Source organism: Ceratotherium simum, chromosome 6 (assembly GCF_057802395.1).
Source record: "Ceratotherium simum simum isolate JZ-2026a chromosome 6, ASM5780239v1, whole genome shotgun sequence".
Classification (NCBI taxonomy): Eukaryota; Metazoa; Chordata; class Mammalia; order Perissodactyla; family Rhinocerotidae; genus Ceratotherium; species Ceratotherium simum.
Window position 1 is genome coordinate 55,190,161 of NC_141905.1, and position 288,358 is coordinate 55,478,518.

Here is a 288,358-nt window from a genome sequence, read left to right on the forward strand (position 1 = left end):
TCTTCCTCACACACACACACAAAATTAAACATAATACATGTAATGATGTGTGTGTATATCATAATATAATGATAATTTCAGAGGGCATATGAGCTATCTATTTCTGCTTAGCAAGTTACCTTAAAACTTAGAAACTTAAAACAATAATTAACATTTATTATTTCACACAGTTTCTGTGGGTCTGGAATTTAGGAGTGCTTAGCAGGATGGTTCTGCTTCTGGAAGTTGTGCTCTAGATGTCAGTCAAGGCTGCAGTTGTCTGAAGACTTGACTGAGGCTCGAGGATTCACATCTAAGATGGCTCACTCATATGGCTCTTAGCAAGAGGCCTCAGTTCCTTACTGGCTGTTGGCAGGAAGCTTCAGTTTCTCACTATGTGAACCTCTCCGTAGGGCTGCTTGAGTGTCTTCATGACATAACAGCTGGCTTCCCCCGGAGCAAGTTATCCAAGAGAGAGCAAGGGGAAAGCTCTAATGCCTTTTAAGAGCTAGTCTTGGAAGTCATCACTCCCACTATTCAGTTTGTTAGAAGTGAGTCACTTAATTCAGACCACACTCAAAGATAGGGGAAATAGAGTTCACTTTTTGAAGGGACGAGTATCAAAGAATTTGTGGACATATTTAAAAATCTTCAGTGTTGGGTTCAATGAACATTTGAACACCTTTATTTGGACCTGGGTAGACACTGGAATTCAAACACAAATTATTTTCCTATCACCCAGGACTAAAGAAACCAGAATTTTTATATAGGTAGACAAGAAGCAATTTTAGAATACAGGACATTACAGGACTGTGATAGGTTTAAAGCTAAATGGACATGAAGGCGAGATTTAAATCATGGACAGCATGAGGGACTGAGCAGAGGAGAAAGGTTATTTTTCAGCCTGTGTGACTGCCCGTTCATAAAACTTTGTAACTGAGAACTAAATACCAAAGTACGGAGACAGTGACTTATTCTATCTTGTAACGCCCGACACCTAGGTCATTATTTTTTCTTTTTTTTTTTTTTTGTGAGGAAGATCAGCACTGAGCTAACATCTGATGCCAATCCTCCTCTTTTTGCTGAGGAAGATTGGCCCTGAGCTAACATCCATGCCCATCTTCCTCTAATTTATATGGGACGCTGCCACAGCATGGTTTGACAAGCAGTGCATCGGTGCGTGCCCGGGATCTGAACCAGTGAACCCTGGGCCGCCGCAACGGAGCGTGCACACTTAACCTCTTGCGCCACTGGGCCAGCCCCTAGGTCATTATTTTTTATCTACAAATAATCAGTAAATATTTACTGGTTTGTTGAATTAAATTTAACTGATGAATTAAGACGAATTCTAAGTATAGACTCCTGTACCCTGTTGGATTTTTGTAGAATTCTATTACTGTGGTTCTTATGGGTGTTTTCTGTTACCTATTTCTTTGACATGGTCAGCTCTTTTCTGTAGAACTTAGACCAGTCACAGGGGCAGAAATTGGAGGCCCACGAACCAAACTCTGCCAGTGGAACTGTTTCATTTGATTGAAACAGTGTGTGTGTGTATCATATATATTTTTAATTGATTTTTGAATGCCTTTAGGTGGGCATACACTCAGTATGCACTCTCTAGTTCCCCACAGGCCCCACTACTTCCTGTTGTCTAGTATCCATCAGCCTTATCGGTCCAGAAAGGCACTTGAGTGTAAGACCTGTGTGTCTAGATTTTATTTATTATTTTTATTTTTTTATATTTTTATTTTTTCTGGTGAGGAAGATTAGCCCTGAGCTAACATATGCTGCCAATCCTCCTCTTTTTGCTGAGGAAGATTGGCCCTGGGCTAACATCTGTGCCTATCTTCCTCTACTTTATATGTGGGCTGCTGCCACAGCATGGCTTGATATGCAGTGCATAGGTCCGTGCCTGGGATCCGAACCCACGAACCCTGGGCTGCCGAAGTGGAGTGCAGAAACTTAACCACTAAGACACTGGGCTGGCCCCCGCATCTAGATTTTAAATCTCAGGATTACTCTACATAATATTAGTTCAACCTATTCTTGCTCTCCATCCCAAGGGTGAGCTGTTTGCTTTATACCTTTTGGCTTTAGGTCAAAAGCACTGTTTTGGGGGCCAGCCCCAGGGTCCTCGTGGTTAAGTTTGGTGGGCTCCACTTCAGTGGCCCAGGTTTGGTTCCCAGGTGGGGACCTATACCACTTGTCTGTCAGTGGCCATGCTGTGGTGGTGGCTCACATACAAAAAGAGGAAGATTGGCAGTGGATGTTAGTTCAGGGTGAATCTTCCTCAGTGGAAAAAAAAAAAAAAAAGCACAGTTTTGGTAGCCATCTTCCTCTTTAGTTTAGTCAATATCCACCTGCATTCTGCTAAACCCTTATTTTCTCTCTGTCTCTTCTTTCCTTTTCCTCTTAGTCAGCAATCTTTTTTTTTTTTTTTTTTATAAAATGGTCATGACATTTTATTTTATTTTTAATTTTTATTTATTTATTTTTCCCCCAAAGCCCCAGGAGATAGTTGTATGTCATAGTTGCACATTCTTCTAGTTGCTGTATGTGGGACGCGGCCTCAGCATGGCCAGGGAAGCAGTGCGTCTGTGCGCGCCCGGGATCTGAACCCGGGCCGCCTGCATCTGAGCGCACGCACTTAACCGCTAAGCCACAGGGCCAGCCCTTAGTCAGCAATCTTGGTGAATAGTCTCCCTTTCCTACTTCTCTCCATCCCTGCATCCTAAATGGTGTATGGAAAAAAACACGAACATTGAGGACAGAAAGGCTTAGTTTTTACTAATTTTTAAAATGGGGATAAAGGCCAGCCCCGTGGCTTAGCGGTTAAGTGTGCATGCTCTGCTGCTGGTGGCCCAGGTTCGGATCCTGGGCACGCACCAACGCACCACTTCTCTGGCCATGCTGGGGCCGCGTCCCACATACAGCAACTAGAAAGATGTGCGGCTATGACATGCGGCTATCTACTGGGGCTTTGGGGGGGAAATAAATAAATAAATAAAATTATAAAATGGGGATAATGCCTAGCTGTGAGAGAGATAATCTATATATAGCACCTGGCGTGCAAAGGTGTAAACTTAAGAAAGATTCCCCCCTCTTTCTGGCAAGTACTTTTGAGACCTTCTGTGAGGCTTTTTTTTTTTTTTTGGTGAGGAAGATCAGCCCTGAGCTAACATCTGACGCCAATCCTCCTCTTTTTGCTGAAGAAGATTGGCCCTGCACTAACATCGGTGCCCATCTTCCTCTACTTCATATTGGACACTGCCACAGCATGGCTTAACAAGCAGTGCGTCAGTGCGCGCCTGGGATCCGAACCTGTGAACCGCGGGCCGCCAAATCAGAGCACACGCACTTAACCACTGAGCCACTGGGCCAGCCCTCTGTGAGGCTATTTGCACAGCCCTTCTACTTTGGCTCTTTTTCTGTCTTTATTCTCCTCGGTTTACTCATTTATCCTTTTATTAATTCACTTATTCAATAAATATTAATTGGTCACTTACTCTATATCAGCCACTGTGTCAGTGGCTGAGAAAAAGAAAACGATACTATCCCTGCCCTTGTTGAACTTATGGTTTAGTAGCGGGAAGCAGATAGTAATCAAAGATCCATACAAATAGATGTAAAATTTTCAAATTTTAAACATTTTAGTTGTAATTAGTGCCAAAAAGGAGAGAGTATACGGCATTAAGACCTATCATAATAGGAGGATATGACCTCGTCAGAGAAGTCATAGAAGCCTTTTCCTGAAGGAATGATGACTGAGCTGAGATCCAAAGGAAATAGGAGTTAACTCTGTGTGCGTGTGTGTGTGTGTGCGTGTGTGTGCGCGCGTGTGTGTGCGTGTGCGCGCGTGTGTGTGGTGATTAGAACTTCTAGCAGATGGAACAGTATGCACAAAGCCCTGTGATCAAAGGGAGCTCAGCCTTATTACTGGTCAGAGTTTGCTGCTTGCTTTCTTTCTCCCTCTTTCTTCCTCCCTCCCTCCCTCCTTCCTTCCTGCCTTGCCTCCTTCCTCCCCTCTTTCCTTCCTCCTTTCATTTCTTTCTTTCTCCTTGAATGCAGAGAGTTCCTAATACTTTCCTCAGTTCTTCACACGTTAACCCCATTCATCCATGCAAGGACTCTCTGTTGCATTTTTTATTTATCACTATATTCAGTTTTATCCCCTTTCAGCAATTCCTTTCTACTCTCTTCCATAGGCAACCATTTTAATGCACTTAACGTAGATTTAAAAATTTGTTTGTATTCTTGTGAAAATATATCTTTCTATTTTGTGTATATGTATTTTTAATTTATGTAAATGATATTGAATTATTATTCTCATTTCTTTTTTCACTTGGCACTATGTTTCTAATATCCATCCAAGTAGCTCTGTGTATATCTAATCTGTTGTTTCTATTTGTTGCATAGTTCTCCATCATAGTTCATCTACCACTTATCATATATTTACTCCAATTCTGGATTCTCTCCAATTCCTTTCCACTTCAAACAACAACAACTCACACACACTTGAATGAGCATCCTCTAATATGTCCTCTTAGGGACCTGCGAGAAAATCCCTTTGAAGGGTATAACCAGGAGTGCAATTGCTGGGTCATAGGTTATGCGTGCACTTGATTTGACTAAGTCAGGCCAGCTGGGTCTCCAGAATAGCTGCAGTTATCAGAGGTTTTCTGTTATATGGTTATCTCATCCCCATTGCTCTCCAACAGAGCATCCTGGATTCTTCTTTTCAATCATTTTTTCTGTTACCCCCTTTATACTTCACAAATCCATTTTGAGCAAGCCACCAGGGTTCTGTTCTCCCCCAGCAGCCTATATCCAGAGCCAGCTTACCATATCCCCTCCAGGAATTTACAACACACAGTTATATACTAAAGATAATCACCGTCTCCTAAACGAGGTTTCTGTTGTCTTTTCCTAAACATTTAAAGTGCTGTAAGATTATCTCTTAGCCTATAAGTTGTACATTTCTCCATGGGCCCCTTTCAATTCATGAATATTTCTTAGGATTATCTAGTCACTAAGGTGGGCTGGAAGCAGGTTAGACCAAAGAAATTTTTTACTTAGTCTCAAAAGAAGAAATATAAATGGCTAAGTAATACGGGAGGTGGGTGGGGTAGGGGGGAGGTTCAGTGTCATTAGTAATCAAAGAAAAGAAATTTGAAATAGTTAAGAGAAGTCTTTTACTCATATAAAATTTGTAAGTTTTTAAAAGAGATATAATCTATCTTTGGTGAGAACTCAGGAAGATGGGGACTTTCACACAGTGTTGGTGGGGAATGTAACATGTACAACCTTTCTGGAGAGAAATTTGAAAACGTGTATGAAAGGACAAAATAGTAACTTTACAGTGCAGAAACCTGGTAGGCATCATCTTGACGTAGTTATTAAAGTTAGTATCACCAATATTGGGATAAACCAACTTTATGTGCCTCCTGATATGATGCATTGAGAAGGACACAACATCACTTCTGTGATATTCTGACCAAGAATGCATAACCTAAATTTAATTATGAGAAAACATTAGAATAATCTAAACTGAGGGCCACCTTACAAAGTAATTGGCCAATCTTCTTCAGAAGCATCAAGGTCATTCAGGATCAGCTACATAATTGACAGAGCCCAGTTCAAATTAAAGTATGAGGGGCCAGGGCCGGCCCTGTGGCTTGGTGGTTAAGTGCGCGCACTGCAATGCTGGTGGCCCGGGTTCGGATCTGGGGTGCGCATTGAGGCACCACTTCTCCGTCCATCCTGAGGCCGAGTCCCACATACAGCAACTAGAAGGATGTGCAGCTATGACATACAACTATCTACTGGGGCTTTGGGGGGAAAAAATAAAATAAATAAAATCTTTAAAAAAAATTAAAAAAAATAAAGTATGAGGGGCCAGCCCTGTGGGTAGCAGTTAAGTGCACACGCTCTGCTGCTGGCAGCCCAGGTTGGGATCCTGGGAGCGCACCGATACACCACTTGTCAGGCCATGTTGTGGCAGCGTCCTATATAAAGTGGAGGAAGATGGGCACAGATGTTAGCCCAGGGCCAGTCTTCCTCAGCAAAAAGAGGAGGATTGGCATGGATGTTAGCTCAGGGCTGATCTTCTTCACCAAAAGAAAAAAAAATGATTAAGAATTTTAAGACAGCACCAGCAGCACATTAAACCAAATGTGCAGGGCCCTGTGTGACCAGAAGCCCATGAAGCTGGCTCTGAGGTCAGGAAAGACAAAAACAGACTGAGAAACTGTACCCCATTGGGTGGGTAGGAATATGAAAACTAAAAGGAATGCTTGATCCTTTTAGTGGAACAAAATGAAAAATTTGAATAAGATCTGTAGATTAGATGATAGTATTATATCAATGTAAATTTCATTATTTTGATAATTATATTGTGGTTATGTTAGATGTGAACATTTGGGAATCTAAATAAAGAGCATATGGAAATACTTTGTACTGTTTCTGCAAATTTTTCTGTCTCCAATTATTTCAAAATTAAAAATAAAAAAATAAAAGATGTGGGAGATCAATGATCAATGTAGGACTCACTGAAATTCTATGGAAAATAAAGCTTAAAACTAGGTTTTGGAGGATGAATGAGAATTTAATGGGCAGAAGGAAGATTTAATTAGACATAGGAAGAAAACATGTAAAGCAATGCAAAATATTTGGCTTTCAAGTCTAATAAAAAACTAAAATGTATGTTTATATCATTTCCCCATCAATTCCATTTCTAATAAATTTTCCTGAGAAAATAACCAAAGATATGTACAAATATTTATATACAAGGAATTAAATTGCAACAGTGTTTATAACAGTAAACAGTTGGAAACCATCAAAATGTCCAATAATGAGATTGGTTAAATATACTTTATTTCATCCACCGAATGGGAAACAACACAGCAAATTAAATCATCTGTAAAAGAGTATCAATTAATATTCAATTAAAGTTAAAATTGAGGGGCTGGCCCAATGGCATAGCAGTTTAAGTTCGTATGTTCCGCTTCCGTGGCCCAGGGTTTGCTGGTTCAGATCCTGGGTGTGGACCTACTCACTGCTCATCAAGCCATGCTGAGGGGGTGTCCCACACAGAAGAGCTACAACTCTCCAGCTATGATACATAAATATGTACTGGGGCTTTGGGGAGAAAAAAAAGAAAAAGAGGAAGACTGGTAACAGATGTTAGCACAGGGCCGATCTTCTGCAAAAGAACCCCCCAAAAACAAAAAAATAAAAAATTAAATTAAATTAAAATTGATTATTTCTGGGTGATGGGATTGTAGTTTTGTTTTGTTTTGTTTTGTTTTGGTGAGGAAAATTGTCCCTGAGCTAACATCTGTGCCAATCTTCCTCTATTTTTGTATGTGTGATGCCACAAGAGCATGGCTTGATGAGCAGTGCATAGGTCCACGCCCAGATCCAGCCTGCGAACCTCAGGTTGCCGAGGTGGAACGTGCAAACTTAAGCACTACACCACCAGGCCAGCCCCTGTAGCTTTTCCAAAAAAATGTCTATATTCTATTCTCCTGCAAAATGGCTTCCTGTTATACTTTTGTAATCAAAATAAAGACATCATTGAAAAAAAAATTTAACCTACTTCAGGTCTGGCCCCAAATGTTTCTGAAAATACTTACACTTGACAAACTTTAGTCCTCCTTATACTGAATTTATGTAAAACCTCTCATTTGATGTGAGCAGTAGTAACTATTTGCAGAACTGTCATTGTTTTTGAAAGTCTGCCGGCAGTTTTTAAATGCAGGCTTATAGATGCTTTTTCCTCTAAATGTAGCTGAATGCCCTCTTGCAGCATAGAAAATCTTTGCAACTCTTCTTTCTTCAGAGTTCATAACTGAGATATGTATTCGAAAATACATTTCAGAACATTCTTTTTTTGTTTTTTTGAGGAAGACCAGCCCTGAGCTAACATCCTATGCCAATCCTCCTCTTTTTTGCTGAGGAAGATTGGCCCTGGGCTAACATCCATGCCCATCTTCTTCCACTTTATATGGGACACCGCCACAGCATGGCTTGACAAGCGGTGCGTGTGTGAGCACCCGGGATCCGAACCTGGGAACCCCAGGTGCCGGAGCGGAGCTCGTGCACTTAACTGCTGCACCACCAGGCCGGCCCCCTCAGAGCATCCTTTTAAAGAGTTACAATTTACTTAATTTTTAAAATATCATAAAAAGGACAAGTATAAAAATCCAAAAAACTCCATCATTCTTTTTTCATGTCTATCCTTTGTGACCTTTATCAAGCTAGAGATGCAGTTTTATACATCATTGTGATTATAATATGCAATTGTATACCTCTACCTTTTATTTATTTTGTAAAATTTCCCCATATTTCTGCATTTTTATAATTTTAATTATCTTCATAATATTTCACTGATATACCTAGTTTTTCCTACACTTCCCATATTATCAACAATTTAGGTAATTTCTAATTTTTAACAGTTAGACATTTTGCTATAAGCATCTTTGTATAGCTTTTATTCTTTCAAATGATTTTCCTTTGACAGATTCCCAGGAGTAGGATTATAGTGCCTCTTGATATGTGGCATCAGTTTGCTTGCCCAAGGGATCAGTGCGCATTTCTAAAGCATTTCATCTGTCTCTTGGTTTGTGGCTGTCCCTCTGTGGTTTACCAAACAGCAGCTGCTTTGTGATCTTACTATCATTCGTTTCCCACACATATCTCACCCTGCTGAGTTAATCTGCAATACATATCCTCTCAATACTTGTTATCTAACTATAATCCACAACCTTAGTCCTAGTCACCCTCTTTTACCAGCTGAGGCTTTGCCAGGCATGCATGGAATTTAAACCATTTGTGGAAGTTGAAGATGATTTCAGGAGCAATTCAAGTCACACAGTCCCACAGAAGATTGTTCATTCCTATTGCTTTATAAAATTTCTTTTGGATTTTGATGCCGAATTTATTCCATGTCTTGTCAGACAATTTTCAAATGGATATATTGACCACATTTTTGTTTAATTAGTTCATCATCAAAGATTCAGAGCTTTCAGATCAGTATATAGTGAGGACAATCTATGGTTATTTTAGGTTTCACTAGTGCATACTCATACAAAACAAACCATCTTGGGGCCGGCCCCGTGGCTTAGCAGTTAAGTGCACACGCTCCGCTACTGGCGGCCCGGGTTCGGATCCTGGGCGCACACCGACGCACTGCTTCTCCAGCCGTGCTGAGGCTGTGTCCCACATACAGCAACTAGAAGGATGTGCAACTATGACATACAACTATCTACTGGGGCTTTAGGGAAAAAAAAGGAGGAGGATTGCCAATAGATGTTAGCTCAGAGCTGGTCTTCCTCAGCAAAAAGAGGAGGATTAGCACAGATGTTAGCTCAGGGCTGATCTTCCTCACACACACACAAAAAAAACACCATCTTTAGGGTAAACATACATCCATGGATGGTGAAATTATATGCATTCAACAGTATGAACAGGAATCAGCATAAGGCAGTTTCTGAATCATGATTTTGAGGATTATAGATATGGTTAATCTGTTAAGTTGGGAATTTCCTGAGGACCAGAAAGGGTTTTTTTTTTTTTTGGCTGAGGAAGATTTGTCTGGAGTTAACATCTGTTGCAATCTTCCTCTTTTTGCTTGAGGAAGGTTCGCCCTGAGCTAACATCTGTCGCCAATCTTCCTCTATTGTGTATGTGGGACAACGCCACAGCATGCCTGCCAACGAATGATGTAGATCCTCACTCAGGAACCAAACCCAGGCCGCCAAAGTGGAGCATGCTAAACTTAACCACTAGGCCACAGGGCTGGCCCTTAGACAGGTATTTTGATAGTAGTTTTATTCATCCATTTATTCATGTATTCCTTTGATAAATGTTTATTGAACAACTACTATGTGCTTGGCACTGTGCTGTATGCTGTTGCTAAGAAGGTGAATAAAGAAGACGTACTCCCTTTCCTCTTAGAGCTTCCAGTGTGGTGTGTGTGTGTGTGTGTGTGTGTGTATGTGTACAAACACCTGCCCAAAAAGCTATAAAATTAGAGCTAAGAGACTGACTACAAAGAAAAAGAGTGCTATGAAAGCATATAACTGCAGTCTAAGCAGTTGGAGGGGAGGTCAAAGAAGGCTTCTCTGAGGAGGTGATATTAAAACTGAGTCCTGGGCCGGCCCCGTGGGTTGGCGGTTAAGTGCGCGTGCTCTGCTGCTGGTGGCCTGGGTTCGGATCCCGGGCGCACACGGAGGCACCACTTCTCTGGCCATGCTGAGGCCGAGTCCCACATACAGCAACTAGAAGGATGTGCAGCTATGACATACAACTATCTACTGGGGCTTTGGGGGGATATAAATAAATAAATAAAATCTTTAAAAAAAAAATAAATAAATAAATAAAACTGAGTCCTGGGGGCCAGCCTGGTGGCGCAAGCAGTTAAGTGTGCACGATCCCCTGTGGCGGCCCAGGGTTCGCCGGTTCGGATCCGGGCGCGCACCGACGCACCACGTGTTAAGCCATGCTGTGGCGGCATCCCATATAAAGTAGAGGAAGATGGGCACGGATGTTAGCCCAGGGCCAGTCTTCCTCAGCAAAAAGAGGAGGATTGGCGTTGGATGTTAGCTCAGGGCCGGTCCTCCTTACAAAAAACAAAACAAAACAAAACCGAGTCCTGAAGAAAGAGTAGGAGTTAGCCAGATTAACAAAGTAGAGAAGAGCCCTCTAGGCAAGAGAACCAACATGCATGAAGACCTTTAGGGAGAAGGAGCTTATCACATAATTTCAGAAACAGAGAAAAGGGTGATGTGTCTGAGACATGATAAATGAGGAGAAGAGAAATATGAAATGAGGCTGGAGAAGTAGATAAAAGTCAGTATAACAAACACCCAGATCAGCATGGAGAATATCGTAGATGTAGAAGCTTGCAGAAGGAGGTTTTTAGCAGCTAGGGTGAAAAGAAAACCAACATGACTGAAGTTCAGGGAGCCTGGGAGAGAAGTGAGAGAGGAGGCTAGACAGGTTGACAGACTGTGGAGAGCTTTGTAGGTAATGAAAAAGACTTTGTCTCTGGCCTTAAGAGAATAGGAAGCCACTCTATTTGGATTAAGGAAGAACTCTCCCAAAGAATACTCAGAAAAAACAGCCAAAAATGTAGGAAAGAAAAATGGAGACAACAGAGTAGTGAAAACTAAGGAAACTGTGTGTCTTTTAAAAGGTTGAAAGCTAGGGGAAAGAGTGTTTCAAAATGGAGAAAGTTGGGGCCGGCCCGTGGCTTAGCGGTTAAGTGCACGCCCTCCGATACTGGCGGCCTGGGTTTAGATCCCGTGCACCGATGCACCGCTTGTCCGGCCATGCTGAGGCCACGTGCCACATACAGCAACTAGAAGGATGTGCAACTATGACATACAACTATCTACTGGGGCTTTGGGGAAAAAAAGAAGGAGGATTGGCAATAGATGTTAGCTCAGAGCTGGTCTTCCTCAGCAAAAAGAGGAGGATTGGCATGGATGTTAGCTCAGGGCTGATCTTCCTCACAAAAAAGAAAAAAAAAATGGAGAGAGCGATCAACAGTATAAATTCTGTTGGAAGATCAAGCAAGATGGAGACTGAAAACTTTCTATTGGATTAGGGACAAGGAAGTCATTAATGAGAGTAATGAATTGTGGACAGAAGCTAGAATGGAGTAAATGGGAGGTGAGAAAAGGGAGACATTAAAAAGAATCTTTTTTTGGAAATAACCTTAAACTAACAAAGTGTTGCAAACATAAAAATAGTACAAGGGACACTCACATATCTTTCCCAGATTTGCCTACTGTCAATATTTTATCCCATTACTTTATCACTTGCTCTGTGTGTATGTGTGCATGCAGAATTTTTTTTCTGAATCATCTGAATATAAATTACACATATCATGGCCCTTTATCCTAAATACTCCAGTATGCATTTCCTAAGAATAGAAATATTTTCTTATAGAACTGATATAGCAATTATCAACTATAAATATAAATATTTACATTGACACCTTTTATTTAATTCACTGTGCATATGACAATTGTGTCAGTTGATATAATTAATGTCCTTCATAGAATGCTTTCCTTTTCTCTATCTAGCATGAAATCCAGTTTAGGTGGATCTCAATTGGGTGTAATTTTCAGATTGTTTTAATCTTCTTTAATCTTGAACATGTCCACAGCTTTTCTTTGCCTTTTATGATATTGGCATTTTTTGAAAAATAGAGTCCCCCCATTTCATCTTTTCAAATAGAATTTTCCACATTTCCAGTTTACCTGATGATTTTGTGTGATTAGATTGAGTTGTAATTCTTGGCCACATTGTATCCTTCTCAGGGTATCACATCTGGAGGTGCACAATGTGCAAACACCTTTTTCAAGAAGCTTGCTTGTTCAGGGAAGCACAGAGATAAAGTTGTAGCTATAAGGTAGTATTTCCCAACCTTGTCTGTAAATTAGTCACTTGAGTAGCTTTTTTTTTTTGTGAGGAAGATCAGCCCTGAGCTAACATCCCATGCCAATCCTCCTCTTTTTTGCTGAGGACGACCTGCCCTGAGCTAACATCTATTGCCAATCCTCCTCCTTTTTTTCCCTTTTTCTCCCCAAAGCCCCAGTAGATAGTTGTATGTCATAGTTGCACATCCTTCTAGTTGCTGTATGTGGGACGCCACCTCAGCATGGCCGGTCAAGCCACGTGTCGGTGCACTCCTGGGATCCGAACCTGGGCCGCCAGTAGCGGAGCGCGCGCACTTAGCCACTAAGCCACAGGGCCGGTCCCCTCCCATTTTTTTTATTAAGGTAAAATTCACATAAAATAAAGCCATTTAAAATGTACAATTCAGGAGCATTTAGTGCATTTGCAGTGTCATGCAACCACCACTTGTATCTGGCTCCAAAACATTTTCATCACCCAAAAGAAAACCCCACATCCACTAGGCAGTCCCCCCCTATTCCCCCCTCCCCCAGCCAATGGCAATCACCAATCTGTTTTCTTTCTCTAGGGATTTATCTTCTCTGGATAGTTCATATAAATGGAGTTATATAATATGTGACCTTTTGTGCTTGGCTTCTTTCACTTAATTTTTTTGAGATTCATCTACTTTGTAGCGTGTACCAGTACTTCATTCCTTTTTATGGCTAATAGTCCATTGTGTGTATATACCACATTTTGTTTATCCATTCCTCTGTTGATGGACATCTGGGTTGTTTCCATCTTTTGGTTTCTATCAATAGTGCTGCTATGAATATTCATGACAAGTTTTTGTTTGAACATTTGTTTTCAATTCTTTTGAGTATATACCTAGGAGTGGAATTGTTGGGTCATATGGTAATTCTATGTTTAATTTATTAAGGAACTGCCGAACATTTTCCACAGCAGCTGGGTCATTTTACACTTCTACCAGCAACGTATGAGGGTTCCACTTTCTTCATATCGTCTATAACTCTTGTTATTTTCCACTTTTTTTTTTTTGTGAGGAGATCAGCCCTGTGCTAACATCTGCCATTCCTCCTTTTTTTTTTTTTTTTTTTTTGCTGAGGAAGACTGGCCCTGGGCTAACATCCTTGCCCGTCTTCCTCCACTTTATATGGGACGCTGCCACAGCATGGCTTGCCAAGCAGTGCCTCGGTGCGCGCCGCCGGGGATCCGAACCGGAGAACCCCGGGGCAGAAGCAGTGGAGCTCGCACACTAACCGCTTGCGCCATCGGGCGGACTCTTCCACTTTTTTGATTATAGCCATCCTAGTGGGTTTGGCTGGTATCTCTCATTGTGGTTTTGATTTGCATTTCCCTAGTGACTAATGATGTTGAGCATCATTTCATATGCTTATTAATAGCTATTACATACCTTCTTTGGAGAAATGTCTGTTCAAGTCCTTTACCCATTTTTAAATTGGGTTGTCTTCTTGTTGTTGAGTTGTATGAGTTCTTTATATATTCTGAATACTAGCCCCTCATCAGATATTTGATTTGCAAATATTTTCTCTCTTCCTATATTAACTTTTCCACCTGTGTCCTGGAAGTCATTTCTTCTTCTGAAAGATCTTGACAATAAATGTATTGCTAACTATGTCCTTGCCACTTAGTCCTTCCTTAGGGACTTTAAAAATGCTCATTATAAAAGACACTTGAGGGGCTGGCCCTGTGGCGTAGTGGTTAAGTGCGCAGGCTCTACTGCTGGCAGCCTGGTTCAGATCCTGGGTGTGCTCCAACGCACCGCTTGTCAGGCTATGCTCTGGCGGCATCCCACATAGGGTGGAGGAAGATGGGCACAGATGTTAGCCCAGGGCCAGTCTTCCTCAGCAAAAAGAGGAGGATTGGCATCAGATGTTAGCTCAGGGCTGATCTTCCTCACAAAAAAAAAAAAAATGAAAAGACATTTGATGTTTCTTAAACTGGGTGCATGGATGTCCATTTTATTTACATATTTTATTATTACTTTTTTTTGTGTGTGAGGAAGACTGGCCCTGAGCTAACATCTGTGCCCATCTTCCTCCACTTCGTATGGGATGCCGCCACAGCATGGCCTGACAAGCCGTGGGTCAGTGCGTGCCTGGGATCTGAACCCAGTTAACTGCTACGCCACCAGCCAGCCCCTATTATTACTCTTATATACGGGTTATATTCACTCCTTTGTGTATATGTATATACATATTTACAAGAAAAAATGTTTTAAAGGCTTGACAATCCTGCTTCCTCTAATTACTACTCCATTCTCTTATTTCTGTCCTCTCATTGACATACTTCTAGAATGAATGGTCTCTATTTGCCACTTCATTTTTTCCACAACTAGTGCCTAATTCCCTGCAGTACAACTTTTTGTCCATCCCGAAATAATAACACCTTTGAGTCTCTGCCCCACCTCTATCTTTACTCTTTCTTCCTAGGTGATGTCACTCATGACTCACCTAGTTGCATTATGTAGATGACTCTTCAATCTGCCTCTCCAAACCTAAGCCGTAACCCAAGTTTTAGAACTCTAACTATATGCTGGATATTCCCAGGCTTTTACTTTACCAGATATATTTCTCCTATTTTTTTATTTGTTTTAATTTTTAAAATTTTTTGTTCATTGCAGTAACATTAGTTTATAACATTGTATAATATTTATTTTTATTTTTTTTAATTTAAAAAATTTTTTGTTCATTGCAGTAACATTAGTTTATAACACTGTATAAATTTCTGGTGTACATCATTATACTTCTATTTCTGCATAGATACATCATGTTCACCACCCAAATACTAATTACAACCCATCACCACACACACATGCCTAATTATCCCTTTCGCCCTCCTCCCTCCCCCCTTCCCCTCTGGTAACCACCAATCCAATCTCTGTCTGTATGTGTGTGTTTGTTGTTGTCAGTATCTACTACTTAATGAGTGAGATCATATGGTATTTGACCTTCTCCCTCTTATTTCCTCTATTAATCAATTTTTTTTCCAATCCAAATCCCTACTTCTTCAAACCACATCAGTTTCACTCTAAAGTGAAATAAGTTTTGTAATAATTGCTGGTTCCTCCCTCTTCAATTACTCCTTATATCTGATCAGTTATCATGTCTTGTGATTTCTAGTTTAAATACACTTCATTTCCACTCAATCGTTATTACCCCATTTTAATCCATTATCGTGAGGTGCTAGAATTATTTCAATGGCCTGTCTCTGCCTGACTCCACTTCCTCTCCCTCCTTGAGTGATAATGGAAATCTTTAAGAAGAGTGATATGATGAAATGTGTTAGATAAGAGAGAGAATTTTGGTAGTATTGTGGAAGATGGAGTGGAGAAGGCAGCGTGTTGGCATGAGGCGATGAAGCCCTAAATTGTGGCAATGGCGATGGAGAAGACGGATGTAAAAGCTTAAAGTCGACTGGTGACCAATTAGAGCTGGAAGGACTATTCACATCTAACATCCTGTATTCTATTCCCATAAACTAAGTACGTCAAGAGAATATTTGCTAAGTGAGCCATACCCGTGCTTCTGTTAAGAACTGTCATGCTTAACTGTCATGCTCAGAGTGAGCCAACCAGCTTCCACCATCCAGATGCGGATCCCAGATTGGCGGCCAGAGTGTTCTGGAGCGGGGCTCTCTAGCTACCGTCTCTATGGTTCGAGGAATCTCCAGGTCCGGGCTCGAACGGTCCGGCTTTTGCGCGTGCGCGAGCACAGGCGCGTGCCCGCCCTCCCGCAACTGCCAGAACCCTGGCGTGGGAGGGGTAGGTGTGGGAACGTTGCGGCGGCTGCCGCCGCGGCCCCAGCACGGAGGGCTGTTCCCGGGCCGAGCCTGCGCCGGGGAGTCTTCCGCCGCCACCTCGGGCGGCGCTCACCGGGGCCCCGATGGTGGGTCCAGAGGATGCCGGAGCCTGCTCGGGGAGAAACCCCAAGTTGCCCCCTGTGCTGGCGCCCGAGCCCGCGGGCCAGGACGGGAAGATGATCCGGGCCACGGGCGGCTTTGGCGGAGGCGCCGGCGCTGTGGAGCCGCCGGAGGAGGAGGAGGAGACGCCGCCTCAGCAGCTCCTTCGGCGTTACCTCGCGGCGGCCGGGGGGCAACTGGAGCCTGGGCTGTGCTACTGTCCGCTCCCCGTCGGCCAGCCCCGCGCCCCGGCGGACGCCTGCCCGCCGGACTCGGGCTCCAAGCACCGCGGCGCGGAGGCGGCGGATACCTGCACGCCGCGGCACGGAGGCATGACCAACGGGGACTCGGGCTTTCTGCCGGGCCAGGACTGTCACGACCTGGAGGAGGCTCGCGGGCTGGCCCGCGCCGGCGGCCGGGAGCCGCGCCCCCGCCGCCTCTGCCTGGAGGGGCCTGGCGACGAGGGCGCGGACGGCGCGGGCAGCCCGTCCAACTGGGCCGCGCAGCTCGAAGACCCGCTGCGGAGCTGCTGCCTGGCGGCGGCGGACCCCGAAGAGCCCGAGGGCGCGGCTAGCGGCTCGAGGGGCAGCCCGGCCAGCGGCGGCAGCAGCAGCGAGGACTTGGAGCCGCCGGGAGCCGGCACCAGGGGTCCCGAGGAGGGCGCGACCCCCGCCACCGCCGCCGAGAGGACTAGCGGGTGCGCGGGCGCCGAGCCGCGCCTCGGCTTCTCGGACGTTCTCTTGAACTCTCGGAACACGTTCGAGGTGAGCCGCCGCCAGAGCGGCCAGGACCACCTGCTGCCGGCCGGCCCGCCGGCGGCCTCGCCCGCCGTGGAGCAGGGCCCCGCGGGGACCTCGACCTGGGCTCGACGGAGCGGCGGCTTCGCCGACTTCTTCGTCAGGTACAGCGCAGGCTGCGCGGGGCTCGGGGCGGGTTCGGGGCCGGGTCCGGGAGCTGGCGGAGGGCGGCTTGGGGGCCGCCTCCGTGGGGGCGCTCGCTTGCGTCAGGATTTAGCTTTGATGTGTCAGGAGGAAGAGCAACTGGGTCTATGTTGGGTTGTCTATAGAAGTTGTGAGCTCTGGGCAGCGAATCTTTCTGTGCCCCTGTTGGCTGGAGGCTGTACCTGCCATTCCTACCTGGTTTCTGTGTATTCAGGTCTTGCCATCGTGCTAGTGCCGTATTTACAGTTTTGCCTCTTCCGGAGAAGCAGACAACTTTCTCCGTCCCCATTTTTTTTTTTGTTCAATTGTACTACATGGATTAGGGTTGGAGTGGGGCGGTGCGGCGGTATGTGTGTACGAGTGTGGTTGTGAAAGAGAAAGGGAAGTCATTTTACAGAGCTATTTGCGTGGAGTCCAAACCTATTCAGGTAGTTGGAAGAATTCTTGAAATTAGAAGTGGTTGTGTTTCATAGTGGTTAACCGTTTGTTTCAGTAACCTTTATTAAAATGCAGTTTGGCGTTTAGAATTTGGTTCTAGCCGTTAAAGCCAAATTACTCTGGCGCTTTATCTAGAAAATTTCTCTTCTCTGCTTCTGCCAGATAGGCCTCCACTGTTTTCAGCAACTTCTTTTTAATCTTGTATGGTATTGTATATGTGACTTGACCTGCTATTCTTGAAATTAAATTAGAGTGCTGGACATTGCAGATTTCAGTGTGGGACTTTGATAGGGATAAATAAGTAGTCAGAAAATATCCATCTCAATGCACATTAATGAAAAAGCAATTTCCCTTGAGTCAGATTTTGACACGCTTTTTTCTTTTAAAGTCTCTAGGCAAATAGGAAAGTATTCACAACTTGTAAAACCTTCTGTTTCAGAGTTCTCTCTTTTGTGTTTTTGTTGCCTTTTCAGGGATCTCGACAAAAAACCAGAAATAAAAGAAACAAATTTTGCAGCTCAAGTTTTAGAGGATTATACAATTAGTGTGCATATTTGTAGACACACAGGCACAATTTTCTGACTGTAATTAATATTTCTTATTCCTTTTCCCACTTTATTATCCCTTACTTTTCCTGCTTGTATAAACTTACAAATAGATTATGAAGTTGTTTAAATCAAGATTGGAAATCCTAATTTTTTGTTACTCATAGGACAAAATATATAGTAGTGAGATCTGTATTTGTGCCTATAATGGCAAAAATATACTTAAAGCTTGTAGTGGCGATATTTTAAAAGCTCTCAAGATGAGTTAAGTTTATATATTTGTGACCTTATGTGACCTTTAGTTGTTTATTGATCCTGTTGTGATGTCAGGTGTCAGGCACGTTTAGACCTGGGAAGGGGCTTTGGAGATCAGTGATTCAACCAGTATACCCAGAGTACATGCTCTGAGTTGAGAATAGAGATGATTTGGACAGTGGTCGCTGATTTAGAGGTGGAGTGCAGGCTAGTGGGGATTAGGTTTGAAGACATATACCTATATATATATATATATATATATATATATATATATATATATACATACACACACATCGCAATTTATGAACAGTAACAAAGCAAATCTATTGTAAGAGGCATTCATATTGTTAACAGTAGGAATTTTGATATAATTTAAAAGATTTTCTTTAACCCGCAGTCTATTAGGACTTTTTTTTTTTTTTTTGTGAGGAAGATCAGCCCTGAGATAACATCCGATGCCAATCCTCTTCTTTTTGCTTGAGGAAGATTGGCCCTGAGCTAACATCCGTGCCCATCTTTCTCTACTTTATATGGGACGCTGCCACAGCATGGCTTGACAAGCGGTGCGTCGGTGCACGCCTGGGACCGAACCTTCGAACCCTCGGGCCGCCACACGGGGAGCGTGCACTTAACCACTACAGCACTTGGCCGGCCCCTGGACTTTAGTTAATATAGCTAGTTGACATTCATATGGCCACACTAATCATGTGTATCAGAGCACTGGATTTGAAGTCAGAAAACTCAGGTGCTCTGAAGTTAATTTCTCTAAGTCTCATTTTTCTTAATTGAGATCTGAATGTCAAGATTCTAGGTGTTATTGCTTCCTTTATATAACATTCTTGGGAAAGGGCAGAGTCAGACAGAGGCACAATTTTTCCTTTAGGAAAGGGCAGAGTCAGACAGAGGCACAATTTTTCCTTTAGCATTTAGCCAAAACCTTTACTGAATTCTCAACACCTTAAAGGGAGAGATTATGACATCTGTCTCTGAATCTACAATACCTAGTGCTGATTTGAATAACTCCACTCAGATTGTGTTGAAGTGGCAACTTTCATGGACTCGCCTTCTTTATTGTTCTCTGGATAGTGTTATTTTGAATAAATATTCCATCCCCAGGCAGAATAATCAGAAATTTCTCTTGCCCCTGAGACCTGAGAGGTTTTTTCTTCCTGTGCACGGTTGTCATTCTCAACTCTGAAGCTCCAGGTGAAGGCTCCCTTTGGGGATACCTTGTTCTAGGATGTGTTCTTGTTCTTGGGTACAACCCCTACCCCACTTCAGTTTTCGATGATGAAGCTCACTGTCTCGAGAAGGTAGTTTAGTTAGCTAATGGCAGACCTGCAATTAGAAACCAGGATTCCTAGGCCGGCCCGGTGGCTTAGCGGATAAGTGCGCACGCTCCGCTACTGGTGGCCCGGGTTCGGATCCTGGGCGCACACCAACGCACCGCTTCTCTGGCCATGCTGAGGCCGCGTCCCACATACAGCAACTAGAAGGATGTGCAGCTATGACATACAACTATCTACTGGGGCTTTGGGGAAAAAAAAAAAAAGGAGGAGGATTGGCAATAGATGTTAGCTCGGAGCTAGTCTTCCTCAGCAAAAAGAGGAGGATTAGCATGGATGTTAGCTCAGGGCTGATCTTCCTCACAAGAAAATAAATAAATAAAGAAACCAGGATTCCTGATTTTCAGTCCAGGTTTACATCTGTTCATCTGCAGCTTTTTTCTCTCCCACCTGATTATCCTCCATCTTTCCCTTCTTTCCACTTCCTCTCTTTCTCTTACCTGGGCAAAAATCTGTAACAGAAATACTTTTATTATTATTATTTTTTTTGTGAGGAACATCAGCCCTGAGCTAACATCCATGCCAATCCTCCTCTTTTTGCTGAGGAAGACCAGCAAGACCAGCCCTGAGCTAACATCTGTTGCCAATCCTCCTCCTTTTTTTTTTCTCTTTTTCTCCCCAAAACCCCAGTAGATAGTTGTATGTCATAGTTGCACATCCTTCTAGTTGCTGTATGTGGGACGCCGCCTCAGCATGGCCAGACAACTGGTGCGTAGGTGCGCGCCCGGGATCCAAACCCGGGCCACCAGTAGCAGAGTGCTCGCACTTAACAGCTAAGCCACGGGGCCGGCCTCCACAGAAATACTTTTAAAGAATAGTTTCATGTTTGTTTTAACTTAAGTAAAGAGAGGGGAACATTTTATAGCAATGTATTTATTCCTACAATATTATGTTCAATTAAGACACTTCATTGACAGGTGCTTCATTGAGTAGGGGAGAAATCAGTAGGTCATAAAGGAATTTGGTCCAGGATGGGGCTGCTGTCATTGTCTCCTGCTTGCCTTCCCTTCCAGGGCGAGGTGAGTTCTGTTTCAGTCCCTGTTGGGGAGTGCCTCAGCTTCACATGGGCATTTCTCAGTGTTTATAGTGACTTGACTGTGGAAGACCTAGAGGTAACATTCTCTCAGATCCTTGGCCCTTTCCTCTCTATAAAATTTGAAATGCTAGGTGGGTACCAATATCCCCACTATCACCAACTCAGCAGTGAGGAGGAAGTGAAAACTAAAAAAAACTCTCTTGTGTTTCCAGGCTAGCCTTTGTTCCTCAAGGATCTGTTTTAAAAATAAAGTAGCTTTAAACCATTTTTATGGGTCCTTTAAACAAATTCATGTCTTGTTTTCAAACTAGAATGGTTTATTTTATTTTATTTATTTATCGTGAAATTTTTGTGGTACATTATTGTTTGTCACTCACCATATAAATGCATCCCTTCACCCCTTGTGCCCACCCCTCAGCCCCCTTGCCCCTGGTAACCACCGAATAGTTCTCTCTGTCCCGTGTGTTGGTTTATCTTCTGCATATGAGTGAAATCCTGCAGTGTTTGTCTTTCTCTTTCTGGCTTATTTCGCTTAACATAATACCCTCCAGTTCCGTGCATATTTTGTAAATGGGACTATTTTGTCTTTTTTATGGCTGAGTAGTATTCCATTGTGTGTGTGTGTGTATATATATATATATATATATATATATATATATATGTATACACACACCTCATCTTCTTTATCCAATCATCAGTCGAGGGACACTTGGGTTGCTTCCATGTCTTGGCTATAGTGAATAATGCTGCAGTGAACATAGGGGTGCATAAGCCTCTTTGGATTGTTGATTTCAAGTTTGTTGGGTAGATACCCAGTAGTGGTATAGCTGGATCATAAGGTATTTCTATTTTTAATTTTTTTTAATTTTATTTATTTTTTGTGAGGAGATCAGCCCTGTGCTAACATCTGCCAATCCTCCTCTTTTTTTGCTGAGGAAGACTGGCCCTGGGCTAACATCCATGCCCATCTTCCTCCACTTTTTTTTGTTTTTTTAAGATTTTATTTATTTATTTTTCCCCCAAAGCCCCAGTAGATAGTTGTCTGTCATAGCTGCACATCCTTCTAGTTGCTGTATGTGGGATGCGGCCTCAGCATGGCTGGAGAAGCAGTGCGTCGGTGCGCGCCCGGGATCCGAACCCGGGCCGCCAGCAGCGGAGCGCGCGCACTTAACCGCTAAGCCACGGGGCTGGCCCTCTTCCTCCACTTTATATGGGATGCCGCCAAAGCATGGCTTGCTAAGCATTGCGTTGGTGCGCGCCTGGGATCCGAACCCTCGAACCCTGGGCTGCCGCAGCGGAGCGCACGCGCTTAACCGCCTGCACCACCTGGCTGGCCCCTATTTTTAATTTTTTGAGGAATCTCCATACTGTTTTCCATAGAGGCTGCGCCAGTTTGCATTCGCACCAACAGTGAATTAGGGTTCCCATTTCTCCACAGCCTCTCCAGCATTTGTTGTTTTTTGTCTTGGTGTAGAATGGTTTATTTTTTAGGTAGATATACTTTGTAGATGTATTTTTTTAAAACCATTTAGTACTGTTGAGGCTTGTGTCTCCTGGTAGTGTTGATAATTTTTTTACAAAGTCTTTGTGATGAATCATAAGGATTTTTTGGCCTTAATGGGCATAGCTAAGGTAAGGTAGGGAAGAAAGCATTGAAGATTTTTTTTTTTGTCTGAAAAAAAATTGACTTTATAGATTCTGGAACATGTAGATCCATGTAGCTTTCCCTGTAATTATTGACTTCCAAAACTTCCTAAATGTTGTGGCAAAAAACTATTTTCACAGAGCCCTTTTTATTACAGTTAGGCTGAATAGGAAAGATTAAAGGCTCTTTTAGTGATTTCTTGTCACATCTAGGCAGTTGCCATTCTCCCCAACATGCAAGTTGTTGAGAATATATACTTTTTGTTAATTATGGTATTGAGAATTTAAAATTCCTACAGTTATAATTTTTCTAAATTTAAGGTTCTCAAAAACAACAAAATCGACCACATCCTTTTTCTCAACCAGAAGTTACACAGATTGACAAATCATAATTCACCTGACTGAGCCATCATAGACCTCTGTCAGAAAGGGCTCCGTTATTTGTTCCACAGTGTGTATTCTTCCCAGCCAACTAAAATAAAAACTACAGTACCCAAAACCAGTTTCTCAAAAAAAATTCCTTCAACATCTCAATAAAGAAAAGGCAAAATATCAAACTTCTAAGTTTTTTGTTTTTTTAATTAATTTGTTTTTTTGTGAGGAAGATTGGCCCTGAGCTAACATCTGTGCCCATCTTCCGCCGCTTTGTTGTATGGGATGCTGCCACAGCATGGCTTCACGAGCGGTGCGTCGGTGTGCGCCCGGGATCTGAAGCTGTGATCCCTGGGCCGCGGAAGTGGAGCAGTTAACCACTTGTGCCACTGGGCCGGCCCCTCTGATAAGTTTTAAAAGATTTTTGTAGTTTCCCAAAGCAAGCAGTTCTTTTTTTTTTGTAAATTTTATTTATTTATTTATTATTTTTATTTTTTTTGTGAGGAAGATCAGCCCTGAGCTAACATCCATGCCAGTCAGCCTCCTCTTGCTGAGGAAGACTGGCCCTGGGCTAACATCCATGCCCATCTTCCTCCACTTTATGTGGGATACCGCCACAGCATGGCCTGACAAACCGTGCATCGGTGCGCGCCGGGGATCTGATCCGAACCTGGGCTGCCAGCAGCGGAATGCGCACTTAACCACTATGCCACAGGGTAGGCCCCAGCAGTTCTTTAATACAGGTTTGGTATAATTATTTATAAGGAGAATGAAGGAATATCTTGATCTAAATATTAAATTTTTGTTACTACAAGAGATTATAAAAATAAATGCAGAAGTATTCCTTTCTGTGTCACTAATGAAACTCTTTTGGACATTACTTATATGTTAATATAACTAAAATGTTTAAAATGTTAGAAAAGTTGAAAGAATGTGTAATTAATTTCTCTAGAATAAAAATAAGAGTCTATTAGGATTTTAGTGTTGTGAAGCTACCCATTATAATATTAGATTGGGGAGCTAATGGCTCAAGAGCCTTTTGTATCTTTTCCCTGTGTCTGACCATTTCCTCCCATCAGATCCAGTATTTTCTTAAAACAAACAAACCAACTAATCACAAAACACTATAGGGCTCAACACTAAACCATTGGAAATTCAGCGTTCAAGGACTTCACTTTAGAAATTCATTTGTGATTTTAAGGTGGATGGTTACAGATGTGATAATCTGAATATATATTAGGTAGAAAGTATTGGGAAACTCCAATTTTTGTAGGGCTAAGATAATTTTAAGCACTCAAACATATTATTTTGAAGTGCTAAACTAAATTAACATTTTAACACTATACCCCAATAAGCAAAGAAGACTATAACTCTAAGATTAACTTGGAGTTACTTGTTTGGTAGAAATTTTCCGAACTATTCAAAATAGGCATAGAGATTTACTTTTTATTTTTTAAGATATTTTTTATTTTAGAATAGTTTTAGATTTACAGAAAAGTTGCAAAGATTGTACAGAGGGTCTGGTAAACCCTTCACCCAGTTCCCCTATTGTCAACATCACATTACTGTGGTATATTTGTCACAACTAAGAAACCAACATTTGTACATTACAATTAATTCAACTTCACACTTTAGCATAGAGCTATTGACTAAAAAGATTTTCTTTGGGGAGCAATTGTATTTTACTGTAAAATCAGAAATGTTTAAAGTAGAGAGGGCCGGGCCTGTGGCTTAGCGGTTAAGTGCACACGCTCCGCTACTGGCGGCCCAGGTTCGGATCCCGGGCGCGCACTGACGCACTGCTTCTCCGGCCATGCTGAGGCCGCATCCTGCATGCAGCAACCAGAAGGATGTGCAACTATGACATACAACTATCTGCTGGGGCTTTGGGGGGAAAAAAAGGAGGACGATTGGCAATAGATGTTAGCTCAGAGCCAGTCTTCCTCAGCAAAAAGGAGGAGGATTAGCCCGGATGTTAGCTCAGGGCTGATCTTCCTCACACACACACAAAAATAATAACAAATAAAAATTAAAAAATAAATAAATAAAGTAGAGAGAACTTCAGGGATCACTTTATTCATCCTTTAATACTCTATGGAAAATTGGCAGTGCCATTATCAGAGAAATCTTTTATTTGCTAGATATCACCTAGTAAGTGGTATTAATTTAATACTGGAAATGAGTTAGACATAGTGATAAGTTGCTCTTTAGGGGGCCTAGAGCAGTGATTTTCAAAGCTTTTCAAAGTTCAGGCTATTTGGGGCGGTATTTACAAGGTTTAACAACCAGTACCTATTTGCCTCTAGAAAAAAAATATGAAAGTATATCTTAATTCTACATAATTTCATATTTTTCCAAAATTACTTTCATATGTTTCCTTTGTAAGTTGTTTTTTTTGATTCTTGAAATATTCCTGTGACCTAGGCAGGGTAGGATTTATTTTTATTTTACAGTTATTTGCCCAAAGTCAGATAGTCTAGCTCTGATTCTTTTATTATTAACTGTGGATCTGATTCCTAACTGTGGATCTGATTCCTAGAGTTTGAAGTTAATGTGCAGATTTCTATGAATTATAAGAAGTTGACGAACAAAAACACAGCTTTTGGTGTAGTAAAAGTATTATTGGCTTGAGAGATAAGAAATTTGGCTTTTGTCCTGGGTAGCTGCTTCTGCCATTAAATAATTGTGTGACCTTAGGCACATCACTAAATTTCTAGACTTCAGTTTCCTCATCCGTGAAACTAGGAGATTCAGAGTCTCTTCCAGCTCTAATATACTGTGATCTTATATTACACGATTCTCTTGCACACACTGTACTAGACCTCAAATATTTGCTGGCTAAATATTACAAATGTGGACAGAGTTAAAGAGGATGCTTAAAAAAAACAGGATGTTTTTTCATCTGTAAAATGAGAAGGTTGCCAGAGATGGAAATATCCCCTTCAACTCTAAATTCTGCTTTGAACATTTTTTTTCAGTAAAGGTCTAACTTTCTGCCGTAGTAATCATGCTAAACATTAGTGATCTTTGTTTAGTTTCTCATATGTAGACAGTACAGACCAGCCACTCTAATTTTTTTCTTTAGCAAATTCTAGATCTTCTTTTTCGTTATAATTTCTTTGAAGTAGAAGAGAGAGAATAGGATAAGTTAATTCTAGTTAATCAATGAACTGAAATTTGAAACTTTAACTTTCAGATTGTGAGTTATTTCTCGAAGGTTGCCAGTGGCCCGCTTTGGCAAACTAATAGCCTAATGCAGTAGTTCCTAGCCTTCGTTATACTTCAAAATTATCTAAACGCACGTGTGAAAAAATTAGATTCTCCAGAATCCACAACCCCTACCTAAGTCAGATTTAGGCAACTTGCTTTTGGCAGGTGGCATCTTCAGACTATGGGATAGTACAGTGGTTAAAACACTGGTTCTGGAGTTAGACTGTCTGGGTTTGAATTAGCTTACTAACTGTGTAGTTCTGGACAAGTTGCTTGACCTCTGTTGACCTTAGGCAACTCATCTGTAAAAGGGAGATAATAGTCATAAGGGTATCATGGGATTATCATGAGGGTTAAATGAGATAATAGTCTAAGTGCCTTGTATTTATTATGTGACATATAGTGAGGATTTAAATGTTATTATTCAAACTACAGCAAGACCACCACAATCTCTTCCGCAACTCCATCACAAAAATCCACTGATTTAAAGAAAGGAAAAGACTGGAATGAATTTTTTGTGTCCTGCCTGAAGAAACATTACACAATTTGTAAAGTAGATTTTTAAACTTAATTTGTATTTTGGATTGAATGGGTGTTAAAATGGCGTAGTGATATGAAATTTCCAGAAGTCTTGAAGCTTTGACTAAAAAGCAAATCTGAGAAGGAACTGAAAGGAGGGAATGTTGGGAAAGATTAAAATATTTGTATCTTTTACTGTTTTAGGGAACTTTTATAGATAGGCAAAGCCAATTTTTTAGTTTAAGTTCATGAAATGTTTTACTTGGCTTATTCATACATTTCATACTTAGTATGTTGTGGTGAAAGCTTTGGGGAAGAGTGGAAACATTTGGAGATTTTGAGGTGATCCATCTGTTGCCCATCTCTAAATGTAGTCAGAAAGGGAAATCCAGTCCTTTTTGAGGCTGCTTATTTCTTCCTAGGAACTGTTAACTACACTAAGAGTTGTCCCCAGGTAGTTCTGGTTGATAATTGTTTAGACCCTACTACTACAGTAATTTTTTAAATTTTAGTGTTTAAAATTACTTGGGGGCCAGCCTGGTGGCATCGTGGTTAAGTGCATGCACTCTGCTGCAGCGGCCCAGGGTTCGCAGGTTCAGATCCTGGGTGTGCGCCAACGCATTGCTTGTCAAGCCATGCTGTGGCAGCATCCCATATAAAATAGAGGAAGATGGACACAGATGTTAGCCCAGGGCTGATCTTCCTCAGCAAAAAAAAAAAAAAAAAAGAAAGAAGAGGATTGGCAACAGATGTTAGCTCAGGGCTGGTCTTCCTCAACCCCCCCACCAAAAAAAACCCGAAAATAAAATTACTTGGAGGGAGGGAGATTGTTAAGAATGCAGATTCCTTGACCCCCCTCCCCCCCTTTTCATTCAGTAGATCTTGGGTGGGGCCCAGCAGGAATCCAGATATTTAACAAGGACTTCCAAGTGATTCTGATGCAAAAGGTGCCCAGGTTATAATTACTGAAATAATTGTTGATAGGTCTCCTTAGAATAATGAAAGAAGGTACAACATACATTTATAGCTCACATTGCCTCATTGATTTAAAATTGGGTCATATTTAGGTTCTGTGTAATTGATGAGTATAAATAGAGATACAAAAGAGAACAGATACAAATACAAATGTAAAAGTATTTTGCTAACCTTCACCAGGTTGAGAAAGTATCTCTGCCTGAATAAATCTTGGCTTCCTTTTTATTAGTGGGAAGGGTCTTTTACTTTCATTTTATGCTGTTGGGATAGTCATGCTTGCCTGTTCCGTGCAAAGCTTTGACTCTGAAAACCTTACTCAGGTCTCTTCACCGTGTTGTCATAACTTTACCTCTCGTTGTTTATTTTTTTAAAAATTTTTATTTATTTTTCCCCCCGAAGCCCCAGTAGATAGTTAGTTGTATGTCGTAGTTGCACATCCTTCTAGTTGCTGTATGCGGGACGCGGCCTCAGCATCGCCGGAGATGCGGTGCGTCGGTGCGCGCCCGGGATCCAAACCCGGGCCGCCAGCAGCGGAGTGCGCGCACTTAACCGCCAAGCCATGGGGCTGGCCCATACCTCTCGTTGTTTATAGCTTATCTAAAAGGGTGTTAATTTTCCTTCCTTCTGCTGTTAGTTGTAATTCTTTTCCATGCCTTTAAGAAAAAATCCTGCACATTGCACATGGCTTATTTCCCTCCAGAATTTGCTGCTTCAGCCTTTCTTGCACGTCTTATTTCTGTGGCCAAAAGAAGAAGGAGAGGGGAAACCCATGTGACTGTCTGGGTTTTCAGCAGGCTCTTTCCTGCAATTAAGAGAAGTTTACCTTAGGAAACCAAGCTACAAGTTATGCTCCTACTTAGAGTTAGTTTGAGAGTGAACTTGGTAATGTGCTTAATATACCTTTTCGATTTCTTTTTAATTTGAATTTTATTTTGGGATACATTTCTTGGTTAAAAAATGTTTTCATCTGACTGCCTGTAACCCCACACAGACTAAAACATTTTAAGTTTGGAACCAAACACGATAGTTTTGAAATCAAATTATGTGCCATTTTCTCATATTTTCCCAAATACTGTCAGTACAACTACTCATGATACATTGGGCATTGTTTAGAATTTCCAAATCTGGTTTTCATCTAGACTGTTTGTAGTCATCTTCTGGTCAAGTAGGGGAGATACTTTTCTGTTGTCCCAGGAAAAAAGTTATTCAAAGACTACAAGTTTAATTTTTTTTTTTGGTTAGAAAAACATAAAATGCTCATGTTATCTGCTTTTGAAAAGTAGGACAGGGAATATAAAATAAAACTAAAGATAAATACTTTGTTTCCATACTATTCCAGTTAAGGTGATAAGAGAGAAGATAAAATCTGAGGCTGTGGAGGTATGGTAAGAGACAGGAGAAACTGTTAGAGAATAACTTTGAAGAGATTTGTACAGAGAAAAACTGCTGGAGAGAATAAGTTTAGCTGAAAGATAGCTCTGTGCTTTGGCCTGTGGGCTTCACAATATTACCACAGATTATGTCCATATTTATCTTTTTGCTCTGCTTACCTCAGTGCCTTTGTGGATGTTTCTGGCAACTTCTTTCCTTAAAGATATCTGTTATGTCTCTCCCTCTTAATTTCCCTAATGTCCGCATCTCCTCCTGGCCTCTTAATAGGCCATATTGTGAAACTGAAATATTTTTTTTAATGGCAGATTGAGTATATGAGGTTTAATTTAGGCTTAAAGGTTTAGGGCTGGCCCTGTGGCTTAGCGGTTAAGTGTGCGCTCCGCTACTGACAGCCCGGGTTCGGATCCAGGGCGCGCACCGACGCACCGCTTCTCTGGCCATGCTGAGGCTGTGTCCCACATACAGCAACTAGAAGGATGTGCAACTATGACATACAACTGTCTACTGGGGTTTTGTTGGGGGGGGCGGGGAGGGAAGGAGGATTGGCAACAGATGTTAGCTCAGAGCCGGTCTTCCTCAGCAAAAAAGAGGAGGATAAGCATGGATGTTAGCTCAGGGCTGATCTTCCTCATAAAAAAAAAAAAAAAAGTACACGTAATATCAAAGGGTAAGATAAATGCAATATAGGTTTACACAATTTATTCTTGAGTTCCAGTGCTAAAAGGAAAATGTCTCCTACAAACATCGTGGTTAATCTAGCAAATAGAATTAAAATCTTTCTCATCCACGAGGAGAAAATTAATTGTTCATTACCAGGAAGATATATTGCATAAAAATTTAAGTTCTGAAGTAAGTTGTTGAAATTTTAAATCAGTAAAAGGTCTCAACCGAAGGAGTAGTTTCTGTGTTTTTGAAGAGTGATAAAATTTAAGTAGCTTTTTTTGCTTACATGACCCTTGATAGTCCTCACCCCACCCCTGTTGGATTGACTTTTTAACTTCTTTGGTACTACCTGGAATTAAAGATATTGATAATTCTTGGGTGTTGTTTGGAAAAGAAAGAATTTGTTGTGACTCATGATTGAGTGTTGAGCACCAAAATTTATCTAAAGACTAATAAAATAAAACTTTTGATAGATAATTATTATTATAAGGTAACCAGCACAGTAATTGAATGCATAACCAGAGGATGATGTCCATCTTTGTGAAATACTCCCAGAAGCACGTTAATAGTCAAGAATACTAGGACAGTAATTAGCTTTCAGAATTGGGCATACAAATAAAATAACTGAGAATTATACTGCGCGCAGGGAAAATTTTAGAAGATAACTATAAAATTTTTTTGAGTGAAGTAATAGCTAGCTACATATTTAATGAGATAAGATTGTTTCGCTCTTATATGAGACCACCAAAATATCTTTCGATTTAGTTGTTCATTTAATGGAAACATCATAACACCATATGGAAAAAAAAAGGCCATTACCTTGGTCAGGAGAGGGATTTGAACTGTGCTACCAGAAGATAGGTTCTATCATGCATACTATCAATTCAGTGTAAGTACTTCTAGGTCAGACAGGAGCAGAATGTCAATAAAACACAACAAAATAACAACAACCCTAGAGCTAAGTATCTGCCTCTTTATTCTTAGAGAGCTTAGGCACCTGATGGATGTTGTTTAGCCTCTGCTTGAATTCTTTCACTAACAAGGAGCTCAGTTTCCTCAAGGCAGCCTATTGAGGGTATTAATTGTTAGAAGGTTCTTTATATCCAAGCACAGTGTATCTCTTTGTAATGTTCCTGGTCCTAATTTGCCCTTTAGAGCCACAAAGAACAAGTCAATTCTTTTACGTAATCACTCTTTAGAAATTTAAAGATTGTTACTGAACCTTTTCTGTTTTTGGATTCTCCTAGCTAAGCATATACAGTTCTTGTGAGTTAGTTTTCAGTTTTCTTACCACTTATTCATTCAACAGATGCTATTGAGCCCTATTTTTTTTTTATAATTTTATTTTATTTATTTTTCCACCAAAACTCCAGTAGATAGCTGTATGTCATAGTTGCACATCCTTCTGGTTGCTGTATGTGGGACACGGCCTCAGCATGGCCGGAGAAGCAGTGCGTCGGTGGGCGCTCTGGATCCGAACCCGGGCCGCCAGTAGCGGAGCGCTTGCACTTAACCGCTAAGCCACGGGGCTGGCCCTATTGAGCCCTATTATGTATATGAAGCACTAAGGAAATTAGAGAAACAGAATATTTTATTAATAAACTTAAGATGGAGGAGTCATATAAATCAGTATTTACAAAATTACCCAATTCAGTTATAAAAGAAGATACAAGGATGCATCAGTAGCACTGCATAAGGAGTGATTAGCTTTGGGATGAGAAGTTAGGGAACTCTTCACAGTAGATGAGATGAGCGCTTGGTCTTTTACCAGTGAAGAGAGTTTGGATTGGAACGAGGCTGAAGATACTACAGGCACACAACAGCATATGCAGAATTTATACATGAAATAGCAAAGCACTTTTTGGGACTGTAGATCTCATTAGTATGACTGCCCTTAGGGCAGGTGAGATAGAGTGTGAAAAACCAAGGCACAAAGGTTGGGGCTAAGTTATGAAGGAGTTTGTGTGACAGAACTAAGCAATTTGAATTGATTCCATGAGGGATAGCAGCACCCAGGACCTTTGATGGGTTTTTAAAACAAAGCCAACGTGCGTTGAATTGCGTTTTTAGAACAATGACTCTTGTAGCAGTGTGGCAGATGCTTGAGACTTGAGAGCAGTGAGACTTGAGAAATTGAGGCTTGGATACACTTGTGGTAGTTTATGGATGCTTGTCAGTCTCTTTATTAAAATGTGATATCCAGATTGTTGATGTAAATAACGTTAAATTCAATCCCTGTCAGAAAGGATCGCTAACACATTGAGTGTCATATGCTTATACCAGTATTTTTGTTAAGCTTCAGTGAAGGTAGACTTTGAATCTGATTTTTGTTTTGGGGGAAGTGGGATGATATGAAAATGGAGAAAAATGTGAAAAATTATGTCTACCATGTTTTGTAAGGACTTTGATGAAAGGGAAAAGAGCCAGAATAGCTGTTAGGCTAGTTGTTTTGCTGCCGTGGATCAGAAAGGAAACAACTTGAGGGAAAACCTTGAGAGTGTTAAGTTGTTGTAAAATCAAGTCTTTACATCCAATGCACAAGTTCTATACTTTGCTTCATAAAAGTGGTTGATGGCAGTATACCCATCAGCCATTTTTGAGGATTGAATGAGGTAAAGACAAAGGATTGAGACTTTCATAATTACTTGTATGTATATGTATGTCTTCTAAGATGCAAACTCCCTGGAGATAGGGAACATGTCTTTTTTGCCTTTTTGTCTCTGCATAGAGACATAGAGCCTTATAGTGAATAGGAACACAAAAATTTATTGGATTAAAAACTCTTTTAAAGGTATCAGAACTTACATAGCCAAATGATTGGAACCTTTGAAGTGGTCACTCGGGGAAGCTCTCCACTTGTTACTGTAATGGTATCATTTCTCAAAGTATGTTTGGTACCTGTCTTTCGGACATGTTTCTATAGGAGAGCAATCAGTTGGGCCAAGGTAAGATAGGACTGAAGAACTGAACATTGGAGGGGAGTCATAGCTGAAATACATTAGGAAGTCAACTAAGCAAATTCAGTTGTATATTAACTGTAATAAGTACTCTGATATCCTCAGGATGATAAATTCATCCCCAGGCAAATTGTTAGACATAATATGTAAATAGCTGAGGTTTGTACAAATAGACTTAAATGATTTCACCTCTGGTAGTCTTTTGAAGGATTAAATAAAGTCAGAGACTTGAGGTCTGCCACCCTTAAATTTGATCATCTTCGGGTAGATCTAGCTATATCAGTTTAATTTTGGTGAAGCCTAAAAGTCTTTCATTATCAGTGGGTTTGCAAAACAGTCCGTATTTAAAGGACTAACTTACTTAGATTGTGATAAAATCCATAATACAGCATCTGTTACTGACAATGTTATAATGTAAAAGAAGTGTTGAACTTTGTATTATAAATATTGGCTTAACGCTATTGTAAGTTTTGAAGTATCCTTTATACTTTTTCCCTTGTGAAGTAAATATTTTCTTTAGCTTTTCTAATTAGCTAAACAAATTAAATTTCAGTAGAACTAGATGTGTCTAGCTTTTTCTTGTTCTCTTTTATTTTTATTTATTTATTTTTTTGTGAGGAGGATCACCCTTGAGCAAACATTCAATGCCAATCCTTCTCTTTTTGCTGAGGAAGATTGGTCCTGGGCTAATATCTGTGTCCATCTTCCTCTACTTTATATGGGATGCCGCCACAGCATGGCTTGACAAGCGGTGCGTCAGTGCGTGCCTGGGCTCCAAACCTGCGAACCCCGGGCTGCTGAAGCAGAGTGTGCGCACTTAACCGCTGCGCCACCGGGCCTGCCCCATGTCTTTTATACTTTGATCTTTTATTGATGGCAAACACATACATCTTTTATTTGTTTTATTTTGTTTTATTTGTTCTCATGAATCCATACTAAATGATACTTGTTTACTGTCACCAAAGATGTTAATAATTTTATTTACCTGCATTTTAGATTTGATAAAACTTAAAAACAGCTCCTGTAGAATAAACAACTTTCAATGTGAACAGTCATTTTTGTATTTTGTTTATAAAGCCTTAACCAATGGAATTTAGTTTTCTTTTTTCTTTCTTTTTTTTTTTTTGTGAGGGAGATCAGCCCTGAGCTAACATCCGTGCTAATCCTCCTCTTTTTTTTGCTTCGGAAGACTGGCCCTGCTAACATCTATTGCCAATCCTCCTCCTTTTTTTTTCCCCCAAAGCCCCAGTAGATAGTTGTATGTCATAGTTGCACAACCTTCTAGTTGCTGTATGTGGGACGCAGCCTCAGCATGGCCGGAGAAGCGGTGCATCGGTGCGCGCCTGGGATCCGAACCCGGGCCGCCAGCAGCGGAGCACGTGCACTTAACCGCTAAGCCACGGGGCCGGCCCTAGTTTTCTACTTAATATATTTAATCCCAAACAGAGCCAGAAAAAAAGTGAATTCCCTTGAAGTAGTTCTTATTTTACAAAAATGTGTGGTTTAGATACGGCTTTTAGCTTGGCATACTTATTCCTACTGAATGATATGAGTTTAGTCTGTTAATTAAACTGGCGACCATGTTTTAAAAACTCATAATTGGAAGCTCAGCTTTAGAAACCTGTTAAAAATTTTTTTATTATGGTACAATACATATAAAATTTGCCATTCATGTCCTTTAATACGTTCACAGTGTTGTATAGTCATCACCACTGTCTAATTCCAGAATGTTCATCACTCCAAAAGGAAACTCCATACCCTTTAGCAGTCACTCCTCCTCAGGCCCCTGGCAACCACTAATCTGTGTTTTGGGTTTGCCTATTCTGGATATTTCATATAAATGAAATCATACAATATGTAGCCTTTTGTTTTGTGTCTGGCTTCTTTCATTTAGCATAATGTTTTTTTTTTTTTTGAGGAAGATTAGCCCTGAGCTAACATCTGTGCCAATCTTCCTCCACTTTATGTGGGATGCCACCACAGCATGGCCTGACAAGCAGTGCGTTGGTGCGTGCCCGGGATCCAAACCCAGGCTGCCAGCAGCAGAGCGTGCACACTTAACCGCTACGGCATGGGGCCGGCTCCTAGCATAATGTTTTTAAGGTTCATCTATGTTGTAGCATGTATTTGTACTTCATTACTTTTGATGGCTGAATAATATTCCATTGTATTGATATACCACATTTTGTTTATTCACTTATTCATTAATGGACATTTGGGTTGTTTCCATCTTTTAGGTGTTATGAATAATACTACTATGACATTTGTGTACAAGTTTTTGTTTGAACACCTCTTTTCAGTTTTTTTGGGTATTATGCTTAGGAGTGAAATTGCTGGGTTATATGATAATTCTATGTTTAACTTATTGGGGAACCGCCAGCTGTTTTCCACAGCAACTACACCATTTTGCATTCCCACCAGCAATGTACGAAGGTTTCAGTTTCTCCACGTCCTCTGCGACACTTATCATTTTCCTTTTTTTTTTTTAGTTATAGCAATCCTAGTGGATGTGGAGTAGTACTTCACTGTGGTGTTGATTCAAATTTCCCTAATGACTAATGATGATGAACATCTTTTAAGGTGCTTGTTGGCCATATGTATATCTTCTTTGGAGAAATGTTTGTTCAATTCCTTTGCCTATTTTTAATTGGGCTGTATATTTTTGTTGTTGAGTTATATGAATTCTTTATATATTCTGGATACTAGACTGTTATCAGATACATGATTTGGAAATATTTTTTCCTGTTCTATGAATTATCTTTATACTTTCTTGATAGTATCATTTGATGCACAAGGTGTATTACAGTTCTAGGTATGTGTAACCAACTTAGTTTGTGCTTTAATAGAGGAAATAAGATGTGTATATAGGCAGGAAATTACAGAATGTGGCAGGAAGGTACAGGAAAGTACAGAATGTGTGAAAAAGAATATAGAGTTTGGCTGATATGTTAGGGTTCATGTAATTTTCAGGAACCGAATCCTACTTAAGCTACCTTAAATGAAGGAATGTTTATTGTAGGCATGTAATAGGCGTCTTGTAGACATTTTGAAGATAGAAAATAAAAATATGCTTGGGCTATAGAATACCTGGAACAGTGGTTTCTCTGCCTTTCAAGAGATGCTTGGTTTTTCTCATCTCTTTTCTGTCTCTTGGTTGTTCACTGCTTGGTTTCCACCTGCAAAAGCCCTGAAAAGCTGTCTCAACTCTACATAATTTATCAGTTCAAGCATCTACCACCCTCTGACTGACTCAGTCTTCAAGTCTCCTATTTAAAGATCCTGGGAATTGGATTGTCTCAGCTAATGAATGAATTTGTCCCTGTTTTATCAGCAGTCCAGTCTAATCAGTACTGACTGAGGGGCAAGACCATAAGATACCAATATGGCCACCTTGGGCTACTGCTTTAGTAGGTATTGGGGCAAGGGCACTGTCAAAGAACTGGGAGTGGGTTGCAGATACGCTAAAGACATATATTTCTCCTAGTTGTAGAAAGAGTAGTAGGAAATAATGTTGGAAGGATAATTTCGTCCAAACTGTGAAGAGCCTTTAATGATAGAATAAAGAGTTAAAACTTTTCCATAGATACTAGGGAACGTTGAGGGTTTAGAGGCAAGGAAATGAAATGCTCTGTTCTTTCCTGCTTGTATCTTGTAGTTTATTCTGGCCGGAATAAGTTATCTGTCATTCTCCTCCTCTCTCCAATTTCTGTTTGTCTGAATCCTCCCTTGTTCATTCAGCAAGCATGTTTGAGCACTGACTATATTCCCGGAAAAGAAGGAGCTAGAATAAGCCCTTTCTGGTGAAGTCAGTGATGCTCACATAGCAAACATAAATTGAAATGCTGTGATGTGAGGGAGCATGAGATGGAGAAAGCAAGATTTACTACTCTGGCATGTAATCTGGTTTGTAAGTCCATTTTCAGGCTCATTTCAGTGCCTTACAGGGGTTAGGGGAGGGGGTGACCAAAAAGAGGTAATATGATGGAGTTTTTTGGATGATGGAACTGTTCTATACCTCAATTGTGGTGGTAGTTACACAAATCTATACATGTGGTAAAACTTACAGAACTGTACACCAAAAGAAAAACAGCCAATTTTTATTCTGTGTTAGTTTAAAAAAATAAAATATTTATTGAGTGTTTTAAATACCTTCTATGCAGGGCATTGTGTGTATTACACAAATCCTGTTCTCAGTGCATTTATAGTTTAAAAGTAGCATTCAGATCAGTATATAAGGTAGACAGTAGAAAGTATCAGAAGAGAATGATTCATAGAAGAAAAGGGTCATAGAAATAATGGCTCACCAGATTGCGCTCCTCCATTAGACTAATGCTATAGATTGAATGTTTGTCCCCCCCCCACCAAATTCATATGTTGAAACCTAATCCCCAGTGTGACAGTATTTGGAGGTGGAGCCTTTGATCATGAGGGTGAAGCTGTCATGAATGGGATTAATGCCCTTATAAAACAGGCCCCAGAGAGCTCTCTTGACCCCTTCTGCCATGCGAGGACACAGAGAAAAAAAATGGTAGTCTGTGAACAGGAAGTGGGCTCTCACCAGGTACTGAATCTGCCAGCTCCTTGATTTTGGACTTCCCAGCCTCTGGAACGGTAGGAAATAAGTTTCTGTTGTTTATAAGCCACCAAGTCTCTGGTATTTTATTATAGCAGCCCGAACAGACTAAGACAACTGAGTTTGAAGACAGAAGTGATTTTTTTCTCTATAGTCCCCCAAATTAGCAGACTTTCATTCATACATGCAAACACAGCACTTGGGATACAATGGTGAACACAGAGCTCACAGTCTAATGCAGTGGTAACATCGTAGAGCTCATATTCTAATACAGTAGATAATGATTAAATAAATTTTCAAAATTGTTTTGGCTCTTCTACTTCCTTTGCCTTTCCATATCAATTTTAGAATCAGCTGCCTTTATCTACAGGTAATCCTTGTTAATTAACTTCGGGAGAATTTACATCTTTACTATCTTGAATTTTCTGTTCCTTGAACACAATATGTCTCCATTTATTTTGGTCTTTTTTGATTTTCTTCATCAGTGTATTGTAGCTTTCTTTCTTTTTTTGTGTGTGTGTGAGGAAGATCAGCCTGGAGCTAACATCTGATGCCAATCCTCCTTTTTTGCTGAGGAAGACTGGCCCTGGGCTAACATCTGTGCCCATCTTCCTCCACTTTATATGGGACACCGCCACAGCATGGCTTGACCAAAAGCAGTGCATTGGTGCGTGTCCGGGATCCGAACCTGTGAACCCTGGGCTGCCTAAGCAGAGCATGCGCACTTAACCGCTGCGCTACCGGGCTGGCCCCTGTGTATTGTAGCTTTCAGCATATACATCTTGCACATGTTTTTATCTAAATAATATTTTTTGAGCTATTGTAAATGATATATATATTTTTAAATAATTTTTTTTTTTTTTTTGCTGAGGAATATTAGCCCTGAGCTAATATCTTGTGCCAGTCTTCCTCTCTTTTGTATATGGGTTACCACCGAGTGGTGTAGGTCTGTGCCCGGGATCTGAACCCATGAACCCGGGCCACTGAAGCGGAATGTGCCGAACTTAACCACTGTGCCACAGGGCTGGCCCCGTAAATGATATATTTTTAACAATTTCAGTTTCCAATTATTCATTGCTAGTATAGAAAAATGATTGATTTTTGTTTGCCTTATATCCTATAACCTTGCTAAACTTATTAGTTCTAGGAGCTTTTTTGTGGATTCCATGGGATTGTTTAGGTAGACAATAATGTCTGCAAATAGGGAAAATTTTATTTTTTCCTTTCCAATAGGTAAGACAGACTTTTCTTGCCTTATTGCATAACTAGGACTTTCAGTATGATTTTGAATGGGAGTGATGACAGCGGACATCCTTACCTTGTTTCCAATCTTCAAAACATTTGATCTTTCACAATTAAGTATGAAGTTAGGTGTAGGGTTTTTTTTTGTAGATGCCCTTAACTGGGCTAAGGAACTTCCATGCTATTCCTAGTTTTCTGTGTATTTTTTATCAATAAGGATTTAGGATATTGTCAAATGCATCAATTGATATGATCATGTGGTTTTAGTTCTTTAGACTTAAATTAAATGTAGATTACATTGATTGACTTTCAAGTATTGAATGAGCCTTGCATTCCTGGGATAAATCCCACTTGGTCTTATTGTTTTTCTTTTTACATATTGTCACTTTTGATTTTTTTCCACTTAAAAAAAAACAACTTTATTGAGATTTAATTCACATACCATACAACTTACCCATTTAAAGTGTACAATTCAGTGGTTTTTAGGATATTCACAGAGTTGTGCTGCCATCACCACAGTCAGTTTTAGAACATTTGTATCACCACAAAAAGAAAGCCTGTACCTATTATGAAGATTAAATATATGTGAAGATATTTTACTTTTATTGTAAACAAGAACACTAACACAGTTTCTGTTTTATTTATGCAAGAGGCATAAATGGACTGATATTCACACATGTGGTTAGTTTTATTCATCATCATCAGTCGTTATCTTGCCTTTTTTTCCAACTTTCTCTTAGATTAAAATATAGCTTACCTCCTGGTGATTGGAATATTTTTGCTCATATTTTGCTGATGTTGTTCCTTGTTATTGCTCATGTTCTCGTCCTAAAAGTTCTTCCCAATATCATTCCCTTTTTCTTCTGCTGGTGGTTTCTGTCTTCCCTCTGAATATCTTATGTACTATATTGGGCTTAAAGCAGCAGAGATTCTCTTCATGAAGCATTCAATACATAGTGTAATTGGTATGCAGTACAAAAGCAAGAATATTTTTATAATTGCTTTTTTCTTTGCCCCTTAATTGTGTTCTATTTTGTTCTCTCCCTGCAACAAAATAAAGAGATCTTTATCAGTGAGGTATTGCCTGAAACTTATTTACTATAAGAAATAAGATATACTATAAGGTGACTTGCTGACATGAACACAGGAGGAAGAAGGAAATAATTTATATTTTTGAACTGTTTAAGTGAATATCAAGAGGCATTTTGACGATGTGTAGGATGAAAGAAAATAGGGATACTTGTGAAGCTCTTACATCTTGATTGTTTTGTGGAGGGTGTGAACAAAATAATTAGAAGGAAATTAATTAGAAGTAAATAATTAGAAGGAAAAGGAACTGTGCAAGAGACCTAGCTCAAACCATCGTTATTAGCGATGTGACCTTGGCAGATGACTCATAAACCTTTCTTGGGGGTGGTGAGGTGGCACATTAAATCCTTGGAGAATTTGATGAAAGCTGTAGACAGCTGCCCAAGAAAAACTTTTGTAAGCACATCGTTTACTTCAAATAGTGTGTATAGTTCGAGGAAGCTTATGTACCTCCTCTAGCCCATTCTTGTAGGTTCATTGATTCTTGATGAAGAACCTTTGACCTGGTTACTCTCTAAGACTCTCTAAGGTCCCTGGCAGCTGTAAAATACCTTTTTTTAAAAAAAACATTATAACCTTCACTTAGCCTTGAAATTTTCTTTTTTGACAAAGAGTAAATGATACGGATTCTGTCCTTTTTTGATAGTTCTGATGTCTGAAAATAGTTTGGTTAAGCTGTGTATATTAAATAAAAAATCTCTATTATTTTTTGATTTTTAGGATTTGTAATAACGACAAAGACAAGATCCAGAAACAGCCTGAATAAGAAAATCCTTGGAATTAAAAAAAAAGCCTAACTTAATCTGGCAAAAACGTACTTTTTTTTTTTGAGTGTAGTCAGCTGAAAGTCTTTTTCAAGTGAAAAATGATGGAGGTTTGGAAAGAATGTAAGTAATGTTCATGCCAGATCTTTAATCCAAAATACTCAATGGTAGACAAAGTACTTAATTTTAAAGAGACAGTACTTATACTTCTTTGAATTAATTATGTAGTCAACTGTGGCATTCCATGGTCACTAGGTAATGTTTTCTTTTTGGCCTTCTGTTATACTTTGGGGAAACTTAAGTACAAAGTCCAGGAAGTTGATGTGACTTCAGCAGTCCAACTTGTACTGAGACAGAGTTTGATGATTAGGTCATGATTTCTAAGTTTTTAAACTGATTTTACTCTTTTGATTGATGTTGGATTCTTTCCTGTTTGGAAAAGTTTTCTAATCCCCCACTTTGTTTTTTTTTTTTTTATTTTTTTTTATTTTTTTTGTGAGGTGGATTAGCTCTGAGCTAACATCTGTTGCCAATCCTCCTCTTTTTGCTGAGGAAGATTGGCCCTGGGCTAACATCCGTGCCCATCTTCCTCTACTTTATATGTAGGACGCCTGCCACAGTGTGGGTTAATAAGCAGTGTGTGGTTCCACGCCCGGGATCTGAACCTGTGAACCCCAGGCTGCTGAAGCAGAGTGTGCGAGCTTAACCGCTACGCCACTGGGCTGGCCCCTCCAACTGCTTTTTAATGTACAACTCCATTTAAGTGATGATTAGAATTTTATCTAATGAATCTAAAAAGTTAAAATAGTCATATAGACATATTAGACAAAAACAGTGAAATTTTTTTTTTTTTGCTAGAGCTGACTATTATTAGCAGTAAGAAAATTCAGGATTAGGCATTCACAGTTTTCTATAGTGTCAAATTCCACAGTCTGAGAAACTATGGAATTTTCATGGTTTTGTCTCAGATGTATAGGTGGGTTTGCCAAGTCTTAAAGACCCAAGCACTGGAGATATGCTACTTTTGAAATCATGAGCAGAGAGCTTACATGGTATAAATAAATTTTGCCCCTTTTTAGTTAGCTTTTTCCTTTAGTAAAGTATGGTAGGCAACTGGTTTGACTTTTATATCATATGTAACTCTGTGGTAAAAGAAATGAAGAAATCTTGGAAAAATGAAACAGACAGATATGTAAAGCAAATATTAACAAGTATTAACAAGCAGGAGTCACTCATCAACCTTTATTAGAAAAGCCACTAAGAGGCAAGGCTAGGCTTTTTTTTCTCTTTCTATTCTAATCCCCACATCAGTTTCTTCTTGATGTGCCTTTTTTCTTTTTCTTTTTTATATTTGCAGAAATATAGAAATACTGAACTACTTTTTCTCAACTGGTGCTGTTTCTTAACTGGTGCAGCAGATTTTCTCAATTTCGTTTTGCCGAAAAGAGTGGACACAAATTAGTGGAGAGAATGGAAGATAGTGTGTGTGTCTCTCTGTGTGTGTTGATAGTTGTGTATGTAAACACAGTGTCGATTGGAGTGAGAATGAATTTAATGGGGGAAAGATGGATTACCACTGTCATTTCCTGTTCTTTATGTATACTGACAAGATGTGTCACAGAATTAAAAAAAAAAAAAAACTCCCTGAACTAGAAAACACATAGGTTTTAATGCTTCCAGCATATCTGAAACAATAAGACACTTTTCAGCTTACAATAACTTGGCTATTGGGATTTGGGGAGAAGTGGTAAGTAACACCTCTTCATCAGCCCATCTGAGTTTGGAATCAGAAAAAAAGACATAGGACACAGACAAATGGGAACTCAAAACATCAGCTTTAATACTGATGAAATCTGGATCGAAAGACATGCTTTTGGCTGCAGTGGGCCTCCTAATAACGTCACCTGAATTAAATATATCCAGCGAGTCACTAGCACAGCAGGCCTTTCCTGTGGGGATGGGGAGCAGAGGGGTGTGAAGGAAACTTAGCCTCATATTCGCAAAGCAGAACAAACTGTATCCTTTCTGCTATTAGGCTGCAATGTCTGTCACCAAAATTCAGCCCCTCAGGTGGAGATGAATAAGGGAGCCCTTTCCCCAGCACTGCCATATAAATCTCATTCATATAGTCAAGCTCTACCTCCAGAATCCAGCGAGAAAGAATTGTCCTCTCTTTGGTGTGTGGGTGCTAGAACACATTTGGCTTGTTTTGCCAAGAAGCCTTTAGTGTTAATTTACATTTAAGAAATTTGAATATCTTGGGGGATAGGAAAAAGAGAAGAGTGTGTGTGAGTGTGTCTGTCTTTGGTTCGAAAAGGTGATGAGGAGGAAACTAGTCCCACACATTTACTTGCATTGAGACCTCAACTTCACCAGTCCCTTGACGGTGGATTTGTTACCTCGGTGGATTTGTTACCTCATGAAGGGCACGATCTGCTGCTGCGAGACAAAAGCCGGTAGTAGCAGCGAGACAAAAGCCAATCGTCAAGAGGCAAGATGGTGAAAAAGAAAGGGCAACTTATTACAGCTTGCTAGCGAGGGGAAAGATGGCCAATTCATGTCCAAAAGAACCATCTTACAGAACAACGACCACAGGCCAGTTACATAGAGGGCTGGTCTGAGTGGGGGAGGCATCTGGTCCCAGGATGGGGGCATCCATCTGATTACTGGGTGGAGGCATCTGGTCACAGGGTGGGGGCATCCATCTGGTCTTAGTTCCTGGCGGTCTTTTGTTTTACTTGATGTGCATCAGAGACTGGAGCAACGCCCTATACCCTGATCTTTCAGTTGTCATTGATGATGGCTATCAGCATAGACTCTGCCTGAGGGTCATCACATCACATTCCTAAGGAACTCAAAAGAACAAAGTTATCAACTTATAGCAGCTGGGAGGGGCCATAAAGTCCAGAGTTAGTTAGAAGTCATTCCAAGTCACAACATGGTTTCCCCTCTACAATATGGCTTCCCTTATGTCACCCTTGTATTGAGCCGGTATCAGGTTGGGGTCCAAGGGATGGGGTATGAGAAGAATGACAGACTAAGACACAATTTTGGCCTGTTTATGTTCCTTTTCCTTGTATTGTCGATGCAAAATAACCAATAAGCATTTTTTTTAAATGATTTTATTTATTTGTTTCCCCCCCCCAAAGCCCCAGTAGATTGTTGTATGTCATAGCTGCGCATCCTTCTAGTTGCTGTATGTGGGACGCGGCCTCAGCATGGCCAGAGAAGCGGTGCGTTGGTGCGCGCCCAGGATCCGAACCCAGGCCGCCAGCATTGGAGCGTGCACACTTAACGACTAAGCCACCGGGCCGGCCCCCAATAAGCATTCTTTTTCTTTTTATTTTTTTTGTGAGGAAGATCAGCCCTGACCTAACGTCCGTGCTAATCCTCCTCTTTTTGCTGAGGAAGACCGGCTCTGAGCTAACATCTATTGTCAATCGTCCTCCTTTTTCCCCCCCAAAGCCCCAGTAGATAGTTGTATGTCATAGTTGCACATCCTTCTAGTTGCTGTATGTGGGACGCAGCCTCAGCATGGCCGGAGAAGCAGTGCCTCGGTGCGGCCCGGGACCGCTAGGCCACGGGCCGGCCCCTAATAAGTATTCTATAGATAAGAGAAATAAGGTGAGTTTACTTGAGCCAGAGTGAGGATTATAACCCTGGAAGGCCTTAGAAAGCGTTCCAGAGAAGCATGGTTTTCAGTAGTCTTATCTTTTAGAACAAAGAACATATATTAAACACACACAGGATACATTTTCATTTAAATTTCAAAAAGGTATTCAATTGCAAATCAGCAGGTCAACATGACTGGCTAATGGGGCATTACCAATAGGGTGTTACCAATAGGGTGTAGGAGGGGAAGTATGTATTCTTATTTTAAGAGAGTGTATTCTTTGCTTTAATGGTTAAGCAGATGTACAATGTATGTTTGATAGGCCATAAGTCAGGCTTTTTAGTTCAAGCCAAATCAATTTTGAACCCGAATAGTTACTCCATATGCCTCAATATGTGAAATTCTCTTGTCAGTGTATTCCCCCTAAGATTTAATAAAGTAGTATTTTTTTCCTAGGCTAACCAGTAGAAGCCCATTTAATCTGTAATGTTGTTTTAATACAATTCCATATACTTTAATAATATTTTAAAATTACTTTTCGTTGCAGATGTATGCCATTTAGCTACATTATAGATAGTTTTTGTGGCAGGGGATAACCTGAAAATCCAATCCAGAATTTCTTAGTGGCATAAGAAATTAAATCTTCACTCAAAGATTCATGTGTATTTGGTATTTTGGCTGTGATTTATAAAGAGTACTGTCCTGCTGTACACGAAAGGTCTGATGTACAGGATTAATATGCATAGCCTCTAGTTTTTCATGTAAGAGTATGTTTGGTATTAATTACAATATCTAATTGTAGGTAAAGGTATAGAGACATAACCACCTCCAAAGGCTCCTTGTAGAACTCTGCACGTGGAGAATTTCCTGATCTGTGGTTATTACTGTCCTTTGATAGAACTGCATCTCACACTTGTGGTTTCCTCATTCTGCTGCTGTGTCTGTGTTCTCAGCCAGGTCATATTATTTGAAGCTGTGCTTCATTGAATTTGAACAAAAAATGCTTATTCCCTTCAATTTTATGGTTACTGCTTTAATTAATTATATATGTAACTGCATTTCTAGTATAGAGAATGAAATCCTATTTTTTTCCCGTTATAAGCACTACCTGTTCACACATTGTTGTGAGGATACAAGCAATTTATGGATTTTTAGATTTGAAACAAGATTATAGTTAAAGATCTGATTGTGGTCAGTGCTTAGAGTTGGTGGTAGCTGTAAAAACAAACAAAACTGGTTGTTCATTGTAGACTTCTTTATTTTTTCCTCAAGAGCTAATTGTAGTATGAAGGCTTCTGACCCAATAACTACCTCAATATGATTGAGCCAAATTTATATATAGATGTGTGAATTGACCCTAAGGGGAGTACTTAAAATCTGAAATATTTATCAACTTTGGCCCAAATAGGAATACCTAAACTTGTGGTGAAGGTGGATGCCCAGGACTATGTAGGAAAAGGCTAAATTATTGTTGTTCCTCAACCGTGGATTACATATATGAAGGCTTGTAACTGTTTTAGTTAGTGCTCTCCAGTTAGTAGGGACATCAATTAGGACATTAGATTTACATAACAGTAAAAACTAGTGTTTTTTTGGACACACAGGAAAATATGTAACAAATATATGAATTATGATGCAGAGTGTACATTGTTTTTTTTTTGTGAGAAAGATCAGCCCTGAGCTAACATCCATGCTAATCCTCCTCTTTTTGCTGAGGAAGACCGGCTCTGAGCTAACATCTATTGCCAATCCTCCTCCTTTTTTTTCCCCCAAAGCCCCAGTAGATAGTTGTATGTGATAGTTGCACATCCTTCTAGTTGCTGTATGTGGGACGTGGCCTCAGCATGGCCGGAGAAGTGGTGTGTCGGTGCGCGCCCGGGATCCGAACCCGGGCCACCAGTAGTGGAGAGCGCACACTTAACCGCTAAGCCATGGGGCCCACCCAACAGAGTGTACATTGTTGAACCATTTGCCCAATCTGGTGAACCACTTGCCCAATTTCAGGAATAGGACATTATAAATACTGTTGAAAATAAACCTCTGAATGTCTTACTATCCTGTTCACCCTTAAGAGGTAACAACTATCCTGAATTCTCTTGTTGTTTTATTTTATTATTTATTTATTTTTTTGTGAGGAAGATCAGCCCTGAGCTAACATCCATGCCAATCCGCCTCTTTCTGCTGAGGAAGACTGGCCCTGGGCTGACATTCGTGCCCATCTTCCTCCACTTTATATGGGATGCTGCCACAGCATGGCCTGACAAGCAGTGCATCGGTCCATGCCTGGGATCCGAACCCGGGCTACCAGCAGTGGAGCACGTGCACTTAACCGCTACACCATGGGGTGGGCCCCTCTTGGTGTTTTAAGCAATAGTTTTTGCCACGATATTATTTTTGTATCATTATTTTATTATTTATTTTTGAGTTTTATACTTCTGCATCTTGCCTTTTTTTTTTTTTTTTGAACTCAGTATTGTTTTTTTATTTTTTTGTGAGGAAGATTAGCCCTGAGCTAACATCTGCCAATCCTCCTCTTTTTGGTGAGGAAGACTGGCCCTGGGCTAACATCCGTGCCCATCTTCCTCCACTTTATATGGGACGCCGCCAAAGCATGGCTTGACAAGTGGTGCGTTGGTGCGAGCCTGGGATCCGAACCGTCAAACCCCGGGCCGCCGCAGCAGAGCACGCGCACTTAACCACTTGTGCCACCAGGCAGACCCCTTGGTGCAGTACTTTTTAGTAGCTTTTATCTGTTTTTCTATTTGACAGTTTGTCCTTTATGAAAATGATTCTTTATATTGCTTCATGTTTTCTGTATACTAATCTTTTGTCACTTGTATGTGTGGGAGTTTCTCCTCCAAATTTGTATCTTTTTACTTTCTCTGTAGTATCGATTGGTCAGAGGTCCTTAACTTTAATGTTGGTGATTTTATCAAGTTTTAAAAAATGATTATTACTTTTGGGTCTTTTTTGTAGATTCTTCTCTACAGTGAGATTATAAAAAAAATTCTCCTGTATTTTTTCTAAAACTTTTGAAAGTTTGCCTTTCATAATATGACTATTTAATCCATTGGGAACTGACTCTTATGTGTGGTGTATGGTACAGATCCTGTTTCGTTTCCCCTACATTGGTAGCCTAAGTTCCCAGCACCATTTATTAAATGATCTATCCTTTCTTCATTGATCTGCATTGCCACCTCTGTTTCGGTTTATGCTTGGTGTGTTTCTGAGTTTTGTATTCTTTTTCTCTTGATCGATTTCTTTATCCCTGAGCCAAGGCCATGCTTTCTTAAAAATGATGTTTTAGTAAATTTGATATCTGGTAGGGCAACTCAGCCTTACTTTTTTCTTCTTCAAAGTATCTTGGCTGTTTTTGGTCTTTTATTCTTTAATATAAATTTTAGAGTTTTTTCAAGTTCTTAAAAAATCTTGTTGGGCTCATGATGGGAATTTCATGGAATCTATAGATAAATTTGGGGAGAATTGATATTTTTTATGATAGCTTCTTTCTATAAACATAAGCAGTCTTTCTATTTAATTAGGTCATCTTTAATCTGTTTCAGGAAGCTTGTATTCTTTCTCTGTAAAGGTGTTGTAAAACTTTGGTTGGGTTTATTCCTAGGTACCTTATATTTTGTTACTATGTATCTCTTTCAACTTTTTCATTTCTAGCTATTGTCGATGGATAGGAAGTCAAAATTGGGTTTTTTTTTTGGTGAGGAGGATTGGCCCTGAGGTACATCTGTTAACCAGTCTTCCTCTTTTTGCTTGAGGAAGAGAGGAAGATTGTTGCTGAGCGTTTAACATCTGTGCCAGTCTTCCTCTATTTTCTGTATGTGGGATGCTGCCACAGCATGGCTTAATGAGCAGTGTATAGGTCCGCACCTAGGATCCGAATCCAAGAACCCCGGGCCTCTTGAAGCGGAATTCGAGAACTTAACCACTATGCCACTGGGCCAGACCCTGGGTTTTGTTTTTTTGATCTTTCAGCTAACCACTTGCTAAACTCTTTATTTTTAGTAATTTGATACTGGATTCTTGAGTTTTTTGAAACAGACTTTTATGTTATCTGTGAATAATGACTTTTGTTCTTCCTTTCAAAGTCTTCTACCTTTTATTTCTCTTTCTTGCCTTATTGCAGTAATAACTTCAGTACAATGTTGAGTAGAAGTGGAGATAGTGGCATCCTTGTCTTGTTCCTGATTTCCAAAGAATATGTTTCTGGCATTTTATTAAGAATGACATTAATTAAAATATGCTGACCATCTTTTCGTGTGACTTATTAGCTTTTAATATGTCTTCGTTGGTAAACTATGTATTCAAATCTTTCCCTGTTTCTAAACTGGGTTCTTTGTTTTGTTATGGTGCTGTAAGAGTTCTTTATATTGTCTGGATAGAAGTCTTTTCTCAGATATATGTGGTGCAAATATTTTCTCCCAATATTTGGCTTATCTTTTTATTTTCTTAATGTCTTTTTAAATTGTGGTAAAATATAAATAATATGCAACTTTTCATTTTAACCATATTTAAGCATACAACTGTGCAATTTGGTGGCATTAAGTACATTCACAATGTTGTACAGCTATCACTAGTATCCATTTCCAGAACTTTTCATCTCCAGAACTTTTCATCATCCCACACAGATACCCATTAAGTAATAACTCCTCATTCTCCCCTCTTCCCAGCCCCTGGTAACTTCTACTTTCTGTTTCTCTTAATTTGCCTAGCTTAGATGTATCACATAGTTAGAATTACACATTAGTTTCTTTTTGTCTGGCTTATTTCATTTAGCATAATGTTTTCAAAGTTCATCCATACATGTATGAGAACTTCTTTTTATTGATGAATAATTTCATTATATGTTATAACTTTACTGGGGCTGCCATAACAAAATACCACAGACTAGGTGACTTAACGGAAATTTTATTTTTCAAGGTTCTGGAGGCTGGAAGCCTAAGATCAAGGTGTCTGAATGGTTAGTTTCCTTTGAGGCCTCTCTACTTGGCTTGCAGATGGCTGCCTTTTCTCTGTGTCCTCCCATGACCTTTTCTTTGTGTGCCATGCCCCCTGGTGTCTCTTCCTCTTTTTTAAGTATACCAGTCAGATTGGATTAGGGCCTACCCATATGATCTCATTTAACTTTAATTACTTCTTTAAAGGCTCTGTCTCAAAATACAGTCACAGCTAGGGAACTGAGAGTTAGAGCTTCAGCATAGGAATTTTGGGAAGACAATTCGGTCTTATAGCATATGTATATACCACATTTTGTTTATTTGTTGATGGACACTTGGGTTGTTTCCACTTTTTGGCTATTGTGAATAATGCTGCTGTGAACATTGGTATACAAGTTTTTGTTTGAACACCTGTTTTCAGTTCTTTTGGATCTTATACCTAGGAGTAGAATTGCTGAGTCATATAGTAATTCTATGTTTAACATTTTTAGCAACTGCCAAAATATTTTCCACAGCGGCTGTACCATTTTACTCGTCTACTGGGGTTCTGGTTTTGCCATGTCCTTGCAACACTTATTATTTTGCCTTTTTGTTTTTTTTTAAATAGCCATCCTAGTGGGTGTGATTGGTATCTGATTGTGGTTTTGATGTGCATTTTCCTAATGACTCATGGTATTGGATATCTTTTCATGTGTTTAATGGTCATTTGTAGCTCTTCTTTGGAGAAATGTCTACTCAAGTCCTTTGCCTATTTTATAATTGGATTTTTTTGGGGGAGGGTGTTTTAGGAGCTCTTTAGATATTCTGACTACTGGACCCTTATCAGATATGTATTTACAAGTATTTTCTCCTGTTCTGTGAGTTGTCTTTTTACTCTTTTAGTGTTCTTTGATGCACAAAAGCTTTTAATTTTGATAAAGTCCAGTTTATCTAGTTTTTTCCTTTGTTGCCTTTGCTTTTGGTATCATAGTTAAGAAACCATTGCCAAATCCAACATCAGGGAGAGTGCCCCCATATATTCTTCACAAGTTTTATAATTTTGGCTCTTAAGTATAGGTCTTTGATATATTTTAGTTAATTTTTATACATACTATAAGATAAGGATCAGACTTCATTCTTTTGCATGTCAATATCCAGTTTTCTTAGCACCATTTCTCGGAAAGACTGTCCTTTCCCCATTGAATGGTCTTGGAACCCTTGTCAACAATCAATTGACCATCTTTGTGAGAGTTTATATCTGGGGTCTCTATTTTGTTCCATTGGTCTCTATGTCTGTCCTTATGACAGTACCATGGTGTTTTTTTGTGTGTGTGTGTGTGTGTGAGGAAGATCAGCCATGAGCTAACATCCATGCTAATCCTCCTCTTTTTGCTGAGGAAGACTGGCTCTGAGCTAACATCTATTGCCAATCCTCCTCCTTTTTTTTTTTCTCCCCAAATAGAACTGGCTTTGACATTTACCTATGTAGTTAATTTTACCAATATTCTTTCTTTATTCTCGTGGCTTTGAGTTACTGTCTAATATCTTTCCATTTCAGCCTGAAGAACTCCCTTCAGCATTTCTTATAGGGCAGGTCTGTTGGTAATCCCTCAACTCTTATCTGGAAATGCCTTCATTTTCCTTTCATTCTTGAAGGATATATTTGCTGCATATAGAAGTCTTGGTTGATAGTTTTTTATTTCAGACCTTTAAATATGTCATCTCACTGCCTTCTGGCCCCCATGGTCTCTGATGAGAAATCAGGTATTAATCTTGTTGAAGATCCCTTGCTTGTGATAGTCACTTCTCTCTTGCTGCTTTCAGAATTCTTTGTCTTTAGGTTTCGGTTGTTTGATTATAATGTGTCTCAGTGTGTATCACCTTGAGTTTATTCTGCTTCAAATTTGTTGAGCTTCTTGGATGTGTAGATTTATGTCTTTCATCATATTTGAGAAGTTTTTAGCCATTATTTCTTCAAATATTTTTTCTACTTCTTCCTTTTTTTTTTCTTTTTCTGAGACTTTTTTTTTTGGGTGTGAGGAAGATTGTCCATGAGCTAACATCTGTTGCCAATTTTCTTCTTTCTTGTTTGAGGAAGATTGTCCCTGAGCTAACATCTCTGCCAATCTTCCTCTATTTTATATGTGGGACGCTGCCACAGCATTGCTTGATGAGTGGTGTGTAGGTCCGCACCTGGGATCTGAACCCGCGAATCCCGGGCCGCTAAAGTTGAGTGCGTGGACTTAACCACTACACCACTGGGCTATCCCTCCTTCTGGGAGTCTTATGGTACGTATATTGGTGCACTTGATAATGTCCCACACATTCTTCATACTCTGCTCATTTTTATTCATTCTTTTTACTTTCTGCTCCTGAGACTGGATAATTTCAGTTGTCTTGTCTTCACATTTGCTGATCCATTCTTCTGCTTGCCATAATCTGATGTTGAATTTTTCATTTTAGTTATTCTACTTTTCAGCTCCAGAATTTCCTGTTTGGCTCTTTTTTATAATTCTGTCTCCTTATTGGTCTTCTCATTTTATGCATACATTTTCCCCCTGATCTCCTTTAGTTCTTTGTTCATGGTTTCCTGTAGTTCATTGAGTATATTTAAGACAGATGATTTAACATCTTTGACTACTAATCCCTTTTTCTGGGCTTCCTTAGGGATGGTTTTTGTCAAATTCTCTTTTTCCTGTGAAATGTTCATACTTTCCTCTTCCTTTGTATGTATTGTTATTTTTTGTTGATATTGGACATTCTGAATGTTATAATGTGGTAACTCTGTAAATCTGTTCTCCCACTCCTCAGTGCTCATTTTTGCTTGTTGAGGCCTGGAGTCATCCATTTATGATATTTCCAAACTATTTTTTTCCAAAGTGTGTAATCATTTTTCTGTGGTCACAAGTTTCTGTTCTATTATTTCTGCAGTCAGCTAGTGACCTGGCAAAGATTTCCTTAAATGTCTGGCTCAAAAAGAGGGACAAAACAGTTCTATCTCTTTTAATGTTATGATAGATACCACCAGTGGAAGCCACTGCTGCATAGAGGACTGAAACTGATGCAGGTGTCTTTGCTGATCCCTCAGGGCACTGTTAAATGCACTGCCAACAATGCAACTGCCAACCAAAATGCACAACCCCACATTTTAGAAGGATATCGTCCCATCTACCCCTCTTGGCACCAGTCAGCCACTCCAGGGACATAGGCTGCTATCCTTATTGCTGTGGGAGGGAGGGGCTGAGAAATAGGGGATGGTGATTGGTTTACACATGCCATTCACTTACTGAAAGATCAGCAGCCTCTCCCTTCATGCACTCCCCTAGTTGTTATAACTATCTGATAAGGCTCTAGAGTTCTAAAATGGTTGATTCCAATAGCTCTTTCCATCTCTATTTTCACTTTGGTGGAGGGACTACCTCTAGATCTTTCTACTCCTCCATTTTGCATCAATGTCCTTTGAAGTGCACGTGTTTTAAATTTGATTAAGCCCAGTTTATCAATTCTTTCTTTTATGGATCATGGTTTTGATGTCATATTTAAGAATTTTTTGCAAAAACCATCATGAAAAAGATTTTCTCCTGTGTTTAGCATGGCTAGATGGCAAACTTTTGGAGCGTAGGCAGGCCACATGGGTCTTGTAGGGGGATCTTGGCTTGGTGAGAACCGTTCAGGGAGTACAGATGAGCTGTTGGGAGCTTACAGAGGGTATTTGTGCATCAGTGCTGCAACAAAGCCTCTGGGGTGCCATTTTCATGTCAAGAAGGCTGCGGGAAAGCCATCTCCATGCTGAGTTTGCCGAGGCTGAATGTTTGCTGAGGGAGTACATGTTCTGGGCACATGACTGAACAGAGAGTTCTTGGTTGGTCCTTGTGCTCATACCACTGACCCACTCTGCAGCAGCTAGAAACCACAGGAGAGCCCCTTCTTCCTGCAGTGTCCCTTCAGCGCCCTCTATTGAGAAAGCTTAACAGTTTCATGTTTGTTTTAAAAGAGAAATGCTCATAGGAATTCTTTCTGTTATCACAGAGTATATATTGCAGGGTGAATATGGAGCTACGAGGCAATAAATTGATAAGTGGCACACAAGATATCAAATATTGTTTCAATTAGTAGGTTACTCTTCGAGGCTTGAAATTGTTTGTTATAAATATACCAGTGTTCAGTATAATCATTATTGAAAACCTCCAACCTGGAGCTCTTATAAGGTAGAGAATTGAGTCACTGTATGTGGTCTCTGAGATGAAACTTCTAGAGTATCCTAAGTAGAAATTACTTTGCATTGTCATCAACTCACTTCCACTGCATGCCCAAGGAAATGTGAGTGTTTCTTTATTATTAATTAGCTCATTTTCTTTTGTAGGAGTGCATTGATACCCTTCTAAACTTGAATAGCCTTAACTTTAAGCACTATAAGCTAACCTCCTCCTTATCACAATAATGTACTTTTGTGTGTGTGTGTGTGAGGAAGATCAGCCCTGAGCTAACGTCCATGCCAATCCTCCTCTTTTTGCTGAGGAAGACTGGCCCTGGGCTGACAACCGTGCCCATCTTCCTCTACTTTATATGGGATGCCACCACAGTATGGCCTGACAAGTGGTACATTGGTGCGTGCCTGGGATCTGAACCTGGGCTGCTAGCAGCAGAGCGCACACACTTAACTGCTACGCCATGGGGCTGGCCCTACAGTAATGTACTTTTAAGAACAGATAATATTTATATGATGTTGTGAGTGTAGACAAAGCCACTTATTTGGGACTTCAAGTAATTTGTAATTATAACTGCGCAAATTTAAAATCTTCCTAATAATCATTTATATTACAGCTTATATGAAGGGTTGATATTCAGTTGGATTCATCAGTACCTTTTTAACTGGTTCATGGGGCCCTGGTCATGCTGTATTGATGGATATATATTTTGAATATCATCCCTGCTTGTGTGTGCAATAGATACTTAATTTGGTTGGTAAGGGCATGGAGATAGTAGGTAAAGTCGTTGATTCTTGTGCAGGTTTCTTTAGATTTTCAGTGAGAGATACTTTGTTCTTTGGTTATATAGTGACTCTTTTGCAATAAGATTTCTTGTACGTACCTATTCTAGGAAAAACAATTTACATATACATAATTATAGCAATAGAGGATCAGTAGATGCCTCCCCCTTTTTTTGAGGAAGATTGGCCCTGTGCTAACATCCGTTACCAATCTCCCTTTTTTTTTTTTTCCCCAATCTTTTTTCTCCCCAAAGCCCCGGTACATAGTTGTGTATCATAGTTGTAGAGTTGTAGCTCTTCTATGTGGGACGCCGCCTCAGCATGGCTTGATGAGTGGTGAGTAGGTCCACGCCCAGGATCCAAACCTGTGTGAACCCCGGGCTGCTGAAGCAGAATGTGTGAACTTAACCGCTGTGCCACTGGGCCGGCCCCAGTAGATGCCATTTTATTACAAACAGTAACAAATTATTACTGAAAATAGAGTATTTTCCCTAAAGATTGTATTACTTAATCCTTTACCTATTTTATACAAGTTCTCTTTAACTTTTTTGTTCTCAGATTCTTGGCTTTTATTCTCAAGTATATGTATAGTCAATTCTAGTACACTTAGCTGATTCAAAGCAATTATTTACAGTTTATTTACAGCTGTTGTTTTCTTCCCAATTTGTTTATCTCTCTAATCTCTGTTGATGATTCTTCTAATATTTTTATATAAGCCAGATATTTCTAATTGAGTCTTGTTAGTCTAGTAGTCAGTAGTCTAAGTAGTAGAAGTAATTTTATTTAAAAGTATTTTGATTTGTCTTGGGAATAAACATACTTTAAAAATTATTATTAAGTAGTTCTCTGGTTACCAAAACCACAATTCATGTACCTTTTCTGTGTTTCAGAAACCTTTTTCCAAAAAGGACAAAGGAACTCAAATCAGTTGTCCATAGTGCTCCTGGTTGGAAATTATTTGGTAAAGTCCCTCCCAGAGAGAATCTTCAGAAAACTTCCAAAATCATTCAGCAGGTAAGTACTATTATAGCCATGTGATGTGTCTTAGCTTTTCGAATACTCTTTTCTTGATAATTAGCCATATTCCATTTTCATTCATATTTTTCTACATACAAAAATTAGAGATTATAGATACTTGTACTAACCTTACCTTTTTTTTTTCTTTAAACATGACATATTTTCAATTATCTTTTATGGTTGTGAAAATTCTCAAAAGTAAAAGAACATTGGTTTGGTTTTCTTTCCTAGTTATTCCTTGGATAGCCTTTTTTTTTTTTTTTTTGACTTAGCTAACCACTTGCTACATACGTTGACTTCTAGTGGAACATGGTGGCATTTGCCAATGGCACATATTTTATGGATATAGGTAGTTGGAACTGATGAAACAATAAAAAGGAAAAACTTAGTAGATTGTGAGGTTGGACTCTTTCCTTGGTCATTTTTCTAGTGTTCTGTCTAAACCAAGGACTTTGTGAGATGGATAGGTATATAATCTGTTTCTTAATAGGAGCCAGTTCTTCTAATATCTGTATTAATATGCATCTTCTTGAGTTCTTAAGACTTTGAGATCTTATTTGACTTCTGAACTTGTGCCTGTGTGTACTAGAAGATCAGTGAGACTGGAAAGCAGTGAGACTGGATCAGTTTGCAACATTTTTAAGTTCAGTGAAGCTGTTGCACCAAAGGAGATATATAATGAATTTTCTGTTTCTGTCCTTCCCAGTTGTAGTTTATCAGATTTAATACAACCAACATTTATAAAATTAATCACTTTAAGGCAATAGTCATCATTCAGATTGGAAAAAATATCTTCCTTTTTGGATTTAATAGTGTTTCTTTTGTTGCTCAAAAGAAAAACTGGCTTCCCAAGTAATATAAGAATAGAATTTTTAGATCTTTAAAAATATATGTTATAATTAATTTTATTTACAAGTAATTAAAGTATTGACTAGTTTATATAGCTGCTGGGACTTAAAACTGTAGTGCTGTAAATCCCAAGCTGTGTGCCCAAGCACCCCATGTGCTGCAGCTGACGAACTCAGGGATACCCTATATCTGTGGGATACGGTACAGACTGTTAGCTTGAGGTAGTACACAATTTCAACATTAAATGGCACTATATTCTTTTCTGTGGCATCATATCTTTGTGAATCTGTTTTTTCTGAGGATGCTGTGATAAAAATCAGATACTGTGCAACAATCAGTGTGGAACAGGAAATGTGTATAATGGGGTCCAATCTGTTTTCAAGGTTTGTGAAATTGTACAGTGCACAGTAGACATGCATGCCCAATAGTAATTAATTGTGGTTAAGAATAAAATAGAACTTTTTTTCTTTCATTTATGTATATTAATTTTTTAAACGGCTACTAAGTGTTAGGACAAATTAAATTGTTGGATGTAACTACTTATTAGACATATGATTAGATATTTCTGTGGCTTTGGGGGTACTATGAAATAATTGTTGAGACACTAAGGGCACTGATAACCAAGAAAGCTTGGGAATCTTTGCTAGCTCAACATCTGGAATTTTAACTTTTTTTGTAAAGTCTGAAAGTAACTTCTCTTGTCTAGAGTTTTCCAGAAGACCAAGTTCGCCCTCTAGAGGCAAAACAGTAGTCTTGCTATTGAAGGTTTGTATTCTTGACTTTATGGTAGTTTACCTTAAATATGCATGTGCACACACTTTTATATCTTCATGTAAACTAACATTCTGCGATATTTTCTTACCATAGGTCTCTAAGTAAATTACTGGTTGGATAATTATCTGTTTACTGATATGCTGTATGCCTTTAATCTGCTGTTTTAATTTTGGAAAGCCAAGGCCTCACATTCTCTCTCTTTTTTATGTATGTTGTGTGAAAATTTGATGAGTGGTCAGGAAAAGAACAACTGTTATTTTCATATGGGAAGAAGGAGCGGAGTTGAAATGCAATTACTGTCCTCTACGGCCCCTTCCCTGGCTTTTTTCAGATGATGATTTCTCCCAGCCACCTTTTTAGATTTTTGAGCTTTCCAGTCGTGTGTAGGTACTAAGTATGTATTTTGGTGCCTTTTTCATGGTTCTGTTTGTTTTCTGGGGGGTGTGATGGATAGTGAAGTCATTGTTCCTCTTTTCCTTCCTCCCTGCTTTTCCACCCTCAAAATATGTATCTCTTTCACCATGCGAAAGAACATATTTCTGCCTCTCCCTTTCTGCTTTCTCTTTCCCTACTTCTGTGTGTGTCCTCTATTCCCTGTTTGTCTAACTATGCTGTCCTCTTCTCTGCAATTGTCATTTTCAAGATGGGCATGATTTTCTTTTATTAGTAATGGTAAATTTATAACTTTGTGTTTCAGCTCCTGCTTGAAAACATTTTTTCACAGCCCTGATTCTTAAACTCTTTAAAACATTATGAAGATAAAACGTATTTGAGATCCTTTACCATGTACTCCTTTCAAATGTGTGTTATGTGTTTGGAATCAGAAATCAAAAATGAAGATATTACCGGTAAATCCATGAAGAATGTTAGGACATATCTGTCATATTTTAGAGTAGGATCTTAAGCTGTTAGTGCTGTAGAAAATGAAGGTAGCTAGTAATTCCAGTGTAAAACTGCCTGAAAAAGTGAGGCAGCACTAAAAATACCAAGGAAAAATAAATTCCTTTGAGCTTTCTAAAGATGCCTCACTTGCTCCTTGAGTGGCAAAACAGTAAGATTTATTACATTAGAGAAGTAGTATTATTTCATAGGATAATTATTTTTTAAAGCAGATATTCAGAAAGGAATCATCATATTCTTAAATATGAGAATAATTATGTTATTGGGCCAGAATTTTTTTTTTTTAGTGGAAAGACATCTATAAGAATATAAACTAGGGCCGGCCCTGTGGCTTGGTGGTTAAGTGCGCGCGCTGCAATGCTGGCGGCCCGGGTTCGGATCCCGGGTGCGCATCGAGGCGCCACTTCTCCGTCCATCCTGAGGCCGAGTCCCACATGCCGCAACTAGAAGGATGTGCAGCTATGACATACAACTATCTGCTGGGGCTTTGGGGGGAAAAAATAAAATAAATAAAATCTTTAAAAAAAATTAAAAAAAAAAAAAAAAAGAATATAAACTAACTATAGAATAAAGTAAGGTTTGACTTAAAAACTTTTCTTCTTAATTGTTAATTACACAAATACATGATTATATTCTCTATATAAAATATAAAACATAGGAAGATATGTCTCACTTCACTTTCCATTCACATTTTTAGGCCTTTTAAAATTCATTTTTTGTGTAGACGACACATATAATTATTTTTACATGTGTATATTTTTACATATGTGGTGTTATATATATTTTCCTATAACTTATTTCAAGAACAAATGTCACTCTCTATTTATTTATTTATTTATTTATTTATTTATTTTTCCCCCAAAGCCCCAGTAGATAGTTGTATGTCATAGCTGCACATCCTTCTAGTTGCTGTATGTGGGATGCGGCCTCAGCATGGCCGGAGAAGCAGTGCGTCCATGCGCGCCTGGGGTCCGAACCCGGGCCGCCAGTACTGGAGCGCGCACTTAACCGCTAAGCCATGGGCCGGCCCACTCTCTCTATATTTATATTTTCCCTATTTAACTTTACACGTATTGTAACTATAGCTTTTCAGAGATGTATGAAGTTCATAAGTGAAAGGTACTTGTAGGTTAAATATTTTTTTAAAATTTTATTCTTACAGTGAATTTTATTAAAGGTCTGATCAATTTTAGTGTTTTCTATGTTAACAATAAAGAAACATGAAAATCATTTTAGGGTAATAGCGAAGTCAAACTGACTCAAATTTGGCATTTAACTTGACAGTCAATTCCCAAATCACATGAATATTCATAATATTATTTTATGAGGATTATCACATGTGTTCTCTTGCAGGTGTGAAATTCCTGCTTGTGGCCTTTTGAACCAGTTGGTGAGCCATGTTAAAAATTGCATCTATTGATTATAAATAGTATTTCAGTTATATTGTAGTTCAATTGACCTAAGTTTTTGTTTTTTATAAATTAATTGGCTGAAGTTGGAATGTAGCTACATAGTTTGTCTTATGATCTCCAAACTGCAAATGAGGATGATTACAAATGAGCCATGTTATGTATAATTGTAACATGATTGCATACTAGGTTGAATATACCCTATTTGTGTCAAACTGACAGTCTTTCAGTACGTTTTTTGCTAGGCACTGTTTTTACACTGGCATCTTTAATGAGAAAATGAGATTGTAGTACTTAGACGATGTTTCAAGTTTTTCATCACTCATGTCTTTTTCTGAGTGAAGTGTTAGTTCAGTGGTTGAATCACTTTCACATAGCTTTTGATAGGCGAGGGAAAAAGATTTTAAAACACTAACTGATTTCTTAATCTGAGCACTTCAAATTGCCTAAAAGGAGAATAGGTCACTCCTCAGTTAAGCCTTTGCTTTTGAAATACATGTGCTTTGTGAGCAAGTGGTTAAATATATAACATTTTGAAAGTGTTGGAGCTTATTTTTCTGGTTACTAATTTTTTGGTGTGTGTAGCATTAGAACATTTCAAAACAGTTCGTTGGCTTTAATTATGCTTAAATATAGATAGCACTGGCGTAAAATTTGACTGAGTACTGTAAAAATGACTACTTCCTTCATTGTTGTTAAATTTTGGAGGGTCTGGACTATGTTCAGAAGTTGCTTTTGAAAAGTCCTTAAAATTGTTAGTGTGTTTTATTTTCACCTTTATTTACCTAATGTATTGTCACCTTGAAAACGTAGTGAATGACTACCTTTCCAGCTGCATGTGTGTTCTTTACTTATGTATCGTTGATGATAAATTACTATGTCCTTCCTATGTGTGCATAAAATTGGTTTCATAAAAGTTAATTTATGTGGTGTGCAGATTGAGAGAGGAATTCATAACAGCTCTAGCTTATGCTTCTGGGAGAGGGGAGAAGTATGAGAAAAGCTTAAATTAGTTAAAGAAAACTAAAAGAATAAAAACAATAAACTCTCACAAATTAAACAGAGTAGAAATTGGAGGGAAAATTTTTTCCTGTTATCAGAGACAGAGACTTGGAAAGAGGTTGCAGTTTGAAAATACTCTGAGTGCCTGTTACTTGATTCCGTAAATACAGTTTGAGTATCAAAGTTATATTAAAAGTTGTATTCGTTCTGTTTACGTCAGACTTATATATTATGTTAGGCTTCAAGTTAGACTAAACAAACAAAATTGTGCTAATAACTTTGCTAAAATGAAGTTTACTAAGGCACTCCTATGTGCCAGAGGGCAATGAAATGCTTCCCCCCAAAGTGCCAGTTAAGCTTGAATTATGGGATGGGTTTTCTCTGTCTTAATTCACAGATTCTACAATAAAACTATGAATTAGTAAAGGCATCATAATCGGCTTAACCCTCTCTGTCTACTTCAAGCATGATGGTTTCCCTGGCTCAAATTGTGTAAGTGCGCCTCTTTATATTGGGCAGACATGGTCTTGAGGTGGTAGAGATGTCCACATGGGGAGTTTCTTCCATTTCTGAGACATTATTCTCCTTGTCAGTAAACTGTTCACAGCATTTAGAAATATGAGAGTTTACTCACTAATGTGGGTTTATCATTAACCCCTTTAGGAGGAGTGTTTTCACTGTCCACTGAAACTCAAAGTTGACTCAGTGTATATATCAGGCTATTTTGGCCTCCACATTGTCTTTGGAAGAGAAGCTCCTATTCTATTCTTTCTTCTCCCCAGTTCCTGTTTTTTATTTCTTTAAGAAGCTATTCAAAGACTCTTGCCACCCTCCCTTTGAACCTATAGTCTGATCTTTTCTCACATTTCCCTCCCAGTACACCTTCTTTCTGGTAGATCCCTTTAGCTACAGAGCCCAAGGCATCAGAGTGTGGTAGAATACCATTCTACCACCAGCTTACTGTGTGACCTCACGTTTGCAAACTGTAAGCCCTTTCTCCAGCAGAAATTGAAGGAAAAAATTTTTGAATTGATCCTAGATTCTTTAAGATTTTCTGGCTTTCATTTGAATGAATGCATAATCTATTCAACATACATTTACTGAGTATAATACAGTAGGCATGGTTCAGGTTCTAGGAATATAAATAAATAAGAGTCCTAGCCTTTGAGTTATTCCAGTATAACTGTGGGGAGGAGGCAGAGGTTCAAATATAATTTTAATCTAGTGTGGTGAGTGCTAAAGTAGAGTTGTGAACAAAGTATGAGAGTACAGATGAAAGAGTGATTAATTCTGCTCATAGATGACATGCAAGTTGTGTTCTGAAGTATACAGTAAGAGTTCACCAACTAGACAAGATGGGAAAAGCCATTCCAGAAAGAGGAAATTGAATGAGCCAACAGGAATGCACAAGACTTGTTTAATTAGTAGGCCAATATATCGGGGATGTAGGGTAGATGGTGAATTGTCTTTAGCCACAAAGTTAGAGAGCTGAGTTTTATCCAAAATATTTTAAATAAAGTACTGAGACATCAAATTGATGTATTAGAAAAATAATTCTGGAGGCATTATAGAAGCTAAATTAGAAAAGAGCGGGTTGTCAAACAAGGGCATTAAGGTTTATCGTAGTAGTCTATGACTCTGGTTCTCAAACACAGTGGATTACCTAGGGAGTGTGTTAAGAATACAGATCTTTTGGCCCCATACATTGAGTTCTTAATGTTATTTTTGTGTTTTTCAATTCTTGCATTACTAGTTGGTTCTTTTTCAAATCTGCTATGTCACTTTTTACAGTTTACAGTTCCCTGCTGAAATTTCAAGCTTGGCCTTTATCTCCTTAAACATAGTAAGTATAGTTGTTTCATAGCCTGTGTCTGATAATTCCAATGTCTAGAAATTCTGTAGGTCTGTTTATATTGACTATTGTTTCTGCTACTTTTTGTTAGCAAATGCTGTTATATCTCTGTGTATTCCTGGTTACCTTTGCTTGGGTGCTGGATATAATATTTGAAACATCATATGTAGAAAACAATTTGAAGGCTAAGGTGATACCATGATTCAGAGATTTGAATTTATCTCTCTCAGGTGCCTGACGGCACAGCTATCTAGTTTGTTCATCCATCCAGATGAGACAAAGCTCAGATGCATTCTGTTTTGGCCATTTTTCTTAAGTTATAAAAGTTTTTTGATTGTTAAACCAACTTTGCATTCCTGGATAAAACTCCAATTAGTCACAGTTATTATCCTTTTTGTGTGTTGGTGGATTTGATTTGCATATATATATTTTTTAATTAATAAACTTTATTTTTTACAGCAGTTTTGGATTCACAGCAAAATTGAGCAGCAAGTACAGAGAATTTCTGTATACCCCCTGTCCCCCCACACACACAACCTCCCCCACTATTGACATCCTGCACTACAGTATGGTACATTTGTTACAGTCAATGAACCTACAATGACACATCATAATCACCCAAAGACCATAGTTTACATTAGGTTTTACTTTTTTTTTTTTTTATAATTTTATTTATTTATTTTTTTTACCCCCAAAGCCCCAGTAGATAGTTGTATGTCATAGCTGCACATCCTTTAGTTGCTGTATGTGGGATGCAGCCTCAGCATGGCTGGAGAAGTGGTGCATCAGTGTGCGTCCGGGATCCGAACCTGGGCCGCCAGCAGTGGAGCGTGAGCACTCAGCCGCTAAGCCACGGGGCCGGCCCTTTTTTTTTTTTTGGTTTTACTCTTGATATTGTACATTCTGTGGGTTTTGACAAATGTATAATGACGTGTGTCCACCATTACAGTATCATACAGAATAGTTTCACTGCCTTAAAAATCCTCTCTGATCTGCCTGTTCATCCTTGCCCACCCCCCAGCCCCTGAGAACCAATTATCTTTTTACTGTCTCCATAGTTCTCCCCTTTCCTGAATGTCATATAATCGGAATCATACAGTATGCAGCCTTTTCAGATTGACTTCTTTCACTTAGTAAAATGCATTTAAGTTTCCTTCATGTTTTTTCATGGCTCAATAGCTCATTTTTTTTTTTTTTGGTACTGAATAATATTCCATTGTCAAGATGTACCAAAGTTCATTTATCCATTCACATTCTAAAGTACATCTTGGTTGCTTCTAAGTTTTGGCAATAATCAATAAAGTTGTAATAAAGATCTGTGTGGAGGATGTCTGGTGAATATAAATTTTCATTTCATTTGAGTAAATACCAAGGAGCCCGATTGCTGGATTGTATGGTAAGAGTATGTTTAGTGTTATAGGAAACAGCCAAACTGTCTTCCAAAGTGGTTATACCATTTTGCATTCCCACCAGCAAGGAATGAGTGTTTCTGTTGCTCCACATCCTCACCAGTATTTGGTGTTGTCAGTGTTTTAGATTTTGACCATTCTAATAGATACAAAGTGGTATCTCATTGGTTTTTTTTTTTTTTTTTTTGTGAGGAAGATCAGCCCTGAGCTAACATCTGTTGCCAATCCTCCTCTTTTTTCCTGAGGAAGATTGGCCCTGGGCTAACATCTGAGCCCATCTTCCTCTACTTTATATGAGATGCTGCCACAGCATGGCTTGATGAGTGGTGTATAGGTCCGCACCCTCTGCGCCCAGAATCCAAACTTGTGAACCCCGGGCTGCCGAAGCAGAGCACTTGAACCTAACCACAACACAATTGGGCCGGTCCCCTCGTTGTTTTAATTTTCAATTTCCTATTAACATATGAAGTAGAACATATTTTCATGTGTTTACTTGCTGTCTGTATATCTTCTTCTTTTTTTTTTTTTTTGTGAGGAAGATCAGCCCAGAGCTAACATCCATGCCAATCCTCCTCTTTTTGCTGAGGAAGACCAGCTCTGAGCTAACATCTACTGCCAATCCTCCTCCTTTTTTTTCCCCAAAGCCCATTGGATAGTTGTATGTCATAGTTGCACATCCTTCTAGTTGCTGTATGTGGGATGCCACCTCAGCATGGCCGGAGAAGTGGTGCGTCGGTGCACACCCGGGATCCGAACCCGGGCCGCCAGTAGCGGAGCATGCACTTAACCACTAAGCCACGGGGCCAGCCCCTCTATATCTTCTTTACTGAGATGTTTCTTCAGATCTTTTGTCATTTTTTAATTGGGTTGTTCATTTTTTTTATAACAATAACAACAGAACTCACTAGAGTTTTTGGAGTTCTTTGTATATTTCATGCAACAATCCTTTATCAGATGTATCTTTTACAAATATTTCCTTCCAGTTTGTGGCTTGTCTTCTCATTCTCTTGACAGTATCTTTCACAGGGCAGAAGTTTTTAATTTTAATGAAGCCCTGCTTCTCAATTATTTCTTTCATGAATCATGCCTTTGGTATTATATCTGAATAAAGTCGTCATCATACCCAAGGTCATCTAGGCTTTCTCCTATTTTATTTTCTAGGAGTTTTATAGTTTTTTTGTTTTACATTTAGGTCTGTTGAGTTAATTTTTGTGAAGAGTGTAAGGTCTGTATCAGATTCACTTTTTTGCATGTGGATGTCTGGCATCATTTATTGAAAAGACTGTCTTTGCTCCATTGTATTGCCTTTGTGCCATTGTCAAAGATCAGTTGACTACATTTATGTGGTTCTATTTCTGGGCTGTCTATTCTGTTCCATTGATTTATCTATTTTTTTTTTTGTCAATATCACACTGTCTTGATTACTGTAGCTTTATAGTAAGTCTTGAAGTCAGATAGTGTCAGTCCTCCAACTTTATTCTTCTCCTTCAATATTGACTTTGCTATTCTGGGCCTTTTGCCTCTGCATATAAACTTTAGAATCACTTTGTCAATAGCCACAAAATAACTTGCTGGGATTTTGATTAGGATTCTGTTGAATCTGTAGAACAAGTTGGGAAGAACTGACATCTTGACAATACTGACTCTTCTTTTCCATGAACATGGACTATCTCTCCATTTATTTAGTTCTTCTTTTGATATCTTTCATCAGAATTTTGTAGTTTTCCTCAGGTAGATCTTGCATGTATTTTGTTAGATTGGTACCTAAGTATTTCATTTTTTTGGATGCTGATGTTAATGTATTTTAAATTTCAAATTCTGTTTGTTCACTGCTGGTATATAGGAAAGTGATTGACTTTCCTTGTATCCTGCAACCTTGCTATAATCACTTATTAGTTCCAAGAGTTTTTTTTGTCTGTTCTTTCATATTTTCTACATACACGATCATGGCATCTACAAAGAAAGACAGTTTTATTTCTTCCTTCCCAATCAGTATACCTTTTATTTCCTTTTCTTGTCTTTTTTTTTTTTTTGTGAGGAAGATCAGCCCTGAGCTAACATCCATGCCAGTCCTCCTCTTTGTGCTGAGGAAGACCAGCTCTGAGCTAACATCTCTTGTCAATCCTCCTCCTTTTTTTTTGTTCCCCAAAGCCCCAGCAGATAGCTGCATGTCATAGTTGCACACCTTTCTGGTTGCTATATGCGGGATGCTGCCTCAGCATGGCCAGAGAAGCGGTGTGTCGGTGCACGCCAGGGATCCGAACCTGGGCCGCCAGTAGCGGAGCGTGCGCACTTAACCGCTAAGCCATGGGGCCGGCCCTCTTTTGCTTGTCTTATTGCATTAGCTAAGACTTCCTGTATGATATTGACAGGCAGTAGTGGGAGGAGACATCTTTGCCTTGTTCCTGATCTTAGTGAGAAAGTTTCAAGGTTCTCACAATTAGATATGATGTTAGCTACAGGTTTTTTGTAGATGTTCTTTGTCAAGTTGAGAAGTACCCTTCTATTTCTAGTTTACTGAGAGTTTTTGTCATAAACGGGTGTTGAATTTTGTCAAATGCTTGTCCTGTATCTATTAATATGATCAAGTGATTTTTCTTCTTTAGCCTGTTGATATGATGGATTACATTAATTGATTTTCAAATGTTCAGCCAGCTTTGCATACCTGGGATAAATCCCCCTTGGTCGTGGTGTATAATCCTTTTTTTACATTGTTGAATTCCATTTGCTGATATTTCATTGAGAGTATTTGCATCTGTGTTCACGTGAGGTATTGGTCTATAGTTTGCTTTTGTTGTAATGTCTTTGTCTGTTTTGATATTAGGGTAATGTTAACCTCATAGACTAAGTTAGGAAGTAGTCTCTCTGCTTCTGTCTTCTGGAAGAGATTGTAGAGAATTGGTATCATTTCTTCCTTAAATGTTTGATGGAATTCACCAGTGAACCCATCTGAGCCAGATGCTTTCTGTTTTGGAAGATAACGAATTATTGATTCAATTTCTCCCTCTGTCCCTCCCTCCCTCTCTTCCTTCCCCTTCCTTTCCTTCCTTCATTTCATTTTTCTCCAGCTTCATTGGGTTCTGTTGTTGATTGAATTTTTTGAAATAGATAATAGGCCTGTTCAGATTGTCTGTTTCTTCTTGTATGAGTTTGAGCAGATTGTGTCTTTAAGGAATTGATCCATTTCATCTTGTTATCAAATTTATGAGCATCTAGTTGCTCATAGTATTCTTTTAATGTCCATCAGATCCATAATGATACCTCCTTTGTTTCTGATATTTGTGGTTTGTGTCTGCTCTTTCTCTTCTTTTTCTTAGTTAGCGTGGCTAGAAGCTGTCTTTACTGATTTTTCTGCCTCCTGGATATGTCCATTTCTGATAGAGGGCTTTGAAGCCTTCAGCTGTAATAGTGGATTCATCTATTTTTCCTTACAGTTCTATCACTTTTTGCCTGATATATTTTGATGCTGTGTTGTTTGGCACATACACATTAAGGATTTTTATGTCTGCTTGGAGTATTGACCCCTTTATCGTTATGTAATGCCCCTCTTTATATCCGTGACAACTTTCCTTTCTCTGAAGTGTGCTCTGTCTGAAATTAATATAGCTATTCCCACTTTCTTTAAGTCTTAACATGGTATATCTTTCTCTGTTCCTTTACTTTTAATCCATATGCATCGTTATATTTAAGTGGGTTTCTTGTAGACAGTGTATAGTTTGCTCTTATTTTTTGATCCACTCTTTTAATTGGTGTATTTAGACTATTCACATTTGAAGTGATTATTGATATTGTTTGGATTAATATCTATCATATTTGTTACTGTTTTCTATTTGTTCTTTTTCTTCCATTCTTTTGCTGCCTATTGTCGTTTTAATAGAGAATTTTATATGATTCCATTTTCTTCTCCTTTCTTCTGTCCCTTGTCTTCTTGCTGTCATTCATTTCACTTATATTTAAGCATACACACACACACAAACACACAAAAGTACATTTATAAGCATATGTAATTGAGTATATCATTATTTTGAACAAACTGTTGTTAGATCAGTTAAGAGTACTAATAATTTTTATTTTACCTTCATGTATTCCTTTCTGATGCTCTTCCTTTATGTAGATACAAGTTTCTGATCTACATCATTTTCCTTCTTTCTAAAGAGCTTCTTTTAACATTTCTTGCAAGGTAGGTCTGTTGGCAACAAATTCCTTCAATTTTTGTTTGGAAAAGTCTTTATTTCTCCTTTACTTTTGAAAGATCATTTGCAGGGTACAGAATTTTAGGTTGCATTTTTTCTCTCAACATTTTAAATATTTCTCTCTATTCTCTTCTTATGTGGTTTCTGAGGAGATGTTGAATGTGATTCTTATCTTTGCTTCACTATAGGGAAGGAGTTTTTTCCCCTCTGGCTTCTTTCAAGGTTTTTTCTTTATCTTTGATTTTCTGCAGTTTAAATATGATAAGCCTAGACATAATTTTTTTGGCATTTATTCTGCTTGGTGTTCTGAATTTCCCGGATCTTTGGTTTGGTGTTGACATTAATTTGGGGAAATTTCTGGTTATTATGACTTCAGATATTGCTTCTGCTCCTTTTTCTCTTTCTTCTCCTTTTGATATTCCTATTACACGTGTATTACAACTTTTGTAGTTGTCCCATGGTCCTTGGATATTCTGTTCTGGTGTTTTTTAATCTTTGTTTTTCAGTTTTGGAGGTTTCTATTAAGATATCCTCAAGCATAGAGATTCTTTCCTGAGCTGTGACCCATCTGCTAATGAGCCCATGAAAGGCATTCCTCATTTCTGTTGCGTTTTTTTTTATCTCTAGCATTGTTTTTTCATTCTTTCTTAGAATTTCCATCTCTCTGCTTACACTATCTATTTGTTCTTGTGTGTTGTCTAGTTTTTCCATTAAAGCCCTTAGCATATTAGTTAATAGTATTTAAAAATTCTTTGTCTACTAATTCCAACATTCCTGCCATATCTGATTCTGGTTCTTAGGCTTGTTCAGTCTCTTTAAACTGTGTTTTTTGTCTTTTACTATGTCTCGTAATTTTTTGTTGAACAGTGGACATGATGTACTGGGTAAAAGGAACTGTAGTAAATAGACCTTTAGTAATGTAGTGGTAAGTTGTTGGGGGAGGGAAAGTGTTCTATACTCCTATGATTAATTCTCAGTTTTGGTGATCCTGTGCCACTGGACTGTGAACTTCACCAGTGCTTCTCAGTCCCCCTCCCTGCGTAGGTGGGACAGGATGGCTAGAGTGGGCTGGAGTTGGCTATTTCCCTTACCCCGTGTAAGGCATTTCCCTTCCCCTAGGTAGGTTAGGCTCTGATAAAACCTCTTCCCTCTCTCTTCTGAAAGAATTTGTGTAGAATTAGTATTATTTCTCCTTAAATGTTTAGTAGAACTTGCCAGTGAAATTATCTAAGGCAAGGTTTCTCAACCTTAGTGCTATTGACATTTTAAGCCTTGTATTATTGTTGTGGGGCGCTCTCCTGTGTAATGTAGGATATTTAGCAGCATCCCAGACCTTTATCCACTAGATGCCAGTAGCACTCCCTCACAGTCATGGCAAACAAAAATGTCTCTAGATATTGCTAGATGTTCTCTGAGGGCCAAAGTTGACCTCATTTGAGAACTACTGACATAAATTAAGCATGGAGGTTTTTTGTTGTTGTTGAGTAGATTTTTAATTAGAAATGTAATATTTGAGTTCATGGAGGGCTGTGAAGTTTTCTGTTTCTTCTTGAGTCAGTTTTGGTAACATGTCTTTCAAGAGATTTTTACATTTCATCTATGTTATTGGACTTATTGGAATAAAATTGTTCATAATATTCTCTTATTATCATTCTAATGTCTATTGGATATGTGATATGCATATGGATAGAGATTATCTTTCTTACTTTCCTGATTTTAGTAATTTGTGTCTTCTCTTTTTTCTTGGTCAGTTTTACCAGAAGTTTATCAGTTTAAAATAAACACCTTTTGTTTCACTGATTTTTACCTCTTCTTTCTCTGTTTTCTATTTCATTTGTTTTATTTCACTCTTTATTATTTACTTCTTTCCTCTAGCTTGTATTTGTTTTGCTCTTTTTCTAGTTTTTTTAAGGTGGATCATTGATTTTAGACCTTTCATCATTTTAATATAAGTATATGAAGCTATAAATTTCCATCTAACCATGCTTTAGTTGCGTTCCATTTTCACTCAATTCTTTTGCTTATGATTACTTAGAAGTGTGTTGTTTTCATTTTCAAATACTTCGGGATTTTCCAGATATGTTTCTGTAAACGATTTGTAACTTAATTCCATTATGGTCATACCATAATGCAATTATGCGTTATACATTATACATGCAACATGCGTTATGCAATTTCAGCCTTTTTCAGTTTATTGAGACTTGTTTTTTGCCCAGATGTAGCTTGTCTTAGTGAATGTTCCTTGTGTACTTGCAGCTGTTGGTTGACTGTTGTATAAATGTCAGTTAGGTCATGTTAGGTGATAGTGTTGTTCAAGTCTTGTATGATTTTGCTGATTTTCTGTCTACTTATTCTATGAATTACTGAGAGAGGAGTAATAAAGTCTCCACCATAATCTACTTGGCTTATTTCTCCTTATGCTCCATGTGTTTTGGAAGTTTGTTTTTATGTCTTCTCGATGACTCGACCTCCTTACCATTAATGTAATGTCTTTTTTGCTCTGCTAATCGTTCTTATTTATGAAGTTTGTGTGACTTTAATTTAGCCAATGCAGCTTGCTGTTAGTTAGTATTTGCATGATAGTTGTTCTTCTATCCTTTTACTTTTCATTTGTCTTTATATATAAAGTGGGTTTCTTGTATATAGCATATATTTTACTCTTTTGTATGCAGCGTGATACCCTTTGCTTTTTAAATGGAGTGCCATTTAATGTCATTATTTTTTTTTTTTTTCCTGAGGAAGACCGGCTCTGAGCTAACATCTATTGCCAATCCTATTCCTGTTTTTACCCCAAAGCCCCAGTAGATAGTTGTATGTCATAGTTGCACATCCTTCTAGTTGCTGTATGTGGGATGCAGCCTCAGCATGGCTGGAGAAGCGGTGCGTTGGTGCGCGCCCAGGATCTGAACCCGGGCCGCCAGTAGCGGAGCATGCACACTTACCGCTGAGCCATGGGGCCGACCCTAATGTCATTATTGATATGACTTGGTTTAAATTTACTATCTTGGTATTTCTTTTAAATTGTCCCATCTGGTCTTTGTTTCTTTTTTTCTCTTTTCCTGCCTTTTTTTGGATTAAATGAGTATTTTTAGTGCTCAATTTTATCTCCACTATTAGCTTATTAGATATGTTATTGTTTTAGTTTTCCAGTGGTTGCTCTTAGCCAGCAGTTCTCAAATGTTTTAGTTTCACAACTCCCTTGAATTCTTAATTATTAAGGACCTCAAAGAGTTTTTGTTTATGGGGATTATCAATTATTGCTGTACCCAAAATTAGAACTGAAAATTTGAAATATTTATTAATTCATTTAAAAAGGACAACAATAAAGTCATTGCATGTTAACATAAATAACATGTTAATGCTATTAAAAAACTATCAAAAAAAACACTGGTGGGAAGAGTGACATTGTCTTACTTTTTCTGCAAATCTGTTTAATGTCTGGCTTAATAAAAGAAGGCTGGATTATCATATCTACTCCTGCATTCAATTTTTGCTATATGTTGTTTTAGTTTACGTATGTGAAGAAAATCTGGCCTCACACGGGTATGTAGCTAGTACAGGGAAGAGTGTTTTAATAAATAGCCTTTTCAGATAATTATGGATCTTCGTCTATGATACTACTCCAAAACTCAACAAGTGGTAGTTTCTTGAAGGTAGGTTATACTATGTAATCTGAAACCATATAATTGTATTATATTAATATCCATTGGTCTCTCTTGCACTTTGAATGTTTTGAAAGTTTTAACCCATACATGGTTTTATAATATGCATTGATCATTTGGAAAATATTGGTTTACTGTATCTTGTAGATCACTCAAATGTTGTAACAGTTCATTATACAGTATCAAAAAATTCCACGGTAATATCACCAGTGATCTCATCTGAAAAATTTAAATATTAGAGACTGTTAAACATGGCATTTACAAGTTTTGCAGAATTTTAATTTTCACCTGAAAGGTTGACTTTTATTATTGACAACAGTTACTTTTAATTGCATTCCTTGAAATCAGTGGCTCACTTCATCCTTTTGTCAACACAATCTGTAATCAGTCTATAAATCGAAATTGGGATGAGTTTATTATTTGAGCCAGATCTGAGGACTATAGCCTGGGGGCTTCCTTCCCCGAGGAAGGAAGCACACTGAAGAAGTGGGATGTATAGAGTGGTTATATACTGTCTTGGAACAAAGAGCCTACATCACATATGACAAGAATATCTCTTTTACTACTGTCCTGAGATGCTTACCTAGCACAGCAGGTCAGTGGTCATGAGGTGAGCACAGCAAGTTGGTGGTCAGCAGGTCAGTAATTAATCCTTAGTTTCTGGGAAGAAATGCTTATCCTTAAAGAAATGCTGATATGCGGGAGGCAACATCCCTATCTGTAAGGGCATCATTATTGGCTCTAGGTCATTGTAAATGTTTAAAGCAGATATATAATGCGTGCTCAACAGGCCATGTCAGGCCTTTCTGGAAAAACAAGGTCAGGTCAAATTAGTTTTAAATCAAATGGCTTGCTCTTATACTCCAGTATATCCTATTGCTTTTCATTTATTTATCTCCTGTTTGTTTAATAAACGTTTTATGTTGGAATAACTTTAGATTTACAGAAGGGTTGAAAAGAAAGTACAGAGAGTTCCCATATACTCCTCACTCAATTTTCTGTAATGTTAACATCTTGCGTTACTCTGGACATTTGTCAAAACTAAGAAACCAACATTGGTACATTACTATTAAGTAAACTCCATACTTCATTTGGATTTCACCAGTTTTTTTACAAATGTCCTTTTTCTGTTTCAGGATCTAATCCAGAATTACCACAGTGTATTTCGTTATCGTGTTTCTTTGTCTTTATGAGCTTTGACAGTTTCTCACTCTTGCCTTATTTTTATGACCTTGCCACTTTTGAGGAGTATTGGTCAGGTATTTTCCAGAATGTCCCTTAAAAGAAAAACTCTACTATTTCTTCTCTACCTTCAATATTTCTGACACCAACTGCTTAGGCATTTATCCCACGCTGACCAATTCTTTGACACCAGCTGAGTGTCCCACAATTCAATTCAATTCTGACACTACTTAACTGGAGTTGGCATCAGATTCCACAGGTTAAGGGCTCAGTCCCACAAGACTGCCCCCATTTTAGATGCCAGTCACAAGTCTGGGCTTCTAGTACTTCTGGCCAGCCAGCTATAAATTGGAGACTCCCATGACCTCCTCCTTGGGTTTGATAATTTGCTAGAACAGCTCACAGAACTCAGGAAAACAGTTTACTTACTAGATTACCAGTTTATTATGAAAGGATACAACTTATGAACAGCTAGATGGAAGAGATACATGGGGCAGGGTATATGAGAAAGGGTATGGAGCTTCTATGATCTCTCTGGGCACATCACCCTTCCAGCATCTTGATGTGTTCACCAACCCAGAAGCACTCTGAACCCCTTCAGTTAGGATTTTTTATGGAGGCTTCATTACATAGGCATAATTGGTTGAACGCTGGTCATTAGTAATTAACTCAACCTCCAACACCTCTCCCCTCTCCAGAGGTCAGGGGTTGAGGCTGAAAGTTCTAACCCTCTAATCACATGGTTAGTCCCCCTGGCAACCAGCCCCCATCCTGAGGATATCCAGGAGCCTTCAGCCACCAGTCATCTCATTAGCATACAAAAAGACACTTATCATTTTGGAGATTTCAAGGGTTTTAGGAGCTGTGTGTCAGGAAACAGGCAGAGACCAAATATATATTTCTCATTATGTCATATCCTCAACTTGGATTTGTCTGATGATTTTGTCATGACTTGACAAGGGTTGTGTTTTTTGGGGAGGAATACCATGGAAATGAAGTGCCACTTTGTCTAAATTTCAGAGAACGTCTGCTAGATACTCAAGCCTGATTAACTGTAGTTTGCTATCAGTTTTTCTTTTAAGTAAAAATAATGTTCATGATAAAATGGGTTTGTCCAATTTGCTACTCAAATAATTGCACATATGCTTTTCCTCTAAACAATCATTGTACTTTGGTGTACAGCAGAAGTTTCTTATGTATACTTCTCCTTTTATCCCATAGAATATTAAAGAAATGTTTACCCATAGGTCAAGATTTAATATAATTTAATATAATTAATAATTATATACTGTTTCATCATAGACATTCTTTTTTTTTTTTTTTAATGTGAGGAAGATCAGCCCTGAGCTAACATCTGCCAATCCTCCTCTTTTTGCTGAGGAAGACTGGCCCTGGGCTAACACCCGTGCCCATCTTCCTCCACTTTATATGGGATGCCACCACAGCATGGCTAGACGAGCAGTGCGTCGCTGTGCGCCCGGGATCCGAACCCTGGGCCGCCGCAGCAGAGTGTGCGCACCTAACTGCTATGCCACCAGGACGGCCCAATCATAGACATTCTTAAGTGAAACTGGCCAACCCCTCACCCCGCTTTTAACTATTACTGCATGTCATGAAGAATACAGTGATTAGTAGTACAGTTTGCTGTCATTGCCTTGATTTGTGCTAGGGCATCAACAGTTTCATTCAGTATTGCTTTAGCACACCATTGGTGCTAATGTCAATACATTGACAAACTATTAGAACTATTATGAATATAGTTTTGACTTTTGCAGACCCCATGAAAGCATCGCTGAGACACTGTTGAGAACTGCTGCAACAGGGCTTATGATGTTTGTCTTTAATTTGTCACAATCTACCCTCAGATAATGCTGTACACTTTGAGTTCAATGTAATAACCTTACAACAGTATACTGCCATGCTCTCCCTTCTGATTTTTGTGCTGTAAACCCCTCAATACATTGGTATTATTTTTGCTTTAAGTAGTGAAGATATCCTTTAAAAATTTTTAAAATGACTCTTATATTTATGTCTTTTTAAAAATGTGTTTTATATTTATTCATATCTACTATCTTTGGTGCTTTACATTTCTTTGTATAGATTCATGTTTTTTTATATTTTCTTTCTGCCTGAAAAATGTCCTTTAAAATATCTTATAGTGCAGGTCTGCTGACAACAGATACTCTCAGCTTTTGTTTGTCTGAAAAAAATTTTATTATGCTTTCATTTTTATTTATTTATTTATTTATTTATCTATTTATTTATTTATTTATTTATTTCCCCCAAAGCCCCAGTAGATAGTTGTATGTCATAGTTGCACAGCCTTCTAGTTGCTGTATGTGGGACGTGGCCTCAGCATGGCCGGAGAAGCGGTGCGTCGGTGCACGTCCGGGATCCGAACCTGGGCCGCCAGCAGCGGAGTGCGTGCACTTAACCGCTAAGCCACCAGGCCGGCCCGTATGCTTTCATTTTTGAAACATATTTTCTCTTGGTATAGGATCCTATGTCAACAGTGTTCCCGCCGCCCCATTGTTTTATTCTTTTTTTTCTTTCAGCATTTTAAAGATTATCCCATTGTCTTCTGACTTGCATAGTTTCAGATGAGTCTGAACATTCAGGTCTCTCCTGAATGTCCTGTGTATTCAGTGATGACTTTCCATTCTTGTTGGTGGGAACGCGAATACTTCTCAGCCCTGAGTGAGCTCTGGGAACTGTTCTGCGTACCGCTCCCCAGTAATTGTTCTTTCCCTGGAAGTTGTTTTTTGCCCATCCTTGTAGTGTTTTACTTTACACGTGTGCAGATCAGTATTCAGCTAAAGACTCAAGAGGACTCCTATGCGGATTTCTGGAGCTCTTTCTCAATGGAGTGCTTTCTCTTCTGCTGCTCTGGCCCCTTTGGCTATTCCAAACTAACAGCCAGGCTTTCTTCGAGTTCCCTCTTCTTGTACTGATGTCTAGAATTGCCTCCATGCAAAACAATGGGGTGATCATTAGGCTCACCTTGTTTGTTTCCCCCTTGTCTGGGAACACAGAGGTTGTTTTCAGCAAGAAAGTTGGTGTGAATTACCCAGTCCACCAAGTGGGAATCTAGGCTGTGTTTCTGAAGAATTTTTTGGCCAACATGTATATATAATTTTTAGGAATGTAGATGAAAGTCAAATACTTATTTAAATTTCTAATTACATATTCATATCACATTATATAAAATAATTTATTAAGAAATAGTGCCTTTTTATTTAAAATTGTTTGCATACGTCCTTGACATCAATATGTTCAGCATTACTGTGACCAGTTTTGGGTTCTTCAACCCCAGTGCACATCATCTTCACTTTTGTCGAAATTTTAGGAGATAAAGTGTTTTTTAATGTTATATATTATCTTGTTACAAGAAATTTTGTCTCAAGCCACAAATTTCCAAATGCATTACATTTTTTCTTTCGTTCTATAAGTATAAAATTATGATCTTTACAACCTAGTCTCTTACTATGTTCTTTTTTAAGGTAATGTTTAAAAGGCTCTTTATGATAGTTTGTAATTAGATGGTTAGACCTCCAGAATTCCTTCTTACTTTGTGCTCAATTTCTTCCTCTCCTACTCCAGTTGAACAAAAAAACAACATCAACAAAAAACAGTGATCAAAAAGTGGCCTTCCAAGCTAGCACTGATTGAGATAATTTCTGAATAATGCATCTTCTCCAGATAGTGCTTTGCTGTTCAAAATTAATAGAGAGAAAGCACCCATAATATGAGAGATGTTGTTAAGCAAATGTGCTCCCTCTTTTCTGAGAGATTATGTGTATACAGTATTTCTTTGCCTTGGAATTGTAAGTCATTTTTTTCTACTTTATGCTCATGGAGATGACAACAGTTACCTCCCATCTTTTGATCAGGCTTAAGATTAATTGTGTGTTTGATTCAAATTCTTTTACCGTGACTAGAATAAATTATCCTACAGATACTTGCTAGCCTGCCCCTAATATTGGCTTCATCTATTACTCTAGTTACCCCAATTAAAGTAAACATATTTCATAGGACAGAATATTTTGAGTGGAAAATGAAGAATAATTTAAATTAAAAAAATAAACAGGCTTCATTATAGCATCCCGTAGAAATATATTCTGTATGTTGAAAGAAAAACTAAATGCTCATCTTACATTTAGCAGGTAGCTCTCAACTACTCATAAAATAGGTGAGTTAAAACTGAGCTTTGTTGGCAGAAAATGAGGCAGATTGATATAGTATTTTCAAACAGTGAATGTACTGTAGCTAGCATTATTTACTGATTTCCTTGGACTATGATACTTTCAGTTGCTTTTTAATACTGTAAAATTTCTTTATAACCTATAAAATTGTCAGTATTTAGTTCATCATTAAACTCCCTTAGAAAAAAATACATGGGGGATTTTTATGACATGATACACATGGATTTAAAGTGAAAATGACTTCAAGAATTCCAGCTATGAGATATTGTTTGGTTATATTTTTAAATGAAGTCTTATATATTTCAACTACTCCTTAACTTGAGTCTGTTCTCTCTCTTTACTGCCCTGACTCAGCAGTTGAGTTGTGTGATTTGCGCAGCTACAGGGATAGGTCCTGTTTGACTTTAACTTATCTATAAAGCTTATTTCTCAAGTCATTGTGATTGCTTGTGGAATGGGATACTTCCAGGAAGGATGCTTTCTTTCTCTTTTGTGAGAGTTACTCGAAGAGCGGTTGGAGGATCTTTGAAAGTTAGGCTATTAAGGATGTGACAGCTGGCATTGCTGCAGTCATTTCTCTGAGCAGCAAGCCAGCCTCAAGATGAAGCCCACGTGGAGGGGGGCATAGCTGAGGGAATGGTAGAGAAGTGGAGTCTCTGACTGATGCTGTGACCTCCTTGGGCAAACAGGGTAAAAAGTTAGCTAAGTGTATGGAATATTTAGTCCTATGATCTGATAAATTAGCCTAAACCTATTTGAGTTGGGTTTTTTGTTATGTATAGTAGAAAACATCCTAGTTAACAAATAGGATATCACTTTGTGATCAGTTCTTGAAGTACTGATATTTATTATTTTACTATTTCTAATATGCAATTTTAATCACATTAGAATAGCATCTTTACTTTATTCGGCAAATATTTGAGTCATTTAGGATATATAAATCTGTACTATTTGCAGATAAGGATGGATTGATACCATGTTTTTAAGCTTTTTAAAAAGTTACCCTTGTAGCCGGTCCAGTGGTGCAAATGGTCAAGTGCGGGCGCTCCACTGCCGCGGCCCGGGGTTTGCCCGTTCAGATCCCGGGCGTGCACAGACGCACCGCTTGTCAAGCCACGCTGTGGCGGTGTCCCATATAAAGTAGAGGAAGATGGGCATGGATGTTAGCCCAAGGCCAGTATTCCTCAGCAAAAAGAGGAGGATTGGCAGATGTTAGCTCAGGGCTGATCTTCCTCACAAAAAAAAAAAGTTACCCTCTGGAGATTTAAAGCTTTTTTTTTTTTTTTTTTTTTTTGGTGAGGAAGATCAGCCCTGAGTTAACATCCGAGGCCAATCCTCTATTTTTTTTTTTTTGGCTGAGGAAGACTGGCCCTGGGCTAACATCCATGCCCATCTACCTCTACTTTATATGGGATGCCGCCACAGCATGGCTTGACAAGCGGTGCGTCTGTGCACTCCTGGGATCCAAACCGCTTCTGGGATCCAAACCAGCGAACCCCGGCTATGGAAGCAGAGCGTGCTTACTTAACTGCTGCACCACTGGGCCGGCCCCTTTAAAACATTTTTATGCTAAGGATCTGTGATGGGAAATGATAGAACACAACTTTTTCCACTGTGAAAAATATTTGAGTGACAATTCTGTATAAAGCTCATTTAGTAAGGTAGATACATAAATGATATTTATTAATGTTGCCTTTTATATTAAATGTGTACTTATTCACTTAATTTTTAATGAAAGACTACTTTCATCAAAGCCAGCCTTTATCTGTACTTTCAGTGGCTGTCCGTTTTGTTCATCATGAATTCCAAATATTTTCGCCAATGAAAGGTCTCATAATTTAGCCTACACCTTTGCAATCTTATTTCTCATCCTTTTTGATATTCAGTGAGAATAATATGTTTCTCTAATCCATGCCTTTGCTTGCTCCTCCTGGCTTGTTCTTTCTAATCCTTCCTGCCTGTGTAATTAATATGCATCATTTTTCCCCTAGTTCTGACCCCACCTCTTCAGTAAAATCTTTGTCAGTTATCCACCATGACTATAAGTGATCGCTCTTAAGAACAAACTGCTTTGTTTCTTCTTGTAAGAAAAGTCAAACAATGCGGAATACTTGAAAGTAAAGCAAATGTCCTTCATTCCTAGTCCAACCCTCCAGAGGAGAAACTTTTAATAGTTCAGATTTCTTGGTATTTTTCTATGTATATTTTAGCATGTATGACTTATTTGATTATCACTTCTAGCACAGTTCTAGAGGCTTGATCATATTTAAGTTGGATTTTTCTTTTGCAAGAAGATTTCAGGAGTGGTGGTATGTACTTTATATTGCATCATAACAGGAAACACACATTATCTGGTGGTCTTTTCTTGTGAGGTTTAGATGGATCAGTGATTGAGGTATTGCCAGGCTGATCTACCCATTTTAAAGTTCCCTGTCAGCCTCTCACTGAATGTTTTTGTCTCATTCTTTTAAATTGTCATAGATAGTTACTTGACTGTTGATATAGTAACATAATGGATCATTGAAAGACCAGACTCTGGAGCTATACTGCCTGCCATTTATGACCTTTGGCAAGTGACCGCACATCTTTGTGCCTCAGCTTCCTCTACTGTGAGCTAGGTGCCTCATAGGGATGATTCAAGAATTAAACGTGTTAAGTGTTTGAAACAGTGCATGGTACACTGTAAGTGTCAGTAAATGCTAGTTGTTTTTATTAATATATTGATTTAGTTTATTTTGCTGTCTATGCACTGGCATTTATTTGCATGGAAAATGCTTTATTGGATAATGTTCATCGTGTTCTGTCTGGCAGTGAAACCAGGTCACATTGTAGGAAAACAAAGTGCCATTTAAATGAAACAAATATATCTATCATCTACTATTTTTAATAAGAAAAACATTAGCAGAAAAGAGGATTTGTTAACTTGAGTTTCAAATGAAGAATAGGAACATTGATCCTAATTACATATATATACTAGATTTTAGGAAAGAAAATTGTGAAAGAAAATGAGATGATTGACCCCATGGCTTTTTACTCTGAAAGGATATATGGGATCGTAGTTAATAAAAATGAGCTTACACAGTCCTAAATAATTTGGGAAGTCTCTAAAAATTTAATGCAGTTATGCAAAGGAACTCTCAGATTAACAGAGCATAGATTTAGTAGATAATCTGGAAGGGGAGATGCAGAACTAAAGACAATTATAAAACAATACTTACAAACCTTTATAATTAGTGGCAGGAACCATAAAGTAAGCTGAAGTTTATAGAAAATGCTTAAGACAACACAAATTGTTTTTTTAAAGTAATATCTCAAATAAGAAGATTAAGCTTCAATAAGATCATCAAATTTTTAAGAGAAATGGAACCATCAGTTCATATTTTACAGCTGTTTGATTCAGTAGAGAGAAATAGAATAGTCTTTGAGTTGGAAAAGATAATAATAATATAAAAAGAATTATAGGCCATGGTAGGAAAGCAGCCAGTTAAGTGAAACACCTGACCACTTTAAGTGCATTTAATTTTCTGCATTTAGATTAATGTCTTCTCTAGCTGCCAGTGGGCTTGCAGATATAGTCATGAAATCATTGAATAAATCTTTGAGAATTTCATGAAAAATGTATTTGTTACCTGGAGATCAAACACTAGCTTGATTTTTTTTTTTTTTTTAGGAAGGAAAAAATGTGGGTTATGGAAATTACAAGCCAGTAGGCTTGTTATTGATCTTTGACAAATTTCTAGAAATAAATTTCAGCAGAAGTTTGTGAACATTTATGAAAAAATGTTCAAATGTAGAAATTGAAATGTGTCCACCAAGAACATACCCTGTCAAATTAACTTCATTTCTTTTAATAGGATTATCAGTTCAGATGAATTAGAAAAATACTGTGGTAACAGTTCCTTAATGTTAGTGAAGTACTTGACAATCTTTGGCCATATTTTTAGATAAGATATATTGGTGAACTGTTGTTAAAATTTAGAGTAAGTAGGTAGATTATGGTAGTTAGATTCAAAGTAGATTGCAATCCAAAGTCAGTATTTGATTAGAGGTTCAATGTTACCCTTGAGAGAGATCTTGAAAACATTACAATGGGGTTATCTCTATCTTGTGTCCACATTTCCATCACTGTTCTGGCTGATGGTGTAGCAAGTAGGCTTATCTGTAGATTATTCAAAGCTGGATTTGGATAGCTTTATACCATAGAGGGCAGTCAAGAACATCTCCTGAAAACCTTTCCTAATTAATCTAGTTCATTTCTATCTTCCTCTCTCTTAACATACTTTGATACTTTATATGTAATATAAATTCAGAATCTAGATTGCTTCAGGGAAAAAAAGTGACTTTTTTTTTCTGTCTGATATTTTTACCAAATTAATGTATGAATTGAATGTGTCCCTTATTATAGCATATCTTTAATGATACAGATTTAATGATACAAACTGAAATTGGAAAAAAGTCTCTGCATCAAGTATCTTTTTATATACCCTAGGAATATGAAGCAAGAACAGGGAGGACCTGTAAACCACCACCTCAGTCTTCAAGACGTAAGAATTTTGAATTTGAGCCTCTTTCTACCACTGCCCTGATTCTCGAGGATCGACCATCGTAAGTATTCTGGTGATCATCAGGCACGCTTTATATTTTAAACCTAAATTCAGTTTTGCTTACTGTTTCACACAAAAGATATTGAGAAATTAGATATGGAAATTGATTTATTTTTAAAAAATTTTTAAATCTCAGTCATATATCCTAAAACTAATACAGAAGAATATATTGTTGATGTCTAAGCCTTATGCATATTTTCTAGAAGTCTCTATGAGCCAAGGTATGAAACATAAAATCCTGGCTTTTTATATCTGTCCTGATTTCAACCCTCCTCTGCCTTATCTTAACATGATAGGGCAATTATTTTTCCTTTCTTAACATTTAATATGTACATAAGATGTATTTGTTCTTGCCTTTTATGCCATGTAACTACTGACTGTCAACCAGTTGGTTTTACTATTATTAAGAATATAGTATTCTTTTTTTTTTTTTTTGGTGAGGAAGAGCAGCCCTGAGCTAAGATCTGTCTCCAATCCTCCTCTTTTTGCTGAGGAAGACTGGCCCTGGGCTGACATCCGTGCCCATCTTCCTCCACTTTATATGGGATGCTGCCACAGCATGGCTTGACAAGCGGTGTGTCTGTCCATGCCCAGGATCCGAACCCTGGGCTGCTGCAGTGGAGTGCACGCACTTAACCACTACGCCACCGGGCTGGCCCCAAGAATGTAGTATTCTTAATACCCAGAAAAACACTTTAAATTCTTCCCTTCCCATTTCTGCCCTTCCCATCTCAGCCTTCTGCAAAGCTGCTGTGCTTCAAAATATTGGCTCTGATTTTGTTATCAAACAAAGCACGCCTTCCTTCAAACAAGACCACTTGGTTCTTAACTCCTTTTCTCCTTGGACTCTCTGGATCTATTCATTTTCTTCTTCTAGACTTCTCTTTCTTTCCAGTGTAAAAGTTTCTAACCTTTTTTGTCATTTTCCTGGTCTGCAGCTTTTTCCACCCATTAATTATCCTGATGAGCATAATAAAAGAATCTGGGGCCAAACAGGCAGAGCTTGAATATTTTTTAGACATTGTGAGAGAAGAAAGGCTGGACATAAGTACATTATTTTTTTATTCTCGTTACAGTCCTTCATACTAAAGAATTGTGATCTTGATACTCCTTTTTTAGCATTTGGTAAATATGTTCATATTCATTTTTCCATTGGTAGGAAAAAAAAAAAAGCTTTTCAGAAATTTAGTTATGAGAACATGTCAATGTTTTATTTGTCTTGCTGCCAGGGAGGAGAATGTACCAGGCCAATTCAAAGAGTGGTTAGATAACAGGAAAAGAATACTTGGTAAAAGATCTTTGGACTCTTGACTGACAGTTAGCTGAGTAGGTAGATAACTAAGTTCCCAGAAGAGCCTTCTTAAACTTGTTAAAATTCAGCCAAAATGGATTAAGGTTTTTATCAGGAGTGTTAATTTCTTCCCAGAAGGAGTTTATAAAAATACTATGCCAAAGGTTCTGTTCTAGACAATGGGACAAATTTTTCTTTACACCATACTCTATTTTGCAATCAAACCTGTCTCATTAAGTGCCACCTTAATTTCATGACTTTGCTCATGTTATTATCCTCACTTCCAATGCAGTTATCTTATTTCTACTTCTTGCCTACCTAATCCTTTAAGGATTAGGCCTTTTCTTTTCTGTTAAGTCTTTGTTGACTTCATCAACTTTCAGTGATATCTGCTTCTGTAAATTTTTCTGGTAATTTGTACAAGCAGTTTCATGAAATGGGAACTTGAAATAATACACTAGACACAATAACTTTATAAGATCTCAGTGTACCAAAAATGTATAAACAACTGAAAAAAGTACCTTTTTTCCACTCTACTATTGACTGTCTGAAATTAATATCTTAATTATAATAAATATTGTAGCTTTTCTTTTGTTTCTATATGTTTGTTCATCTGTAATGTAGAGATTCAACTTGATAGCTGTTGTTCTGCTCAGCTTTGAGATGCTGTGGTTAATTAAAAATTTTGTTTACCTTTTTAAATTGGAAGGTATCTTTTTTGGGGGAAGTGATTTATATGACTTACATTTATATAACTAAAACAAATCAACAAACAAAGGCTTTCCATGATGTTGGAACATGGGGGTACCTAATCACTCATCCCTCCTCCTTCTATTCAATAATTGGAAATAGATATAGAGAACAGATGAGAATGAAAACTTTAATTTTATTGAGGTAAAACCACATGAGAGTTACATGGGTGCAACCTGAGTATTAAATGACACTTCCTACTTTATGTCCCCCAGAATACTCTCCTAGCAGGTTTGAGCCAGCTAACATCCATCCGTTCACAGGCTGAGAAGCTGGAGGAGACTTGTGTAATCTATAGGTTTCTTCTGTTTCTGGATGCAGCCAGGTTCTGGTAACACCACTGCTTCAACTATGAGGTGACATCTGTGTGAGGGAGTGGAGAAAGAGTCAGAAGTTCTTCCTCAGCATGGAATTGATGTTGGAAATTTCCTCTTCCGTAGGTCAAAGAGCTAATATGAGGAGAGGAGGAGTTGACCGCCACAAAGGGAGTTTGTGAATTGGTGCTACTTTTCCTTTCTTAGCTTCTATAATTTGCAGAAGCATCCAGAATCATTGACTGCATAGGTTTTTATAGTTGAAACTTCTTTACAGATGAAGCAATTATAGCATTTAATCATCTGAAGTCTCAGAAGATTTCAAATATAGGAATTTCGATAATTTCATACTTTTGTTAATTTTCTCTCTGACCGTTCCTATCTTAATACACCTCACAGTAAAGACAGCCTTGGACAGGAAGATAAGAGCATCCATATGAGCTGATTGTATTGATATGACCCTCTTCTATTTTTTAAATCACTGATGCTTACAGTACTATGTTTTTATTTATTTATTTATTTTTATTTTTTATTTTTTTATAATTTTATTTATTTATTTATTTTTCCCCCAAAGCCTCAGTAGATAGTTGTATGTCATAGTTGCACATCCTTCTAGTTGCTGTACGTGGGACACGGCCTCAGCATGGCCGGAGAAGCGGTGCGTTGGTGCGCGCCCGGGATCCGAACCCCGGGTCGCCAGCATTGGAGTGTGAGCACTTAACCGCTAAGCCACGGGGCCAGCCCTATAGTACTATGTTTTTAAACCACCAATAGATAGAGCTGCCTCCTTTTCTCTTCTAGCTTCCTCACTGAATTATTATAAACATTAGTACTAAACGAAATGGTAGAAATCCTTAAAAATACAAGTGAAAAAGGTGACAAAGTTTATTTTGTGATACCTTTGAAAAAAGCAGCAAATGTTCATACCGTGTATTTTAGCATGATACACTATCTTAGATATTCATTAATGGTTTCTTGTCTTGACTACGTAACTCATTGACACTTGTATAAGAGATAGGAATAAACCATATCTTTTTCTTTTTCTTTTTTTTTTGTGAGGAAGATCAGCCCTGAGCCAACATCCATGCCAATCCTTCCTCTTTTTGCTGAGGAAGACTGGCCCTGGGCTAACATCAGTGCCCATCTTCCTCCCCTTTATATGGATCACCGCCACAGCATGGCCTGACAAGTGGTGCCTCGCTGGGCACCCAGGATCCGAACCCGGGCCACCAGCAGCAGAGCACACGCACTTAACTGCTACGCCACGGGGCCGGTCCATATCTGTTTCTTATGGTGAATAAGAGTGCTGAGTGAGGTGCTTAGTATTTCTTGATTGATTATATTCACTCAGCATTTGATTTTCAAGACTGAAGAATCTTTTTTTATTTACTTCTCCAAACAGATGACTACAAAATTAGTGATTTTTTTGAAAAACAAAAACACATAGAAACAAGCCTGTATCTGTATTTGTTTTTATGCTTTATTCACTCTATAGCCTATAGTTACTTAGTAGTTGTAGTACTGAAGCTCTGCTCCTCCATAAACTGTCAAAGATTGGTAAGATATTTACCATATGGACCATTCAGCTCGGGACCATAATTATTGAATACCTACTATGTACCAGAGTTTTTGCATTTATGATGATTTGAAGAAGGGGATACCAAGACTTAGAATAATTAATAAGCCACTTATTATGTACTATTTTGTTTTAGAGTATGTATGTAAATACTCATTTTCAAAAAAATGAAATCACAATAAAAATAGTAAGACAGAAATATATAAAGCAACCTGGATTTTGATCTTTTCTAAAGTGCAGACTTTTCAACGTTTTACTTTCTTAATGTATGAAATAAGGAGGTTAGGTTAGAAATCCTTTGTATCTGGCTATAAAAATGAAGAAGTTACTACATTTAAAAGTTAGGGTTTTTTTGTTTTTTTTTGGTGAGGAAGACTGGCCCTGAGCTAACATCTGTGGCAGTCTTCTTCTATTTTGTTTGTGGGCCCCTGCCACAGTATGCTAGACAAGTGGTGTAGGTCCTCGCCTGGGAACTAAGCCCGTGAACCCTGGGCTGCCGAAGCGGAGCGCACTGAACTTAATCACTGTGCCACCAGGCCAGCCCCAAAAGTTAGTTTTTTAAAAAATGACTCAAAAAAATTTTTTTTCCAGAAATCTTCCTGCTAAATCTGTGGAAGAAGCTTTACGTCACCGACAAGAATATGATGAAATGGTGGCTGAGGCTAAAAAACGAGGTATAAAATTTAACTCCAATTGGTATATTTAGTTTACTGATTTCAACAGGAAATTAACCAGTTGGTTAATTTCAACAGGAAGGTGGATGGTGAAATTGATCAAGTCTGTCTTTTAAGATGATGCTGATTTCTTACTTTTCTAACTAAATTTATTCTTAAAGAGAAATAAAATGTTGTACTAGGATCATAGTTTTTTTGTGAGAACTTTTACAAAACTGATATGAGGAGAAAGGCAGCAGACTATGAGGGACCTCATAATTGTAGTCATCAACCTTGGACTACTAGTATCTTAATTTATAAATGAAGATATTATTCATGAATTTATTCATAATATTCACTTCTTTTACAGGTTTTAGGCTTTTGATATTTTGTAATTTAATAATTTTAACATTTTAAGATAACTTCCTATATGGCTTTGAGAATATGTTTTGGAATTAAAAGTTGCTTTTGTGACTTATGAAGTCTCTAGAGTCCCAGTGGTATCACTGGGATGGGCCACATAAATGTATACTCAAGTATATAAATTCATACATTTGTTTATTCATTTTCTCCTCCAACTGAAAATGTAACACAAGGATAATTTAACAGTATTTATTTACAACCACTATTAGTTCAGGATACATTTTTAGAAAATACTATACAGCTGTGTATATTTTTAGACATATGCCTTATTAACAACTGTTATTTTTTCTTTTGACTTAAGTAAATGGCATATTATAATAGTATACAGTCCTACTTCATGGCACTATTTTGGAAATGAAGTTAATTCTTTAATATTATAGTCAACCTAGGGTGTATAAGGCCAGTTAAATCTTTCTAAAAGGCCTAATTATTTAAACATTGGTTGAGTTTATTTTACTATACAGAATTTGAAATATTTCTAACATACTCAACAAATTTTAATTGACTCTCAATATTGACTTTACTATTTGATTAATATTTAAAATATTGATAAATAAATGATCCTAACAACAGGCTATGATAGAAGTAACATTGAATTGGAAAATCAGAAGGTCACAGCTTTAATCCTGTTTGACACTACCTGGATGTGACACTCATCACATCGTCAGTGTTAGGTTTCTCATCTGTAAAGGGTGTATGAGGGGGCACGTCAACTAGATCTAGGCTTTCAAGCCCCTCTGTCAACACTTTTGTTTAAAGCAGTGGAACCCTCTCCAAAGAAATCTTGCATAGAATCTGAATACATAAAACAAAAAAAAAGTGGAGCTGCTTACTTGGCCTCCTGCTTGCTCCTCAAGATGGTTTCTGAGGCATATGTGAAACACAGAAAACAGTTCGACTAGCTGAGCTCTGAAATCCCCACCGGTTCTAAAATTATATATAACTGTGTATATATTACTCACTTCTCTATTTTTGAAGCACCTCTTGTTCTGAAATTGTGACTTCTGATTTTCAGAAGTGTGTTGTGTGTTATGTGTGTGTATTGGGGGATTTTTTAATTTCAGTCTAAGTAGTAAAGTGGAACATCATAGCAAAAAGGGTTCACTATAATAGTGCTGTTGGCAGAATCATTTTTTAATGTCATGTGGTTTTATATGAGGAAATTCATAAACCCCTTGTATGAAAAAAAGGTGTTGGTTAGTTGCTCACAGTTGTTTATTTTTTACATAGTTATTAATTCATGACAAATTTCAGTTCATTGATTAAGTATAAATAGAATATGTGATATAGTAACCTATTTAAATTATTTTTCTGACCTTTATTCCATTTACTTTTGTAGAATAGATGTTAATTTAAAATTAGGTTAATCAAGTTCATTTGCTTTCTCTTTTTTTCCCCTCCTTCCCTCTTTCCCCTTTTTCCCTTCCTCCTATCCCTCTGTCCTTGCCTTTCTTCCTTCCTTCCTGTTATCAGAATATTCTTTTTGAGAGAACCTTTTTTGTAGACTTAGGTAAAAGGAGAGCGGTGTTTTGGTTTAGTATTGAAATAATTTTTACTTGTTTAAAACAGAAATTAAAGAAGCACATAAAAGAAAAAAAATAATGAAAGAACGATTTAAACAGGAAGAAAATATTGCAAGTGCAATGGTAATTTGGATCAATGAAATACTGCCCAATTGGGAAGTAATGTAAGTAAGCAGACTTTTCCTGAATTCCAGTCTGTCTCCAAAGATCTCATGTTTCCAATTCTATGTTTTTATTATTTCCAATGTCTGTGTTATGCTTTGGCTAAATTATACTGTTAATCAGGGTCTGAAAAATTTTGTGCTTATCTCTGTACTTTGGCTTTTATAAATCCCTCAATCTCTAACACCTACTTCCCTTACTGACTACCCTCTATGCCTGTCAGAATCTTACCTATTCTTTGTATCTGAAATACTAGTTGATCCATGAAACTTAATTTTCTCAGTTACCATATTTTCTTAATTCTAACATACTGTCTATTGCAAGATGCACTATTGATGTAAAAGCAGGTTTTTGCAAAGAAAATATTAAATGTGTACATTCATTGTAAGATGCATTTATTAAATGTTAAATATTAAAGTGATTTTTAATATGCTTCTCTCATAATCAAGAGAATGTGGTATATATGATCTTTCCCTTCTGTAATGTCCCACTATCCTTTGAGACTAATATGCTTCTTCCCTTACTTTGCCTTTTTATTTCTTGATAATATTTTTGCACATGCCTGGAGGGTAGCAGATGTCTTCTGCAATGCCTAGTGTAGGATATGCATTGGGAATTTGTTGAATATTGGCACAGTTTGACAGATATTATATTAGGCTCTTTACACAAGTAATCATATTTGATTCTTACCTTTACTCCCACTTATCTTATAGGGAAGCTCAAGGTCAGAGAGGTTAAGTGATTTGCCCAAGGTTATACAATTAATGAATGGTGAAACCACATTCGAACTCAGATCTTTCTGACTCTAAAGCCCTCTTTCAGCCAACTATACTGCCTCTCAATGACTAGAGCCTTACCCATAGTAAATACTTTGTGATTTTGTTTTTGGTACTGAATTGACAACAAATTTTTATATTTCTTTCATCTTGTTTTTTCTCAGTTGTCCACAGATTTTTGATTCTTTCATTGTATTCTTAGTGTGGCAGCTATAGAAGGCAGTTCCCTTTAAATTACTATTATCTCTCTTTCGGGTACTATGTATTTTTTAGACTTTTGTTACCTAAAGCGTGAACCCAATAGGAAGAATGCATCATATACTTAACTCTCTGTGTTCTTAAAAATCATGCAGTCATCTGGCCGTAGACTAGGTAAACCATCATGCAACTAGTATTTTTGGTATAAAAAGTAACTTTCTCCTTTTTTCTCCCCCTTTAATTCTAGGCGTAGTACGAGAAGAGTTCGAGAATTGTGGTGGCAGGGATTGCCCCCTAGTGTTCGTGGGAAAGTTTGGAGTCTAGCTGTAGGAAATGAACTAAATATCACTCCTGGTTTGTATTCTATATTCAGTTACTCCCACACATACGAATAGCCATCTCCAGAGTTACAAAGCAGATGAGTAGACTGGCCATTTAGAAAGGCTTTACCATATATAATGTCATTTTAAGAGGATGCTTCATTCTCCACCTCCTTCTAAAACATGGTATGATTTAATAAGTAAGTTACTATATTTCATATTATGTAAATAAGATTTGTGAGTTTTCCTTTAATTTACAACCATCAATAATATTCTTGACATCCAAATATCTTAACTCTAGGTAACTGCAAAAACTTCTGTGATTCTAGGTAGCAGTGGATGAATAAGAATATACAAGGAAAAATAAAATAGTTAAATTGTGGAAAGGTTTCCTCTTTATTAAATTTTTTGAATAAATATAATAAACATAAATATTAGCAGAAGGCTAGAAATTTCTTTTCCTACATCTCTGCCCAAACCAGTACTCTTGGATTTTTTTTATTTAAAAATTTTAAAATTTGAAAAACAGAAAAAGAATTAAGAGCCTCAAGGAGTAGTTAAGTTTTTTAAAACTTTAAAGGATAGGAGTAAAATGTAGAGTAGTTTTGATGAATTAAAAAAAGTAGGATAGGGGCTGGCCTGGTGGCATAGCGGTTAAGTTTGAGCACTCCACTTTGGCGGCCCAGGGGTTCGCAGGTTCAGGTCCTGGGCGTGAACCTATGCACTGCTTATCAAGCTATGCTGTGGCAGCCGTCCCACATATAAAGTAGAGGAAGATGGGCATGGATATTAGCCCAGGGCCAGTCTTTCCCAGCAGAAGGAGGAGGACTGGCAACAGATGTTAGCTCAGAGCTCATCTTCCTCAGCAAAAAAAAAAAAAGGGGGGGGGCAGCCCTGTGGCGTAGCAATTAAGTGCGCGTGTTCTGCTGCTGGCGGCCTGGGTTGGGATCCCAGGTGTGCACCGATGCACCACTTGTCAGGCCATGCTGTGGTGGCACCTCATAAAATGGAGGAAGCTGGGCACGGATGTTAGCCCAGGGCCAGTCTTCCTCTGCAAAAAGAGGAGGATTGGCATGGATGTTAGCTCAGGGCTGATCTTTCTCACCAAAAAAAAAAAAAGGAAGATTGGCAAATGAATCTTAGCTCAGAGCCAGTCCTCCTCACAAAAAAAAACAAAAACAAAATATTGGTTAAGTTGGTATTAACATTTTGTGATGATGTAATCAAAACATTCTTTTTAGGCTAGAAATTTATAAATTTTGAAACATAACTGGGTCATTTTATTTTCAAAGTAGTTTAGGTTTTCTCTACTAGACAATTATGTATTCAGGAATGGAATGGGTACTCATTCTCTTTCATTAGTGGTAGGAAGAAAGCTAAATTTTGATTAAAGTAAATTTACTTTTCATAATCTTGTGTACTTTTATTGGTTCTAATAGTTTGACTCTATCTGTTGTATTTGTTTTAATCATGAAATTTGAAACCATTAGAGAATAGTAACTAAGAATAAGTGTTCTAAAGTCAGTCAAATGTGGTTTAAATCTTGTTTCCACTGTATAGTAGGTTTGTGACCTCGGGCAAATTACTTAACATCTAGAACTCTTAGTTTTCTCCATCTGTAAAATGAGGGTGAGATTATTAGCTATCTCAAAGGATTGTTCTAACAGTTATTTATAATAATGAATATAAAATTATAGTGAAAGTGAAATTTGCTGAGAGTGTATACAAATCATCGTTGTCAGGAAATCAGAAAATGAAACATACACTGATCTCAAAGCATTCTCTGTTCAAGTCCAAGGTACATCTTTGAGTCTGCTTCAAGCTCTACATTTGTAGATAGAAAATAAAATGTGTGACATGCGGAGTCAAGCATGGAATTGAACTGAGATGCAGGTTGTCTTGCTATAGATAAGCACTATAAATCTTCCCTGGAGAGATGTCCTTTGGTATTTTGAAATGCATTACCACATTTTTATTACTGTATCAGTTTTGTCGCTTCCAAAGGTGATGTATTTGTTCAGTGAACCTTTCTTCTTCCAAGCCAGTTTTAAAATTTGAGTAGACTAGTGAAACTGGACCTGGCTTGGAATCAGTTTGAAATCAAAAAGTGCAAACTTCAATTTGATACCTGATAACTGCAAAAAAAAATTGTATACATTTTAAAATTATATCCACCTCTTAAATTATTGATGGAATTGGGCACAAATAATAGAAATTTTTTTTGCTTTTTAAATTTCTTCTTTTCGGGCCGGCCCCGTGGCTTAGTGGTTAAGTGCTCGCGCTCTGCTGCTGGTGGCCCGGGTTAGGATCCCGGGCGCACACCGACGCACCGCTTCTCCGGCCATGCTGAGGCCGCGTCCCACATACAGCAACTACAAGGATTTGCATCTAAGACATACAGCTATCTACTGGGGTTTTGGGGGAAAAAAATAAATAAATAAAACATTAAAAAAAAATAAATTTCTTCCTTTCAACACAGTAGTAGTAATGAAAAGTGAACAGAAGGGAGAAGAGATCAGAATCCTAAAGGTCTGTTTGAAATATATCTAGTCAGGTATTTTATAATGATCTGATTCTTGGCAATATAAGAATACTTATTATGGTACAGTCATACACTGGGATACTGTGTAGTAGTTAAAAAAAAACTAAAGCAGATTTATTTTACTAATATGGAACAACTTCCAATATGATAAAGCAAGATGCAGATCAGTGCATGTAATATGTTTCCACTTTGTTTTATTTTTTTTAAAGGAAGTTTTATATATATATATATATATAGTGTATCTCTCTATGTATATACTTGTACATGCATATTTTCATCTTTAGAGCTCTGGTAAGCATGGTGGCATCTGAGGGAAGGAAATTTATTTTTCACTCTATACTGTTTTATACTTTTTGAATTTATTAAAAAAAATCGTGTTCACATATTACCTTTAAAAACAAGTTAATTCTTTAAAAGGATTAATTGAAGCAAAAACTGTTCTTGATATTTTGTGCAATATATAAATGTTAGTGTTTGGGCAAGAATATTTTTTGCTTTTCTTCTGTCATTGAAATTTACTATTTTTATGTAATTTAAAATATCTGTAATGGTTAGTTAGAAAGTAAAGACAAATTTGGGGAATTGAGAAAAAATTTTCAATTTCTTATATTCTTAAAGTTTCAATGAGATCCGACATATGGAAGCACAGAGTGGTATCTCAAAAGTGATTGGGTACTTAAAGTAAAAAGATAGGGGTAGAGGTTTCTGTACGTAGACCCTCTGTCCAAATCTGTTTGAAGTTTAGGTAGCTTTGGATAGATATCTTAGGTAGCTTTAGATAGCAATATCATAATGGAGAAACCAGTTTCAAGAGAAGAAAAGCAAGAACTAGCCTTAATTGAGAATCTAAAAGGTGTCAGGAGCTTTATGTAAATTATCTTGTTTAATCATCAGTAACCTCAAGAGTAGGTGTTACTTTTCTCCAGTTTACAGATGAAGAAAACAGAGTTCCAGAGTGATCACATAACTTTCTTGAAGTCTCACTGGTAGTAAGAGGCAAAGCTGGAATTTGAATCTAGGTCTGACTAACTCCAAGAAATTGTGTTTCTGCTATTCCACAATGATACTCCTTTAGCAGAAGCATCTGTTCCTGCCTCTTACGTATATTCTATATGGTAGCTATTTGGATGACCACTCTGCGGTATTTTTATTTGCTGTCTTTCTGGTTGTGTAATGAATAGTTTTGGTAGAATCAGGTACTTCAATTTGCCACATTTTTGATGCCTCCTACATAAGAGACCTGACCTATGATAAGATTTTACTCTGTATTTTTAAGAGTAAAAATAGGTGAATATATTTCTTTCCTATTACTTATGAATTTTTGTTCTTTTTTTCCACAGAACTTTATGAAATCTTCCTCTCAAGAGCAAAAGAACGGTGGAAAAGCTTCAGTGAAACAAGTTCAGAGAATGATACAGAAGGTATGATTATTTTTTTTTTAATCAAAATTTTGGGATGAAAATCCAGTCACTGAAGACAGAGTGCGATTTTTACCACATCAGGACCTGTAGAAATTGCTTTACATTCATTATCTCCCTTAGCGTTAATAACCCTTTAAGTAGGTGGTATTATTCTGAATGATACAAGAGGAAACTGAGGCTCAGAGTGGGTAACTTGTAAGGAGTAAAGCTGTGATATAAACCCAGGTTGTTGGACTCCAGAGCCCAGGATTTAATCACGTCTGTAAGACTAATGGCGTGAAGTATTTTTGGCCAACTCTTACTTAACTTAAAGATAGATGATCTTCACACCTCACTTGTGACCTGCTGTCTCCCCACTCACTGACTTTCATTCACTTCATAATATATTATTTATGATTCTTATCATGCCTTAACCTTTGTTCATGTAATTCATCCATAGACCCCATCTTTCCATCCACTCTTATCAATTTTTTTTCCTAATCATTTTGGAGAAAACAGGAACACTTTTTTTCCTGTCGTCATAGTTTATTAAATTCAGGTAAATTTATCCAACCATCTCTTGTCCTTGAATAATGAAAAGCTAATTGTCTGCCAGTCTCTTTTCTTTCTATATTTGTTCTACTTTACAGAAAAGCAAACCCTGTTCTCTTGCCTAAAAATGAACATGCTTTAGGATAGAGAAATGGTGCATATCTCATAGTGCTTTTCTATGAGTATGTAAACAACTCTGTTAAATTCCTCGAATACTCTTTTTGTCTGTTTTAGAAAAGTGAACAGTAGGGTGGGGAAGGTTGACTAAACAAGGTTAGAGAGAAGGCTTGATGTCCAGAAGGGCTCATGTAAGTATCATCCTGAGACCTGTTAGCTGTGTCAACTATTTGTGGGAAACTAAAAGTGCGAGGAAGATGAAGATGTAAGACGTTTTATACTGGCAAGGTCTTGCCTGTTTCATCGTTTTTTTAAAACTCATTTTTATGAAGTATTGAAAGTACAGTCATACCTGAGAAATATTGTGGGTTCAGTTCCAGACCACTGCAGTAAAGTGAATATCACAGTAAAGTGAGTTGCATGCATTTTTTGGTTTCTGAGTGCATATGAAAGTTATGTTCACACTATCTGTAGTCAATTAAGTGTGCAATAGCATTATGTCTAAAAATACAGTGTACATACCTTAATTAAAAAAATACTTAATCGATACAAAATGCTAACCATCATCTGTGCCTTCAGTGAGTCATAATCTTTTTGCTGGTGGAAGGTCTTGTAAAAAACATAAAATCTGGGGGCTGGCCCCTTGGCCAAGTGGTTCAAGTTTGGCGTGCTCCACTTTGATGGCCTAGGTTCTCGGGTTCGAATTCCGGGTGTGGAGCTCTTTCACTCATCAGCCATGCTGTGGAGGTATCCCACATGCAAAATAGAGGATGATTGGCACAGATGTTAGCTCAGGGCTAATCTTCCTCACCAAAAAAAAAAGAAAAAGAAAAAAATGCAAAATCTGTGAAGTGCAATAAAGTGAAACGCAATAAAACAAAGTATGCCTGTATAAAGATTAAAATTATAAGCATTGGCCAGCCCAGTGGCGCAAGCAGTTAAGTGTGCGTGCTCTGCTGCGGCATCCTGGCAGCCTGGGCTCTGCCGGGTCGGATCCCGGGCACGCACCAATGCACTGCTTGGCAAGCGATGCTGTGGCGGTATCCCATATAAAGTGGAGGAAGATGGGCACGGATGTTAGCCCAGGGCCAGTCTGCCTCAGCAAAAAAGAGGAGTACTGGCAGATGTTAGCACAGGGCTGATCTCCTCACAATAAAATAAATAAATAAAAAGGGCCAGCCCCGTGGCTTAGCGGTTGAGTGCGCGTGCTCTGCTGCTGGCGGCCTGGGTTCGGATCCGGGGCGTGCACTGGCGCGCCGCTTCTCCAGCCGTGCTGAGGCCGCGTCCCACATACAGCAACTACAAGGACGTGCACCTATGACATACAACTGTCTACTGGGTCTTTGGGGGAAAAATAAATGAATAAAAAATTAAAAAATTAAAAAAAAAATTATAAGCATTTACTTCTGAGACATTTTGTCACGAGTAAATGGTAAAAGTTCGCTTTAGTAGAAATTAATTGAATGTAAATGAAGAATTGTTCTAATCAGAACCAGTGTTCTGTTTATTTCCTGGGTGTTTATAATTTGCAGTTGTCATTTAACTTTTTTGGCCATTATCTTTTCAAATATTACTTTTTTCTCATCTCTCTTCTCCTTCTGGGACTTGAATTACATGTATGTTAGATCATTTAACAGTGTCCCACAAGTCTCATACTGTTTTCTTTTTCTTTCTGTACTTCAGTTTAGATTTTTATTGACCTATAATCAAGTTCACTAATCCTCTCTTCTCCTATATTCAGTCTGTTAAATCTGTCAAATGACTTTAATTTCAGATATTTTACTTTGTAATTCTAGAATGTCCATCTGGTTCTTTTTGTAGATTCTATTTCTCTGGAAATTCTTCATCTTCCCATCCCATACATTTCCACTCATCTTTTCCTCTGTTTTCTTTAACGTACTTATAACAGTTTATGTTCTTGTTTGTTAATTCCAATACTGGATCATCAGCTTCAATTGGCTGTTTTTTCCATTGATTATAAGTCATATTTTCCTGCTTCTTTGCGTATTTTAAAATTTTAAATTATATATCAGTCATTATATATAAAAACAATGTATAAACTTAAGCTGATGTTTCCTCTGCAGAGGAAAGCATGCTTATTTCTGTTTGAGTTATCACCTCAATTCAGTCAGTAGCTGAGCTAAGTTGGCGAAAGGTTTCAGCTTTAGATAGACTTAGTTCATATTGGGTTTCAAATTTCTTGATAGGAAGACTGTCCTGTTTTGATTACAGGCTCCTTTCTCCAATGAGACTCTCTCCCAAGGACCACATGATTTTGGGTGATTTCATTCTGTCTTTCCAGCCCAGCCTTCTGTGCTACACTGGTACTCAGCAAAAGTCCCGTAGGGGAAAACCAGAAATGCATTCAGGCTCCTCCAGATCCTATCACATCAGTCTTATTTGGCCATGAAAAACTCGCCTAGTTTCTCTTTCCCCAAGCAGAGTACCTTTGTCTATGGCAAGCTTAATCCTGAGCCCATGCCTCGACTTGGCAGATGCCTCAAGGAAGAAAAATGGCCACTGGTATTCACTCACCTAGGAAAGACTCTTCTCTTTCTGGGATTTAAATCCTCTAGACTTCTCTGTGTCCACAGCTTTTTTATACCTTTTTTTTTTTTAAAACGTGATATTTGAAATTTGTTTTTTCATAGTTATTATTGTGGGAGCAATAGTCTTCCCCTACTTTCTGTAAAAACTGGAAGCAGAAATCCTTCACCATATAACTTTCTGATAAATGTATAGATATTTTCTTCATATAAGAGGCTCTCTGGGCCGGCCCTGTGGCTTAGCGGTTAAGTGTGGGCCCTCCGCTACTAGCGGCCCGCGTTCAGATCCCGGGCGTGCACCGACGCACCGCTTCTCCGGCCATGCTGAGGCCGCGTCCCACATACAGCAACTAGAAGGATGTGCAGCTATGACATACAACTATCTACTGGGGCTTTGGGGAAAAAATAAATAAATAAAATTATATAAAAAAAAAATTCCTTGATTTTTCAGATTGTAACTTTTCTTAAGTAACATATATGCTGTGTGAGCATTCTGTGTTTACAAGATTGAACTTGGTATAGCCAAGTAATCATTTTAATTTTATCTACTTGGCAAATGCAGGTGTATCTGTTGCTGATCGGGAGGCCAGTCTGGAATTAATTAAGTTGGACATATCTCGTACATTTCCATCTCTCTACATCTTTCAGAAGGTGAGGGTTTCTAACCAGCTTGTAACTACCTTTTTTTTTTTTAATCCAAGGGAAACAGATTCTCTAAATGCATAGCTGTTATGTTTTAAAAGGCAAAACTATAAAAATTGGGGACCTTTATATAAAAAGTGTAAAACTAGTAGGAAAATTTTAAAGGAATTTCTATTATTTTATTCCACTGACTGAATGCATTACAGTTAGCATAGCACATAATACCTTTTATGTAGTAAGTACTTGATGAATTTTCATGAAGATGAATTTCTTTGTTTTACTTCATACTCTGTAGGGTATTTGAATTTTAACATTTTTGCCTAGTAAATTGTTAAAATATAAAGAACTTTGTCCCCAAATTTAAAATTTTTGAGAATTACTATTGAAATAGGAAGAAATGGTTTATTTTTTTTGTGCAAGGGCTGTTATGAAGTTGCTTATACTTTATGAGAAATGATTACATTTTATATGTACTTTATATTTGACTCAAGTTTTAATACATGGAATTCCTCTATCTTTAGATAGCTAAAATGAGAAAATTTTTATCAAGATTAAAATTATTAATAAACTTAATTTAGTGTAGCTTGATGGTTTTCTTTTGCTGAAATTATATTAAATGAAACAATGTTTTCATTATAATCTTATTGTACCATATCTAGAAGTCTTTAAAATTGTACACAAACTATATAACTTGTATCCATCAAGTGAACTTATTTGGCATTTTTTGTTGTTCATGATTTAATTTTGTGTGTGTGTGTGTGTGTGTGTGTGTGTGAGTGTGAGAGGAAGATCGGCCCTGAGCTAACATCTGCCAATCCTCCTTTTTTTTTTTTTTTTTTTTGCTGAAGAAGACTGGCCCTGGACTAATATCCGTGCCCATCTTCCTCCGCTTTATATGGGACGCCTGCCACAGCATGGCCTGACAAGTGGTGCGTCGGTGCATGCTGGGGATCCGAACCGGTGAACCCCCGGCCGCCGCAGCGGAGCGTGCCCACTTAACCGCTTGCACCACTGGCTGGCCCCTTAATATTTTTTTATTAATACTTTAGAAAACATCTTGCCAGAGTACATTTATAGTATTTTTGACAATGATTAAATATACTAAAACTAGTCATTTAGGAAATGCTAAAGTTTATTAACATGTTATTTGAGAATTAACTTAAAGACAATTATTTGTATAGTTTGACATTTCATTTTTCTTTCCTAAGGGTGGCCCATATCATGATGTCTTACATAGTATCTTAGGGGCATATACATGTTACAGACCTGATGTTGGTTATGTAAGTATTTGTTTCAATCTGTTTTTTTAATATAAACATTTAATCTATCTTATCAAAGTATATTAGCTCCCAAATGTCTGTATCTCTATGTCTTTTTTTCTTGAGCCTATCAACTTATGCAGAGAGGAATCTTTCCATTTTCTACCAAGGACTTATGAGACTGGCTGCTAACTTTCTAGGGGAGCAGCTTGGGGTTTCACAATTCAATTAGTAAACTTTTATTTTTGCCCCTGCTGATGATGTGGTGCCTTATTCCCTTCTCCCTAACCCTCCTTTTCCTGACTATACCTTCAGAGATAAACCTCTTATGTTCTGCCCGGTTGAGGGAAGGATAGACACCTGCCCATTCGGGATAGGGGAGGAGATTTGCTCCTTTTACAGATTTTCAACCAATCCTAGTTTAGCCCTGCTCCTTGGTTTCAGAGATACCTGATAACTTCAGTTCCTGAGCTTTTCAGATATTGTGCCTGAACTGGCTTGCTGCCTGTTGGCTTCCTCCTCAACATTCTCTATTTAAACTACAATTTCTAAAATGCTATTGACACCTTTTATCTAGTGTTTATATTATTTTCCATTCTCTTTGTCCTCCTAGGTTAATATTTATTTTTTTTACTGTCATTTTAGTTGGATTTGGGAGGGAACAAAGTAAAATGTGAGTGTTCAATTTGCCATGTTTAACCAGAAGTCATAAAATCTTCATCTTCTCACCTTTGTCTTAAACTAGAAGAATTTTAGAGACCTCACAACAGGGTGACTGTCTAGTGCAACTTACTCTATTTTGTTGCATGTTCATTTGTACATTTGTTCATTCATTCATTCACTCAACAAATATTTATTGTATGCTTATTGCTATATGCCAGGCATTTTTCTAGGCGCTTGAGATACCTCAGTGAACAAGAGAAAGATTTCTTCCCTTCTGACACTTATGGTTTAAAAGGAGGAGACAGACAATAACAAGCAAATAAGTAAATCATATATTATATTAAAACAGGATAAGTGCTATGGAAAAAGTATGGCACGGTAAAGAGGGGAAGTACCAGGTTTAGGAATGGGGAAGGTGGTAGTATTAAAGAAGATGGTCAGGTAGTCCTTATGGAGAAAGTGAAATTTGAACAGAGTCTAACCTCTCTTGCTCATGTATTCTGTAATAGAATCATAAAAACATTATAAAACACCTTCACACATTTTTAAGTTGACATTTAAATTTTTTCATCATAAGTTTAATTGTAAAGGATTTAATTTTTGCACTTATTAAATATTGACATTTTAAAATAAAACTCTCTTTTAAAAAGTATAGCTAATGGGATTTAAACACTATAATGATTTTTTTATTGATGTCATAATAGTTTATAACATTGTGAGATTCCAGTTGTACATTATTTTTTGTCAGTCACCATATAAATGTGCCCCTTCATCCGTTGTGCTCACCCCCCAACTCCCTTCCCCCTGGTAACCACCAGACTTTTCTCTCTGTCCGTGTGTAGTTTATATTCCACATGAGTGAAGTCATACAGTGTTTATCTTTCTCTGTCTGGCTTATTTCATTTAATGTAATACCCTCCAGGTCCATCCATGTTGAGGCAAATGGGACGATTTTGTCTTATTTTATGGCGGAGTAGTATTCCATTTTATATATATACCACATCTTCTTTATCCAATCATCTGTCGATAGGCACTTGGGTTGCTTCCACTTCTTGGCTATAGTGACTAATGCTACAGTGAACAGAGGGGTGCATAAGCCTCTTTGGATTGTTGATTTCAAGTTCTGTGGATAAATACCCAGAAGTGGGATAGCTGGATCATAAGGTATTTCTATTTTAAATTTCTTTTTTTTTTTTTTTTGGCGAGGAAGACCAGCCCTGAGCTAACATCTGCCAGTCCCCCTCTTTCTGCTGAGGAAGACTGGCCCTGGGCTAACATCCATGCCCATCTTCCTCCACTTTATATGGGACGCTGCCACAGCATGGCTTGACCAGCGGTGCGTTGGTGCACGCCCGGGATCCGAACTGGCAAACCCCAGGCCGATGCAGCAGAGTGCGCGCACTTAACCGCTTGAGTCACCGGGCCGGCCCCTCTATTTTTAATTTTTTGAGGAATCTCCATACCCGTTTTCCTCTATGGAAAACGGGTTTGCATTCCCACGAGCAGTGAATGAGGGTTCCCTTTTCTCCACGTCCTCTCCAACACTTGTTATTTTTTGTCTTGGTGATTATAGCCATTCTCACAGGTGTAAGGTGATATCTTAGTGTAGTTTTGATTTGCATTTCCCTGATGATTAATGATGTTGAACATCTTTTCATATGCCTATTGGCCATCTGTATATCTTCCTTAGAAAAATGTCTGTTCATATCCTCTGCCCATTTTTCGATTGGGTTATTTGTTTTTTTGTTGTTCAGTTGTGTGAGTTTTTTATATTTTATGAAGATTAATCCCTTATCTGATATATGATTTGCAAATATTTTTCTCCCAGCTTGTGGGTTGTCTTTTCATTTTGATCCTGGTTTTGTTTGCCTTGCAGAAGCTCTTTAGTCTGATGAAGTCCCACTTGTTTATTTTTTCTTTGGTTTCTCTTATCCCAGTAGACATGGGATTCAAAAAGATCCCTCTAAGACTGATGTCAAAGAGTGTTCTGCCTATATTTTCTTCTAAGAGTTGTATAGTTTCAGGTCTTATTGTCTTTGATCCTTCAAGTCTTTGATCCATTTTGAGTTAATTTTTGTGTATGGTGAAAGATAATGGTCTACTTTCATTCTTTTGCATGTGGCTGTCCAGTTTTCCCAGCACCATTTATTGAAGAGACTTTCCTTTCTCCAGTCTATGTTCTTAGCTCCTTTGTTGACGATTAGCTGTCCTTGTATGTGTGGTTTTATTTCTGGATTTTCAGTTCTGTTTCATTGATCTGTATGTCTGTTTTTGTACCAGTACCATGCTGTTTTGATTATTAAGCTTTGTAGTATATTTTGAAATCAGGGATTGTGATGCCTCCAGCATTGTACTTTTTCCTCAGGATTGCTTTAGCTGTTTGGGGTCTTTTGTTGCCCCATATCAATTTTAGGATTCTTTGTTTTATTTCCGTGAAGAATGTCATTGGGATTCTGATTGGGATTGCATTTAATCTGTAGATTGCTTTAGGTAGTTTGGACATTTTAACTATGTTTATTTTTCCAATCCTTGTGCATGGGATACCTTTCCATTTCTTTATGTTATCATTGATTTCTTTCAGTAATGTCTTAGAGTTTTCATTGTGTGGGTGTTTCACCTGCTTGGTTAAATTTATTCCTAGATATTTTATTCTTTTTGTTGCCATTGTAAATGAGATTGTATTCTTGAATTCTCTTTCTGTTAGTTTGTTGTTAGACTATAGAAATGCAACTGATTTTTCTAAGTTGATTTTGTACCCTGCCACTTGGCTGTAGTTGTTGATTATTTCTAATAGTTTTCTGATGGATTCTTTAGGGTTTTCTATATATAAAATCTTGTCATCTGCAAACAGTGAGAGTTTCACTTCTTCATTCCCTGTTTGGATTCCTTTTATTCCTTTTTCTTGCCTAATTGCTCTGGGCAGAACTTCCAGTACTATGTTGAATAAGAGTGGTGCGAGTGGGCACCCTTGTCTTGTTCCTATTCTCAGAGGGATGGGTTTCAGTTTTTCCCTGTTGAGTGTGATGTTGGCTGTGGGTTTGTCATATATGGCCTTTATCATGTTGAGGTACTTTCCTTTTATACTCATTTTGTTGAGAGTTTTTATCATAAATGGATGTTGGATCTTGTCAAATGGTTTCCCTGCAACTATTGAGATGACCATGTGGTTTTTATTTCTCATTTTGTTAATGTGGTGGATCACACTGATTGATTTGTGGATGTTGAACCATCCCTGTGTCCCTGGTATAAATCCCACTTGATCATGGTGTAGGATCCTTTTAATGTATTGCTGTATTCGGTTTGCCAATATTTTGTTGAGGATTTTTGCATCTATGTTCATCAGTGATATTCGCCTGTAATTTTCCCTCTTTGTATTGTCCTTGTCTGGCTTTGGTGCAGGGTGATGTTGGCCTCGTAGAATGTGTTAGGAGGTGTTCCATCTTCCTCTGTTTTTTGGAATAGTTTGAGAAGGATAGGTATTAAATCTTCTTTGAATGTTTGGTAGAATTCTCCGGAGAAGCCATCTGGTCCTGGACTTTTATTTTATGGGAGGTTTTTGATTACTGTTTCACCCTTTACTTGTGATTGGTTTATTCAGAATCTCTATTTCTTCTTGATTCAGTTTTGGGAGGTTATGTGAGTCTGAGAATTTATCGATTTCTTCTAGATTGTCCAATTTGTTGGCACGTAGTTTTTCATAGTGTTCTCTTATAATCCTTTGTATTTGCCTGGTACCATTGTGATTTCTCCTCTTTCATTTCTAATTTTATTCATTTGAGCCTTCTCTCTTTTTTTCTTGGTGAGTCTGGCTAAGGGTTTGTCAATGTTGTTTATCTTCTCAAAGAACCAGCTTTTTGTTTCATTGATACTTTCTACTGTTTTTTTGTTTTCAATTACATTTATTTCTGCTCTAATTTTTATTATTTCTCTCCTTCTGCTGACCTTGGGCTTTGTTTGTTGTTCTTTTTCTATTTCTGTTAGGTGTGGTTTAAGATTGCTTATTTGAGATTTTTCTTGTTTGTTAAGGTGGGCTTGTATTGCTATGAATTTCCCTCTCAGGACTGTTTTTGCTGCATTCCATATGAGTTGGTATGGTGTATTTTCATTTTCATTTGTTGCCAGATATCCTTTGATTTCTCCTTTAATTTCTTCTATGGATCCATTGGTTGTTCAGTAGCATGTTGTTTAGTCTCCACATATTTGTTACTTTCCAGCTTTTTTCTTGTAGTTGATTTCTAGTTTCATAGTATTATGGTCAGAAAAGTTGCTTGTTATGATTTCCATCTTCTTAAATTCATAGAGGCTTGCCTTGTTTCCCAACATATGGTCTATCCTTGAGAATGTTCTATGCACGCTTGAGAAGAATGTGTAATCTGCTCTTTTTGGATGGAGTGCTCTGTGTATATCTGTTAAGTCCATCTGGTCTAGTTTTTGTTTTAAGTCCACTATTTTCTTATTGACTTTCCGTCTGGATGATGTATCCATCGATGTAAGTGGGGTGTTAAGGTCCCCTCCTATTATTGTGATGTCATTGATATCCCCTTTCAGTTTTGTTAATAGTTGCTTTATGTACTGTGGTGCTCCTGTGTTGCGTGCATATATATTAATAAATGTTATGTCTTCTTGGTGAAGTGTCCCTTTTATCATTATATATTGCCCCTCTTTGTCTCTCATTATCTTTTTTATCTTGAATTCTACTTTGTCTTATATAAGTATGGCAACACCTGCTTTCTTTTGTTTGCCATTAGCTTGGAGTATCATCTTCCATCCCTTCACTCTGAGCCTGTGTTTGTCTTTAGAGCTGAGATGTGTTTCCTGGAGGCAGCAAATTGTTGGGTCTTGTTTTTAATCCATCCAGCCACTCAGTGTCTTTTGATTGGAGAATTCAATCCATTTCCGTTTAGAGTGATTATTGATATATGAGGGCTTAATGCTGCCATTTTATCTCTTGATTTTCAGTTGTTATGTATTTCCCTTGTTTCTCGTCCTGTGTATTTTGGACTGCTAATTCAGTTCGGTGGCTCTATATGATGGTTTTCTCAGTTTTCTCGTTTTATTTATTTATTCATTTCTTTTAATTAATTAATTAATTAATTAATTAATTTTATGAGGAAGATCAGCCCTGAGGTAACATCCAGTGCCAATCCTCCTCTTTTTTGCTGAGAAAGATTGGCCCTGGGCTAACATCTGTGCCCTTCTTTCTCTACTTTATATGGGATGCTGCCACAGCATGGCTTGACAAACTGTGCATCGGTGCGTTGGTGCATGCCTGGGATCTGAACCTGGGAACCCTGGGCTGCCACCAGCAGAGTACGTGCACTTAACCACTACGCCACCAGCCCAGATCCTCAATTTTCTCTTTATTTATCATTTGTATCTTTGCTCTGATTTTTTGTTTAGTGGTTACCATGCAGTTTGTATAAAAGATCTCGTAGATGCAATAGTTCATTCCTTGATAGCCTCTTGTTCCCTAAGTCTAAGCTGGTTTCATCCCTTTCCTCTTCCTCTTCTCAGTTGTTGTTGTCACAATTTATTCCGTTTTGTGTTGTGAATCTGTGGTTAAAATGAAGTGATAGTATTTATTTTTGATGTTTCCCTTTCCTTTATCTTTAGAATTATAAGTGTTTGCTAATCTCTTCTGATAGTGAGTTGCAATTTTCTGATGTTGTCTGCCTATTTATGTGCTTACTCAAGGCTTTATAAACCCTTTATTTTTGTTTCAGGTTTGAGGGCCTTTTAATTGTTTCTTGTGTAGGGAGGTCTTGTGGTGATGAACTCCCTCAGCTTTTGTTTATCTGGGAAAGTTGTTATTTCTCCATCATATTTGAAGGATATTTTCAGTGGATATAGTATTATTGGCTGAAAGTTTTTATCTTTCAAAATTTTGAATATATCATCCCACTCTCTCCTAGCCTTTAAGGTTTCTGCTGAAAAATCCGCAGAAAATCTGATAGGGCTTCCTTTGTAGGTTATTCTCTTCTACCTTGCTGCCCTTAATATTTTTTCTTTATCGTTGACTTTTGCCAGCTTTACTAATATATGCCTTGGAAAAGGTCTTTTTACATTGATGTAATTAGGAGTCCTGTTGGCTTCTTTTACATGTAATTCCAGCTCCTTCTCCAGGTTTGAGAAGTTCTCAGTTATTAGTTCTTTGAACAAGCTCTCTGCTCCTTTTTCCCTCTCTTCTCCGTCTGGAATACCTATAATCCTTATGTTGCATTTCCTAATTGAGTCGGATATTTCTCGGAGAATTTTTTCATTTCTTGGAGAATTTCTTCATTTCTTTTTAGTCTAAGTTTTCTCCTTCTCCATCTGAAGCATTTCTGTGTTCCTATCCTCCAGATTGGTAATTCTGTCCTCCATGTTGTCAACTCTGTTGTTTAAGACTGGAGATTTTTCTTTATCTCATCCATTGTGTTTTTCATCTCTAACAATTCTGTTTGATTTTTCTTTATAGTTTCGATCTCTTTTGTGAAGAATTCCCTCTCTTCAGTAATTGGTTCCTGATTTCATTGAGCTGTCTTTTAGAATTCTGTTGTAGCTCGTTGTGTTTTCTTATGACAGCTGTCTTGAATTCTTTGTCATTTAGATCGTAGATTTCCATGCCTTTAGGATTTATTTCTGAGTGTTTGTCTTTTTGCTTCTGATCTGGAGTATTAATATATTTCTTTATACCATTTGATGGATTGGATTTGTGCCGGCGCATAGTGATAATTTCTGGACACAGGTTCCACCTGCTGCCACTTCGGGGGGGTTGCAGGAGCTGTATAATCTGAACCCACTGCCGTGATCCCTGTCAGCTGTGCCTGTCCGAGCCTGGCTCACTCCTTGGGATCGCAGCGGCCCTGTTGGGTCTCCCACCGAATGGGAAAGTAGTCACATGGGGGGCTCAGGGCTACTGCCGCCTGCTTCCACAGACCCACAGAACTGTGCTCCCTGCTTCGGGACTGCAGCTCTACTGTAAGCATTCACAGTAGCAGGAGCTTGTTCGCCTGGACTTGGAGCTCAGCTGCCCTCTGTTCCTAGGTCATGCCAGCTGTAGTGGTTGGTGGGCGGGACCTCCTCTCTGGGACCGAGCCAAAGCCACTTCCTGGGACTGGGTGGGATTGTGGGTTCTCCCACTAGACTAAAGAGCAATCACATGGGGGCTCAGGGCTACTGCTGCCTGCTCCCACAGTCCCGCCAACACGCTTCCCCTCTTCAGGGCCACAGCAGTACTGTGGGTGTTCGTGGCAGCTGGGATCTTGTTCTCCTGAGTGGCTGCTCAGCCATCCTCTGCTCCTAGCTAGCACCAGCCTTTGTGCTCGGTGGGCGGGGCTTCCCCACTGGGTCCAAGCTTGTGTACTGTGTGGCCCTGAGGGCTCTCCCACTAGATGGGGAAGCGATCACACGGGGGTCTCCGGGCTGCCGTCACCTGTTTCCACAGTCACACTGAGGCACGCTGCCACCCCTGGGGCCACAGCAGTGCCATGATTGCTCTAGCTGGGAAAGTAGTTGCATGCAGGCGCTGGGCTGCCTGGGGTCCACAGGGTGCTCACCTACCTATCTCCACCACCTCCTCAGTGGGGTAGTTCATCCACCTTCAGATATATAGCTGCTCAGGTCTCTCAGGCATCCTGATGTCCTGTGTGGATATCCTCTGCTGATCAGTGAATGTCCTTTTAGTTGTAGTTCGAAGTGGGAGAGACACAGGGAACAGCTCACTCCACCGTGTTGCTAACGTCCACACTATAATGATTTTACATGTATCATCATCCATTTAAAGAAAAATATATGAACAAGCTCTTCATTAATATTTTACAGAACACGCAGATTTATTAGCTCATGAATTTATGTAAAGTGACCGCCTTATAACCTAATTGGTAATGCCAAGCCTCACTGACAAACCAGTCATCCAAATCAGACTTATTTTATAACATGAGAGAAGAATAGGATAAACTATATTGGAATACATATTTCATGATGTGAAAAAACAAAATAGGTTTTTATCTGCATTAATGAATAATATATGCAGAATCTATAAATAAATCATATAAAAGTTTTATCTGTGGAATTTCTTAAGTATATCTTGAAAATATTTGGTAGTGGTTCACATTCTAGTTATATTTAAAAGATCCAAGGGCACCAATCTTTATTGATATTTTCTTTGTTCTCCTGGGACTCTCCTTCAAGGGCTATGTATTCTTTGATAAAAGGTGCTGTATCGAAGAGGTAGGGTCACTAAATGAAAATTGTTATTACTCATCTCTATTCTATCATATAATGGAATTCAGTCATATTTCTATTCATATATATGACAGAAAGCCAGAGGCTTTCCCCAAACAGTATTTAGAATTACCTCTTGGTCTCACATTTCATGCATCAAAGCAATTCACCATAGTAAGTTTTGTAAAGGATAGGGACTGTGACTTTCACTTTCTACTGTGAATGCAGACATTCTTAGACCATGTTAAGAAAAGAAAATATATGTAAATTGAGGATCTGGAAATGGATTCCGTTAAAATAATCCATGACTGTGTATGGTCTCTTTGTACAGTCTGTGTACAGTCTCTTTTTCTCTTTGGAAAGTGTTTCTATGTCTCCAGGGTACACTTATCCCAGTTTAAGACCACTATTGTTTAGATTGTTCAATTGTATTAGTTTTCCACTGTGAGGAAATGGTTATGGCTTACTTCTGAGTAGAGTAAACCTCTTGAGTCTTGAGTGTCATCTGTTGGGAGGTCCTCTGATACAACCTTTCTCCTTTGAAGCAAGGAGGTAAGTAGCTATTATTTTGCCTGGATTATATCTACTAGCATGTATAGTGAACAGGGCCTGCACTGTGGTGGGACTCTAAGGTGGGCATACCATAAAAGCGGAAGTGAGAAGACTAAATTTCCCGCTAACTCAGGAGAAGTCAGAAACTGTAGACCAAGACACAGATTCAACCATAGAACTTTGTAAGCTTTGTAACTTTCCCACATTTATTTTTCATTATAGCTCTCTGTCTCTTTATAGTGATTATCAATAAAACCCCTAAAATAAGAAAGATATGTGTGCATGTCCGCAAGGATAATAAAGAATGGGGAATCTGAGTAAATGACCTCCTCCCATGTCCTAGCCAGACACAGGGGAAGAGAAAAAGACTTCAAGTGACAGGAAGTGGGTGGGTTACACAGGTGCTTCAACTAGTAAAAGTTTTATTTCTTAAGCTGGGTGGTCTATACATAGGTGTTTTTTTTTATTGTTTCTCAAATTTTTACTTTGAACAACTTCAAACAGAAAAGTTGCAGTAGCTCTGCCCTCTCTGCCTCCAGGATCCAATCAGAGTCATGTGTGGCATTTAGTTGTCATATCTCTAATCTAGAACAGTTCCTTAGCCTTTTCTGTCATGACAGCGACACTTTTTTGAAGAGTCAAGCCTGATTGTTTTCACAATGACCCCTTTTTTTTGTGTGTGTGTGTGTGTGTGTGAGGAGGACCAGCCCTGAGCTAACATCCAATGCCAATCCTCCTCTTTTTTGCTGAGGAAGACTGGCCCTGGGCTAACATCCATGCCCATCTTCCTCCACCTTATATGGGACGCCGCCACAGCATGGCTTAACAAGTGGTGCGTCGGTGCGCACCCGGGATCCGAACCGGCGAACCCTGGGCCGCCGCAGCGGAACGTGCGCACTTAACCGCTTGCGCCACCGGGCTGGCCCCCACAATGACCCTTTTTTGATACTTTTTGCACTATTTTTCTGATCATTTCTTCATGATTAGATTTAGGTTATACATTTTTTTTTTTTTTACAGAAATACTACATAAATGATATACCTGTTTCAGTGCATCACACCATGAGTTGATAAATACAGAATATTCAGAAAAACTGGACTCTGATATTGTAGAAATAACTTTTATTTTCATATATACAAAAGAGTGATATATGATAAATCTGAATGAGCTTTAAATAGCTCTATGAATATGCATAAAATAAAAATTCTAAGATAGCACTGTCGTATAATTGGCAGCAGTTTTTCTTTTTTAGTGGTGGGTAAAATAATGTTTCTTATAATAAACAGCATCTTAGAGTCAATTAAATATATTTTTAATCCCTTCTATTTGCTACCCTTCTATTACAGATGGTTAATAATTTGCCCTTTGTATCCATTTAGCAAATATTATGGTACTGAGAATAGAACTGTGAACAAACAGACATAGTCTTGTCTCTGTATTAGTTTCCTATTGTTGCTGAAATAAATTACCACAAACTTAGTGGCTTTGAACAACACAAATTCACTGACAGCTCTGGAGGTCAGAAGTCCGAAATAGATTTCACTGGGCTCAAGTCAAGGTGTTGGCAGAGCTGTGGTCCTTCTGGAGGCTCTAAGGGAGAAGCCATTTCCATGCCTTTTCCAGCTTCTAGAGGCTGCCTGCATTCCTTGGCTCTTGATCCCCTACCTCCATCTTCAGAGCCAATTGTGTAGCATCCTCAAATCTCTCTCGGACTCTCATGCCTCCCTCTTTCACTTACAAGGACCCATGATGATTACATTGGGCCCACCTACATAATTCAGGATACTCTTCCCAGCGCAAGATCCTTAATTTAATAATACCTGTAAAGTTCCTTTTGCCATGTATGGTAACATTGTCACAGGTTCCAGGGATTAGGACATGGATATCTTTGTGGGCAAATTATTCTGCCTACCACAGCCTTTGTCCTCATGGAATTTATATTCTAGAAAAGCAAATAGGCAATTACTGTAGAGTCTGCAAAGAGTACTCAGAAGAATCCAGAGAAGTAGGAGGAGAACAAAGAAATATTGGATCACAGAAGCTAAGGGAATTCTGCTAAGAGGGTAGGGTTTTACAATAAATATCTTTGGTCATCCTGGCAAGAGAATTTTCAAGATAGTATAGTAATGTAACCGCAGGCCCTCCAGGACCAGTTCAACTGACCCTATCTTATCAACAGAGTAATTAAGAGTGGTTTTTCAGGGGCTAGCCTCGTGGCCCAAGCGGTTAAGTGCGAACGCTCCACTGCGTCGGCCCGGGGTTCGCAGGTTTGGATCCTGGGCGTGCACTGACGCACTGCTTGGCAGGCCATGCTGTGGCGGCATCCCATATAAAGTGGAGGAAGATGGGCACGGATGTTAGCCCAGGGCCGTCTTCCTCAGCAAAAAAAAAAGAGGATTGGCAGATGTTAGCACAGGGCTGATCTCCTCACAAAAAAAAAAAAGAGTGGTTTTTCAGGAACTGAAACCCCTTGTCCAGTTCCGGCTGGGTGAGACCACCAGCCCATCAACTGGGCCTGTGCAAATGCTCTACAAGTGTCCTTTTTGATGTCAAAGAGCTAAAAACTCCACCCTGAGATCACGGTAACGCCCCCATTTTGTGAACATGCCTCCTGTGAAGAGGCATGAAGCTTGACTACGCTTGCTCAGATCATCAGTTACCTCACTTCTCCTTGCTTCCAATCAACTATCTCCACACTTCATACTGCCCTGCCCATCATCCTATAAATTGTGCCCCAAGCCCTGGATCGGGGAGACAGATCTGAGAGCGTATGTTTCCTGTCTCCTTCAGATCAGTCTCGCAAAATAAGCTACATTTCTTCTCCCAAAAGCTGATGCCGTAATGATTGGCTTTTTTGTGCACATCGGGTAGAAGAACCCCATTGTGTGGTAACAATAATGGAGTGGGAATTCAGATTAAAGTGTGCTAAAGAGTTTAAACGGAGCTGAGAAAGTAGAAATAGTGATTGTAGGCAACCTTTTCTTTTTTTTTTTTTTTTTTAAAGATTTTATTTATTTTATTTTTTCCCCCCAAAGCCCCAGTGGATAGTTGTATGTCGTAGCTGCACATCCTTCTAGTTGCTGTATGCGGGACTCGGCCTCAGGATGAACGGAGAAGTGGTGCCTCGATGCACACCCGGGATCCGAACCCGGGCCACCAGCATCGCAGCGCGCGCACTCAACCACCAAGCCACAGGGCCGGCCCAGGCAACCTTTTCAAAACATTTAGCTGGGAAGAAGAGACAGGGGTATCATTGCAAATATTCTTAGTGTTTTCTGTGTGTAAGTCTATTATACAAAACTCTACCAGAAGTTCTTGATAAATCTTTTTTTAATGAAGAATGAATATTTTTTACAATAGTTCTATATTATTTGCTCAAAAATGTACAATAGCTACCCATAACTCACAAGCAAGCATCTATTTGGCTTAGCCTTTTACTCAAGACGTTTCACAATTCGTAAATACATCCTACTTTTCCTAATTTCTCCCATTATTCCCATTATAAATCTTGTGCTCCGACTGGGCTGGTCCTGTATGTGTTTGCTCCTACATCTTTTCCATCTTGGGATGGTTTTTCCTTATTTCCTCCTCTTTTCCAGGAATCCAGCCTCACTATCTCAACCCCCCACAACCTCTTCTTTTTTGGAATTTCAGCAGCACTTCTCATAGATCTCTTTTATTCTTAGTTCCTCACTTTCTACCTCAGACAGATGTGTTATAAGAATGAAGACAGTCACCTGATTTTCATTAAACTTTGTGATTCTATACTCTGAAAGATTTCAGATTGAAAGAAAATGAAAACTAGGTAGTTACACTGAGAATAGGCTTTTGTAGCAAGTAAAAGCTGATACTTTTCTTTTTTCCAAAATTTTCCCTAATACTTTTTAAACCACACCACATGAACAAAAAATATAAAATTAGGGAGAACTCATAATTATTAGTGGGTTCTCTGTATTTACCTTTGTTGGGAAATAAAAAGAAATCTTGGTTAATTCTAGTTTGTAATATCACTGTAATTTTTCAGGAATACAATAAAATAAACTATAGAATATTACTGTAAGCACATTTTGATTAATTTCTTTTCCCTTTGAAGGTACAAGGGATGTCCTTCATAGCAGCAGTTCTCATTCTCAATTTGGAAGAGGCAGATGCCTTCATTGCATTTGCAAATCTCCTGAATAAGCCATGCCAGTTGGCCTTTTTTCGTGTGGATCACAGCATGGTATGGACGTTTGGAATGAATTGTGTTTTCCTTTGACTGTCAGTTTCTGTAGTTTTAATGCCCTGTTAGAGTGAACAACAATAATTAGAAGACTAAGATAATCTGATCTAAAATAAACTTTTCATTGAATTACAGTTTTATGAATGCTTGATGAAAAGACTCAGAAAGATGTGTGAAGCAAGATTTTCTGTTAATTTACGATTAAGGATTTAATTTCTATATTTCTAGAGTATACTCTTTAATTTATTGATATTTCTATCTTTAGATGTTGAAATATTTTGCAACATTTGAAGTATTTTTTGAAGAAAATCTCTCCAAACTATTTCTTCATTTCAAATCTTATAGTCTTACACCAGACATATACTTGATAGACTGGTAAGTCATAACATACATAAAATATAATAATTAAAAGGAAACAAATGATAACTTTCCATGTGTTTTAGGAACTAGAGTAAACCTCATGCACAGGATCATACATATAAAAAACTCTTCCCTTACAAATGGAAACTCTCATTTTTGTCGGGAGGCATTTGATTGAGTGTGGACTCTAGGTTGAAATCAGAATCCCTCAGTTTGTATTTTAGTTTCTTATCTATAAAATGGGAATAATAATTCCTATATCTTGAGTTGTAGTAGTGGAGGTGTTTTACATGGATTATCTCATTCAATGCCTGGTACATACTAAGCTCTCAGAAAGAGTTAGTTGGTATTCCTTTATTATTCTTAACACACAAGAGCCTATGATAGTTATGATAGGATTTCTTTACTGAGGGCTTTGTTTTTTCCAAGGCTTTATCCAGCTTTCTGACAAGAGGAATGATGCCTTATTTAGGTGCAAATGTCTTTTTTCAACTTTCCAATTCCAGCTCTTCTGTTTTAACTTGGAGGGTTTGCCTAGGGCTCTGTGAGCAGCAGCCAGTTGATTATAGAATGGAGAGTGAATTTTGCCAGAGATGGAGAATTCTTCTTCCGCTAGGTTGTTAAGAGTACATATGAAATGTTTAAACCTTAAATCCTAATCATTCAAAATCAGTGGGTTTAATATAAATATTGTTTTAATATAGAAAAATAAATAATTAATGGCATTGATCAAATGTGATATCTTCCCAGTTGTTTGGGGCTCTTTTATTTGGGCTTTTTAAAAAACTGAGTTATTTTTCAATGTGTTCTCTTCCATTCTCACTAGGAACATTAGAGTTCCTCTGGGAAGGACCCAAGATAAAGGGGAGAAGAAGGGTTTTATATCATGGGACCCAGAGGACCAAAATCAAATACTAAATCTGTAAAGAAGGGGGAAAGAAAATCCTCAGTTGTCAGTCTTGAGGAGTGTGAACGTGAGGCAAAGCAGGATCACAACTGATATAGGGAGCAGGATGGAACTAATAATGAGTGAGTACTGTATACTAGAAACTGCCTAGGCACTGCTGGTACCCTTTCTGATGTTTTAATTTTTAATTTTTTTTAATTGAGGTAACATAACATTGGTTTATCCCTTTCTCATTTTGAACAGCGAATCAGTATTCTCTGTACTACCAAGAGTATGCTTCTTGTTGTGCAATTAAATATGTGTTTATAATTTAAGAAGTAGACATGGATTTTTGTTTCACTGCTTCTGTTGAACTTATTAGCTTATTACATACATATCCCAGAATCAGTTGTGCAGTAAAAAAGAGGAATAAATAACTGGCAGTGCTAAAGGGTTTTTTTTTTTTTTGGCGGGAGAGCCTTTGTTACCACCCAAAAGCGGGGTTCAGCTGCTCGCCGCAAGACATGCCAATAGTCAAGAGGCAAGGTAGTAGGAGAGAAAGGACTTTTTTATTACAGCTTGCTAGCGAGAGGGAAGATGGCTGACTAATGTCCAAAAAAAACCATCTTAAGGGGGCAGAAATATTTTTTTATTTTTTTTGTTTATTGCAGTAACATTGTTTTATAACATTGTATAAATTTCAGGTGTACATCATTATACTTGTGTTTCTGCATGGATTACATCATGTTCTTATGTTCACCACCCAAATACCAATTACAATCCATCACCACACACGTGCCTAATTATCCCTTTTGCCCTCCCCCCACTTCCCCTTTGGTAACCACCAATTCAATCTCTGTCTCTATGTGTTTGTTTATTGTTGTTATTATAGGGGGCAGAAGATCTTACAGCAGTTATGTAGGCCTGTGGGTTACAGGGGAGGGGGTTAAGATTGTTGACCCTCTGGTGTTACAGACTGGGAGTTGCCACACCAGATCTTTCAGTTTTCATTGATGATGGCTATCAGCATAGACTCTCTGTTCGGGGGTCATCACATTCCTAAGGAACTCAAAAGAACAGTTATCATCTTATAGCAGCTGGGAGGTATATGCACAAGCAGGGGCGTAAAATCTACAGAGCAGTTAGATCTCCTGGAGGGTATATATCTGGCTGGCTTAGTTAGTCAGAGGTCATTCAAAGTTACAGTAGGGTTTCTTTTCTACAATGTGGCTTCCCTCATGTCAGCCTTGTGCTGAGCCAGTGTTACCTTTAGTTCCCTTCCTCAAGTTTCATCCGTACTAACTCAGGTAAACACAGTCTGTATAAAAAAATGTGCCAAGGCAACTTCAAGAGAAGTTCTCTAGCACCTACTCTCCCTAAATGCCCCTCTGAAGCACCACCGTATAAGGAATTACATGATCAGACATTGTCAGAAAGGATGGGAAAAACCATTTTGGTGATTTTGTTGGAGGGTATACATGCTCCAAAAGAAGCAGTAAGTAAAGTCTGGTGAAGGGAAAAGAAAAACCAGTGGATGTTTGTGGAAAGAGAAGAGAAAAGAGAGAAGTCAGACTTTCTGGTTTGTATTTAGGTTACTAAAAGATGATACTTGGGTTCCTCATACAATAATAATAAGTAACTTTTATTGAGAATGTCATGTGCCAGGCACTGTTCTAAACCTTTTACATTTATTAACTCCTTTAATTTTTAGAACAATCCTGAGAGTTAGGTAGTATTATTATCTTTTGTTTACTAATGAGGAAGTGAGGCATAGCAAGGATAAATATCTTGCTCGAGGTAACACAACTAATAAGTTGCAAATCTAAGATTCAAACTCAGGTATTCTGATTTCACAGACCATACCTTGAACCAAAGGCTATTCTGCCACTCTAGTTTGTAGAGGCCGTATCTCTACGTAAGGTTGTAAATTCACATAATTTTGTTATTACTTAATTTCCCATTACTCAAGTTCTTTGAGAGAAGGAGCCGTATTTTATTTGCCTTTTTATCCCTAATTAAGTACTGTTCTTTTTATATAGAGATGCTTAATGAGTGAATGCATAAACGAATGAAAAATTTCAATGACTATTTTCCCCCCCTAATTTTAGGATCTTCACACTATATAGCAAATCACTACCCCTTGATCTCGCCTGTCGAGTCTGGGATGTATTTTGCAGAGATGGGGAGGAATTTTTATTTAGGACTGGATTAGGAATCCTCCGATTATATGAAGATATTCTCCTACAGATGGATTTTATTCATATAGCACAGTTTCTAACTAAATTGCCAGAAGATATCACATCAGAAAAGCTGTTCAGCTGTATTGCAGCCATTCAGATGCAGAATAGCACCAAAAAATGGACTCAGGTAGAGTGACATTTTTCTACCTCTAATAGATGTGTTGAAACAATCAGTTGACTTCTTGTAAAAAAGTTATGTACTCCTCAAATGTTAATGCTTAAATTAAAAAAATATATTTAAAAAATAATTTTTGACTTTGAAAAAAAAACCAGATTTCTCCTCTTTCACTTGTCTAAATCAATAGCTTTATTTTTATGTAAGTTTAGTGGTATTTTATGAGCTTGGTGCAGTACAACCTACAATAGTCATGTATTTGCCAGATCAATTATATAATTACTTTGGTCTTTCAAATAGACAACAGTTGTATTAAACACCTGCTGTGTACTGAAGGTTTGCAATAGAAAGAATATAATGTATGATATTGGCTTTTTAGATGCTTAGTCTTGTTAGGGAAGCAAACAAAAACTTCCAATTCCAAGTTCCAATTTCCAAGGAACTTCCAAACTTCCTTCCAGGAAACAAACTGCCATATTGGCAGTCTAAAGTTAAGTAACATATAGATAGCATGATCACTTGCTCCATGAATAATAGACATTAGGCATTAAAAGCTCACAGTTGTATTGCTTATGAAAATGAAAATGTAAGAATACTAGTCCAGAAAATGTTCTGTTACCACGTAGTAGTTTCAGAATATTTGGCAAGTGATGAAAACTGGAATCTAATTATATACCATAAAGTTGGGTTGGAAACAAACAAGAGGATTTGAGAATGGCAGTGTTTCAGGGGACAGAGTTAAATACACTAAAGCTTTTTCATATTAATAAACTATAGTTATTTAAATCTTTTTAATCTGTGTAGTAATTTTTTGAGGATTAATCTTTATTGTATATAATTTCCAGGTCTTTGCATCTGTAATGAAGGATATTAAAGAAGGAGACAAGAATAATAGTCCTGCTCTGAAAAGCTAATCTTCAAAATTAACAGACTAATTGAAAGATAAAAAATGTTTTTTTGATATAAGTTTTTTGTTTCCTATGTAAAAAGCATGGAAGAAAATGTTGGAGAAATCTGAAAGAATCAAGACACGGAAAATTGCTGATTTTGAATTCCATGGCTGAAGTAAATGAAATGAATAACCTATTGTGACAGTATTAATAAAAAAGTATTTTGTAGGGAGAGCCATTTTGCAAAGGAAAAAGTTTAAATGGCTAGTTCATACTCCATAATTTGGAGTGAACAAGTTTAATGCAATAAATTTTTTAACAACTTTGGAGATACTTCAAATTTTTACATCATCTTTTCTTTTTTAACAGTTAACATAAAGGCACTTTGGAGGTCAGAGCACGATTGTTAGTATACTACTTTAACTTCCAAAATACTATTTGAAATAAACACCTTAGTAAATACAGATATTATCTCCAGTTCCAGCCTTTTGAAGATATTACAGACCAAGAATAAGCAACTTGGATTGTAAATTATTTAAGTCACTGAAGTTGTTTATCTTCATTGACAAACTGGAGCAAGTTTGGGTTATCTGGGAACTGGAAGTATTGGTGGAAGATGGTTTAGCGTTTGTTTAGGTGTTTTTCTACAGTATCATGTCTATTTGTTTTTGGAGAGAAATTGTTTCTTTTCCTTAAGGAATTCCTATCACTCAAAGAAATTTAGCCTTTCTGTTTCTAGTCTAATAAATTGTTCATCTAGTAATTTAAGAAAGTCTAATTGGTAGAAGGAAAGTTCTTTGCACTTTAGTGGACTGACGACTTGATTTTGGGAGTAAGTCCATAAATATAAATGAGGTTTTTCACTGATAAGAGTAAAAAGTAATGAATTCTAAGAGTTCTTAAATAGCATGCTACTTGGCAAGACTTTAAATTTTTTAGTTAAAGTTCCTTCACTGTTTGTAGAAACAAAATTTAATTCCAGTTTGAAATTTGAAATCTTAATATGTAGCCAAGTCCATGACTTGTAAAAAACACTGTGTATAATTTTCTAATCAATGGAAGTAAGAGTAAAAGAAAAAGGTAAAATTAACTTTTTTCTAATGAGTCTAACTTTGATGATATAGTTTATAAAGTAATTATTAATTATTGGTAAATTGACATTAAATTTATTGTAATATGTTTAATTCTTGAACCTAAAATAAATCACTTGAGTATTATGAGTGATATCTGTATAACATGCTATTTGGTTAGTAATTAGATTTATAGTGTGCTTTTATGTTGCAGTTTGGTTTGAAACAACACTTAAGCACACTATTTGTGTTAGTGGTATATAGTCTTCAAACTAACGAGCCTGAGAACCTTGTTAGTGTAGTGATTGCCTCTTTAGGAGTATGGGACCAGATGGTACCCATATATTTTTACCCCATGGGTCATTCTAGCCTAGGGACCACTAGTGGAACCCTCAGAAGTCAACTCCTGTCATAGGAGCTTGCTTAGTGGAAACTAGTAGTGTAATAAAATATTGAAGGAGTGCCCAGGGTCTCAGTCGGTTTTAGGATGACATTTTAACTTTGGTAACTACTTCCTTGTTATTGGTGTCCCTGATAGAGGGAATGTAACCCCTGGCAGTGATCTCATTGAAGTTATACTACTGGCCTAAATTTAATCTTTCTTTTGTGTATTTGTTTCCTGAGTTGAACCTAAGTTACTGTACTTCTTTTTCTCACTTTTATTATTGTACAGTTTCTTTATCTTTCAAGTATAAATGTGTATATAAAATATAAATACAAGGAATTCACTAAAAACCACTACCAACAATTTCTGTGTAAATAAAACTTGTAAACAGAGTAATTACGTGAAACGAGTCTTCATTACTTTGGGGATATCCGGTTTATTTAACCACATTTGGAGAAAAAAAGGAATAAACTTTTTTTTGCCAAATTTCTCTTGCAAGGGATGCGCTAGTCCTTCAGCCTCTTGAGACTAACAATACTGGCTGCTAAAATATTGTACTGTATCTTCCCTTGAACCTCCTATACAGGCAATATGGGGTTATTCACATGGTCAGTGTATGACAGTTTATTTGGTCAATTAAAAAATAACTTTTCCTAAAATCCTCAAGATAATGTGAAACTTAATATGGTGTTTCATTTGTTTGTCTACTTAATTACTATATATATTTCTCATTTCATTGTCCTTTTATTTATTTATTTTTTTTTGTGGGGGAAGATCAGCCCTGTGCTAACATCTGCCAATCCTCCTCTTTTTTTGCTGAGGAAGACTGGCCCTGGGCTAACATCCGTGCCTCATCTTCCTCCACTTTATATGGGATGCCACCACAGCATGGCTTGCCAAGCCATGCATCGGTGTGCATCCGGGATCTGAACTGGTGAACCCGGGGCCGCCGCAGCAGAACGCACGCACTTAACCGCTTGTGCCACTGGGCTGGCACCATCATTGTCCTTTTAGCCCAGGTCTATGTTGTATTATTTAAATGCTACTAGAAGACTCCAGTAACTAGCATAGTTTTCTAAAGTCATAGACTATAGTTATAGTTTTTGCTATGACTATGCATTTTTCATTTCTTTTACATTGATGACCTTCATATAATGTTATTGGTTTGTGTAAATTTGTTTGACTTACAAAAGTTAGGTAGCATTTGCAAAAAGGCATTGAGATTTTCAAAGCCTTTGACTTTAGGATAACAGTTTTCATTGTAGCTTAGGAAGTAATGCTATTTTTATCTAGAACAATCAACTTTTTAGAGTCTACACTGTTGGTATAATTCTAAAGCTTATAATCATGGAATAATTTACTTTACAATGCCATGTGGTTTATTTTCATTTTTCATTTCCTATTTTTGTTTGGATAAGAAAATTATTGTGTATTCCATGAGTATATTCAGACAGCAGAGATTAGTATAAAAGAGGCAAAAAAACGTGAGAGGTAGCATTGGAAACTCAGATTTTAATTTGCCTTGACTAGTTGACATATATAGAGTCCGAAAACAAAGCCTTACCTCTGGGAGAAAAAGTGATTTTTGTATTGAATTCATATTATTTTGATATTGCCAAAGTAGTGTCCAAAATATGAATTCCCAAATGTAGTAAAACTTCATTAATTAGAACGTCACTGCTTCATAACATGTAAAAACGAAAATTAAATGGAAGTTTTAAAAAATATTTCAGGAAAACTAGCCACTTCAAAGAGAGAAGAAAGCCTTGTCCTTTAAAAATATTGTTTGCTTACTAACACTGTTATTGCAACAGAAGTGAGCTACTTGGTACTTTGAATGCAGGAACATTTGTTAAGCTCTGATTATAAACCAAGCACTGCCTCTTAACATTCTGATTGGCTACCTAAAGTTACAAGACTTGGGAAGTTAGCAAAATTGCATTTCTTTCCAAACATTCTACCATTCATACTGATCTTCCCCTCAGTTCCAATTAATGAGGTTTTACTATGTGCATTTCATTCTGTGGGTTGGATTTATTTTCTAATAAACACCAGGAGGAAATTTGACTTTTAAAAAATTGCATTGCAAAAGTGCTTAATCTGTTGAATATTTAAGTAAACAGTACATTCATGATTTTATTTAAGGTAAAATGACTTTTGTACTATTGCAGTGTATTTGGAAAATTATTTTTGTAATAAAAATGTAGATGATGAACTAGACTGGAAGGAGTATATAAAATTGACAACAATGGGATATATATGTTCTCATTTTTCATCTTCAGGCATAACACTATACACAATGGTATTATAAAAGCAGAAAGTGAAGTTTCAAATTTTCCTGGTCTAGGCAATATTGATAATCAGTATTGTAAGTAGATGATGTATTTTGATTATCACATACATCCCAAGGCTTTTAATTTTAGCATCTATATTCTTAAGAAACTTTGAAAGGGAAGTATTAACTTGATTAAAACTTGTAGATTGTAAAAGGCTTTGAATGCCTGTGTTCAGACTTCAAAGTGAGAAGATAAATTGGAAAGTGCTTGAATGATCGGGTTTGTTCTATTCTTTAATTATATACCAAGTGATTTTTAAATAAATTGTGCTGCAATAAGGTAATTTCTCCTAGCTTGTTGTAATATTTCTTCTGATTTGATTTTTAAAGCCACTTATGTGAACCCTTGAAAAAGTAATTCTCATCAAACTTTTAATTAGACTATGTTTTATGATCTTTTAAAGCTTTTATTTATTTATTTTTCCCCCAAAGCCCCAGTAGATAGTTGTGTGTCATAGCTGCACATCCTTCTAGTTGCTGTATGTGGGACGCGGCCTCAGCATGGCTGGAGAAGCTGCGCGTCGGTGCGATCCCGGGATCCGAACCCCGGGCCGCCAGCAGCGGAGCACGCGCACTTAACCGCTAAGCCACGGGGCCAGCCCTATGATCTTTTAAAAGTATAAATCAAATCCTATCGTTTCCTTGCTCAAGACCCTCTACTGGCATTCCTCATAATAAAAATCCAAACTCTCTACCCTGCTCTACGAGGTCCTGTTTGTTCTGGTCTCTGCCTATCTCTACAATTGCAACCACTCAACCTCGTTAAGGTCATTTCTCAATCTGCCAACCTCCTATCTACCTAAGGGCTTTTACTCTTGCTGTTCCCTCTGAAATGTTCTTTGCCTGGGTCTTTGTATGGCTTATGTTATCTCTTCATTCAGGTCCCTGCTTAATGTCACTTCTCAGAGTCAGACTTTTCTCTAAATTTCCATCCTCTGTCATTCTCAGGACCTTACTCTGCTTCATATTTGTTTATCGTACCTATTACTTATCACTAGCTGACATTGTTTTATATAGTTGTTTGTCTGTTGTTTCCACTACAGTGTAAACTCTGAGGTCAGAAACATTGTCTGTCTTTTTCCCACTGATTGCTAGTGCCCAAAATAGTGCTTGGCACTACCTATGATAGATATGGATGAATAGATTGTTTTTATTTGGGGCCATTACTCAGTGGACTTACCTTTCATTTAAAATATTTCTATTAGAGAGATTAGGCAATTAGCTGGAAACTCAACTAAGACTATTTTCTGGCTTACTGAGAAAGTTCAACATTTAAAGGTTGGGTAGAAGAGAATGAACTAATAGAGGCTGGAAATAGGAATATCAGGGGTCAGAAGAAACAAGGGACCATAAAAGAGTGATTGATAGTATAATGTGGCAATGAGGTTGAGATGAGGACTGAGAGATGTCCACCAAATTTAACAACATGTAGGTCATTGAGTCCTTAGTTACTTTGGTGTGCTGAGTGCAGCCGCCAGACAAATGGTTGAAGAATCAGTGGGAAGCAAGGAAATTGAAGATTGCTAGTGTAGATAATTCTAAAGTTAGCTGTAAAGGGAAAGAAAGAGCAGATAATAAATGGTTGGAAAAAAGGAGGTTGCCTCCTTTTTAAGATGGGAGAGATTTAAGTATTTAAGTACTAATGGAAAGTTTTCAGTAGAAGTTTTTTTTTTGTTTTGTGAGGAAGATCAGCCCTGAGCTAACATCCATGCTAATCTTCTTTTTGCTGAGGAAGACCGGCTCTGAGCTAACATCTGTTGCCAATCCTCCTCCTCCCCCCCCCCAAAGCCGGCCCCCCTGTCAGATTCCTAACGCCAAACTTAAACAAACCTACTTGCAACTGAAAACCTTTTCCACTTTCCCTCATTTTATGCTCTGGATCCATCTCCCTGCACCCTGTTCAGGAATCTTGGATTACACATTATCCTATTCTCTTTATTTCTTAAACTTCTACTGAGGGCTGGCCCCGTGGCTTAGTGGTTAAGTGCGCGCGCTCCGGTACTGGCGGCCCGGGTTCGGAACCCTGGGCGCGCACCAACGCACCGCTTCTCTGGCCGTGCTGAGGCCGCATCCCACATACAGCAACTAGAAGGATGTGCAGCTATGACAGACAACTATCTACTGGGGCTTTGGGGGGGGGGCGGGAAAGAGGAGGATTGGCAACAGATGTTAGCTCACAGCCTGTCTTCCTCAGCAAAAAGAGGAAGATTAGCATGGATGTTAGCTCAGGGCTGATCTTCCTCACACACAAAAAAAGGAATCTGAAAGGGGAGTTCTGTTTTGTAGCTATTGTTTACTTTGTGAGGTAGGCAGGAAGTGGGGCTATCTAAAGTGTAGTAAGCAAGAGGGAGCACTGGTTTTGTTTTGATTTTTTTTTTTTTCCACTTCTATGATTGGATAGATGGTGAAGCCATTAATATGAAAAGGATTCTGGAAGAGGCAGACATTTTGGGTGGGTAGGGAAAAATAATGACTTGTAACATCTTACTTAGAAGAAAATATCAGTGCCTCATCTGGACAGTCTACCTCTTACTTTTTGTGTCACGCCCCTTGCCAACTCTGCTTCAATCATACTGGCCTTCTGATACTCAAACATGCCCAAGCTTATTCCTGCCTTAGTCTCTTTCTGCTTGGATTACTCTTCCCCTGGGCAAGCTGGCTGGTTGATTGCTTAAATGTGTCACTTCCTCAGATACCTGATTACTCAGTCTAAAATAACTCTCAGTTACTCTTACACCACTCTATTCTAATATTTTGCAGAGTACTTCTCACACTCCGCCTCCCACACACACTTATTTGCCTCAACTCCTGGAATGTAAGTTCCATATATCAACAGGGATCTTGTCTGTCTTGTCCATTGCTGTACGGCTCCTAGAAAAGTTTCCATTACCCAGGAGACATTTAAATATAGGCTCTTGAAGTACATGAACAAAACTTTTCACAGCCATGCTGAGGGAAGGTCTGGACAATGGCAGACATGGGTCAGGAAATGCACCAGTGTACTTGTATTAAGTGTGGGGCCAGATGTTAGATGAGATGTCCGTTCTTTGTGAATCAGATGAAAATGCCTTGAACTCTCTCGAGTGTTTGGACAAATCTTCCCCACTCTGAGGAATTAGAAGGGAAGTTGTTGGTCTTGAGCTCATCATTGAAGCCTTTGGAGCAGATGCTACAAGGAACAAAGTATATAGAGAAATGCAATAGATGGAGCAAAGATTTTGGGAGGTGGGCCACAATTGAGTTCAAAAGAAGGAACAAGGAAAGATTTTCAATACATTAGGGGAAAAACTCGTAAAAAGCAGTGTTTCAAACGTCAAGGGAAAAGAAATTTTGGAGGGTAGTTTGGGGAAGATTAAAAATCTTATGTAGAGTGAGACTCATAGCTGTTATCTTTGATTGAGAGGTAGGATTTAAGAGTAATTATTAATCAAGACATCTTAAAGTAACACTGAATTAGTCAAAAGACGGGTTTGACCCCTGTTTTATCACAAAGTGACTGTTGGCTTCTGAGCAAGTTAATTTATCCTCTCTGAGCATGTTTTCTCACCTGTAGTGTAGGAATAAGAATAATCTGCTTTGCTGAGTGTTGTTAATGGAGGTTGCTGAAGAACGTTATGATGGATATGCAATGTAAACCCTTAAATTTTGTACAAATACAGTTATTAAAGTTGTTGGAGTCAGAAATGAAGGAAACAGGTGGTTACATGGCAGGTATACCATACATTCTGAGCGGGGGGGGACGACAGTCTTGTTCAAAGACTGCAGGTAAGAAAGAGTGGGATTGAAGGCTGAAGTGAAACCCAGAGACAAGAAAAGCCCTGCCCCTTCCTCCAGGCGCCCACTCTTAATTACTTGTCTATTGAATTCCTGAGTCTTACCTCCCTTCTACTGGCCACTCTGCTCGGTTTAAAACTGCCTTCAGGTCTCCCTTATCCTGAAACAACTTTCTTGAACTCGACTGTAATCTTAATTTAGTATTTCTCTCTCTCATCCCACCCATAAAAAAGCTCTCTTCTGGGTCATTTCGGGGAATTCTCATTCAAAACGTGAACTGCGCACTGCGGGTGGCGGGCGAGGTTAGCAATATCTGCTTCTGACATCCTCGCCTGGATACTCGTACATCTTTCCTACCTGAAGAGTCATCGGTTGGCGGGGTTTAAGCACATCAGTCAGGCTGTGAAGGCGACTTGCAAACTGTTAAGAGCGCTACTAAAGTATTTCGTAGTTCGGAACTATCATCCAATACGTGAGGAAACTGGGCCCTCCGCGGTGGGCAGGCTCGCCCAGTATCACAGAGCTGGTTGTAGGCTCACTTCTGCAGCACAAGCCCGAGACAAAACTCCAGGTAGACACTCACCGTTTCTGACGAAAACCAAACTGCGCCGAATCTCGCGCCTCCGGGATTCGGGGGCGGGGCGGGTAGTACGAAGTGTCGCGAGATGACGGCGTTTTCCCGCGAAAGAGAAGCGCGCGTTTTTCTCTGGCCGGGGATTTAGCGAGAAGGCTGGGTCTGGCAGCGGCTTTGAGAATTTAGCGCGCGGTGCTGCAGGCGCTGAGAGCAAGGGGCCCGGTTCCAGAGTGTGTTTAGCCATGCCGGCACAGCGGCCCGCGAGCAGCGGCGGTGAGTGAGGAGAAGCTTCCTCCGGGCACGGGCGGCGGCGTCCGGCAGGGGGGTGCAGCATGGAGGCTGCAGGCGAGCTTCAGGGGGAGAGCCGACCCTGGGCACGGACTGAGGAGGGAAGGAGAGGCAAGAAGGTGTGGAGAGGGAGTGGAGGACACACATATTTGCGTGATATAAGAGCTTTTACTCAGGGGAGCTGCATTTTCCCGAGCATCCCGGTTCGTAAACGGGTCCAGGCAACTTATTGACGTTGTGAAGCCCTAGGATGTCTTCTGAGAAGCGATGCTGGCGTCTCCGTCGGTCCTTAGTTTTTGCCTCAGATCTGGGAAGAGGAGGAAGGTTGTTTAATGTGGGAGCTGAGTAATTGGTAATTTTTTAAAACTGCAATTTAAAAGCCGTCTCCCCTCTTAGGGTCCCTCGCTCCAGATATGGTTGAACGACCGGAGACTGCCGTGATTACCCCAGCCATGCTAGAAGAGGAAGAACAGCTTGAGGCTGCCGGACTTGAGAGAGAGCGGAAGATGCTAGAAAAGGTAATTTAGGAAGCAAGTTCATCGTCGTTTAAGCCAGTAGTAACCTGACGCTTCCTGGGAGGTGTGGTTTGTGTTCTGTGGTTTACTAGTCTGGTTTTTTCATAAGCTTGAAAACGGGCTTTGTTATTTATCTGTTTGTAAGTTTACAGATGCTGACTTTGAGAAACCTCTGCATGTACTTCGAATGATGCTTCTGTGAGACGTAGTGTTAGTATATAAAGTGGCCTCATCTCCCTTTCAAGTGAGAATTTCAAATTGCTTGTTCAGCTGTTATAATTCTTCCAAAGTCGGTAGTGAATTCTTTTTAGTCAATTCTTCTAGTGCTGTTTTATACCTAAGTGATCAACTTGCTTTTTGTTTTCTTTTTATTTCTTGGGCTATTCCTAAGTAAGATTCTTTAGGTAAAACTTGGTTTACTTTTTTGATGATAAGTTATTATATTTGTGGTTTTCTTGTACAGAGTATCTATTTTCTAGATTACTAAAAGCAATTTTTAACCTCTTGAAAATTCAGTTCTTAAGTATGTTTCACTCTGGTAATAAAATCCCACTGCTGTTTAATTATTGCATATGCAAGAAAAAGAAGGATAGCTGTCGGCTCTTATGTATTGCATACTAAGTGATTTTGGTTTTTGTAATAATATATTTAGCCCCCTCAATATTATGACATACGTACTTTCGATATCACTTTTACATAGGAGGGAACTGAGGCAGTTGGGGAGTCACACTAATGAACTCAAATTTGAACTCCAGCTGTCTCCAAAGTTCCTGTCCTTAACCCTATACCTCTCTAAGGAAATATACATTGAATAATATGATGCAGTTATGCATCATAGAACTTAAAATAGCAATTTTTAATTCATTTTCAATCCTTCCATGAATAAAGTGTATAGCTCTTTTCAGTCCTTCTAATACAAGGGTATAATTTGCTAAAAACCTAGTAGCATTGTTGTCCAGTGCTATTACATTGTCTTTGTAGGTACAGGTATTAAAAGAACTTATTAATTTTTGACACTTGACACTTTTAGTTATTCCCTAGGTGACTATGGAGAAAATTCTAAGAATAAGTCTCTCCCTACATGTCTTTGGAGGCCAAAAACGCACTATACAAAAGTAAAGATTCCTTTTCTTTTGGGAAAATGCAGTCTTTATGGGCGTATATTTAGAAATACTTAAGAGAGGAAGAGCTAGCTTAAGTTCCTTAATGGGAAGCATTTACTTTGCTTTAGGAGATTTTAAGATTTGTGAAGAGCCTGGAGAATGACTTTGACATTCATTTGCTACAGTTATTTTCTTAGGCTTTTTACCTGCATTTCCTTTTGAAAGAAGTCATTGTTAGTCTAGAAGACTTAAGAGTAGCATTAATCTATATGTAGTGGGGGAGGGGGAAAGGTAAGAATTGAGAGATTTCTTGGAGAGGTAAAAGGAAAATAGTTCATATTGTGTAGACTAAAATATAACTCCCCCCTCCCCAAATCTGGGGTTGGTGTTGGGAGAGACAGTGGGGAATTGATGCCCTTGGTGTCCATTGGCATACTCTCTCACTCTAGTCATCAAGAGATGCTCCCTGCCAGGCACTCAGTGCTTTCCACAGATGGAGCTACAATTTACCTTAATAAAACAAATAATAAAATTGTTAAGAAAGGGTAATGATAGATAAGATTTGCTACAAAATTATTTTGAAATAGGGATGACTGGGTTTAAGGGTTAACCATTAGCATAGTATTGTTTTAATTATATTAATTATAAATTACTGTTCCATGATGGGATCTTAAAACTTTAATTACTTAAAAAATGTATGCTGATTTATTCTGAACAGAATTTAAGGTAGCAGATATATTTAAAGTAAGCCCAGAATATTTTAACTAAAATTTTAAACAGATTAAGAAAGTAAAGTTTAAAAACTCATTTTTATAAAGTCTAATTTTATCTCCCCATTTATATCCACCTTATTCATTGACTGCCAGGTGTAATCACAGCGGTATAGGGGTGATAGTAAAAAAAAACGCTGTCCTAAAAGAATTGAAAATAGTTTGATAAGATGTTAACAGATTATCTGCAAGGGTAAAATTATGGGTGATTTTTTTTTTTTTTTTTTTTTTGGTGAGGAAGATTCGCCCTAAGCTAACATCTGTGCCGGTCTTCCTCTATTTTGTATGTGGGTCACTGCCTCAGCATGGCTGACCAGTGATTAAGTTCCGTGCTTGGGATCCGAACCCATGAACCCAGGCCACCTAAGCAGAGCATGCCTAGCTTAACCACTACGCCACAGGGCTGGCCAGATTTTTTTTTTTTTTTTTTTTTGGTGAGGAAGATCAGCCCTGAGCTAACATCCAATGCCAATTCTCCTCTTTTTGGTGAGGAAGACTGGCGCTGGGCTAACATCCGTGCCCATCTTCCTTTACATGGGACGCCGCACAGCATGGCTTGACAAGCAGTGCGTCTGACGCGCCCGGGATCCTTGCTTGCGAACCCCAGGTCGCCGAAGCGGAGTGTGCACATTTAACCGCTGCGCCACTGCGCTGGCCCCTGATTTGTTTTTTAATATTTAATTTTTCTGTAAGGCACATGTATTACTTTCATTAGATTTATTCTCAGGTATCTTATTGTCATTGCTTTTGTAATAGAAAGGAAATTTATTTTGAAAGAAAAGCTAGGGAGATGACAACATCTAGGAAATATAAGCCAAATATACAATGGTGTCTGATTTAGAGGGTCAAGCTGTAATCACTAAATTAAACTTAATTAGGTTATGCTAATTTTAGCACATGCGTTTGTGGGTAAACACAGTCTCTCTCTGTGTCTCTCTCTCTCTCTCTTTCTGTCTCTCTCTCTCTCTGTCTCTATTTCTGTCTTTGTCTCAGGCATGGAATTGCTGGTTGGTAAGGTTTGCATGTACTTGGCTTTAGTAGTTGAATTCAACTCTCACTTGACTCACTTCAGCCCACTTAATGCTTTTCTTTGAATTCAGGTTATATGAGGTTGGCAAATTATGAACTGGATTTGGCCTGTGCCTGTTGATGTAAATAAAGTTATATTGGAACACAACCATGCCCATTTGTTTACATATTGTCTATGACTGCTCTTATGCAGAAAGGCAGAGTTGTGTATTTGCAATACAAACCATACGATGCTCAGATATTTACCCTTTGGCCTTTTACAGAAAAAGTTTGTGGACCACTGAACTATACTATTTATTTGTTGCTTTTGTGTTTTCTATCTTGTGCCCTCTGGTATTGTTCTTTTAAAATATTTAGCTTTTATCAATGTGAATTAAGAGAGTGTTCCTCCTCAGCCACTAGACCATTGTAGACTCTTACAAATCACTCAATAAATAAATGGTGTGTAAAAGTAATATGGAAAGCAGAGGTTTAATTGGAGGGTGTACAGAGGTGAAAGATAAAAGCTAAAAGTATGAGAGTTAAAGAAAGCGAAAAGATGAAGGCAAAGCTCTGGGGAACACAATACTGAGGAGGAAAGAGAAGAATCTTGTAAGAAATCATCAGCTGGGCCGGCCCTGTGGCTTAGTGGTTAAGCTACTGCTGTTAGCCCAGGGCCAATCTTCCTCAGCAAAAGAGGAGGATTGGCAACAGATGTTAGCTCAGGGCTGATCTTCCTCACACACACACAAAAATGGACCCTCAACTCAGTAGATACCAGTAACCATATGTCCAGTGTCTGAAATCTCGATATTTTGGTGTCCCAACTACATCTTACCAGATTGCCTGTTGAACCCAAGAATCGTATTTTTTCAGCTATTTGTTCTAGTTTTTGCTTTGGAAAATTATTTTTAGTAAATGAATTTAATATTATAAAAATCTTTTTAAAAAAGTAATTACAGGAAATATATTAAACCCAAAGAGCATTTATTTAGCCATTTTTGTTATATCTTATGCAAAAAAATCAGTGTATATCAGAAAACTTTAATAATTACAGGAAAATTTTCTCTTTGGATAGGCTCGCATGTCTTGGGATAGAGAGTCCATGGACATTCGGTACCGTAGACTTCAACATTTGCTTGAAAAAAGCAATATCTACTCCAAATTTTTATTGACTAAAATGGAACAGCAACAATTAGAGGTATGTATATGTGACTGATTACAGCTAATAACTTAAATTTTTTTTAAAACAGCCTTATTAAAATATAAATTACATACAGTAAAATGCACACATTTTAAATTTACAGTTTGAGTTTTGACCAATGAGTAGACCTGTATAATCACCAGCACAATCAACATCAAGAACATTTTAATCACCCCGAAAAGTTCTCTTGTCTCAGTGATCCCCATGCCTGCACCCTGGCAACCACTGATTTCTGTTTTCTTTCACTATAGATTGGTATTGCTTTTTCTAGAATATTATATAAATGGATTCATATGGTAAGCACTCGTTTTGTGTCCTGCTTCTTTAGCTCAGCATATTTTTGAGATTCACTTATGTCGGGTCATTCAGTGGATCATTCTTTTTATCCCCGGGAAGCATTCCATTGTGTGACTATGCTACCATTTATTTTTCTTTTCACCTGTTGACTGATTTTTTTCCTGCCTAGTGATATTCTTTTGGATGCTGGAGATTGAATTTTATGTTGCTCAGTGCTTTTCTTTTTTTAAATTGCTTTATTGAGATATAATTGATATACACAGAACTACATACATTTAAAATGTACAATTTTATAAGTTTTGACATATATACACCCATGAAGCCACCATAATCAAGATATAATGAACATAATCATCAACTCCAAAAAATTCTTCCTGTTCCTCTCTTTTTTATTGAGATATAATTGACATAAAACATTATTTTAGTTTCAGGTGTACAGTGTAGTGATTTGATATTTGTATATATTGCAAAATGATCACCACAATAAGTTTAACATTCATCACCATGCATAATTATAAATTTTTTTTCTTATGATGACAACTTTTAAGATTTACTCTCTTAGCAACTTTCAAATATGCAATATAGTGTTATTAACTATAGTTGCCATGCTGTACATTACATTCCCATGTATTTTATTACATTATTATTTTATTATAAATTAAATTCCATTATTTATTTTATAACTGGAAATTTGTACCTTTTGACCCTCTTCCCCGCCTGCCCCCTCCACCACCAATCTGTTCGCTGTATCTGTGAGCTTGGGGTTTTTTTTTTTATTATTTTTTTTTTTCATTTTTTTTTAAATTTCGACTCCACATAGGAGTGCAATCGTGGTATTTGTCTTTCTCTGTCTGACTGACTTCCCTTAGCATAATGCCCTTAAGGTCCATCCATGTTGTTGCACTTGGCAAGATTTCATTCTTTTTCTTATGGCTAATTTCCTGCCCCTTTTTAATTCTTTCCCATCCCTCACTTCCTGATAGCTGCTATTCTGCTTTCTTTTATAGATTCATTTGCATTTTCTGTTGGTGATAATGTTCTGTCAGCTTTTCTATGTCTGGAAAAGTCTTCATTTGCCTTCATTTTTGAAAGATGTTTCTACTGGATAAAGAATTTGTTTTTCTTCAGTACTTTCTCTTCCTCCCACCCTCTCCCCACCCTGCCCCCACGAAGTACTTTAAAGATGTTTCACTGCTTTCTAGCTTATATTGTTTCTGACAAAGCCGAAGTCCTTATGATGGCCTATAAGACTGTAAGCAATCTGGCTGTCTTCCTCAACACCATTACCTTTCAGACTTCCTTCCGAGTGTGTTTCCTGCCTTTGGGCCTTTGCACTGGCTGTTTTCTGCTTGGCACCCTCTTCTCATGGATATCTTCATTGCTACTTCATCATTATCTTCATGTCTTGGCTTAAACGTTTTTCTCAATGAGACCTGCCCTGACATCCTTAAATAAAGTTGCTACCTGACACCTCCACTCTAACGCTCCTGATCCCCTTTACCTTCCTCTGTTCTTCCCATTACACTTATCTAGGATACTGTATAATTTATTATTATCTACTAGAATGTATGAAAATTTAAAAACTTGGGCAAATTTCGAGACTACAATAAATCCCTGTGTCCCCATCATTCACATTTAGCAATTATCAATCAAGATTTTGCTACATTTGGGGCCGGCCCCATAGCTTAGCGGTTAAGTGCGTGCGCTCCACTACTGGCGGCCCGGGTTTGGATCCCGAGTGAGCACCGACTCACCACTTCTCCGGCCATGCTGAGGCCACATCCCGCATACAACAACTAGAAGGATGTGCAACTATGACATACAACTATCTACTGGAGCTTTGAGGAAAAAAAGGAGGAGGATTGGCAATAGGTGTTAGCTCAGAGCCAGTCTTCCTCAGCAAAAAGAGGAGGATTAGCATGGGTGTTAGTTTAGGGCTGATCTTCCTCACAAGAAAAAAAAAATTTTGCTACATTTGCTAAATTGTCTTTTTCCTTTGTTGAAACCCTTTTTAAACCTTTGTATAGTAAAATAAAACACAGATATAGAAAAGCAAAACAAATACCAAGCTTAATGAGTTATTATAAGGTAAATACCCTTTTGACCTCTTGGAAATGATTTGAATCCTTTTGTGTCTTGCTTTTAAAGCTTTGTTAGGGTGCATATGGGACAGCATTTCGTCTAGGAATAACTTGGCTTATCTACTGAGCACTCTTCTTGATACCCTGTATGTTAGGAGGTCTTTCTGCTTTGGCTGACAGGAACGTGAACTGTGTCTGATCCCTTGTGAGCGCAGGGATTATTCCACCTGCTTCTTTCTAGTGGCTCTTTTTCTGGCCTTGGTTTTCTTACACTCATGCGCTGATCAGTACTCAGCCTGAAGACTTGACTGCAGATCTTCAGAGCTTTCTTTTTGTGCAGCTTTCTCCTCTCTGGTACTTGACCCTGGGTATGCTAGCCGCTCTGCGTTTTATACTCTGTCTCAACTCAGGGAGATTGTTGAGCTCTGTTTGGATTCTCTCTCTATTATTTACACTTGGAAATTGCCTTCAGGCAGTAAGCTGGGCAATCAGAAGATTCCCCTCATTTGTTTCCCTTCTGTCAGTGCTCACTGTCCTTTGCTGCATGTTGTCTGAAAACCACTGTTAAATTATTTTACCTGGATTTTAGTTGCTTGAGGCAGGAGGGTAAATCTGTTTCCTGTTGCTCCACAAAGGCTTGAAGTGCAAGTTCTCCCTTGTTTTAATTTTTATATAGTTTCTTCATTGTGAATATAAGTTATTTGAGATGTGTATTTTATACTTTGCATTTTCCATTTGTGGCATTAATAAAAAATTATTTTACAGGAACAGAAGAAGAAAGAGAAACTAGAGAGAAAAAAGGAATCTTTGAAAGTTACTAAGGTAATATATAGTAAGCTAGAACATTTTGTATATGTTAACCTTAAATGTTGAAGAAATTCTTTTGTATTTTGACTTTATTGATCATTCATTTTAACCTTCTTTATCTGATAACTTATCTTTGTTATAAGCTGCATAGAAATATAAAACCTGTTTCTCAGCTTTTTAGCTATGGAAGGAGAGCTTAAGTATGACCCTTTTGGTTTCTTTTATTCTGTGGACTATTTTTCATAATAGTAAAATTTTAGTTTCTTAACTGGGAAAAATCTGCAAATGTTCTGTACCTCAAGGCATTTTATAAGTGGCCAGCTCTTTTGGAGCTCGAAATTATTTCTCTTTCTCTTTCATGTCTCTAACCTCATGTGAACTTGCAGCCATAACAATAATCTAAATTTGTATCTTGTATCTTGTGCGTAACTGCAGCAGTAGAGCCAAAATTAGAGCAGATAGTGTATCTGCTAATAACATTTCAGATAATAGAGAGTTCATTTGACCTGAATTCAAGTAGCCTGAATTTTAAATGTGATCTTTTTGCGGAATATGTTTTAACATGAGGCTGTTTAATGTGGTATTGATGGGTATTGTATAAAGAAAAGTTAGCTAGTGAAAAAAAGAAATAATAAAGGCCACATTTATTGAGTACTTACTGTGTGTTAAGTATTGTTCCAAGCTTTACATGTTTTTTCTTAATTCTCAAAACAGCTCTGTTAGGTAGAGGGACTTTTATTATCCCCATTTTACATATAAAGAAGCTGATGTAAGGAGATACAGTTCATCCTCATTATTTGCAGATTCCGTATTTGCCGGTTAGCTTACTTGCTAAAATTTATTTGTAACTTCAAAATCAATAGTCCTGTTTTTGTGGTCATTCACAGACGTGTGTGTGTAGAATGACAAAAAAATTTGAGTCTTAGGCTGGCCCCGTGGCTTAGTGGTTAAGTGCGCGTGCTCCGCTACTGGCGGCCCGGGTTCAGATCCCGGGCGCGCACCGACACACCGCTTCTCCGGCTGTGCTGAGGCCACGTCCCACATACAGCAACTGGAAGGATGTGCAACTATGACATACCACTATCTACTGGGGCTTTGGGGAAATTGGCAATAGATGTTAGCTCAGAGCCGGTCTTCCTCAGCAAAAAGAGGAGGATTAGCATGGATGTTAGCTCAGGGCTGATCTTCCTCACAAAAAAAAAAAAATTTGAGTCTCCCAGCACACAGCATTTCCAGCTGAGATCAAAGTGGTCTGCCTTATTTAAGCTGTCACACTGTAAACGAGTATCCTTTCTGTGGTCTATTTAATGCCACGATTTTTGCGTTTGTGGCTTTTGTAGATTTTCCTGTTTAAAGTAGCCCTCAGCCACGTTGTACTGAAGTGCTGTCTAGTGTTTCTAATGCAAGAAGGCTGTGATGTGTCTTATGGAGAAAATACCTGTGTTACATAAGCTTCCTTCAGTTGTGAGTTCTAGTGCTGTTGGCCCTGAGTGCAATGTTAATCAACATATATATTAAATAAGATGTCTTTAAATAGCAACACACATAAAAAACCGGATTATGTGTTGATTCATGAAAATGTGACTAGAGGCTTGCAGGAACCTAAACTCATATTTCTCCTAGAGGCAGTGATTCAGTGTTCACTACTTAGGTATTTGCAGTGACTTTATAGAACGTAGTTACTGTGAATGAGAATTAACTAACTTGCTGAAGGTCACATGTCTAGTAAATAATAATGCCTGAATTTGAACCCAGGATTTAGTTTCAGACCCTACGCTTAACTTCTATACTAAACTGCCTTTATTAGGAAATATGAAAATGCCAATAGGCAAAATAGATAGGGTATCTTTAAGTCCAGTTACTTGATTCTTAGTGTGGTTAGTGGTGGTATTAAAGAACATGGTAGATAATTTTGCAACAAAAGCAATTATTGAAAATGGATGATATTCAACTCCGTTGCTAGTTCTTGGGACTTAAGTTGGGGTTTTGAGGAACATATAATTTTACTGGCTTAACGATTTACTCCCTACTCTTCAACCTGTACATTTAATCCATCCTTTACTTTTGCCCAGCTAACTATACCAGGGTCTTGGTTTTTTCCCCCTCTGTTCTAAAGGTGCCAACCATTAAATTCTACCTACTCCCATCTCCCCAGTCCCTTTTGGTATTTTCTCTTAATCTTTTACCTTTTTTTACTTCATTTTTTAATTTACCTTATTTCTTTGTCATTTTGATTTCGCATACATGCTGTCTACCTATTCTTAATCTTCTTTTCCAACTCTCATTTGAAACTTTGTTTTTGAACATCTCTTCCTTTCCCTTTTCTCTCATCACTAATATTTTTTCAGTCAGTATTCTCTTTTATTTCTATTTTTAGTTGTATTTAACTTATAAGTATTGCTGAAAATCAGTGCTCCTTCCATACCATACCCATTGAATATCTTTGGCATAAAACATAGTTACAGAAGATGTACATGGTAATTTCAAAATAAAAATGCCTTCTTGGTTTAATTTGGAAATTTCTCTTCTTTTTTTTTTTTTTTAAAGATTTTATTTATTTTATTTTTCCCCCCAAAGCCCCAGTGGATAGTTGTGTGTCGTAGCTGCACATCCTTCTAGTTGCTGTATGTGGGACTCGGCCTCAGGATGAACGGAGAAGTGGTGCCTCGATGCGCACCCGGGATCCGAACCCGGGCCACCAGCATCGCAGCGCGCGCACTTAACCACCAAGCCACAGGGCCGGCCATTTCTCTTCTTAAATGGAAAAAAATTGAGGAAAGTAGAGTCTTTGGGAAAAAGTAGAGGGATGTGGTTACAAACATGTTATAGTAGGGAAATAAAGAAAAAGGTTATATGTTGGTAAATATAATAGTATAATATCCAGAATAGAGTTGTGGATGTGGTTCAACTGCAAGGAACATTTACTTAATCAGTACCTTTTAATATGTAATACCATAGAAGTCCTTAGAAAAGTAATATTCTAAATCCTTGTTTTGTAGGGTAAAAATTCCATTGATGCAAATGAGGAGAATCCAGGTAAATTTCCTTGTTCTAGTTTTGAAGAATATGTGTTTGTATTTTTGCTTTAATTACTATCAAACATAAAATGATTTTTTTTATAGTTATGAGAAAGAAAAGAGGAAGAGAAGATGAATCATACAATATTTCAGAGGTCATGTCAAAAGAGGTAAAAATAAAGGGGGAAGGGCGCATAAGATTCGATGTTGAGTGACACCTACTGTGGGTGTGAACCACGTTAAAGCTGTATGGATTGCTGTTACTTACTTGGCTTTTGAGCCTGGTAAGTGTTTTAGGGAAGGAGATGGCACTATCTTCCTGTTGGTTAAAGAAGCATGAACTTGGCCTAATCAGAAATTATTATAATTTCTTGTAACCTCAAAACCTTACCTTAAGCTTGTTCTTGTTTCTTGTTGAAGACGTTTAGGGAACTAAAATCACTTGTTACCTCATAAAATAGAAATTAATTAAAGAGCATCTTCAATTATGACAAACCTTAAATATTCCTTAAGCATATTTTAATGCATCACATTCTTACATTTAAAAAACTCTAACCTTATTACCTATTGGATTTTTCTTTTATCTGAAATTCAGGCTCTTTAGATCTTCATAAAGTATAAAATTTCACATAATATTTGTCTTTAGGGATGCACGCTGATATTTTCCTTTTCTGTTTTCATTTAAAAATAATGGTTAGGACCCACTTAATTGGTTATGGAACATAGTCAGCCTGCAGTTTATTAATAAGATTTATTGAAGTTTAGCTGCTCACTGAAGTTTAGCTGTTAATTTAATTCATCAAATGTTTGTGGCCTATCTGCTATGCGCAAACTTTGTCCTTAGTGGATAAGATCAGTTAGTAAAGAAAGGTAAACACTGTCTTTGCCTTAGCCTACATTCAGTGAGAAATAGAAGTTAAGTAGTCAATTATAATTAGGAAATTGGATGCTATCGAGCATATAGAGAGGCACTTAACTCAGGCATGAGGTTCATAGTTTTCATCTAGGAAGTGACATCTAAATTGAGACTTGAAGGATAAAAGTTAAATCATTTAAAGGGGGTAGAGGGGTTAACAGGGAAATAGTAAGATACAGGGAAGATAGTGGAGAAGTGTTTTAGGAAGAGAGAATAACTTTTGACAAACTTCCAGAGGCAGGAGAGATCTTGGCAAGTTCAAAAAAACCTAACAAATTATATTTGGCTCTGGTTTGTGTGTAAACGAAAGGGTGGTGAAAGATGAGGCTGTAGAGGTAAGCAGAGTGAGGAGTGTAGTTATGAGGTTTAATTTTTAACAAGAATACCTCATAGGTGATGTTGTGCTTATGTTTTGACTTGTTCACAAATTGTTCTCCAAAAAGGTTCAGCTTATCTAGTCATTTTAAGACAACTCTTCTATCAGTTCTTTATATATAATCCCTTCAGCCTTAGAATATGAGTATCTATACTTACATAATACTTTACATACACATGAGACATACATATACGCATGTATATTTGTGTGTGTCAGCTACTTACTGACATGTCATGTCCTTTTCGTGCTTATCTTAAATTTGAGATACACTTAAAGTTTCTTGAATGTATCATCTTATTTTATTCTGTTTGTTCTGCTTGAAATGTCCCCTAACTTTAATCTTTAATGATTATGCCCTGATGATAACTTTTTCAGATCATTTGATGTAACATAATACTCTCCTAAGTCACCATGTCTTCACACCCTTAGCATCTAGTAGATACTTCAAAAGCAAAACACTTTTATTCTGTATTTTTATTTGTCTTTGCATCGTGCTCAAGATTGCAAACTCAGGTGTCTGTTCACAGAGGCCTGAAGTCTAAAATGGGCTAGAGTTGGGACATTTGGGAGTGAATCCTTGAATAACGGAAGTAGCAACACCTTGACTCTAGAGCAGGGTGTGGAAAACTTTTTCTGTAAAGGGTCAGATAGTAAATGTTTTTGGCTTTGAGTAGTTTTGTGGGTAGCTACTCAGCCCTGAACTTTGCCACTGTAGCCTGAAAGCAGCCAGAGACAAACTGTAAACAAATGAGCTTGACTTTGTTCTAATTAAACTTTATTTATAAAAACAGGTTGCCAGCTGGAGTTGGTCCACAGGCTGTAGTTTGTCACTCTGTACCTGAGGATTGTTGCCATGTGTGAATTTGGACTTAGTCTATTCAGTTAAACTTTGATTAAAAAAAACAAAGCAAAACTGGAAAATGCATGAATAAATATCCCAATTTTTAAGTGTTGCTAACTAATTTAGATTTTAATAAGACACTATAGGCTTAATTTTGCCTAAGGTCCACCAGTTTGAGTCTTCTGTATTTTAATTACCTAGAGAGCCTTTTCCCCATTTCCTGGCATAAAATCAGAACAGAATAAATGTTTGTTGAGTAGATAAATGAATGAACCACATATATTGTTATTTTCTTTTTGTTTTCTTAATGTTTTAGGAAATTTTGTCTGTGGCTAAAAAAAGCAAAAAGGAGAATGAGGTAAGAGTTTTATAATAGATATTAAATCAAGGAGTTATATTTGCTTCCCTGATCATTAGCCCCTTTTAATCACCAGTGCACATTTTTTCTCACCAGTTATCCTATTTCTTAGCCTTAAAAAAAGGTACCCATTCACTTCTTCCATATCCTAACATGCTTCTTTCTTAAGTATCAACTTTAGGTGTCCTATTGCATGTTTCTTAATGTGTAAATATTAAATTATGGGTCCTAGGGTGTCTAGCAATGATGCGAGTGTCTGTAACCATATGGATATATACATTCCACATGTATATATTCCACAGCTTCTGGAAGCTGTGAGGGATGTTAATCTTGTTTCTGGCCTTAAAGATTTTCTTTGATTCTGTTTGGGAAGGCTTGATTCCGACCCCCATTTTATGTAGAGAGGTTCCTTGTTACCTGAGTATTTACTATCCAAGTCCCTACAATTACAAGATTTCTTAGGGAAGTAAAAATAATCATCATCAAATGTTCACTAAAGGATGTGAAGTAAATTAATTTACCTATCAAAGATTAGTAGGCCCTTTGGAAAATTGATGACTAATTATAAAATGAGAGAGAATCTGTTTGGCTATCATATAATTTTGTCCAAAATTTACACCATAAAGTGTTGCATAAGGGTTTACATGTTCAGCATACGGGTTAGTTTATGATGCAGTTATAACCCAGCCATGTTAAATGTAAATAAGATTAAGTAAGCATATTTTTTATATTTAGTTGCATTTTTAAAGATGAAGACACAGTCTAATCTTATACCAAGATTTACTATGGAATTTCCACCTCATTTTATAATATACAGTAAATAATACTGTTCTGTTCATTCTGATGAATTTTGACAAATGTATGCATCTATGTAACCATCATCCAAATCAAGGTATAGAACTTGCCATTATGGTAGAAGGATCCCTTGAATCCCCAGTCATTTCCCTACCCCCAAACCTAGAGGCAACTGCTTTTTGACTTCTATCACAAACTGCTTTTGCCTGATTTTTTAACTTCTGTCACAAGCTAGTTTTCATACAAATGAAATACCAATATTGTTTTACCTCCTGCTCCTTTTCAGTCAACATGCCTGATAGTCGTTTATGTTGTTCAGCTTATTACTAGTTGATTTCTTTTTACTGCTGAGCAGTATTCCATTGAGTGACTATTATAATTTCTTTATCCATTTTCTTGATGGGCATTTGGATTGTTTCCGGTTAGTGACTATTATGAATAAGGCTGCTACGACAATTTGTGTACAAACACACTCTTTGTATGGACATGTTTTCATATTTCTTGGGTATGTACCTAGGAATGGAATTGCTGGGTCATATGTTAAATGTATGTTGAACTTTATGAAAAAGTACATATCTTTTTCCAGAGTGAACGCACCATTGTACTGTTACCAGCAATGTATAAAAGTTTCACTTCATAGTATTGCTAGCATTTCATCTTGTTAATCTTTTTAATTTTAGCCATTCTACTGAATGTGAAATGAATCTCCTGTGGTTGTCTTTTGCATTTTCTTTATTTCTGATGATGTAGACTGCACTTTCATGTTCTTAACGGCTGTATGTTTTCTTTTGTAAAGTTTCTGTTCATATCTTTTGCTCATTTATTGGGTTGTCTTTATTGTTGACATGTAAGAGTTCTTTATATAATCGGGATACGTGTTCTTTGTCAGAGTTATGTACTGTATTTTCTTTCAGTTTGTGGCTTGCCTACTCATTTTCTTAATGGTATCTTTTAATAAGCATTTTAATGGTATCTTTTAATTGAATTTTGTAATAGCTCAATTTATCACTTTTTTTCCTTTCGTGGTTCGTGCTTTTTTGTCTTGTATAAGAAATCATTGCTTTTTGCCAGGTTATCAAAATATTCTCTGTTTTCTTCTAAAAGCTTTATGGTTCCGGGTTTGAGGTTTTTTCACATTCTTAAAATGGAGTTGTGGACGTTGCTAACCAGTAAAATCTCATTGGTCCAGTAAAATCTATCATTGGTCATAACTTGGTCCTGAGTGTCAGAAACAGATAAATTGACACTTTTAAGTGTGATACAGTGAGTTTTTAAACTTTATTTACTTTGCCCCTTTCCCTGCAATGAAAGTAATTACTTAGATGGAAGCAAATGTTTCTGTGTTCCTTGATAGGAAATTCTTTTCTTTTCTTTTTTTTTTTATAGACATTATCCATTATCTTTGCTATGGGTGAAGGAAATTACTAAGAAAATAGTTTAATAAATTCTTGGGTAGCATATTTTAGAGGTTCGGAAGGGAGGTACAATTGTAAAGATCATTTCAAAAGTGTGTGCCTGTAATCTGTAATGGTTATTTTCATAAGTTTTTTTTTCCTTCAATGGCTTTGCATTTGTGAAGGAATGGAGGTAACTGTCTCTAGGGTTTTATTCAACATGTGGTTTTATTTCTTGATTCCTAATCATTATAGGACTGGGTAAATTTTGATTAGTAGTTAACATTTTCTGATAAATAGAAGGTAGCAGCATTATGCATGAAACTTCTGATTAAACTTTTTTCTTTGTAGGATAAAAGTTCTTCATCCAATCTCTGTGTAGAAGATCTTCAGAAAAACAAAGATTCAAATAGTATAATTAAAGATAGATTGTCTCAAACGGTTAGACAGAATACTAAATTCTTTTTTGACCCAGTTCGGAAATGTAATGGACAGCCAGTACCCTTTCAGCAACCAAAACACTTTACAGGAGGAGTGATGCGATGGTACCAAGTGGAAGGCATGGAATGGCTTAGGGTAATGAATTCTCAATTTTAATATTGGTTCATTTCTGTTATAATAACCTATTAATGTGATATAACAGAACTTGAGTTGTTCCTTCCATATTTGTTGTTTATTATATGTAAAACAGACATTTATGTGTAAATATTTTCCCAGAGTAAATTTTTGAAAGTGAAAATTATCTTATTCTAGGCTCCCAACACTTTTATGGCTTTGATAACGGACTTCCCACAGTTGTTATTATAACTTATTGTATAGTGAATATATCAGTCTCATAATTACCATCTTTGGGTAAAAAGAAGAAATAAACTATAGCTAATTCAATAGGTATTTTTATCAGAATTTAAATACAGTGTATATTATTTTGTCCAGATGCTTTGGGAAAATGGAATTAATGGCATTTTAGCAGATGAAATGGGATTGGGAAAAACAGTTCAGTGCATTGCTACAATTGCATTGATGATTCAGAGAGGAGTACCTGGACCTTTTCTTGTCTGTGGCCCTTTGTCTACACTTCCTAACTGGATGGCAGAATTCCAAAGATTTACACCAGAAGTAAGACATGTTTCCTTTTGTTAAATATATTATCATTTCAAATGTTTTATTCTGTTTTGTTGCCAGAATTAAGTTGTAGATCTCTTAGGATAATCATATTGATTTCTGCGTAAACACACTTATGTGTCTTATCTTTCAGTCTCAGCAATACAAGTTTATATAGTTGAATAGGGATTAGTAATCTAAGACATTTTGCCAAAAATAGCCCTGGATGATTTTCAGTGCATTGGATAATTTGATTTACCTAAGACAGACCTAGTTCGAATTTATTTTTAAATTCGTTTTATTTTTATTATGGTGTTTGTTCCTATTGTGTTTTCCTTCCATACATATGTGTTGCCTTAGCTACATCCTTTACTTATGAGGAGTATATATTCCAGAAGTAGCTTTGCCATCTACCTCGTCTTACACTTGGTTTGTTTTTATGGCTTTTTTATTCTCTGATAGCAGCCTAATTTAGAATTGACTGACTGATTTTGTTATAGAAAAATAGAACTGAGATTAAATTATCTTTTTCCTTTTAGAAATGATTAATTTTATAATTTCCAAATTGTTGATATTTACATTTTGTTCTAAAATTTGTTATAAATCAATATAAAATCTTTTAGATTCCTACCATGTTATATCATGGGACCCAGGAGGAACGTCGAAAATTGGTAAAGAATATTGACAAACGGAAAGGGACGCTCCAGATTCATCCTGTGGTAATCACGTCATTTGAAATAGCCATGAGAGACCGAAATGCGTTACAGGTACAAATGGTCTTCACTGGATTCTTTATAATCCATAAATCACATTTTTCTTAATTCGTCACACCTTATCATCATCCAGAAGCATTTGTTTAATTTTTTTTTTTTCTGATGGAAGTAGCACATTATGTGGTACATATTCCTTTAGAAACTGGAGGTTTATGTGAACAGAGAGATTGAGATGAAGGTTGTAGTCTCTAACAAGAAAATTAAAGCCTATGGCACTTTAACCTGTAGCCATAATATCATTTTAAATGTGTTTGAGTCAGCCAGACATAGACCTAATCTGTGAAAATACTACAGGTATGTCTCTGACATGTGATTTTAAGTGTACACAACTTACTCATCCATTTAATTTTATCAAATAAGAATAGAATATATGAAGACAAGTTATTTTTAGATTATCTTATGGATCTATGGTATAACATTTCCATATCTGTTTTTCTTCGTGTTGTAGCTATTTTATTTATTATTGCCCAAGTTATAATGCAGTTGGAAAATTGACCTTCTCTCATTGCTTCTGTCAATTCATTTTTTGGTGTTTTGAACTTCTTCCTCACTGTTCCAGCTGTTTTACTTATATTTCTTTACTGCTTTGTTTTTCCTTTCTCTGACCAGTACATCAGATTTTACTTGTGTGATGTTGGAACTTTGGAATATGATTCGCAGTTATATTATTTCTTCACAATAAAAATAATACATACTGCTTGTAGAAAAATTCTACCTGAGAATTACTATTACTGTACTAAATAACTAACAAATAGGTATAATTTACATAGGGCTATATTATACATTCTTTTCTTAAAACTCCTGTTTTCTATTAAATAATATAACATGAAGACCTTTCCAATTATACATACTCTCCCTACCAACCCCATATTGAAACAGTATGCTTCCTTGTCAATTCCATTTGCCAGTGTCTAGAATTTTTCTTTTTACTGACCTTATGTTGTTATATCAAGCATCCTGGTTTTAGAGGTTGATGGCATTGGGCATGCAGGGCTCCTATTCCTGAGTGGCAGCAGAAGTATCTGAGTCTACTTCGTAATTCATTTTGCAGGTTCCTCATCATTTCTCTTTCATTGGGTTTTCACTTTTCTTTTGCCTCTTCATTTATAAAGGATGTTTTATATTTTGTTTCGCTTATTAAGGTAGGTGTCTTATAGTGAAAGATTATTCGGGTTATCTGGTTTGCCATAATACCAGAAAAGGAAGTCCCAAATTTTTATTAAAGTCATAATATTATTAAAAAAATTTCTCTTTTCATTCTGCTATGAATGTATAAAGTAAAATGCAAAAGATGCACCATTTCATACTCTTCCCCCAATTTGCCATCCTGTTATCCAAGGATACCTACACTTGCCAGTTTGGTATTTATCTTTTCCAGAAATACTGCATATGTTTGTGTTTTTACACAATAAAGTAGATGAGCTTTAGGTTTCCCTGATCAAGATAAAAGAAAGCGCAGATAATAAAAATGAGAAATTAAAACAATTTTCATGACAATGAAAGTAAATGGATGGCTTTCTGTGAAAATGTAAATCCCTAAAATTGGCTCCAGAAGAAAGGGAAAACTTAAACCAGTAACTTTGTAAGAAATTGAGAACACCATCAGATTAAAGAGTGTCGATCTCAGATGTAGATAGACCTCAGTGAAAATTCTAATGCTATTTAATGTTTCAGAACGTATGGAACTAATAAAAACTTTCAGTTCTTTTTAAGGAATCTAGTATAACTAATCAAAAATTGACGGGCCGGCCCTGTGGCTTGGTGGTTAAGTGCGCGCGCTGCGATGCTGGCGGCCCGGGTTCGGATCCCGGGTGCGCATCGAGGCACCACTTCTCCGTTCATCCTGAGGCCGAGTCCCACATACAGCAACTAGAAGGATGTGCAGCTACGACACACAACTATCCACTGGGGCTTTGGGGGGAAAAAATAAAATAAATAAAATCTTTAAAAAAAAAAAAAAAAAATTGACAAAGCATTAGGAAGGAAAGCTACAGACTACTTTGACTAAAGAATTGTGACTGGAGAAGTCTTAAATACGTAATAGCAGGCGAACTTTATTAGTTCATGGCCAAGTGAGGTCTATTTCAAGAACACAATTATGCATCAGTTTTAGGAAATTTATTTATCCTATTAGTAGATGAAAGGAAAACATGATCACCTTAATAGATAGAGAAGTGCTGTTTGATAAAATTGAACATCTGTCCCGAATAATTAAGAGGTTTTATTTTTAGAGTTGGTTTTAGGAAAAATTGTGAGATTGTTATTTAAAAATTTTTCCTTAAATCCCTTTTCTAGCATTGCTATTGGAAATACTTGATAGTAGATGAAGGACACAGGATTAAGAACATGAAGTGCCGTCTAATCAGAGAGTTAAAGCGGTTCAATGCAGATAACAAACTACTTTTGACTGGTACTCCCTTGCAAAACAATTTATCAGAACTTTGGTCATTGCTAAACTTTTTGTTGCCAGATGTATTTGATGACTTGAAAAGGTAGGTAAGCCAGTTATGTTCTATATTTTTCTCACCTCCTTAAAATCTGTGCTCTTAGTTAAAATTAATTCCTTTCTTCTTGGTAGCTGGATTAAAATGATAGCTTTTTGGCAGGTTTTTTGTGGTATATATTACATGTTCTACTCTTTTTATGGTGTTTATTTTTTTCCAATTTTATTGAGAAATAGTTGATACATATCACTATGTAAGTTTAAGATGTACAGTATGATGGTTTCATTTACATATTTATGGAATAATTACAATAGGTTTAGTTAACATCCATCATCTCATCTAGATACAATAAAAAGGAAAGAAAGAAAAATTCTTGTGATGAGAACTACTAAGAATCTGCTCTCTTAACAACTTGCATATATGTCAAACAGCAGTCTTGATTTTAGTCATTGTGTTATACGTTGCATCTCTAATACTTATTTATCTGATAACTGGAAGTTTGTACCTTTTGACCACCTTCCTTCAATTTCTCTTCCCTCTATATGTTTTACTCTTGACACAAATGATGTGAAAGCAGATAAATAAAAGATTATTTAAAAGCGTTTATTTGTATTGATTAATTAAAAGAAAACAGTTGAATGCTACCTTTATTTTTATAAGGCTCCTTATTATCTTAACTTTGTGAAACACTTTCAGATGGATTTTTCTCATTTTATCCTCACAAAAAAATCCAGAGGATAGAGAAGTTGAATATAACCCCTATCTCACATATAAGAAAAGCCAAGCATAAAGTTATTAAAAATGTAACTAGTTAAAGCCAGGTCCAAAAGTAAAACCAAGGTCTCCCAGTTTCAACCTAGTGCTTTTTATTCTAGAAACTGTTTGAGTCTTAGCTAATATCATAAAAACCAAAAAATAAAAATAGTTTTCAGAAAATAAATAGTGTGCTCAGAATGGAAGAGGAGTTAACAGAAGTTAAAATTAAGATGAAAATATCAAAATCAGGAGTGCAAAATAATTGATTTATACTTATTTATTTTGGCATCAGTGAAGGAAGAAAGTTAATTTAATATAGGAAAGTAACTTTTAATGTTTTATTTTGAGGATATATTTCACCTCTGGTTATCAAATGTTGGCCCGAGGCCAGGCTGTCGTACTGGATGTCTAGGGAACCTTTATTATTAAAGGACAAGATTTTCAGGTTCTTTGCATTTTTACTGAGTTAGAACATCCAGGTAGGAGCTGGGAATCTGAATTTATAAAGCATGCTCCAGGTGATCAAAGTTTGTAACTACCTGCTCTAACTATTGCATAAATGTTATAAGCATTTTTCCCAATTGGATTTACTGACAATGTAGTGTAACTTAGTATAGACTATAAGATGTATTTAATTGCTTATTTTAATAGTTTTTTTTATGTTGTGAAGAACTAAGGATATCTAGTAGGTAATCATTATCAAGGTATGTATATGTTGAATTTTTAAAACGTTCCTTATAGCAGGTCATGTTTATATCTAAAGAGAGAGATCATATGGCCTTGGTTTTCAGAGATGGTTTTCATTTCTATAACTTTATTAAAATGTTTCAGAAATATGTACCTTAGGATGTCACCCCATTGATCGCCAGGGTTGATACAGCTGATCTCGCTCGTCAGGCGGGTGTCGGGTGTCCCCTTCCTCCCTCACTGCTCCATGTGCATCCCTCCAGAAGCTATGCTTGGTTGAAGAGGACGACCTTCTCTGATAGAGGAGGACCATTCTTTGGTGAAGGGTATGCAAGTAGCTGCCCTCCGCTAGAACTTCCAAACAAGCTGTCAGGGTCCATTTGTAGGAGAACGTAGGGTAGTGAAGCTTCCAAGACTCCAGACATCCAAATGAGGCACTGCATGTGCCTCTCTTTAAAAAAGAGAAGGAAAAAATGTACCTTAATTTTTTTTGATTTTCATATTATTGTAAGATTATGTTAATGTACTTAAGAATCAAAAAATGTCCATTTTAAGAAAATATTTGCGGGCCGGCCCCGTGGCTTAGTGGTTAAGTGCGTGCTCTCTGCTACTGGCGGCCTGGGTTCAGATCCCAGGCGCCCCCCAACGCACTGCTTCTCCGGCCTTGCTGAGGCCGCATCCCACATACAGCAACTAGAAGGATGTGCAACTATGACACGTAACTATCTACTGGGGCTTTGGGGAAAAAAGGAGGAGGGTTGGCAGTGGATGTTAGCTCAGAGCCGGTCTCCGTCAGCAAAAGGAGAATTAGCATGGATGTTAGCTCAGGGCTGGTCTTCCTCATTTAAAAAAAAAACAAAAAACAAAAAAAAAGAAAATATTTACTTTGTAATGCATGGGTTAATACAAAATTAAAAATGTAAAACATGTTAATATAATTGATTTATGTGATAGGTTAACTTGTAATCATTTTTTTCTCTTACAGCTTTGAGTCTTGGTTTGATATCACTAGTCTTTCTGAAACTGCTGAAGATATTATTGCTAAAGAAAGAGAACAGAATGTATTGCATATGCTGCACCAGGTTTTGACTTTTTTCTTACTCTTCATTATTGACTCAGAATGAAAAAGGAACTCGAGAGATCAGCTGTTCAATCTTTTGTGATAGATTTGGAAAAATGAGGGCTCCCCAAACATAACTTATTCCCCTGCCCTTCCCTCACCCAGAAGTCACATGGCTCTACAGCAGAACTCAAGTGCTTTTTGAAATTTTGCCCTTTTTTGGGCCGGCCCCGTGGCTTAGCGGTTAAGTATGCGTGCTCCGCTACTGGCGGCCCGGGTTCGGATCTCAGGCGCGCACCAACGCACCGCTTCTCCGGCCACGCTGAGGCCGCGTCCCACATACAGCAACTAGAAGGATGTGTAACTATGACACACAACTATCCACTGGGGCTTTGGGGAAAAAAAAAAAAAGGAGGAGGATTGGCAATAGATGTTAGCTCAGAGCCGGTCTTCCTCAGCAAAAAGAGGAGGATTAGCATGGATGTTAGCTCAGGGCTGATCTTCCTCACACACACACAAAAAAAGAAATTTTGCCCTTTTCACATGTATTCATTTTATCCCTAATGGTAACTGATGTTTTTCAACCAGAAGATGAAAATGAGTGGTTTTTATGCAATGTTTGTGAATAATATTTACATAATTTCTGTCCTTGCATGATCCATTCTTACTGTTTCCTGCAGTCTTCACTCATCCTACCTTTCCTTACTTTAGACAAACATAATCTTTCAAAGGTCTCCTAGTCATTTTCATATGCGGGCCCTAAAAGCTTTCAGTTGTGCTTTGAGAAGTTTATTCAAAATCTTTATGATTTTTTTTACTTTAAAGTTTATACTACAGGGGCCGGCCCCATGACATAGCGATTAAGTGCATGCGCTCCTGTGGCGCGTGCTGCTGGTGGCCCAGGTTCGGATCCCGGTTGCCCACCGATGCACTGCTGACTTGTCAGGCCATGCTGTGGCGGTGTCCCACATAAAGTGGAAGAGGTTGGGCACAGATGATAGCTCAGGGCCAGTCTTCCTCAGCAAAAAGAGTAGGATTGGCAAGGATGTTAGCTCAGGGCTGATCTTCCTCACAAAAAAAAAAAGTTTATACTACATATTCATGATAAAAATGTGAAACAGTATAGAAATGGAAAGTAAAATTAATATCCCAAGTCATATTTACCCTACCAAGTTAATTTACGTTCTTTTCTCGATAATTGCCTATAGGTATATTTGTTTCTGGGTTGCTGTCTACAGATACTTTTTTCTTAAAACTATTGGTGATTTTCTCTAGTCAAGTCTCTATGCTTGGCTCGATACCTGTGGGGTATTTAAGTACAGGGCCCTAAAATGAACTTTCTATATGTAAATCAATTATCAATTTGTATTTAAAGGTATGGCTGTAAAGGATGTAAAGTAATTTTAAACAAGTTTGTATTTTCTTTTAAAAAACTAAGCAGTTTAATAATGATATAATTATCTGTTGCTTCTGTGTTTTATAAATGTGGAAATCACTTGTCTTCACACAGCTAATGAAGGAGAGTAATTTTTTAAGCCTGAAGTTTTAGAACTTATCTGGGTTGGTTGGTTCATTGCTTTTTCTGCTAGTCCAGAACCTAAACCTGTGGGCTGTAACTTTAACCCTAAAAGTACAGATATCACCTTCTTATTTCTGCTTTTTAAAATATTCAAGATATATTAGAGGTTTTGAAAACTTAGTAAATTGTGAACCGTTATGGATAAATTTTATGTGTTTGTCATGTAGTGGTCTGGTCTGGGAAAATTTCAAGGAGATATTTTATCTTACCTTTTGAGACTTGATAATATTTATGTAGGAAAAATGAGAAAAGGGGTAAAGGGGTATTTGGAGAGAGTATTCCCTGAAAACATAGTAATGTTTAATATTCACATATGTTTTCTCATGTTTAAATTTTAGATTCTAACACCTTTCTTACTGAGAAGACTAAAATCTGATGTTGCTCTTGAAGTTCCTCCTAAACGAGAAGTAGTCGTTTATGCACCGCTTTCAAAGAAACAAGAGATCTTTTATACAGCCATTGTGAACCGTACAATTGCAAACATGTTTGGATGCAGTGAGGTAGAGTGGAGATTTGAAATATACTGTAAATGACAGTTGGCATAGAAAATTTCATGGTTGATTTCAGTCTAATGCTTATCACTTGTTTGCAAGACTTTTTTTTTGTGCGGAGATCAGCCCTGTGCTAACATCTGCCAATCCTCTTCTTTTTTTGCTGAGGAAGACTGGCCCTGGGCTACCATCCATGCCCATCTTCCTCCACTTTATATGGGACGCCGCCACAGCATGGCTTGACAAGCAGTGTGTCGGTGCATGCCCGGGATCCGAACCGGCGAACTCTGGGCCGCCACAGCGGAGAGTGCGCACTTAACTGCTTGTGCCACCGGGCTGGCCCCTGCAAGACTTTTTGAGAGTGCATTTCTAACTGGTGTATAAGGCATGAGGCCAATAGCAAAAGTTGTCTCCTAGTAATTCTATGGTCCTAAAATTCAAGTGATGGCTCATGCATTAATTGCTTTATAGTCACCTGGAACGCTTGTTAAAAATTTTGATTCCTGTCCCTGATTAACCCTTATCATGTATCTGGGGATGGACTTGGAAATACATTTCACCAAGCACACACTATACTGACAGCTTGCCAACTAGACCAATCCCCAGAAATATGTAATCCCTTTACAGAAGGTTATTGATAGCCAGAAAGTTTAATAGAATATTCTATTTGAAAGAAATATCTTCAGTTACCCACCATATTGCAAGAGATTGAGTGGAATGTGATTATCTTATAACTGAAGATTAGGAGACCCTCAAGTTTTGTTTAAACGTCCAGATTTTTACTGTATGCCATGGACCTGTGTATTTCTTTTCAAAATACTGCAGTTATGCATTTCTGTTTTATACAACCATTAGACTCTGTTCTCCCATTTTCATTATATTAAAGGGAAGATTGGCTTTTTAGCTATTAGAAACTTACAGTAGTTGCCTATTGTGAAGAATTTCGTTGCAATACTATACCAGTCCAAAGAAATACCCTCTGTAATGCAGATTTGTGGAGCCTAATAAGAGCCCTAAGCCATTAAATCCTTTTATATAAGTTCGAAACCGTTTTATCCGTCCTTAATTTTTTCCACTGAGATAAGAAGGTGTTCACTTTAATTCTCAGATACTGTCATCAGTGTTAAAACAATTAAATTTCACATGGCAATATTTGCATTTGGCTGTAGTTTATAAATCCTTGATTTTGTGCCTTTGGAAATTACTAAACTTCGTGATTAAAGACAAAATGTTGTTCTTTATATCTTAAAAGATTTTGTACATAAAAATATTATACCCCACTTTGTATATATTTAGAATTGAAGGATATAGCTTTTAAAACAGATATTCCTTTAATTTGTTCTTTTTTAGAAAGAAACAGTTGAGCTAAGTCCCACTGGACGACCAAAACGGCGAACTAGAAAGTCAATAAATTACAGCAAAATAGATGATTTCCCTAATGAATTGGAAAAATTGATCAGTCAAATGCAGCCAGAGGTAGACCGAGAAAGGTGTGAGTTTAGAAATAAATTTAAGTATTCTTTAAACTGTGATATTTTTTGTATTTCTTGTATTCATGGATTATATGCTTTTGGTAGAGCTGTTGTGGAAGCAAATATCCCTGTAGAATCTGAAGTTAATCTGAAGCTGCAGAATATAATGATGCTACTTCGTAAATGCTGTAATCATCCATATTTGATTGAGTACCCTATAGATCCAGTGACACAAGAATTTAAGGTGAATACCATTTAATGTACTGTTTTGATTTCTGTAACTTTTTTATGTTGGGGGAAAGTGTTATTTTGTATTTTTGATTATTATGCTTAAAGTAAATGCTGTGCTGTTTGTCATATGAAGATTGTAATCCTTCCAGTAAATGGAGACAATCTTCTCCCACAAAATTTAGAACTTTATGAGTGTTAGAATGAAGTTCATTTTCTGTATGTAAGCTAACTAATAATATTTTTATTTACATATTTTATATGAACAGCTAAGAATCATCCTAAATTTAGAGTGATATTGGAAATATAATTTTTTTAGTAACGTAATTGATTTCCACTCTGTTTTACTGTGCCGTCTATTTTAGCAATGGTTGTCACCTTTTCAGTATTCCTTTTAGTTAGTATTCTGCTTGTCAAAATGAATCTTGTGGCTCATTGCTTAAGTCTCAACAAATTGCCGCAGAAGAGAACGAAAAAGTTGATATTGAGCTGTGGGCTTTCAGATTAAGTGAATGAAATTGCCTTCTTGGGCATTGGATGGAAAAATTGCATGCATAGTATTAAAAGAAATTAGTTCTCAGTAACTCTCAATAACCCTGTTTCATACTAGTTTACTTACCCCTGGCAGTATTGACATTTTGGGCCAGATACTTCTTTGGAGGTGCTGTCCTGTGGACTGTAGGCCACTTAGCAGCATCCCTAGCCTCTGGTCACTAGATGTCAACAGTATCTCTCTCCCCCAGTTGTAACAACCTAAAATGTCTCTCTAAAATGCCAAATATACCCTGGAGGAGGAGGGCAAAATTGCCCGCATTTGAGAACCACTGCTTTACAGTTTTTCATTTGAGTAAGGAAGAAGATGATCTCTGATGAGGTAATTGATATTCATCAGAAGGTGAAAAATTTCTTTATCTTCAATATTTAGGTTGCTTATAAGCTCCTATGTTTTCTTTAGAATTTCTACTGAGAATTCTAATAGTAATTTTCATACCTGTTTTGTTGAAAGTGTACTACTCAGTTATAAAGAATCAACTTCAATGTATATACAGTAAGGTTGAACTTATTGATCTTTTATACAAAGCCTTTGGGAGAGGAGTGGGGACTATAGATCAAAGTTAGACTTAAACTGAATTTTGTTTTTGTGAAATCATTGGTTTTAAATTCTAGAGTATGTCTTGGTTTTAAATTCTAGAGTGTGTCTTTCCTTGAGAAAGAACTGTCTTCTGATAAAAATCAAATTTATAACGTCAATTTTAAAAAATTTTAAACTTTTATGGGGACTTAGTTTTCATTGAAAATTGAACTGTTTACATGATGATTATTTTGACAAAAACCAATTATTAGTAGTTATCATGACTTTTTTCTATTTTTTCTTTCTTTGCCCACTTTTAAGATTGACGAAGAATTGGTAACAAATTCTGGGAAATTCTTAATTTTGGATCGAATGCTGCCAGAACTAAAAACTAGAGGTCACAAGGTGGTACTTTTGATTGGATTTTTGGTTGTTTAATTATTCTCTTATAATCAGTACAGATACTAAGATATATTTAAATTTTAGGTGCTGCTTTTTTCACAAATGACAAGAATGTTGGACATTTTGATGGATTACTGCCACTTTAGAGATTTCAACTTTAGCAGGCTTGATGGATCCATGTCTTATTCAGAGAGAGAAAAAAATGTAAGACTACTTATGTCATACATACCAAATTCTTTTTTGTAACTCCTATCTTGATTTCTGAAGTAATGTTCAAAATAGACCCGCAGATTAATAGATAGGAAAGACCAAAAACCCTATAGCAGGATCCAAAACAAAGCATTTTGATTTAATATTAATAAGGCTTGGTTCTCAAATTACATGTATCTTCTGATACTACCATACTTAATAATATCCTACTTTAACCACCACTGTAAGAATATTGAGATAACAGGAAATGTTTTCTTCTGACTTTTTGGCTCTTCTCTCTACTCCAACATTTTACTATGAAAATATCAAATGTATAGCAGTTGAAAGAATTTTACAGTAATCACCTGTAAATCCACCTAGGACCTGCCATTAAAATTTGACTATTCCTTTTTTATCCCATACCTGTGATATAGCATCAGTCCATTATTGTATCCATGCATTTTAAAACAAATTATAGATGATATTTCCCTTTCTAATTACTTCAGCATATTAAGTCTTTGGGGGTAAAATTTACATATCCAGAAGTGAATAAAGTGTACATTTGCTGAGTTTTGACGAAGGCATATATGTCACCCACACTCCTATCAAGATATAGAACGTTACCATTACCTCAGAAAGTTCCCTCATGCCCCCTCCCAGTCAAGCTGCCTTTCCTGCCTTCCCTATCTCCTAGGCAAACACTTGATTTTTTTTTTTTTTTTTTTGTCACCAGTTGTTGAGGGAGAATGGCCTAGACTTTTTTTTTTTTCCTGTGAGGAAGATCGGCCCTGAGCTAACATCTGCCAATCCTCCTCTTTTTGCTGAGGAAGACTGGCCCTGGGCCAGTCTGCCATCTTCCTCCACTTTATATGGGACGCCTGCCACAGCATGGCCTAACAAGTGGTGCGTCGGTGCGCGCCCAGGATCTGAACCAGCGAACCCCGGGCCGCCGCAGCGGAGCGCACGCACTTAACCATTTGCGCCACCGAGCCGGCCCCTAGACCTTTTTTTTAGTATTAGATATTCTCACTTAAACTTCCCTTGTAATGTGTGAGTTTTTTTTGTTTTTTTTAAACAAAGTTAAGATCTCCTTAATAAAATAGGTGCTTGGAAAATAAATGAAGTTAACACGAGCAGATATTTTATATAAATTGTTTTGTAGATCTGAAAGATTGATTTGGCCTCCCTTGGATACACTTTTATTAGTTATAATTAAAAACAGTTTCCCTCCTCAGTCTTTTTGGTTCAAGTTAGTCCCTCCCTCTGTTATGGTTTATCACAGTGAAAGGATACAGATTTAAATCAGCAAAGAGAAGAGTCACGTGAGGTGAAATCCAGAAGAAACTAGATGTGAGCTTCCAGTGGAGTCCCAGACAGTGCTTAATTTTTCCAGCAACAATTTCTAACAGTACACAGGGAGTAAGCCAGGGAAGCTCACCTGAGCCTTGGTGTCCAGGGTTTTTATTGAAGATCAGTCATGTTGGCATGGAACACTTGTGTGACTGGCCTGAACCACTCAATCTCAAGCCCTTCTGATGGTTAAATTGATACACTTTGTCCCAGGGCCCCTGGTTTATTGCCACAAGGTGTGCATTAGGCATGCTTAGGATATTTTGTTTCATGGGAGGTGAGTCTTTGACGATTTTATCTCTTTCCAGCAAATTAGTCGTCTCTAACTTTTATGGCTTCTAGGGTTTTCAGTATTTATTTACCCCACATCAAAAGTCCTGTGGATGCTGAAGAACTCATACCCAGTTTGAAGAATGCTGGCTTATTATATCCCTTGGCACACACTGCCCTCTCCCTTCCTTTCCTGGTAAACGCTTGGTTATAAGATGGCTGCTCTATATGCAACACCATATCCACATTCCAGGCAGGAACAGTTTTTTTGTTGATTCCTGTGTTTACATCCTTTTTGCTTTTAGATGCACAACTTTAACACAGATCCAGATGTGTTTATCTTCTTAGTGAGTACACGAGCTGGTGGCCTGGGCATTAATTTGACTGCAGCAGATACAGTTATCATTTATGATAGTGATTGGGTAAGTTGAAAGTGTAGCAATATGCTGATTATATTTCCATTCTAAATTTTTAATCTTTCATTGTACACTTTGCAATTTCATTATCTATTTTGGAAGATATTTATTTTAAGATAAGAATCATTTCTTTATCAAGTGTCCTGTGTGTAAAGACTTGAACATGTTTTATCAGTGAAGCCACTGTAGAAGTCTTAACTGACTTAAGTTAAATAGTTAAGGCACTATTTAAGTTTCTGATTGGATCGTGCATGTTGACTTGAGCCATAGTTTGAGTTTAAATAATTTTAACCTTACACTGTTAAATGTTGTTTTTCTTTTTAACTTTAAGAATCCCCAGTCTGATCTTCAGGCCCAGGATAGATGTCATAGAATTGGTCAGACAAAGCCAGTTGTTGTATATCGTCTTGTTACAGCAAATACTATTGATCAGAAAATTGTGGAAAGAGCAGCTGCTAAAAGAAAACTGGAAAAGTTGATCATCCACAAAAGTAACACTTTCTAGTACTTTTTCGTTTCAGTTGTCTATTGTGTATTGTGAATTTTTGGTGTTTTTTTTTTTCTATATAAAAGAAATTAGTGCAGCTTGATTAGTGTAGGATTTAAATAGGCAGAGGGGAATTTGAAGCTGTAAAGACCTAAACTAAGTTGATGGCTGTAGACATAAAAGAAACAAAAACATTGGTGACTGTCTAGATGAGGAGCAGAGGGGCAGAGAGAAGTATCAAGGATAATTTTAAAATGCCATATCCTTAACTCTGTCATAGGGATGACGTGATTGACATGATGTTAATGCTTGTTCTTTTTTTTTTTTTTTTTTGTGAGGAGGATCCGCCCTGAGCTAACATCTGCCAATCCTCCTCTTTTTGCTGAGGAAGACTGGCCCTGGGCTAACATCCATGCCCATCTTCCTCTACTTTATATGGGACGCTGCCACAGCATGGCTTGACAAGCGGTGCGTCGGTGTGCGCCCGGGATCCGAACCGGCGAACCCCGGGCTGCCGCAGCGGAAAGCGTGCACTTAACTGCTTGTGCCACCGGGCCAGCCCTTAATGCTTATTCTTGATAAGAGATTTACCTGCCAAAAAGCTTTAAGAAAACTTCCGAGGCTCTTTTTGCAAGTTCATTATATTAAGTATTAGGTTATTAAAGGTATATTGAAATAGTGCTATGAAAAAATGTATTTATTTTATTGAACTCACTATTTCAAAAAATATTTGACTCTGGAATGCCCTTTTCATATTTTTCATCTTAGTGTTTTAAACACACCGTGATTTTTAGTCTAGAAAAGATTCTGAGGAGTAGGGAAAGTGAAATGGGTGAGGCATTGGCATTTTATGTTCTGTTGGCTGAGATTCCTTGGAGAAGTTCTACTTGTATTCATTCAATAAAAAATTCCATTTGGATAAATGGCTTGATGGCTGCCTTAAGAAAAGTTGAAAATCATATATATAAGTTGTGAAACCTAAAGAAATAGGAACGTCATAATAATGTTGAAAATCACTAACAATTTATTTTATGCTACTTTTCTATTTGTAAGTACTTTCTCCAGGGTATCTGATTTTGAGGGAAATGTGGATGAGGTTTTAGACATCTTTAATTTGACTTGATGGAACACTCGGATTGTAGTTGGAATTTGTATTGAAGGAAAAACAAATTTTAATCTTAATAAGATTTTGTGCAAATTAAAAAATTTTCACCTGTGCAGCTTTAGGAATTTGAATGATAAATTAAATTATATTTTGTTTATTGACGATAATATGAATTAGATAAAGTTTATTTATGGTTTTATTTTCCCAAGTTCTATTTTCAGTATTTTGAGAGATTAATTTCAAAGAATAATTTGAAAAGAATTTTTAAAATGTTGGCAGTGTTTTAGTGAGGTGTATGACATACATACAATAAAATACCCAGATCTTAAGTGTACAGCTTGATGAATTTTGACGAATATATACACTCATGTAACTATCATCCAAATCAAGATAATGAACATTTTCATTGTCCAATGTTTCTTCATGTACCCTTTCCAGTCATTTCCCATGCTCCCTAGCCCCTCACTAGGAGGCAACTACTATTCTGATTTCTGTCACATAGATTAGTTTTTCCTTTAACTTCATACATGGATTCATTTGTATATATGTATTCTCTTTTGTCTAACTACTTTGTTGAACATAGTATTTTGAGATTCACGTATGTTGTGTATATTAGAAGTTTGGGGTTTTATTTTTTATTTATTTATTTATTTTAAAGATTTTATTTATTTATTTATTTTTCCCCCCAAAGCCCCAGTAGATAGTTGTATGTCATAGCTGCACATCCTTCTAGTTGCTGTATGTGGGACGCGGCCTCAGCATGGCCGGAGAAGCGGTGCGTCGGTGTGCGCCCGGGATCCGAACCTGGGCCGCCAGCAGTGGAGCGCATGCACTTAACCGCTAAGCCACGGGGCCGGCCCTGGGGTTTTATTTTTATTTTTATTTTTATTTTTTTATTATTATTTTTTTTAAAGATTTTGTTTATTTTATTTTTTCCCCCCAAAGCCCCAGTGGATAGTTGTGTGTCGTAGCTGCACATCCTTCTAGCTGCTGCATGTGGGACTCGGCCCCAGGATGAACGGAGAAGCGGTGCCTCGATGCGCACCCGGGATCCGAACCCGGGCCACCAGCATCGCAGTGCGCGCACTTAACCACCAAGCCACAGGGCCGGCCCTGGGGTTTTATTTTTAAATTGTTAAATAGTTTATCCATTCTTTTGTTGATTGGTGTTTGAATTGTTTCCACATTTTGGTTATGAATAAGTTGCTTTTGTACAAGTGTTTGTGGATGTATGCATTTATTTGTTCTTGGTCTTAGGGTGGGTATATGTTTACCTATATGAAACTACCAAGTGGACATAGCATTCTACACTCCCACCAACAAAGTATGAGAGTTTTGGTTGTTTTTCTTCCTTACCAACACTTGGTTTTCTATGTCCTTTTTAATGTAAGCTATTCTGATTGGTTTGTAATGTATCCTGTTTTGGTCTAAAAAGCAATTTTGAATGTTTTTAATTTCTTGAAAATTTTTCTAGATCATTTCAAAGGTGGTCAATCTGGATTAAGTCAATCTAAGAACTTCTTAGACCCTAAGGAATTAATGGAGTTATTAAAATCTAGAGATTATGAAAGGTAAGATTTTTTTCATTAAAAAAAATGTGTTTTGGGGCTGGCCCTGTGGCCTAGTGGTTAAGTTTGGCATGCTCTGCTTCGGTGGCCCGGGTTGGGTTCCTGGGCACGGACCTACACCACTCATTGGCAGCCATGTTGTGGTGGCGACCCACATACAAAATAGAGGAAGACTGGCACAGATATTAGGTCAGAGACAATCTTCCTCGAACAAAAACAGGAAGATTGGATGTAATTCATAGTTTTGATTTATCATATAGACTTGAATATTTTGTTTTCTTATAGGGAAGTCAAAGGATCAAGAGAGAAGGTCATTAGTGATAAAGATTTAGAGTTGTTATTAGATCGAAGTGATCTCATTGGTAAGTATCTCTTATGCTTTTATTTATTTTTATGGAAACTTTGAAAAATACATGTAAGTAGAGAGAATAGTATAATGTGCCCCTATGTATAATTCATTTAGCTGCAGTAGTTCACAACATTTAGCCAATCTTGTTTCATTGCCATTTTCTTGTTGGAACCTTAAAAACATGAAATTTTACCTATAATCACTTTTCTTTGGCATCTGTCACTGAGAAGAACATGTTTTTAATCATAGCCACTGTATCATTATTACATTTAGGAGAATTGGCACTAAAACCTTAATTACTTTAATACCCAGTCTATATCCAGATTTCCCCAGTTGTCTTGAATCAGGATCTAAATTTCGTTGATTGTTATGTCTCTTTCCTTCTATAACACCCTCCTCACTTTGTTTTTCCATGCCATTGATTTGTTGGAGAAACTGGGTTATTTGTCCCATTCAATGACTTAGACTGGAATTGGCTGATTTTTTTTTTTTTTTCTCCCCTTGTGTTGTCCTTTGATTTGTTCCTCAATCTGCTTGTTTTCTGTAAAGTGATAAATAGCTCCACAGGCTTATTTAGATTTAGATTCCATATCTTAGGAATACCAGTGCTTTGTTCTCATGTTTTAAATCATACCAGGAGGCATATATGTCTGGGTTTCTTATTTTTAGTGAGCTAAGAGTGATCAGCTGATTCAGGCTGTTTCCTGTCAACCTTTTATTTAACCCAATGGTTTTATCATCCGTTGATGATATTTTCTTAAGGATTGCAAAATGATGATTTTCTTGTTCTGTCATTTCTTTATTAGCTGGAATTAGTCTATTAACTTTACTTTATCAACTCTTTGGTTACTCTGAGATATAGTCTCTATAGGTGAGGCAGGATAAATTGCTTCTTTTATTTATCAATTTTTAGAGTAGTGAGTTGATGCTTACAGTGGTGACCATAAATTATTTTGAAAACAAATATAGTAAATATAACTCTTCATTTCCTAATTTGTAACATATTACTAGTATCTATGCTCTTGATTATTTATGTGTATCGTATCTGTATGGTGGAAACACTATCAAATGGTGTGCTACTGCACATCTTTTCCCAGCTCTACGTTCAGCAATGTTATGTTGGCAGCTTGATATTGGTGATGATAGGAATAATTAATACCATGGAAATAGGGAACAACTACAGGGGCTGGCCCAGTGGTGCAAGCGGTTAAGTGCGTGTGCTCCGTTTCGGTGGCCCGGGGTTCGCGGGTTCGGATCCTGGGCACGCACCAGTGCACCGCTTGTCACGCCAAGCTGTGGTTGGCATCCCATATAAAGTAGAGGAAGATGGGCATAGATGTTAGCTCAGGGCCGATCTTCCTCACAAAAAAAATAAATAAATAAAAAATAAAGGATTCAAAAAAAGAAAACTACAAACCAGGGCCCTTTGGCGGTGGGGGGTATTGTTAAACAATGACCAGGACACCACTGTATACAGTGTCATGATGTCTTCAACTTAGTTTCAAATAGCTGTTTTTAAAATTGTCTTGGTCTTCCTTTTTTTTTTTCAGTAACTTTATTGAGATAATGTCTTTGTCTTATCATTGAATTGAAAGAATTTTTTTTTTCTGAAGAAGATTACCCTGAGCTAACATCTGTTGCCAATCTTCCCCCCCCTTTTTTTTTTTTTTTCGCTTGAGGAAGATTCACCCTGAGCTAACATCTGTGCTAGTCTTCCTCTGTTTTGTATGTGGGTGGCTGCCACAGCATGGCTGCTGATGTGTTGTGTAGGTCCGTGCCTGGGAACTGAACCTGGGCTGCTGAAGCAGAGCACACCAGACTTAACCACTAGGCCACAGGGCTGGCCCCCAAAGAATTCTTTATGTATTCTAGATACAGGTCCTTTATCAGGTATGTTTTGCAGATATTTTTTCCCAGTCTGTGGCTTGTCTTTGCATTTTCTTAATTAACATCTTTTGAAGGGCAAAGGTTTTTAATTTTGATGAAATCCAGTTTATCTTGTTTTTCTTCTTGTTATCACTCATGATTTTGGTGTCATCTCGGTGAGTTATCTTTGCTTAACCCAAGGTCATGATTTTTTTTTCTTTTAAGAGTTTTATTTGTTATAATTGAGTTAATTTTTATGTAGGGTATAAAGAAAAGGTCTAAAATTTTTTTTTTTTTTTTTTTTTTTTTGTGAGGAGGATCAGCCCTGAGCTAACATCCAATGCCAATCCTCCTCTTTTTTGCTGAGGAAGACTGGCTCTGGGCTAACATCCATGCCCATCTTCCTCTACTTTTATATGGGATGCCGTCACAGCATGGCTTAACAAGTGGTGTGTTGGTGCGTGCCTGGGATCTGAACTGGTGAACCCTGGGCCGCCGCAGCGGAGCGCACGCACTTAACCGCTTGCGCCACCGGTCGGCCCCTAAATTTCTTTTTTCATGTTGTTATCTAATTGTCCCAGCACCATTTGTTGAAAAGATTATTCTTTCCCTATTGAATTGCTGTGGTACCTTTGTTGAAAATCAGTTCTTCATAAATGTAAGAGTCTTTTTCTGTACTTTCAATTCTGTCCCATTGATCTGTTTGTCAGTTCTATGCCAGTACTACACTGTGTTGATTATTGTAGCTTTATGGGGAGCTTTGAAATTGTGAAAAGTGAATCCTCCGGTTTTGTTCTTCTTTATCAAATTGGTTTCAGCTATTTTGGGTTCTTTGCATGTTTATATGAATTTTAATTTTCAGATAGTTCAGGAAAAAATATGAGAAAGATAAAGCATTATGGCCAAATTAAATACAGTATCAAATAAAAAGCAGCAGTACAGAAGGTATGCAAGAATAGTGTAACATCTGAACATACTAATTAACATTAACTGAATAAAGGATTTCTAGATACTGAAAACCCACTCCATATAATGTCATAATCACCCTCATAATTCTTAAACTAGACGTAGAGAAGAATGTTCTTGATCTGGTAAAATGTATCCATCTAGTAAATTACTGCTAAAATCAAAAACAAACAAAGATAACAACTCACACTCACGCTATTTAGTATACAACATTGTTCGCTGTACAAGGAAGTCCTAACTAATGCTATAAGATAATAAAAATGGGTTAGAGGAATAATAATTATAGTAGCCCACCCTTATCCATGGGGGATACATTCTAAGATCCCCAGTGGATGCCTGAAACCATGGATAGTACCGAACACTATATATACTATGTTTTTTCCTATACAGGCACACCATTGATAAAATTTAATGTATAAATTAGGCACAGTAACAGATTAACAATAATAACTAATAACAAAACAGAACAATTATAACAATATTCTGTAATAAAAGTTACCTAGATCTTAGCAACCTGAGCATAACAATTTTTTTCTTAAGTTGAGAACGTCTACCTTTTCACTTTTTTTTTTTTTTTTTAAGGTTTATTTTATTTTTTTTCCCCCAAAGCCCCAGTAGATAGTTGTATGTCACAGTTGCACATCCTTCTAGTTGCTGCATGTGGGACGCAGCCTCAGCACGGCCGGAGAAGTGGTGCATTGGTGCACGCCCACGATCCGAACCCAGGCCGCCAGCAGCGGAGCGCGAGCACCTAACAGCCAAGCCACAGGGCCAACCCCTACCTTTTCACTTAAAAGAAGCACTTTATGGCTTCTCTTTGGCATATTCTAATTGACGGCATCACTACCCCTGGGCGTTGGGGCCGTTATTAAGTAAAATAAGGGTCACTGGAACACAAGCACTGCAATACTGAGACAGTCGATCTGATAACTGAGATGGCTACTAAGTGACTAAAGGGTGGGTAATGTATACAGTGTGAATATGCTGGACAAAGGGATGATTCCCATCTGAATGAGGACTGAGCAGATGGTGCCAGATTTTATCACACTACTCAGAATGGCATGCAATTTAAAATTTATGAATTGTTTATTTCTGGAATTTTCCATTTGATGTTTTCGGACTGTGGTTTACCATAGGTAACTGCAACCACAGAAAGCAACAAAAATGGGACTACTGTGGGGGCCAGCCCAGTGGCGCAAGCGGTTAAGTGCACGCGTTCCGCTGCGGTGGCCCGGGGTTCGCCGGTTCGGATCCTGGGCGCGCACCAACGCACCGCTTGTCAAGCCATGCTGTGGCGGCGTCCCATATAAAGTAGAGGAAGATGGGCACGGATGTTAGCCCAGGGCCAGTCTTCCTCAGCAAAAAAGAGGAGGATTGGCATTGGATGTTAGCTCAGGGCTGGTCCTCCTCACAAAAAAAAAAAAAAAAAAAAAGGGGGACTACTGTGAAGTAAGAAAGAGTTCGAATTGCTTATATTTGCAGATGGTGTAATTGTCTCTGTAGAAGGACCAAGGCAATCTAGAAGTTTTTAGAATAGAATTACAAGAATGTTGCTATAAACTAATAGTATGTGTATCAGCAATAATTATTTAGAAAATAAGATGTTTATAAGAGCTACAATACTATATAACATGGCTAGGATTAAATATAACAATTTCTTTAAGGCCTTTATGTAGACAATTATGAAACATTGGACAGTAACAGAACTAAATAAATGTACAGATTTAACTATATTCATGGATATGAATGTTTAATATTAAAAAAATAAGTCAGTTATTATTAACTTATATTTGTAAGTTAATAATAACTTATAACCCCAAACTAACTTATATTTCTTATATTGATATTATAATTAAAATCTCAATATGACTTTTAAAGAACTATGACAGGCTGTTTTTAAAATTTATGTGAAGAGTAAAGGGCCAAGAGCCAAGACAATTTTGAAGAACAAAATATTCCATAGCAAGTATTAAGACTTAATTTAAAAGTCGTAATAATCAAGACTGTTGAATTAGCATGTGATAAAATAAATTGACTAATGCTATCGCAAATCTGGAAAGTCAACCAAACTTCCATGGAAAGTCAGTAAATGACAGAAATGGCATTTCAAACTAGAGAGGAGAAATTCCTATTATTCACTGTATGATGCTGGGACAATTTGTAATCAACAGGGAAAAACCTCATACCATACTCAAAAACAAATTCTATATAAATTAACAATCTAACTAGTCAAAACCTAAATATTAAAAGCAAAACTTTTAACAGATAGGAAAATATATGTATGGCTTTGGGATAGGAAAACAGCTCTTAAAACAAGGTACAAAATTCACAAACTAAATGAATAGATTGATAGATTTTATTATAGTCATTTAAACACTTCTGTAAAACCAGATTTTATTACATTAATTTAAAGACCTCTATGAAAACAGATGATATTATAAACAGATAAGAGACAAACCACAAAAAATATTTGCAACATGTAACACAAAGTGTTTATCATATATAAATAACTAAAAATCAATAAGAAAAATGGACATTTGAGCAGGCGGTTACCAGGAGAGTTGAATGGCCAGTGAACATACAGAGATGCTTTAATTTCACTGGAAATCAGAGTAATGCAAATTAAAACCAGTAGAGATTTTTATTCCATAACTATCATATTGGTAAAAATGTAAAAGATCACATATTGGCAGTGGGACTGTGTATAAAGATAGATTTTCATGGTGTCGTGCTTCCCAACTTTTAAACTAACCATGATTGGTTTTTTTTTTAACGTCTGAGAATGTAATTCAAATTGGTGTTCTGTTTATTGCTCTATATCTACATATCTTAAATTCAGCAGTAGTGATTTTGATTAGCAAACTGATATTTTAGTTTGTGTGCTCCCTGGAGGCCAGTTCTAGTTGTAATAAGAGGAGTACATTTTCTTGCCTTTGTTATTATTAAGTGTTAGTGATTAAGGAATAAAGCGGCCCACATTTCTGGGTTTTTAAATTTTGGACAGATGACTCACTTCTCATAACACATTGGACATCTCTTTTAAGATTCCTTTTTAGGTTCTTCTACTTTTTAAGAAATAAATACTTGTTTTAACTTGTTTTAATATTTTTCTCTTAGACCAAATGAATGCCTCAGGACCGATTAAAGAGAAGATGGGGATTTTCAAGATACTAGAAAATTCTGAAGATTCCAGTCCTGAATGTTTGTTTTAAATTGGCTCTAAAGAATGTCTTTAAAAAATTCTTATTTACATCTAGTGATTTACTTTTATTGGTGTTGACATCCAGATTATCCACTTTACTTTTTTGATTATATCGGTTTACATACTGTAACTTGTACCATTGCATACTTAATAGATGATGATTTTCTGAGCTTTATTCAGAACAAAGAAGTATTCTAAGTGTAGATTTTTCGGTTAATTTTTCAAACTCGGTAGTACTCTTGGGTACAGGCTGATGTGTACTTAACCACTGCCAGATTTATACAGTCTTCCTGTGGAAGTTTAATGTCTTTTCCCCACCTTTTAGCAGTACAGTTCTTGGGTTTTTGGTACTTCAGTTATGGAGTAAGCTTTTGATGGGGGAAAGATTGGGATTATGCTTTCTGTTGGTTAAATAAGAAATTGTTTGATTTTAGGGTCTATTTCTATAAAATGGTTTACCAAATAAATGTTCATTATAAGATGATCTCATCAAATTATTTCTTCAGAAAAATAATGGCTCAGGTGAAATAATAGCAAAAGTCTTTACTTACATTGTGATTCAACATTATTATGGTGACTTGGTTTCATTCACTGGTAATACACACATATGTTACATAAAGATTTCAACTGGACATTGGGTTAACGCAGAGAAGGCTCTGGAAGAAACTGTAGGGTCTTGACAAAAGACCAGAACTTGGAAGTGGCAGTAGATCTTGCAAAACAAGAATAGAATGAGAGAGGAGACCCTGATAATTTATAATAAGAGGAGTAAATAGTACCAAAGAAGGAAACAAGACCTAGGAGTATAGTAATGCAGAATCCATAATAGAGGAGCATAAAGGCCAAAATGGGAACAATTTAGGCCCTGTATGTATATCAGACTATGAGGAAGAGAAATCCTGAATGCTCCTTGAACTGTACATTTCTGTGTCTATTGTTTATCATGTCAGAATGTTATCCTTGCTGCTGTGCATATTCAAATGTAGATCAGATTATTTCTACTTTTGGGTAATGGAACTAGGACTTGGAAGAAAAACTATTTGGAGAGAATATTCAGTGCAAGACAAGAACTGACTTCAGAGTAGGTTTTTTTTTTTTTTTTTAAGCGGAAATGTTTACTAGTTACACAGTCTCGAAGACTAATCATCATCATAACCTTAGTTGGTTGCTTAGTAGTCGTACTGAGTTCTCCTAGTCTGTTTTCTCTTACATTCTCCCAAATGAGTATTTCATGGGTTCATGTCTGTCTTCACATCTCTAATACCTCGTCCCTCACCTTGCTCCCTGTTGGCACTGAGAAATTAGAAACAATCCGAAAAAAACTCATAAAAGTTGCCACCACTACGTCAATAAACCTACCAGCATCTGTGCCCATGTATCTTCCTTTCCTGTTACAGTGGATATATTGTCTGTCCTAGGTAGAGCCAACGGAAATGTCTCTCTTATAGCAAACTCCTTGAAAAGTTGTCTATATTCGCTATTGTTTGTCCTTTTACATTTTTTTTCCTGAACCCATTCCAGTCAGATTTTCACCCCCATCACTCATGGAACTGTTCTTATTCAGATCTCCAGTGACCTCTAACATCATTTTACTTAATCTTCCAGCGGCATTTCCTACAATATTTTAATCTCCACTAAACAATTTCTTTAGTTTGTTAGATTTCTAGCAAATAGATTTGTGTGGTTTTCCTTCCTACTTCTCTGGCTCTTTAGCAGTCTCCTTTGCCGTTTCTTACTGTGTTTGACCCCTATACATCAGAGTGTCCCAAGCAGCGCTTGGGGCTCCCTTGATGGTCTTATTGCTTTAAATACCAACTGTGTGGTGAGGACTCAAATTTATATCTCCAGCCAGAATCTTTCTCCTGAACTCAATCCAACTGCCTACTTGACATGTTTACTTGATTGCCTAACTCAAGCTATCCTAAATCTGAACTTAAGAATTTGTAGTTCTCCAGCCTGTTGAGACTGTTACCACCCATGCATTTATTTTTCATCTTCCAAAATCATGTATTGTCATCTCTTCTGTTCTCTTGACCTGAGAGTTTAATGCCTCCTCCATAGTTTTACTGTTATTTTAGTCTCCAGATTTCAGTAAGGGACAGAGGGGAACAGGTGTTCTCCTTCTGTGATGTTGAAACAAAGGATCCCTGGTTTGTCTTGTATAAAAATGTATTCTCAAACCAGGACTTGTTTTCCATCACTTGATCAAATTGCTGTGAAAAATACTTGACCAGTTTATTTTTCAGTGAGTCATTCTTCCACATCATTAGGCAGTTGCTGAGTGAATTGAGAGGTGGAGTAGAAGTGGTACGTGAACATTTCCAAGCAAACGTTTGATGGAATCTTGGACAAATGTCTTAGCAATTTTATATGATTTTTTAGACTTGACAGTTTGAAGTAATATTTTATGAGAAGTCTGACAAGAACTAATGTTCAAAACATTAAGTGATTCTGTTGGTTTTAAATTCCATACTCTATTTCAAACAATTATTATGGTTTTGAGCTTTTTAAGTTAATGCTACTTAAGTTTTTACGATTCTGTTGCCTTTACTAGCCAGTACATCTCCACAAATGACATACTATGTCCTTTAATACTCCTCCATCAATTTTGGTTACAGAAATCAAGCCCAGAGAACCATACTTATGAGTAAAATTTAAAAGATCTCTTTTGGTCATCCTTCTTTGGAATCACTTATTGTCATCACTTGGTTTAATATACTGCTGCTGCCTTCAGAGAAGATGTAACTTGTCAAAATTTAGTGAAGCTTGTCTTTCCATTATACACATTTTACACCCCTAATTTAGCTAATAATGTTAGCTCTAAACAGATTTGATTAAAAATTAAAATGATTGTAAAAATGAATTATAAAGCAAATATTTACATTTTCTCAGAATTTTATATATTTTTGGCTTATAATTGGTGAACTAAGTTGAAAATACCACATGTTGTAATGTGGTCCTATTGTGCATGGCTAGGACGTGAGTTTGACAACAATGCCAAGCAAATGGCAGACAGACACAATAAAAGTGCTGTCTCTAGGTTTTACTTGGTATCAACTTAATTTCAAAATGTGAAGACTTAATTACAGGTAGCTTTACTTGGTAAAGTGGTTGGTCATTCACATGATGTCGAATGTGCTTGTATAAGTTTTGTGTAGATTTGATTGAAATGAATACACACTTAAAAACAAATACCTCAGCTATAGTCACAGGTTCTAGTTTGAGAAGTGCAGCCCTGAATGATAAATAAACTTGTCCATAATTTTTCCTAATTTCCCTTTCATAAATCTTCTGTCTCCTCTAGCCAGATGAATGTACAGATCAGCCCCTTTATCACCTATCTGGGTCTTTTATTTCTTCCTGAGTCTTACGACTTTTTAGATTCCTCTATATCCTTCACTGTCTTGCTTAAATATCACAACCTGAAGAGGTCATCTTTGACAGTGGTGACATTATGTGAGCTGTTCCTCTTATTTAAGGTATTTCAGAACATTTATAAAATGTACGCCTGGCTCTCTTAATGCTCGGTATTCACCACCACCCACCCAATTAACGTGGTCAGATGAAGGTTTCATTTCTTTTTTAGCTTTAAAAGGCTTTTTTTTCATGAAAAAGCTAGAGGTATAAAAATAGCATAGGCATTACAGAAACATGGCAGGTTTCTTTTTTACTTTTAATGGAGGTATAACATACTCCAGAGAGTTCAGGAATCTTATGTGCTCAGTTTGGTTTATACAGATGTATCCGCTGTGTAACTACCATCCAGATTATGATGGAATGTTTCTAGCATTTCAGAAGGCTCTCTGCCCTCCTAATGAATAAGCCTACCCCAAGGTAACCACTCTTCTAATCTTTATCATCATGGACTAGTTCTACATAGCAAAATCTGTGACAGGTACATGAGTTAATGAAGTTTGGGAAACGTTAATTAAAAGAACATCTGTCAGTACAGATGAAATAAATGGTAAGAAAACCTCTGATGAGAACAGATCAGTTATACATGTATCTTGAATGTTCCTGATCTCCACCCTCTACCCCCTCAAGATCTCACTCTTCCTAATCTGTCAGCCTCATAATCTCCACGAGGCTGGCATTTAATCTGTCTTATTCTCTACATGAGAGAGCATGTTGGAAACAACGAAGCAGGAATAAAATTACGGAGAAGAACTAAGTGAACACTGGATAAAAAAAGACTGATTCTTAGAACCAAAGAAAGGTGAACAACCTTTTATTGGATTAGTTTATCAAGTGCTAAACTGAAGAAAAACTACACCTGGATGCATTGTAGATAACATCAAAATCAAAGAGAATCTTATGAAACTTCTGGAAAGATCACCTACAAAGGAACAAAGATCAGGTAGATAGCAGATGTCTTCTTTTCAGCAAAGTAAGAGTAAAATTTTCAATGTGTTGAAGGGAAAAAATTTCCAACCTAGAGTTTTATATCCATGTATAGTATTTTAATGTGAGGGAATAGTCAAGATATTTTCAGGCATACAAGGCCTTATAAGTTTTGCCACATAAAAAGAGGTAAAGCGACTGACCCAACCCTGTGAAGTATGTTAGAAACAACCTACCGTAGAATCCATGTGTCCTGACATAGCTCTTTAGAACCCTGCTGAGGATCTTCCTAATTCAGTAGTTCAAAATGTAGGCCATTCTTAAGCCACAGTGCTGTTGGCGAAGCAGAGTTGTAATAGCCGAGAACCAGATGGAGATGTGGATGAGTTTCAAGTCAGCAGCTGATGTCACTGAACAGGCGGCCCACACCTTCAGAATTAGGTCTGATGTTATCCAGAACTGAGTGCAGCTTTTGAACCACTTCCCTTAGATAAGTATGCTATCATCATTTTAGTTTTAATATATATATTTCTCTGAATAATTAGAAGTAAATGCTTTTCTGGCTGTCAAAGAAAGTGATTTTCTTTTGTGATTTCCTCATGTTTTTGTAAACTTAGTTCTGTAATACAGAATAGTGGTTAAGTTGGCTCTGGCAATTATAAACTTTTCTGCAAAATGAGGGAAATGATAGTCACTCCTACCTCAGGATGTCGTAGGGCTTAAATGGGATCTTGCACAAAAGGACATATTTAATAGTAACCTCAAAGATACAGGTAAATGATACAGTGTGTGTAAAGTAGTTCATGCAGTGTCTTCCGGTTAATGTTCAATAAATGAAAGGTACCATTATCACCACCATGACTACTACTACACAGTATTTTTTATTAAAAGTGATTTCATAATGATAATTGGTAAACTACCAAAGAAACAGCACTCAAGTGGAAGAGCCAAAATCCACACCGTAGTCAGAACCTTTCTGCTGTGCTATTGCGCCTCTCCAGATACCAAGTAGAAGTCTCCGTTCCTTGGACAAAGGCATCATCTAATTATTTCTCTGAATGGGAAAAGAATCCTCTCTTTGACCGAGTTACACTCCTTTCATTTTTGCTGTAAACACGTGGCTGCAATTCTGAGGCATTTTCCTGGCTTGCAGAACCCAAAAAGAAGATTGGCTTGAGCACATTAAATAGAGAGCGATTCTCTTAGTCCAGAGTCAGTAGACCTTCCTAAAAGCTTTTGACAATTGATGTGGATATATTGGGGGGAAAAAAGACAAAAACAGTCTTTTGGTTTTAGCATATATTAAGAAAATGCCAGATTTGAAATGAGAAGACCTGGTTACAGTTACTGCTCTGTCCAGTGTACCAACTTGGGTAAGGCAGCCTATCTAAATCTATTTCCTTATACCACTGGGGCTGATATTCCCTGCCCAGCCTAGTTTACGGGTTTCTTTTACAGACCAAGTAGATTAGAGTATGTGAAAAATCACTCCAAATTATGTAGTGCATAGCTTCAGGGGATGACCAGACTTTTTTATTATAGCCAGAATCCCATCTAAGGAAAGGAGACCATTTGGTGTATACCAGTGAAGGCTCCAGCAGGAAGTCAAGCCTGTGTTTTAGGGGCATAGTTATAATGGAAAAATAAAATTTTGATTTCAGATTATAGCCGAAAGTTGTGCTCTCCATAGATCTCACATATCAGTGTCTCTTGAACTGCTCTTTCGGGTTTGTAGACAGAAGCTTTGCAGATCATAGAAATATGAATCACAATAAGCAATATATTTTTTGTTGTTTTGCTGAGGAAGATTCACCCTGAGCTAAGATCTGTTGCCAATCTTCCTCTTTTTGCTTGAGGAAGCTTAGCCCTGAGCTAACATCTGTGCCAATCTTCCTCTATTTTGTATGTGGGTTACCGCCACAGCATGGCTGCTGACGAGCGGTATAGGTCCACACCCAGGAACCAAACCTGGGCCACGAGGCCACGGGACTGGCCCCGAGAAACAGTATAGTTTTGTGATCAAGAGTATGGGCTATAGAATCAGAACTGGGATCAAATCCTCGTTCTGTTCCAATTAGCTGTGTGACTTTTGGGAAATCACTTAACCTCTCTGAGCCTCAGTTGCCTTATTTGTAAAATGGGGAAACAGTAGTAATCCTCAGATTGCTGTGAGGATTAAATGGTATTATGTGCAAAAATGCTATGTGTAGTGCCTATCACGTAAGAAACTCAAATATTGCTACAAAATATATATTATAATGGATTTGAAATTTGCTCTAACCAAATATCGCAGAGACAGGAAGAAAAAGGGAAGTTAGTGTATCTCTGGACCAGTATAGGGCACAACTTCTCAAAATGTGGTCTGGAGTCCGCAAGATACTTTCAGGGAGAATGGAGATCAAAACTATTTTCATAATAGTACTATGATGTTTTTTGCCTTTTTCTCTCATTCTCTTACAAATATACAGTGACGTTTTCCAGAAACTACATAGTATGTGATAATATGATTTCTCAGATGGCTAATGGAATCTATGCTTGTATATATTTTTTAAAGTTTTAGCTTTAATTTCTAATATGATAATATTGATCAATTAACCCTCATAAACAAAATTGGGGACCTCAGTAATTTTTAAGAATGTAAAGGGGTCTGAAGATCAAAATCTTTGAAAGCTGCTGCTATGTGAGGTCTGCTACCTCTGCAATGTTCTGTGCTGTTGTTTACTCTTCACTCACTACTATATTTTAAAGATCCCCCGTATTGCTGTCCATACATTTTGTTCTTCTACATTTATCCACCACATTTTACTTATTCCCTTATAGTTCTGTGCAAGAATTTCTCTGGTATAATTTCACTAAATACTTCCAGATGGCTTTTCAGAATGACTATTTGAGTTTATACCCCCACCAGCAGTACTAATGAGTAACTGTTTCTCCACATCCTTACCCAATACTTCATTCACCTTTCTAATTTTGCCATTCTGATCGTCATAAAGTGGCATCTTCCTGTTTAAATTTTGCATTTCTCCCATTTTATTTTTTTCATCTTTATTTTTCTTTTGATCAGTTTTGCCAGAGTTCTGCCTATCATATTAATGTTTCCAAGAATCAGCTTCTTTTTTTTTTTTTAATATTTATTTATTTATTTTGTGTGTGTGTGTGTGTGTGTGTGTGTGTGTTAGGAAGATCAGCCCTGAGCTAACGTCGATGCCAATCCTCCTCTTTTTGCTGAGGAAGACTGGCCCTGGGCTAACATCCGTGCCCATCTTCCTCCACTTTATATGGGACGCCACCACAGCATGGCTTGACAAGTGGTGTGTTGGTGTGCGACTGGGATCCAAACCCGGGCCGCCAGCAGCGGAGCGCGTGCGCTTAACCGCTATGCCATGGGGCTGGCCCCCAAGAATCAGCCTCTAGTTTTGCTAAATGTCTTTCTCTTTACCATGTATCATTGATTCTGGCTTTTATCCTTAAATATTTTTTTCTGTCCTGTTTCTTTGTGTTTCGTCTAAAATAAGCAACATCTTGAATGCTTAATTTTGTTTTCAATGTTTTTGTTTTCTAGTAAAGTATTTAATGATGTAATTCCTTCTCTAAATATTGTTATAGTTATATCTCAGATTATGGCAGGTAGTGTTTTCATTGTTATTTAATTCTGTTTTCTAACTTCTTTCATGATTTCCTCTTTAACCCAAGGGTTTCTTAGATATTTAGTTTGCAGGTATATGAATTTTTAAAAATTGCCTTTATTGTTGCCTTCTACCTGTATTGCATATGGTCAGAGAAGATGATTTTCGTAATATTAACTTTTTAGAATACAGTCATGTGCCACATTAACAATGTTTTGGTCAATGATGGACCACATATAACAATGTTTTGGTCAATGATGGACCACATATATGACAGTGGTCCCATATGATTAGTACCATATAGCCTAGGTGCGTAGTAGGCTATACCATCTAGGTTTGTGTAAGTACACTCTATGGTGTTCATACCACAATGAAATCACGTTAACAACGCATTTCTCAAGCCACATATGACTGTATATTGATGCTTCCTTTGTGGCCTACTACATGGTCAATTTTGTGAATGTTTCCGTTTGTACTTGAAAAGAATGTACATTTCCTGATTATTGAGGGTAAATTTCTTTATAATTAATATGTTCCTGTTTAATAAATATTATATAAATCTAAATATTTGCTTATTTTTTGACTGCTTGATCTGCTTGATTTATTATTTTCTGAGAAGTATATGTTAAAAATCTCCAATTACAATCGTGGATTTAATAATTTCTGTAGTTTGTCAGTTTGGGCTTTATATATTTTGGAACTATATTTTTAGCATATATATGCATTTTGTCAATATATAATATGTCCCCAGGAAAGCTTTTCATTTGAATTCTGTTTTATCAGTTATTAATATCACTACATTGGCATTCTTTTACTTTGTATTTTCCTGGCATATTATTCCATCCTTTTATGTTTAATTTTTCTGAATTCTTTTATGTAATGTGTCATAGTAATTGTATTTCTGGATTTGTTTCTACAATGTAATCTAGGACTCTCTGGTTTTGTTTTTTTGTTTTTTTGTGAGGAAGATCAGCCCTGAGCTAACATCTGCCAATCCTCCTCTTTTTGCTGAGGAAGACTGGCCCTGGGCTAACATCCATGCCCATCTTCCTCCACTTTATGTGGGACGCCGCCACAGCGTGACCTGACAAGCAGTGCGTCGGTGTGCGCCTGGGATCTGAACCTGCGAACCCTGGGCCGCCGCAGCGGAGCGCGCGCACTTAACTGCTTGCGCCACCGTAAGTGCGCCACCGGGCTGGCCCCAAATGACTCTGTCTTTTGATTGGTGGGATCAGATTGAGAAACTTCTAGAAGTCAGCAGGCAAGAGTGAAGAGATAGGATATATAAAAATAAATGTTTAAGAGATACAATGGATGGAATTAAAAGGATGAACATCTTGAGGGCCTGTCTGGTGCCTCAAGTGGTTAAGTTCTCGCGCTCCACTGCAGCGGCCCGGGGTTCGCTGGTTCGGATCCCGGGCGCACACCGACGCACTGCTTGGCAAGCCATGCTGTGGCAGCGTCCCATATAAAGTGGAACAGGGTGGGCACGGATGTTAGCCCAGGGCCAGTTTTCCTCAGCAAAAAAAGAGAGGAGGATTGGCAGATGTTAGCACAGGGCTGATCTTCCTCACACACACACACACAAAGTACGAACATCTGGATAATGGCCCCAGAAGTAAAGAGAAGAGAAAATAGGACAAAATATTTGGAAAAAGAATGACGATACCAATTTAATTTCCAAGAATTAAAGGAAGATAAACAATCCCAGAATATAAGGGCTCAGAGAGTGCAAAATGAGACATGAGGAACTCCAAACTAGACACATTATAGTGAAATTTAAGAATAGCAAAGCTAAAGAGAGAATTCTAACAATTTTCAGAGAGAAAAAACATATCCTACAAAGGAATAAGAATGGGATTGACATCAGACTTTTAAAAACTGAGTTCAAGAGGATAATGAAATAATATTTTAAAGGAAAGGTGCTTTAACCTAGAATGGTATGTCCAGACAAGTTGTCAAATGTTAGAACATAAAAATATTCTCATGCATGTAAGGCCTCAGAATGTTTGCCATATGTAGACCCATATTTAAAACACTCTCGGAGAAAGTCCTCATGAAAAGAAACAAACATAGGTGATACTGAAAGATATAGAAGAAATAAGGATAATAATATACAATAATAAAATTGTTATATTAAGAAAAACCAGGATTAAAGAAAAAAGAAAGCAAATTTATAATCAGTACTAAATTCTAGACAATATTAATATGTTGGGGTGTGTGTGTGTTTGTGTGTGTACAGACCAAAGGAGCATTACATTTCAGAAACAAATAGTGGTAAATAAATGAGTCTAAAGGGAAAACCACCATAAGAACAAAAACAGAGTATCTAACTTAAATCATAAGAGAACTCAATTTATTCAATAAAGAGGAGAAAAGTATTTAAAAAAAAAATTAAGTTGAAAATATAAAATGAATGGCAGAAGTCTGTCCTAATATAACCATAATTGTAAAAAATGCATATGGGCTAAACTCACTAATTTAAAGACTTTTAATTTAAAAATTAATGAGATTTTACATTTAAAATCCAACAATATGATGCTTATAAGGTATAAACTTGAAAGCAAGAAGTCACAGAGAAGTAAAATAAAAAGATTGAAAAGGAAATGCTTAGAAAGTAAGAACAAAAAGAAAGCTGGAGTAGCAGCTTAATATTTGACAAAATAGAATTTTGGGCAAAGATATGCTGGGGCTGGCCCCGTGGTGTAGCGGTTAAGTGCGCGTGCTCCACTGCTGGTGGCCCGGGTTTGGATCCTGGACGCGCACCAATGTACCACTTGTCAGGCCATGCTGTGGCGGCATCCCACATAAAGTAGAGGAAGATGGGCACGGGTGTTAGCCCAGGGCCAGTCTTCCTCAGCAAAAAAAAGGAGGAGGATTGGCATGGATGTTAGCTCAGGGCTGATCTTCCTCACACACGCACACAAAATGATATGTTTATAGCAAGGGATATTAGACTGGGAATATAACAATAGAACAAGCAGATATAACCATTATAAACATATCCACAACTGACAATTACAATGGGAGATTTTAACATTCTCCTGTCCAAAACCAATCAATCAAGTAGGCAAAAATATAAATAAACAGAGATATCTGAAATCTGAATAAAACAATAAGCTTAAACCATTAGTTATGAAATGTATACCCAATAATTAGACACAGCATTTTCTTTGCAAGTCTATACAGAACATTTGCAAAAATAGGTCATGTAATAGGTGAAAAAGAAAGCTTTGATAAATCACAAAGGGTCAGTATCATAAAGGCTTTGTTTTATGGCCATAGTAGACTAAGTTAGAATCTAACAATAAAAATTTAACAAAAAAACCCCACTCCATATGTTTTTGTTAGGAATCAGATCATTAATAAATACTATATATACCTAAGAAATAATTTTTTTTTTGGTGAGGAAGATTAGCCCTGAGCTAAATCTGTTGCCAATCCTCCTCTTTTTGCTGAGGAAGATTGGCCCTAGGCTTACATCTGTGCCCATCTTCCTCCACTTTTATATGTGGGATGCCTGCCACAGCATGTCTTGATAAGCGATGTGTAGGTCCATGCCCGGGATCCGAACCTGCGAACCCTGGGGCCACTGAAGCAGAGCACGTGAACTTAACCACTACACCACCGGGCCCCACAAATAATTTTTAAAATGCATTATGTCAAAATACGTTACAGAGTTAAACATTAATTTTGAGGGAAATTTTTAATTTTAATAATATTTTTATAAAAATAATGGCTAAAAGCAAACAACCTAAGCATTCAAGAATTTGGAAAAAGAACAAGAGAATAAATCCAAAAAGATAACAAGGAAAGCAGTAATAAAAATAAAGGCAGAAGTCAATGAAACAGACTCGAACAAAACCCAAAGAAAAAGTCAAAATTGTGTGAATGTGTGAATGTTATGATGCCTAATGAGATGTGACTTCCGACTATAGGCTTTCTCACATTGACTGCATTTATAGAGATTCTCACTATTGTAAGTTTTCCCTTCTAGAGTAAGGGATGAACTACCATGGAAATTTTTTTTCATTCCATTGTTTTCATAGGGTTTATCTCCACTCTGAATTCCATAATGTACAATGAGGTTTGACCTTTAACTGAAGACATTTATACAATGATTACATTCACAGGGTTTTAATTTGGTATTTGATGAGATATGGCAGAATGATTTTCCATCTCTATAGTGGACAAATGATTTCTTTCTTGCTTGGTGTCTCCCATGATCAACTAAGACTAAATTATGTTTCAAATTCTTTCTAAGTGAGTCATGGTTACCAGGCTTATTTCTTGGAGGTATAAGTTTGGAGCTTAAACCAAATTGTTATCTGCCATTGTGACAATCCTTATGTCTTACCTTAAACTGATTTTCCCAGAAAGCCCCTTTGAGGCATTTCTCCTTTCATTCATGACTCTTCACCTTGTAACAATTTCACCATCACACCCGGTTTGGTGTCCCGACATTCCACGGACACCAGGTTCCCATACGTCTCTAGCATCAAGTTTCTGTAGAGAGCCCTCTGGCCAACTGATTTCACTACCTCCTAGTGAAACTCGTAGCCCCATACCTGACATGACTGAGGCCTGTGACTTGGTCTTTTCAAGTCTTCTTAGTAAAGGGCAAAGCACAGAGAAAGTGGAGCCAGCTCATCCAACATTTGGGTCAAACCCTCATTGTTATACAGTTGCTCATGTACTCGGGAGGTGAACACATCATTGAAGCCTTCCTTTCTTTGAGCGCCAGAGTCAAGGATGGACTTAGGCCCAAAGGCCCAAAATACTTCCTGGGGCTCAGGCTCTATCCTGCAGTCCTGCTGTGGGTCTTAAGGCAGAAAGTTCCCCTCCCCAGACAGCCTCCTCTTCCTGACATCACAGGAATAACGTTTTACCTGTGGGCTAAGACCACCACTCCCTCCAGCCTTCAATAAGTGTACATTTTAAGGGTTCATTTACATGAGTTTTGACAAATTTATATACCTGTAAACTACCTGTATTATATACCTATATAACTACAAATATATATACCTGTATAATGACCAATACAACCCAGATATAAATCATTTCTATTACCCCCAAAAGTTTCCTGTGTCATATCCCAGTCAATCCCTACCCCACCTCCAGCCCCAGGCAACCACTGGTCTGCTATTTTTGCCACTATAGATCGTGATTCTCAACTAGGGTGATTTTCCCGTCCAGGGGACATTTGGCAAGATCTGCAGACGTATTTTGTTGTCATAACTGGTGGGGGGTGGTATTGGAATCTAGTGGTTAAAGGCTAGGGATGCTGCTAAACATTCCACAATGCACAGGACAGCCCCTCACAAAAAAGAGCTATTAGATCCAATTCAACAGTTGGAGAACACAGAAGGATGTGAACACCAGGAGGTTGGAATTACCGGAGCCACAATCAAGTGTTTCAGCCACGTGGCCCATTATCTGTCTCCTTTCCTTCTGGGATTCTAACACTAGATGTTTTTTTTTTTTTCATTTGGTGAGGAAGGTTGGCCCTGAGCTAACATCCATTACCAATCTTCCTCCTTTTGCTTGAGGAAGATTTGTGTGAGCTAACATCTGTGCCAGTCCTCCTCTATTTTTTGTATGTGGGATGCCGCCACAGCATGACTTAACAAACAGTGCACAGGTCTGCACCTCGGGTCCGAGCCTGCGAACCCTGGGCTGCTGAAGCGGAGTGCATGAACTTAACCACTACGCCACCGGGCTGGCCCCTAATGCTAGCTCTTTTGAATGTATCCTACATGTCTTTTACCTCTACTTTAGTTTTTCCATTATTTTTCCTTCTGTGCTCAGTTTGATATTTTCCGCTGACTTGTCTTTGAGTTTACTAATCTTGTCTTCTTTTGTGTCCAATATGCTGTTAAAACCCATCCAATGAGTTCCTAATTTCAGATATGTCTTGCATTGTTCAGTTCTAGAATTCTTATTTAATTCACTTTAATGTTACCAGTTGAGATTCTCCATCTTTTAATCCGTTTCCCTCTATTAAAAAATATGAATCATGAGGGGCTAATCTCTTCAATCCAATCAGGGATTAAGGTGGATTGGGTTGAGGCTGGGTTGCAATCTTGGTAAGACCCAGTTCACCTCTGGTTTGTCTCTTTCCTATGGGCTTGGCTCTCCCTGGCTTTTGATTTACAAACTAAGCAATCTAGTTTTGCCCTTCAGACGTTCTGATCTTAATTCTTGAGCCTCAGATTCCCCTGCAGCTTCAAAATCTGGCAAATGTCTTGAGGTGGAGAACTGTGTGTCTGATAGAGGCATCTTCTCTTACTAGGACCTTGTTTTCTAAGTACTTTGAGATTATGGGAAACTTCACGCTGCATTTCAGAGGCCACCAGTGTGCCTCCTCACTTTTTCATTTGCAGCCCCAAAATTTAGCAGATGTCCTGTGGAGAAAACTGAATACATATTTGGGGTTTGTCAAGCTTCCAATCTGCCAAAAGCCTTGCTGGTTTTTCTTTCCCCTTGTAGAGTCCTTCTTTGTGGCCAAGCCTGATCTTCAGTCTGCACCCAAAATTAGCAAATGCTCCCCAGGGGAAAAAATGGCTAGTGCTGTTCAACTTACCTCCACAGGGCTTCTCTTCCGGAATTCAAATTCATCTAATTGTCACTTTTCCACAGTTTTCTGGTGTCTTTAAGAAACAACATGTAGGGGCTGGCCCCGTGGCTTAGCGGTTAAGTGCTCACGCTGCGCTGCTGGCAGCCCGGGTTCGGATCCCGGGCACGCACAGACGCACTGCTTCTCCGGCCATGCTGAGGCCGTGTCCCACATACAGCAACTAGAAGGATGTGCAACTATGACATACAACTATCCACTGGGGCTTTGGGGGGAAAATAAATAAATAAATAAAATCTTACAAAAAAAAAAAAACGACATGTAATTTCTCTGGCTTTTTCTAGTTGTTAGAGCAGGAGCATGGGGCTGCTGAAACCTACTGCATCTTACTTAAAAGTGGAAATCCCACCAGTTTTTCTTTAATTTCTCAATGTAGGGTTACTGTGCAGAAAAGAGTTGACATAGCAGGCCTGAGACTGCCTATCTGTAAAAAGCCCTGCTTGCAAGGTTAGTCCTTGGCTGGTATCTGGGAATTTGATTGGTAAACAGTTCCCTACACTGGTATAAAACTTTCCCTAGATGACAGGTGTGGCTAATGGTGCCTAAACTGTTTGTACAAGCAGTGTGGTTTATGATGAATATCTGCTTTCCTGAGTGTCTGGAATGTTGGTATGTGTTAGACAGAAGGTACCTCCGTGACCAGTTGCTAATAAAAACCTTGGGCACTGAGTCTCTAATGAACTTCCCTGGTACACAACACTTACCAAGTGTTGTCACAACTCATTGCTGGAATTAAGTGCATCCTGTGCGACTTATTGGGAGAAGATGCTTGTAAGCTTGTGCCTAGTTTCCCTTCGATTTTGCCCGTTTGCTGATTTTGCTTCATATACTTTCACTATAACAAACCTTAGCTGTTGACTATGATGAATCCTTCGAGTCCTTCTAGTGAGTCATGGAAGCTGGGGGCAGTCTTGGGGACTTCTGACACAGTTCTCAAATACACACCCCCACCCCCTTGTGTGGTGCAGATTGGTGCTTTTGATTTCTCATGGGGGACCTTTTTCTCCCTACCCAAGGCCCTGGACCGACAGTGAACTTCTCCACTGTCCTAGGTTGGTGAACAGAGTTCTTTTAATTCTTTTTTTATAGACTTTATTCTATATATAGACTATATTTTATAGACTAAAATATTCTATAAAACAAAGCCTATAAAAAAGGAATGAAGTCTTGTGAGCATTTAGGTTTTATGTAGGTGTTTCAAAACTTAGTGCCCCATTGTGAAGCTACAACTCTGTTTTGTCCTTGGCTTTATGATTCAACTCCGTATTCTACTCTTTATCTTTTGGGTTCTGGCACCTGACCATGTGCCTCTCTTTCTTTCGAGTTTGGCTGTGTATAAAAGTATTTATTTTTGTAATATTTTTTTAAAACTTTTTTTTTTGGATTTTTAATATTTTATTTCCAGTTGTGTTATAATCAATAGAGTAACTTGGGACATATTAAAAAAAAAACAAAATACAAGCTTCAAGCATATCCCCTGAGTTCTCTACTGGCTTTTTCCAAAAATCAAATTCAAAATCCTTTATGTAAAAAATGAAAAAAAAAAAAGCATTTTGGGTCATTCATTCATCAGCATAACATCTATAAAACTGTAATCTCTTGGAAGGCTCTGGCTATAACAAATCTATTTTGTATCAGGACCCAGCACCTTTTTCATAACAGGTATCCAACGGACATTTGTTAAGCCAATTAATGAACAAGTATTAATTTAACAAGCAATTATTGAGCACTTAGGAGATGTATTGCCCTAAAATATGTTTGTAGTAGAGTGTTATCATCATTATGGTAATTAATAAATAATGGTTGCACCACAACACTGTCTAGAATGCAGCCATCCAGCAAGCCGTAAAACTTTTTTTGTTTTTAAGGAAGATTGGCCTTGTGCTAAAATCTGTTGCCAATCTTCCTCTTTTTTTTTTCTCTTTTTCTCCCCAAAGCCCCAGTACATAGTTGTGTATCATAGTTGTAGAATTGTAGCTCTTCTATGTGGGACGCCTCCTCAGTATGGCTTGATGACTGGTGAGTAGGTCTGTGGCCAGGATCTGACCCGGTGAACCCCGGGCTGCCGAAGTGGAACGTGCAAAGTTAACCGCTATGCCACCGGGCCAGCCCCTATTTTTGTAATATTTTATGTAGCATTTATATACGTTTATATTTTGTGGCCATCCATTCACGTCAACTCTGTCTACCATGTTTCTTTGCGTTTATCTTGAAGTTCTGGTTTTCTGGCTGTTGAAGTTGAATAGTTAGTGGATTTATTTCTATTCTTGCTTGTAATCTAGTGAATACATGCAAGGCTATATAATTTGTGTACTGATAAATATAGGGCACTTATTGAGATTCATTTGCAAATAGTTGGTATTTCAGTTTTAATATCTTTTTACAACTATAATTTTTTAGAAGCTGTTTTAAAATATTTTGAAGAGTATTGTCATGTGATGGGTAGATTTTTTGTTGTTGTTAGATTTAAAAAATTGAATTCTAATTTTATTGCAATCTGATCAACGAATGTTGCCTAAATAATATCTGCTTTTGATGGTTAAGATTTTCTTTGTGGCCTAGTAAGCAGTTAATTTTTGAGAACATGTGTTTATATTTTCTGTTAGTTGGGTACAATGACATATATTTCTAATTCATATACATGTATATATATGTATATACACACACACATAAGTTCAGGCTTATTAGTATTTAGATCCTTTGTATCATTTCTTATTTTTGTTCACTGTGAACAAAATGAACAATTTTTTTTTTTTTGAGGAAGGGTGGCCCCGAGCTAACATCTGTTGCCAATCTTCCTCTTTCTTTTTTCCTTTTTCTTTTTTCCTCCCCAAAGCCCCCGTAAATAGTTGTATATCCTAGTTGTAGGCCCTTATAGTTCTTCTATGTGGGATGCCACCACAGCATGGCTTGATAAGCAGTGCATAGATCCATGTCCAGGATCCGAACTGGCGAAACCCGGGTCCCTGAAGTGGAGCACGCAAACTTAACCACTACACCACCCGGCTGGCCCCTGAACAATTTTTTTGAGAGATGCTTTAAAAATATGTTATTATTATTATGGATTTATGTAACTCTTATTCATATTTTCTATCAATTTTTTACTTTACATATTTTGAAGCCATGCTGTCATGTGCTTAAAGGCTCATGACTGTTATATAGTCTAATTAAATATAATTTCTAGCCATATAAATAAATTCTCAGGCCTGATTAATGTTATTTACCTTGAATTCTAATTTGCTTAAAATTAGTATTGCTATTCCATTTTCATTTTTTTTTAACTCCTACCAGAAATATAGTTTTCCATTTCTTTTTTTTTTTTGTGAGGAAGATCAGCCCTGAGCTAACATCCATGCCAATACTCCTCTTTTTGCTGAGGAAGACTGGCCCTGAGCTAACATCCATGCCCATCTTCCTCCACTTTATATGGGATGCCGCCACAGCATGGCCTGACATGCAGTGCGTTGGTGTGTGCCCAGGATCCGAACCCGGGCCACCAGCAGCAGAGCGCATGCACTTAACCGCTACATCACGGGGCTGGCCCCTAGTTTTCCATTTCTTAATTTGCAATACTTTTGTGTTTAGCTACATTTCTCGTAAACAGCATTGTTTCAGCTTTAGCTAGAAGATTTATAGATTTTTGTGCACACAACTATTATATCCTATATTTTTGCTCTTTTATGGTTACCTTTTCATTTTTTTGGAGTTATTTCAGATGTTTCTTTATTCCCTCTAACCCATTGTTATTTTCAATTAAGATGGTTTTGATTGCAAGTAAAATAAACCCTACCTCAGGCTGGTTTAAAAAGTAAGGTAATTTATTACTTCACATAATAGGAAGTCCATGTTTGAGCATGCTTCAGAGATGGTTGACTCTTTGGTTCAGTGATGTCATGCAGGTTATTTCTAGTTTTCTTCTTGGCCTTCCTCAGTGGCAGCTTCATTCCCAGACTGATAGCAAGATGTCTGAAGCATTTCCAGGCATTACACCCAGACACAACCACATCCAGAGGAAAAAGAGAACCTCTCTCTTCTAGTGGTGTTCTCCTAGGAGCAAGAGAACATTCCCTCAAAACCTCCTTTCAGATTTCCCCTCATAAGTCCTTGGCTAGACTTGTGTCAAATTCCTGAGGCAATCACTGGCAGTATATGCAAAAATTACACTTGCCGCTCCCGGGTCTAGAGGTTGGATCATCTTCCCCTCAGGTACATAGCTGCATGAGGAAATCCTGAAACTCCCCAAATTACATTGGCATTACTCTGTTAGGAAGGAAAAAGTGAGTGGGAGAGGATGTTGGGTAAGCCAGAAACAGTGTCTACTACAAATAGTCAAGGATTTTCCTTTCACTGATTTATTCACTGGGTCCTTCAAAACCTCAAGAAATTCTGTTAGAGAGGTTAAATATTCTTGTTGGTTCCCTGCTTGTGCATATTGGAAAACAGAAAATCTACAAATATAATAAAATGAAATTATACTTGATAAAAGATGGTTTTCTTCACATATTTGGTAAGTCTTGTGGTTTGTTCATACTTGTGGATGAGGATTTAGATTCAGTAGTGTTGATACCTGCAGTATGTTTCCTCAGCCTTGTCCACTGGATGCTGTATGTAAATTCTGATTTCAGAGTCTTCAAGACGATTGTTGGGCAAAGGGAGATGATGTGTGATACACAGTGGGCTTTCTTTTTGTGTGAATGTGAAGATTTTCTTCTTGGTTTGTGGGATCCCTCTCCTTTGTGGCAGCCGTAAACCTCCTGAGACATCATCTCTCTTTTTTCGCCCCAGCATCTTTGGGGTATGTTGTATTCCCACTTGAGGGGGCTCTACTGGTAGCTTTGTCCTGGAACGATTGCTAGAGTCACCTTCTCTGAAAGGTGATGATTTTGGCATAGCTGTTCCATTCTTTAATTAATGAGGAGGTTGACTGTCCATGCCCTACAAATTCTCCCTATTCCCACTTCCTCTGATTTTGGGAGTTTCAGGATTCTTCTGTGAAAACCCTTATATTTAATAAATCTCGTTTTTTCGTGTCTGATGTTTTGGGATTCATAGCTTGGTTGTATTTTGTTGGCACTCTGTTTCCATATACTTGGTTTTCTGGAAGATTCTCAATTTGTGGTCTCTTATTATTCCCCTCCTGGATTTTCAATGCTGCTTTAGATTAATTATGTTTATTTTTTTTTTGTCATTTAAAAGAAGATATTGGGAAGGAGAAGAAGTAAACAAGGGCATTCAGTCAGCTATCTTGAACTCAGACATATTTTGTAAATCAGAATAATAAAAGTCATTTTATTGCCCAAAAAGCTGGAACAAGAATAAAATAAGCAAGATGCCTTGTGATGGTAATTACAGAATGTATTAGTTAGCTATTGCTGGATATAAAACCACCCTCAAAATTCAGTGGCTTAAAATATTACTTCTCATGAGTCTGTGGGTAAGCTGGGGGTCAGCTGGTCTAGACAGGGCTTGGCTGGTTGGTTCGGCTGGTCTTGGCTGGATGCCCTCACACATCTATGACCAGCTGGTGATCAGCAGATCTAGGCTCAGCTGGGTTGAGGAAACTAAGCCAAGAAGTTTTTCTCACCCTTCTGTCGTCAAAGAGCTAATCCAGACGTGTTCTTCTAACAACGGCAGAGGCACGCAAGGGCAAGCATAACTGAGTAAGAGCTTTTCAAGCTTCTACTTGCATTACATCTAATTTCCCATCAGCCAAAGAAAGTCACTGGGGCAAGCCCAGAATCATAGACAGAAGGCAATGCAAAGTTATATGGCAAAGGTTATAGGTACAGAGAGGGGTGAGGAATTAATACAAACTACCATCCAGAATTATTTCTCACTCTCAAATGTAACTCTCAAATGCAAGGAAATATAAAACTGGTTGGAGGTAGTTGAAATAGTTTTTAGAAGCATTGTGATATTTTGTTAGTTCTACCCATTCTTCAAAGCTTACTTCTAATACCAACTTTTCCATTAATGTTTGCTGATTCTCACAACAGGAAGTATTCTCATCCCTTTCATATTTCTATGGATCTTGCTACTATTTTTAGGACACTCATTATGCGGTATCTTATAATTCTCCAAGAATATGCTTTATATTCTTGACTAGAGAATAATATCCTTGAGGACCATTTTTTTCCTGAACATTTTCCTTATTTCCTAGCCCAAGGCATGATGTGCAGTAGTTGTCCAGTAAATATTTACTGGATAAAGACAAGAATGAACAAATGGAAGAAAGAGTAAGCAAACCTTCAGAGAGGACTTTTGGACATAAGAAAATCTCTTAAATCCTATAAAAAGTCCTCGTGTGTTCTGGTTATTATTTTTTTCTATAAGGAAAATGTCCAATTTCTAGTAAGATTTATTTAAAAATAGATCTTATTTGAAGTATTTCTTTTTTCTTTTTCTTTTTTTTTTTTAGTAAGGAAGATTAGCCTTACATCTAGAGCTAACATCCAATGCCAATCCTCCTCTTTTTGTTGAGGAAGGTTGGCACTGGGCTAACATCCGTGCCCATCTTCCTCTACTTTATATGGGACGCTGTGATAGCATGGCTTGACAAGTGGTGTGTTGGTCTGCATCCGGGATCTGAACCTGCGAACTCCAGGCCGCGGAAGCGGAGTGCACGAACTTAACCACTATACCACTGGGCTGGCCCCTGAAGTAATTCTTTAAAGAGAAACAGACACAAATCACACCCAGTGATTCCCAGTGACAATTTATTTCTCCCAAGATTATCAGAGGTAGGATACCCATATTGTATTTTTCTGCAGTATAAATGTAGGAGTATTTGATGGTTGAATTATGAGACTAATCTCATAAGTAACGAGGTCAATTTCTAAAACTAAAAAGTTTTCTTCAATTGTTTGTAAAGATAATCTTAAAAACTTCTTCAACTCTGGTGTTTGCAAGGAGCCAATTTTACCATTCAAAAATGTATCTTTCTATCAAGTTTTAGTAGAGGTAAAACTAAAGTAGAGGGCTAGAAATCAGAGCAGTGGTTGCGTCTGGGGATGGGGATTGGAAGGGGTGTGAGAGAACTTTCCAGGGGGATGGAATTTTCTACGCCTTGATGGATGTGGTTACTCAGGTGTTGGTGTTTGTCAAAGCTCAGCTCTTATCAGAAGACCCCAGTGACCCCCAAACGAGCAAGATGTTTAAGGCCATTTCCAAAAGGAAAGGTGTTTCAACACCTGAAAATAAGCTTTTTCTCATATCCATTCTGATCTAGACTGAGCATGTGTTTATACTTGCCCTTTCAACATAGCTGGGCTTTATGCTTTGCATTATGATTACAACATTAATCTTGATAAAAATGATTTCTGATGCCAAATAATAAAATATTTAAGACAGGACTGGTAAGTGTATATGCAGAAACTCTCCAGTCTTATAAAAATCAAACCATTCTTTCCAAATAATTTTGCTATTTTGTTTTCTTTTTTTCTAAACTAATACGTGTTCTCTGTTGAAAGTGTTAAAACATCATATTTTTTTTTTAAAAAAAAGAAAGAAAGGAAAAGCCCTCATCATTTCACCATCCAGTGACTACTGTTAAAAATTTGGGGGGCAAATCCTGTCCCACGCTTTTCTATGTGAACATATATAAGAGCTTTTACATGTCGTCTTTAAAATGGAAGCTCTCTATATGTTCTCTTGTAATATGCCTTTTTAGGCTTGGTACATTCTGAACATTTTGTGGCCAAGACGGTTCCCTGCGAGTATAAAAGAAGCGAAACCAGACTGGGAACTGCTGGGAAGGCAGTGAGGAGACAAGGACGGCCCTGTGGAGTCTTGCTGTCACCCTGCCTCTCCTTGCCACTGTCCGCTTCTGCAGAGAGGGCTGTGTCTCCAGGGCTGGGCGCCTGTGGTTCTGTTAGTCACGGGAGGGAAAGCTGTCTTTCTTTCACAGAATCCTGGCTGCAGCGACCACAGGAAGCCAAAAAGGAGCAGGTTCACATGGAGAATCTGCTTGCCCGCAGTGTGTTTTTAGCCAGCTTTGAAACACTTAAAGCCTTTGTCAGGGACACATGAAGCAGAGTTTTGAGTCATACGTGGTTATAATCTTCCAGAGGACAATTTTTTAATTAAAAAAATTTTATTTTACCAGTATATTGTGTGTTATTTTACTTCAGAAAATTTTTGTCAGAGGCCAGCTTGTAGACAACAAAGAAAAAAAATGCAGCAGTGATAGTCTAAGTGTAATGTTAGCTACCACATATCTATAGTGCTACAATGTGCCAGGCACTGCTCTCAGCACTTTACCTACACTAAATCGTATGATATAAATTGTTACAAGGCCGTCTGTTAGTGGTAACTTCATGTCAGTGTTCAAGTTACCAATCCAATATGCTTTTTTCTCTAAAAATTAAAGCATATCAAATAACAGTGTAAGTTATTTTACTATTCTCTAATAGCTGCTTTTATGTATTTTAGGGAAAGATATAATGTAGATTGGTGCTGTCTTTTGCCAGATTTCTGCTGTTATCAATTACTTTCTGGTTTTTGTTCGCTTTGTTCTCTGTGACTCTGTCCTTAGCTCTTCTTGCTTTTAAAGAAATTGCCTTGGAGCTGCACACCTGTTAACTCCGTGTTTAGGCCTCCAGCTGAGGTGGTTCTGCTCTCACTGTCCCTCCCAGCACGTGACCTGCTTGTGATTACTGTGCCTGGCAGGATCTCACTTGGCCTGGGCTGGGCTTGGACCAGGGCTGCTGAATGGCTCCACTGGTCAGCATGGCTTCTGAAGTGTCCCTCAGCTCGTTCATTTTCCCCTTGGCAATAAAGGGAAAAAAATTTCTTGCTGACTCCATTCTTTCTCTCCAAACAATATAAAAATTCTGCCCCAAACTTAGAATTATAGTATCTCAATTGAGAAGGAGCTTTATTTAGGAATTAGCTAACTCAAAAGATTTCTTGTTATTGATAATAGTGGCTCAATAAATACATTTTGTTGGTTAGTTTTAACCATCTCATTTCATAGACAAACTTTTCTTTGACTCAGGCAAGTGACACAAAATCATTGGGGGCCCTGTCATCGTGCAACCTGGAAGATGATCTCAAAATTTAGTACTGAAATTTATACCGAAAACGGTCATACGTAGCAATCTGCTCAAAGACCACAAGGTGGCCTGATTTCCTCCATGAAACCTGACTTGGTTCTAAATACAGTTTCAGGCATTCTTTCTACTTTACAGGGCAAGATTTCAACTTTTTTTTCTTTTTTGTTTAATTTTTATTTTTTTTGTTTATTTATTTATTTATTATTTATTTATTTTTTCCCCGAAGCCCCAGTAGATAGTTGTATGTCATAGCTGCACATCCTTCTAGTTGCTGTATGTGGGATGCGGCCTCAGCATGGCCGGAGAAGCAGTGCGTTGGTGCGCGCCTGGGATCCGAACCCGGGCCGCCAGTAGTGGAGCGTGAGCACTTAACCACTAAGCCACAGGGCCGGCCCTCAACTTTATTTTATTTTGGCTGTTGAAAAATAGAAAGAATAACAATTCACTAACTTCTGTATCTGTAACAGCAAGGGAAATTTCTAAATTATTCCATTATATTTTAAAGTAGAATCTACCTTTTTCTCGTTATAAAAGTGATATAATTTCAGAAATTCAGAAAACATAGAAATCACTTTTCTTGTCTCTTTCTATGTACATAATTAAAGCACACATATTACTCTCAGGATCGTATTGTTTATAATACTTTGTAAACTGTTTTTCTCTAGTGAGAATATGTGATGCACATTTATATCGTAAATATTTTTCAAGAATATTATCGAGTACGTGCTAAATTATTGTATACATGGATCATTATTATTTTTAAGTCATTGTCTATTATTAGGTAATTGTTATATATATAAGGGTGTTTCCTATATATCTTTCTAAGTTTCTGATTTGTTTCTTAGGCTATACTCTCTAAGTCTGAAGGTGCAAACATTTTCTAGGCTTTTGATAAATATTGTCCAGCGATGATTTGCCCATTTTAACAACATTTACCCGTTTACCTACCAGTGTGTGTGATTCATTCATTCAATTTATTTTGTTAAATTTGAAGTTGTGAATATTTTTCAGGCTTTTGGTGCATATTGTCTAGGAATGATTTGTATACATGTATATATATCTCTCCACAAAATTAAAACAGCACTTACTTACTTTAACGAAGCAGTATGCATATGTATTCATTTATTCACTCATGCATTTTTTCATTTATTAATTCAATTCATTTATCCGTGTGTGTGTGGGTGTGCATTTTCTTGTCATGTAAATGTATTTCTTACTGAGAGTGATAGTGAAGAAAGTGTTTAAAACCCTGGTCATGTGATCACTGAATACCAAAATTCCTACCAGAGCTCAGTTATACAATGTTCCTCTCTTCAGGGACCCTAGAGAACAGTAAGTCTCCCCACTTCATTTTATTGATAAGGAAACTAGGACCAAGAGGGAGCAATTTTTCCACAGATGGCAGGGCAGAAGCCAGACTCAGCACCTAGATCTCTTGACTCTCTATACTGTATTCTTTCCATTCTGCCATCCTAAATAAATTAGGCAGGTATCTACCAAGGGTGTCTTTGATTAGGTTAGTGATCAAGGCAGGAGCTAGGTGAGCAAAGGAAATGAAAGAAGACAATTGGGAATATTGGGGCTTAATGCAAAGTGGGGCATGCATGTCCCTCCTAAAATTATTGATAGTAAAATTTTTAAAAACTAGATTCTGGAGCTAGAGTTTAAAACCTTGGTCTAAGGCACTTTTATGGGATAACCAAGCAGTCCTCCACAAGGGCTGAATTCTACAACATTTATTGAAACATTTTTCAGCAGAAATGCCTTTCTTTCTATGAGTATCTTTGTGATCTCTTGATCAGATTACTTAGGTTCTCTTAATGAAGCTAAGAGCATCAACATAGGATCAAGAAGACTTAATCTGAGGTGTTGGCGGAGGAAAATTCTGGCATACCAGTTGATGCAGGAAATAATATCCTAGAGTAGGAGGACAGGGCACTGTACTGGGGACCCTCATGTTATCATGAGTGGGTGTGATAGAAATCATAGGAACAGTTCACAAGGTTACCTAGGGGCAGTCTGTCCTGTAAACATTGCCTTTTTTGTTAGTGCTCTTCAGTGGATTCTGACTCCTAGTGACCCCATGTACAGCAGAGGGGAACCCTGCCCGATCTTTTTGCACCGTCGTCTCACCTTCTGGTGCTATATCAGATGACACTCGGCTGCTATTCATAGAGATTTCATGGCCAATTTTTTCGGAAGTGGGTGGCCAGGTCCTTCTTCCTAGTGCTGTCGACACAGTAAGACAACTGACAGACGGGTGGTGTGGTTCCCTGACTGAGACACAAACCTGGCCCGGGCAGTGAGAGCACTAAGTCTTAACCACTAGACCACCAGGGCTGGCTAAACTTTGCCTAAGTAATAATAATTTAGTTTACTCTTGGGATGTTCATTAACCACTCTGCTCTACAGAATCCACATTATCTATTCTCTCTATCACTGTATCTATCACCTATTACTCAGCTTTATAATAAGTCTTGATTCCTGGTTGAGGAAAACTAACTTTCTCTTTCTCCTCCTCCTCCCCTTCTTCCTCTTCCTCCCTTTCATCCTCCTCCTCTTCTTTTTTCTCCTGCTTCTCCTGTTACTGGGCTTTGCATTGTCACATAAATTTTCAAGTCAGCTTATCAAGTATTGTGAAGTGAAAAGAAAAGAAAAGAAAAGAAAAGAAAAGAAAAAGCCTGTTAGGGCTTTGGTTGAGATTTCACTGAATCTGTTGATCAGTTGGAAGAGAATTAGTATCTTTAGGATATTGGCTGTTCCAATCAATGGATGTAGTATAGCCCTCCATTTATTTAGACTTTCTTTTATAACTCTCAATAAAGTGTTATAGTGTTCTCCAGAACATTTTTTCACTCAATGTGTTAGATTTATCAGGTACATGATTTTTTTTTTTGTTATTATAAATGACAATTAAAACATTTCACTTCCCACTTGCTGCTGGTATAAAAATACAAAGTAGAAACAGAATTTATTTATTATTATTATTATTATTATTTTTAATTTTTTGTTTATTGCGGTAACATTGGTTTATGACATTGTAAAAATTTCAGGTGTACATCATTGTACTTCTATTTCTGCATAGATTACATGATGTTCACCACCAAAATACTAATTACAACCCATCACCACACACATGTACCCAATTATCCCTTTCACCCTCCTCCCTCCCCCCTTCCCTTCTGGTAACCACCAATCCAATCTCTGTCCCTATGTCTTTGTTTATTGTTGTTATTATCTTACTACTTAATGAAGGAAATCATACGGTATTTGACCTTCTCCCTCTGACTTATTTCACTTTGCATTATACCCTCAGTGTCCATCCATGTTGTCACAAATGGCTGGATTTCATCGTTTCTTATGGCTGAGTAGTATTCCATTGTGTATATATACCACAGCTTCTTTCTTTCTTTCTTTCTTTCTTTATTTTTAAGATTTTATTTATTTATTTTTCCCCAAAGCCCCAGTACATAGTTGTCTGTCATAGCTGCACATCCCTCTAGTTGCTGTATGTGGGACGCGGCCTCAGCATGGCTGGAGGAGTGGTGCCTCGGTGCGCACCCGGGATCCGAACCCGGGCCGCCGGCAGCGGAGCGCGCGCACTTAACCGCTAAGCCACAGGGCCGGCCCCCACAGCTTCTTTATCCATTCGTCCCTTGAGGGGCACTTAGGTGGCTTCCAAGTCTTGGCTATTGTGAATAACGCTGCAATGAACACATGGGTGCATGTACCTTTACACATTGGTGTTTTCAAGTTCTTTGGATAAATACCCAACAGTGCAATAGCTGGATCATATGGTAGTTCTATCCTTGATTTTTTGAGGAATCTCCATACTGTTTTCCATAGTGGCTGCACCAGTTTGCACTCCCACCAGCAGTGTATGAGAGTTCCTTTCTCTCCACATCCTCTCCAACATATGTTGTTTCCTGTCTTGTTAATTATAGCCATTCTGATGGGTTTGAGGTGATATCTCATCGTAGTTTTGATTTGCATTTCCCTGATAGTTAGTGATTTTGAACATCTTTTCATGTGTCTGTTGGCCATCTGTATATCTTCTTTGGAGAAATGTCTGTTCAGGTCTTTTGCCCATTTTTTAATTGGGTTGGTAGTTTTTTTGTTGTTGAGATGCATGAGTTCTTTATATATTTTGGAGATTAAGCCCTTATCAGAAGTATGGTTTGCAAATATCTTCTCCCAATTGTTAGGTAGTCTTTTCGTTTTGTTGATGGTTTTCCTTTGCTGTGCAGAAGCTTTTTAGTTTGATGTAGTCCCATTTGTTTATTTTTTCTATTGTTTCTCTTGCCCGGTCAGACGTGGTGTTTGAAAAGATGTTGCTAAGACCGATGTCGAAGAGTGTACTGCCTATGTTTTCTTCTAGAAGTTTCACAGTTTCAGGTCTTACATTCAAGTTTTTAATCCATTTGGAGTTAATTTTTGTGTATGATGTAAGGTAAGGGTCTACTTTCATTTTTTTGCATATGGCTATCCAGTTTTCCCAACACCATTTGTTGAAGAGACTTTCTTTTCCCCATTGTGTGTTCTTGGCTCCTTTGTCAAAGATTAGCTGTCCATAGATGTGTGGGTTTATTTCTGGGCTTTCGATTCTATTCCATTGATCTGTGTGTCTGTTTTTGTGCCAGTACTATGCTGTTTTGGTTACTATAGCTTTGTAGTATATTTTGAAATCAGGGAGTGTGATACCTCCAGCTATGTTCTTTTTTCTCAGGATTCCTTTAGCTATTCGGGGTCTTTTGTTGTTCCATATAAATTTTAGGATTCTTTGTTCTATTTCTGTGAAAAATGTTGTTGGAACTTTGATAGGGATTGCATTGAATCTATAGATGGCTTTAGGAAGTATGGACATCTTAACTATGTTAATTCTTCCAATCCAAGAGCACGGAATATCTTTCCATTTCTTTGTGTCTTCTTCAATTTCTTTCAGAAATGTTTTATAGTTTTCAGTGTACAGATCTTTCACCTCTTTGGTTAAGTTTATTCCTAGGTATTTTATTCTTTTTGTTGCAATTGTAAATGGGATGGTATTCTTAATTTCTCTTTCTGCTACTTCGTTGTTAGTGTACAGAAATGCAACTGATTTTTGTATGTTGATTTTGTATCCTGCAACTTTACCATATTTGTTTATTACTTCTAAAAGTTTTCTGGTGGATTCTGTAGGGTTTTCTATATATAAAATCATATCATCTGCAAATAGTGACAGTTTCACTTCTTCCTTTCCAATTTGGATCCCTTTTATTTCTTTCTCTTGCCTGATTGCTCTGGCTAGGACTTCCAGTACTATGTTAAATAGGAGTGGTGACAGTGGGCATCCTTGTCTGGTTCCTGTTCTTAGAGGGATGGCTTTCAGTTTTTCACCATTGAGGATGATATTAGCTGTGGGTTTCTCATATATGGTCTTTATTATGTTGAGGTACTTTCCTTCTATACCCATTTTATTCAGAGTTTTGATCATAAATGGATGCTGTATCTTGTCAAATGCTTTCTCTGCATCTATTGAGATGATCATGTGATTTTTATTCTTCATTTTATTAATGTGGTGTATTACGTTGATTGATTTGCGAATGTTAAACCATCCCTGCATCCCTGGAATAAATCCCACTTGATCATGGTGTATAATCTTTTTAACATATTGTTGTATGCGATTTGCTAGTATTTTGTTGAGGATTTTTGCATCGATGTTCATCAGTGATATTGGCTTGTAATTTTCTTTTTTTGTGTTTTCCTTGTCTGGTTTTGGTATCAGGGTAATGTCAGCTTCGTAGAATGAGTTAGGGAGCTTCCCCCACTCCTCAATTTTTTGGAAGCGATTGAGAAGGATAGGTATTAAGTCTTCTTTGAATGTTTGGTAGAATTCCCCAGGGAAGCCATCTGGTCCTGGACTTTTATTTTTGGGGAGGTTTGTGATTACTGTTTCGATCTCCTTACTGGTGATTGGTCTATTCAAATTCTCTACTTCTTCTTGATCCAGTTCTGGAAGGTTGTATGATTCTAAGAATTTATCCATTTCTTCCAGATTGTCGAATTGGTTGGCATATAGCTTTTCATAGTATTCTCTTATAATCTTTTGGATTTCCGAGGTGTCTGTTGTAACCTCTCCTCTTTCATTTCTGATTTTACTTATTTGTAAAATCTTCTCTCTTTTTTTCTTGGTGAGTCTAGCTAAAGATTTGTCAATTTTGTTGATCTTTTCAAAGAACCACCTCATGGTTTTATTCATTTTTTCTATTGTTTTTTTGGTCTCTATTTCATTTAGTTCTGCTCTGATTTTTATTATTTCCCATCTTCTACTGATTTTGGGCTTGGTTTGTTCTTCTTTTTCCAGTTCCTTTAGGTGCATTGTTAGATTGTTTGTTTGAGATTTTTCTTGTTTGTTGAGATAGGCCTGTATCGCTATAAACTTCCCTCTTAGAACCGCTTTTGCTGTATCCCATACATTCTGGCATGTCGTATTTTCATTTTCATTTGTCTCCAGGTGTTTTTTGATTTCTTCGTTAACCCAGTCGTTGTTCAGTAGCATTTTGTTTAATCTCCACGTATTTGTGGCTTTTCTGATTTTCTTCCTATAGTTGATTTCTAGTTTCGTACCGTTGTGGTCAGAAAAGATGCTTGGTATTATTTCAATCTTCTTAAATTTATGTAGACTTGTTTTGTGGCCTAATATGTGATCAATCCTGGAGAATGTTCCATGTGCATTCGAAAAGAACGTGTATTCTTCGGTTTTTGGATGGAATGCTCTGTATATATCTACTAGGTCCATCTGTTCTAGTGTGTCGTTTAAGGCCAATGTTTCCTTATTGATCTTCTGTTTGGATGATCTATCTGTTGGTGTAAGTGGAGTGTTAAAGTCCCCTACTATTATTGTGTTACTGTCTATTTCTGTTTTTATGTCTGTTAATAATTGCTTTATATATTTAGGTGCACCTACATTGGGTGCGTAGATATTTACAAGTGTTATATTCTCTTGTTGGATTGTTCCCTTGATCATTATGTAATGCCCTTCTTTGTCTCTTTTTACTGTTTTTGTTTTAAAGTCTATTTCGTCTGATATGAGTACTGCTACCCCAGCTTTCTTTTCATTGCTATTTGCGTGGAGTATCTTTTTCCATCCCTTCACTTTCAGTTTGTGAGTGTCTTTAGGTCTGAAGTGTGTCTCTTGTATGCAGCATATATATGGGTCTTGTTTTTTAATCCAGTCAGCCACCCTATGCCTTTTAATTGGAGCATTTAGTCCATTGATGTTTAAAGTAGCTATTGATAAGTATGTACTTTCTGCCATTTTTTAACTTTTTTTTTCTCAGTGTTTTAGTAGTCCTTCTCTGTTCCTTTCTTCTTCTATACAGAATTGATGGTCACTTTAGTTTGACCTCTGTCTGAAAGCTGTACTCTTAACTCCCCTCCTCCCTCCTTTTATGTTTTTGATATCATATCTAACCTCTTTTTTGTGTATTTGTATCCATTACGTTCTAATCATGGAAATAGATAATTTTTCCTATTTGTGGTCTTCTCTTTTCCCCTTAAATCAGTCCCTTTAACATTTCTTGTAGCATTGGTTTCTTGGTGACAAACTCCTTTAATTTTTGCTTATCTGGGAAAATTTTGATCTCTCCTTCCATTTTGAATGATAACCTTGCTGGGTAGAGTATTCTTGGCTGTAAGTTTTTTCCTTTTAGCACTTTAAATATATCATGCCACTCTCTTCTAGCCTGTAAGGTTTCTGCTGAGAAGTCAGCTGATAGCCTTATGGGGTTTCCTTTGTATGTAACTTGACATTCTCTTGCTGCTTTTAGGATTCTCTCTTTATCTTTAATTCTGGACATTTTGATTATGATGTTTCTTGGTGTGGGCCTCTTTGGGTTTATCTTGTTTGGGGCTCTCTGTGCTTCCTGTACCTGGATGTCTGTTTCCTTCCTTAGGTTATGGAAGTTTTCATCTATTATTTCTTGAAATAGATTCTCTGCCCTCTTGTCTCGCTCTTCTCCTTCCGGGACACCTATAACATGGATGTTAGTGCGCTTGATGTTGTCCCAGAGGTCCCTTAGACTGTCCTCACTCTTTTTAATTCTTTTCTCTTTTACCTGTTCACCTTGGGTAATTCCTTCTAGTCTTTCGTCCAGCTCACAGATCCGTTCTTCTGTATCCTCTACTCTGCTTTTGAGTCCCTCTAATGAATCTTTCATTTCCAGTATTGTATTCTTCATTTCTGATTGGTTCTTTTTTATATCTTCCATTTCTTTGTTGATGTTCTCACTGAGTTCATCTATTCTTCTCCCCAGATCAATGAGCATCCTTAACACTCTTTGTTTGAACTCTCTGTCGGGTAGGTTGCTCATTTCTGTTTCACTTAGTTCCTTTTCTGGGGTTTTGTCCTGTTCCCTTACTTGGAATGTATTCTTTTGCCTCCTCATTTTGCCTCTTTCCCTGTGCTTGTGTCTACGTATTAGGTAGGTCAGCTACGTCTCCTGCTCTTGGATAGGTGACCTTATGTAAGTGATGGCTTAGGAGGCTTCCAGTGTGCTTCCCTCAGTTCTCAATGTTCCAGGGGTGACCCCTATGTGGGCTACGTGTGTCCTTCTGTTGTGGCCTGTTTGCTCTCCCTGTAGGCACCCAGGGAGGCTGAGTTATGCTCCTGGCCAGCTGTTGTAATGCTCAGCTGCTTGTAGTTGTTGTGGGCCCTTCAGTCTCTTTATCAGGTGTGGGGAGCCCCACTACAGTTGGCTGCAAGTTCTAATACCACATTTATGTTGCAGTATTTCTTTTAAGTGAGTAGGCCCCCAGCGTGGCAGGTTGTTAGGCTCAGGGCCTTACAATTGCTGTAAGCCTCTAGCCTATTAGGTCTCTTGTCAGCTCTCTGAGGATTGCAGCTGGGTGGGGCTGGTCTGAGGCACAGGAGCACCCCATTGTTTCAGGCTTTGGAAGGTGGGGCAGACCCCCATGTGAGTCTTTGAGAAGCACAAGTCTTCTGCAGCTGACAAGCCCTGCCGCCCACAGGTCCACACACACAGTCAACACAGTCATGGCCCGTGTGCACGCCCCAACCTACTGAAGTGGACCCAGTCTCTCCACGGCAGGATCCCCACACACTCCACTACCGCCCCACACTCTCCACTCGCTCCTTGTGCAAGCCCTGCCTCACTGAAGTGGGCTCAGTTGCCAGGCTGCAGAGAATCCAGTCACCAATCTATGCATGCCCACAAGTTGCCTGAAGGCTTGTTGTTGGCTGGGGCCAGTCTCTAGGGTGGGGTGCCTGCCCTGGCTGAGCTGGATTAAATTGGTGCTCTAGTGGGTGGGGCAGCCCTGTCTTGACATGAGTACAGCCATGTTTGGCCGCTCCATTGACCGACAGCTACCAGCACAAAAAAAGAAATATAAAAGCTGCTTTCTGTGTGGTGGGAACTGGCCTTTTCCCGGGAACTGGCCTTTCTCCCATGGAGAGAGTTGCAAGTTGTAACATTTCGAGGCTCTTGGAGCGTCGTAGCCCGGAATGGACTGGCCATCTGTGCCGGGCTGAGACGATAACCAAAGAGAACAATGCACGTACACAACTACTGGGCTGGGACGTTAGCCAGGGGGCTCAGTGCACGTACGCCACTGATAACCATTTGTGCATGGGAACACTAAATGCTTGCTCTGCAAACTCTGTAATTGCTTACTCTGAAAATTACTGATGGTATAGAAACTGCTGGAAACTGAGCCCTAGTGAGAGTTCCACCTGTGGAAGGGACACCTTGCCCAGGACATGTGATCCTTGCCCAGCCGCGTCGATTGACAGGGCTCTCCCGGCAGTGGGGTGTGGATGTTGTGAGTAACTGATTTGATGTGAAGTAATTGATTTGATATGAAGTAATTGATTTGATGTGTTCTCTTTTCGGTCAACCTGGTGTTTCTCTTTCCGGTTGATTTGTGTCATTTCTCTTCAGCTGATGTGGGTGTTTTCCCTTTCCAGTTGGGCTGATGTTTTTTCCCTCTTAATATTTGACCTATTTGATCTGTTTGCAGACTGTCGCCTTTACTATCCTCTATATAATAAAATATACCTTCAGTCCATTTGTTTGGAGTGGAAAGTGTCTTTTACGTCTCCGATCGAATCCCCGAACCTCTCATAACAAGCCCTGGGCTAGCAGGCCCCAGGGAGAACTCCAACAGCATCTGTGTCAGCATGCCCACACTGGGCCACGACAATGGCCGCCGCCAATGTCCCAGTCCCTGGAGAGGTCTCACCTCTCACCGAGATGCACTCAGGGCCTATCAGGTGAGTCTCTTTTCAGCAAAGCACTGTGCACCTTTCTTTCTGGTGATTTTAGGTTGCTTTCTGTAATGGGTGAGTTTGCACGTGGGCCCTTTAAGAGCCAGTTTTAATTTCTTTGTGAACCAGCTGTTCTGGGGTGATTCCCCAAGGTTTTAGTAGCAAGCAAAGTCAGATATTATGCCACTCGTCTCGATTGTGCTGGGTCCACAAAACGCCCCCAGCGGGGGCGCTCCCCAGCTCAGGGCCCCCCTCCTCCAGGGAGGCTGAGTACCTTTGGGCTGCTCCAGGGTGGCCGTGAAGCTGGTGGCTTGTGCAGGAGGCGTTTTCTCTCTCCAGAATGGAGTTTCTGCCTCTTCTACCTCAGTTAGGATTGTCCTTTGTTGCAGGAGTTCCTCTTATCCAGTTTTCAGTTCTGTGTCAGGGGTAATTTTTCCACGAGTAGTTGTAAATTGGCTGTGTCCATGGGAGGAGGTGAGTTCAGAGTCTGCTCACACCGCCATCTTGACTACTCCTCGAGTTTCTGATTTCCATTACTATAGATGAATTTTTCTCTTCCTTGAAATTCATATAAATGGAATAATATAGCATGCCAGTTTAGTGGCAGCAGTTCCCACAGTAATTTCTTTTTATTTTTGGTGAGGAAGGTTGGCTCTGAGCTAACACCCGTGCCCATTTTACTCTACTTTGTATAGGGGATGCCGCCACAGCATGGCTTGATGATCGGTGTGTAGGTCCTCACCCAGGATTGGAATCCGTGAACCCCAGGCTGCCGACGCACCCGAGCTTAACCGCTACAACACTGCGCTGGCCCCAGTAATTTCTGATTAAAGGGAAGTACAACAGCAGAGCTCTTCAAGGATCCTGGGACTCCCTTTATAAGTTTATTTTTCATAGTCATGTTGAAAGGTGGTCCTCTGTGCCCTCCTGGGGTGTGTGAGCAGGTCTGATGTGATAAATGCACTCAAACCTTCCACTCTTCCTGAGCCTACAGATACTTTCCTCTACAGAATGCGAAGGCAGTTCTGGCTTCTTAACTCCATTTAGTGTAGGCCATTTCTTACCCCTCAAGCTACAACATTGAATCCAGAATCTCTGCTTAGTGGACTCAGTCTGGCAAATAAATCCCTAAATGGGGCTCTGTCTTGCCCCAAGCCTTAATCTTTCTTAGTTCAAGGCCCTTTGGCCAGCTCACAACTCACACCAACTTTAAAACTTTCCCATCACTCTTTCTTGTATTTATTTATTTATTTATTTATTTATTTATTTATTTATTTATTTATTATGAGGGAGATCAGCCCTGAGCTAACATCCATGCTAATCCTCCTCTTTTTGCTGAGGAAGACTGGCTCTGAGCTAACATCTATTGCCAATCCTCCTCATTTTTTTTCCCCAAAGCCCCAGTAGATAGTTGTGCGTCATAGTTGCACATTCTTCTAGTTGCTTTATGTGGGACACGGCCCCAGCATGGCCGGAGAAGCGGTGTGTTGGTGCGCGCCCGGATCCAAACCCAGGCCGCCAGTAGCGGAGCGCGTGCACTTAACCACTAAGCCACGGGGCCAGCCCTCTTTCTTGTATTTAAAGGGGATGTCTCTCACCTCCATGTATATAAAAACTCATTATATATGAGGCTCTTTTAACAATGCTTTCCCCATAGTTATAAATTTCCTATTTTTCTCCAATCCCACAAGGGTTGGAGGCCAGATCAAGGGTGCACACTCTCCTGGGACCCATTTACCACTGGCTGTCGCACGGGTCAGGCAGCTGCTTATCTGATATGGGACCCATATGAGCATAAATTACCACAAAAACAAAAGTAAAAACCTATCAAGTGCAGCTACACCATTCTAGTGACTGTTGGTACTATTGGTCTGAGTGTCTTCATTGGTTTATAATCCAGAGGGCTAAACCCTCCAAATAAGCCATTGTTTGAACCAAATATGGCAAATGAGACCAACAACCACTTGCATGAGTACCCACTTGGAAAGGATACCCCAGTCCCACAACCCTGACAACATCACCCTAGCCCAAGACATCGCTGTTGGAGATGACTTCTGTCCCTTCATCGGAGACAACTTCATCCTGGACACTAAACCCTCCGCCTCAGCCATGCTGTGGACTGCCTCTGCCAAGGCACCAATTGGATACAGGACATTGATTGCTTTTCTTCCTTTGATATTAGGAGTTCTGTTATTCTTCTCAGACTCCTGTCTGCTTAGTCCATGATTCCAGAATGCTCTTTGCTCTCTGCCAAAACGTACACCCCTACACTCCTGTGCCTAAAGCACAATCTGGTGGAGGTTACTACTGCCTGTACCATTCCAAAATTAATGGAGATTCTTGTTTTCTCCAGGAGGCACCTCCTCATATCAGTCAACCCCTGACTCCATGGGGAGAGGACCACTCACTATCCAGTGCCTTCTCCTACTATCCGCCAGCTTTCCAACATGACCTCCTCTCCTGTGTCTCCGACCATAACTGCACCTCTCTCGGTTACACACAAATACTATGCCAATCTTGACATATACATTACTAACTTGTTAGTTCATATCCTCCAACACCAGAACTGCTGGACCTTCCACCTTGACCAGAAAAATACACTGAGATATTATTGTCGAATTCATATCTTCACTTTACAACTCCACCAAGATATCGCAAGAGATCTCAAAAAGTTTCAGATCCATTTTATGGGCTAATGCCATATAAATGGAAAATTAGTTACGGGCAAGCCCAAAAGGACTTCTGATACCTCTACTTGTGTTCCTCCTTTCTATCCCTTTATAAAACGTTTTCTATGATGTTTAGGGCAACTTGTATCCTACTCTCTTAAGTCTCCACTATTATCACTCCACAGTTTCCTTTTTTTTTCTTTTTTGTGAGGAAGATCAGTCCTGAGCTATCATCCATGCCAATCCTTCTCATTTGCTGAGGAAGACCGGCCCTGAGCTAACATCTACCTCCAATCCTTCTCCTTTTTTTTTTTTTCCCCTTTTTCTCCACAAAGCCGCAGTAGATAGTTGTATGTCATACTTGCACATTCTTCTAGTTGCTGTATGTGGGACACTGCCACAGCATGGCCGGACAAGTGGTGTGTCGGAGTGCACCGGGATCTGAACCTGGGCCGCCAGTAGTGGAGCACACGCACTTAACCGCTAAGCCAGGGGCCGGCCCCAACTCCACAGTTTCCTTAATATGATGTGAAATCATCAGAGGACCAATTGTATTAATCATTTTTTCCTGTGTTTTATAATGTTTTGACATCTGAGGTCTCACTGACTGGAGACAGACTGCCCCTCCCAGGCTTAGCTAATTCCTAGAGGTCATACACCACTGGCGTGGGAGCATGCAGTTGATATGCAGACCAACCGATTCTTAGTCCATACTCCCACCTACTCCCTCTATCTGGCTCTTCCTCTCAAGGAGGCACTATTCCTCTGCTCTGATCATCTCAGGATCAGGTACCAGGCAGCTAGGGGCTCTACCTACACCCTGGAGCCTGCTAAAACTATTCAAACAGCCATCCTACGCTTACTTAATGTGCCTCCCTGCCTAGCCCATTCCTGCCCATGAAAACCACAGTAAAGACCTTTGCCCATGCTTTCCTCCTCACCCCACTTCTGCCTCCTGACCAACCTGGGTGCTTCCTCAGTGCCCTGCATGGTGTGCCATGCCTCCTGTTTCTAGGAAACTGTTTCTATGGAGAAAACATTTCTTCCTTCATGACAGTCGTTTCTTGTCTCTTGTCTTACCATACCCAATGAAAACAAATCCTGGGTATATTTTAATGTAAGTAGTTTTGAAAAACAAATTTGTTAGGTTTTCTACACATAAATTCAGGTCTCTTGTGAAAATTTTACTTTTTCCTTTTTAATATTCTTATCTGTTTTACCTTCTCTTTGCCAAATTGTACTTAATGATCCTCTACCTAACGTTGAGTAGAAGTGTGAGAGCTTGCCTAGTTCTTAATAGTATGGGGAAATTTTTCCATGTTTCACAGGTAGAGATAATGTTGGTTCAAGACTCCTTTTTTTTTTTTTGCAGGGGAAGATGTGCAACATCTTCTAAGCTAACATCCGTTGCCAATCATCCTCCTTTTTTTCTTCTTATTTCCCCCCAAAACCCCAGTACGTAGTTGTGTATAGCTGTAAGTTCTTCTGGTTCTTTTATGTGAGCCACTGCCACAGCATGGCTACTGACAGATGAGTGGTGTGGTTCTGCACCTAGGAACCAAACCCGGGCTGCCAAAGTGGAGGGCACTGAACTTTAACCACTAGGCCATCAGGGCTGGCTCTCAAGACTCCTTATAGATGTACTTTACCACATGGAGGAAATTCCCCTCTATTCCAATTTTGCTGTGCATGTTTTTTTCCATAATGAGTGGGTGATGAATTTTTTTAAATAATCTTCCCAAATCTATCGAGGTGAATTTATGTTTTGTCTTTTTTATTTAGGTAATAAGAGTAGACTTCAAATTTGGATTTTTAAAGGTTAACCTGTGTGTTGATAAATGCTACTTGGTCATGATGTTATAGTTGTCATATGTTGCTGGATCAATATACTTATATTTTATATGAGCATGCTCATGAGGCGTATTGGTGTATAATTCTATTTCCATGTGATGTTTTTGCAAGGTTTGGGGTCAGAGTAATGTTGGTGTTTTACAATACATCAAGAAGTGTTCTTTCTTCTACTTTCTGAAGGAGTTGGTGTAATGTTGGTGTCGTTTCTTCCTTCAATTTGATAGAATTCACGAGAAAAGCCATCTGAACTTTAAGTTGACTTTGTGGGGTTAATTTTTTTTTTTTTTTTGGTGAGGAAGATTAGCCCTTAGCTAACATCTGTCGCCAATCCTCCTCTTTTTGCTGAGGAAGACTGGCCCTGGGCTAACATCTGTGCCCATCTTCCTCCATTTTATATGGGACCCTGCCACAGCATGGCTTGACAAGCGGTGCGTTGGTGCGTGCCCGGGATCTGAACCCCAAGCCGCCACAGTGGAGCGCACACACTTAACCACTATGCCACTGGGCCAGCCCTGTGGGGTTAATTTTGATTAAAAAATCAATTTCTTTGACTGTTAGATTTTCTATTTGATCCTTTGTCATTGTGTGAAGTTTAATACTTAATGCATCTTGGGGCCTGTCCTCACTTGTCTCACTCCTTATAGTTCCTTTTTCTCCAGTAATCCTCTCTAGGATCTGTTTGGTTTAGGCAGCTCTCCAGTGTGTTCTGTCAATAGTTTTCTTATGAATAAATTGTCCAGGTTTACTAATTGTTATCTGTGAGAATTAGCTACACCATCATTATTAGAAGGTGAAACTCTCCCAACACATCATTGAACAGAAATGAAAGGATCCCTTTTGCACAACAGCACCCCAGCTCCTGCTTCAGAATGAGTAATTGGAAACAGGGCAGGGTGACAGGTTTATTCTGACTCCAAAGACAACTCATATTGGAAGCTTCCCAGGACCGCTGATAGGCACGTACAGACCCATGTGCCTAATGTGGACCTGTGTACTGATGGGGAACCTGAGACTCAGTGGTGGTCAGACGGTGTGCAATTTCTCCAGCCCATGAGCTGGCTGACACCAAGGATCTGTGGCACAGCTCCCCCGAAAACTCTGACAGCTGCTTTGCCCTGAATGTTTGTGGCTCAGGACCAGGCTCAGGATCAGCACAGCCTGGTCTTTTGTTTATAGTGTGGGACCAGCCTGGGCCTCAGACCAAAGACACTTCACCTAGATACTTGAGAACTCAGTCGTGCTCTCTGGTCCCACACTGTCCCACATGCCAACCCCGTGGATATGCCTGACTCTGTCTCAGCCCTGCTGCAGGCAGAGCTGCCTCCATGCTTTGTCCTCCAGTACCAAGGCCCCATACTTAAACTCTTGGGGCAAGATACCACTGAGGACATCAGCGTGTGAAGCCCAAAGACGCCATTTTGTAGAGGGGGTGATATTGAGAAAGGCCCATGTTTCTGAAGAAGAGTTTGAGGGCCCCAGTGACCACCAGGTCTTCTGGTGAGTTGGGACAAAGGCAAAGAGTGGTAAACTGAAGCTACCTCCCTCATCACTGAGCGTCTACAATTAGCCCAGCCCCTTCCAGAGCCTCATACACCCTCGGGCACTAGACATAGCTGGGTCCAGTCCTACTGGACTCAACACTCCATAGTCTGCTCTCTCCACTCAATCACCACACATTAGCCATTTTAAAATTCAACTATAATTTATTGAGACCACGAAGTAGTTTTCATCTCTCTCATAACAGTGATAGATAGACACATTAATAAAGAAAAGTATTTTCTATATCAAAAAGTGTCTTTGTGGATTAAACTGCTCACCGATAATATTGGGTTGTTTAAAGAAGAGTGAACTGACTCATCAAAGAAATATCTACTACTTATATTTTCTAGAGAGTACATTGTAATGGGAATGACTTAAATGATCTCTATTTTCTGAATCAATACTGAAATTTATATTACTATCAAGATGAGAGAAAGTAAAACCATTTGCAAAAAATGAGCCTTCCATTCTAAAAGGAAAAACATATATAGTTCCACAATATTTTCATAAAAATAAGAAACTCAGTGACCTAAATGTCTCCCAGTGTTACAATTTTATGACTAGCGTCATGAGGGAAGCCACAAAGTAACACACTTCCATTTTCAGGATGAGAGTGTCCAGGAAAATAAAAATCAGGCCATAATGAACAAAAAAGTAGACAGAAATCCCTTGGTGGGAGTTGATTCAGAAAGGTACACACAGGCTTCCTGGAGTGGTAGAAAGCATCCTCTTGCCAGGAGCTTCCACTTTAGACTAACAGGGAACATGAGTTGGGGAACGGAGCTGCAGGAGGGGGTCAGCCTGGCACTCCAGAGGAGGGTCTGAGGAGAGGGAAGGAGCACCCTATGCACAAGATTGGGGTCCCTACCAAATGTTCCATTGGGATCATCAAATGTCTGAGGAACCACTTCTAGAAGCTCAAATTTAATCATAGTCAGGGTTTTTCTTTGCATCAGGTTTGCAAACTCTTCTCTGTAGATGATGAAGTTTCATTCAGTTCCCTCCCAAACTCTCATGAGAGTTTAGTTCCAGGGACAGAATCTGCTTCTGTGGAGAAGAAATGGTTCTTTTCAGTTTTTCTTTGAGATCTTGAGTTGTTTTCTGTAGGTCTTGAGCTCATCATTGTCACAGTTCATCAAGTTGTTTGCTTCAGAACTTTCCACCTCTTGCTGCCAAGTCATGATCTGCCATGATAGGAAATTCTGGGCTGCTCATCTTGTTTCTGTTGATAAATCTCAGTCACTTCATTTCCTCTCTCTTCAAAATATTGGTCTGCCCACTTGATAGAGGCTTCCTCAGTCTGGCCATCTTTATGATGATCTGTCAGGTGGGCTTTTTCTTTTCTTCTTCAGCTGTGTTGGAGCACGGTGGACTTCTCTTGCTATTTGAATGAGCATTAGACTTTGGAACATCCCTCTGTGTTGTCCTGGCTCCTTTTGCCAGGTCATCAACATTCTCTCCATCCTCTGATTCTATGTTATGACCTGTGGCCACTTTCTCCAGAGAAGCTTGTTTGGACTTTGGTCTTGAGCCAGTATTCTGCAGAGACATGACTGGACTCTCCACTCAGGCCCTAGAGCTCACTGTGGAGACTCAAAGCTTTATTTCAATTGCCCACAATAGTTTTAATTGTGTCTTAGCTTATCCCACTTTGATGGAACTGGCTTCATCTTCCAGAGCCTGAATCTTTATTTTTTGCAGGAACAGATGTCAACTGTTCTTGGTCTGAATATTGAGGATTTTCTTTGCCCCAATGTTTTGCAACAATGCATGTGATGTTCCTTGTCACAGGGTGAACTTGTCCAGGTCACCAGACATTTCTGCTTTTGCAGTCTCTTCCCTCAGAGGACAAAAGTTGTAGGGAGCAATACATTTTGCTACATCTAGTGCTGAACTGCACAACTAGACAAGGAACCAATAGAGGTTCCTTGTCTCCTGGTAGAGAAAGCCTTTCTTTGACTGCCTGAAAAATTCTGCCTAAAATCAAGAGAGCTATGAACACCTGAACCATCACAGTACCCTCCACCATCTCCACTGATATCCAGGGACAGTGTCTCACTGTCAGTGGGTTCTGCCGGGAAACTCTTAGGCATCTGCTGTGATTGCCAGTGTACACATCCCTGCCAGGATGCAGTTCCTCCATAGTGGCTCCTGATGCAGGGGCCCTGCGGCTGCTACCGTGGCCAGCTGGACCACACTACACTGTGGACACAACTGAGCTGGGTTCCACCCAGAATCACTGCTGTGTCAGGTAACTGGGGCAGACCATGCCAGCAGAGGGTTGAGTGGGCAGCACCAAAATAATAAAAAACTCACATACCCTCCACCCTGCCCCTGTCATTTACTTCCCTCTACTTGAACTTCTCTCTCTCTGGTCTCAGAAGGCTCCCCTCATCTTCTATGCACACTGTTCCTTTAGTCTGGAAAGATCTTCCTCCCTTTGCCTGTGTGGGGTCACACTTCTTCCTTTAGCAACTCTGCTCACTTTCCCCTGTGTGCCTCAGTGTCCAAGGCAGGACCTGACCAGGATTAGAACCCAATGCTCCATGCATGTTTGTGGGAGAAGTAAATGAACGAGCCCTTGAATGAAGAAAGGAAGGAGAAAGCCACCATTTGCCATCCCTGGAGGTTTACACATAATGCTCTGCTGACTCAGCAGGTGGTTAAAAGTCCTGTGAATGTAGAATAGAGGAGGGATGAAATTCAAAATGCTAAACAAATGCTAATAGCAGGTGTGGGGAGAGAGGGAGAATCCCCCTCTGCCCTTTCCCTTAAAGTTCTTATGGCTGGCCAAATAATCAACAAGACAGGTTAGCAGGAGAAAACAATACCAAGTTTAATAACATGTATACATGGGAGAAACTCAGAAATGAGCAACTCGTCCCTCTGTCTAAGCTGCTTGCTTAAGTATTGCAGCTAAAGGCGAGGAGCATGTTGGTGGCAGGTAGTGGCCTGGGACTTCAGAGGGCAGGAAGACAATTCTTTTCAGGGTCATCTATAGATAATGTGGTCAGGGAGAGACAGAGTTTTTGATAAAAGAGGCTTGGTGCCTTTCCTATTGTAACCTCTATCCCACACCATCTTTACAGCCATCATGATAGAAGATCTGTTCCAGGAAGGAGCCACCATGTCAAATTCTCTAGGCAGCTAGTGGGGGAGGTCAAACGTCCCTCAGAGAAAACAATCAAGGTAAAGAGATACATTTCAGGGTGGCCAAATCTTGATCTCCCACACAGGCTAGCAGGAGAAAATAATACCAAGATTAACAACATGTATACTTGGGAGAAACTCAGAAATGAGCTCTCCTCTCTCTGTCTAAGCTGTTTTCTTAAGTATTGTAGCTAAAGGCGAGGAAGGTGTTGGGGGTGGGTAGTGGTCTGGGACTTCAGAGGGCAAGAAGACAACTCACATGAAGATAGAAATGCAAATGTTTTTCTGACAATTCTTTTCAGGGTCATCTATAGATAATGTGGTCAGGGAGATATAGAGTTTTTGATAAAAGGGGCTTGGTGCCTTTCCTATTGTAACTTCTATTTTACATTATCTTTACAGCCATCATGATAATAACTCCTTCCTGAAACAGATCTTTTGTTTTAAATTCTTTAGGCAGTTTGGGAGGGGAAACTCAAATATTCTTCCTGAGTTCTCTGAGTCCTTATTGTCTTCAGCTCGAAATAATCCGCATACCAGAGTGGTGCCTCCTGGGGTAGCTTGCCCTGAGCACCATCACAGGTGATCATGTAGCATTATTTAAAATTCACCATTTTAGACTACAAAAGATCTTCAACCTTTAAAAAAATAGTGTAATAGAGATCATTTCCTGTAATCCTATTTCAGGATAGTTCAAAACAAAGTGTGAAGTAAATAGAACTGCTTGGAAATTTCAGAACTCTCCTAAATAATCTTTGGATCAAAGAAAGCACCAAAACCAATATTACACAGTACTTTTTATTTTGTTTTTTCATGAGGAAGATTAGCCCTGAGCTAACATCCATGCCAATCCTCCTCTTTTTGCTAAGGAATACTGGCCCTGGGCTAACATCTGTGCCCATGTTCCTCCACTTTATATGGGACACTGCCACAGCATGGCTTGACAAGCAGTGCATCAGTGTGCACCTGGGATCCGAACCCAGGCCGCCAGCAGCGGAGTGCGTGCACTTAACTGCTATGCCATGGGGCGGCCCCAACAAAGTACTTTAAAAATACCAACAATGGGTGTACTAACAATGTATAGAATAGAGAATAGTATTCAATGAAGGAAATTCATACTATTTAATTCTTAAGAACACTTATGACAAGCATGTGAAAATGATTCGAACAATTAATAAAGTAGCTAAAAAAATTAGATATTGGAAAGGAAACACAAAGAAGACAGAGCAATGAAAATAAATTTTAGCATAAAGTGTTTTAGAGATCTGAAAACTGGAACGCTTAATACTAAAATGTAAGAACTGCATACAGGGTGGCAATTTTTCTTTTCGCTGAAGATGCCTAGTGACCTCTGTTGACACTGCAAAATATTCCCCCAAGTACAGCTTAAAACCCCAGTGGAAAAGCACACGCTTCTGGGAGTTTTTTGGGGTCATGTGAGCAAACCCCATATTCTGAGAAGGGTGCTCTGGTCGTGGGAAGCTGAGAGACCCACGTACAGATATGGAAATTGAAACTTAGGGCGGGGAACCGGTGATGCTCCTTAAACTCCTGAACTGCCCTCTTGAGGTGCCCAGGATGGGTCAGGCCAGCTGATTACACTAGCCTGGGAGGCAGGCACTCCTGTCTATCTGGCTGTCACTTTAACCCATGGTCGCCAGAGGTCACATGGATATTATGTTTGCCTATCCTTTCCAAAGTGGGTGTAACTTTTTTCATTCTCCCCAGCAGGGTATGGGAGTTCTAGTTTCTCCACATCTTTGCCAATTCTTGTTGTTTTCAGTCTTTTAAAATTTAGTCTTTTTCATGGGATTTGAACGGTATCTCATTATTCTTTTTATTAGTATTTCTCTGGTGTAAAATGATGCTGATCATTTTTTTATGTGCTCCTTGTTCTTTTATCTCTTTCTTTATGAATTGTCTTTTCAAGTCTTATGCTCATTTTAAATTTCTTTGTATCTTTATGATTGAGATTTACTTATTTATTGTTTATTTATTTGAGTGTCAGAGCTTGCATGGGGAGAGGAGGGTACTGATGCAGAGGATAGGGCTGCCTTGCTATGGGACCTAGAGTCAAACAGAGTGAAGAGGGCATCCACGTGGAGGGGCAGCTAAGCATGGGGTGTCACAGTCCAAGAGAGGTGAGGACGGCACCTATAAGGACAAGTGGGGGAACCTGCCTGGTTTGAGGAGCCAAAGCTTCCCATGCTGATGAGAGTGTCCACGTGGGGGTGGCACCTTGGCATGGGGAATCAGAGGCCAAGTACGGTAAGAAGGTCTTTCCCCACATATGGATTCCCTGAGGCAGAGTAACAGAGCCTAAGCAGTGTCCACACCTGGCGATAGTCTGGCATGGAGTATCAGTGCCTTATCAGGGTGAGTAGGGCATCCACAAGGAGGGGGGCCTGGTGTGATTACTGTAGACCAAGCAGGATAAGGAGAACATCTTTACCTTAGGGAGGGATTGGTGGCATGAATAGGAGATTGGTTCCATACAGGGGAATTGATCAAATAAGTGACTATATTAAGGATAATGGGAGACACGTTTATCACTGTCAGCAAGGGAAGGTATAAACAGAAAGGGAGAAAGCTGGGATGAACCCTGTGATGTTGGGTTAGAAAAGGATGTATCCATATGATTTAATGGTAGTCGCTATGTGTAGATAAATATTGTAATAAATGTAGATATAAATGTGTACCTGTGTTAGACATATTACATATCTATACGCATGTGTGTGTACATATACAATGCATATCTTCCCTAGTTCTGTTCATTTAGAAGGCCTGGGAGCTGTGATACCCCATAGCAACGAGCACATCTAGTGCACAGATCTTGACTTCTAAGCCACATTTTAAACTAAGAATCAGGGCTCTTTGGAGAAATGGCTGATTCGAGAGCTGGGGCAGGAGAAGTACAAGATGAGACTGGAATATATTGCTGTGTCAGAAAGTAAGGAATTTCTCAAAGATTGATGTGGATATGTGAAAAGAACAATGAACCCAGTCATTAGGAGACAATTTGAGCACCAAAATAAATAATGATATAATGGATTATCACCCACTGAAAGTAACTGAATCCATGATTTCATAATGATATATAGATATATTGAAAAGTTATATAGTTTCAAAGAATCTACCCACAAAATATTTTTAAATTACAAATGTGAGAAGAATAACTTTACAGTGGCAGTGACTACCAGAGACTGTCTTAATCAAGTAATCAAAGTGAACATCACCCTTAATGGGACAGATTGAAATTGTTTGTCACCTAATAGAATGTCACGAGAAATAAAAGCATCATTCTGTGATAATCCTATCAAAGATGCTCAACCTGAATATAATATAACCCCAATTTGAGGGACATTTAAAAAATACCTGGCCTATATTCTTCAAGAGTAGCAAGGTCAAGGAGTCTAGGAAAGACTAAAGAACTGTTCTAGACTGAAGTTGACTAATGAGACATGACAACTAATTGCAACGTGTGATTCTTGGTTCTGAGCTGGATTCTGAACTGACTATAAGGGATATCATGGATACTTTTGGTGAAACATTAATAGAAATGAGGATTAGAAATAAGTCAGAGGGAGAAGGTCAAATACCGTATGATTTCCTTCATTAAGTAGTAGATAATAACAACAATAAACAAACACATAGGGACAGAGATTGGATTGGTGGTTACCAGAGGGGAAGGGGGGAGGGAGGAGGGTGAAAGGGATAATTGGGTACATGTGTGTGGTGATGGGTTGTAATTAGTATTTTGGTGGTGAACATGATGTAATCTATGCAGAAATAGAAGTACAATGATGTACACCTGAAATTTTTACAATGTTATAAACCAATGTTACTGCAATAAACAAAAAATTAAAAAAAAGGAAAAAAAAAAAAAAAAAAAAAAAGAAATGAGGATTAAGTGGTCCTAATGCAACAATATTAATTTCCTAATTTTGAAGTTTCCATTATACGTATATAGGAGAATCGCATTGTTTTTAGGAAATATATGCCAAAAATATTACTTGGAACTTCAGGTCAACTATTTACTATCAAATGTTCAAAATAAAGAAAATTCCTTGTACATACCTCCATTTTTTTCTATACATTTAAGATTTTTAAAAATTATATATAGAAAAATATAAAAAATTATATATATGAAACCAACAATGGGCTCATATTTAAACAATACAAACACTTCACAAAAGAAGAAATGATATTGCTAATGGACATCTGGAAAAATGCTCAGCATCATTAAACTTCATGGAAACATGAATTAAAACTACAGTGAAATATTATTACATACCCATCAGAATGGTTAAAATGAGAAAAGACTAAATATACTTGGTGTTGACAAGGAAGTAATGCAACTGGCACTCACATAACTAAAATTGTTAATTGGTTCACTCATTTGGATAATTCTTTGGCAGTATTTACTAAAAGTGAGCACATGCATTTCCAGCAATTACACTCATAGGTATATACTGAACAGAAATCCAATACCTTGGGATACAAAAGAGATATGTATAGGAATGTTAATAACAGCACTATTCATAATACCACAAACTAGAATCAACCCATATGTCCATAACAATACAATGAAAAATATAAATTGTGGAATAGTTATAAAATGAAAGGCCTAATAAGAAAGCTTAACTTTACTGCTCTTTGCAATAACATAAATGAATCTCACTAAGTCAACATGAAGTGAAGAAGCTAGATACTATAAAATACATAACGTATGGTCCCATTTGTATAAAGTTCACAAATAGGCAAAACTAACCTATGACACGATACTAGATGCATTTAAGGAGAGGGAAGGTACTGAGTAGCAGGAGACATAAGGGGGCTTCTGAGCTCCCAGTAAAATTATTTTTCTTGACCTGTGTGTTGGTTACACAGTATACGTTCAGGTGATAATTTGTTGAGCTGAACATTTAGAACTTTCTCTATGTATATTATGCTTCAATGAAAAGGTTTATTTAAAAAGAAAGGGTTCGGGCCAGCCCTGTGGCTTAGTGGTTAAGTGCGCGCGCTCCACTACTGGCGGCCTGGGTTCAGATTCCGGGCGTGCACCGACTCACCGCTTCTCTGGCCATGCTGAGGCCGCGTCCCACATACAGCAACTAGAAGGATGTACAACTATGACATACAACTATCTACTGGGGCTTTGGGGGGGGGCGGAAAGGAGGAGGATTGGCAATAGATGTTTGCTCAGAGCCAGTCTTCCTCAGCAAAAAGAGGAGGATTAGCATGGATGTTAGCTCAGGGCTGATCTTCCTCACACACACACAAAAATAATAAAAAAATAAAAAGAAAGAGTTCTACTTCACAATTCTACCCTAGCTGAGGTTTGTAGTACTCAGTCACCATAGAGGGCTTCACACTGATGCCCTCCTGGCCATCCATCTGGGCAGCAATGGGAAATCCCTTCGATGTGAGATGTCACTGAATCGGGAATTGGAAACCTGGCTTCTAAGTCAAGGTCTTTTACTGATGGGCCAGTCAGGAGCCTCAGCAGAAGGAAAGTGGAGCAGAGCTGGAACACTCATTTCTCAAGGAATAAAATGGTTGCTCTAAAGAAAGTGACTGAATTAATACCATCCAAAATAAGCTGGTGTGGGTCTTTTAGAGTTTAGAGCTATGTCAGTTAGGCAGCAAATTACTGCTTCTCTTTTCCTGGATAAAGGTTATACCGAGTCTTGGACTTGCTCAAGTTTAAAGGTTACAGAAGTAAGCTTTTCTGACCCCCATTTTAATCAACTGGTAATGTAATTATCAACTAAATTAGTATATTAGGCAAGTCATTGATTAGGATGAATCATGAAGTACTGAATCATAGTACACATTCAGTAGGTGTGGTGACTCTGGTGAACTGAATGTTGGCTTGGAGAGAAGCGTGCATGACTCAGGGAATGTGAGGTCCAGTCTCAGCTCTATCTCCTGTACATACCATGTCCTTGACCCAAGCACTGAATCTCCAAGGCCCAATTTCTTTATCCCTAAAATGGGAATAATTTTACCTTAGGAAAGGTCATTGAGAAAATCAAAATACTTATGATGGGGGGCTGACCCGGTGGAGTAGTGGGTAAGTTCAAGTGCTCAGCTTTGGTGGCCTGGGGTTCACAGGTTTGTATCCCGGGTGTGGACCTACACACCGCTTATCAAGCCATGCTGTGGCGGTGTCCCATATAAAGTAGAGGAAGATGGCACGGATGTTAGCCCAGGGCCAATCCTCCTTAGCGAAAAAAGAGGAGGATTGGCAACAGATGTTAGTTCAGGGCTAGTCTTCCTCACCAAAAAAAAAAAAAAAAGAGAGAAAAAAAGGAAAAAAAAAAGAAAAAAAGTGATATGCTGGGTGTGAAAATTCTCTAATCATCAGAATCCATATAAACATGAGGAATAAAACATTTTGTAATTGTCTTGACAAATCTTATTTGTTCCTTACTAAAAGAGTTTAGAAATAACTGCACTAATCAATTTAGAACAAATATGATGGTATCTTTATAGAACACATGTTTGTAAAGCATTGTCATTAGTGATCTAGTGATGTACATCATTCCAGTGATATTGAGATCCTCATGACCACTAAATGTCATCCCCTGTTCAGGTCTGCATGTTGTGGTGGTTCTGTGCTGTGGGTCTGTTTAATGAAGTCCCTGCCTCCCATCCTCCACTGAATCCATGCCTGTTGTTCTGTCTAAAAATTCCCTTCCTTTCTGTGCATGCTTCATTCCACTTTTTCTGACAAAGACAGACTCAGAAAGGCAACAGAAGCAGCTATGTCTGGAGGCGACCGGGAGGCAGGGGAAGCCATGGTTTCTCAAGCCCTCTCCACTGAATTCTCGAGATTGGCTCTTCCCTCAGTTTCACCTCTGCAGTGATGGAGAGAGGAGAATCCCTCCTCTATTATGTTTCTTCTATTAAGAATCTATGATCCTTTTATCCTTGGAGTCATGTAAGGGGCATCTAGTTAATGTGAAGCCTGTTATTTTGTGAACAGAGTCAATGAGGTGTGTAATCAGAGTAACATGTTTGGGGGTTTGGTTTCGTTTTGCTAAAATTGTTCTTGAGGCACCTGTGGTGTAAGTGAGTGCATCACAATGGGCATCAGAAGATCTCACTTTAGGGGCTGGCCCCATGGCCTGGTGGTTAAGTTAGGTGCGCTCTGCTTTGGTGGCCTGGGTTTTGTTCCCAGGCACGGACCTATACCCCTCATCAACGACTGTGTTGTGGTGGCGACCCACATACAAAATAGAAGAAGATTGGCAACAGATGTTAGCTCAGGGTGAATCTTCCTCAGGAAAAACAAAGAAGATCTCAGTTTAAATCCTAGTTTTATCAATTATGAGCTGTGTGACACTGGACAGGACTCTTGTTCTCCCAGAATTTTCCTTTCCCCCTTAGAAAAATAAAAATTAATAATGTCTTCTGTCAGTGTTTTCTTTTGTAGAGGGGAGAATTTGATGGTAAAATGTGTGTAAATTTACTCAGCTTATTACTCAATACATGTTTGGACAGTCAAGATGTATAAGTGATATTAGCTAGTTTCTGTTTAGGTAGCCATAATGTTAGTACAGTACACTAAACATTTCAAAAGGCTTTTATTTTCAAGGACAAAGTATAGTAGTGTCAACCTACAGAAACAGAAACCAGTTTAAGAGACAAAGAATTTATTTGGGATCAAAGAATTGCAATTTGGGGAGCACAGATTCAAGTAGAAATTCAAATAGTGTCCCAATTATAGGATAAGGGCTTAGGGTTTTTATGGGAAAAAGAGAGGAAGAGGGGAGTTGTAGTAAATAAAGTTCATTGGTGCTAGATAAGGTAAGGCTGGGTTTGCACTTCAGAGATTGGCTTGAGGTTTGATCATCCCGCAGAAGGTTAGACTTGTAGTTCATTGATTGGTTAGTGATCCGGTCACGAGCACAGTCCAGTTCCAACAGCTCTTACAGACAGGATATTCTTGTCCTTACTGACTTCTTGGAATGTTGGTGGATTGGCCCAGTTAGAAAGATAAATAAAACAAGATGTGCCAGGCAATTCCTCTGGAATGGTAGCTCTAGGTCTATTGTAATATTGCTCCACTCATGTCATCTTTCACATTTTCTCCCTTTTGATCAAGATCTTTCTCTGAACGCATCGCTGATCAAACACTGGAAAGTACTGCTGATCCACTCTTGGAAAGCATTGCTGATCAGCCATCAAAGCATCATTAGTCCGTTGTTGCCAGGAAGGCTCATTCCTGGTATGTCATGTCCTACGTAGGAGGGAAGGTGGTTTCCTTAGGAGACTTTAGGCCACATTTGAAGCAGACACATTTGAGCAGAGGAAGGCTCTACCATCAAGTTTTTTAAGGCAAATCGTCTTCTGCAGTTCCTTGAATTTTCTCATGTGAAGTTTCACAAGCCTTAGTAATCATCTCAAAGCACTAAGTGACCAATATCTGAGTGGTGTTTTTATAACATTGAACTATGCAAAGGAGACACATTTGTATAACAACAAGAATTCCTATAGTAACAAATAAAATGCTAAGTCCAAATTGGAGAATAAACCTGAACCAGGAGGCAATGCCTGAGGCAGCCAGCTAAAGAGATCAAAGAACCACAGGACCTCAGTGGGCACTGCATTTAACCACTTGACTTGTGCCCAAATTCTGTCTAGTTCTGTATCTACCTTGCCAGATGTGTTTACTCAGTAAAACAAGAGATATTTACAACAGTTACAAGCGTTACCTCTTAAATCTCTGGAGGTTTGATTGATTAGGTGAAAAGTTCTAGACGCTTAGAACAATGAATTAGGGGAGGAATAGAGGAGATATTGGCAATTAAATGTACTAAAGGATTCTCTAGATTCATGTACAGAATGAGGCTCTGATGACACGCTCAACAATCAGAAATGTTTCCTCCTTCTGTAATAGATTGGGAGATGCAGATAAGAGTATTGTCTTTGCAAGAAATAGAGGGAGAAAATAAGGTAAGAAGCACCAGCAAGTCAAATGTATACAGGCCTGGTCCGGCCATCTTGAGAAAGCTGTCTGCCTCAGTTGTTGGTAGCTTCTCTTCATAGCCAATTTGATTCGGAAGGCTCCAGCATTTGTATAGGACCAGATATTAGGCAGAAACCTCTTTAGCTGTGAGCTGTATCTCCAAGATTAAATGCCTTCTCGTTCTGCAGCAGTATCAGCGGTTAGGAGCACTTGGTAAGGTCCTTTCCAATGGGGTTCAAGGGCTGTCTTCCTCTGATGATGTTTCCAGAATACCCAATCACCAGGCTTAGACTTTGACCAACAGGATCCTTTCAATTGGAATCCAGGAAAACTTCTTTAACCTGTTGATGATAGGCTTGAGTATAAGACATCAGATACTTACAGTAGCTGGTCATATTAGCAGAAGACCACAAGGGGTCAGCAGAAGGCTGTATACCAACGGACACTGATCTTCTGGTGACCATCCTATACGAGGTCAGTTCATGTTTTCCAAAGACGGCACTGTGAACAGTTGGTGAGGCCAAGGGCAATACATTAGGTCAGGGGAGTCCAGTCTATGGGTAAATAACAAAACTTCAAAGACAATTAACAGGAATAGCTTACCAAATTGTTGATAGCTTAAGAGAAAAGATTTTAATTCTGGAAAAACAAAACATTAGAGCATCCTCCTCAGTTCATGTAGTCCCATGTAATTAATATTTGTTCTTGATCTTTTGTTAGCAGTTATATGAAGCCATCAGTTTCTCCATTAAAGTTCTGTAATTTCTTACCCAGTTTAGTTTCATGATCTGAAAGTTTATCAGAAACTTGTATTCTAGAGTGTTAGAGGCCTTGCCATGAATCTCTCTGAAGATGAAATATATTTGCAAAAGCATCAGAGTAAAACAGTAACTGTCTATAGACGACAAAAGACTTAACATTATAATGCAGTTGACAAAGAAACTTGGTTATTTTTATGACATACAACATTTTAAGGTAATAACTAGAATTACAAGTTATAACATTATACCAGGACATATTAGAATTTTAAAAATTTCATATAATTTCTAAAATACTTATATTAATAACATATATGTATGCAAGGATATCCTAAAGGAGGCTTAGCATGACTTATTCAACAGTACTTCCCGTGCAGTTTAACACACCAAATAAATCTAATTAGTTTAATATTTCCCTTTTTATAAGAAGAGAGAACAAATTCTTTGAGAAGTTCCAGGGTCCAGCTGGAAATTCTCAAAGTTATTTTTGGGTCAAAAGAAATACTTTATCTATGATTTGAATTTTTGGGAAGTTTGTCACAAATATCAAAAGATTTTAAAACACTTGGTCAAATAGGATCATAGATCACTGTGAAACAATGCTTAGTTATCCATTTAATCAAAGTGGAAACAGAAGATGTTAAAGACAAACACAGAGTGTTAAACAGTTAAAAAAAAACCCTTAGTTCTCTTAATAGAGACCTCAGCTTTTGAACATAGAAAATTATTCTGACAAAACATAAAATTTCTGCCTTTTATGTAGACTTACTCAAAGATAAAGAAAAACTTTCTGTAATCTCTTTATCAGGTGTAGACTAAAAGTCCCAGGAAAAGAGAGAGCAAACCAAATTCTAATTTTGCACCAGCTTACCTTTGGTATTAAAACTCATTTACTTAATTAAATTCATTTCAATTTTAAAGATTTTATTTATTTTATTTTTTCCCCCCAAAGCCCCAGTGGATAGTTGTATGTCATAGCTGCACATCCTTCTAGTTGCTGTATGCGGGACTCGGCCTCAGGATGAACGGAGAAGTGGTGCCTCGATGCGCACCCGGGATCCGAACCCGGGCCACCAGCATCGCAGCGCGCGCACTTAACCACCAAGCCACGGGGCCGGCCCTCATTTCAATTTTAGCCAGCTTGACCAAGCACAAAAGTCTTTTCTCAAGGTTCCTCTTCCACACACCTATAAGTTTTTTACATTCAGAATTACTCCTTTCTTTTTTTCCCCATAACCAGTTTTACTTTAGGACAAATTTACTCTTTTAACAAAAAATATCTCCATTCCTTGTACCTTCTGCTGAAAACACATATCTTACTTTCCTTGTATACAGGGATAGTCCCATTATTAATTTTTAGTAGCTTTAATCACATATTTCAATTAGAATTCTTAACCCTTAGAAGCCTTAATCTTCAGTGAAAACTAAGAAGTGAGCAATTATGAACAGTCTTTTACATTAGCTTTCTGTTGATTGGCAGACTTAAAAATACTTTCTAGAAGCATGTGCTTTCTCATAGAAAGTTTCTCAGTGTTGCATAAAAACATATTTATTAATAAATCCAAATATTGTAACTTTATCTGTAGTAAGCCAAAAGTAGATAAACCTATGTTTAGTAATTAATGTCTATCATTATATCTTATTTGGAAATGATCTAGATACTCAATAAATTTCTATCATATAACTTAATTTATCAAAACTCTGAGCTTTCAAGTTATGAAAATGTTTTGAAGATATTTTTAATTGCATATATCATAACACATAATTATTGTTAAAAATTCCACCTAAAAACCCTTTAATCTTACTTACATCCATTTAGTTTACTTGTTCCCAATAATTATATTTAGATTACCTACAAAAACATTGTGAGACATTAGATAATCAGTAGTCAGGTTTTTTTGGTGACACATTTTGTAACAGAGATAACATAAATTTGTTTGACTTTTAGTAAATCTAGGTAGAACAAATGTTTTATATTTAATGTTGATATCTCTAAAGATAGCAAAATTAAATTAGCTTTAATAACAAATATTTTCCTAGATCATGTGAATTATTTGGGTTAATTTCTATTATATTTAGAAATGATTTACATAAGCACTTATTTTTTTTTATTTTGGTGAAGAAGATTGGCCCTGAGCTAACACCTGTTGCCAATCCTCCTCTTTTTGCTGATAAAGATTGGTCCTGGGCTAACATCCATGCCCATTTTCCTCTACTTTATATGTGGGATGCCTGGCCTGGTAAGTGGTGCATATGTCTGTGCCTGGGATCCAAACCTTTTAACCCCAGGCTGCCGAAGAGGAGTGCGTGAACTTAACCACTGTGCCACCAGGCTGGCCCCTATAAGCACTTATTTTAAGCCAATTAAATAGAGCTCTTTTAGAAATTATACCATTTGGAGGTAGAAAAATATCACATATAAATATATATAGCATACATATATATAGACACACATACATAGAGACCTAATAGCTATGGTTTTAAAATTACTGTCATGAATCAGGTACATTAAAACAAAGTTTACTACTTATGAAAGAATAATTGAATCCAAATTTCTTTTCTGTAGATGGAATAATTAAGGTTATGTGCTTCGATGACTAAAGATTTTTCCAATAATATTTGTGGGGAAGACATTTACAATGCTGGATTTTGGACCAGGGGGTTTCTATAGCTGTTTGACTCTTTTTATTTCTGTTTTTTTCCCTTCAGTCTTAGGAATTGGTGATGGTCTAGATAACAGTTCCCAGAGAGGTTACAAGCCTTTCGAGATAAATAAGAGAGGTCTCTGGGATTGGTGAGAGGGAATGGGTGGACTCTGAACTGCCTGTAGAGCCGCATTTCCAGTTTTGTGAAGATTTCTAAGATAAGGACAGTTGCTCTTAATTCCTCAGAGTTTGGGCTGTAACTTAAATGATGCCATAGGTTGATCTACTCATCCAACTACATAATCCCTAATTTGGTTCTTTCCCTCTGGGTACATAGTTTTATTTTAACTTAGGGAAGAAGGCCTATAAAAAATTCCTATCAGGCTCTGAATATTATCTTCCAATCTGGCCAAATCTGATTGTAAGTTACTAAATCCTTTCAAATATCTTGTCATGTTTTAGCCAGGCCAAGCAGTAAATATTTCTGGCAGTATTAAACAACTCCATTCATTTTTTAATAATTTTCTTTTTTTTTTCTTTTGTGAGGAAGATCAGCCCTGAGCTAACATCCAGGCCAATCCTCCTCTTTTTGCTGAAGAAGCACATCCTTGGGCTAACATCTGTGTCCGTCTTCCTCCACGTTATATGGGACGCCGCCACAGCATGGCCTGACAAGCGGTGCATTGGTGAGTGTCCAGGATCCGAACCCAGGCTGCCAGCAGCATAGTGTGCGCACTTAACCGCTATGCCATGGGGCCGACCCCAACTCCATTAATTTTTAATTTTAGTTTCCTCTTGACTGTTTAAGGGAATAATGTAGCAGTTTTCCAGAAAATCTCTCAAAGTCTTGTTAACTCTCGGAGGGCTCGTATAGGGCCCTCCTTTGAAGATAGATATGGGGGTGTCTGTAAAGCCATTAACTTAACAGACTTCTATGTAGTCTTTTCTTTTATGTACCTCTTATATCTCAATTTTTCATTACCTTTTTGCAATGAAACTTTTAATACTGTTATTTTGGAATTTTGAAGGCTTTGCCTTTAAGTGCACTTACTAAATGATCTTATCTCAGTTGAATGATTTTTGTAATGGCCAATGTAATTCCCCTGAGGCTGGTGGCAGTCTGGCAGGACCCTAGCTGCAAGTGGAGTTCAACCCACATTTCTGTCCAACCATATTTGACCTCAAATGGGGTCCCCAACCTGATGGTTACCAAGCCAAGCTCTCAGGACCTGAAACAACCTTAGTAAGATTTTTCTGTTATTTGTAAATATTTACAGCTTCTGAGACCATAGATTTAAGCAGGTGTGCTCAAAGGTGGTGCACTTGACTCTTTAGAAAATAAATATGGCTTTTATTTTGTCTAGTCCACAGTTCTCAAATCTAGTGTGCAAAAAGACAAGTTTTGGAAGCTCAAATGAGCCCCAAAGTGGTCACTGCAATTTTAAATCATCTTTGATATTATTGGTCCACTGGGACAAAAATTTACAAGAGGAAGGACAGTAGTTCTTAAACATAAAACCAGCTGGAGTTCCTGAGCGAGGAACTTCTCAGAAAGCTTTGGAAAATAAGTCCCATGGTAAAGAAAAGCACACACCTTAGAATGACAATAGGAGTTTTTTTTTTTTTTGCACAGTAACAGAGTTAGCTAAGCCTTGGGTCTCTTGGAGCCTAACTTATACCTAAAAGGGATGTGCCACAGGGTTGGGGGATTGTGTGATGTTTTTACAGCGTACCTCATTGCACAGAAGTTTCCTTGAGGTTGGCAGGTGACCTAGGCATCAATCTGACTCATTCTGTGACCAACTTATCCTATCACGGGAGACTTCTTGAGGTGGCAAGAGCCCTGATGGCTCTTAAATGCTTGACCCATACCTACTAATTTTGTGGCTTTGACTTTCAAGATATCCCTTAGCAATAGCTTTAGCCTCACGTGCATATTAACCCACAGCAAAGTTTGTCTAAGCAGAAATTTTTACTGAGGGAATCCTTTCCAAAATTCAAAGTACTCACAAATCTAGAGAGGGAATCCTCTCCCGCAGCAAAAGCCGCATCAGTGTTGTAACCAGGGAGAGAAACCTCCTTGCTTGAGAGAAACTTCTCCTGCGATGACGAAAGTCACCGCACCAATCCCAAAGAAAGACACTGACCTCAACCAAAGGGTGGGAGGTCTGAGCTTGAGAGGTCCCACGGTTTGAAGAGTCAGCTGTCCATGGAAGTGGCTGAGCACACAAGGGGGCTTGTGTTGGTATCAAACCTGTTTCCAGGTGATGCTGGTCATTGAAGGTGAGGTTACTTCAAATCCTGCTTTCTGACACCGTATGTCAACCCACAAAAACAGAAACCAGTTTAAGAGACAAAGTGTTTATTTGGGATCAAAGAATTGCAATCCAGGGAGCACAGATTCAAGAAGAAACCCAAATAGTGTCCCAATTATGGGAGAAGGCTTCAGGTTTTTATGGGAACAAGGGAGGATGAGGTGAGTTGTATTAAAGAAGAGTTCATTGGTGCTAGATAAGGTAAGGCTAGGTTTGTACTTCAGAGATTGGCATGAGGTTTGATCATCAGGCAAAATGTTAAACTTGTACTTCATTGATTGGTTAGCGATCCAGTCATCAGCAAAGTCCACTTCCATCAGTTCTCCAGACAGGATATTCTTTTTAAAATTATTTTATTGAGGTCACATTGGTTTATAAGATTTTGTAAATTTCAAGTGTACATCATTATGTTTTGGCTTCTGTATAGACTGCAATGTGTTTACCACCAAAAGTCCAGTTTCTATCCATCACCCTACATATGTGCCCCTTTATCCCTTCACCCTCCCCGTACTCTCTTCCCCTCTGGTTACCACCAATCTGTTCTCCGTATCTATGTGTTTTTTTGTTTGTCTTCCACATTTGAGTGAAATCAGACGGTGTTTGTCTTTCTCTGTCTGACTTATTTTGCTTAACATAATACCCTCAAGGTCCACGCTTGTTGTCACAAATGACAAGATTTCATCTTTTTTTTTTATGGCTGAGTGGTATTCCATTGTATATATATATGTACACCACATCTTCTTTATCCATTCACCTGTTGATGGGCACTTGAGTTGTTTCCAACTCTTGGCTATTGTGAATAATGCTGTGATGAACATAGGGATGTGCATATCTTTTTGAATTAGTGTTTTCATGTTCTTTGGATAAATACCCAAAAGTAGAATAGCTGGATCATATGGTATTTCTATGTTTAACTTTTTGAGGTATCTCCATACTGTTTTCCATAGTGGCTGCACAAGTTTGCACTCCTACCACCAGAGTAGGAGGCTTCCCTTTTCTCCACATCCTCTCCAACACTTGTTATTTCTTATCTTTTAAATAATAGCCATTCTGATGGGTGTGAGGTGATATCTTACTGCAGTTTTGATTTGCATTTCCCTAATAATTAGTGATGTTGAACATCCTTTCATGTGCCTGTTGGACATCTGCATATCTTCTTTGGAAAAATGTCTGTTCACATCCTCTGCCCATTTTTTGAGCGGGTTCTTCATTTTTTGTTGTTGAGTTGTATGAGCTCTTTATATATTTAACCCCGTATCTGATATATGACTTGCAAGTATTTTATCCCTGTTGGTGGGTTGTCTTTTTGTTTTGTTGATGGCTTCCTTTGCTGTGCAGAATCTTTTGGCTGAGGAAGATTTGCCCTGAGCTGACATCTGTTGCCAGTCTTCCTCTATTTTGTATGTGAGCCACCACCACAGCATGGCCACTGACAGATGAGTGGTGTAGGTCTGCATCCCGGAACTGAACCCAGGCTGCTGAAGCAGAGTGCACTGAACTTAACCACTAGGCCACTGGAGCTGGCCCATAAACTTTTTTTTATATACAAGGATTGCCCCCAAAGTCATAAATTATCAACTGGTCATCAATCTGAGAATCCAGAATGTTGAGTAATTTTTTTTTTGATCTAATCATTTACTGGTTTTCAAACACCTGGGATATTAAAAAAAATTACCAGTACCAGGGTTCCAAGTCAGACCTGCTAAACCAGACTCTCCAGGGTGGGGCACTGGAAGGAAGGAGAGCAAAAGTAAAGAAAACCATATTTTTATCAGTGGGCCAAAGTCCCTTCAAAAGAGAGATTAAAGTAGACCTAGCTGATTTGTCGCTTTATGAGTCAAAGAGGCACATGTTGAGTCAGCAGGGAGTGTTATAAAAGCTTTGGATTTCAGGCTCACAGTTGTCTAAGTAAGAAGAGACAATGGATCTGGTTGTGGTCCTGGTGCTCTGTCTCTCTTGTTTGCTTCTCCTTTCACTCTGGAAGCAGAGCTCCAGGAAAGGGAAGCTCCCACCTGGCCCCACTCCTCTCCCTATTATTGGAAATATCCTGCAGTTAGATGTCAAGGACATCAGCAAATCCTTAAGTAAAGTAAGTATGTTTTACGCTCCTCCAGTGGCTTGCAAAGCGTAAGTAAATTAACCTCTACTTTTAAATAAAATAAATTTAAATTTAATTAAATAAATGAAATTAAATAAATTAAAATAAAATTATTAAAATATGTCATTGTAAAGCAACTACTCCCTGGGGAGTATTATTTTTGGCCTGTCATTGTCAAGAATAGTGGAATAAACTAATGCACTTTGCAAGTAGAGAAACATTTAGGTCTTTATATGGTAGAATCAAAAAAATGAAGTGGCAAAAGATGGGAGTGTTCCTTCCTTTCTTTGTTTCACCACCAGTTGCCATGATTTTTGGCTGAAGGTAAATGGTTAAGGGAAGTGTTTTGTGACTAGAGATTTCATTCAAAAAGTCCTCTACTATATAATCAGTGTGTTTTGTTCAGAACAGCCATGAAAATTGAACTTCTCTGAAGAAACCAGTTATGCTTGATGTCAAGGAAATAGCTTGGGATCAGGACCAGCATGAGACAACAAAAGAAAAAACTAATTAGTTAGAGCCAGCTAGGTGGTTACAGAATCCTTTTGGATTCTGCACAAAGCTGCTCTCTGTACCCTTGAATGCTGCGGGGTGGAAGATATTGTTCTTCCATGAGATGCTACATTTCCTGGCACTGCCTTCTGTGATGCTCACTCTCTGTGTTAGTAATACCAGCAGATCACAAACTGAGGTGGGCATTAGAATTTTCTGGGGTGATTTTTAAAAGTATAGATTTCTAGTATTCATCACTACTAAATCAGAATCCTCATGGAATGAGCTTTAAAGGTTATCCTGAAGCAGTCAGCTGGGGATTGGTTGCAAGATGGGCATTGGGGACTGATAAATTACTCAGGCATCAGAGTTCAACTAAGCAGGGTTGAAATTTGGGTATTCTATTTACTAGCTGTGAGACACTGGAAGTAAATAAGAAATTCTTTGAACTTCAGTCTCTTTATCTGTAAAAGAGGGTACATAAAGGTGTTGATTTGATGATTAAGTATAATAATGTGAATACGAATTATCTGGGCCTTTGTCTGGCACATCCGAGTCCCTCTATATGTGTCAGCTATAACAATCTCCATCATATTTATTTACAGTTGTGTGCCATGTAACATTTCAGTCAATGACAAACTGCATATACCATGGTGGTCCCATAAGATTAGTACCGTATATCCTAGGTGTCTAGTAGGCTTTACCATCTAGGTTTGTGTAAGTACACTCTATGATGTTCACACAATGATGAAATCATCTAACAATGCATTTCTCCGAACTTATCCCCATCTCCATCGTTAAGCGACGCATGGCTGTATAAGATCCAGAAATGTTTGAAGTTACATTTGGCAGGATAAAAATATCAACAAGATGATGATGGTTACAGTCTTAATCTTGTATAAAACATAGAGCAAATTGTGACTTCTTTCGCTACTATTTGCATTTCCTTTCCATTTCCCAGATCTCAAAAGTCTATGGCCCTGTGTTCACTCTGTATTTGGGCTTGGAGCCCACTGTAGTGTTGCATGGATATGAAGCAGTGAAAGAAGCCCTAATTGATCTGGGAGAGGAGTTTTCTGGAAGAGGCAGTTTCCCAGTGGCTCAAAGAGTTAATAAAGGACATGGTAGGTATATGAGTGCACATGCTCAGCATTGATAATGGTGCTGGGGAGAATGGAAAACGTGAATTTAAGGATCTCCTCAGCAGAGCTTGGCCCAGCCCATGCTGGCAAGTGTCAACTTCCTCCTTCGTGCGTAGGACCCCCTCCTAGTTTCTGTTTCTCCTCCTGGTAGGAATCCTTTTCAGCAATGGAAAGAGATGGAAGGAGATCCGGCGCTTCTCCCTCATGACTCTGCGGAATTTTGGGATGGGGAAGAGGAGCATTGAGGATCGAGTTCAAGAAGAAGCCCGCTGCCTTGTGGAAGAGTTTAGAAAAACCAATGGTGGGTGATTCTATACTGTGTATCTCTGACCTTAGCACTGTCTTCTTCTCTAATAACATCCTTGAAAATGTTTCAGGGGTGGCGAAATATTTCATATGAGTAGCGGCTACCAGCCCTTATGTGGAGGAGGGAGGGTTTGAAGCAGAGCCAAGATAGATATAGCTTTTTTCTACCTATGCTGTTGTGTGCATACACCCATGATTGTGCTTACAGTGTGGGTATAAAAGATCATTTAATCCTAGTCTCTCCTGAACTTTGTTGGTTTACAAATCAGAAATCATGAAGAATAGTTTTAGTCAGTTTCTGAAAGAGTTAGAGAACAATGTTTTTGCTATAGGATAAATGTGGTTTACCTATTCCAGAACATTTCATCAGGGAACACTTGCCAGGTGAACATGGTGGGAATGACCTTATCACACCCTTATGTAGCATGAAACATGTGACATATGCTTTAATTTAATTGGCCTATATTTGTATGGTCAACCTCACTGACACATCTGAGGGTTTCTTCCAAGGCCTGTGCCTACAGTTTTGGCCAATAATGATACTTATCTGTCGTTTTAATTTCTTCATTTTTTGATTGCATCCTTTAGTGCAGCCCTCATCAATTGTGATTTTCCTGTAAACAACTATTTTAAAACTATCAGCTTGAGTTATTTAATATTGCTCCCTACTTACCGTATTGTTTTATGTATTTTAAGAAATATGTACTATATAGCATAATTTTGAAAATTACACAAATACCAGATAATAAAATGATTTATTTAACTAGACTTCAGCTATTATTAATGGCTCTTTATGCTGCCTTCCCTATTAGTTGACTGTTTTCAGCTTTCCTTACACTCCTCTCTCCCTTTATTGATATCTCAATCATGTTTCTTATATTCTCTATTTTATGTTGCTTTGACATCTTGGGGGCCTTGCACCAGGGAACACCTGCCGCCTCCCGGGGTTAGCTAACTCTTAAATATAGCAAATATCTTGTGTGTGAGCATGTCTTTAATTCACAAACCAACCTATCCAAAGCCCATACCCCTAGCCACCTCCTTTATGAAGCTTTCACACACCAAGCCAATATTCTCCCTGCCCTAAATCAACGTAGGTCCAGGTACTGTACAAGTAGGGACCACCCCTATAGGCTAGAGCCCCCTGAAATTATTCAAACTATCCAATCCTAAATTTACTCAGCATACCTACCCTGCCTTGCTCGTTCCTTCCCATGGAACCCCAGTAAAGGCTTTGGTCCATGCCTTCCCCTCATTCCTTCTGCTTCTTGACCAATCTTGGAGCTTCCTCATGCGACCCTGCAAGGTGGGCCCCCTCCTCTTGGGAACTGTGAGTAACAAAGTACCTTTTCAATGGTTATCATTTTCTGATCTGTTGGCCTCACCATCTGAATAAAAAAGAAATCCCAAGTGCGTTTTAAAACAATTGGATATTGGACTAGAACTTTTATGGTAACTATTTACCCCCCAGTGCCAGCTCTACTGACCTGTGAAGTACTCGTTACAATGAATTGGATCTTTAGCCTGGATTCCAAATCACCCTGCTTTTTAATTCTCTCTCTCAAATGAAGTGAAAGGAACGATTAAAAATCAGATTTTACCTGAGAATCACACACACACAAAGAAATCTCCAGGCCTTCCCAAATTCTCCCCTACCTTCTAAAATAAAAGATTTTCTGAAAGCTTAGTGTCCTAGTGTGTTTCAGCTGAAAAGGAGCCTGGAGTAGAAGCAGTTAACTAAGCAGATTTCCTATTATTTAATTTCCTATCATTTCTTCACAACACTTTTGATTCAAACCACCCTTAATTACATCTATGATGTGAATTTGGGGGCTTTTTGCGTATAAAGATTATTGATCATTTGGTTATAAAAATTTTATTTAAATATTGCCCAATAAAAAGAAAAATTTTCCTCTGCTTTAATATATCTATCTTTAAAGTGATGGAATTGACCTAAATGATGGTCCAATTAAAAATTTATAATATACTGTATTCTGTTGATGGCTATATGTAGCAATACCCAGAATTCCACAAGAGGGCAGGCTCTGTTCAGATAAATTAAATGTGGGCCTGATTGGCGATGAAGAACATGATTTCCTAAAGCAGGAAATTCTTTTTTTTCCTTCTCCATATTGTAATAAATAAAAGGACTCCATTTATAAATTTAAACTTTTCATTTGCCTTATCTGTGATTTAAGTTGGAAATGAAGATTTCTCATTTTACTTTTATTTTAGGCAAACAAACCTGTCTTCTTATAATTTATATTCATTTGCGTTAATTTTTCTTCTCATACAACATGGATGGCTTTTGCTTTTTTACATTTGTTCTATGAAAAACTTGAATTTTTCCGCAATCATTCTCTCTTTAATCTTTCCCTCTGCTGATTCTACATGCAATTCCTTCAACTATTCATTATATATAAAAGGTTTCCATGTCCCTATTTTCTACATTCCTACATCAACGCTGAATTGTCTACAAGCCAGCCTACCAGATGGACGTGATTCTGCACTGATAACCTGAATTATTAAGTGTTTTAAAAAGTGGCCTTTTAAAATTTTTTTCTTTTGCTCTTCAAAACAATAGGCACCTTGGGTCAGAATCGAGTAAACAAAGGCAGTGATGTAAATGGAGTATTTGGAAAACCCACTATTAAATAAACTAGGATGGATCGGTCAGTTCCCATTTAAGGGAAAAGTGATGTGTTGATATTAAGCATGCTGAAACTTTTGCTGATAAGGGAATTTCTAGATAGATATTGCTTTAGAGATTCTAAAATTACTTGTTATCAATGGCTAAGTTTCATCTGTATATTTTAATGGTATTTTATAAATCTTTCCAATTCTTTAGCCTCACCCTGTGATCCCACTTTTATCCTGGGCTGTGCTCCCTGCAACGTGATCTGCTCCATTGTTTTCCACAATCGTTTTGATTACATAGATCAGAATTTTCTTAACTTGCTGGAAAAATTTAATGAAAACCTGAGGATTCTGAGCTCTCCGTGGATACAGGTGAGGTCAAGTTTTCCCTTCCTGAGAAATCATTTATGCTCTTCTCTTGACAAGTCCAAAATCCGTGTGGACAAAGCTGTGAGGCAAATGTTTGATAACTGGATGTTCTGATATTGTAAGGTGGCAACTCTGGAAATCAGATTATTCCTCCTCCTTGTTTTGTTTTGTTTTGCTTCTACAGGTTTTTTTGATTCTTTTTTTTTTTGCCTACTATAGGCTGAGGCTGTTTGTTTATTTAGTGACTTTTCTAAACTATTTTTGCAAGATCTCTTTTTTTTGTCATGTGTGATCTCTGAAATATATGTTTCTTTAGCTTGTGTTCAGCTAGTATTTTGACAGAGATTTCCTTGAATGTGAGGAGCCAAAAAGAAGAGAAATAGAGAGAAAGAGATAGAGATAGAGGTAGAGATAGAGGGAGAAAGAAAGAAAGAAAGTAAGAAAGAAGGAAAGAAAGAAAAAAGAAAGAAAGGAAGAAAAGAAGAAAGAAAGAAAGAAAGGAAGAAAGGAAGGAAGGAAGGAAAATAACTCTTCCAGATGGCGCTGTGCTGGGGCACTCCTTCAATGCATAGCCAGGCCTTTTTCAATTCTGTCTTGGTCTTCACTTATTGCTTGCACTGAGCCTAGAGATCTGCCATAGGTGGAAGCTTAGAGTCTTCTCAGGTCTTTTCTTAGCCTGTGCCCTGCCATGGGCATGTACACAGCTGTCTAAATTCCTCAGTATACATGGGTGCTTTTGAATGCCCTAGTTTACTTTCTTTCCAGCTTTTCTTCCCAGGGGTTTGGTGCTCTATTGTATGCCTTAACTGTCGTCTTTTGCCCCAGGTGGCTGTGGGTTGCTCATTCACCTTACGAGGTTTTTGAGTCATGTCTGCTGATTTCCACCCTGAATTCTAAGTTAAAGGAGACAAAGACAAGTGCATGTGTCAGTCCTTCAGGTTGCCTGGGACAGGTTAGAACAGAGAAACACAATTCCCTGCAAGTGAGGTCTGCCCTGGTCCCTCTGGAACCAGGAACCAGGGTTCCACACAAGAAACTGCTCTTGTCAGACTCTTGTCAAGCTGAGGAGGGAGGTGGGACAAGGGCAAATAAAAAAATGCCACAAAGCTTTCCCACCACTTTTAAGTTGGCTTTTTCTTGGTTCAGCATTTGCTTGATTGCTGTAAACTTTTGTTTTCTAGAGCTCTGATAAGTTGATTCTGACAGTTTTTGCTTGATTTTTCAATGTTTTTTATGGAGGGATGGGCCTTTGGAGCTGTCTACTGTGCCATTTTTGCTGATGTTACTCTGTGAAGTGAATGTTTGAAGATCATCGACCTGCCCAGAGCTTAGTGTTATGGAGTGAACATCTGGGCAAGATGGCCAAGCCCTTTATTGTACACATAAGAAAACAAATCCTCGAATATAGAGCTGGAAGTCAAGATCTTTGGCTCCTGGCCAGTCATTTCCCTAAATTACTTTGGTGATGGCTCCAAAGCATGGCCATAGCCCTGAATGGACAGCCAGGCTTTTGCTGAAAGGTTTCCATTGCCAGCAGGCTTGTCCTCCAATCGCACTTAGTGACCTCTTCATCACATTCCTTGGCAGAAATATCCAAATTCAGGAAGGAAGAGAATATCTCCTTCAAGGAGGGAGAATGTTTGGGATCACAGATGCTGCCAGGGAACACTGACTAGGGTAGGGGTGTCGGATGCTTCAGTTGGGGTCCTAGCTGACAAGATAATTGGGTTTGGCATGACGAAATGATTGGTTTCTTGGTGTTGAACCATAAACAAACATCAGAATTTTGCCTTGTGCTGAGCTGATATATCCTGCCTAAATAAAATTACGTGATCTTAGAGAATTCAGTTGCCTGCTCTGGTGCACAGGTACTTTATCCATAAAATGCTGAATTGGGTTTCATAGCATGTTTTCATCCCTCCCAGTTAGGACGTAGTGATTCTATTTCTGAGGTTGCCTGATAGTAGTAGAAATAGCTTTGTGCTTTATGTTAGGTTGCCCAAGCTCTCTTGCTCTCTGTCCTCATCTATAAAATGTGAATCATAGTAATTCATGCCATTCTATATTTCAAGGTTGTAGGGAAGAATTAATGTAAAAAATGGGAGAGTTGACGTAAAGATGCTTTAATACTATAAGGTTGATGAATGAGTATAGGAAATTATCATCATCTTTCATCATCTGGTCAGAGTTTTCACCCTTAAATACTTTTATCAGCAGAGAATTATATGTACAATATAAAATCTTCCGGAGGATAGAAACCATTTTTTATTCACCTAAATTTTTGACCAAGGCTTGGCATATGGTATATATGTCTTCAATTTTTAATTTAATATATTTTTTCAATCTTTAAGGTCTGCAATAATCTCCCTGCTCTCATTGATTATCTCCCAGGGAGTCATAACAAAATGCTTAAAAATTTCGATTATGTGAAAAGTTATGTTTTGGAGAGAATAAAAGAACACCAAGAATCCCTAGACATTGACAATCCTCGGGACTTCATTGATTGTTTCCTGATCAAAATGGAACAGGTAAAATGTTAATGACAGATTGGTTACTTGTTTGCCTGCATTTTTTGATTCATTGATTAGTTCTGTACTTGGCAGGAATGTTTAAATGATCAGTCAAGAAATGCTTGCGAAGAACTTTAGGCACCTATTGTGTGCATAGATCTGGACTGAGCATCATGGAAGATTTAAAATTGACTTGTTAAATAACTAGAATACATGAAACAAATACCCTGTTTGTTAGGTACTAATAATCTACCTGTGGGCAAAGAGAATGTACACCTCAGGTGAAATGGAAATACAGACAAGCTAGAAAATACAAAATATTGAGCCATAAAGTGAAGGTTGATGCACTCATTTCACACAGTGTGTGGGAGACTGAGAAGGAAGTGTTTAACCTAGCTGGGCTTACTGCATGTTCAGAGGTTTATATATTTTCAAATATTTGCAATAGGAAGAGGGGAGGGAATTTCAGATGGGTAGAATGTTGTAATGAGAGTTTCAGTGGTATGTGGTGGCAAAGAGATTAGATGGGTGGAAGAGAGACGCCTTAACTGAATGTAATCAAAAATGAATTTGGACAGATAGGGACTTGGGGGTTGGTGTCTGTCAAGTAACTGTAAACATGAATGTTGACATGAAAAATTTTGATTTGGTCAAGTATATGCATGATCCACCACAAGAGTGGAATACAAATAATTATTAGGGAAAATTATCCTGGGAGTTCTGTAGGATGAATGGTACGATGAGAATGCAGCTCAAGGACCAGCTGTGAGATTATTCATTTCTTTGGACTTCAGCTTGATGAAAATCTAGACCATGGAAATGCAGAGGATTCTGAAGTAAAATCAAGTTATCATATTCTCAGACGTTTATAGAGATTGGTTTTAGTTAGAGGAGAGGATGAGAGCCAAATTGTAGGAACTATATGGGAAATTTCAATAATAAGACCAGATATTCTATCTGAGGGGTTTAATCAAGGAGGGAAAGATTCAAATAGTGACTCTGAATAGTAAATTTGAATAGTGGTAGGGTCAAATTGGAAATTTTATGACAAGAGTAATAAAGATGTCATAAGGACACTTGTGTATGTGTAAAGTCCTCCTTGAACTGGGGCAAGACAGAACCTAGAACACCCTGAAAAGAGCTAACTTTAGAGAAGGAAATTCCTTCATCTGAGGCCACCATTATTTTATTCAACCACTTTGTAGCACTGGGCAGAAATGAGAAACCAGTGAGTAGGCTAAAATGGTGAGGAGTCAAAGATGCTGATGAAGGTGACTCAAAGATCTGTCCATGGATTTGGACTGGACTGCCCGAATCATGTGTTCTAGATGGAAAGAAGGGAAGAAGATGGAATGATTTGAAGAAACTAGAGGAGGGAAGAAACAAATTGCTTTTACTCTCTGCCTCCTCTGCTGCTAGGGCAATGATTTTTATCTTTCTGGGGTCCAATGGATTTGAGAATCTCATGAAAAGTATGGACATCTTTTCAGGAGAATTCACCTGTACAAGTTCTCAGTAGTTTGCACATATTTTGAGGAATTTCCTCAATGTTAGGAAGCCTCTCCATTAATCATGAGCTAAGGAGGGCTGTAAGTTCTCTGGTATTTCAATTAACAGTGGCTAATTCCTCAATACTATACCTAAAACTGCATTGTTCCTCTGGACTTCACTATCTAGTGTTTAGAGTCTAGATAATTTTTTGGTAACATCTTTACTGAGTGTAATTTGCATACCATACCCTTCACACATTTTAAGTACAATTCAACAGGTTAGTATTATCACAGAGTTGTGCACTCACCACCACAATCAATTTCTAAACATTTTCATCACCCCGAAAAGAAACCCCTGTGTGTTTTAGCAGTCACCCCTATCGCCCCCCAAGCCTCCCAGCTCTACACAATACTAATCTACGTTCTGTCTCTATAGATGTGCTAATCTGCACATTTCATGTCAATGGAATTATACAATATGTGGTCTTTGGTATCTAGCTTCATTCGCATAACATGTTTTCAAGGTTCATTGATGTTGTATCATATATCAGTACTTCATTGCTTTATATGGTTGGATAATATTCCAGTGTGGGTAAATCACATTTTATATATCCATTCGTTGGTTGATGGACATTTTGGCTGTTTCTATTTTTTTGGCTGTTATCAATAACGTTGCTATGGACATTTGTATACAGGTTTTTGTGTGGATATATGTTTTAATTAATTTTAGGTATATATTTGGTGGTGGAATTGCTGCATCATATGGTAGCTTATACTTAACTTTTGGAGGAAGTGTAGCGGAATCAAAGACCTAAACATAAGAGCTAAAAATATAAAACTCTTAGAAGAGAACCTAGGCATGAAAGTGGCTGCAACATTTTATATTCTCACCAGCAGTGTATGAGGGTTACAATTTCTTCACATCCTTGTCGATGTATCCTATTGTCTGTCTTTTTGATTCTAGCCATCCTACTAGGTATGAAGTGGTCTTTTATTGTGGTTTTGATTTTTATTTCCCTGATGGCTAATGATGTTTAGCTTCTTTCATGTGCTTATTGGCCATTTGTATATCTCTTTGGAGAAATGTCTATTTTAATCCTCTGCCCATTTTTTATATTAGCTATTATTATTTTTAAACTATTATGATGGAAGTGTTGTTATGTCTTATAGATTCAAGTCCCTTACCAGACATACAATTTGCAGATATTTTCTCCCATTTTGTGGGTTTACTTTTCACTTTCCTGATAGTGTCTTTTGAAATACAAAAGTTTTTAATTTTGTGAAATCCAATTTATTTATTTTCTTTTTGGTTTCTTGTGCATGTGGTGTCATATCTAAGAAACTATGGTCTAATCCAAGGTCACAAATATTCACCCCAAATTTTCTTATAAGAGTTTATTGTTTTAGCTTTTACATTTAGGTCTATGATTTTAAATCAATTTTTGATGATAGTATGAGGAATGGGTCTTTCTTTATCCTTTTGCATATGGGTATCCAGTTGTCCCAGCACCATTTGTCACAAAGAATATTTTTCCACATGGAATGGTCTTGGCACCTTTGCTGAAAATCGTTTGACTGTAAATGTGATGGTTTAGTTTTGGACTCTCAGTTCTATTATTTCCTTGATTTATGTATCTTATTTTATGCCAGTACCACGTAATTTTGTTTACTATAGCTTTGTTGTAAGTTTTAATATTGGGAAGTGTGAATTTCCAATTTTATTTTTCTTTTCTAAGACTGTTTTGTCTATTCTTGGTCATTTCAAGTTCTATATGAATTTTAGAATAATCTTGTCAATTTCTGCAAAGATGCTAACAGGGATTGTGTTTACCTACAAACAAGAGAAAACCCAATTAACAATGATTTAAAGAAATAGTGGGTTTATTTATCTCATATACGAGGAGTCTCATGCTGTGCAGTTAAGGGCTAGTACTGTACCCCTGAGGTATCATGGATCAGGTGACTTCCATTTTTCTTCACCATACCTAGTATGTAGCCTTCATCTTCATGCTCAAATACTCATGTTCCAAGATAATGTCTACACTACCTCTGCCTTTGTATCTGTGTTGTAAGTAAGAAGAAGGAAAGAGAAACAGTGGCATCAACAGGTTCCTGCTTGTATGTCATTGATAAGAAATACGTTGCTTGGCCAATGTAGCTGCAGAACAGATTGGGAAATGGAATTTTTATGCAAGCAGAGGATAAGGAGGTAGGACATGAAGATTGGGTCAACTAATCCACACACTCTGCCATACCATATGGTTGTTGTTTTAATACTGCACTCTGTAGTTTCTAAATTTGCTTAACTTTATAAACATATGAATTACTGTGGATTCATTTAATTAAATATGGTGGCAAACTATCAAATAATTACAACCAATAATTCCTAGGAAAAGCACAATCAAGAGTCGGAGTTTACTTTTGACAACTTGATAGCTACTGTATCTGATTTGTTTGGCGCTGGGACAGAGACAACGAGCACCACCCTGAGATATGCTCTCCTCGTCCTGCTGAAGCACCCAGAGGTCACCGGTACGACCAACATGGTGGGCAGGGTGAACTTCAGAAAAGATGCTGAGAAGACACGGGTGGGTCCTCCACCTTATTTTTCTTAAAGAAGCTGCACTGCTGAAGTTTCTGTGCCATCAGCTATAATTTGTCCAAATGTGAAAAAAGTGTAAAAGTGAGAACAATTAGCACAATAGGGGAGAATGACTGAGAGAAGGGAAGACAGTGTGAGTAGTAGCGAAGGTGATAAAGCTATGGATTTCATCAATAATAATTGGATAAAATGTCTGGATTTCGTGGGAAGGGATCTGCAGCAGGAACAGCCGCATAAATTGGCCTAGGATTGAATATTAGTTTTCTTAAGAAGAGGCCACTTTAAATGGTAAGTGTGTTTATGTAGAAATCTTTCCTTCTTCTGAAGATGCAGTGTTCTAATGCTGGGGTAGAGAAGATGGGAACAATATTTGTTGAAATTTAGCAGAAATTCCAGAAATTTGGTGAGAAGGCCTGAGAAAATTTCCATAGATTGGGAAGTATTTTAAAAGGTTAGATTTGTAAAAAAGGTATATGCTATTTAGATAGACGACGTGCCTATAGGAATTTTTTTTTTCCTTTTGAAATGACTTTATTTTTCCAGCTTTATTGAGGTATAATTAACAAATAAAAACTGTATATATTTAAGGTATACAGTGTGTCTTTTTGTGTCTGGCTTATTTTACTTAGCACAATGTCCTCTAAGTTCATCTATGTTGTTGCAAATAGCAGGATTTTCTTCTTTTTTTATGGCTGAATAATATTTCATTGTATGTGTATATACACCACATATTCTTTATCTATTCATCCACCGATGGACACTTAGGTTGTTTCTGTATCTCAGCTACTGGGAATAATGCTGCATTGAATATGAGAGCGCAGTTATCTCTTTGAGATGCTGATTTCATTTCCTTTGGAAATATACCCAGAAGCGGTATTGCTGGATCATATGGTAGTTCTATTTTTAACGTTTTGAGGAACCTCCCACTGTTTTCCATAATGGCTGTACCAATTTACATTCCCATCAACAGTGTACAAGGGATTCCTTTATTCCACATGCTTGCTAATACTTATCTCTTGTCTTTTTGATGATAGCCATCCTAACATGTGTAAGACGTTAACTCATTGTGCTTATGATTTACATTTCCCTAACGTTTAAGATGTTGAGTACCTTTTTGTGTACCTGTTGGTCATTTGTATGTCTTCTTTGGAAAAAAATGTCCATTTGGGTCTTTTGCCCATTTTTTATTGGGCTGTTATTATTATTATTATTTGCTATTGAGTTGTATGAGTTCCTTATATATTTTGGATATTAACCACTTATCAGATATATGGTTTGCAAATATTTTCTCCCATTTCATAGGTTGTCTTTTCATTTTGTTGATTGTTTCTTTTGCTGTGTAGAAGCTTTTTATATGATGCAGTCCCACTTGTTTATTTTTGCTTTTGTTGCCTGTGCTTTTGGTGTCATATAAAAAAATCATTGCCAAGACCATGTCAAGGAGTTTTTCTCTTCTATCTTATACTAGGATTTTTATGGTTTGGGGTCTTACATTTAAGTCTTTAATCCATTACAAGTTATTTTTGTGACTGGTCTAAGATAAGGGTCAAATTATATTCTTTTGCATGTGAATATCCAGTTTTCCTAACACCATTTATTGAAGAGACAATCCTTTCCCCATTGTGTATTCTTGGCACCCTTGTCAAAGACAGTTGACTGTGGAAGTGTGAGTTTACTTCTGGGTTCTCAATTCTGTTCCATTAGTCTGTGTTTCTGTTTTTTTTTTTGGTGAGAAAGGTTGTCCCTGAGCTAATATCTGTGCCAATCTTCCCCTGTTTTATATGTGAGATGCTGCCACATCATGGCTTGATGAGCAGTGCATAGGTCCCTGCCTGGGATTTGAACCCATGAACCTCAGGCAGCCGAAGCAGAGCATGTGAACTTAACCACTGTGCCATCAGGCCAGCCCTTGTGTGTCTGTTTTTGTGCCAGTACCACACTGTTTTGATTACTGTAACTTTGTAATAAAGTTTGAAATCAGAAAGTGTGATATCTCCAGCTTCATTCTTCTTTCTCAAGATTGCTTTGTCTAGTCAGGGTCTTTTGTGGTTCCATATGAATTTAGGATTTCTTTTCTATTTCTGTGAAAAATGTCATTATAATTTGATAAGGATTACATTGAACAGTAGATCACTTTGGGTAATATGGATATTTTAACAATATTAATTTTTCTAATCCATGACCATGGGATATCTTTTCATTTAATTGTGTTCTCTTCAGTTTTTTCATCAGTCTTTTATAGTTTTCAGTGTACAGATCTGTCACTTCTTTTGTTAAGTTTATTACTAAGTATTTTATTCTTTTTGATGCTATTGTAAGTGGCATTGTTTTCCTAATTTCTCTTGCAGATAGTTTGTTGTTAGTGTATAGAAACAGAACTGATTTTTATATATTGAGTTGTATCCTGCTACTTTACAGAATTTTTTAATTCATTCTAATAGTTTTTGGTGGAATATTTATGTCTTTCTATATATAAGATCATGTCCTCTGCAAATAGAGACAGTTTAAATTCTTCCTTTCTGATATGGATACCTTTTATTTATATTCCTTGTCTAATTGCTCTGGCTAGGACTTCCAGTACTATACTGAAAAGAAGTGGTGAGAATAGGCATCCTTGTCTTCTTCTTGATCTAAAAGAGGAGGTTTCAGCTTTCCACTGTTGAGTATGATGTTAGCTTTGGGTTTGTCATATATGGCCTTTGTTATTTTGAAGTAGGTTCATTCTGTAGGTAATTTCTTGAGAGTTTTTATCTTGAAAGGATGTTGAATTTTGTCAAATGCTTTTTCTGCATCTATTGAGATGATTTTTATCCTTCATTCTGTTAATGTGGCGTATCGTATTTATTGTTTTACATATGTGGAACCAGTCATGCATCTCAGGGATAAATCTGACTTGATCATAATGTATGATCCTTTTATTTTATTTTATTTTATTTTATTTTTTTTGTGAGGAAGATCAGCCCTGAGCTAACATCTGTTGCCAATCCTCCTCTTTTTCCTGAGGAAGATTGGCCCTGGGCTAACATCTGTGCCCATTTTCCTCTACTTTATATGGATCACCGCCACATCATGGCTTGACCAGCGGTGTGTCAGTGCATGCCAGGGATCCGAACCTGTGAACCCTGGGCCACTGAAGTGGAGCAAATGGACTTAACCACTTGCGCCACCTGTCAGTTTACTGGTATTTTGTTGAGACTGATTGCATCTATGTTCCTCAGCAATATTGGCCTGTAATTTTCTTTTCCTATACCGATGCCACTCTTCTAAAGGAATTTTATTTCAGAAGTCTGAGTCCAGAAATATAGTGTTAGCCATAGGAATTTCTTTTCAAGTCAATAGTTCTGTCTTCTATGAACAACTTTTTTTTTTTTTTTTTTTTTTGTGAGGAGGATCGGCCCTGAGCTAACATCTGCCAATCCTCCTCTTTTTGCTGAGGAAGACTGGCCCTGGGCTAACATCCATGCCTATCTTCCTCCACTTTTTATGGGACGCCGCCACAGCATGGCTTGACAAGCAGTGCATTGGTGCGCGCCCGGGATCCCAACCGGCGCACGCCAGGCCACTGCAGTGGAGTGCGCGCACTTAACCACTTGTGCCACCCGGCCGGCCCCTATGAACAACTTTTTAAAAAAATTAAAAACATTTATCTTTAAATAGAGTCTGGTTCTGCATAGCAGATTGTTTTTCTGGGTCAGAATCCCATTGATATGTTGATTACAAATAAGAGTTACTCCTGTTTGCATTGGAAAAGAGGAGCACAACAAACAATCATGAAGTCTTAACAAATTTCTGAAACATAGAGAGCAGATGGAGGGGTGATAACCAACTTAGTAGAGAGATTGAAGTTGTTACCTAAATTTCAAAAACAGCAGATTTATCACGGGTAAACAACCAAATTTGTACCCCTACAGCCACATAACGTTGGGTATTGGAAGAAGCAATTGTCAAAGAAGGTATAGGGAGAATGGAGCAGAAAACAGCAGGCTCTCCCTGCCCCGGTTCCCTCCACAACTTCTCTTGTGGAGAAGTAACAGCAGGTAACTGTTTTTCCTCCACAGCAAAGGGAGGTTAACTCTCTAGAGAAATGGAACCAAAGAGGCCCTGCACTCAGGGACACTGGGCAGCGACAGGGAAAGTGTGAGGTGTAGGGCTGAAAAAAAAAAAAGACTAAGTAAGAGTCCATTTGAATTCTGAGACCCTTAGCGCCTTTCTCCATCCTGTTCCTAAAATTCAGCAGCCAGATATACACCCCAGAGAATGAACAGCTCCAGAGAAAAGACCTCTGTCTTCTACCATCTAGATAGAAAATTCTCACAAAATGCACAGCAAAGTGAATGAAGTAATATCTGCCCCAAGACAGAGGGTCACGGAACTTCAGAACACCAGGATTAAAGAGAAATTCATAAAAACTTGCAGATATAAATCAGGTCATGTACGGCCTTAGAATTCTCAAGAGCAACCATCATCTTAAGTATTAATAGTTAAAGGATATTTTCAGAGATACAAGTTGGCAAAAAAGTACCTTTTGTTGTTATTCTCTTGGAATAATACTGAAGGATATGCTCCATCCAAATATCTGAAATCACATCAGAGGAAGCCCTGGACTCCAGGAATCAGGAGATCTCATGAAGGAGAATGGAAGTTTCAGGAAGGGTGCTAGGCACCAGGCTTAGGAAACATGTATTTCAAAATGGACCAGGTGGATAAAGCAGATATAAGAGGAGACACCAAGAACAAAAGAGAAATGATGGATTATTTGAGATTTTCTGGTAATGAGAAAATTATTACTAGGAGTTTGAAACGTCTACCTGAACATTTGTAACAACTCAAAACTGGCATCTAAAATCTAGGAGTTGAAATAGGCACTTACAAGCCCAAGAATGTACAAAAGATCAAACATAATCATAGTTTTCTTACCTGTACAATATTTATTATAATCTTCATGTTATAGACAATGAATATTGATATATTAAACAATCGTGATATAAATACATGGGGGAGATGGAGTGAGGGAAGTGTGTGTGCGCATCTGTTTGTAGGTCTGTGTGTTTCGTATGGGGTGCTGGTTGAGATGTAAGCTCTCACATCTCTCACCAGAAAGTCATTAGACGTTGTCTAAAAATGGATGAATCAAGAAATAGTCAGTATAGAAATATGAAACATAAATTTCAGAGGAAACGGCTAGAATGTTTCACAGTGGCCACATTTGGGGCGTGTGAAGATGAGAGAAGATATCATTGCGAGTTGCAACAAATACACACACACAACACACATGTAGTCATACAAACCATGCATACATATTCATCAGTTAGTAGAATTTTATTTTTAAAACATCATATATTATATTTATGTGAAATTACTACTTGATTCCTGTTTTTCTTTCTGCAAGGACAATAATTTCTTAAGTTGGTAATGTACTATTTATATTTTGAAGCATTTCATCATTTCTACTTGTATTAATTATCCTGTACGCTAATATATGTGTGCACAAATGTATCTCAAAGCCCAGCTTGTATGAGAGTTGTATGTATCTATATTCTGGCACTCTCTCTCTATGTCTAGGTGTACTTCTGGGCATATAATTTATGTTTATAATGATGTTAGAACACCTTCATAGTGCTTCATGTAACCCTGAATTGGAATGCAAATGTGCTGTGCATTTTTCTCTTTTTCCATCAGTCTTACTTGTGTCTTACCAGCTAAAGTCCAGGAAGAGATTGACCGTGTGATTGGCAGACACCGGAGCCCCTGCATGCAGGACAGGAGCCACATGCCCTACATGGATGCCATGATACATGAGGTCCAGAGATACATTGATCTCGTCCCCACCAACCTGCCTCATGCAGTGACCTGTGATGTTAAATTCAGAAACTACCTCATCCCCAAGGTAAGATTTGCTTCTCCTACACTGACCTCGGTGCTCTTGAAGTTCCCATATTCACAGTATGGTTTTGATCCTCTAGTAATGCAAGATGAAAGAAGAGCAAAAGTCATATGTGTGGCAGCTTGATGGATTTTGTGTTGTTTCCAGTTTGGTATAAATCTTTAGGACAAGTCTTGCTAACTGGCTGCATATGTCTTCCAAATTTGTTCTGATTCTTTGACATTGTTTTGGCTACTCTTAGCTGTTTACATTTCCAAATAAATTTTAGTATCAGTTTGTCTATTACCCAAAACACTCAGCTATGATTTATCAGGGTGATGTTAAATTAATTTGGAAAAAAATTGACATCTTGACATCTTGAATCTTTCATTCATGGATATGATATATTCTCCTGATTTATTTGGGCTTTCTTTAATTTTTTGAATGTTGTTTTGTTTTCAGTACAGTGTCTTGCACATCTATTAGGTTTTTCCTGAATAAATGATATTTTTGATGTTATTTTACTATGTATAATTTTTAAAATGCCTTTTCCCACTTTTTTGGTATATAGAAACATAATTGATTTTATTATTTTGATGATCTTATGCCTAGCAACCTTTCCAAATTCACCAATCATTGCTAGTAATTTGTTTGTGGATTCAGTTATAATTTTTGTGTACACAGCTCTGCAACCTGCTTAATATTTGTTTGTTTCTTATTTTCCAATTCTCATGACTTTAATTTCTCTTTATCACATCATCACGCTGGCTGAATTTCCAGGATAGTGTTGAGTAGAAGTGACCATAAACATCTTGTTTCATTTCTGATATCCAGGACAGGGTGGGGTTTTAATATCTTATCATTGCGAATGATAATTTACGTATATTTTTGTACTTATTTAAAAAAGATTAGGAAAATATTCCTTCTTCTCGTATTTTTGTATGATTTTCTTTGATAGACTTTCCTTTTTAGAGCTGTTTTAGGTTCACAACAGTATTGAGTTGAAGGTACAGAGATTTCCCACATGCCTCCTGCCTCCACACATGCAGAGCTCCCCCATTATCAACATCCTCTACCAGAATGGTACATTTGTTACAACTGACGAGCCTACATTGTTACATTATCATTTTCCAAAGTTCGTAATTTACATTAGGCTTCACTCTTGGCATTGCACATGCTATGAGTGTGGGGAAATGTATGATGACATGTATCCATCATTGTAGTGTCATACAGAGAAGTTTCACTTCCCTGGAAATCCTCTGTGCTCTGCCAGACTATTCATCCTCCCTCCCCAAACCCCTGGCAACCACTGATCTTGTTACTGTCCTTGTGGTTTTGTCTTTTCCGGAATGTCGTGTAGTTGGAATTATACAGTATGCAGCATTTTCAGATTGGCTTCTTCCACTTAGTAATAACGCACTTAAGGTTTTTCCATGTCTTTTCATGACTTGATAGCTCATTTCTTTTTAGTGCTGAATAATATCTCATTGTCTGAATATACCTCAGTTTCTTTATTCATTCACCTGGTGAAGGACATCTTGGTTGCTTCCGAGTTTTGGCAATTACGAATACAGCTTCTATAAACATCCATGTGCAGGTTTTTGTGTGGACATAAGTTTTCACCTTATTTAGGTAAATACCAAGGAATGTGATTGCTGAATCACGTGGTAAGAGTATGTTTAGTATTGTAAGAGATGCCAAAGTGTCTTCCAAAGTCACTCTATCATTTGAATTCCCACCAGCAATGAATGTGTTCCTGTTGCTCCACATCCTTGCCGGCATTTGATATTCTCAGTATTCTGGATTTTGGTCATTCTAATAGGTGCATAGTGGTATCTCGTTGTTGTTTGAATTTGCATTCTCCTGTTGGCGTGTGATGTGGAGCATCTTTTCATATGCTTGTTTGTCATCTGTGTATCTTCTTTGATGAGATGTCTGTTCAGATCTTTCTCCCATTTTTAAAGTATGTTGTTTGTGTTCTTATAGTTGAGTTTTAAGAGTTCTTCATATATTTTGCACAACAATTCTTGATCAGATAAGTCTTTTGTAAATATTTTCTCCCAGTCTGTGACTTGTCTTTTTGTTCTCTTGAAAATGTCTTTCATAGAGCAGAAAATTTTAATTTCAATGAAGTCCAGCTTACTGATTCTTTCTTTCATAGATTGTGCCTTTGTTGTTGTGTCTGAAAAGTCATTGCCAAACCCTAGGTCATCTAGATATTCTCCTATTTTATTTTCTAAGTGTTTTATAGTTTTGTGTTTTACATTTGGGTCTATGATCCACTTCGAGTTAAATTTTGTGAGATTTATTTTTTTGTGGTGGATGTCCAGATTTCCAGCAACATTTTTTGAAAAAACTATATTTTCTCCATTTTATTGCCTTTGGTCCTTTGTCAAAGATGAGTCAAATTTATTTATGGGCCTATTTCTGGGCTCTCTATTCTGTTCCATGGATCTGTTTGTCTGTTCTTTCATCAGTACTACACTGTTTTGATTACTGTGGCTTTCAAGTAAGTCTTGAAGTCAGGCAGTGTTAGTTCTCCAACTTTGTTCTTCTCCTTCAATATTGAATTGGCCATTCTGGATCTTTTTCCACTGCATATAAACTTTAGAATCAGTTTGTTGATATCCACACAATAACTTGCTGGGATTTTGGTTTAGATTGCATTTAATTGGTAGATTAAGTCAGGAAGAACTGACATCTTGACAATATTGTCTTCCTATCCATAAACATGGAATATCTCTTTCCATTTATTTAGATCTTTGATTTTTTTCCTCAGGTTTCCGTCATATAGATTTTACACATACTGTTTTTTAGATTTATACTTAAATATTTCATTTTTTGGCTGCTAATGTAAGTGGCATTGTGTTTGTAATTTTAAATTCCAATTGTTCATTGCAGATACGTATGAATATGATTGACTTTTGTATATTAATCTTGTATCTCGCAATCTTGGTACAATTGCTTATTAGTTGCAGATTTTTTCAAATTCTTTTGGATTTTCTACATATATGATCATGGCATCTATGAACAAAGGTAGTTTTATCTTTTCTTTCCAAGTCTGTATACCTTTTATTTCCTTTTCTCATCTTATTGCTTTAGGTAAGATTTCTAGTGTGATGTTGAAAAGCAGAGGTGAGATCCTAGCCTTGTTCCTGATCTTAGTGAGAATGCTATGAATTTCTCACTAAATTTGAAGTTAGCTATAGGTTTTTTATAGATATTCTTTATCAAGTTGAGGAAATTCCCCTCTATTTCTAGTTTATTGAGAGTTTTTTTTTTTTATCATGAGTGGGTGTTGGATTTTGTCAAATGCTTTTTCTGCATCTAATGACATGATCATGTGATTCTCCTTTAGCCTGTTGATGTGATGGATTACATTAATTGGTTTTCAAATGTTGAACTGGCCTTGGACACCTGGGATAAATCTCATTTGGTCATGGTGTACAATTTTTTAAAATAAATTATTGCTAATATTTTGTTGAGGATTTTCATATGTATGTTTCTGAGAGATATTAGTCTATAGTTTTTGTCTGGTTTTAGTATTAGAGTGTTTGGCCTTATAGATTGAGTTAGGAAGTATTCCTTCTGCTTCTGTCTTCTGAAAGAGATTGTAGTGAATTGGTAAATCTTTCAATTTTTAGAAATTAAGACAAATTTTTAAAATTTTATTGTGGTAAGAACTCTTAACGTGAGATTTACCCTCTTAATGGATTTTTAAGTATGCAGGATAATATTGATAACTGTAGGCACAATGTTGTACAGCAGATCTCTAGAACGTATTCATATTGTATTACTGGAATTCTATGCCCATTGATTAGGAACTCCTCCTTTCTCCCTCTCCCCTGCTCTGGGCAAACTGTGTAGTTTTTTGGCATAAATTTGTGTACAATTTGATCAAAGGGATCTCTGCATCTACTTATATGGCATATATTTTGATCTCTGTCTCTTTTTCTGTCTCTCTGTCTCTGTGTCTGTTTCTCTGACATACACACAGCTGAATTTGGTTTGCTACATTTTATTGAGAACGTTTGTGTATATATTCATAAGCGACTTTGATCTGCAGTTTTTCTTCCGCAATATTTTCTTGTCAGACTTCTGATATAAAGGTAATGCTGGCCTCATAAAATAAGGTGGCTAATTTTTCCTACTGTGGGTATATTTTTATTGCCTTATATATTTCATTGCCTCTTTCTCTCTTCTTTTTGTGTCCACTTAGTTCTGTCTTTAGTGTGCCTAATAAATTTTGGTTAAGTGCAGGTATTACATTAAAAAAATGCAGAGTCTCAGATGATGTTTATCTTCTTCTAGAAAGTGTTCATCCTTCCCTTACCAGGCAGATAGAATTATGTAACACCTCCTGCCCCATTTCAGAATTGGTTATTAACATAGTCAAAAATTGACTGTAGATATCAGCTTACCTTTCCAAGGTTCTTCCATCTCTGGAATCTGGAGGCTAATTTTTGTCTTAGCAGCTTTCCAATGCTTTCTAACACATGGTTTCTCTATTTATTCAAACTTTCTAGTTGGTATCTACAAGCTGTTCCCATGTGAAGCCCACATGTTACTATTTTTCTTTTTCTTTTTTTTTGTGAGGAAGATCAGCCCTGAGCTAACATCCATGCTAATCCTCCTCTTTTTGCTGAGGAAGACTAGCCCTGAGCTAACATCTATTGCCAATCCTCCTCCTTTTTTTTCCCCAAAGCCCCAGTAGATAGTTGTATGTCGTAGTTTCACATCCTAGTTGCTGTATGTGGGATGGGGCCTCAGCATGGCCGGAGAAGTGGTGCGTCGGTGCGTGCCCAGGGTTCTGAACCCGAGCCGCCAGTAGTGGAGCGCAGCGCACTTAACCGCTAAGCCACCGGGCGTGCCCCACACGTTACTCTTTTTAAACAAGAAACAACTAAAAATTCTATTTTGAGGGGAAAAGAGTTGGGCGTTTATTAAGGTTGAAGTTACTACTGCCATGTTTTGGGGAAGAGAGAATTCTGAATATCTGTGTTGTCTCATATGGTAGCCATTAGCCACATGTGCCTTTCAAGTACCTGAAATGTGATTAATGCAACTGAGGAACTGAATTGTAAATTTTATTTACTTTTAATTAGCTTTAATTTAGATGTAAATAACCATGGATCACTCAAGACTTCTGTGTTGGACAGAGCTGATCTAAGGTTTTTTTTCTGTAATATGGGTTTAGAAACCCCTCATCCATAATTCTGCAACACTAAGAACCTGGAAAATTAAAAACGAAGATAGACTTGGTGCAGTTTCATTCAGTAGCCAAAACTTTACTTGAACAGAAGTGAATCTATTTATATTCCTTGTTTATGCCACTTCGTGTGACTATTTATGTTTTGCTAAAGAAATAGCAATGTGTTTGACTGTCTTGTACTTGCCACATTATTGGGTGTATCATAAACTTTATGGCATGTACATCATAGTATCTTTCTAAAGTGTCAAACAATTCTGAATATGAAAAAACATTTGTCTCCATGGTTTCAGATAAAGGATTGTGTAGTTATACCTCCAGGAAAACAAATGCTCATATTTTATGGGTGGAAGCAGAAAAGTAGCAAGAGGCTAAAATGATCCTCCTACAGGTAATTTTGAAATAGTTGATAAAGTAACTTTGGGGAAGGATGACTTCCTCTGAGTTGCAGAACGACCATTGTGTTTCCTGTGCCCAGGTTATGTCTCTTTATGGTTTTCAGGGTCTTATTTCTCACCCAGGAAAACACATGGTCAGAATCACAGTTGCATGCTTAGGGCAGAGGGGTGGAAGGAATGTCATGTATGCAGAGGGGTATTCCCCTTTTGGCTTTTCTAAAAGAATCAGATACCGCCTTCTGCCAAATGTGTCCTAAAAATGGAAAACTCCAGTAGGTATTCAGAAATGCACGGCAGCAGGATGTAAGTTCAGGAGGAACTCAGCATGAACTCTGGCTCTGCTACTCTTAGCTATAATCTTGAATAAATTTCTTAAGCCTATGAGCCTCAGTTTTCTCACTTGTAAACTGTTGATAATACCAACCTTGTCTACCTTGATAGAACGTTGCAAGAATTAAACCAGGCAACACATGCAAAATACAAGCTAAGACTATGAGACAACATTTTCATCTATCAAATTGATGATGTTAAAGGCTGAGAAAATATTGTGTTGGTGAGGATATGTGTAAACTAGTTTTTTGAGTGCTGCTGGCAGGATTATAAATAAGTACATTTTTTGGAGAACATTTTGGCAATATCTATTAAAATATAAAATATAGTAATTTATAATGCAAGAATTAAAATTCATTGTATCTATTATAAGTGCTAATGAAGGAATGTCCAAAAAAATTGTCCTTGCATCATTGCTTGTAATAAAAAATATTTTGAATTATCTAAATGTTCATCAGTAGTGTGATGGCACATTCATACTATGTAGCATGAATAAGGCAGATGTATATGTGTTGATATGGGACTATATCCGAATTTTTTTATTAAGTAAAAATATCAAGATGCAGGGGAGGCATGTCATTTGGATAAAAAAAGAAGAGAGTGATAAGTGAAATAAAGGTATATAGGTTTATCTGCCTGATTTGCGTAATGTTTCTGAGAAGAAGGACATATTCTCTGGAAGGGCATATAACTGGTTGGTGGGAAGGATTGTTTCTGGAAAGTCTAAAAGGGTTTGTGTTGTTAGATGGGAGGAAGATTTACTTTTCACCATAGATGCATTTTGTGACTTAATGTATTACTCTATTTTTAACTTGAGGTATAAGTTATAGAAAAGAAAATTCACCTTTTTTAACTGTAAAATCTAATGAGCTTTGACCAAATGTGAAGTCATGTAAGTACCACCACAACGAAGATAAAAAACATTTCCATCATCTCCAAAGTTCCTTCATTCTCCTTTTGCCACCAATCCACTCCCCCAGTTTCAGCCCTTGGTAGCCAGTGATCTGTTTTCGGTCCTACAGTTTTGCCTTTTCACTAATGCAATATACTGGAATGTGACTTAAATGGAATAACATGTAATCAGTATAAGCCTTTATCTCTGCTCTTTTATGTGGTGGAATGTGTTTGAGATTCATCTTTGTTATTGCAGGTATCATTAGTTTGTTCCTCTTTGTTGATGAGTAGTATTCCATCTTATGGAGTACCACAAATTGTTTATCTGTTCACTGATGAATATTTGGGTTGTTTTCAGTTTTGGGCTATTTGAATAAAGGTGCTATGATCATTTATATACAGGTTTTTTTTTTTAGGTTTTAAATAAAGTTTATTCTGACATCAAAAATTCTGTATACATTTACCTCCCAAAGTAGATCTTTATTTACAAATTGTAGGACCTAATAATTCATCTTTCTGTTAGTTCAAAACTTTAGACTTGACTTTAATTCTACTGTCAGTCATCTTCCATATTGTATACAGGTTTTTTTGTGTGGACATAAATTTTCATTTCTTTTGGGTAAATACCCAGGAGTGGGATTGTTGCTCAACTGTTTAACTTCATAAAAAGCCACCAAACTGTTTTTGAACGTGGCTGTGATATTTTACATTCCCGTTAGCAATGTATGAGCGTTCCAGGTGCTCCAGATACCCTCCACCACTTGCCATTAGTTAGTCTTTATAAATTTTAGACACTGTAGTGGTTGTGTAGTGATATCATATTTTGTTTAACTTCTATTTTCTTGATAAATAATGATGTTTGGCTTCTGTTCATGCGTTGATTGGCCATTCATATAGGTTTTTTGGTAAAGAGTTTGCCTAAATTATAGTCCCATTTTTTACTGGGTTGTTTGACTTATTATTTAATTACTGCAATTATTTATATATATATTTTTTACACAAGTCCTTTATCATATGTAAGTGTTGCAAATGTTTACTCCCAGTCTGTGGTTTTTTCTTTCTTTCTCTTTTTAGTTTCTAAAGAATGTCTTTTTTTTTCATTTATTTCTTCATACATCCATCTGAAGTTATGTTTATTATCTCACATTATGTTCAGAAAAAAAGAAACTGAAGTTCAGGGAATTTAAATTGCTAACAATTGCATCGCAAAACAGTGACAGCATATTGTGCACTCTCTTGAATACATACAAACAGAATAAGGCAGTATGTGCTCTCAGTTTTTGTATGCCTCCTTCAAACCTACCAAGTACACGTTTTATTTTTTCTTTTTCTAGCTCTATTGTGGTATAATTGACAGTTAACATTTAGTAGGTATGCAGCGTTATGATTTGATATATGTATATATTGCAAAATGATTACCACAATAAGGCTAAATAACACCTCCATCACCTGACATAATCGCTATTTTTTTCCCAGGGGTAAGAACATTTAGGATGTACTCTCTTAGCAAGTTGCCGGTGTATAATATAGTATTCTTCACTATAATGACCATGTTGTACATTCAATCCTCAAAATGTATTCATCTTAGAACCGGAAGTTTGTATCCCTGGACCAACATCTGCCCATTTTCCCAACTCCTCAGATACTGGCAACCACCGTTATCCTCTTTATTTCCATATGCTTGGCTTTTTTAGATTCCACATATATGTGAGATCATACAGTATTTGTCCTTCACTGTTTGACTTAGTTCACTTAACATACTGTCCTCAATGCCCCTCTATGTTGTTGCAAATGGCAGGATTTTCTTCTTGTGGCTGAATAATATCTCATATATATGTATATGTCACATTTTCCTTATCCATTCATCCAACGATGGACACTTCAGTTGTTTCTCTGTTTTAGATATTGTGAATAATGCTGCAATAAACATGGGGGTGCAGACATCTTTGAGATTGTGATTTCATTTCCTTTGGATATCTACCCAGAAGTGGGCTTGCAGGATCATATGGTAGTTTTATATTTAATTTTTTGAGGAACTGCATAGTGTTTCACTTAACGGCTGTATCAATTTACATTCCCAGCAACAGTGCATATGGGGTCACTTTTCTCCACAGATTCACACACAATTGTTTTTTTGATAATAGCCATTCTAATGGATGTAAGGTGATTGCTCATTGTGGTTTTGATTTGCATTTCCCTGATGATTAGCGAAGTTGAACATAAAGAATGTCTTACGAAGAGCAGAAGTTTTAAATTTTGATGAAGTCCAATTAATCAACTATTCCTCTTATGATTTGTGGTTTTGTGTCCTATCTAAAAAATTATTTTCAAGCACAAGTTTCCAAATATTTATGCTTATCTTTTATATTAGGTCTATGATGTATTTAAAGTTCATTTTCAACTATAGTGTGAAGTAATGATCATACTTCATTTCTTTTCTTTATGGATATTCACTTGTACCAGAAGCGTTTACTGAAAATATACCTGGTTTTGAAATTTTTAAAATATTTTTCCAGGTTGTTTTAGTTAGAAATGACATTAAAACAGTACTTTTATGTAAATATAAGATACATTAAAATTTTTGGTTATGCTAGAGATTGTAACACAGAAATCATATTCATTCACTGTCCCCTAATATATTACTTTATTAAGAGTTAAACAAATCCTGGGTCAATTGTACTCTTAAAATGGCTTTGACCTTGGTTCATCTCTGAAACTCAATTTGGAAGTAAAATTCATTTTTATTTTATTTTATTTTTATTTTTTTAACTTTTTGTTTATTGCAGTAACATTGGTTTATTACATTGTATAAATTTCAGGCGTACATCATTATACTTCTATTTCTGCATAGATTACATCATGTTCACCACCTAAATACTAATTAGAACCCATCACTACACACATGTGGCTAATCATTCCTTTTGACCTCCTCCCTCCCCCTTCCCCTCTGGTAACCACCAGTCCAGTCTCTATATGTTTGTTTGTTGTTGTTATTAATTACTACTTAATGAGTGAGATCATATGGTATTTGACCTTCTCCCTCTGACTTATTTCACTTTGCATAATACCCTCAATGTCCATCCATGTTGTCACAAATGGCTGGATTTCATAATTTCTTATGGCTGAGTAGTATTCCATTGTGTATATATACCACATCTTCTTTATCCATTCGTCCCTTGATGGGCACTTAGGTTGCTTCCAAGTCTTGGCTATTGTGAATAACGCTGCAATGAACACAGGGGTGCATGTATCTTTACGCATTGGTGTTTTCAAGTTCTTTGGATAAATACCCAGCAGTGGAATAGCTGGATCATATGGTAGTTCTGTCCTTAACTTTTTGAGGAATCTCCATACAATTTCCATAGTGGCTGCACCAGTTTGCACTCCCACCAGCAGTGTATGAGACTTCCCTTCTCTCCACATCCTCTCCAACACATGTTGTTTCCTGTCTTGTTAATTATAGCCATTCTGACGGGCGTGAGGTGATATCTCATTGTAGTTTTGATTTGCATTTCCCTGATAGTTAATGATGTTGAACATCTTTTCATGTGTCTGTTGGCCATCTATATATCTTCTTTGGAGAAATGTCTGTTCAGGTCTTTTGCCCATTTTTTATTGGGTTGTTAGTTTTTTTGTTGTTGAGATGCATCAGTTCTTTTTTTAAAGATTTTATTTATTTATTTTTCCCCCAAAGGCCCAGTACATAGTTGTCTGTCATAGCTGCACATCCTTCTAGTTGCTGTATGTGGGACGCGGCCTCAGCATGGCTGGAGGAGTGGTGCCTCTGTGCGCACCCGGGATCTGAACCCGGGCCGCCGGCAGCGGAGCGCACGCACTTAACCGCTAAGCCACGGGGCCGGCCCGCATCAGTTCTTTATATATTTTGGAGATTAACCACTAATCAGATGTATGGTTTGCAAATATCTTCTCCCAATTGTTAGGTTGTCTTTTAGTTTTGTTGATGGTTTTCTCTGCTGTACAGAAGATTTTTAGTTTACTATAGGCCCATTTGTTTATTTTTTCTATTATTTCTCTTGCCCAGTCAGACATGGTGCTTGAAAATATGTTGCTAAGACTGATGTCGAAGAGCGTACTGCCTATGTTTTGTTCTAGAAATTTCATAGTTTCAGGTCTTACATTCAAGTCTTTAATCCATTTGGAGTTAATTTTTGTGTATAGTGTAAGGTAAGAGTCTACTTTTATTTTTTTGTATGTGGCTGTCCAGTTTTCCCAACACAATTTGTTGAAGAGACTTTCCTTTCTCCATTGTATGTTCTTTGCTCCTTTGTCGAAGATGAGCTGTCCATAGATGTGTGGGTTTATTTCTGGGCTTTGGATTCTATTCCATTGATCTGTGTGTCTGTTTTTCTGCCAGTACCGTGCTGTTTTGGTTACTATAGCTTTGTAGTATATTTTGAAATCAGGGAGTGTGATACTTCCGCTTTGTTCTTTTTTCTCAGGATTCCTTTAGCTATTCGGGGTCTTTTGTTGTTCCATATAAATTTTAGGAATCTTTGTTCTATTTCTGTGAAAAATGTTGTTGGAACTTTGATAGGGATTGCATTGAATCTATAGATGGCTTTAGGAAGAATGGACATCTTAACTATGTTAATTCTTCCAATCCAAGAGCACGGAATATCTTTCCATTTCTTTGTGTCTTCTTCAATTTCTTTCAGCAACGTTTTATAGTTTTCAGTGTACAGATCTTTCACCTCTTTGGTTAAGTTTATTTCTAGGTATTTTATTCTTTTTGTTGCAATTGTAAATGGGATTGTATTCTTAATTTCTCCTTCTGCTACTTCGTTGTTAGTGTATAGAAATGCAACAGATTTTTGTATGTTGATTTTGTATCCTGCAACTTTACTGTATTCGTTTATTACTTCTAAAAGTTTTTTGGTGGATTCTTTAGGGTTTTCTATACATAAAATCATGTCATCTGCAAATAGTGAGAGTTCCACTTCTTCCTTTCCAGTTTATATCCTGTTTATTTCTTTTTCTTGCCTGATTGCTTTGGCTAGGACTTCCACTACTATGTTAAATAGGAGTGGTGAGAGTGCGCATCCTTGTCTGGTTCCTATTCTTAGAGGGATAGCTTTCAGTTTTTCACCATTGAGGATGATATTACCTGTGGGTTTGTCATATATGGCCTTCATTATGTTGAGGTACTTTCCTTCTATACCCATTTTATTCAGAGTTTTTATCATAAATGGATGCTGTATCTGGTCAAATGCTTTCTCTGCATCTATTGAGATCATCATATGATTTTTATCTTTCATTTTATTAATGTGGTGTATTACATTGATTGATTTGTGAATGTTATACCATCCTTGCATACCTGGAATAAATCCCACTTGATCATGGTGTATAATCTTTTTAACATATTGTTGTATGTGATTTGCTAGTATTTTGTTGAGGATTTTTGCATCTATGTTCATCAGTGATATTGGTCTGAAATTTTCTTTTTTTGTGTTGTCCTTGTCTGGTTTTGATATCAGGGTAATGTCGGCATCATAGAATGAGTTAGGGAGCTTACCAACCCCTCAATTTTTTGGAAGAGTTTGAGAAGGATAGGTATTAACTCTTCTTTGAACTTTTGGTAGAATTCACCAGGGAAGCCGTCTGGTCCCGGACTTTTATTTTTGGAGAGGTTTTGGATTACTGTTTCGATCTTCTTACTGGTGATTGGTCTATGCAAATTCTCTATTTCTTTTTGATCCACTTTTGGAAGGTTGTATGATTCTAAGAATTTATCCATTTCTTTCAGATTGTCGAATTGGTTGGCATATAGCTTTTCATAGTATTCTCTTATAATCTTTCGTATATCTGAGGTGTCTGTTGTAATTTCTCCTCTTTAGTTCTGATTTTATTTATTTGAGCCTTCTCTCTTTTTTTCTTGGTGAGTCTAGCTAAAGGTTTGTCAATTTTTTTAAATAATTTTATTTATTTATTTTTTCCCCCTGAGCCCCAGTAGATAGTTGTATGTCATAGCTGCACACCCTTCTAGTTGCTGTATGTGGGACGTGGCCTCAGCATGGCCAGAGAAGCGGTGCATCGGTGCGTGCCGTCAGCAGTGGAGTGCGCCCACTTAACCACTAAGCCATGGGGCCAGCCCCAAGGTTTGTCAATTTTGTCTATCTTTTCAAAGAACCAGCTCTTGGTTGTATTAATTTTTTCTATTTTTTTTTAGTCTCTATTTCATTTATTTCTGCTCTGATTTTTATTATTTCCCTTCTTCTACTGATTTTGGGCTTTGGGTGTTCTTCTCTTTCCAGTTGCTTTAGGTGCATTGTTAGATTGTTTATTTGAGATTTTTCTTGTTTGTTGAGATAGGCCTGTATTGCTATAAACTTCCCTCTTAGAACCACTTTTGCTGTATCCCATAAATTCTGGCATGTCATATTTTCATTTGTCTCCAGGTATTTTTTGATTTCTCCTTAGATTTCTTCATTGACCCAGTCGTTGTTCAGTAGCATTTTGTTTAATCTCCACGTATTTGTGGCTTTTCTGATTTTCTTCCTATAGTTGATTTCTAGTTTCATATCATTGTGGTCAGAAAAGATGCTTGGTATTATTTCAATCTTCTTAAATTTATGTAGACTTGTTTTGTGGCCTAATATGTGATCAATCCTGGAGAATGTTCCATGTGCATTTGAAAAGAACGTGTATTCTTCGGTTTTTGGATGGAATGCTCTGTATATATCTACTAGGTCCATCTGTTCTAGTGTGTCATTTAAGGCCAATGCTTCCTTAAGGATCTTCTGTTTGGATGATCTATCCATTGGTGTAAGTGGAGTGTTAAAGTCCCCTACTATTATTGTGTTACTGTCTATTTCTCTTTTTATGTCTGTTAATAATTGCTTTATAAATTTAGGTGCTCCTACATTGGGTGCGTAGATATTTACAAGTGTTATATTCTCTTGTTGGATTGTTCCTTTGATCATTATGAAATGCTCTTCTTTGTCTCTTTTTTCAGTTTTTGTTTTAGAGTCTATTTTGTCTGATATGAGTATTGCTACCCCAACTTTCTTTTCATTGCCATTTGCATGGAGCATCTTTCTCCATTCCTTCACTTTCAGTTTGTGAGTGTATTTAGGTCTGAAGTGTGTCTCTTGTATGCAGCATATATATGAGTCTTGTTTTTTAATCCAATCAGCCACTCTATGCCTTTTAACTGGAGCATTTAGTCCATTGACTTTTAAAGTAGCTATTGATATGTATGTACTTATTGCCATTTTCTAACTTTTTTTTTCTCAGTGTTTTAGGAGTCCTCTATACAGAATTGATGGTCTCTTTCGTTTGACCTCTGTCTGAAAGCTCTACTCTTTAACTACCCTCCTCCCTCAATTTATGTTTCTGATATCATATCTAACCTCTTTTTTGTGCATTTGTATCCATTACCCTCTTATCATGGAAATAGATAATTTTTCCTATTTGTGGTCTTCTCTTATCCCCTTAAATCAGTCCCTTTAACATTTCTTGTAGCACTGGTTTCTTGGTGGCAACTCCTTTAATTTTTGCTTGTCTGGGAAACTTTTTATGTCTCCTTCCATTTTGAATGATAACCTTGCTGGGTAGAGTATTCTTGGCTGTAAGTGTTTTTCTTTTAGCACTTTAAATATATCATGCGACTCTCTTCTAGCCTGTAAGGTTTCTGCTGAGAAGTCAGCTGATAGCCTTATGGGGTTTCCTTTGTATGTAATTTGTCTTTCTCCTATGGCTTTTAGGACTCTCTCTTTATCTTTAATTCTGGACATTTTGATTATGATGTGTCCTGGTGTGAGCCTCTTTGGGTTTATCTTGTTTGGTGCTCTCTCTGCTTCCTGTACCTGGATTTCTGTTTCCTTCCTTAGGTTAGGGAAGTTTTCATCTATTATTTCATCAAATAGATTCTCTGACCCTTTGTCTCACTCTTCTCCTTCCGGGACACCTATAACACGGATGTTAGTGCGCTTGATGTTGTCCCACAAGTCTCTTAGACTGTCCTCACTCTTTTTAATTCTTTTCTCTTTTACCTGTTCAGCTTCGGTAATTACTTCTAGTCTTTCATCCAGCTCGCAGATCCGTTCTTCTGTATCCTCTACTCTGCTTTTGAGTCCCTCTGGTGAATTTTTCATTTCCAGTATTGTATTCTTCATTTCTGATTGGTTCTTTTTCATATCTTCCATTTCTTTGTTGACATTCTCACTGAGTTCATCTATTCTTCTCCCTAGATCAGTGAGCATCCTTAACACTCTTTGTTTGAACTCTCTGTTGGATAGGTTGCTCATTTCTCTTTCACTTAGTTCCTTTTCTGGTGTTTTGTCTTGTTCCCTTACTTGGAATGTATTCCTTTGCCTTCTCATTTTGCCTCTTTCCCTGTGCTTGTGTCTACATATTAGGTAGGTCAGCTACGTCTCCTGCTCTTGGATAGGTGACCTTATATAAGTGATGCCTTAGGAGGCCTGCAGTGTGCTTCCCTCAGTTCTCAGTGTTCCAGGGGTGACTCATATGGGGGCTACATGTTTCCTTCTGTTGTGGCCTGTTTGCTCTCCCTGTATTCACCCAGGTAGGCCGAATTATGCTCCTGGCCAGCTGTTGTAATGCTCAGCTGCTTGTAGTTGTTGTTGGCCCTTCAATCTCTTTATTGGGTGTGGGAAGCCCCAGCACCGTTGGTTGCAAGTTGTAATACCACATTTGTGTTGCAGTATTTCTTTTAAGTGAGTAGGCCCCCAGTGTGGCAGGTTGTTAGGCTCAGGGCCTTACAATTGCTATAAGCCTCCAGCCTTTAGGTCTCTTGTCAGCTCTCTGAGGATTGCAGCTGTGTGTGGCTGGCCTCAGGCACGGAAGTACCCAATTGTTTCAGGCTTTGGAAGGTGGGGCAAACCCCCTACGTGGGTCTTTGAGAAGCACAAGTCTTCTGCAGCTGATAAGCCCCACTGCTCACAGGTCCACACACACAGTCAACACAGTCCTGCCCTGTGTGCACACCCTGACCTCATGAAGTGGACCCAGTCTCTCCATGGCGGGAGCCCCACACACTCCACCACCGCCACACACTCTCCACCCGCTCCTTGTGCACGCCCTGCCCCACTGAAGTGGACTCAGTCATCAGGCTGCAGAGAATCCAGTCACCAATCTATGCAGGCCCACAGGTTGCCTGAGGGCTTGTTTTTCCATGGGGCCAGTCGCTAGGGTGGGCTGCCTGCCCTGGCTGAGCTGGATTAAATCGGTACTCTAGTGGATGGGGCAGACTCCGGGCTAACAGGCCCCAGGGAGAACTCCCATGGTGTCTGTGTCAGCACACCCACACCAGCCCACAACAATGGCCGCTGCCAATGTGCCAGTCCCTGGAGAGGTCTCACTTCTCATTGCAATGCACTCAGAGCCTATCAGGTGAGTCTCTTTTCTCTGTGCACCTTTCTTTCTGGTGATTTTAGGTTGCTTTCTGTAATGGGTGAGTTTGCACGTGGGCCCTTTAAGAGCCGGTTTTAATGTCGTTGTGAACCAGCTTTTCTGGGGGTACTCCCCAATGTTTTAGTAGCAGGCAAAGTCAGATATTATACCACTTGTCTTGATTGTGCTGGGTCCACAAAATGCCTACAGCGGGGGTGCTCCCGGCTCAGGGCCCCGCTCCTCCAGGGAGGGCTGCGTACCTTTGGGCTGCTCCCGGGTAGCCGTGAAGCTGGTGGCTTGTGAAGGCGGAGTTTTTTCTCTCCAGAATGGCGTTTCTGCCTCTTCCACCTCAATTAGGATTGTCCTTTGTTGCAGGAGTTCCTCTTATCCAGTTTTCAGTTCTGTCTCAGGGGTAATTTTTCCACGAGTAGTTGTAAATTGGCTGTGTCCACAGGAGGAGGTGAGTTCAGAGTCTGCTTACGCCATCATCTTGACTTCTCTTTCTGCAGAACTCTTAATATGTAATGGGTTAAATGCCAGGAAGAAAAGATTAAAGTCTGAATTCTATTTGTCATATAAGGTTCTGCATAATCTCAACCTGGCCTGACTTCTCACCCCTCTATAGTCCCTTGCCCTCTTGTGCTCATTACTCTCCTTTCTTTGGTTTTGAAATATTAAAGTAACATCTTCACATATTACTGGTTTAAAAATATACAAGGCAATAATTAAAAAAAATTGTAGACCTTAAATATAATAAACTTAGGTGATGGAATTTTCTCCCAATTTTGAATTAAAAAATGTAAAAAATCTGAATAGCATGTAAAACACACACACAATGGCTATCTATCTATCTATATACATTGTATATGAAAATGTGTATATATCTGTATTTTAACTACATATCTATCTGCATCTATCATCTATCTGTCATTTATCTATCTATCTATCTATCTATCTATCTATCTGTCTATCTATCTATCTATCTATCTATCTGTCTATCTATCTATCTATCTATATTTCTATCATCTACTTACTACACTTAACTCCTAAATACTTCAGTGTGTATTTTCTAATAACAAGGACTTTGTTTTACATAATAATAACAGCCCTCACACTTAAGGATTTATCATCTTCACAATAGCTTTAATATATAGCCTATGATAAATTATCCTAAAAAATTATCCTAAAAAATCTTTTATAGCTTTTTTTCAGGGGGCATCTGGTATCCAACGAAGGAACAAGTATATAATTTGGTTATCTGTCCCTTTAGTGCCCTGTTTTCAAGAACAGTTCCTTTTCCTTTATTTGTTTCATTTCAATACATTGACAGTTTTAAAGAGTCCAGGACAGTTGTCATGTAAAGCATTCCTCAATTTGGTTTTGTGTGATTGTTTTTTTAAGATTAGGTTCCAGGTCTGTGTTTTTCACAAGAAAATCACATAGATGATGTTGTGTATGTCCCACTGTATCACATTTTGGCTGGAGACACATAATGTCAGTTTATTTCATTACTGGTGATACCAAGGTAATCACTTATTAAGGAGTTGTATGACATATCTCTCCATTGCTGAGGTTCTGTTTTTCATAGGTAATTAATAAAAAATGCATAACATGCTACTTTAAGATCTTGTGAATATCCTGTTTCCTCAATCATTCATCTAACAGTTTTAGCATTAATTGATGATTTTTACCTGAATTGTTGAAAAATGGTAGTTTTTCTAACTTTATCATCTCTCTGTGTGGTTTTTTTTAAAGCTAGGATTCATCCATAATGAATAGTTCCCCATATTTTTATTTATTTATTTTTTCCCCCCAAAGCCCCAGTAAATAGTTGTATGTCATAGCTGCACATCCTTCTAGTTGTTGTATGTGGGACACGGCCTCAGCATGGCTGGAGAAGTGGTGCATCAGTGTGAACCCAGGATCCGAACCGGGGCCGCCAGCAGCAGAGCGCGCGCACTTAACCGCTAAGCCACTGGGCCGGCCCCCCCATATTTTTAAATTAAGAGAAACAAATTTCATTCCAAAGATAAATGCTCAGTAGTTGTTAGTGTACTTATTGGTATTACCTAAGAAGTCATTTTTTCTCTTGGGCAAATTTTCATTTTCATTGTGGTAAAATACACGTAACATAAAAATTATCATTTGAGCTATTTTAAAAGGTACAATTCAGTGAAGTTTAGTACATTCACAATGTTCTGCAACCATAGCTACTTTTCCAGACCGTTTTCATCACCCCAAAATAAAGTCCCCTACACACCAGTCATTTCTCGTTTCTCCCTCCCTCCAGCCTCTGACAACTACTAATCTATTTCTGTCTGTATGGATTTGCCAAGTCATTTTTTTTTTCCTGAGGAAGATTTGCCCTGAGCTAACATCTGTGCCATTCTTCCTCTATTTTGTATGTGGGTACCGCCACAACATGGCTGCTGATGAGTGGTGTAGTTTCGCGCCTGGGAACAGAACCCAGGCTGCCAAAGTGGAGCGTGCTGAACTTAACCACTAGGCCATGGGGGCTGGCCCCCAGAAATCATTTTTAATCAGATCAGATTTCTATTTAAAAAAAGCCCTATGAACAGATTGCAAATACTCCTGACTCTTCAAGATCAGCAGAGGCTTCCAGTTTAAACCATAATTCACATATGAGATGTATGAAAACTGAAGGGATGAAATAGAGCAGATGGTGGGACAGACACCAGTGTCCAAATGTCATGATAAGTAGAGGGGATTCAGAGGTCTCGGACCCAAGTAACCAAGCACTCAGTATTTCAAATGTCATTGGAGTCCACTTGAGTAACATCACTGCCACTGGTCTTAAACTTATCCTTGTTTATTAACTGTTCTGTCTGGCTCAAAATGCCGCTATCCTTCTTTGGACCTAGGATTCCTCATCTATAGATTATAAGATTGGACTAAATGATTTGCAGCATTTCTTCCAGCTCCACGACTTCTTCATAACTCAGTTTATCTTCATCTGTTCTTTCCAGGGCACAACCATATTAACATCACTGACTTCTGTGCTGCACGATGACAAAGAATTCCCCAAACCAGAGGTGTTTGACCCTGGCCACTTCCTGGATGAGAGAGGCAACTTTAAAAAGAGTGACCACTTCATGGCTTTCTCAGCAGGTAATAAAGATGTATTTCCTTCAGTACTTCAGGGGACAGGTTACCTTCATGGGATCAGTTGGAACTTCCATGGTGTCCACACTGGGGACAAGGAATTGCTCCTTGTCCATGATCATGAGCACCACTTGCAATGCCCATGCACTTCCCCCAACCATACATCCCCATTATTGGAACTTTGGGGAGCTGACTCCATTCCTTGAAAGTGAAAAAGTGATAGAATAGATTGATTGAATTCTGCCTGTATGTGTGTGTGTGTGTATATATATATATATATATATATATATATATATATATATATATATATATATATATATATATGTATATCACTTGGCTAATCACTAATATAATGATAGTTAATATATCGCCAAGAACTCCTCTTAGAAGGTGAAACTCTTTTAGACTTTCCTCACCTCCTATGAGAAAGGTGTATAACTCCACAACTTTGAGTGTTTTCTATGTGATATCCCTCACTCCCCAGACCGAGCTCTGGGGTTACATATATCCACAAGCACAGAATGAGCACCTGAGCTAGGGAGCACTGGCTCTTCCCTAGTTAGGGAAGCAGATTAGTGAACAGATCATTGTCATCCAGTAAGACTCGTGCTGTGGGAGAGGAAAACGCAGGCTGCTCAGGAGACCAGAAGGGGAAGCTGCCTGCTTCCTGCTCATTCATACTGCACAGTGTGGCATAAAATGGAATAAGCAACATTCTAGCAGCAGAATGGAAATTTGAATTGCCTCACAAGGGACGGGGAGCAAAGAGAGAAGAGAAGGCAGGGCACTTTTACAGAGTGGACCACAGGAGCAGGACATTTCCTGGAGCTCGAGGAGGTCAGAACCTGCCAACTAGCTGCTGCGTCAGGGAGATCTTGGGAACGTGGCAGGATACCCTGCAGTGGTTCCAGATATTCCTCTACTCGCATCATACATCTTAGATATTGGGTCTCCACAGCTACAGTGTGTGTGTTGAGTCTCTGGCCACAGAGGCGCCCTCATTTATTCGACGACCTTGGTGCCTGCTTTGGGTCTTGCACTGTACATACCAAGATATCAAGGACTGAGCCTTCTCTTCAAGGAACACACATTTTAGCATGGTAAAAAAATAAATAAACAGAGAATTATGATTCAAAGTGATCTGTGCTTCAAACGAAGTGTGAATATGATGCTGAGGAAACTCAGAGACTGCAAGATTTTGCTGCCTGAGGGGATCACAAGGATTATAAAGAGAAAATGACGTGGGACATAGGTCTTGAAGGAAGAATAAGAGATGTGCACCTTAACCAAATGGAACAGCATGAGATAAAGCTAGAAACTTCATGGTGTATTAGAGAATGATGAAGCGTGGGTATGGCTAGAGCCGAGAGTAGAGGGTATGAAGAATGGAAGGAACGACATGGAACATCAGACTGGGAACAAAATGTGAATTTCACAAAATGTGAAGTTCAACCTATTTAGATCTCCTCTCATGGGACAGATGGGGAAGACATTTAATATATATATATTTTTTTTGGTGAGGAAGATTGTCCCTGAGCTAACATCTGTTGCCAATCTTCCTCTTTTTGCTTGAGGAAGACTGTCCCTGAACTAACATCTGTGCCCATCTTCCTCTGTTTTGTATGCGGGACGCCGCCACAGCATGGCTTGATGAGCGGTGCGTAGGTGTTCACCCAAGATCTGTACCTGTGAACCATGGGCCACCAAAGCGGAGTGCATGAACTTAACCACTGTGCCACTTAGCCGGCCCTGACATTTAATATTTTAAAGTGAGAGGGTGACATATTTACACATATGTTTTGAAAGCACATGAAGGAAAACAAATCTTTGGCTGTATTTTGTGCCAGAGGTAGAAAGGGAAACCGATATATGAGTTCCTTCTGCTCAGTCCTTCTGCCTTCAAGCCACTTGGACAAGCAAAGTAGAAGTGTTTCTGCAAAGATTGATTTAAACTGCAAATGTATAAAGAGCTGTTATAAAGTGGGAATACATAATGAAGTGCTTGGCATAGAGCTGATACTCAATAAATATTTGTTGAATGAAGGTCTCCCATTAAGATATTAGATGAATAGCAAGTGTGTCCATCCTTCTATTCATCTGTCTCTCTAACCCTCCTCCTAGTCCTCTCTTTGGTCATTCATTGGATAGTTACTGCATATGTTTTGTGACAGTTCAAAACATAATATTCAAGGAACAAATTCTCTATGTTGGTTATTTTCAGGAAAACGGATTTGTGTGGGAGAGGGCCTGGCCTGCATGGAGCTGTTTTTATTCCTGACCACTATTTTACAGAAATTTACCCTGAAATCTGTGGTTGACCCAAAGGACATAGACACCACTCCAATCGCCAGTGGGTTTGTCCATGTGCCACCATCATACCAGCTCTGCTTTATTCCAGTGTGATGAAGGGCAGACCGTCTGGCTGCTGATGTGCCGTCATCCACAACTCCCCCTCCTCTGAGACATTGTTCACCTCCTTCCCACTTCATCCCCTTCCCAGGAACGCCTTCTCTGATCTCTCATCTCATATCTCCCCATTCCATCAATATCCAGTGAACATCCAACCTCTGTTAAAGGAAAATTTCACCTCCAAAATGTATGTGCTATTTTTTATTCTCTGTAACACTTGCATTGGCCGCCACATATGCTGACACTTACCTAGTATTGAGTTATTACAATGTTATCACTGTGAAACAGAGCAAAATTGTTAGTGTAAGCCAATACACAGCTGTTTGTCCTCTGCATGTTCTAAATAAAAAGCATTATTATTTGCTGAGCCAGTTCTTAAACTTTCCTTCTTTTGTGTGTAATGCAGGTAAAGTATGGAAGAATATAGAGTCCAAAGAGGCCATGCTTGTCCTCATAATGATAAGCAGAGAGAGGAACAAAGGGGAAGAGGGCAGACAAGCTCTTTTGGCTGAGTGTCACTTAGAGTTTACTTGAGGTTTGGATTTGAAAGTGAGAAAAATTGTGTCCTGAAGCAGCTTCAACCAGTAGGGAAACAGTGAGAAGATCAGCAATAGGGATGAATGAATAATCAATGTTAGAATTCATTCCTCTGCTTTGGTGTCACTGTGAACACTCACATATTTGACATGTTCTTGTTACTTTTGTTTCAAACTTAGAGTTATTAACATATGCTTCCATGTTGCTAGTCATGTGTTCTAAGTGGTTTCCTTTTCTCCCTGAACAAGAAGAAAATCCCTAAAATGCATGACCAGATTGTATTCTTTTTCTACTTTCCACTGCACTGTTTTATACTTAACATGAATGTGATGCCAATTTGATGCTATGATGCTGAAGTGTTTAGTCTCATGTCATCTCTAAAGCATAGAGACAACTGAATATTTTAAACAGTCAAATTATTTTCATCAGTTTTTCTTCCTTCTTTCTTGAAGTGTATGAAATGAGATGTGGCATCACCCATTAACCCTTGCCAGCTCATAGAGAAATCCACTTATACTTTGGCATGTATTTTTAAGATAACATATGAGGATAGATGTACATATGTATCTATACCTACATATGTGCATAAGTATATATTCACACGTAATGTACATTATATGCACACATATACATCTGAGATTCATAGTGATTCTTTCCAATATTGAGCTCATATTACACAAATTAGTCTATGACTTGCTCTTTTCCTACTATACAATATGCCAGGAGAACCTCTTAAGTAATAAAAACATGGGCAAATGATTTGAATGGACATATTATGGAAGAGGAAATGGAAATGGTTATTAAACATGTGAAAAGATCTTAAAAATGAAAATTACAAATTAAAACTATAGTATATTCCTTTAAACCTTCTTGATTGACAAATGAAAAAATTTATTGTAAGTATTAGCAAATGTGTGGCAAATAGGCAGACTTGCACATTGTTCTAATGTCACATGCTCAGGGAAGCCTACCCTGGGGATCTTACTGACATTGCGATCTCCCCTCCATCACCACCTTCCCCATCCTTCAGCTTCTGATTCCCCTTATGTTGTTTTTGGCACTTTGCATGTTTTATGTTACTTAATCTTTCTCATAAACTTAGGAGGTAGATGGTATTCGTATTAGTTTCCTATTGCACCTATAACAAATTACCACAAAGTTAGTGTCTCAAAACAACACCAGTTTACTATCTTGTAATTCTGGCATTCAAAAGTCCACTATCAGTTTCACTGAGCTAAAATCAAGGTGTTGGCCAGACTGCTTCCTTCTGGAGGCTCTAGGAGAGAATCCATTTCTCTGCCTTTTTCAGCCTCTAGGTGCTACCTGCATATTTGGCTCTTGACACCTTCCTCCCATCACTCCACCCTCATGCTTATCTTCTCCACCTACTCGGATCTTCCTGCCTCCCTCTCATAAGGACCTTGGGATTACATTTGACCCACTGGACAATTCAGGATAACTTCCCCAATTAAAAATCCCTGACTTCATCGTATTTGCCAAGGCTCTCTTGCCATTTAAGTTATATAATCCTAGGTTCTGGGGATTAGGACATGGACATCCAAACAAGTAGAATAAAAAATATTTGAGGTTTTTTTTTTTCTTTTTCTGTACATTTACCTTAATTCTCAGCTCAGGCCCTGGTGTGCACTAACGAATTGTTCAGTAAATATGTTCTGAATAAACACACAGCTGAAAGAGTAAGCAGACCTTCAAAGAGGGTTTTCAGATGTAAGAAATTTCCTCAACTCCTGCAAGCAGTCCTCATATATCTTAATTATTATTATTTTCTATAAGGAAAAAAGCCCCCAAATTCCAGTAAGGCTTGTATAAAACGGCTGTTTTTGAATTGTTTCCTTAAAAAGAAGCAGAAGCAAATCACATCCAGACTTCCCAGTGACAATTTGTTTTTCATAAGATTATTTGATGCAGGATACCTATGTCTTATTTTCCTGCTCTATAAACATAGAGCAGGATGGCTGAATTATGAGACTAATCTCCTGGCAACCAGGTCGACTTCCAAAACTAGAAGGTTTTCTTCAATCATTTGTAAGGATAATCTTAAAGACCTCTTAACTCTAGTGTTTGCAAAGAGCCAATTTCATCATTCAAAAATGTCTATTGCTAGGAAGTTCTAAAAGAGGTAAAACTAATCTACGGAGTGAGAAACCAGAGCAGTGGTTGCTTCTGGGGCTGGACGTTGACTGGGAAGAGGTGTGAGGGAACTTTCCAGGGGGATGGAATTTTCTACACCTTGATGGGTGTGGCTGCGCAGGTGTTGGTGTTTGTCAAAGCTCAGCTCTTATCAGAAGACCCCAGTGACCCCCAAATGAGCAAGATGTTTAATGCCATTTCTCAAAGGAAAGGTGTTTCAAGCACTTAAAAATAAGCCTTTTCTCATATCCGTTCTGATCTAGACTGAGCATGTGTTTATACTTGCCCTTTCAACATAGCTGGGCTTTGTGCTTTGCATTATGATTACAACATTAATCTTGATAAAAATTTTTGATGCCAAATAATAAAGTATTTAAGACAGGACTGGTATTTGACCTTCTCCCTCTGACTTATTTCACTTTGCATAATACCCTCAATGTCCATCCATGTTGTCACAAATGGCTGGATTTCATCGTTTCTGATGGCTGAGTAGTATTCCATTGTGTATATATACCACAGCTTCTTTATCCATTCGTCCCTTGATGGGCACTTAGGTTGCCTCCAAGTCTTGGCTATTGTGAATAACGCTGCAATGAACACAGGGGTGCATGTATCTTTACGCATTGGATTTTCAAGTTCTTTGGATAAATACCCAGCAGTGGAACGGAAAGAAAAGAAAAATCACTCACAATTTCATCGCTCAGTGAATGCTGTTAAAAATTTGGTGGCAAATCCCTTCCACACTTTTCTATGTGAACATATATGTGTGTTTCCATGTTTTCCTTATAATGGAAGCTCTCTATATGTTCTCTTGTAATATGCCTTTTTAGGCTTGGTACATTCTGAACATTTTGCGGCCAAGACAGTTCCCTGCTGAGTATAAGAGAAGCGAAGCCAGACTGGGAACTGCTGGGAAGGGAGTGAGGAGACAAGGACGGTCCTGTGGAGTCTTGCTGTCACCCTGCCTCTCCTTGCCACTGTCCGCTTCTGCAGAGAGTGCTGTGTCTCCAGGGCTGGGTGCCTGTGGTTCTGTTAGTCACGGGAGGGAAAGCTGTCTTTCTTTCACAGAATCCTGGCTGCACTGACCACAGGAAGCAAAAAATGAGCAGGTTCACATGGAGAATCTGCTTGCCCACAGTGTATTTTTAGCCAGCTTTGAAACACATAAAGCCTTTGTCAGGGAGACATGAACCAGAGTTTTGAGTCACATGCTGTTACAATCATACAAAGGACAATTTTTTAATTAAAAAAATATTTTTAACACCATATTGTGTGTTACCCTACTTCAGAAAATTTTTGTCAGAGGCCAGCTTGTAGACAACAAAGAAAAACTGCAACAGTAATAGTCTAATGACAATGTTAGCTACCACGTATGTGTAGTGCTACAATGTGCCAGGCACTGCTCTCAGCACTTTACCTACACTAAATCTTATAATAGAAATGGTTGCAAGCCCATCTGTTAAGAATTACTCCAGGTCAGCGTTCAAGTTACCAATCCAATATGCTTTTTTTCATTTAAAAATTAAAGCTTATCAAATAACAGTGTAAGTTATTTTACTATTGTCTAATAGTTCCTTTATTTTCATGTATTTTAGGGAAAAATATAATCTAGGTTGGTGCTGTCTTTTGCCAGATTTCTACTGTTATTAATTACTTTCTGGTTTTTGTTCACTGTGTTCTCTGTGACTCTGTCCTTAGCTCTTCTTGCTTTTGAAGAAATTGCCTTGAAGCTTGCATAAGCTGTCGTTAATACTGTTGGTTAGGGGCCAGCCCCGTGGCTTAGCGGTTAAGTGCACACGCTCCGCTACTGGCGGCCCGGGTTCTGATCCCCATTGTGCAGGGACGCACCGCTTGTCCGGCCATGCTGAGGCGGCATCCCGCATACAGCAACTAAGAAGGATGTGCAACTATGACATACAACTATCTACTGGGGCTTTGGGGAGAAAAAGGGAACAAAAGGAGGAGGATGGGCAATAGATGTTAGCTCAGGGCTGATCTTCCTCACAAATAACTAACTAAATAAATAAAATACTGTTGTTTAGTCTTCCAGCCAAGGTGGCTCTGCTGCCGCTGTCCCCTCCCAGCACGTGACCTGCTTGTGATTACTGTGCCTGGAAGGATCTCACTTGGCCTGGGCTGGGCTTGGACCAGGGCTGCTGAATGGCTCCACTGGTCAGCATGGCTTCTGAAGTGTCCCTCAGCTCATTCATTTTCCCCTTGGCAATAAAGGGAAAAAAATTTCTTGGTGACTCCATTCTTTCCCTCCAAACAATATAAAAATTCTGCCCCAAACTTAGAATTATAGTATTTCAATTGAGAAGGAGCTTTATTTAGGAATTAGCTAACTCAAAAGATTTCTTGTTATTGACAACAGTGGCTCAATAAATACATTTTGTTGGTTAGTTTTAACCATCTCATTTCATAGACGAACTTTTCTTTGCTTCAAGTAAGTGACATGAAATCAGTGGGGGCCCTCTCTACGTGCAAGCTAGAAGATAATCTCAAAATTTAGTACTGAAATTTATACCGAAAACGGTCATACGTGGCAATCTACAAAAAGACCACAAGGTGGCCTGATTTCCCCCATTAAAACTGACCGTCCGGTACTAAATAGAATTTCAGGCAGTCCTTCTACTTTACAGGGCAAGATTTCAATTTTATTTATTTTATTTTGGCTGTTGAAAAATAGAACAACAATTCACTAACTCCTATATCTGTAAGAGCAAGGGAAATTTCTAAATTATTCCATTATATTTTAAAGTATATCTATCTTTTTCTATCTATAAAAGTAACAATTTCAGAAATTCAGAAAACATAGAAATCACTTTTCTTGTCTCTTTCTATGTGCATAATTAAAAGCACACACATATTTACACACTCAGGATCATATTGTGTATAATACTTTGTAAACTGTTTTTCCCTAGTAAGAATACATGATGCACATTTATATCTTAAATATTTTTCAAGAATATTATTGAGTACATGCTAAATTATTTTATTGTATACATGGATCATTATTATTTTTAATTAATCGTCTATTATTGGATAATTTTTAGATATATAAGGATGTTTCCTATATAAGTCTTTGTAAGTCTCTGATTTGTTTCATAAGATATACTTCTGTAAGTCTGAAGGTGTGAACATTTTCTAGGCTTTTGATAAATATTGTCTAGGAACGATTCACCCATTTTAACGACATTTACCCATTTACCTAGCAGTGCGTGTGATTCACTCATTCAATTTATTTTGTTAAATCTGAAGTTGTAAATATTTTTTCAGGCTTTTGATGCATATTGTCTAGGTATGATTTGTATACACATATATATACATATATATATCTCCACAAAATTAAAATAGCACTTACCTACTTTAACCAAGCAGTGTGCATATGTATTCATTTATTCACTTATTAATTCAATTCATTTATCCGTGTGTGTGTCTGTGTGTGTACATTTTCTTGGCACGTAAATGTACTTCTTGTTGAGACTGGTAGTAAAAAAAGTGTTTAAAACCCTGGTCGTGTGATTATTCAACACCAAAATTCCTACCAGAGCTCACTTATACAATGGTCCTCTCTTCAGGGACCCAAGAGAACAATAAGCCTCCCCACTTCATTTTATTGATCAGGAAACTTACACCAAGAGGAAAGCAATTTTGCCAAAGATGGCAAGGCAGAACCCAGACACAGCACCTAGATCTCTTGCCTCTCTATACTGTATTCTTTCCATTCTGCCCTCCTAAGTAAAGTAGGCAGGTATCTACCAAGGGTGTCTCTGATTAGGTTAGTGATTAAGGCAGGAGCTAGATGAGCAAAGAAAATGAGCCACGACAATGGGGAATATTGGGGCCTAATGCAAAATGGGGTGTGCATGCCCCTCCTAAAATTATTAATGCTAAAAATTTTAGGGGCTGGCCCAGTGGTGTAGTGCTTAAGTTTTTGCACTCCACTTTGGCGGCCTGGGGTTCACAGGTTCAAATCCCGGGCGTGGACATACGCTCTGCTTATCAAGCCATGCTGTGGTAGCCGTACCACATATAAAGTAGAGGAAGGTTGGCACGGATGTTAGCCCAGGGCCAATCTTCCTGAGCAAAAAGGGGAGGATTGGCAACAGATGTTAGCTCAGGGCTAATCTTCCTCACCAAAAAAAAAAAAAAAATTAAAAACTAGATTCTGGAGCTAGAGTTTAAAACCTTGGTCTAAGGCATTTTAATGGAATAACCAAGCAGTCCTCCCCAAGGGTTGAAATTCTGCAACATTTATTGAAACACTATTTAGCAGAAATGCCTTTGTTTCTATGAGTATCTTTGTGATCTTTTGATCAGATTACTTAGGTCTCTCTTAATGAAGCTAAGAGCATCAACATAGGATCAAGAAGGCTTAATCTGAGGTATTGGGAGAGGAAAATTCTGGCATACCAGTTGATGCAGGAAAGAATATCCTAGAGTAAGAGGACAGGACACTGTACTGGGGACCCTCATGTTATCATGAGTGGGTGTGATAGAAATCATAGGAACAGTTCACAAGGTTACCTAGGGGCAGTCTGTCTTGTAAACTTTGCCTTTTTTGTTAGGGCCCTTGAGTGGATTCCGACTCCTAATGACCCTGTGTACAGCAGAGGGGAACCCTGCCCGATCTTTTTGCGCTGTCGTCTCACCTTCTGGTGCTATATCAGACGACACTCGGCTGCTATTCATAGAGATTTCATGGCCAATTTTTTTGGAAGTGGGTGGCCAGGTCCTTCTTCCTAGTGCTGTCGACACAGTAAGACAACTGACAGGCGGGTGGTGTGGTTCCCTGACTGAGACACAAACCTGGCCCGGGCAGTGAGAGCACCGAGACTTAACCACTAGACCACCAGGGCTGGCTAAACTTTGCCTAAGTAATAATAATTTAGTTTACTCTTGGGATGTTCATTAACCACTCTGCTCTACAGAATCTGCATTATCTATTCTCTCTATCACTGTATCTATCACCTATTACTCAGCTTTATAATAAGTCTTGATTCCTGGTTGAGGGAAACTTCCTTCGTCTTTCTCCTCCCCCTCCCCTTCTTCCTCCTCCTCCCTTTCATCCTCCTCCTCTTCTTTTTTCTCCTGCTTCTCTTGTTAGTGGGCTTTGCATTATCACATAAATTTTCAAGTCAGCTTGTCAAGTATTGTGAAAAGAAAAGAAAAGAAAAGAAAAGAAAAAAGAAAAGAAAAAGCCTGTTTTAGGACTTTAATTGATATTGCACTGGATCTGTTAATCAGTAGGAAGAGAATTAGTATCTTTAGGATATTGGCTTTTCCAGTCTATGGACATAGTATAGCCTTCCATTTATTTAGATTTTCTTTTATGCCTCTCAATAAAGTGTTATAGTGTTCTCCAGAGCATTTTTTCACATAATGTGCTAGATTTATCAGGTACATGATTTTTTGTTATTCAAATGACAATTAAAACATTTCATTTCCTACTTGCTGCTGGTATAAAAATACAATGTAGAAACAGAATTTATTTTTTATTGAGGTAAAATTTAGCAACAGGAATATGTACATATCTTAAGTGTACATCTGATGAGTTTTGATAAATGTTAACATCCATGTAACAACCATCCAATCCCGATATAGCGCGTTATCATCACCTCTGAATGTCCTCTTGTGGCCGCTCTAGTCAATCAACATCGATGATGGTCCAGGGCAATGCTTTTCTGATTTCTATTACTATAGATGAATTTTTCTCTTCCTTGAAATTCATGTAAATGGAATAATATAGTATGCCCGTTTAGTGGCAGCAGTTCCCACAGTAATTTCTGATTTACAGGGAAGAAAAACCATAGAGCTCTTCCAGGATTCTGGGACTCCCCTTACAAGTCTATTTCTCATAGTCGTGTTGAAAGGTGGTCCTCTGGACCCTCCTGGGGTCTGTGAGCAGGTCTGATGTGATAAATGCACTCAAACCTTCCACTCTTCCCGAGCCTATGGATACTTTCCTCTACAGAATGCCAAGGCAGTTCTGGCTTTTTAACTCCATTTAGTGTAGGCCATTTCTAACCCCTCAAGCTACAACAGTGAATCCGGAATCTCTGCTTAGTGGACTCAGTCTGGCAAATAAATCCCTAAATGGGCCTCTATCTTGCCCAAAGCCTTAATCTTTCTTAGCTCAAGGCCCTTTGGCCAACTCACACCTCATGCCAACTTAAAACTTTCCCATCACTCTTTCTTGTATTTAAAGGGGATGTATCTCACTTCCATGTATACAAAAACTCATTATATATGAGGCTCTTTTAACAATGCTTTCCCCATATTTGTAAATTTCCAATCTTGCCCCAATCCCACAAGGGCTGGAGGCCAGATCAAGGGTGCACACTCTCTTGGGACCCATTTACCACTGGCTGTCCCACGGGTCAGGCAGCTGCTCATCTGATATGGGACCCATTTGAGCATAAATTACCACAAAAACAAAAGTAAAAACTTGTCAAGTGCAGCTACACACCATTCTAGTGACTGTTAGTTGTATTACTATTGGTCTAGATGTCTTCATTGGTTTATAATCCAGAGGCCTAAATGCTCCAAATAAGCCATTGTCTCAAGCAAACACGACTAATGAGACCCACAACCACTCGCATGAGTACCCACTTGGAAAGGACACTCCGACCCCAACAACAACGTCCTAGCCCAAGACATCACTGTTGGAGATGACTTCTGTCCCTTCATCGGAGACAACTTCATCCTGGACACTAAAATCTCCATCTCAGCCATGCTGTGGACTGCCTCTTCCAAGGCACCAGTTGGACACAAGACATTGATTGCTTTTCTTCCTTTGGTATTAGGATTTCTATTTTTCTTCTCAGACACCTGTCTGCTTAGTCTATGATCCTGGAATGCTCCTTGTTCTCTGCCAAAACATACACCCCTACACTCCTGTGCCTACAGGACAATCTGGTGGAGGTTACTACTGTCTGTACCATTCCAAAATTGATGGAGATTCCTGTTTTCTCCAGGAGGTACCTCCTCTTATCAGTCAACCACTGACTCCCTGGGGAGAGGACCACTCACTGTCCAGCGCCTTCTCCTACTACCCCCCAGCTTTCCACCATGACCTCCTATCCTATGTCTCTGATCATAACCACTCCTCTCTTGGTTACACACAAATACCACGCCAATCTTGACGTAGACATTGCTAACTTGTTAGTTCATATCCTCCTACAACAGAACTGCTGGACCTTCCACCTTGACCTGAGAAATACACTGAGATATTATTGTCGAATTCGTATCTTCATTTATGACTCCACCAAGATATTGCTAGAGATCTCAAAGGTTTCAGATCCATTTTATGGGATAATGCCATATAAATGGAAACTTAGTTGTGGGCAAGCCCAAAAGGAATTCTGATGCCTCTACTTGTGTTCCTCCTTTCTATCCCTTTATAAAATGTCTTTTGTGAAAGTTTTACTTTTTCCTTTTTAACATTCTTACCTATTTTCTCTTTGCTTTGCCAGTTTGTACTTACTGATCCTCTACCTAATGTTAAGTAGAAGTGATGAGAGCTTGCCTAGTTCTTAGTAGTGTGGGGAAATTTTTCCATGTATCACAGGTAAAGATAATGCTAGTTCAAGACTTTTTTTTTTTTGCAGTGAAAGATTCACCCTAAGCTAACATCTGATGCCATCTTCCTCTTTGGTTTCTTCTTTTTTCCCCTCAAAGCCCCAGTACATAGTTGTGTATAGTTGTAAGTTCTTCAGGTTCTTTTATATGAGCCGCCACCACAGCATGGCTACTGACAGTTGAGTGGTGTGGTTCTGTCCCCAGGAACTGAACCCGGGCCGCCAAAGTGGAGTGTGCCCAAATTTAAGTGCGAGGCCATCAGGGCTGGCTCTCAAGACTCTTTATAGATGTACTTTACCACATGGAGGAAATTCGCATTGATTCCAATTTTGCTGTTAGTTTTTTTTTTTCCATAATGAGTGGGTGATGAATTTTTAAAAATTATTTTCTGAAATCTATTGAGATGAATTTATGTTTTGTCTTTGTTATTTAGTTAACAAGAGTGGACTTCAAGTTTGGATTTTTAAAGGTTAACGTATGTTGATAAATGACACTTGGTCATGATGTTATACTTGTCATATGTTGCTGGATCAATATACTTATATTTTGATAAGACTTGTGTGAGCATGCTCATGAGGCATACTGGCATATAATTCTATTTCCACACGATGTCTTTGTGAGTTTTGGGGTCAGAGTAATACAGGTGTTCTACAATACATCAGAAAGTGTTCTTTCTTCTACTTTCTGAAGGAAAGTAGAGATTGGTGTGAGGTTGGTGTTTCTTCCTTCAATTTGATAGAATTCACGAGGAAAGCCGTCTGAACTTGAAGTTGACTGCATGGGGTTAATTTTGATTATGAAATCCATTTCTTTGACAAACACAACTGTCAGATTTTCTAGTTGGTCCTGTGTCATTGTGTGAAGTTTAATACTTAATGCATCTTGGGGCCTGTCCTCACTTGTCTCACTCCTTACAGTTCCTTTTTCTCAGGTAATCCTCTATAGGATCTGTTTGCTTTAGGCGGCTCTCCACTGTGGTCTATGAGTTGTTTTCTTATGAATAAAATGTCCAGGTTTAATAATTGTTATCTGTGAGAATTAGCTACAGCATCATTGTTAGAAGGTGAAAACCTCCCATCGCTGTGGACACACTGTGGACACAACTGAGCTGGGTTCCACCCAGAATCACTGCTGTGTCAGGTAACTGGGGCAGACCATGCCTGCAGAGGGTTGAGTGGGCAGCACCAAAATAATAAAGAACTCACATACTCTCTACCATACCCCTGGCATTTACTTTCCTCTACTTGAACTTCTCTCTCTCTGGCCTCAGAAGCCTCCCCCAATCCTCTATGCACACTGATCTCTTAGTCTGGAAAGATATTCCTCCCTTTGCCTATGTTCTTCCTTTAACAACTCTGCTCATTTGCCCCTGTGTGCCTCAGTGTCCAGGGCAGGGTCTGACCAGGATCAGGGTCCGAGTGCTCCATGCATGTTTGTGGGAGGAGTAAATGAATGAGCACTTGAATGAAGAAAGGAAGGAGAAAGCCACCATTTGCCATCCCTGGAGGTTCACATATAATGTTCTGCTGACTCAGCAGGTGGTTAAAAGTCCTGTGGATATAGAACAGAGGAGGGATGAAATTCAAAATGCTAAACAAATGCTAATAGCAGGTGATCATGTAACATTAATTAAAATTCAGCATTTTGGACTACAAAAGATATTCAACCTTTAAAAAAAACAGTAGATCATTTCCTGTAATTCTATTTCAGGATAATTACAAACAAAGTGTGAAGGAAATAGAACTGCTTGGAAATTTCAGAACTCTCCTAAATAGTTTTTGGATCAAAGAAGGCACCAAAACTGATATTACACAGTACTTAAAAAAAAACTAACAATGGATATACTAACAATGTATAGAATAGAGATAACAGTATTCAATGAAGAAGATTCATACCATTTAATACTTAAGAACACTTATAACAAGCATGTGAAAATGAATCAAAGAATTAATAATGTAGCTAAACAAGTTAGAAACTGAGAAGGAAACACAAAGAAGGCAGAGTAATGCAAATAAATTTTAGCATAAAATGTTCTAGACATCTGAAAATTAGAATGCTTGATACTAAAATGTAAGAACTGCTTATAGGGTGGCAATTTTTCTTTTCCTTGAGTATATCTAGCGATCTCTGTGGACTCTGCAAAAGTTCCACAGCTTAAAAAGTTCCAAGAACAGCTTAAAACCCCAGTGGAAAAGCACACGCTTCTGGGAGGTTTTGGGGGTCATGTGAGCAACCCCATATTCTGAGAAGGGTGCTCTGGTCGTGGGAAGCTGAGAGCCCCATGTACAGATGTGGAAACTGAAGCTCAGAGAGGGGAACTGATGTTGCTCCTTAAACTTCTGAACTGCCCTCTTGAGGTGTCCAGGACAGGTCAGGCCAGCTGATTACACTAGCCTGGGAGGCAGGCACTCCTGCTTATCTGCCTGTCACTTTAACCCATGGTCCACAGAGGTCACATAGATATTATGTTTACCTATCCTTTACAAAGTGGGTGTAACTTTTTACATTATCCCCAGCAAAGTATGGGAGTTCTAGTTTCTCCACATCTTTGCTAATTCTTGTTGTTTTCAGTCTTCTAAAACTTAGTTTTTTTTTTTTTTGTGAGGAAGATTAGCCTTGAGCTAACATCTGTTGCCAATCCTTCTCTTTTTGCTGAGGAAGATTGGCCCTCTGCTAACGTCTGTGCCCATATTCGTCTACTTTATATGTGGGATCCCTGTCACAGCATGGCGAGATAAGCGGTGCGCAGGTCTGCGCCTGGGATCCCAATCTGAGACCCCTGGGCCGCCAAAGCAGAGCGTGCAAACTTAACCACTACGCCACTGGGCTAGCCCCGAAAATATAGTGTTTTTTTTCATGGATTCTGAGTGGTATCTCATTGTTCTATTCATTAGTATTTCTCTGGTGTAAAATGATGCTGATCATTTTTTTATGTGCTCTGTGTGCTTTTATTTTTTTCTTTGTGAATTGTCTTTTCAAGTCTTATGCTCATTTTTATGATTGAGATTTACTAATTTATTGTTTATTTATTGGGGTGTCAGAGCGTGCGTGAGGAGAGGTGCGTACTGATGCAGAGGATAAGGCTGCCTTGCAATGGCACCTTGAGTGAAGCAGAGTGAAAAGGGCATCCTCATGGAGGGGCAGCCAAACAGAGTGTGTCACAGTCCAAGAGAGGCTAGGAGGGCACCTACAAGGACAGGGGGGAGGCTGCCTGGTTTGGGGAGGCAAAGCTTCCCACGCTGATGAGAGTGTCTACGTGGGGGTGGAACCTTGACATGGGCAATCAGAGGCCAAGTAGGTTAAGAAGGTCTTCCCCATGGATGGGTTCCCCGAGGTGGAGTATCAGACCACACCTGGGGATAGTTTGGCCTTATCAGGGTGAGTAGGGCATCCACAAGGAGGGGGGCCTAGAGTGATTATTGTAGACCAAACAGGGTCAGGAGAACATCCTTACCCTGGGGAGGGATTGGTGGCATGAATAGGAGATTGGTTCCATACAGGCGAATTGATCAAATAAGTGAATATATTAAGGATAATGGGAGACACGTTTATCCTTGTCAGCAAGGGAAGGTATAAACAGAAAGAGAGAGAACTAAGATGAACCCTGTGATGTTGGGTTAGAATAGGATGTAACTTTACGGTGGCAATGACTACCAGAGACTATCTTAATCAGGTAACCAAAGTGAATATCACCCTTAGTGGGACAGATGGAAATTGTTTGTCATCTAATAGGATGTCATGAGAAATAAAAGCATCTTTCTGTGATATTCCTGTCAAGGATGCTTAACCTGAATATAATATAAACTGAATTTGAGGCACATTTTAATAATCCTGGCCTATATTCTTCAGGAGTGGCAAGATCAAGGAGGTCTGGGAAAGACTAAAGAACTGTTCTAGACTGAAGTTGACTAATGAGACGTGACAACTAATTGCAATGTGTGATTCTGGGTTCTGAGCTGGATTCTGAACTGGCTATAAGGGATATCATGGGTACTTTTGGTGAAACATTAATAGAAATGAGGATTAAGTGGTCCTAATGCATCAATATTATTTTCCTGATTTTGAAGTTTCCATCATATGTATATAGCAGAATCACATTGTTCTTAGGAAATACATACCAAAATATTCCTGATTTGGAACTTCAGGTCAGCTATTTACTCTCAAATGTTCAAAATAAAGAAAATTCTTTGTGAATACCTCCATTTTTTCTATACACTTAGGATTGTTAAAAATTATGTATATGAGTATAAAAAAATTATATATATGAAACCAACAATGGGCTCATATTTAAACAATACTAACGCTTCACAAAAGAAGAAATGATATTGTCAATGGCCATCTGGAAAAGTGCTCAGCATAATTAAGCTTCACGGAAACACGAATTAAAACTACAGTGAAATACTACATACCCAGTGGAATGGTTAAAATGAAAAAAGACTAAATATACCTGGTGTTGACAAGGAAATAAAGCAACTGGTACTCTCATACTAAAATTGTTAATTAGTCCACTCATTTGGATAATTCTTTGGCAGTACTTACTAAAACTGAGCACGTGCATATCCAGCAATTACACTCGTAGGTATATACTGAACAGAAATCCAATATCTTGGGACACGAAAGAGACATGTATAGGAATGTTAATAACAGCACTATTCATAATAGCCACAAACTAGAATCAACCCATATGTCCATAACAATACAATGAAAAACATAAATTGTGGAATAGTTATAAAATAAAAGGCCTAATAAGAAAGCTTAACCTTACTGCTCTTTGCAATAACATGAATGAATCTCACTAAGTCAACATGAAGTGAAGAAACTAGATACTATAAAATACGTAATGTATGGTCCCATTTGCATAAAGTTTGCAAATAGGCAAGACTAACCTATGACAAGATATTGGATGCATTTAGGGAGAAGGAAGGTACTGAGTAGCAGGAGACATAAGGGGGCTTCTGAGGTCCTAGTAAAACTATTTTTCTTGACCTCTGTGTTGATTATACAGTGTATGTTCATGTGATAATTCATTGAGCTGAACATTTAGAACTTAGTATATTATGCTTCAATGAAAAGGTTTATTTAAAAAGAAACTTCCTAATTCATAATTCTACCCTAGCTGAGGTTTGTAGTACTCTGTCACCATAGAGGGCTTCACACTGATGCCCTCCTGGCTGTACATTTGGACAGCGATGGGAAATCCCTTCGATGTGAGACGTCACTGAATTGGGAATTGGAAACCCGGGTTCTAAGTCAAGATCTTTTACTGATGGGCCAGTCAGGAGCCTCAGCAGAAGGGAAGGTGGAGAAGAGCTGGAACACTCATTTCTCAAGGAATAAAATGGTTGCTCTAAAGAAAGTGACTGTATTTATTTCATCCAAAATAAGCCGGTGTGGTTCTTTTCGTGTTTAGAGCTATGTGAGTTAGGCAGCAAATTACTGCTCCTCTTTTTCCTGGATAAAGTTTACACCGAGTCATAGACTCGCTCAAGTTTAAAGGTTACAGAAGTAAACTTTTCTGACCCCTGTTTTAATCAACTGGTGATATAATTGTCAACTAAATTAGTATATTAGGTAAGTCACTGATTAGGATGAATCCAGAAGTACTAAATCATAGTACACATGCAGTAGATGTGGTGACCCTGGTGAACTGAACGTCGATGTGGATGGAAGCGTGCATGACTCGGGGGATGTGAGTCCCAGTCTTTGCTCTACCGCCTGCAAATACATGTCCTTGGCCCAAGTACTGAATCTCCAAGGCTCAGTTTCCTCATCCCTCAAATGGGAATAATTTTACCTCAGGCAATGGTAATTGAGAGAATTAAAAGAGATATGATGAGTGTGGAAATTCTCTAATTGTCAGAATCCATATAAACATGAAGAATAAAACATTTTGTAACTAGGCCTTGACAAAAACTTATTTTTTCCATACTAAGAGAGCTTAAGAGTAACTGCACTAATCAATTTAGAACAAATGTGATGGTATCTTTACAGAACACATGTTTGTAAAGCATTGTTGTTAGTGATCTAGTATAATTCCAGTGATATTGAGATCCTCATGACCACTAAATGTCATCCTCTATTCAGGTCTGCATGTTGTGATGGTTCTGTGCTGTGGGTCTGTTTAATGAAGTCCCAGCCTCCCATCCTCCACTGAATCCATGCCAGCTGTTCTGTCTACAATTTCCCTTCCTTGCTGTGCATACTTCGTTCCATTTTTTCTGACAAAGACAGACTCAAAGAAACAACAGAAGCAGCTGTGTTTGGAGGTGACCGGGAGGCAGGGGAAGCCATAGTTTCTCAAGCCCTCTCCACTAAATTCTCGAGATTGGCTCTTCCCTCAGTTTCACCTCTGCAGTGATGGAGAGGGGAGAATCCCTCCTCTATCTTATGTTTCTTCTATTAAGAATCTATGATCCTTTTATCCTTGGAGTCACGTAAGGGCATCTATTTAGTGTGAAGCCTCTCATTTTGTGAACAGAGTCAATGAGGTGTGTAATCAGAGTAACATGTTTGGGGGTTTGGTTTGGTTTTGCTAAAATTGTTCTTGAGGCACCTGTGGTGTAAGTGAATGCATCAGAAGATCTCACTTTAGGGGCTGGCCCCATGGCCTGGTGGTGAAGTTAGGTGCACTCTACTTCGGCAACTGGTGTTCGGTTCCCAGGTGTGGACCTATACCACTCGTCAACGGCTGTGCTGTGCCAGCGACCCACATACAAAACAGAGGAAGATTGGCAATAGATGTTAGCTCAGGGTGAATCTTCCTCAGCAAGAAAAAAAGAAAAGAAAAGGTCTCAGTTTAAATCCTAATTTTATGAATTATGAGCTGTGTGACATGGATAGGGCTCTTGTTCTCCCAGAATTTCCCTTTCCCCATTGGAAAAATAAAAATTAATAATGTCTTCTGTCGGTGTTTTCTTTTGTAGAGGGGAGAATTTGATGGTAAAATGTGTGTAAATTTACTTAGCTTATTACTTAGTACATGTTTGGACATTCAAGATGTATGAGTTATGTTACCTGGTTTATGGTTAGGTAGCCATAAGGTTAGTACAGTACACTAAAACATTTCAAAAGGCTTTTATTTTCAAGGGCAAAGTATAGTAGAGTCAACCTACAGAAACAGAAACCAGTTTAAGAGACAAAAAGTTTATTTGGGATCAAAGAATTGCAATTTGGGGAGCACAGATTCAAGTAGAAATCCAAATAGTGTCCCAATTATAGGAGAAGGGCTTTGGGTTTTTATGGGAAAAAGAGAGGATGAGGGGAGTTGTATTAAAGAACTAGATAAGGTAAGGCTAGGTTTGCACTTTAGAGATTGGCTTGAGGTTTGATCTTCACGCAGGTTAGACTTGTAGTTCATTGATTGGTTAGTGATCCGGTCATCAGCAAAGTCCAGTTCCATCAGCTCTTACAGACAGGATATTCTTGTCCTTACTGACTTCTTGGAATGTTGGTGGTTTGGCCCAGTTAGGAAGATAAAGAAAACAAGATGTGCAAGGCAATTCCTCTGGAATGGTAGCTCTAGGTCTGTTGTAATATTGCTCCACTCATGTCATCTTTCACATTTTCTCCCTTTTGATCAAGATCTTTCTCTGAACGCTTCGCTGATCAAACACTGGAAAGTACTGCTGATCCACTCTTGGAAAGCATTGCTGATCAGCCATCAAAGCATCATTAGTCCGTTGTTGCCAGGAAGGCTCATTCCTGGTATGTCATGTCCTACGTAGGAGGGAAAGTGGTTTCCTTAGGAGACTTTAGGCCACATTTGAGGCAGACACATTTGAGCAGAGGAAGGCTCTACCATCAAGTTTTTTAAGGCAAAGCATCTTCTATAGTTCCTTGAAGTTTCTCATGTGAAGTTTCACAAGCCTTAGTAATTATTTCAAAGCACTAAGTCGCCAATATCTTAATGGTGTTCTTACAACATTGAGCTATGCAAAGAACACAAATTTCAACAACAAAGAGCATTCCTATAGTAACAAACAAAATGCTAAGTCCAAATTGGAGAATACTGCTGAACCAGGAGGCGATGCCTGAGGCAGCCAGCTAAAGAGATCAAAGAACCATAGGAAATCGGTGGGCACTGCATTTAACCATTTGATTTGTGCCCAAATTCTGTCTAGTTCTGTATCTACCTTGCCAGAGGTGTTTACTCAAGTAAAACAAGAGGTATTTACAACAGTCACAAGCATTACCTCTTAAATCTCTGGAGATTTGATTGATTAGGTGAAAAGTTCTAGACACTTAGCACAATGAATTAGGGGAGGAATGGAGGAGAGATTGGCAATTAAATGTACTAAAGGATTCTCTAGATTCATGTACAGAATGAGGCTCTGATGACACACCCAACAATCAGAAATGTTTTCTCCTTTAGTAATAGATTGGGAGATTCAGATAAGAGTATTGTCTTTGCAAGAAAGAGAGAGAGAAAATAAGGTAAGAAGAGACAGCAAGTAACAGGTACACAGGCCTGGTCTGGCCATCTTGAGAAAGCTGTCTGCCTTAGATGTTGCCAGCTTCTCGTTGTAGTCAATTTGATTTGGAAGTCTCCAGCATTTGTATAGGACCAGATGTTAGGTGGAGACCTCTTTAGCTGTGAGACATATCTCCAAGATTAAAGGCCTTCTAGTTTTGCAGCAGTATCAGTGGTTAGGAGTATTTGGTAAGGTCCTTTCCAATGGGCCTCAAGGGCTGTCTTCCTCTGATGATGTTTCCAGAATACCCAATCACCAGGCTTAGACTGTGACCAACAGTGTCTTTTCAATTGGAATCCAGGAAAATTTCTTTAACCTGTTGATGATAGACTTGAGTATAAGACATCAGAGGCAGTAGCTGGTCATATTAGCATAAGACAACAAGGGATCAGCAGAAGGTTGTATACCAACAGACACTGATCTGCCAGTGACCATCCTATGTGAGGTCAGTTCATGTTTTCCAAAGAGGGCACTGTGAACAGTTGGTGAGGCCAAGGGCTATACATTAAGTCAGGGGAGTCCAGTCTTTGGGTAAATAACAAAACCTCAAAGACAATTAACAGAAATAGCTTACCAAATTGTTGACAGCTTAAGAGAAAAGATTTTAATTCTGGAAAAACAAAACTTTAGAGCATCCTCCTCAGTTCATGTAGTCCCATGTAATTAATATTTGTTCTTGATCTTTTGTTAGCAGTTATATGAAGCCATCAGTTTCTCCATTAAAGTTCTGTAATTTCTATCCCAGTTTAGTTTCATGATCTGAAAGTTTATCAGAAACCAGTATTCTAGAGTAAGTGTTAGAGGCCTTGCCATGAATCTCTCTGATGATGAAACATATTTGCAAAAGCATCTGAGTAAAACAGTAACTGTCTATAGATGACAAAAGACTTAACATTATAATGCAAAATGACAAAGAAACTTGGTTATTTTTATGACACATAACATTTTAAGACAATAACTAGAGGCGGAGTCAAGATGGTGGCGTAAGCAGACTCTGAACTCACCACCTCCCACGGACACAGCCAATTTACAACTACTTGTGGAAAAATTACCCTTGAGACAGAACTGAAAACTGGATGAGAGGAACTCCTGCAACAACGGGCAACAACGGACAATCCTAACTGAGGTAGAAGAGGCAGAGACCCCCTTCTGGAGAGGAAAAACGCCGCCTTCACAAGCCGCCAGCTTCACGGCTGCCAGGAGCAGCCCACAGGTATGCAGCCCTCCCTGGAGGCGTGGAGCCCTGAGCCGGGGAGCGCCCCCGCTGTGGGCATTTTGTGGACCCAGCACAATCGAGACGAGTGGCATAATATCTGACTGTGCCTGCTACTAAAGCATTGGGGAGTACCCCCAGAAAACCCGGTTCACAAAGAAACTAAAGCCGGCTCTTAAAGGGCCCGTGCGCAAACTCACCCGTTTCAGAAAGCATCCTAAAATCACCAGAAAGAAAGGTGCACAGTGCTTTGGTGATAAGAGACTCACCAAATAGGCCCTGAGTGCATCTCAGTGAGGGGTGAGACCTCTCCAGGGACTGGGACATTGGCAGCGGCCATTGTTGTGGCCTGGTGTGGGCGTGCTGACACAGACGCCATTGGAGTTCTCCCTGGGGCCTGCTAGCCCAGGACTGCCCCACCCACTAGAACACCGATTTAATCCAGCTCAGCCAGGGCAGGCAGCCCACCCTAGAGACTGGCCCCACCCAACAACAAGCCCTCAGGCAACTTGTGGGCATGCATAGATTGGTGACTGGATTCTCTGCAGCCTGGCAACTGAGCCGACTAGAGCGGGGCAGGGTGTGCACAAGGAGCGGGTGGAGAGTGTGGGGCGGTGGTGGAGTGTGTGGGGCTCCCGCCGTGGAGAGACTGGGTCTGCTTGGGGAGGTCGGGGCATGCACACGGGGCAGGACTGCATTGACTCTGTGTGTGGACCTGTGGGCGGCAGGGCTTGTCAGCTGCAGAAGACTTGTGCTTCTCAAAGACCCACGTAGGAGGTTTGCCCCACCTTCCAAAGCCTGAAACAATTGGGTGCTCCTGTGCCTGAGGCCAGCCCCACCCAGCTGCAATCCTCAGAGAGCTGACAAGAGACCTAATAGGCTAGAGGCTTACAGCAATTGTAAGGCCCTGAGCCTAACAACCTGCCACTCTGGGGGCCTACTCACTTAAAAGAAATACTGCAACACAAATGTGGTATTAGAACTTGCAGCCAACTGTGCTGGGGCTCCCCACACCAGATAAAGAGACTGAAGGGCCCACAACAACTACAAGCAGCTGAGCATTACAACACCTGGCCAGGAGCATAACTCAGCCTCCCTGGGTGCCTACAGGGAAATCAAACAGGCCACAACAGAAGGACACATGTAGCCCACATAGGGGTCACCCCTGGAACATTGAGAACTGAGGGAAGCACACTGGAAGCCTCCTAAGGCATCACTTACATAAGGTCACCCATCCAAGAGCAGGAGACGTAGCTGACCTACCTAATACGTAGACACAAGCACAGGGAAAGAGGCAAAATGAGGAGGCAAAAGAATACATTCCAAGTAAGGGAACAGGACAAAACCCCAGAAAAGGAACTAAGTGAAACAGAAATGAGCAACCTACCTGACAGAGAGTTCCAACTAAGAGTGTTAAGGATGCTCATTGATCTGGGGAGAAGAATAGATGAACTCAGTGAGAATGTCAACAAAGAAATGGAAGATATAAAAAAGAACCAATCAGAAATGAAGAATACAATACTGGAAATGAAAAATTCATTAGAGGGACTCAAAAGCAGAGAAAAGGATACAGAACGGATCTGTGAGCTGGACAAAAGACTAGAAGAAATTACCCAAGGTGAACAGGTAAAAGAGAAAAGAATTAAAAAGAGTGAGGAAAGTCTAAGGGACCTCTGGGACAACATCAAGTGCACTAACATCCATGTTATATGTGTCCCGGAAGGAGAAGAGCGAGACAAGGGGACAGAGAATCTATTTCAAGAAATAATAGATGAAAACTTCCCTAACCTAATGAAGGAAACAGACATCCAGGTACAAGAAGCACAGAGAGCCCCAAACAAGATAAACCCAAAGAGGCCCACACCAAGACACACCATAATCAAAATGTCCAGAATTAAAGATAAAGAGAGAATCCTAAAAGCCGCAAGAGAATGTCTAGTAACATACAAAGGAAACGTCATAAGGCTATCAGCTGACTTCTCAGCAGAAACCTTACAGGCTAGAAGAGAATGGCACGATATATTTAAAATGCTAAAAGGAAAAAACTTACAGCCAAGAACACTCTACCCAGCAAGGTTATCATTCAAAAGGGAAGGAAAGATCAAAATTTTCCCAGATAAGCAAAAATTAAAGGAGTTTGTCACCAAGAAACCAGTGCTACAAGAAATGTTAAAGGGACTTATTTAAGGGGAAAAAAGAAGACCACAAATACGAAAAATTATCCATTTCCGTGATTAGAACTTAATGGATACAAATGCACAAAAAAGAGGTTAGATATGATATCAAAAACATAAAAGGAGGGAGGAGGGGAGTTAAAGAGTACAGCTTTCAGACAGAGGTCAAACTAAAGTGACCATCAATTCTGTATAGAAGAAGAAAGGAACAGAGAAGGACTACTAAAACACTGAGAAAAAAAAAAAAGTTAAAAAATGGCAGTAAGTACATACTTATCAATAGCTACTTTAAACGTCAATGGACCAAATGCTCTAATTAAAATGCATAGGGAGGCTGACTGGATAAAAAAACAAGACCCATATATACGCTGCATACAAGAGACACACTTCAGACCTAAAGACACTCACAAACTGAAAGTGAAGGGATGGAAAAAGATACTCCACGCAAATGGCAATGAAAAGAAAGCTGGGGTAGCAGTACTCATATCAGACAAAATAGACTTTAAAACAAAAACTGTAAAGAGAGACAAAGAAGGGCATTACATAACGATCAAGGGAACAATCCAACAAGAGGATAAAACACTTGTAAATATCTATGCACCCAATGTAGGTGCACCTAAATATATAAAACAATTATTAACAGACATCAAAACAGAAATAGACAGTAACACAATAATAGTAGGGGACTTTACTACTCCACTTACACCAACGGATAAATCATCCAAACAGAAGATCAATAAGGAAACATTGGCCTTAAACGACACACTAGAACAGATGGACCTAGTAGATATATACAGAGCATTCCATCCAAAAACCGAAGAATACACGTTCTTTTCAAAGGCACATGGAACATTCTCCAGGATTGATCACATATTAGGCCACAAAACAAGTCTCCATAAATTTAAGAAGATTGAAATAATACCAAGCTTCTTTTCTAACCACAACGGTATGAAACTAGAAATCAACTATAGGAAGAAAATCAGAAAAGTCACAAATACGTGGCAATTAAACAAAATGCTACTGAACAACGACTGGGTTAATGAAGAAATCAAAAAACACCTGGAGACAAATGAAAATGAAAAAATACGACATGCCAGAATTTATGGGATACAGCAAAAGCGGTTCTAAGAGGGAAATTTATAGCAATACAGGCCTATCTCAACAAACAAGAAAAATCTCAAACAAACAATCTAACAATGCACCTAAAGGAACTGGAAAAAGAAGAACAAACCAAGCCAAACTCAGTATAAGAAGGGAAATAGGGCCGGCCCCGTGGCTTAGCAGTTAAGTGCACGCGCTCTGATGCTGGTGGCCCGGGTTCGGATCCCGGGACGCCCTGAGGCACCACTTCTCCGTCCAACGCGAGGCCGAGTCCCACGTACAGCAACTAGAAGGATGTGAACCTATGACATACAACTATCTACTGGGGCTTTGGGGGGAAAAAACTGAATAAATAAAAAAAAAAATCTTTAAAAAAAAAAAAAAAAAAAAAGAAGGGAAATAATAAAAATCAGAGAAGAAATAAATGAAATAGCATCCAAAAAACAATAGAAAAAATTAATAAGACCAAGAGCTGGTTCTTTGAAAAGATCAACTAAATTGACAAATCTTTAGCTCGACTCACCAAGAAAAAAAGAGAGAAGGCACAAATAAGTAAAATCAGAAATGAAAGAGGAGAGGTTACAACAGACACCTCGGAAATACAAAAGATTATAAGAGAATACTATGAAAAGCTATATGCCAACCAATTTGACAATCTGGAAGAAATGGATAAATTCTTAGAATCATACAACCTTCCAAAACTGGATCAAGAAGAAGTAGAGAATTTGAATAGACCAATCACCAGTAAGGAGATCGAAACAGTAATCACAAACCTCCCCAAAAATAAAAGTCCAGGACCAGATGGCTTCCCTGGGGAATTCTACCAAACATTCAAAGAAGACTTAATACCTATCCTTCTCAAACTCTTCCAAAAAATTCAGGAGGGAGGGAAGCTCCCTAACTCATTCTATGAAGCTGACATTACCCTGATACCAAAACCAGACAAGGACAACACAAAAAAAGAAAATTACAAGCCAATATCACTGATGAACATCGATGCAAAAATCCTCAACAAAATACTAGCAAATCTCATACAACAATACGTTAAAAAGATTATACACCATGATCAAGTGGGATTTATTCCAGGGATGCAGGGATGGTTTAACATTCGCAAATCAATCAACGTAATACACCACATTAATAAAATGAAGAATAAAAATCACATGATCATCTCAATAGATGCAGAGAAAGCATTTGACAAGATACAGCATCCATTTATGATCAAAACTCTGAATAAAATGGGTATAGAAGGAAAGTACCTCAACATAATAAAGACCATATATGAGAAACCCACAGCTAATATCATCCTCAATGGTGAAAAACTGAAAGCCATCCCTCTAAGAACAGGAACCAGACAAGGATGCCCACTGTCACCACTCCTATTTAACATAGTACTGGCAGTCCTAGCCAGAGCAATCAGGCAAGAGAAAGAAATAAAAGGGATCCAAATTGGAAAGGAAGAAGTGAAACTGTCACTATTTGCAGATGACATGATTTTATATATAGAAAACCCTAAAGAATCCACCAGAAAACTTTTAGAAGTAATAAACGAATATGGTAAAGTTGCAGGATACAAAATCAACATACAAAAATCTGTTTCATTTCTGTACACTAACAACGAAGTAGCAGAAAGAGAAATTAAGAATACCATCCTATTTACAATTGCAACAAAAAGAATAAAATACTTAGGAATAAACTTAACCAAAGAGGTGAAAGATCTGTACACTGAAAACTATAAAACATTGCTGAAAGAAATTGAAGAAGACACAAAGAAATGGAAAGATATTCCGTGCTCTTGGATTGGAAGAATTAACATAGTTAAGATGTCCATACTTCCTAAAGCCATCTATAGATTCAATGCAATCCCTATCAAAGTTCCAACAACATTTTTCACAGAAATAGAACAAAGAATCCTAAAATTTATATGGTACAACAAAAGACCCCGAATAGCTAAAGGAATCCTGAGAAAAAAGAACAAAGCTGGAGGTATCACACTCCTTGATTTCAAAATATGCTACAAAGCTATAGTAAGCAAAACAGCATGGTACTGTCACAAAAACAGACACACAGATCAATGGAATAGAATCGAAAGCCCAGAAATAAACCCACACATCTATGGACAGCTAATCTTTGACAAAGGAGCCAAGAACATACAATGGGGAAAAGAAAGTCTCTTCAACAAATGGTGTTGGGAAAACTGGATAGCCATATGCAAAAAAATGAAAGTAGACCCTTACCTTACATCATACACAAAAATTAACTCCAAATGG

The 288,358-nt window shown here is 38.3% G+C and overlaps 3 protein-coding genes across 11 annotated transcripts; all 3 read left to right on the top strand.

Annotated features, from left to right (window-relative positions):
• The first annotated feature begins 16,214 nt into the window (after window positions 1-16,214).
• Window positions 16,215-118,559, top strand: TBC1D12 (TBC1 domain family member 12). 7 transcript variants are annotated; one of them, XM_087432303.1, is made up of 15 exons: window positions 16,216-17,227; window positions 54,712-54,835; window positions 56,394-56,434; window positions 59,949-59,967; window positions 80,762-80,877; window positions 85,399-85,481; window positions 87,453-87,570; window positions 88,790-88,896; window positions 92,745-92,825; window positions 96,582-96,670; window positions 97,870-97,941; window positions 111,434-111,562; window positions 111,828-111,937; window positions 114,917-115,175; window positions 116,009-118,559. In XM_087432303.1, the coding sequence occupies exons 1-15, from the start codon at window positions 16,311-16,313 to the stop codon at window positions 116,075-116,077; spliced, it is 2,334 nt and encodes a 777-aa protein (XP_087288429.1). In that variant the 5' UTR covers window positions 16,216-16,310; the 3' UTR covers window positions 116,078-118,559. The 7 variants fall into 7 exon arrangements, with proteins under 7 accessions (XP_087288424.1, XP_087288425.1, XP_087288429.1 ...); XM_087432301.1 differs by lacking the exons at window positions 56,394-56,434; window positions 59,949-59,967 and adding an exon at window positions 58,715-58,751 and having other exon boundaries at window positions 17,107-17,227; window positions 116,009-117,941; XM_087432300.1 differs by lacking the exons at window positions 16,216-17,227; window positions 54,712-54,835; window positions 56,394-56,434; window positions 59,949-59,967 and adding exons at window positions 58,715-58,751; window positions 60,170-60,264; window positions 61,564-61,615 and having other exon boundaries at window positions 116,009-117,941.
• A 5,752-nt stretch (window positions 118,560-124,311) lies between these two features.
• On the top strand, window positions 124,312-164,278 carry HELLS (helicase, lymphoid specific). The gene is made up of 22 exons (XM_004427858.3): window positions 124,312-124,464; window positions 124,876-124,997; window positions 128,954-129,076; window positions 132,223-132,279; window positions 135,264-135,300; window positions 135,387-135,451; window positions 137,731-137,772; window positions 140,313-140,537; window positions 140,895-141,077; window positions 141,686-141,829; window positions 144,131-144,327; window positions 146,708-146,804; window positions 148,700-148,861; window positions 150,203-150,342; window positions 150,430-150,568; window positions 151,946-152,029; window positions 152,111-152,230; window positions 154,141-154,257; window positions 154,583-154,742; window positions 157,318-157,414; window positions 157,697-157,773; window positions 163,710-164,278. Exons 1-22 carry the CDS (start codon window positions 124,434-124,436, stop codon window positions 163,802-163,804), a joined length of 2,514 nt encoding a protein of 837 aa, XP_004427915.1. The 5' UTR covers window positions 124,312-124,433; the 3' UTR covers window positions 163,805-164,278.
• Window positions 164,279-223,534: 59,256 nt separating this feature from the next.
• Window positions 223,535-262,851, top strand: LOC101402869 (cytochrome P450 2C18). 3 transcript variants are annotated; one of them, XM_087432964.1, is made up of 11 exons: window positions 223,535-223,702; window positions 225,165-225,327; window positions 225,497-225,646; window positions 228,500-228,660; window positions 231,009-231,185; window positions 235,048-235,189; window positions 240,959-241,202; window positions 243,917-243,930; window positions 248,673-248,721; window positions 260,312-260,454; window positions 262,670-262,851. In XM_087432964.1, exons 1-11 carry the CDS (start codon window positions 223,535-223,537, stop codon window positions 262,849-262,851), a joined length of 1,593 nt encoding a protein of 530 aa, XP_087289090.1. The 3 variants fall into 3 exon arrangements, with proteins under 3 accessions (XP_087289090.1, XP_004427921.1, XP_087289091.1); XM_004427864.3 differs by lacking the exons at window positions 243,917-243,930; window positions 248,673-248,721 and having other exon boundaries at window positions 240,959-241,146; window positions 260,313-260,454; XM_087432965.1 differs by lacking the exons at window positions 231,009-231,185; window positions 243,917-243,930; window positions 248,673-248,721 and having other exon boundaries at window positions 240,959-241,146; window positions 260,313-260,454.
• The last annotated feature ends 25,507 nt before the right edge of the window (window positions 262,852-288,358 follow it).

Bases quoted from the DNA above. Each gene is read 5' to 3' on its own strand.
- LOC101402869 (XM_087432964.1), top strand. From the start codon at position 223,535: ATGGATCTGGTTGTGGTCCTGGTGCTCTGTCTCTCTTGTTTGCTTCTC. The intron at 225,647-228,499 runs GTGGGTGATTCT...CCAATTCTTTAG, and splicing joins AGAGTTTAGAAAAACCAATG to CCTCACCCTGTGATCCCACT. The intron at 231,186-235,047 runs GTAAAATGTTAA...AATAATTCCTAG, and splicing joins TCCTGATCAAAATGGAACAG to GAAAAGCACAATCAAGAGTC.
- HELLS (XM_004427858.3), top strand. From the start codon at position 124,434: ATGCCGGCACAGCGGCCCGCGAGCAGCGGCG. The intron at 146,805-148,699 runs GTTTTGACTTTT...TTTAAATTTTAG, and splicing joins TATTGCATATGCTGCACCAG to ATTCTAACACCTTTCTTACT. The intron at 157,415-157,696 runs GTAAGATTTTTT...GTTTTCTTATAG, and splicing joins AAATCTAGAGATTATGAAAG to GGAAGTCAAAGGATCAAGAG.
- TBC1D12 (XM_087432303.1), top strand. From the start codon at position 16,311: ATGGTGGGTCCAGAGGATGCCGGAGCCTGCTCGGGGAGAAACCCCAAG. The intron at 88,897-92,744 runs GTTTGTATTCTA...TTTTTTCCACAG, and splicing joins TGAACTAAATATCACTCCTG to AACTTTATGAAATCTTCCTC. The intron at 111,938-114,916 runs GTAAGTCATAAC...CCCTAATTTTAG, and splicing joins GACATATACTTGATAGACTG to GATCTTCACACTATATAGCA.